Source organism: Diceros bicornis, chromosome 17, assembly GCF_020826845.1.
Source record: "Diceros bicornis minor isolate mBicDic1 chromosome 17, mDicBic1.mat.cur, whole genome shotgun sequence".
Classification (NCBI taxonomy): domain Eukaryota; kingdom Metazoa; phylum Chordata; class Mammalia; order Perissodactyla; family Rhinocerotidae; genus Diceros; species Diceros bicornis.
In genome coordinates, this window is record NC_080756.1 from 20,127,291 (window position 1) to 20,414,609 (window position 287,319).

At 44.4% G+C, this 287,319-nt stretch overlaps 9 protein-coding genes and 1 pseudogene across 20 annotated transcripts in view; 4 read left to right on the forward strand and 6 right to left on the reverse strand.

The window, feature by feature from the left end:
- Nucleotides 1-6,859: 6,859 nt before the first annotated feature.
- FAM186B (family with sequence similarity 186 member B) lies at nt 6,860-21,851 on the forward strand. Its single transcript, XM_058558320.1, has 8 exons — nt 6,860-6,955; nt 8,046-8,271; nt 11,648-11,830; nt 13,987-15,661; nt 16,176-16,368; nt 17,860-18,038; nt 18,762-18,947; nt 21,701-21,851. Exons 1-8 carry the CDS (start codon nt 6,860-6,862, stop codon nt 21,849-21,851), a joined length of 2,889 nt encoding a protein of 962 aa, XP_058414303.1.
- A 13,639-nt stretch (nt 21,852-35,490) lies between these two features.
- MCRS1 (microspherule protein 1) lies at nt 35,491-45,187 on the forward strand. The gene is made up of 15 exons (XM_058558329.1): nt 35,491-35,575; nt 36,789-36,908; nt 37,428-37,566; nt 37,935-38,073; nt 38,694-38,852; nt 39,003-39,112; nt 40,070-40,178; nt 40,471-40,609; nt 43,106-43,181; nt 43,534-43,562; nt 43,681-43,773; nt 43,933-44,015; nt 44,192-44,279; nt 44,510-44,637; nt 44,755-45,187. The coding sequence occupies exons 2-15, from the start codon at nt 36,899-36,901 to the stop codon at nt 44,839-44,841; spliced, it is 1,389 nt and encodes a 462-aa protein (XP_058414312.1). The 5' UTR covers nt 35,491-35,575; nt 36,789-36,898; the 3' UTR covers nt 44,842-45,187.
- On the reverse strand, nt 45,184-64,183 carry KCNH3 (potassium voltage-gated channel subfamily H member 3). Of its 7 annotated transcripts, none has more exons than XM_058558325.1 (18): nt 64,003-64,183; nt 63,716-63,831; nt 63,036-63,532; nt 61,071-61,304; nt 60,452-60,586; nt 59,368-59,501; nt 58,681-58,924; nt 58,149-58,306; nt 57,861-58,068; nt 53,612-53,694; nt 53,348-53,493; nt 53,121-53,241; nt 52,398-52,647; nt 48,867-49,084; nt 47,540-47,871; nt 47,009-47,112; nt 46,265-46,341; nt 45,184-46,166 (listed from the first exon to the last, which is right to left on the reverse strand). In XM_058558325.1, the coding sequence occupies exons 3-18, from the start codon at nt 63,193-63,195 to the stop codon at nt 45,570-45,572; spliced, it is 3,201 nt and encodes a 1,066-aa protein (XP_058414308.1). In that variant the 5' UTR covers nt 63,196-63,532; nt 63,716-63,831; nt 64,003-64,183; the 3' UTR covers nt 45,184-45,569. The 7 variants fall into 7 exon arrangements, with proteins under 7 accessions (XP_058414308.1, XP_058414307.1, XP_058414305.1 ...); XM_058558324.1 differs by having other exon boundaries at nt 53,612-53,697; XM_058558322.1 differs by lacking the exon at nt 53,348-53,493 and having other exon boundaries at nt 53,121-53,320; nt 53,612-53,893.
- Nucleotides 64,184-71,322: 7,139 nt separating this feature from the next.
- SPATS2 (spermatogenesis associated serine rich 2) lies at nt 71,323-199,163 on the reverse strand. The gene is given in 15 exon segments (XM_058558333.1): nt 71,323-72,295; nt 72,297-72,376; nt 72,379-72,547; nt 73,616-73,830; nt 74,954-75,056; nt 77,806-77,915; nt 79,384-79,442; nt 88,884-89,019; nt 91,709-91,888; nt 93,099-93,360; nt 101,648-101,697; nt 102,835-102,943; nt 106,513-106,592; nt 133,533-133,800; nt 199,051-199,163. Coding segments are annotated over 14 exon segments (1,638 nt in total). The 5' UTR covers nt 133,558-133,800; nt 199,051-199,163; the 3' UTR covers nt 71,323-72,235.
- An 11,282-nt stretch (nt 199,164-210,445) lies between these two features.
- Nucleotides 210,446-215,305, reverse strand: DNAJC22 (DnaJ heat shock protein family (Hsp40) member C22). Of its 4 annotated transcripts, none has more exons than XM_058558338.1 (4): nt 215,105-215,304; nt 213,502-214,459; nt 212,359-212,540; nt 210,446-211,838 (listed from the first exon to the last, which is right to left on the reverse strand). In XM_058558338.1, exons 2-4 carry the CDS (start codon nt 214,384-214,386, stop codon nt 211,778-211,780), a joined length of 1,128 nt encoding a protein of 375 aa, XP_058414321.1. In that variant the 5' UTR covers nt 214,387-214,459; nt 215,105-215,304; the 3' UTR covers nt 210,446-211,777. The 4 variants fall into 4 exon arrangements, with proteins under 4 accessions (XP_058414321.1, XP_058414323.1, XP_058414324.1 ...); XM_058558340.1 differs by lacking the exon at nt 215,105-215,304 and adding an exon at nt 215,023-215,084; XM_058558341.1 differs by lacking the exon at nt 210,446-211,838 and having other exon boundaries at nt 212,072-212,540; nt 215,105-215,301.
- A 10,343-nt stretch (nt 215,306-225,648) lies between these two features.
- Nucleotides 225,649-230,500, forward strand: C1QL4 (complement C1q like 4). The gene is made up of 2 exons (XM_058558343.1): nt 225,649-226,805; nt 228,947-230,500. The coding sequence occupies exons 1-2, from the start codon at nt 226,269-226,271 to the stop codon at nt 229,124-229,126; spliced, it is 717 nt and encodes a 238-aa protein (XP_058414326.1). The 5' UTR covers nt 225,649-226,268; the 3' UTR covers nt 229,127-230,500.
- Nucleotides 229,199-236,931, reverse strand: TROAP (trophinin associated protein). Of its 2 annotated transcripts, none has more exons than XM_058558331.1 (15): nt 236,856-236,931; nt 236,448-236,602; nt 236,157-236,343; nt 235,474-235,631; nt 235,243-235,398; nt 234,969-235,051; nt 234,424-234,476; nt 233,821-233,942; nt 232,781-232,897; nt 232,599-232,682; nt 232,398-232,457; nt 231,995-232,129; nt 231,205-231,838; nt 230,735-230,928; nt 229,199-230,572 (listed from the first exon to the last, which is right to left on the reverse strand). In XM_058558331.1, the coding sequence occupies exons 2-15, from the start codon at nt 236,589-236,591 to the stop codon at nt 230,525-230,527; spliced, it is 2,175 nt and encodes a 724-aa protein (XP_058414314.1). In that variant the 5' UTR covers nt 236,592-236,602; nt 236,856-236,931; the 3' UTR covers nt 229,199-230,524. The 2 variants fall into 2 exon arrangements, with proteins under 2 accessions (XP_058414314.1, XP_058414315.1); XM_058558332.1 differs by having other exon boundaries at nt 229,200-230,572; nt 235,243-235,380.
- Nucleotides 236,932-261,616: 24,685 nt separating this feature from the next.
- Nucleotides 261,617-263,420, forward strand: LOC131416582 (ETS domain-containing transcription factor ERF-like; annotated as a pseudogene).
- A 6,387-nt stretch (nt 263,421-269,807) lies between these two features.
- Nucleotides 269,808-273,353, reverse strand: PRPH (peripherin). Of its 2 annotated transcripts, none has more exons than XM_058558335.1 (9): nt 272,758-273,353; nt 272,295-272,355; nt 272,012-272,107; nt 271,468-271,635; nt 271,241-271,366; nt 270,941-271,161; nt 270,785-270,834; nt 270,466-270,545; nt 269,808-270,208 (listed from the first exon to the last, which is right to left on the reverse strand). In XM_058558335.1, exons 1-9 carry the CDS (start codon nt 273,297-273,299, stop codon nt 270,143-270,145), a joined length of 1,410 nt encoding a protein of 469 aa, XP_058414318.1. In that variant the 5' UTR covers nt 273,300-273,353; the 3' UTR covers nt 269,808-270,142. The 2 variants fall into 2 exon arrangements, with proteins under 2 accessions (XP_058414318.1, XP_058414317.1); XM_058558334.1 differs by having other exon boundaries at nt 269,808-270,211.
- Nucleotides 273,354-286,886: 13,533 nt separating this feature from the next.
- The window catches only part of LOC131416124 (tubulin alpha-1C chain), a 6,714-nt gene continuing 6,281 nt past the window's right edge, over nt 286,887-287,319 (reverse strand). The window contains exon 4 of the mRNA XM_058558337.1: nt 286,887-287,319. This exon is cut by the window's right edge and continues 653 nt beyond it. Coding sequence (XP_058414320.1) covers nt 286,998-287,319 — 322 coding nt within the window. The 3' untranslated portion in view covers nt 286,887-286,997.

The following is a 287,319-nucleotide window of genomic DNA, read 5'->3' on the forward strand; positions in this document are numbered from 1 at the left end:
TATTTGTAAAGATAGGAGTTTAAAAGCTATTTTATTTAACAGTTTGTTAGCTTAATTTGTAACATTAAAATATTTAGAATGTGAGTCTGTATTTTGTAGTCTTGCCCCAGCCCCCACAAATAATAGGGGCAAATTTGAGGATTTAACTCTTTTTCCCCTCCTCTCTCCCCACCACTTATACCTCATTCCCATCTGGAATTTGCCAAATTTAATTCGATAATTTTTGTTAGTTCAATTTTCAATTCTCACAAAACTGTGACTACATATGCTATTCAGTGTTGAACCGTGCAGAAAACTTTGATTACTCTTCCTTTCCTGCAAAACTTTTTTTTCCTGGAATTAATAATTATCTTGTTTTTTCATTTGTTTAGTTTTCTATGTATTTATTAGAAAATCTTCCCCTAGCTGCCTAACTCTCTTCTTAGAATATCTAGATACAGCATTCTATCAACTTCTTCTTGAAGACACCGCTGCTGGAACCTTCTGATCTGCTCCAATCCGAGTCGTTATCCTCTACCCTTCCTGCACATCTGGCAATCTGGCATCACCTTTCTCATCCTCCTGGGCATTTTCCTTGCCTTTCTCCTTTGTTGGATCTTTTATTTGCCATTTTCCAGGTCTTTCTCTTTGTTATTCCCTCTTTTTTAGAGGAGACCATCTTCCTGAAAAAGAAGCTTCCTGAGAAAGGGGGTGATAAATTGTTTTGAAATTTTGCATGTTTGACATGGCCATTATTCTACTCTGACCCTTGATTGATGGTTTAGCTGGGTATTGAATTCCTTTGGCATATGAAGGCATTGGGACATTACCTCCTCTAGCTTTCATCATTGTTCTTGAAAAATCTGAAGCCTTTTAACTCCTTATGCTTCGTAAGTGACTTTTCCCCCCTCTCTGAACCTCTAGTGTTCTGAAATGGCAGTGATATGTCTTGGTGAGAGGCACTCACTGCCCCTCACTTCTGGGAAATAAGCTGGAATCATCCCAGCTTATTTCTTCCCTTCCATTTTCTCTCTCCTTTATTTTTTGGAACTCCTATAATTCAGATGATGGATCTGCTGGACTGGTCCTTCTAATTTCTTATTTTTCTCTCCTATTTTCCATGTTTTTTACTTTGTTTTCTGGGAGACTTCGTCAACTTTATCTTCCCATTCTTCTATTGAGTTTTTCAACATGCTAAAGATTTTATTACTCTCACTTTATTTTTATTCCCTGAATATTCTTTTTTGTAGCTGCTTATTTGCAGGGTTGCAATAGCTCATCTTATCTCCAAAGCTATTATTGATAGTTTTCTTCTTTCTGCATAATCTCTGTTTGCTCTAAATTTCTTTTTCTGTTGTTTTGGTCTCTTTCATGTTAGATTCTTTTCTTGGAGGTCTTATAATCCTTGGTTGTCTGCTCATGTTTAAGAATGGGTTACCAGAAAGCTGATTGGGAACATTTGTGCTATGTTAGCTCAGGTACCTGGATGGAGCTTGTTGGCCACTAGCTTCACTGCAGGGTGATCTGGCTAGGAACCTCTGATGTCAGCATCTTTAGGTCTTCCTTCTTCGGATGGTCAGTGATCTGGCACAACCAATTCCACTTGCCATATGTTGTCCCACTGCTGCCTTAGGATCCAGCCTTCTCTAGTGTAAATAACCACTCCATATGCTTTCCAGCTTCCTAAAGTATTTTCTTCTTGTCTCCTCTCCTGTTTCCCTGTCCTTGTGAATTTATGCCTTAAAAAAAGATCCCTTTGCTATAGTTTTAGTGGAGCAAAATTAGATACATGTGTTTAATCTAGCATTTTTACCCAGAAACTTTAAATATATTTTAACTGTTTTTAAAACAATAGTTTAAAAATATATACACTCAAATATCCTACGTATCAAATTTTTGGGTTCATCAAAGCAAGCTTGTTGACATTGAATGATTTTATAACACAGAGATACCATGAAGTTGAGATATCATGTATTCTTTTTTTTGTTTTTTGTTTTTTGTTTTGTGAGGAAGATCAGCCCTGAGCTAACATCCGATGCCAATCCTCCTCTTTTCGCTGAAGAAGATTGGCCCTAAGCTAACATCTGTGCCCATCTTCCTCTACTTTATATGGGACGCCACCACAGCATGGCTTGACAAGCGGTGCGTTGGTGCGCGCCCGGGATCCAAACCTGTGAGCCCCAGGCCGCCGAAGCGGCACTTAACCGCGGCGCTACTGGGCCGGCCCTGAGATATCATGTATTCTAATAAGATATTGCTTTTATCTGTTTTAGATAGTGAGGTTCTATAAAAGGCTTTGCTTGGAAAAGGGGTTGGCTGCTTTTTAAAAATTTTACAAACATCTCTCCTGGGCTAGTGATCACCTAAGTGTGGCCTTTGAACTGTGGTGAAGGTGTTGCTACTGGCCACAGAGCTGCCCATGGGAGAGGGGCTTGGGAAGGACTAATGTCTAGAAGAGGGAGCATCCTAGCCCCAAGGGAAAAGGGTGTGAAAGTAGAGAAGACCTGCCACCTAAGAAAGGAGGAAGAGTTATTTTCTTACACCCTCCAATAACCTCCTGACTAACTTCCAGCCCCTTGCACTGTCTGCCCACAGTCCCTCTACAGTCTTCGGCATTATAAAACATTGCATTTTTTAAAGTCAGCTTTATTGAGGTATGATTTACATATAATAAAATTCACCAATTTTAAGTGTACAATACAGTGAATTTTCACAACACAGTCATGTAACCACCACCATAATCCTGACATAAAACATTTCCTTCACTTACAAACTTTCTTTGTGCACTTTGTAGTCAGCCTCTTCCCCCTTGTCTGGCTCCTGGCATCTGCTGGTCTGCGTTCTGCCACTCTAGTTTTGCTTTTCTAGATTTCATATAAGTAGAATCATACAGTTTTGTAGTAGTTTGTGTCTGGCTTCTTTCACTTAGTATAATGCTTTTGAGATTATCCATGTTGTTGCATGTATCAGTGGTTCATTCCTTTTTAATGTCAAGCAATATAGTTCGTTGCGTGGACATACTACAGTTAATCCATTCACCTGTTAATGGACATTTAGATTTTTTGCAAGTTTCTGCTATTACTAATAGAGCTGCTTATGAATATTTGTGTTTAGGTCTTTGTGTGGACATATGCTTTCATTTCTCTTGGGTAATACTTAGGAATAGGATTACTGGGTTGGATGGTAATGTATAGTTTAACTTTTGAAAAAACTGCCAAACTCTTTTCCAAAGTGGCTGTACCATTTTACATTCTCACCAGTAATAATGGAGGGTTTCACTTTCTCAACATCCTCCTCAACACTGGTCATTGTCACTTTTTTTAATTGTCTGACCCATCCTTGTTAGACTTGCCATCTCATTGTGGTTTTTTTTTTTAAAGATTTTATTTATTTATTTTTTTACCCCCAAAGCCACAGTAGATAGTTGTATGTCATAGCTGCACATCCTTCTAGTTGCTGTATGTGGGACATGGCCTCAGCATGGCCGGAGAAGTGGTGCGTCGGTGCGCGCCCGGGATCCGAACCCGGGCCGCCAGCAGCGGAGTGCGCGCACTTAACCGCTAAGCCATGGGGCTGGCCCTCGTTGTGGTTTTAACTTGCATTTCCCAAATGACTAATGATGTTGAGAATCTTTTCATGTGCATATTTATAATTTGTATATCTTCTTTAGTGACATGTCTATTCAAATCTTCTACTCATTTTAAAAACTAGATTATTTTTCTTTTTGTTATTGAGTTGTAGTGGTTCTTTATATATTCTGGATACAAGTCTTTTATCGAACATATGTTTTGCAAATAATTTTTTTTCCAGTCAGTGGCTTCCATTTCATTTTTTTATGTCTATATTTGTGACAGATATTGGTTATTTTATTTTATTTTTTGCTGGGAAAGATTCATCCTGAGCTAACATCTGTTGCCAATCTTCCTCTGTTTTTTTTTTTCCTTCCCAAAGGCCCAGTACATAGTTGTATATTCTAGTTGTAAGTCCTGCTAGTTCTTCTATATGAGCTGCCACTGCAGCATGGCTGCTGACAGATGAGTGATGTGGTTCTGCGCCCAGGAACCGGACCCAGGCTGCCGAAGTGGAGGATGCCAGACTTTAACCAATAGGCCATCAGGGATGGCTCTGGTTATTTAATATTTTTCTTTGCTGAGGAAGATTTGCCCTAAGCTAACATCTGTTGCCAATCTTCCTCTTTTTGTATGTGAGCTGCCACCACAGCATGGCCACTGATAGACAAGTGGTGTAGGTCCACGCCCAGGAACTGAACCCAGGCCACCGAAGTCGAGCACGCTGAACTTAAGCACTAGGCCACTGGGGCTGGCCCTGGCTCTGGTTATTTTTATTGTGATATTTTTGTCTGGTTTTGATAGCAGGGTAATGCTAACCTCATAAAATGATTTGAGAAGTCTTCCCTACTGTTCAGTTTTCTGGAAGAGTTTGTCTAGAATTGCATTATTTTTTCCTTAAATGTTTGGCAAAATTCACCAATTAAGCCATCTGGGACTGGAGTTTTCTTTGAGGGAAAGGTTTTAAATTACAAATCCAATTTTAATTATTTATTAATTTAGTAAATATAGGGCTTTTCAGATTTTCTCTTTAGTGAGCTTTGATAGGTTGTGTCTTTCAAGGAATTTGTCCATATCATCCAATTTACCAACTTTATTGGCATAAAGTTTTTTCATAATATTCCCTAATTATTCCCTCTGTAGAGTCTTTAGTGATGCCCCCCCCCCATTCCTGATGTTGGTAATTTGTACCTTCTTTTTTTCCTGATAAAATCTGGCTAGAGTTTTATCAATTTTATTAATCTTTTTAAAGAACTAGGTTTTGGTTGCATTGATTTTCTCCATTTTTGTTTGTTTTTTATTTTATTGATTTCTACTGTTATCCTTATTATTTCCTTCTGCTTATTTTGCATTTCCCTGTTCTAGTTTCTTTCTCTAGGCATGCTTTGGCAGCATCCCACAAATTTTGATATGTCATGTTTTCATTTTCACTCAGTTCAAAATATTTCATAATTTTCCTTGTGATTTCTTCTTTGACTCATGGGTTATATAGAAGTATGCTGTTTAATTTACAAATATTTGGGAATTTTCCAGATGTTACTCCAATTATTGATTTATAGTTTAATTCCATGGTGGTCAGAGAACCTATTCTGTATGATTCTAATCTTAAGTTTATTGATATTTACTTTATGGCCCAGATTATTGTTCCATATGGATTTGGAAATAATATAAGTCCTGCTGTTGTTGGGTGAGGTGTTATACAAATGTCAAGTGAGTTGAGTTGGTTGATAGTGTTTTTCAAAATCTCTATATCCTTACTTATTTTTTTCTACTTCTACCAATTCCTGAGAGAACTGCTGAAATCTCTAACTATAATTGTGGATTTATCCATTTCTTCTTTCACCTCTGTAAGTTTTTTGCTTCATGTATTTTGAAGCTATGGTATTAGGAGCATATACATATAGGACTGTGTCCACTTTATTAATTGACACCTTTATCTTTATGGAATGTCCTTCCCTTTTTATCTTTGCTAATATTTCTTGTTCTGAAATCTGATATTAATATAGCCACTCCAGCTTTCTTTTGAGTAGTATTACCATAGTTTATCTCTTTCCATCCTTTTACTTTTAATCTTTGTGCATCTTTTTATTTAAAGTGTGTTTCTTGTAGACAGCTCATAGTTGAGTCTTGGATTTTTCTTAATTGAATCTTACAATCTCTATCTTTTAATTGGCTTGTTTAGGTCATTTATATGTCATGTAATGATCAGTATGATTGGGTTTAAAAGAAAGAAGGAGGAGGGGAAGAAAGAGGAAAAAAAGGAAAGGATCTCAGATTGGGAGTCAGAAAACTAGGTTGGAGTTCTGATTCTGTACTTCCCAGCTCTGTAATTTTAAGTAAATCTCATAATTCCTCTGAGCCTTAGCTGGCTCGCACATGTTTGTAAGGATGAATAAGTTATTTATAAACTACAACATGCTCTGAAATCATAAGGGGTTAAAGAACCACCCAGTGCCAGATGTATAGATAGACAGGTATCCATAGCCAGAGTATGAGTGCCTCAAAGACAGAAGTAGGTCTCACTCGTTTCTGTATTTCCAGCACCAACCCCCATGCCTAAGACATAGAATGTTACCAATAAGTGTTTTTTGAGTGAATGAGGCAATGAAAGTAACTTTGAGTAAGTGAATGAATGATAGTATGTGAAAGACAGGTGAGTATCAGGTGACAAGTTATTAAGTGGCCATGGCACTACTAAGAACTGAACTTACAATGTTTAATTCCTTATCTGTTAAATGGGAATACTTTTTAGCAGCATGGAAGAATAACTTTCATGTATATGTATTTGTACTTACATATTCATTCATTCAACAAGTGTTTAAGTGCCTACTATATGCCAGAAACTCACTTTAGTAAGTGAAAGTGTTGATTGAGCCTTGATCCCTGGTGCAAATGCAAATATATTCCCATTAGTTATTGATGGGCTCTAATTAAAAAACAGTTCTCTTTTGCAAAAGAACTTTTTCTAATTACATTTTCCTATTTTTAGCCATTAATGTTTAGTTGCGAGTGTAACATTTAATGATTTTTAAAAAGCAACAGGTCGAGTTAATATATATTAGGTGACAGATAAAAAGCTAGATAACCAATCAGATAGATGACAGGGAGTCATTCTTCCAATCAAACTGATGATGTCACTGGAGAAAAGGTCAGTTGGAACTTGATGTCTGGCAGTTACAGAGAGCTGTGGCTAGGCAGAGGGTACCCAGGAGCTGCCCTGGAGCCCTTAACCCCAAAGCAGCCAACATCACGTGTCCAGGCCTGTGTACCAGAGACACAGGACATCTTCGTGACTGACAGAGTGATCCAAAATGGAAAAAGAGAAGTCCCCACAGTTGGTGACCCCTGAGTCGGTGAAAGCCATTATCTCGAGGATTGAGGCTGCGCAGCTAACTCGGGCTCAGGAGGTAACTTATGAGATGAGGAAGTCACCCTTCTGTTGGGGTTTGATGTAGAGGCTGGGAACTGATCCCAGATTTGGGCAAGATTCCAGATCTGGGACCTCAGGGTTCCTGGGATCCTCAGCAAACTGGGTTTGCAGACAGGTTAATGCAAAATATCCACCTCCTAGACTTGGCCTCTGCAGGGCAAGCTGAATCAAACCACTCCCCTGAGGCAGGGCAGGGCCCAGGAAAGGAACAGCCCACAGGAAGCCCCAGGATGGCCCTGAGACACATTGTGGTGGGTCCTCGCAGGGAGTCGGGGTCGGATTCGGGGTCTGTTCTCTGCAACCTGTCAGAGTCCCCCAAGCTAAACCCTACAAGCTCACAGAGAAATGGCCGAAGTCTGAATCACCCTGCACATGGGCCTCTGGTGCATTTTTTTATGGGAGCCTGTGATCCTGAGGTTTTGGGACCTCATTTTTCCAGTCTGTTGCACTTGGATCCTTGTGAGGAGAGATGTCCAGAAGTCCCCAGCAAATTCTGAAGAAACGTTTGCTGTAGATTTTTAGTATCTTCTCCCTTCCTAACCTGGTCTTAATAATTAAAATGACAGTAATAAGAGCTAACACTTGTTTTATGTGCCAGACACTGTCCTCAGTGCTTTACAAATATTAATTCATTTAATCTTTACAAAAACCCTGTGACATAGGTACTGAAACAATCCCCACTTTACAAATAAGAAAACTGAGGCCCGAAGAGCCAGCCCTAATGGCCTAGTGGTTAAGGTTTGGCGCACTCTGCTTTGGTGGCCCGGGTTCGGCTCCCAGGCGCAGAACCACGCCACTTGTCTGTCAGTAGCCATGCTGTGGCTCACATAGAAGAACTAGAAGGACCTATAACTAGAATATACAACTATGTACTGGGGTTTTGGGAAGAAAAGGGAAAAAAATATCTGTTTAAAAAATAAAATAAATACCTGTTTGAAAAAAAAAAAGAAAAGAAAACTGAAGCCCCGAGAGGTTAACTGACTTGTCTAAGATCACACTGCTAGGACGTGGCATCTGGCTCCAGAGCTCACGCCCCTAAACACTACAATCTGCTGCCTCCCACATAGGATATTTCTTGCCAGCTCTCGGACATCTTGGACAATGTCAACTGTGTCATCAATCGCTTCCAGGAAGAATTAGGATACGATTTAAAAGAAAAGGCAAAATCGCACCAGACGGAGCAAAAGGGCAAAAACAGATTCATCTTGCTAGAGAAAATTGCCTCCTTCTCCAAAGATGCTAAGACTAAAGAGAAGCACTTGTATGAGATTCTCCGCTGGCTGGGCAACTGGGGTGAGTCTGCAGGCTGGGTGCAGTCCTGAGGGCAGGTGCCTTCCCCCCATGACACTGGTCCCAGCTCACTCAGTCTCCTCCTTTTCCACCCTAGGTCAGCATTTGCCAGGAGGGGAGTGCAGGGTAGTGGGTGCAGGGGGAGCAAAAGACACATCCCAGTGCCTCTCCAGTGACACACTCTCCCACTCATGTCACAACACCTCCCCTCCCCTCCCCAGAGGGGCAAACATGTAATTGTCCAAAACGTAACAGATTGTGACATTAGCTGCATAAGTGATGAAGGCTACGTCACTAGCCTGTTAACGACATCTCATTTTTTAGCAAGACAGAAACTAAACTCAAACCCACACTAGGTATTTTATTTGATTTTTTAATTTTTCCAGCTTTATTGAGACACAGTTGACAAATAACATTGTGTAAATTTAAAGTGTACAATGTGATGATTTGATATATGTATATGTTGTGAAATGGTTATCACAATAAGGTTAGTTAACACATCCATCACCTCACATAGTTACCCTTTTCTGTGTATGGTGAGAACATGTCAGATCTACTCACAGCAAATTTCAAGTATACAATACAGTATTATTAACTATAGTCACCATCCTGTACATTAGATCCACAGAGCTTATTTATGTTATAATTGAAAGTTTGTACCCTTAGACCAACATCTCCCCATTTCCCCTACTTCCCAGCCCCTGGTAACCACCAATCTACTCTCTGTTTCCATGAGCTCACCTTTTTTAGATTCCACATGTAAGTGAGATGATACAGTATTTGTTTTTTGCTTTCTGACTTATTTCACTTAAGACCTCAAGGTCCATCCATGTTGTAGAAAATGGCAAGATTTCCTTCTTTGTTATGACTGAGTAATATTTTGTTGTATATAACACATTTTCATTATCTGTTGACTGATACTTAGGTTGTTTCCATGTCTTGGCTCTTGTGAGTTATGCTTCAGTGAATGTGGGTGTGCAGATATCTCTTGGAGATAGTGATTTTGCTTCCTTTCATATATACCCAGAAGTGCGATTGCTGGATCATATGGTAGTTCTATTTTTAATTTTTTGAGGAACCTCTATACTGTTTTCCAAAATGGTTGTACCAGTTTACATTCCCACCAACATTGCACAGGGGTTCCCTTTTTTCCACATCCTCATCAACACTTGTTATCTCTTGTCTTTTTCATAATAGCCATCCCAACAGGTATGAGGTGATATCTCATTGTGGTTTTGATTTGCATTTCCCTGATGATTAGTGATGTTGAGCACCTTTTCATATACCTGTTGGCTATTTGTATGTCTTCTTCAGAAAAATGTCTATTCAGGTCCTTGCCCATTTTCTAATCAGATTATTTGGTTTTTTCCTATTTACTTGTATGAGTTCTTTATATATTTTGGATACTAATCCCTTATCAGATCTACGGTTTGCAAATATTTTCTCCCATTCTGTAGGTTGCCTTTTCATTTTTTTGATCATTTCTTTTGCTGTGCAGAAACATTGTGGTTTGATGTTGTCCCACTTGTTTATTTTTGCTTTTTTTTTTTTTTGTGAGGAAGATCAGCCCTGAGCTAATGTCCATGCTAATCCTCCTCTTTTTGCTGAGGAAGACCAGCTCTGAGCTAACATCTATTGCCAATTTTCCCCAAAGGCCCAGTAGATAGTTGTATGTCATAGCTGCACATCCTTCTAGTTGCTGTATGTGGGATGTGGCCTCAGCATGGCCAGAGAAGCGGTGCGTCGGTGCGCGCCCGGGATCCGAACCCGGGCCGCCAGTAGCGGAGTGCGTGCACTTAACCGCTAAGCCATGAGGCCGGCCCTATTTTTGCTTTTGTTGACTTTGCTTTTAGTGTCATATCCAAAAAATCATTGCTAAGACCAATGTCAAGAAGCTTTTTCCTATGTTTTCTTCTATGAGTTTTATAGTTTCAGGTCTTACATTTAAGTCTTTAATCCATTTCAAGTTAATTTTTGTGAATGGTATAAGATAGGGGTCCAATTTCATTCTTTGCATGTGAATGTCCAGTTTTACCAACACCATTTATTGAAGAGACTATCTTTACCCATTGTGTATTCTTGGCTCCCTTGTCAGATATTAGATGACTGTAAATGCGTGGGTTTATTTCTGGGACCTTGATTCTGTTCCATCTGTCTATGTGTCTGTTTTTATGCCAATACCATACTTTTTTGATTACTATGAGTTTGTAACATAGTTTGGAGTCAGGAAGTGTGATGCTTCCAGCTTGTTCTTCTTTCTCAAGATTGCTTTGGTTATTTGGGGTCTTTTGTGGTCTATATGAATTTTAGTATTGTTTTTTCTATTTCAGTAAAAAATGCCATTGAGATTTTGACAGGGATTGCATTGAATCTATAGATGGCTTTGGGTAGTATGGACATTTAATTCTTCTAATCCATGAACATGGAGTATCTTTCTATTTATTTGTGTCTTCTTCAATTTTTGTCATCAGTATAGGGATCTTTCACCTCCCTGGTTAAATTTATTCCTAAGTATTGTATTGTTTCTGATGCTATTGTAAATGGGATTGTTTTCTTATTTCTTTTTTGTTAGTGTATAGAAATGCAAATGATTTTTGTATGTTGGTTTTGTATCCTGCAGCTTTACTGAATTTGTTTATTAGTTCTAACAGTTTTTTGGTGGAGCACACTAGCTACTTTATAGAGGAGCCCAAAGGTGATATTCCAAGTACTGAATGACCTTTACTGCATGGGCACTGGGCCAAACAGCACTGATTCCAGCTGTAAGCAACTGGTATAGCCAACTGGGTGTGGAACAGCTGCATACAGCCCTGGAATCAGATGCTACCCCCATTAAGATCAGAGTTATCTCATCATGAGACCTCAGTCTGCTGTGAGGTGTGGTAGATGCTGCAATGTTGGAGGAAGATAGTATAGGGATGTGCCTTTACCCCCTCACACTGCCCTGTCCCTGAGGAGCTCTCAGTTCAGTGGTCCTTCACCTGCCCCCAAGAACTAAGCAGGGCTGTTAACTCCAGTTAATTAATATAATTGTCCAGATATTAGACTAGGCAATGGGGATATAGCAATAACAAGGCAGACACATCCTGGCCTTATAGTACAATAATACTATTTAATGTCTATTGCATATTTGCTACATGGAAGGCCTCATGTTAACCATTTCATATGTGTTATCTCAATTAATCCTCACCCACTCCTTTAACAGGCAAGGATACTGAGGCTCAGGGGAATAAGTGATTTGCCCACCATCACCCAGCTAGTAAGAGGTGAAACCAATCCGACCTCAAAGCTTGCTGGTGTAACCCTTGTGCTATAGGGCTGCTTGGAGCTCCCCAGAGGACAGACTGTTCTCAGCCTGTACCTCCCACTCCCTCTCCAGGTGACAGCCTGACCTATGAGATGAGGAACAGGAAGAATGAGGAGGAAGAGGAAGCCCTGGATGAATGGATTGAGGTGATGGAGAAAGTGTTACCTCTCTCCCTCATCGCCACCAAAGGAGGCATTGAGTCTCTCATTTCCCTTTGCTCCACTCTCATTGAAGGACAAAAGAAAAGGGCACAAAGTAGGTTCCAGGAGCACCTAGGAGCGGGGCTGGGGGGGGTGGATGCCATCTCAGGGGAAGAAGTCACACTCCAGTGTCTACGGGAGTCTTCCCGACTCTCCTCTATAATAAAAGCTTTATCTGAGATGGATGGGAAGTAGTGAGAGGTTGTGGTGTTGAACTCAGGATGAGCCCTGGACAGTTCTGAGCTGTCCTTCAGGGCTGGAAGTAGGGGTGATGTGGAGACAGGCCCCAGTTGGTGATCCCTGGAGCTGTGGCCTCATGCAGGTCCTGGGGAAGAAAGCTAGAAGGCCAGAAAGGCTGGAGTTTGTAGCTAGAGCCCAAGGAACATCCTTTCCTTACTCCAAACCCAGCTGCAGAGTCAAGAAGTCTGGTGAGACTCAGCCAGAGGCCTTCCAGAACCTTCTCAATTATGGCTGCTCCAGAAGTGGTGAGTCAACAACATGGCTCAACCTTGAAATTTTACTCCTATCAGCACTAGAAGGGATCTGAGATTATCTAACTCCTACATTTTGTAGATGAGAACATTGGAAGCTCAGAGAAGAGAAGGGACCACAAAGAAAGCTTGTGGCCAAGCCAGGCCCCATACTTAGGCTTTCTGGCTTCTTAATCTTACTCAAGAACATGGGCTTCAGAGTCAGACAGACATGAGTTTGAATCCTATGTGCCAATTTCTGGCTGTGTGAGTTGGGGCAGGTAATTTCATCTCTCTGAACCTCACTTTCCTCATATACAAAATGAGGAGGACACTGCCCACTTGCAGGATTCCACTTGGTGTAAGGCACTTGGCAGCATGCTTAGAACATGCTCAGGGCTTAGTAACAGCTAACATTAGCATTTTACTGTTTATTCTCATGGCCAGGTTCCTTATCAGTTAAGTAAGGTCGATAGTTGGGGGAGGGAGGAAGTAGGGAAAGGTGGATGAGAAGGAGACAATCTCCCCTACAATCCTTACCATATTATTTCTTGAGATACAGTTATTTGTATACTTGACTTATTTCCTAGCCAGGTTATAAACTCTTAGAGGGCAAAGGCTGTGTCTTATTCATTTCTTTTTAGGGATTAGTTATTGAGCACTTGCTAGGTACCTGGTACTGTGCTTGGCACTAAACATGGATAACCTAGTTAAGTCCTATGAAGTAGATGCTATGATTATCCCCATTTTTCAGAAACAGAGGCACGGAGAAGTTAGGACACTTGCCCAAAGCAAGTGGTAAGGATGAGATTCAAGCCCAAGTTATCTGATTCCAGAATCCAAGCTCTGAACCACTAGGCCATATGGCCTCACTGACATTAGCTAGATGCTAGCTTGACTTCACTCTCATTTAATTTCCATATTTCCTTTACCCCCTCATCCAAAGTTAGTCAGTTTTTTTCCTTCCAGTGATGTTTGTTGAATAGGCAAAGGAGTGAATGCTCCAAGATAATGACCAGCAGCCCTAGACATAGGAGGTCCCAGGGGGTACAACTATGACCATGACTAGACCTGCGGAGCTGATGTCTATGAATGGGTTGGAATACAGAGTGCACAATCTGGGTTTATGTGCATTTTCTTGAGGAGAAGGTCCCCTGCTTTCATCAAAGTATCAAAGGAGGTCATGGCTCCCCAAATGGAAAAAGACATTAGTCATTAAAAAAAAAACCATGTGAAGAGTTGCAGGAATATGTGATAAATTTTCAACAAACACAGTCCACTGGTAACAGGAGAGGGAAATAAAGCTTCCCAGGTGATCTGGAGTCTAAGTGCCAGGTAGGCTTCCAGAGTTTGGATAGTTGGCAATAGGGAGCCAAACACAGATATTGAGGCTGGGAAGCAGCATGATTAGACAAATAACTCTACTCCAGGGAAACATGGAGGATCAGGAATACACTGAATTGAGTTGAACTGGACTGAATAGTTCCAGGCCCCTCTGGGCTCTGCAGCTGCTTTGGAGCTGGCAGACCCTGACAGGTAAGCTCAGGGCAAGCTCCAAGCCCAGCAGAGGGAGCTCTCTCCTGATAGCATCTCCCCTGGCCTCACATATAGCCCCAACTCCTGATTCTTGCCAAAGCCCTAAGAGGGTTGGATGGGAATTTGGCCAAGCAGGGTCTGGAGAATCAGTATAATCCTTGGGACCCATGGGAGCTTGTTGCCTTTTTCTCTCCACCTCTCCTAGTATCCAAATGCACCTTCTGGCAGGGCTGGCGGGAACAAAGTCCACAAAAATCTACATCCTACCCTCAGCCACTGAGGCCGGAGCAGATGCTCCAGGACAAGCACACTACCTGCACGAGAGTCTCCGAGGTGAAGTCCATGCTGCAGGAGCTCCTAGACTCTACTATATTCAACCAGGGGGAGGTCAGGGCCATCAGGTACATGTCCGCTGTGGTGGAGAACCTCAACAAGGCCTTGATACTCCAGCACAAGGAAAACAGGAGCCTGGAGACCAAATACAATTACCTGAAAATGGAGATGACCAAAGAACTCAGCAGCCAGAGGCTGTACTTCCAGAAATCCCTCCAAGTCCTCCAGAGCAAGAGGGATGCCCTACTAAAGCAGGTAGAAATTCTAGGGGGAAAGTACCATGACCTTCTCTTGATAAAGCATGCCTTAGAGTTCCAGCTGAAGAAGGTTCAGTCAGCTAAAGGTCAAGCAGAAGACCTGGCTAAGATCTTGGTTGACTCCCCGGGCCCCCCTGAGAGAGAGACCCTCCCAAAGAAAGAAACAGTTACAGAGGAAACCCAACAAGAACCCAAGAAGGAGGATCAGCTGTTCTCACCACTCTCCCCAAGTCCCATGGCCATGGCCTGGGACAGTGGTGCTAGGCCTTCAACATATCAGCCACTTTCCAGCATGACCATGCATTCAAGGATCGCAGATGTGTACAGTAGCATGGACACTGAAAGTCTTCAGCCTGTGTGGCCATCCTCAGTGTATCACAAGTTTCCTAAGAAATGGGAAAGACCGGTGGCAGAAAGCCCTGGCCACATAGTCAAAGACCAGAAGGACTTCTTCCAGGAAGCAGCCCAGGAGAAGGAAGGACTCCAAATTAAGTCCCATTTTGGGAAGCAGCTGTCCCCAGAGAGCTCCAGGAAGGAGGCCTTGGAGAGCAAGGTGGAGCAGTGGGAAGAGGAACTCAGCTGGGAGAGGCGGAGGCAGCAGTGGCTGGAGGAGGAGGAGATGTGGCTGCAGCGGCAGAAGAAGTGGGCCCTGCAGGAGCAGGAGCACCAGGAGAAGCTGCGGCAGTGGGAGATGGAGGAGGTGGCAAGGGAACAGCAGCAGAGATTGGGCCAGCCAGGAAAGGAGCACGGAAAACCATGGAGGGAGCCAGAGCAGCCAAGGGAGGACGTGGAGAGGATGATCTTCATGACCACCAGTGGATGGAGGGACTTGGAGAAGGCATCATTAGCACCTCCCCCAAGCCGGGCCCAGTCTGCTCGCCAAGGCAGGAGGCCACGCTTGCCCAGGTCTCCTGATACCCAGCAGCCCTCCCCCGGAAGCCAGAGGACCATGAGTTCGGCCAACTTTACCCAGAAACCACAGGCCCGCCGGGTTCCCACAAAGCCCAAGAAATCGGCCTCTTTTCCTGTCATGGGGACGTCCATCCAAAAGGTGACCCAGCCCCCTTTGCATATATCCCCGGTAACTCTTAAGGGGAAAACATACCACATGGATGTGGAGGCCCAGAAGAAGAATCTGCAGCTCCTGAGTGAGGAGGCTGAGCTGGGGCTGCCCCACTACCTGCGAAGCAAGGCGCTGGAGCTCACCACCACCACCATGGAGATGAACACACTCAGGCTGCAGTGCCTGTGCAATAAGTACATCCTCTACAGACGCTTCCAGAGCCTCCGGTAGGACCTCCCTGGCATCCGCCTAGCAACCCCCTACACTCACTGCTGTGTGTGGGCAGAGCCAAAACCCAATGGGAGAGAAGAAGCACAGGGCAAGGGGGGACGGGGAGAAACACCCCAGGCTTGGACAAGGTCTCTCTGAAGGAGGGGACTGGCAAAGGATGCCGGACCTCAGGGCCATGGGTAACCCTGAAGGTGTGGAAGGTCTGGCTCTTACAACTTGCTCTCCCTATAGTCGGCTTTTCCTCTAGCCCTGCTTCCTATTTCTCCCTCTCCTCCTACTGCCCTGTCCATAACCCACCTAATATACTCCCCCATTTGCCTCATTTTCTCTTCCTGTTTCCAGCCCAGCCTGAGGCTCCCACTTCTCTGCTCCCTGTTTTCCCCAGCTCTCACGGACCTCCGTTTCTCTTCTTGCTCCCAGGAATTATAAACACAGAATCATCTCTGGTTAACAGACTTGTGGGGAGGAGGAGGCCCCTTCACCCGCTAAATCACTTCCCTCTCTTCCCAGACAAGAAGTGATCAACCACATACAAGCCATGCAAGAAACTGGGGCTGCCTGCAAAGCCCAGAACCTCTACATCTTCCTGGAAAACATTGACCACCAGCACACCCTCAGGCTGCAGGCCTGGACGGACAAGCAGAAGGACGTGGAGGAGAAGCGCCGAGAGTGCCTGAGCAGCATGGTGACCATGTTCCCCAAGGTCGGCCTCCCGCCCTCATGGCGACCTTCTCGGGGGTCAACACAGCCAGTAGGGATGTGGGGTGACTGGGGGCCGGAGGAGCGGATGGGAAATAAGAGAGCAGGTTAAAGCCTCTGAACCAGGAGGTGAATGCAGGAGGCGGCCAGAGTGTGAGGAAGGGCAGATTTCCAATCTCCATATATGGGGAGAGCAAGAGAGAGAGGGACCCCCAAAAAGAGCTGTAGAAGAGACCCTTCTGGAGGGGGAGGTAGCTGAGCCCACAGTCCCAACTTTGCACTGAGGTTCTTCCTCCCTGAGGGTCTCTGCCCTGCTCCTCTCAGCTCTGGTTGCTCTCCAGGCTTGCTCCCAGCTGTCCTCTTCCCTCGTGCTGGGGACTCGCTGGAGTCAGCTGGAGACAGCTGGAGACAGCTCCCCTGCTTTCTAGACACCAGGTCTCCCTTGTTTTAGTGGAGCCCCTCCTCCAGTCACTCTCTGACAAAGGGCTCCTGGAAGATAAAGTCCTTAAGACCCTGGTTGTCTGAAAATGTCTACACAGTATCCACTCTCACTCTTCATTGACAGTTTGCCTGGATATGACAGTCTAAGTTAGAGTTCATTTTCCTTCACAATTTTGAAGGCACTGCTCATTGCCCTCTAGGTTTCAGTGTTGCTGTTGAGAGTCCAAAGTCATTCTGAGTCCCGATCCGTTGGGTTTGACCTATTTTTACTCTCTGAGGGCTGGCTTCAGCTTCTTCTGCTCTTCCCCTGCTACCAGGGCGGAGAGGCAGTGAGTGCTGACATGGTCCACAGGGGGCTATGACGGCTTGGGGGGATTGGAGAAACCACAGCAGTGACTCAGAACCTGCTGGGATCTCCCGTGGTGTTGGGCCAGGAGGTAACCCCCCCTGAGTCCTGAGCAGCAGTGGCCTGAGTCTGGAGGAAGCAGTGTGCTGAGGGACTTGGTGTAAGTGGGCATCAGGCAGTTGGAGGAGCCTTGGCCATGGAGGTATCTCCCAACTCAGTTTCCAGTCACCTTGTACTAGTCTTGATCATCTCCTGTAGATGTCTTGACTTACTAAATTGGTTTTGAGGTTGAGAAGAAAAGGGACCATATGATAATTCTTTGGATGTCTGTGAGGGTTCTCCCAGCTCCTTGCCCAGTGCCAGGGCTGGATGAAAAGATACCCAGAGCTCTCCAGGCCCCATGTCCCCAACCCTATGAGTGCTTCCAGGAGTCCCAGCTGCTCTGGCTTCCTTTTGTTTTTTTTCCTTCTTGTTTTGCCCATTGTCTAGATTCTCCAGAACAAAGGAGAAGACAGGAACTCACACAGCACATAAGAATTGAAGGAATTTCTAGGAAATTCAATACCCTGGAGTCCCAGGGGTCTCTAATTGGAGGGATTCCCTAGGCCTTACCCTCTCTGCTCAGCCCTGAGTCAGGCAATGCCTCCTCCCACCCTAGAGAGGGGATAAATTCCTGTCTCCCTGATGCCTCTCTGCTGGCTCCTCTAGCTCCAGCTGGAGTGGAATGTTCATCTGCACACCCCTGTGGTCACCTCTCCAAAGTCAAGGAAAAGCAAGCCACCCCCATCCTTACTCCGGCGCATCCACTCCAGTGGCCCCTCCTGCAAGCAGCCCCTGGAGCACTGTACGTCCAAGCACCCAGAATGTGTGTCCCTGCAGATAGCCTGGTAGGTGCAGCAAAGCCAAGGGGGCAGCCAGCTGGATGAGTGGGGAGGCAGGGAGCAGGGGTGGCCAGATTGGGGAGGCTGGCAGCTCAGTCAGGGCACAGACAGGCAAAGCTGGCCCCATGAGTTAAAAGGCACCTGTCTTCTCAGCCTCTCTGCCCAGCTCTGGCCACTAGCCCAGACCGGGGTGTGTGTATGGTGGTGAGTGGACTTCAGGGGCCAGCCTGACCAAGTATGTTTCAAACTATGCAACTGAAAAACTCTGAGGACCCACAACTGAGAACTTACAACCATTACTACCCTGAGCATTGATCCTGCACCTGCCATTAGTCCATCCATATAAACAAGCCTGAGCCTTCCCACTGTGTGACCCCTAGACTCAAAAAGAGACACTGTGAGCCTCTGGGCAGTCGAGAAGACCCACATCCATACCCACCCTACTGTGGCCTGTTCAGGGCTTCAGCCCCAGGGTATGTGCATAGAAAGACGGGGGCTATCCCTGGGAGCCTCCTCCAGCAGCTCCTCAGCCCAAGGAGCCCCAGGGAGGTGAGACTTAGAGTTAAGGGGAAGAGAGGTGACAAGGAGGGTGATGACAAATATTTGAGAAAGGAAGAAAACAAGGCCCAGTGTCTTGAGCCTTGTGGCCCTAGAGAGCTTGTTGCTTCTCAGTCTCCCTCTGTATCTAACTCTTTGTCTCTTTTTATCCTTTTGACCCCCACCCCCTAGCCAACAGGGGAACCAGATGGAAGCTGTCTGGAAGACTGATGTGGCCTCCTCCAGTCACCCAATAGAAAAGAAGATCCCTGCTAGCCTGCCCTGGGACGTGCCAGGGGGGTACCCGGATATTCCCCAGCTGTTGGCACTGGATGTGCGTTCCTCCTACCACAAAAGCTTGACATCCCTCAAGGCCCGGTAAGGTGCAAGCTGGATAGTTAATCTGGATTCAGGGAGACCTGCCCACCAAGGGCAGGAGCCAGAGCACACACTGTCCCTGTCCAACAGCCCAAGAGATCTTTTTCCAGACATTAATACCAACCTCATTTTTTGTACCACATCAGACAGAGAGATGCTTACCTGCCTCACTGGCCATCAGCTTGGGTCCTCATGCCAACACCACTCTAGATCTCTCAAAGGACTTTACATAGTGTCTCAGCAGATCACTACAGAAGTCTTCCCTCCCCATTTGTTTCCTGGGCTGCACATGAATTGCTCAAGAGGCGTATCCCGCCCTAGGCCTAGGGGTTGTTCTCTAGGAGAGCCAGGTGCAGGATGGAGAGATGAAGGAGACCAAGAATCTCATGATAAACCTGAGACTGGGCCTGGGCCTGTCTTTGGCATTTCATTTCTTTACTGCCTTCAAGAACTGTCCCTGGGAAGAGCAACTGAGGGGAGGGAGGCAGGACTCACTGGGCCAACAGGAGGCTTTTCTGGTTAGGAAGGTTCAACTTTCCTTTGCCTCTCTTGGCTTGAAGATGTCACTATTGAAGACACAAGGCTCTTCCAAGGAGCATTTCTAGATTACCAATCCCAGATGTCTCTTGTGGCCCTGGCCTTGCCCCAACTAAAGATCTCTGACAGGGAGAGGGCACTGATGCCTGCCAGTCTAGACCTAACCAGAACTAAGAGCTGTAAGACGCTGGTGCTGCCACCATCCTCCAGACAGGGACTTAGGTAAGGCAGAGTGGCACGGCAGCATCAAAGAAGGCCGGTCCTTGGCTATGCGTCTGCTCTGAAGTACGCCTGAGAGTCTCAGCTGGACATCAGCATGATAGCCCACCTAGTACACAGATATCTGGTTTTCAATTTCTGGAGAGTTTCCAAGGAGTGTGTGTGTGTGTGTGTGTGTGTGTATGTATTGTTGCCGTTGTTCTTGATCTGGAAATAGCAAACAGAATTAATTGAGAATAACTAAAACAACAGTGTGGCAGAACTCAATAACCTGGAAGTCAACTGGGGCCCTGCCCCACTGAGATTTGGCTAAACTTGCTCAAGGTCCTCATTGAGTGGTGTCTCAAGGGGGGACACGCCCCTATAGTGCTGTCTCTCCGAGCTGCTTCTCCTCTCTCTCTGCATCCCTGTCAGTGCCTGGGCTCTGCTCGGCATCTGTTAGAATCTGAGGCCCCAACCCCTGTGTTCTTTGCACACATAAATACGTGCACATAAACCAAGTATACACACTGCATTTGACCCCGAGCATTTCATAATGTTAGTAACTTTCTGAAAATTTAACAAGGTGATGGGGAAAAGGACTCACAGTGAACATCCCAAACAGCAGCCTCCTTCCTTCCCCTCTCTCTTTGGTATAACATGCAAAATTCAGAAACTCCTTCCATCTCATGCAGAGCTGTTCCACCCACTCCCCGGCCTCCCCGGGGATCTCAGCTTTAGGCTTAAGCACTTATCAAAATATTGTTCCTGGCAAAGACAGCTTTCCCTTTCCAGGGGAATTTAGGTGAATACAAGTTTCTTCCCCTGTTCCCAACTCTACACAAGTTTATTCAGTTTATTTCTCTACCAGGTGTAGAGGCAAAGTCCTGCTTCTTCTGCCTTCTTTTTCCGCATCCCAAGGTGGCACCGTCTACCTGTGTGTCAGGCTGGGCCTCAACGTTTCATTGTGGGGGCTCCCTGTGTTCTTGGGATCCTGTTATTGTGGCATGAGGATCTGCCACTCTTTAACGAAAGTTGTCTGCTGCTGCCCAGGCTACTGCTGCCTTGAGGGTTGGTGCTCGTGCTGCTTTCCTTGTGAGTGCTCTGTGTGTGTGCCCCTCTGCTTCCACTCCCCGAAGTGCACCTTCTCTTTGGCCACCTGCCCCTGGCCTACCATGAATCCTCACGTCCACCTGCCATGTGGTTCCAGGTCACTCACCTCTTTGTGGTCCTGCCAACCTCACCAGCTCCCCTGGCCATGCTGTCCCATTCACAGTACCATCTAGTTTCATAACTAGGACCAACCTCACACCAACTGCCCCATTCTCCTGGTCTGCCTGGCATCGACAGCCTGTGTCATCTACAGGCCCGCTGGGGTGTCCTCTCATTTTCCCTCTGTGGTTTGGGACACTAGGAAGACCATGTCCCTCAAAACCTAGCTGGCCCCCTTCTTCAAGATCTTTTTCTGCTTTGCCTTACAAGCATCAAGATCCCTGGGCTCTCTGTCTGACAGGTAAGACAGCTGCATGTCTGCACACACCAAACGCTGCCTGCAGCTGGAGAAGAATCCTAACCTTGACTCTAACTGCCCTGCTCTCCCTTGCTCAAGGCCTGTTCCTGCACAGCTAAAGTACACAGTGGTTCACACAGACATCCAACATGCTGCAGACAGAGGAGAAGGCTTATAACTTGGTTTCTGGGAAGGAGATTAGATGGGGGTGGAGAGGAAGAAACATAGATGGGTAGGAAGGAGCATGGAAGAGTAGGGGAGGGGAGAGAAAGTACTCTGTGAAGTGAGAAGAGAGGCAGATTCACAAGAAGAGAAGCAGAGGAAGCAGAGCCCCTGGGATATGGCAGAAATGTTGTGTTAAGCCATTCCACATCTGGGTCAAGTCTGGGCCCAGCCCTGGACTGGTCTCCCAGAGACGACCAGGGAAGAAGCTCTTGGGTGGGTTGGGCGGGCACTCACATCCTTGTCTCAGCTGCTCCCCCACCTGTAACTGTATTAACTCTTTCAGTGACTCAGCGACCCAAAGAAAGGCATGCCAGGAACCCCGAGATGAGTCAGCTGAGCTTGTTCGTAAAAAGTCAAATGAGTCTGTCCCTGGAACCCTAAAATGCCAGAGGATTGAGACAATCCCAGTCCCCACTCCATCCCTTAGCGAGTGATTCTCAGACTTCAGGGTGACTACATATCACATGGAAACTTGTTCCAAATGCAGGTTCTCAGCTGGTGTTTTTAAACACACACTCTGGGAATTGCTAAGTAGTCACAGAACTCTGAGAAACGCCACTTTCCTCTTTCAGTGCTCAAACTGTACATTTTTAATAAAATAGAGGCGTGTTTATTTTTAAAATTTTCTGTCTCATTGCTGAAACCCACACTTCCCCAACTCATTTTTGGAACCAGGTCCATGAACACCTGGCCACTTACCTGGACACCAATCAGAAAGGATTCCCCAAGTGTTATCTCTGCCCTTTGGGAGCCAACAAGCCAAGACGGCCATGATAAGTGCCTGGCACACAGTAGGCATCAGTAACTCTTCAGTTAATCAAAGACATGGACAAATAAGTAACTGAAATACTGATGACTAGCATGAAAGTGCAGAAGATAAGAACAAAAGGAGATATGGAGTACAAGTCAGAGCCAAATGTCACTGGGCAGGAGGCAAAGGCAAGTGCATCTCTGAGGAGTGAGGACAAAGCTGGAAGAAATGGAGACATGGAGGTTCCAAATCCAGATGGTGTGGGCTGAGGAAGCCATCTCTGGCAATTGTCTGTCAATTCAGTTAGACATTGCTTTCCTTAGTTCATTCAGCTAACGAACACCCTCCCACCCTCACTCTCCCTGGCACACAGCCATCTCATCTCCCACTTAGCCTCTGCACTCCCCCTCCTTCTCCACTCTCCCAGCCAGACTTGGCCTAGGGATCAGGCATAATGAAACATTAACTAGGAAATGACCCTGTCCTCAGAGAACTTGCAATCTGTGATTCTGTTTCTCAGGAATGGTGCCCATCCTTGCTTCCAGCATAAGGTTGAGACTCTGGAAGGAAGAGGAGGATATGGCATGTGAACAGCTGGCTCTTGGATGACGTCAGAGTTGGTTCTGATTTCTGAGCCATGGCTTCACATATCCAAAGGGGAGGAGGGGGCCAGCCCCGTGGCTTAGCGGTTAAGTGCGTGCGCTCCGCTGCTGGCGGCCCGGGTTCGGATCCCGGGCGCGCACTGACGCACCGCTTCTCCAGCCATGCTGAGGCCGTGTCCCACATACAGCAACTAGAAGGATGTGCAGCTATGACATACAACTATCTACTGGGGCTTTGGGGGAAAAAAATAAATAAATAAAACTATTAAAAAAAAGAAAGGGAGGGGAGGAAGGCGAGAGGCGTTTCCGATACAGGTCACACACACAGGACAGCTGTGGCAGTGAAGGGCTGTTTCTAGCCTTTCAAGTCCCAGCATTATTCTTTTTTGGAGGCCTCACCTCAGTTGTATCCAACATATTAGAATGACCTCACACTAAATGTATTGCTGTAAATAATTTGAAAGGATTTTTATAACTTTGCTTTGGAAATTAACCAGCTATGAGTAAGTTTTTTTAATGTGTAGTTGGCTGTGACTTCTCAACAATCATCATGCATAGAGATGAAATCTAACAAGTTTTGTAAATGTAATGAGAATATTTTGAATATTTGACAGCTTAATGAAACTGACAATATTAGGTTTTATAAACATTTAGTTATATATATACTTTTTACAGTTTTTGTATTTTAAGCCAATAACGTTTTTAAAGGTTTCGTATGTTTTCATAGGCTCTTGGCACTGTACTTAAGGTGCCTAGTGGGTAAACCCTGCTCTAGTGATGGAAGACTTTGACTTTCTGGATGTCCTCTAGCAAGCTCTCTGGCAAGTAAGCAGAGTGTCTGACAGATTCCTCTCCTGCTTTGCCAACAACTTCATCTCCTTGAAGGCAGACGGCCTGGATGGGCCAAACTGCGAAACCAAGAGGGTTGGAAACCAAGCAGACGTATAGATATATACGGTGTTTTTCTAGTGATGAGGTTCTTTGATACTATACACGAGCCTCGTTTTGTTGTTTTTTCAGAGCAAAGTTGATGTATTTGGTCAAACAAGATATTGCCTTCACCCTCAAAAAAATCAGGGAGGCCAAGACCTGGGAAGGAATATTTCTTGGCGTATTTCTTCAAGCCAGATTTGGGGCTTGCATGGCCCATGGCCTCAGGGGCCTCCCAGATGAGGAACCAACACTGATATGGAAGGGGATATGAGGGAAGGGTCTACTTTAGCCCTAACTATGACCTTCAGGGAGGCGTTGGTGAGGTGAAAGGGACAAAAACCTTTTGTGAACAACTCAGCCTAAGAGCCAGGGGGAAGAAAGCTATGTGGGGTCTGGTGTGTCCCAGGTACTGGGGAGGCCAACTTGAAAAAGTCAGAAGGAGGATGAGCATGACTCCATGAATGGAGGAGTCATCTTCTCAAAAAGAATATAAGCAGGGCTAAGATGTAACTATCAACTGGGGACTTTGAAATAGCTATATTTAATAAAGGATCTAGTCTAGTGGAAAAGGTGGACAACACGTGTGAACTGATGGGGAATTTGAGCAGAGAGTAGGAAATTGTAAAAAAGAAATGGAAAAATGGAAATGCTAGAAGTGAAAACCTTAATATCAGAGATTAAGAATTCCTTCGACAGTTTTATCAGTAAACTGCACAAAAGCAGAGGAAAAAAATCCATGAACTTGAAGCTAGGTCAATAGAAATTAACCAAACTGTAACACAAATAGTAAAAGCAAACAAAGAAAAAATCATGCAAGCCCAAACTAAGCAAGATGTGCGGGACAATGACACATGGCCTAAGACACATGTGACTGAAGTCCGAGAAGGAGAAGGGAGACAGAACGGGGCAGAAGAACTATCTGAAGAGATAATCACTGAGAATTTCCCAAATTAATGAAAGAAAACAAACCACAGATCCAAGAAGCTCAGAGAACCTCAAACAGGATAAATACCAAGCAAAACATACCTAAACATATCATAGTCAAACTGCTGAAACCAAAGATCAGAACATCTTGAAAGCAGCCAGAAAAAAAAAATTACACAGAAAAGTAAGAAAGCAGTCTTCTCATCAGAAACTTTGCCAGCCAGATGGTTCCTAAGGCTCAGCTGTATCCCTGCCTTATAGGTCCACAAGATAACCCAGTAGCATTCCGGGATATTCCCCTTTTTGGGGGCTGATACTAGCTTAGGCAGGTTTCTGTTACCTGCAAAAACAATGGGCTAGAACTGAGCAGTGGCTCAGCTGAGCAATATCCTACAGGGCATGGGCCCTCCAGGTCTCCACAGTGCCCGGCCCTCCCTCTTGTGTCACATCCAGCCCCCTTCTCTCTTCACACATAGCTAGCCCTGAGCTGGCTGGTGGCTGCTTCACCCCTCAAAGACTACTTAATCGCTGTGAGTAGGAAGGAGGCAGAGTAGGTCAACTAGTTGACCTAGATATACTCGTTGACTGGCCTCAATACCCCTCAAGGTAGGCCTTGGGATCTGACTGTTGCCCCAGATTCTTTCCCCATAAGGTGACCAGCCCAGAACAACCAAAGCCCAAGTCCAACTGGCACACCTGTCAGGGCTCTGCTGACGGGATGGTCATTGACATTGGCGGCAATGTCTGTGAGGGGGGACAGTTATCAGAAATTCAGGGTCCCCATGGGGTCACAAAGATTCAGGTTTCCTCTCCCACAAGCCCCCTGTCCCTACAAGAGTCCCTCTGTAGGCCTCTGTCACCTCACTTTCTGGAAGAGAGTTCCTTTACTGCAGGAGCCACAAGGAGGCAGCAAAGTGCTTATTTAAGGGCCTTGGCTGGCCTGGATAGGGAGAGGGGCCAAATTAAAGGTATGGGAGTTACTGAAAGATGGACACAACTGAAGCTGGGTGGGGTTCATCTGAGAAGGTGCTCGGCTGAGCGTGGAGAGCAAGTATGGCAAAGGTAGGGGAAAGAGACAAGGGATTCCTGACCCATCCTTTGGGCATTTGGATCCTACAGACAGTTCTTGGTGGCCGGAGTCTTCTCTCAGCCTAGGGCCATTTCCTCATCATTTGACCACCCACCCCCAGGGTCCTCAGCTCTGCAGTTCAGAGATCTGTTCTTGCAAATGATTCTTCAGGCAACTATTTTTTAGGAACTCCACCAGGAGTCCCTTCCTGTAGACTTCCTCAAACATGTATCACGTTCTCATTCATTCATTCATTCAATATTTATTGGGCACCTAATAACTAGGCACTGTTTTAGGTGTTAGGGATACAGTATTGAAGAAAATAGTGTTGTTTTTTTAAAGTGCTTTCAGGGGCCGGCTCCGTGGCATAGCAGTTAAGTGTGCGCGCTCCGCCGCTGGTGGCCCGGGTTTGGGTTCCAGTTGCGCACCGACACACTGCTTATCAGGCCGTGCTGTGGCGGCATCCCACATAAAATGGAGGAAGATCGGCACGAATGTTAGCTCAGGGCCAATCTTCCTCAGCAAAAAGAGGAGAATTGGCATGGATGTTAGCTTAGAGTTGATCTTCCTCGCAAAAAAAAAAAAAGTGCTTTCACAGTGCTTATATTCTATTGGGGGAAAACAGACAATAAACAAAAAATTAGTAAAACACACAGTGTGTCAGATGGTAAAAGATGCCATGGAGAACTACAAACTTCAAAAGAGAGGTAAGGTACCAGAATGTAGGGATTACAATTCAAAATAGGTCATGTCAGGCCTCACCGAGGTGACATTTGAGTGAAGACTTGAAGGAGGTGAGGAAGCGAGCCATGAGGGGAGAGTGTGCCAGGCCTGAGGTGGGAGCATGTGGCACATTCTAGCAAAGTCTCCAGTGTGGCTGGCACCGGGTAAGTGAGTGGGAGGATGGAGGGAATGACGCTGAAGAAGTGACTGGGGGACAGGTCACGTAAGGCCTTGTAGGGACGCTGGAGAAGTGACTGGGGGACAGGTCACGTAAGGCCTTGTAGGGACGCTGGAGGAGTGACTGGGGGACAGATCATGTAAGGCCTTGTAGGCCACTGTAGGGACTTTCTTTTCCCCTCTGAATGAATAGGAGCCATTTTTACTTTGAATGAAATGGGAACCATTGCAGAACTTGAGCAGAGAAGTGACATAATCTGACCTACACTTCAAGAGCATGGCTCTGGCTACAGTGATTGAATGTGGGAGCGGGAAGCAGGGAGACCAGTTGGAAGCTATTACAATTCCCATCCCAGTCAGGAAAGCTTAGTAAATGAACTCATATGTCACCTCTCCCTAACCCCAAAGCTTCTCCTAATCCTCGCTGAGACCCCCTTCTCCTGGGGGCTCTCCACCCTTTGTTCATGCATCTCTTCCAGCATTGGTCAATCTTGCCTTTGTTCTGGGGTTATTGGTGGGCCTGTCTCAGTCCCACCAGACCTTAAACTCTTTAAGAGCAGGTGCCCAGTGCTTTCACAGCTATGGCTGCCCCCAGCACAGAGGGCTGAGCACAGAGTGGAAACCAAGTCAGGAATAAGTGATCCCATCCCTCCCTTAGTTGAGCTGCCTTGCTCTTGCCTCTGAGGCTTCTTCTGGGCTGTGTTTCTGCCTGGAGAGCCACAGCTCTTTGTGTTAAATGCTTAACCACCATGACAGCCCTAATTCGGTCTGTTAGCCATACTTCACAGTCCCTCCGTACAGCCGTGTTTACACGATACAGCTTGTCACTGGCTTGCACAGGCAGCCTGTCAGAGCTGGCAGAAAGCATATACAAAACATTGTTTGCCAAAGCTATTGGCCTCTCTGAAGACTCCTGAGAGCAAATTAAAAGGTAATTATTGAGTCCTTAAACATTTATTGAGCACCTACTGTGGTGCAATGCTCTGTACCAGGCAGTGAGGGTATAAAAGTGAATAAAACAAATTTCCAAGGAGCTTACTGCAAACACAGGGTACAGGCCATATGCAAAGCACTGGAGTGGTAGCAAAAATAAACAGAACTAGGTTCTTGTACTCCCAAGGATTTCCCATCCACCCATCCATCCATCACTCACTCAGCAATTGCTTACCGAGTGCACTGTGCCAAGTGCTGCATGTGTACTGAGGACGCTGAGACACAATCCCGCTTCACACTCCAGCGTGAGCTAGAGTAAATAGTGGGGAGCTGGCATATGTAACAAATACAGTATAGGGCAAGTGAAGTGATACAGGTGCAAAGTAGAACGGAGAACAGGGGAAGGAGGTGTTCATTGCAGTGAGGGTCTGGAAAGGCCTTCGGGGCTAAGTGGGATTTCAACAGAATGTTGAGGGATGGGTAGAACTACCACAGGTGGCAGGGGTGGGGGAGTCCGGGGGAATCCCAGGGAATAGAACACTAAAGCATAGACCATGTTTATGGACCAGAAAGTGGTCAGTGTGGCTGTAGTTCAATGGTAGAAGCCAGGTGTTGTAGGAGCTAAGCTGGGCTGGGATTGGGTTTGGATGGGCTTGAAGGCCAAGCTGAGGATTTTCCTCTGTAGGCAGTGGAGAGATGGATGATTTTCAAGGAGAAGAGTGGTAGTACCAGATCTGTGCTTTAGAGAGGCAGCTGTGGCAATGTGAGAGGTTAGAGAATGGCTGCAGGGAGACCAATTAGAGGAGCAATAATGAAGGTTTGAACTAAAGTAAAGAACCAGCTATGATTGGATTTACTCATTCATGCCCTTATTTGTTCACAGACGTATCTATTAGGTGCAAAACCTTGTGTTGATTGAAGGTAGGGATGGAGAAGACAGGGAGAAAACAAAGACAAAAAACCCCAGTTTATGTCCTCAAGGATACCATAATCAAGTGGGAGACAAAGACCACTAAATGCTACCACACTCTTCCCTTGACTTCTGTCATGTGATACTTGGGTTCCCTCCTATGTTCTCCTACTCCTCTGGCCCCAGTAGGAGCTCATTATCTTCTGCCTGTGTACTCTAGGGGGTCAATCCAGTGCCTAGACTCTCTGCTCTCCTCATGCCATAGGATATCCCAAGATGACTTCATCCTCTCCTAGGGCTTTGAACATCAGTTATATGATGATTCTCAAATTTATCCCTAATTCCAAGCTCTCTCCTCAGTCATAGAGCTGTATATCCAAACACAACACTGAACATCTCAACTGATTGCCCACTGGCACCTCCAACTCAATTCATCCAAATAAAACTCATCATCTTTCCTTCTCACCCAAACCGGTTTCTCTACTTGTACTCCCTATCTCAGTGCATAACCATCACTCTCCATCTACTGCCAAAACTGGAAACCAGGGTATCAACAGCGCCTTGTCTCTTGCACCCCTACATCCAATCTATCACCAAGCCCTGTCCAGGCTACATCTTATGTGTCTTCTCCTTGTTCACTACCCTAACTTAGGCCACTGACTGATCGCCCTGTCTCTAGTTTTACTCTTTCAATCTATGCTCCATACTAGGCCAGAGAGGGATTTCTAAAATCCAGATCTCACTCATACCACATCCCTGCTTAAAAACTCTTTAATGGCTCTTCATGAGTTTAACCATGGCCTATAAAGATTTTTGTGACAGCTCTTCAGCCTGGCTGTGTGATAGTCCATTGTATGGATGGGCCATAATTTATTTAACTAGTCTTCTGGTGATAAATGTTTGAGTTGTTTGTAAACTTTTGCTGCTGTAGCAGTTTTAAAGTGATAACATTATATATAGTTTATTTTACATGTGTGCAAGTATATTGGATCAGAAATTATATGTATTTGTAATTTTGACAAGTATTGACAATTTATAGTTCTACCAGTAACATATAAGAGGGCCTATTTCCCCATAACCATGCCAAGGGTCTATTGTCAAACATTTGGAATTTTTGCCAATCTATAGGTGAAACATGATATCTAAAATGTAGTTTCAATTTTCTTGTGAGTGAGGTTGTCTTTTTTCATACGTCTAAGAGCCATTTATCTTTCTTTTTATGTTAACCATCCCATTTTCTTATTGGATTTTTGTTCTTTTTCATATTGATTTGAAGGGATTTTGTATATATTAAGCAAATTAGTCCTGTTGTCTATGATATGAGTTGCAAATATTTCCCCCAGTTTGCCATTTGTCTTTGTTTATGGTATTTTTTGCTCTGCAGAAATTATAGATTTTTATGTTGACAGAATTTGTCATTTTTTCATGCTTTGGGAAATTTTGAGGTAGTCTGAAAAATATTTTATCCACTATGACATTATAAATTTATTGTTTTACTCTTTTACATTTATTTAAACACAATTGATTCATATGGATTTATTTTAGCATGACTAGAGATACCACATTATTTTTTTTCAGGTGGCTACACAATTGTCTCAGTACGACTTATTGTATAATCCATCTTTTCCCTACTGACAGATGATGCCTTCTTTATCATACACTAACATTTTAAATGTCTGGGTCGATTTCTGGACTCTCTAGTTTGTTCTCTTGATCAAATTGCCCAGGCATATGCTAGTGTCCCCTGGATTTTACTATTTTAATTATTGTAGCTTTTAATGGTTTAATATCTGGTAGAGCTAGTCCCTTCTCATTAACCTTTTCCAGAATGTTCATGGCTATTCTTGACACAAAAATTTCCAGATGAACTTTATATTCAGGTTATGTAATCTGTTGGTATTTTTATTAGATTGTGTTAAATTTATAGGTTAATTTATGGAGAGCTGACATCTTTATGATAGTGAGTCTTTCTACCTAAAAATAGAGTGGAGTATGCCTTTCCATTTATTCAAGTCTCCTTTTGTGTCCTTTGATAGCATTTTAGTTTTGGGCACCTAGACCTAGCACATTTATTGTTAAGATTACTCTTGGTTAGTTTACTTTGTTGTTGCTCTTGTAAATAATACATTTTATTCCCCTATACTTTCTTCTTTTTTTTTTTTTGTGAGGAAGATCAGCCCTGAGCTAACATCCGTGCCAATCCTCCTCTTTTTGCTGAGGAAGACCGGCTCTGAGCTAACATCTATTGCCAATCCTCCTCCTTTTTTTACCCCCAAAGCCCCAGTAGATAGTTGTATGTCATAGTTGCACATCCTTCTAGTTGCTGTATGTGGGACATGGCCTCAGCATGGCCGGAGAAGCGGTGCATCGGTGCGCGCCTGGGAACCGAACCCGGGCCACCAGTAGCAGAGCGCGCGCACTTAACTGCTAAGCCACGGGGCTGGCCCTTCCCCTATACTTTCTAATTGGCTGTTGTTCATTGGCTTTTTGTATATTAATTTGTACCCACTTTGCTAAAATGTCTCATTTGTATTAGTTTTTCAGTTGTTGTCCTTGGATTTTCCAGGTAGGCTATCATATCATAAATAAATAATTTTACTTCTTATTTTCCAGTTTTTATATCTCATTCTTTTCTCTCCTAATTAAGTAGGCTAGTACTTCCAAAGCAATGTTAAATAAAAATAGTTACAGGGGCCATCCTTGTGGAATATCTAACTTTAAAGGGAATAATTTAGATTTCCTCATTAAGTGTGATTCTGGCTTTTGGACTGAGATGTGTAAATTTTGTCATGTTAAAGAAGTTGGATATTTCATAAAGTTTGTCTGTGATTCTCTCCCCTGGGTTTCAGTCTGTCTGAGATTCTTCCTTTGCAGATGGTTTCTCTTCCCTTAGAGAAAAAAAAAGTGTGCAGATGTCAAGTAGAGCAAATGTTGCCTTAAAAAGCATTGTGAGGGGCCGGCCCGGTGGCGTAGCAGTTAAGTTCATGTGTTCTGCTTCCGTGGCCCGGGGTTTGCCGGTTTGGATCCTGGGCACAGACCTACTTACTGCTCATCAAGCCACGCTGAGGTGGCATCCCACATAGAAGAACTAGAAGGACCTACAGCTAGGATATACAGCTACGTACTGGGGCTTCGGGGAGAAAGAAGAAAAAGAAGAAGATTGGCAACAGATGTTAGCTCGGGGCCAATGTTCCCCCCCCCCCCCAAAAAAATATTGTGAATCCAAAGGTAACTCTGTACTGGTCAATAGCTTTATTAAACTTGACTTCCTAAGAAGGTATAGTTGAGCCAACAGCAGATAGATCCTGTCCTTTGACTGGGTTTCCAGAAAGTAACAGCCTTACGTAAGAGGGACACTGGTCCTGCTCTGGTGGACAGGGGTGGGGTGGGGCTGTGCTATTAAAGTCTGTGTCCTAGACTCTGACTCAGACCCCTGGGAGGAGATACTGAGACCCAAGCCCTAAGAAGAGTACCAATAGTTAACATTTTTTGAACACTTGCTATATACTACCTATTTGTCTAAGTAGTGAGTGATTTACTCCTCAGAACCATCCTATGACATGGGTGCTGTTATTTCCCCATAGAAAGTCACAAGGTGAACCTTGAGCTAGTTACATTGATATTGCTGACGTTTAAAACCCGGCAGTTCAACTCCACAGCCTGTCTTCTTAACCACCGTGTTCTAAGCCCCCAGAAGGAGGCTGGGGCCCTGAGCAGCTGAGCAATGATCCAGGAGAGACCATGAATATGGCCTCCACTGTAAGCCATATCTATCCCAGGAAAGAGGGCCGGACTTGAAAGACTACTCTGGAGCCAGGGACGGTTAACCAGAGGCTGGATGATTGGTGCCATTGCTAGATTGTCCTTTTATGCACACTCTTGTTTTTGTTCCTTTGCTGGCTCCTTCTCTACCTTACCTTAAATGTTGGAGTGCCCCAGGCATTGGTTTTGACCTTCTTCATTCTCTATCTACACTCTCTCCCCAGGCACTGGCATCCAGATCTTCATGATAATGATTCCCTAATGTTTATCTCCAGTCCAAGCCTCTTCCCTGACTGGACTAGTGCGTCCACCTCTCTACTCCACACCTCCACTGAGATACCTCACAGGCATCTCAATCTTAACATGTCAAAACAGAATCTTTCGGTTCTGCCCCCATACAAACCTGCTCCTCCCACAGACTTCTCCTTTTCAGTAAGTTTAACACTTATTCAACAAATATTTATTAAGCACCTATTATAGCAGTGAACAAAACAGACAAAAACCCCTGCCTTCACAGAGCTTACATTCTACTGCTGGGGGATATACAATAAACAAACAAAAATAATAAGTAAATTACATCATGCGTTAGAAGATAATAAGGGCTAGGGCCGGCCCTGTGGCTTAGCGGTTAAGTGCGCGCGCTCTGCTACTGGCAGCCCGGGTTTGGATCCTGGGCGCGCACTGCCGCACCGCTTCTCTGGCCATGCTGAGGCCGTGTCCCACATACAGCAACTAGAAGGATGTGCAACTATGACATACAACTATCTACTGGGGCTTTCGGGGGGGGGGGGAATAAATAAATACAATTATAAAAAAAAAAGAAGATAATAAGGGTTAAGGAGAAAAACAAAGCAGGGAAGGGGTAGAGGGTACAAGGGATGGGGACTGAAACTTTTAAAAGGGCAAGCGAGAAGAGCAAGAGATGAGGTCAGAGAGGTAATAGAGGCTAGACCACGAGCTTTTATTCCAAGGAAGATGGAAGATTGTGAACAGAGGCGTGACATGAGTGGATTTCCATTTTAATAGGAATACGCTGGCTGCTGTGAAGAAACTGGAGGAGACAGTAAAGATGAAAGCTGGGAGACCCGTTAGGAAGGTCTTGCAATAGTCCGGGTGAGAGATGATGGATCCAGAGGACCTGGATCAGGAGATACTGGAGGAGCTGGGGAGATAGGGCCAGATTCTGGACATATTTTAAGGGGGGTGGGGGCTCTAGCATCCACTGAATTTCTCAGGCCAAAAATCTAGGTCTCATTCTTTTTTTTTTTTTTTTTTTGTGAGGAAGATCAGCCCTGAGCTAACATCCATGCCAATCCTCCTCTTTTTGCTGAGGAAGACTGGCCCTGAGCTAACATCCGTGCCAATCTTCCCCCACTTTATGTGGGTCGCCGCCACAGCATGGCCTGACAAGTGGTACATCTGTGCATGCCCGGGATCGAACCCGGGCCACCAGCAGCGAAGCGTGTGCACTTAACCACTATGCCACGGGGCCAGCCCCTAGGTCCCATTCTTGATTCTTCCCTTTCCCTCATATCTCATATCCAATCCATCAGCAAGTCTTTGTGGTTCTACCTGCAAAATATACATCTAAGTCACTGTTTCTGTCCACCTCCACTGCCCCCACAACCCAGCTAAACCACCTGGGTTTACCTCTCACCTGGATTGCTGCAACAGCTTCTTATCTGATCTCTTTGCTTCCTCTTTTGCCCTTTACAATCCATTCTCCACAAGCAGCCAGAGGGATCATTTTAAAAATTAAATCAAATCACAAGACGGATGCCTTTGCTTGTAATCCTTTAAGAGTTTTCCAACACGTTAAGAATAAAAGCCAAAACCCATACCATGAACTACATGGGCTAATGTGATCTGCTTCTGAAGACCTCTCTATTCTCATCTTTCCTCTTTTTCTTGATCATCCTGCTTCAGCCACACAGGGCTCCTCCCTGTTCCTCAAACTCACCAAACTCTTTTCTGCTTTGGAGCTGTGCTGTCCCCCTGACTAGGTCATCTTACCCCAGCTCTTTGCATGACTGGTCCCTTATCAACTGTCAAATCTCAGTTCAACTGTCACCTCCTTAGAGACGTCCCTGATAACTCTCATCTAGTATAGATACTATACTGTATCTAACATAGTCCACCACACCTTGTATCAGAAAACTCGCAGTCTTTCAGGGGAGATAAACTAGGTTAACACTCATTAAGCGAGATCACAGGACAGCCAATGAGGTGGGGACTCCTGAAGCAGAGGGCTATCATACACTGTCAGGGCCAGAAGGGCCAGCCTCTCTTCGGACACTTGAATTCCCTGGCAATGTCCAGGTGACATGTGCTGGACATCTCCATTGAAGGGAGCACCCTAGCTGCTGGACAGCTTGGGAACTGGATCTTCCTTATTCTCACCTGCAGTATGTTTCTCTGGAGCTGCTACACTTTTGTGCCCCTCTGAGGAAACATAAAACAAACAGAAACCCTCTTTTAGAGGACAGTCAGAAACCCTTTTTTAGAGGACACTCCTTCTGGTTTCCCTGGGCAGCTCGCACACCCCCAAACTCGCAACTTTTCCTACTGGCTTGCTCTCCCAGCACAGGATTCCCTCCAGGACACTCCCCTCTGAAGGTGCTTCCATTGGTCTTCTCTCTTACCTCCCGGGACCCACAACTGCTTCCAGCAGTCCAGGTGAGGTTGGGCTGAGGGGACCAACGGGGCACCGCTCCTTCTTCCAGGGCCTCTACCTTCTAGGAACGCAGTCCACGACCCTCCATCCGTTCTTTATACATCAACCTCCCTGCCCCTTCGGTACGCTACATGTCTCCGGCTAGAGCGAGCTCCTCAACATCATCTCCCGTCTTGTGCCTGGCACAGGACCTGACGCAAAGTACCTTCTCTAAAACCGCTGGTGGAATCAAACAAAGCATAATCGGTCCTGGGAAACTATCAGACTTCTATACCTTGTGGGAATTAGGAAGCCGAAAGCGAGTCTGCGGCCCGCCCCACCCTCCGGCCCGCCCGTCCCAGCGTCGCCTCACCTCTCCCCGCTCGGTCTCGCCCCCCAGCCTACACCGCCCCAAGTCTCGCCTGTCCCTTTAATCACTCCCTCCAACCGGGTACACTCTCTGGGGCCTATAATCCCTGACGTTTCCCTATATGTTGTCCCAACTGGGAAAGCCTTATAACTTCGGCTACCAGCAAAACGGCCACAAATTCGCTGCCCTGGCCACGCCCCTTTCACTCAAGTTCTCGGGACGAACCGGAAGGGATTGCGCAGCCCCTAGTTCGTAGACCCGGAAGTAGACGTACCTCACGGAAGCCGGCTTTGGCCCTGCGGCTGCTGCCGTCGCCGCGGAGAAATTGTTGGAGCTGGCAGCCTAGGAATGGTGAGACCTCGCGGTTCGCCTCTGAGAGTTCTGAGCAGAGTTGGGGGTGAAATGGAGTTTCGCAGAGTGCCGCCGGGGCGACCCCCCCAAGGTTTGGGGCCCCGCCCCGGTAGCGCCCCGAAAATCTGCGCATGCGTGGGCCGGACCGGGCCAGAATTTGGTCCGAGGTGTTACGCATGCGCAAAGGTGGCGTGCCGAGGGTGGGGTGAGAATTGGCCTGGGGCTTGGCCACCCCTCCCCCGCCATCAGCCCATGGGGCTTAAACCAAGACTGCGGGAGTATCGGGGTTGACTTGGCGCTCTGCTTTGAGTTGCAGGGCTGACTTCATCCCCACTTCTCTCCCGAGCCCCTGAAAGAGACCTGGACTAATTCCCCACCTTGAGTGTGCACTTAGGGGAGAACGAGGGGCGGAGGGCCTGAGAAGGACGGGGGTGCAGACCTTGCTTCAGTCGGGCCTCGGAATGGGGCCCCCCGCCCTCTCCCCAGTTGTTAGGATTCCCAGCCCTACCCTATGGAGCGCACGAGCGCACCTGGGGGCAGGGCCAGAACGATGCGCCGAGAGCCGCCCTGGGCCGAAGGGGCGGGACCGACAGCCGCGCGCCCGCGAGTCCCTAGTACCTGGGTTGTGTGGGGGTTAGGAGGGGGCCAGCCAGGGCGGGTTGATATTCGCGCAGTTCGCAAACCCAAAGTTTTTTAGCTTCCACGAGGTTCCACCCACTAAGTCTTCAGCCAAAGCTGCAAGTGAGAAAAAATGAGATGAACTGGATGCAAGTGAGAAAAAATGAGATGAACTGGATGGCCTTCTGTCTCCCTTTCCTTCTCCCTCCTTTGGCCTGGGAGGGGGAGGGCGGTGCCACTGAGCTGCGTGGGCAGCTGACGGAAAGAAACAGTGAGCCAAGAATCCCTTGTTTCTTGCTAGTTTATAGTCAAGGCCCTTAACCTATGGGCAACTAATAGAATTAGAGTGTTCCGTGAACCCCCTAAATTAGTATGTGTTTGTACGTTTTTCTGGAGTCCATAGTTTTTATCATATTTTCAAAGATGTCGATGACCTTCAAAAGGCTCCTGGTTTAGCAAGGTCATATTGGCAGAACAGAGCCTGTGTCTCTTCTCCTTGTGTCTTCCCTAGCTTATGGGACCCTGGGGGATCTGTTTCAGTATAAGGAGGTGAGGCTGGCCCGTTGGAAACCGGAGCCTCATTTCTCCTTTGCAGAATCTCCTCTCAGCCTCTAAGCTCACCTGGTCAGAATCCTTGGATGAGCCAGTGGGACCCTTCCTTCTAGTCCTGTGGTTTGGAACCAGTGGCTTTGGGCCTGTAAGAGGATGGACAAAGGTAGTATGAGGCCGGGCCAGCTCCCCAAACGCTCAGGCGCCAAGCATCTGCTGATTCCACCCCGTGCCTGGCACGTGTGTCTTTCGGTCCTGGCTGGGCATTGCCACCTCCCCCTGGGCCAGCACCACCTGCGTACCTCTTGGCAGAGGCCACAATTGATTGACTTGCTGTTGAGCTGCTGCTCTTTGGCGTGGCTGTATTTTGATGGCAGAGGGCGCAGTTATGTTCAGAGCCTGGTGTGTCGGCATCACCAGTCTGACCTGAGCACCATGTGCTGCATGACATGACACGTGGCACCTGGAGAACTGCCCAGCGTGGAAGGTCTGGGCCAGGTCTGAGCCCAGATGGGATCTGGATGGCCAAGGAACTCCCACTTTAAAACCTCAAGTGTCAAGGAAGCAGGGGAGGGGCCAGGAGGGCTGGCATGAGAAGGGGGGCTGAGAAGGGGTCCCATGCACAGAGGCTCAGGGCTCTGCTGGGCACTTAGGACGACTGAGTTCACCACTTCTCTTTTTCTAGATTCTCAGGGGCTGCTAGATTCATCCCTGATGGCATCAGGCACTGCCAGCCGCTCAGAGGATGAGGAGTCACTGGCAGGGCAGAAGCGGGCCTCCTCCCAGGCCTTGGGCACCATCCCTAAACGGAGAAGCTCCTCCAGGTAGTAAGGGTTCAGAGGGCTGGGGACTGGGCAGGGGCATCAGGTGCTGCATGCCTTTGCCCCTGTTGGGAATGGCTACCTGAGCCCCTCTGGGGCCTGAGGGTTGGCAGGCCTTCTGCTTTTCCTGTCCCTGCCAAATCCCTGACTGAGGGCAAGGGAGGGAGATCTTAGGTCTTTGCTCTGAAATCTTTGTGGTGCAGTACCCTGTCATCTCAGAGGGGTGGAACGTAGCAATTCGAAGCCCCTTCCACTGAGCTGGAGCAGTTAGCATCCTGCCTGGAACCTGCTCTGTTTTAGAGGCTGGGTGTGTGTGTGAGTGGGTAATGGGGAGGGGGCAAGGAATGCTCACTGGGTAGGACTCTCCACAGGTTCATCAAGAGGAAGAAGTTTGATGATGAGCTGGTGGAGAGCAGCTTGGCTAAGTCCTCTACCCGGGCGAAGGGGGCCAGTGGGGTAGAACCAGGGCGCTGTTCAGGGAGCGAGCCCTCCTCCAGTGAGAAGAAGAAGGTGAGGGATTGGGAGATGAGGGGGGTGGAGGGGATGGGGTCCAGCGCCAGATTTTGTGTTTCCTCAACCTTTGCCAGCTGGCAAGAGCCCTGCCGAGGAGGCTTGTGAGAGGACCAAGCTGCCCCAGCCCCATCCGCAGATGCCTCCCTCCTGGGAGCCCTTCTCTCCCTCCTCCCTCTTTCTTGCTGCACCCCCCGCCCTGTCAGTGCATCCTGTATCACATTCTGTGTGGGAGGCTTGGAGCGTGCATCTATTCTGGGAGCAGACAGCCTGTTCCCAGCATTGCTGGGTGTAAAAATAACCCCCAGGTGGCATTGCTCTGGCCCCAGACACTGTACAAGCAAGAGTGTTTTCCTGGTATTCTCCCACCCACCCTCCACTCTGGAGTTTGGGGGTGCCACCAGGAAAGAGAAGACCCCGTATGGTCAAGGACTATGCAGAAGTACTTTGGTGGGGGTGGAAAGGGGGAGGGGTGGGTATTAGAAAGCTGAGCTCCCTGCCTGTGCTGCTTATTATTGGGTGGGGCTTGGGCTGCCACACAGTATGTAAAGCTCTAGGCCTGAAGCCCTAGCTGCCGTGATGCCAGCTTTGAGCTCACTCTCTTCCTGTCTTCTGCCCAGGTGTCCAAGGCCCCCAGCACTCCTGTGCCGCCCAGCCCAGCCCCAGCCCCTGGACTCACCAAGCGTGTGAAGAAGAGCAAACAGCCACTTCAGGTGACCAAGGATTTGGGCCGCTGGAAGCCTGCGGATGACCTCCTACTCATCAATGCTGTGTTGCAGGTAGTGCTTCCCACCACAGATTTCGTGGTCGCCTTCTCCCCCTAGCCTCCAGTTCCCAGCCCCCCAACTAGCCCGGCAGTGCCCTGTGGATGGCAAGGGAAGGGCTCTTTCCAGCTCTAAGGCTGAAGCAAATCCTCTGGGGCCTTGCAGACCAACGACCTGACATCCGTCCACCTGGGCGTGAAGTTCAGCTGCCGCTTCACCCTTCGGGAAGTCCAGGAGCGCTGGTACGCCCTGCTCTACGATCCTGTCATCTCCAAGTGAGTGGAGCTGGCTCCAGCAGTGGGCTAGTGCTGGGGACACCAGATATTGGCTCCTGGAAAAGAGAGAATTATGCAAGGGCCCAAAAGAGGGGCCTGGGAGGCAGGGCTCCTGGGGCCTTGCATCCTCTGGGATGAAACCGAGACCTGCCAGGCTTCAGAGGGAACCTTTTTCCTGCTGCCAATCCTACTAGCCCTGGCTTGATGCCAGAAGCAAGGGACTCTGGAAGGTGAGGACGTAGCATGGGAGAAAACACCCAAACGAGTGCCGGGAGCCCTGGCTCCACCGTCATGTGCATTGTCATCTGGGCCAGGTCACCTCCCAACATTTCCACACTGACCTACAGTTTCTTCCTCCGTAAGAAAAACGGGTTAGAGCAGGATACCAAGACCCCTTCCAGCTCCAACAGCCTGAGTTCCAAATAAACCCGTGCACACATGCAGCGCACACAGTTCCTCTTCAGTCACTGCATTTGACATCGTCCAAATTTGGTTGGAAGCTTAACACCTGTCTCCTTCTCCACAGCCCCTGGCACTGCTTAAGCTATAGCTACGGCCCTGGTATACCAGGAAATGGACAGGGCTCAGCTTGGGAAAGAGGAGGTGGTGGGCAGAGGCTAATGGGTGGCAGCTTTGGCCAAGTCAGGATAAAGGTCTTGGGGAGGGAGCGGCCACTAGTCTCAGGATCTCCCTCAGGGCTGGCCTCTAGGGGGCTGTGCCTTTGAGTCTCTTCACAGCGTTGAACACGGGAACTTCAGTTTTCGGAGTTGCGTGTTCACGCTTTTGACAAACCCATGAGGCCATAGGTGCCATGCTAAGCCTTGGGCTCTTCCTGTTGAGGGCCTGGCCTCTAGTTCTGCATTACAGAGGCCTGCAGGCATTGGGGAAGTAGGAACTCCGGATTGCTTGACACCCTCCTTTCAACCCTGCCCTGACCTCTGTCTGCCCCCTGCCCAGGCTGGCCTGCCAGGCCATGAGACAGCTGCACCCAGAGGCCATTGCTGCCATCCAGAGCAAGGCCCTGTTTAGCAAGGCTGAGGAACAGCTGCTGAGCAAAGTGGGATCGGTAAGGCTGAGAGCTGGTCACGTTGAGTGGCCGGGCAGGGTGGGAGCTGGACCACCTGCAAAACTGCTGTGGGGAGACTCCACTGCCTGGAAAGGTGCCTGTGCAGATGCACGTACCTTTGCAGAGGCCTCTGTGGACAGGGTCCTCAGGAAGAACCAAGCCTGGCTCCCTGGGCAACTGTAGCTATCGCTTCTTCCGGCTCCTGGTGGGGACTGGGGCAGAGGGCGGGGTGGTAAGGCAGAGGCGGGAGAGAGAAAACCCAGACGCCTAGACCATGCTTCTTGTCCTCCAGACCAGCCAGCCCACGCTGGAGACCTTCCAGGACCTGCTGCACAGACACCCCGATGCCTTCTACCTGGCCCGAACTGCCAAGGCTCTGCAGGCCCACTGGCAGCTCATGAAGCAGTATTACCTGCTGGAGGACCAGACAGGTAACTGGCCCCCGGAGCTGGCAGAAGGGGTGTGTACATGTGAGCGTGAAGTGATCTGGGCACAGCTGCCCACAAGTGCCCTGTAACAGATCCTTCAGTGGCCCCCAGTGCCTTGTTCACCTCTCTTCGCAGCCAAAACCACTTTCTTCCAGAGGGAGGGAAAGTAGCTGGAATGGTCTTCAGCATCATGGTAAGGGTAGCCAAAATTGCCTGGAATCCTGGACAAAAAGTCTAAATGACAGAGTTTAGACTTAACAATCACTTCTTGTTTTTTGACATGTTTTGTCATTACATGAATAACACATTGATATAGTCTTCATGAATAACATTCAAACATGAGCAAAATGTGAAAGCCCCCTTCACTGCTCACTTTCCCTGTGTCCCACCCTGGAGATAATGACTTTTTCTAAGCCTTTCTGCCCTTCCTTTTCTCCACGTTCCTTCTCGCTGCCTCTCCTCCCACCAGGCAGTCAGTGCTGTCAGGCTGCCTTCGGGCCATTCAGACGTGCCCCCTGGGACTTCACACCCCATCCGTCTGTCTCTCTCTCTTCCCAAGGGCCAGAATGCTCTCTGCTTCCTCTCTTCCCTCACCAACAGAAAACTCTCCTGGTGACAAACATCAGGAAAGCAGTCTGATTAAACTACAGGAAGATGAGATTTCAGTGAGATTTGGGATTCCAGTCAGCCTTTCGCGTACGGGCATACTCTCCTCTTACTTCCCAGTATTACTGCCTGTTGCCTTCTATATAGTTGTTCTCACTATTCTGAAAATGAAGCTTTGGCCATGCCCTTCCCCTTACTACCTGGGTCTTACAGCTTCTGATTATTAAAAGATATTCCTACATGAGGACTTTAGGAAATCTTGTCAGGGAGAGGCCCCATCTTTCCTTCCTAAGGGTCTCCGAATTTAGTGCCCAGTGGGCCACCCAGTTTATTCCTGCTTCTTCCTCGGGCTCAGATGTCACTGAATTCCCACCGAGAGAACAGACCCTGGCTAAAGTTTATTTTTGCTGCCATAGCTAGCTCCTTTGTCACTATTTTGAAAATCATTTTGTGTAAACTTACTTGTTAACTTAAAGGTTTAATTTTTCTGTTCAAGAGTCTTCTTGTGTGGGAATTTGATTTCTCCTTTGCTATTTAGAGCCAGGAGTGCCTAGGAACAGGGAGTGTGCACTGCTTAGCCGTCAGGTCGGTTGATTATTAGATCCGTGGGATTCCAGGCAGACTGGGGGGGTGCTTCATGGGGGTGACCACCCCAAACCCCCATCTCCCCACACAGTCTGACCTAAGGAGATGGGTGAGGGAGTGGAGTGAGCATTGTGGCTCCTAGGCAGCCCCCCTAGCTTCCCTGGCAGGCAGTGAGGACCTCAGGTATTGTCGAACTCAACCAACAATTTCACAGCCACTAGCTGCTCCCGAGCAGATGCTGTAGTCCTGGGAATAGCTGGCCTTAAAGGAGAAGTTCTCAGATTTGTGGGCGCCAGTCCCTTTTAATTTTTTTTGTTTTTTGAGTAAGATTGGTCCTGAGCTAACATCTGTTGCCAATCTTCTCCTTTTTCTTTTTTTCTCCCCAAAGCCCCAGTACATAGTTGTATATCCTAGTTGTAGGTCCTTCTAGTTCCTCTACGTGGGACGCCACCTCAGCATGGCTTGATGAGCGGTTAGTAGGTCCACGCCCAGGATCCAAACCTGTGATTCCCTGGGCCACTGAAGCAGAACGCAGGAACTTAACCAGTAGGCCACCGGTCTGGCCCCCTTTTTAAATTTTGACCAGACAAAAAACTGAAAACCTTTCATGAAACCATATTTATCCGGAATATATCTGATGGACTCTAATATTAATTATCTGACTTTCATTTCATTTTTTGGAAAAAATGAAACCAGTTTCATGACCCATTGACACATCGTGACCTATAGTTTGAAAAACATTGGCTTAATGTGAGGCAGCTGTCATCCGGCACACCCTTTCTAAGTGGGAATGACTGGCAGGTGTCTCTCAACCCCTCGCGGAGTGTGGCAGAAAATGTTCAGAGCATGTGATGTGGTAGCGGGAGCATTTTGAATTTGGAATCAGGAAAGCAGGGCTTGAATCCTGGCTCTGGCCTAAACTAGAGTCTCGTGGTTGAACCCTCCCCCCATGTCTGTTTCCTCATCTGTAGTGCTAACAGTAGTGCTTCCCCTGCTTGGTTCAAGACTATGAAAGTGAGAGCCCTTTGCACTTTGAAAAGCCCTCACAAAAGGTCAGCGTTAATTCCCTTCTCTTTCTAGAACCATCTCTCCCTTTGGCTAACCCCAAGAATGCTTTGTGCCAAGTTAGCGTGCAGCCTAATCCGGCGTGCACTCCATTACCTGTGTCAGGGTAACTTTTGTGGATTTCAGCACAAAACTATTCTCACAGGCTCAGCCTTTAGTTTGTCCCCTTAGTTCACTTGTCTGCGAGCAGCTTGGGGTTGAGTGGGAGCATCGGCGCTGACCCTCCCTCCGTCCTTTGTTCAGTGCAGCCGCTGCCCAAGGGGGACCAAGTGCTGAACTTCTCCGACGCAGAAGACCTGATTGATGACAGTAAGCTCAAGTGAGTGGCCAGGGCCACAGGCAGGGTGCGAGAGCTGAGTGTCTGCTGGAGGCAAGGCTCCCAGGCTGCCCGACCCTGCCTCCTGCTGCAGAGCGTGCAGCCCAGCCCAAACTCAGCCTTGTGCCCCAGTTGGAGCTGTTGGCACCCGGTCTCACTGCTGAGCACCCCCGTCATTGTTCCTTACCCCCACCCCAACCCCAACCCCAGGGAAGGAGGCTAGGCCGAGGAGCAGCCCGCTGGGCCACTTGGCTCCTGGGCTGAGGGATACCCTAATGAGCCGAGTAGCACCTAATGGTGACGGCCGGGGAGCTGGAGTGAGGAGCCTGATTCATCTTCTCTTCTCACCCCTCAGGGACATGCGGGATGAGGTGCTGGAACATGGTGAGTGTGCCCCGGTGGGGACAGTGAGGGGATGGAAGCTCCTGCCAGAACAGACAGAACCAGTACAAAGTGCTGGTGACCTTGGACTGTCCCTCCTCACTACCCCGCTTCACTCCAGAGCTGACAGTGGCTGACCGGCGCCAGAAGCGAGAGATTCGGCAGCTGGAACAGGAGCTGCATAAGTGGCAGGTGCTGGTAGATAGCATCACAGGTGAGCAGGCTAGGGGACCTCTGGTTGCCTGGGTGGGTGCACCCTCTTTTCCCAGCCCCTGACTCCTTTCCCTCAGTAGGCCTTGCCCTGGCTCCCTGCCTTCCGCCCCGTGGCCCTAAGAGGTGGGTTCTTCCCCAACACAAGCTGCTCCTCCCCCAGGCATGAGCTCTCCGGACTTCGACAACCAGACGCTGGCAGTGCTGCGGGGCCGCATGGTGCGGTACCTGATGCGCTCGCGAGAGGTAAGGCAGACCCAGTGGTGCCATCCCCGTCCCCTCTTCCTAGGTTTCCATCTTCTGTCAGTCTTCCCCTCACTGCCCTTTCTATATCTGGTCCCTGATTTCTCATCTTTCCCTGGCCTATGTTGACCCCTCCTCAAGTCCTCAGGTCCCAGCCCTTACCTGCCCCATTTCCCCAGATCACCCTGGGCAGAGCAACCAAGGACAACCAGATTGATGTGGATCTGTCTCTGGAGGGTCCAGCCTGGAAGATCTCCCGGAAGCAAGGTACCAGCAGGAAACAGTGTATGGATGTCCCCACCGGCCTCTTGCTGCCCTCCAGCCCTGCGGCCTGGTCTCCATGGGAACCCTCATGGGCTAGCTGAGGCTGCGGAGGCGGCATTTCAAGATCTCTAACTTGGGGCTCCTGGGTGCCTTCTAGCCCATGCCCAGGAAGCAGAGAGGGTACATGGAGGTTTCCCCCATCCCATTATCCCCCTTTTCCTCTATTCCCATAGGTATTATCAAGCTGAAAAACAACGGGGATTTCTTCATTGCCAATGAGGGCCGACGGCCCATCTACATTGATGGACGGCCTGTGCTGTGTGGCTCCAAGTGGCGCCTCAGCAACAACTCTGTGGTGGAGGTGAGCTGGGAGGGAGGTGGAAAGGCCAGGATGAGACCTGGGGTGTAGTGAGCCGGTACGTAGGCCTGGTCCCTAGTTCCATCTCTGTCTACAGCCACCCTTCTCTGCTGCCCCCAGATTGCCAGCCTGAGATTCGTCTTCCTCATCAACCAGGACCTCATTGCCCTTATCCGGGCCGAGGCTGCCAAGATCACGCCACAGTGAGGAGTGGTGGCAGGACCATGGGCTCTCTCCGGCCTCAGTTTCCCCTGCCAGTTCCCCCTGGAGCTGGGAACTCAGGCTCCTGGAAAAACCAGAGTGGGCAGCAGGAGACCCAACTGCTGGCCCATTGATCTGAGCCTCTGCGGTAGGGGGGGGTGGCCCTCAGGAAGCCCCTAGAGGTGGGGACCCTCTGGCTTCCCTAGAGCCAGAGCCCCTCCCCTCTGCAGACCACCCTCCCCTCTTCCCCCAGATTCCCATCTTCACCCCTATGTCTCCAGATGATTAGCTTCAGACTTTTCCTTTATTATTATTTTTCTTTTGTAAATAAAAAGCACTGAGTTCCAAAGTAGTTTTTTTTATTATTATTTTTTAATATAAAAAATGGAGGGGACAGGTGAGACGGGGGCACATGCAGGGGATGGCAGAACCCCTCCTTAGCCTCAGACCTCTTTCCCCCAGCCTGCAGAGGGAGACGAGGTCAGAGGAGCAGGCTGAGGAGGGGCCCCAGGAGTAGGCCCCGAAGACTCCTAGCCCGGGGCCTGCCCCTGAGGCTCCAGCTCACCCTCTGTGAGAGTTGGGGGCCAGGCCCCCCTTGGCTCTCAGGCTCCCTGCCCTGAGCCAGCGGGCAGCACGGAGTCCCAGGGGTTGGCTGCTGCGCTTCTTCCACCCCAAGGTTGGGCAGAGCAGCAGATGGCAGCATGTCTGGCAACACTGAGTTCCGGGGCTGGCCGTCAGACCCCTGTGCCTTCTTCCTGGGTCCACTGAACTGTGCCAGAGCCGTGGCAGCCAATAAGCACCATCTCCAGGCTATGAGGGTCCCAGGGCAAGGCCAGGCCCCCTGACCCTGGCGGGGGCTCTCCAGTACTGGTGGCCTCAGCCTGGTTCACGGGCTCCAGGGGCCCAGTCCTAGCCCCTTCCTCAGGAGGGGGTGAGCCAGGGGTGCTGGGCTCAGGGCAGAGTTCTCCTGAGCCAGGGGGCTCTGAGTCTGAGGTGGAGGTCCAGAAAGCTGTGGCTCGAGGCCAGGGGGAGCTCTGAGATGCTGGGGGGCCCCAGGGCCAAGGTGCCGTGAGGGGAGGAGGACCTGGCCGAGGGTGGGGCCAGGTCCCACTCAAGACAGAGCCAGCTGGGGGCTGCAGGCAGTAGGAGGACGCCCCAGTGTCCACACACAGAGGCTGTAGGAGCCCAGAGGTGCTGGCCGGGCATGGCCCCTCTCCCGATGCCCGAGGGCACGGGCCCTCCCCATGGGGTGCCAGGACAAGCTGTAGGGCCTGGCGAAGCGACTGCAGTCCTTCCCGCATCTGCAGCACCTGCTCAGACAGCTCCATCACCTGCGGGGCGGGAGGAGGACAAGGTCAGACTGGAGTCCAGCCCTCACAATAGCAGTGCCCACCCCTCCCCTCCCTGCCTCCACCTTGCCCTCACCCACCGCCTGCCGAAGCTTGTCCAGCGTGTCTGTGTTTCTTGCCTCGCTGGGCCCGAGCGGGACAGTGAGCAGGCCGTTCTCTGTGGGCAGTAGGATGGGGTTATCAGCGGGGCTAGTAAGAGGAGACAGTGTGGTCCAGGCCTCTGCCCCGTTGGCACAGACCACGTTGGCCTGGCAGGGCCTGACGCCAGGAATGGCCACTTCCAGCCTTGCCCAAGTTGCTGAATTCTGCCCCAACTGCCAGGGGGCCTCAGGCACACTGCCCTGCACTTTCCCCCTCAAGAAGTTGCTCTTTGTGGCTATCTCTTGTTCTGTCCTCCAGGAACAGGGACATGCCTGGGAGCTCATTACCTGGCCTACTCTCAGGGCTGCCTGGCCTAGCCAGAGGCTGCTTTCAACTCTGTTTCCCCAGCCATCTATCCCCCAGCGAGCCAGACATCGTGCTAAGGGTCTTAGCGATATCATCTTATTTAACATGCACAACAACCGTTTTACAGACAGGAAGCCGGAGCAAGAATCAAGGTCACACTGCTCTAAAGAGCTGACAGCAGAGACCTAAACCCCGTTCCCAGCTACCTTCCGACACCAACGTGCTGGTCTTAACCACCAAACTCCCCTGCCCAAACCATGCAGGTGGGTGAGGGCAAGGGGACTTCCAGGCAAAGTCTGTACCCTGCCGGTTTCTCAGAGCTCCCAGGGCAAAGGGGCTGCCCCGCCGACCTCCCCCCAGGCCCCGGGCCCCAGTACCTGGTCCAGGGGAGGGGCTGCTGCTACATTCTGGGCCAGACTGGACACGGAAAGAGAACTTGGGCTGGTCAGACCCACAGCCGTCCTCAATGCCATCTACTACCCTGTGGACCCAGGCGCCAGGACAGCAAATCAATCAACAGGCAGCCACCGCAGTGTTTCACGGGACAGGACGCCCCAGTGTCCACATACAGAGGCTGCCAGAGCCCAGAGCTGGGCCAGGGGGCTCAGACCCCAAGAGAAAGGTACGTGGTCCCTTCCCCTTGGAGCTTGCAGTTTTGCTGGGGAGCCAAGCCTGAGTACGTGGAACAGCAAGAGAGTTCTGAGCAGTGTATGGCCATGCACCTAGTAGTGGGGTGGGGCAGCAGGGAGATGGAGGAGTTGAGGAAGGCTTCCTAGAGAAGGTGGGCTTGGACCAGGCAGGCTGGGAGGAGTTAGGATGGAAGGACAGGCAGCTAGGGTGGAGGTGAGCCTGGCCAGGGCCCCCGCCCTATTACCACCATCTCTGCCATAGAGTAGTGGTCCGCTCACCTAGGGCTCAGATCCGGGGGCACATTCCACGGCACAGGGGGCAGCCGCAGCCCCTCTATGCTCCGAGGGCGAGCAGAGGGGCCAACCTCAGCCTGCGAAGCCCCGGCCCTGCCCAGCCTCCCTCTGCCACCCAGACGGGGCCGGGGCGCAGTTTGACGTGGTGACAGCAGCTTGGCAGCTGAGGACGAGGAGGTGCAGCCGGGGGACAACAGGGGGCTGGAGAGCTCATCAGCTGGGGCTGGTGAGGCCGTGGGGCCCTGCTCCCCGTCTGTCTCCTTCTCCTCCAGCGTGGACATGAGGGTGTTGTCGCCACTCAGGGAGCTGGTGTCCGCCTGGGGACAGTGGGGGACAGGGAACTAGCATGGATAGCCCCACTCACCTCTGCCACCCAGGCCTTATCTCATTGGAAGGGAGGAGCCGTCTTTGTTAAACAAAGATGCCCAGTATCTCTCACCCCGCAGAAGAGGCTGGGCAGGGGAGGCTGCTTTTCTGCTGCCACCACAAAGCCACCAAGCCCTGGAGGTGTTCACTCACTTCCCCTCAAAATTCTAGCCAAGTGTGGACACACCACTCATCTACTTGGTCCCTCAGCTAACCGGACTATCCAAGAGAACATCGTATTGAAAACTGGTTGGGGGTGCCGGCCCCGTGGCTTAGCGGTTAAGCGCGTGCGCTCCGATGCTGGCGGCCCCGGTTCTGATCCCGGGCGCGCACTGACGCACCGCTTCTCCGGTCATGCTGAGGCCGTGTCCCACATACAGCAGCTAGAAGGATGTGCAGCTATGACATACAACTATCTACTGGGGCTTTGGGGATAAATAAATAAAATTATTAAAAAAAAAAAACCAAACTGGTTTGGAATTAGTGACATAAGCCAGGAAAATTCAAAAGCTCCTCAGAGCAGCCCTGTTTCACCATGAAGCAGCAGAGGGAACCGCAGGGCTCTCCCAGAGGCAGCCTGGGGGGCTAGAGCCTGGCCCTGCCCAGACCTGACCCCTGGGCATCATCCTTCATCTGTGGCCTATAGGCTCCTTATCCGGTACCAGTGGACTTGGCTGCCCTCCCATGAGACTTTGCTCTAGACAGGGCCCGGCTGTCTCAGCTGGGCCAGAGAGAGCCAGGAGGGGTGGCTGAGCACGGCTGGGCTGGACTCTCAAGAACCATGTGTGTGGGTATGAAGGGGCAGGGAGAGTGTAGACCCCCCCACCACGTGCGAGAGTGTTCACACCAGGCCATGTGCTCACACAACACCTCCACGAACCCCAGCCTCTGCCCACCTGGCTCCCCGGCACCCCAGCCCCTCCGTGCACGTACCCAGCACCCTCACCTCTGCGGTGCCTCCGCCAGCACCCAGGTTGTAGCTGAGCTCCCCCCGGAGTCCCCGGCTGAAGCGTGGGGCAAACTCGGGGTACAGTGCGAGGCTCTCATGCAGCCCCGCCAGCTGCAGACACTGCAGGACGCAGTACGTCAGCCCCTTGACGTCGGCATTGGCCTTGACCACCTGCTCGCGCCGGGGCAGCTCACAGCCGATCAGATCACCCTTCCCTGGGGAAAGGAAGCAGATGTCAGCAAGCCCTGCCCCTCAGCAATGAGAGAGGGGAGCGGAGCAGAGCGGAGGCTTCTGAGGGGGGCCTTTCCAGCCAGGCTCCGACTGTGGTCCTTAAGAACAGAACAGAGGGGAGCAGAGGGGCCCAGGCCCTGGCCGACCCTTGCTGCCTGCCTTACTGGCTCTTCAGACAGGCTTGCGGTGAGACCTCTGTGACTCAGGCACTCAAACTCATTTCGGATGCAAGCCCCTGGGCTGAAACACATCCGAATTTTAGCTCTGAGACGACTGAGCAGTCACCAATTCTAGTGGTTCCCAGCCTGCCTGTGGATCAGAATCCCCGGGGAAAGTTAAACCAGTCAGACACGCAGACCCCATCTCTACCTATAGAATCATAATATATGTCTACAGGACACCCCAAAATCCAATGGTTTTCAAGCCCCACAGTGATTCGGGTGGAGCTTGCCCAGGCACCAGTGTGTGGAACAAGCAGGCTCGTGCCCCGTGTGGCTCAGTGAAAATGTCAAGTGACCATCTTCCTTCATCTCCCTGAGCCCCGGTGCCTCGTCTGTACGATAGATCCTGTAGTTAACTAAGACTGTGGTGCTTTCCTGATCTTACCAGAAGGTGTCAGTGGAGGGTTTCTCACCGCCCAGCTGAGACTGCTGCCACCTTGCTGACAGCGATTGTAAAATGGCATCAGAGTCTGCATCCCAGTCTCAGAGATGTTAAATTGTGGGGAAAAAATGTGTCTCAGAATCAATGAAATGGGGTGTCTCCGATCAGGGACATGGCGAGGATTAAATGAGTTAGTGTAGATACTGTGCCTGACACACGGACGACCAATCCATTTCCTTCCCTTTCCTCCCGACAAGACTCCCCTGCAGATCATTCCCGGCAGGGATGGGACGCCATTGGGGCTGGGGCCGAGCACTCACTGCCCTCACACGGCAGCTCAACCCACTGCCAGACAGTCCACGAGATTAGAAAGCGTTTCCTCCTCCTTCAGGAGAAAAATGGAGCGCTGCCACACCCTGTGGGCTGCCTCCCGCAGCCGGCAGACCTCACTGAGCTTAGAGGCCTCCTCTTAAGTGTTCACGGACTTTCACTCGAACTTCAGTGTAGAATGCATCGCTGTCAAATCCTATTTTCTTGGTTTCAGACCATCCTTCTGGTTCCTTGCGAGAACTGTTTGCATCTCAGTGTGATCATCTGATGAAGCTCTCTCTCCTCCTGTGTGTCATCTGGAAATAGGATGCTTGTGTACTTCTTGTCTTCATCCAAGAGGTGAGATAAAAACGAGAAATAGGACAGGACCAAGGACAGACTTCCGTGCCACTGTCTTGGGGACCAGAGACTTCCCTCTGGGCAGGCATCTCAGCCAGGGCCTCCAGCTCAGCTCATCGAGGAGCTCGCGGCGATGGCCCCCAGCATACTTCTCTTCACCTTGCTTGCCCTTCCTCCCCCACAACCGACTCTGCACACACTTGGCTGTTAGTTCACACAGAGGTGGCACAGAATCGACACTGCTGGATGTGTGGGGAGCCTTAGCTGCCAGGAGCAGGCAGGAACCACCTGGATGTTCAACTAAGGAGGCGGGTGGGGGATGGGATGACGGCAAAGCAGAAAACCAGGTCGTGGGGAGCCAGGCATTCTTTGGGGCACTGAGAGCCGCCAGGTCCACAGAGCAAACAGTCCATCCAGAGCACCTGGGCAGGGCCAGGATAGATCAAAGGTGGCATAAGTCCTGGTGCTGGGGGACATTCTAGAGGCAAAGGCCTGGGCTGCAGGTGGTGGCCATTCTTGAGGCTTCATCTTAATACTGAACGTGACCATTCTGAGATCTGGGGCCTGGCCTCAGTGAAGAGATGCTCTGGCGGGACCCAAGTCAGCTCCCAGCCACACTGCTTCCTTGACTCCAGGCTGGAAACCATCTGTTTAATAATCCGCTTGACAATCTTGGAGTGACCAGTCTGCAGTTGCCAAAACCTGTCTTTTCGTCCTTCTTCCTCTCTCCAGGTCTCCATAATTTCTCAAAGATTGCCAGCCATACATCAGTGGCCATAACTTCATTTGCTCAGAGGCCTGGCATGAACTGCATCCAGGCCCAGACGCCGAACTCAGGAACAACACAAAGTGAAGGGCGAAACAGCCTCTCGCTTCTCTCAGCTCTGAGCGAGTTGGAAGGTCATCTTCCTCAAGGGAGAGAGGATGGACACACAGTAGCTGCTGGGCACCTGGTCTTCCTGGTTCTCCAGGTTAGTGACAAACCTCAGTCCCTCCGGGCGTCAGCTGTCCCCACAGTGAGTCTACAAGCTCTTGGCTGCCTGAGGATTCAGCTGTGGTCGGGGCACCACCTCCCTTCCATCCCCTGTCCCATCCTGTGTGAGGCCCTCAATTACCCAAGCTCCCGCCCTCTGGGGTCACTGCCGAGAGCCTCCCACAGCCCCAGAGCCGTGCAGCCCGTGGTTCCCGGAGCACTCGAATGTGCCTTCCCAAAGCCTACAGTGCATGTCCGACCCCCTGAAATCATGCCCTTTCTGCAGCACATGAGTCTCCCCAGAGCAGAGCCCTGAGAGCACAGTGTACCCAGACTAGCTTCTAACCCCAGCCTGCCAATTCATTACCCTCTGGACCCACAGTCTCCTTCTATGCAAAATGGGAGTGACAACAGTTCCTCCTCGCCAGGTTTTGTGAGGTTTGCTGAGACAAAGCAGGTACGGGGCTGGGCACAGGGCCGCCCGCTGCGAGACCCCTGGCTCAGCACTATAATGACACGGATTCCATCACTGCATCTCTTCTTCCTTGTCTAGGGAACTGATCCCTCATCTTCACCTCTTTTTTTTTGCCAAGAAGGGAAGTATATCCGCTGAGTCTGAGCTCCACTGTCACCCTGGTGGCCCTGGGCCTGCTCTGGGATCCGCCCTGGGATAGTAGCATCTCCACTCTCCACGGGCCCAGCCGCGGGAGCCCCACGGGAGAGCTCTCATTCCACCCTTTTCAGCTCTGCCTAAGCACTCTCTCCAGCACTTCCATTCTCAGCCTTTGATTTTCCTCCTTGACAGGAAGTGCTCCCCACTGTCCCCTCACAGACTCAAGGCTGGTCCTCAAACACTCCCCAGATCACATCTGCCTCCGTGTGTTGCCAACTTGTGGTCACTGGGTCTGCTCTGAGCTTTGCTCAGGGTTCCACGCTGGCTGTTTCTCCCCGGGTGGCCTTGCCTGTGTCCCCTCTCTGGTTTTCTGTAGATGGGGCCACAGTTCCACCTGCCTCCCACAAGCCCCCGCATCCTCTCTCCGCCCCCCACACACCTAGGATGGCAAGCACTGTGCCGCCCTTGAGCACCTCCATGGAGCCGGAGCAGACGAAGTAGAGGGCCTGGAGAGCGTCGCCTTGGTGGATGAGGTACTCGCCGGGCGTGCAGAAGGCGGGCCGCAGGGCCAGGGAGAGCGCCCGCAGGCAGCCGCGGCTCGCTGCCTCAAACAGGGGCAGCTGCAGGACCTCCTTGTGCAGGTGCATGGCAATGTCTGCACGGAGCTCGTCTGGGAGGCTCTGCAGCAGCTGCAGGTGGGGAGCCGGTGGGGAGGGTTGTCATGGCAGAACGGGAGGCAGCCTCCAGCCAGCCCCTTTCCACCCCAGCGGGCCCCAGGAGCATGGGGAGGTGTGGGAGGGACCTTGAGGCCCCCCGCACAGCAGCAAGCTCCACACAGGGTACCACCATCAGTGAGGGGCTGTCTCTGCCTCCCTCTCAATCACTTTAGCCTCCCATGAACAGCCCAGCTTTCCTCCTCCAGCCTCAGGCTTGAAGACCAGTGAGCAGAGCCTCCTGACCTAACAAGAGTGGAGAGAGGCCTCCCAGCCTTCTGGGCTGCCCTCTGTCCCAGGCTGCTGTCCCCCCAGGAGAAAGCGGAGGCAGGGAGGCCAGGATTCTGCATTCTGTGCCCCTTCCCCAGCCCACTCCTGGGAATTTTGGCCAGACGCACACCCCTGGAGGGAGCCAAGGCTGAAAGGGCCAGCCCTGGAGGCCTGCATACCTCGGTGGTGTCGATGCCGTTGTTCACGGCCCAGGTCGCCTGAAAGTACTCGAGCATGCGCTGCTTGAGGGGCTTGGGGATGCGGTGGATGCGAATGTAGTCACGCAGGTCGCGGGTGCGGCTGTGGTACAGAAAGCGGCGGGCGTACATGCGCTGGATGATGGCCGTCACGTTCCCAAATACCACCGCGTGCATCAGGGCTGGGGAAGGTGGCGAGAGGGGGTCACCTCCAGGACTGGCCTGGCCGGGCCTGACACCGTGCTGGACACATCTGTCCTCCCCCTACTCCTAGGCAAGGCACACAGGCCGCTGTGCGGCTGGAGTCCTGCAGCCGAGGGGGCTCTGCCGGCCCTGGCCTGTGTTCCTTGGGCCCCTTAAAGCAGAAGAACCTCTGGGAAGGACCTCAGGACCCTGGGGGAGGTGGGGAGGGTGGGGCCGCCTGGGGCCAGAAGTCTAGGAGGGGCAGGGACAGGGAGAGCGGCAGGCCTCACCGCCGATGAGCATGGTGCAGATGGAGAAAATCTTCTCTGTGTCCGTGTTGGCGGACACGTTGCCGAAGCCCACGCTGGTGAGGCTGCTGAGTGCGAAGTAGAGGGAGGTGATGTAGGCGCTGCGCAGCGACGGGCCGCCCAGGAGCTCCAGCCCCGTCCTGTTGGCCTCGCTGCTGCCGCTGCTACAGTTGTCACTCTGGCCAGAGCTGTTCCCGACAGCTGGGCTCCGGCCCACCAGGTAGTAGGGGGTCTCCAGTCGGCGGGCCAGCTCCTGCAGCCAGCCTGGGAAGGGGGCGGGACAGCACCGCTGCACTGTGGGTGCAGGTGTGCCTGCCGGGTATCCCTGGCGTGGGGGACATGTGGCTGCAGATCCACCCCCTATGGCTTCCTGCCACTTTCCTCCTCTGCCAGCCCAGCACAGCCCCGTGCAGCCCCTCAACCCTTGGCAAGACAAGCACATGAGGACAAGGCTGTCATCTCCCCAGCAGACTTCTATTGGCACCGAGGATGGAGCAGGAGCATCGCACCCTCTTCCCCATGGCTGGCACTAATCTCAGGTAACAGGCCCAGCTGGAGGGGGCAGAGGGACTGGCAGGGCTCACTGCACCAGTCACAGCCTCGTCCAGGGCGGGACAGGTGGAGCCACCTCCTCTGCCCTGTCTACTCAGACTCCTCTTGTTCTTTCTCTGAGCTGGCCTGCTCCAGAAAGCCACCCTCCAATCCAGCCTCATCCTTCCCCACAGCCACACAAATCACCCACCCTCATGCACACGTTCTGAAGCACACCGACGTGGACGTGTGCAGTGGACACCACTGAGGCCACACATGTGCTCCACACAGTAGAGGGGACAAGGACACACATGTGTGAGCACGTTCACAGGTGCATAGCCACAGCTGCTCACACACAAAAGGCCTGTGCACACTTGAGACAGAGACAAGGGTACACAGGTGCTTACCTGCTAACACCCAGGTAGGGGAGGGGACACACTTGCATGGACATGAGCTCACAGGTGAATCACTCAAAGGCCACAGACAGGCAAGCACGTGTGCACACACAGAGGCTCCTGAGCACGCGTGTAGACATGGGCCAGACTGGGCCACCGGGCGGAGGCTGAAGATTGCCTGTCTCCCTGTCAACGCCACTTTCTCTGGCCTGGCCTTGGCAGGACGTGGGGCTGTGGACTGGGGTCTCTCAGGAGCCCATGGCTGCCCGAAGTCACTGTGAACCTAGCTGGAGGGTTGTGGGAGTTCCAGGGTGTTGGATGGGGGCTCCCAGGGCCCGCAGAGGTCCCAGGGGTCCCGACAGAGCTGGGGGCTATGGGGAGCAGAGGAGAGAGGGCATATTGGCTGATGTAGAATGGAGACGAAGAGGGTGGGCTGCAGTGGCACCCACCTCTCTGCATGTGCCCTGTTCCTCCCACCTCAGCACACCCCACCCCTCTACTCCACACTCTCCCCAACACCTCACACACACTGCTCCCTGTGGTCCCGACTCCCCCCACCCACCCACCCATCATTCACTCAGCAAACTCACACATGTGTGCCAGGAGCTGGGGGGACCCACAGGAGCTTACTGCAGGGTAGCAGCCACATCTCAGAGGTACACACAGCCCAAGTGCCACATGACGGGGCTCAAACCAATGTACTTTGTGCTAGAAGGCCGCCAGGAAGAGGGGACACTGGCACTTGGTCTCAGAGGATGGGTAGAGTTTTGAAACAAAGAAACTGAGAGGGGACCAGTCCTGACCTAGGGAAAGGCATGGGCCAAGCCTAGAGATGGAGAGAACAGGCAAGAAGCTCCACTTAGCTAGAGTGGGGGGTTCACATTGGGGGCATCAGATTCCAGGCTGAGGAATTTGGGGGGATGTGTTAAGGCCTGAGCCAAGGTGAGGATTCAGCCCATTACCTGAGGTGTGCTGTGAGAATGCACGGGAACATGCAGCACTCTTCAGTCATTACTTAGTTGGTCCCCTGACGTGACGCCAGTTGCCAAGTGAGGAGGTGGGGGGCCTGCCAGAGGGGGCCAGAAGCAGGGGGATGAGGGGAGGGTGGCAGAGCGGCCTCTCCTCTCTGTCTTGGCCACGGGGCATGGACAACTCTTGGAGCTGGTGGCGGGATGGTGCCTCCATGTGGGGAGGGTCAGGCCGGCAGAGGCTGTTCTGGAGGCTGGTGGCTTTCACACTGAGAAATGCCCAGAGTGCTCTTCCTCAGTATTTAGCACAATCTTTTGAAAATCCAGCCCATCTCCCCTGGGCTAATGGGAATCTGGGGTGAGAACTCTGTCCACACCACGGGCAGTGGAACAGGGGAACCGAGGCAAGGAAGCCATGGGACGGGAAGGTGCCTCCCGTGGGACAGAGAGGGCCAGCAGGGGGCCACTCTCCCCCCACAGACCTCCCTTCCAGGGCTGACTTTGGGAGGCCCAGGGGGGGCTCCAACCCAGCTGGGGGGCAGTTTCCCCAGAGAAAGAAGGGAGAGAGGATGATGTGAAGGACTTGGAAATGCCCCAAATGTCAACTAGTCACAGCCCCAAATAGAAGGAAACCACTCTGGAACTTGGGGTTCAAGGTAAAGCAATTATCACGTATATCTGTAAAATAGCCAGCCCCCCACATCCCCTGTGCTCTCTAGGGCTGGGCTCAGAGCCCCTCTGGGAGCCAAAGCTGTCCTTAATGTCAGCTCAGCAGCCCCCACGAGGGGGTCAGAACAGAGGAGCCACATGGATGCAACACCCAGGAGGTATGAGTCCTGTTGTGGGTAAGGGGTGGCTGACCAGGGGATCTGGGGTGTCTTAGCCCACTTAGGGGTCAGGGTTTCTGTCACCATTATCCATCTCTGGCCCTCTGACCTTGTTCTCTGGGTGGCCGTCTGACCTCAGAGCAGCTTCTACCACCTTCCCTCTGGGAAGGGCAGGCGCCAAGGAGCTGACACTGCCCGGGGCGTCCTGGTTCCGTGTGCTCGGCAACTACAACGCTTGGGGACTATCCAAGCGGGCCTCTGGGTGACAGACTGGTCTCCACGTGGTGAGAGAGAGAGGACTGGCAGGAGCCTCCTTATCCCCGGGAACTGATCGAGCAGGTTTCTCAGGCCGACCTGGATGCCTGGGGAGCCAAGGCCTGGTCACGAGAGGCCGTTGGAACAGCTGGCCTCCTGCCCACTGACTGGAAACCGCACTAAAGGCCGGGTGCTGGCAAGTGGACAGGGCTGGAGCTGTGGGGTATGGAGAGTTAGAAACAGCGGGAACAGAATGGTTTGGAGTTAGAGGGAGACAGGATGGAAGTGGAGATGTGGTGGTGCAGCAGAATCGCCAAAAGAGAACAAGGTAAGGCGGGCGGGGAGATCGGAGGAAAGCCCGGGACTGGGAGGGGCTGGCGCAGGAGGAGGCAGAACATTTCCAAGGAGGGTGGTTGGCAGGGTCAGGTGCTACAGGGACTTCAAGGGGACAAGGATTTGGCCCCAGAAGGTCACCGTGACCTTCTGGGTGACATTTTGGGATGAGGGGTGGGGGTGGAAGCCCTCCCGGCAGGAATTAAGACGTGAGTGGGAGGTGAGCAGAGGGAGGAGCTGTGGAAGTGGAGGTGAATTGAAGGAGAGCGAAGACACCGTTGGGACGCAGAAAAAGGCTGCGTGTTAGGCTGGGAGAGGGCTGAGAAGTAGCTCAGAGAGACGCGGGCTGGAGGTGACGAGAGTGGGGAAGGGGCCTTAGGAGCCAAGGTGGCGGGGGACGAGCTTCAGAGAGGGCAGTGAGAAAGCGCCAGGCATCAGAGGAACCCTGGAGGGCAGCGGCTCCCTGCACAGCCTTCTCCTGAGAGAAGTGAGGTTCCCAGCTGGGCAGGGGCTTGAAAAATGTGACCAAAAATTTGGCCACGAGGAGGCCATAATGGGTGAGTAGGACACTTCCCCAGGCAGCCCACCAGGCTTTCTCCACAATGCCCAGCTGTGAGAGAACAGGCCTACCTCGAGGCAGTGGCTCTGTCACACTAGCATCTACATGCACACATCAGCCCCCACATTCTTCTCACAAACACACGCCTACTTGCACACATGCCCCCTGACACACACATATGAGCACATACACACACAGACCTGCACACGTATCTCTGATACCTTGTATCAGCTCACAGACATACCCTGAGAGGCACAAGCCTGCACTCACATGTCCCCAACACACGCACACTCGAGTAGACATAGTCCTCTGGCACGTACGTACGCACACACACCCCCCCTACACACAGGGAGCCTCCAGTACCGATCTCGGGCAGCTCAGATGCGCTGCTCTCAATCTCCCGCTGGCCGATGTAGAACCAGATGCAGGCCACCCAGTGGGCAAGCAGGGCGAACACAGCCATGAGCAGGGTCAGCACCACGGCGCTGTACTGCGAGTAGCGGTCCAGCCGCGGGAGCAGGCGCAGCAAGCGCAGCAGCCGCACCGTCTTCAGCAGGTGGGCCCCGACGTACTGAGGTGGGCGGGAGGGAGGTCACCCCCAGGCCGGCCGGCCTGTCCCGCCCCAAAGCCCACCCGCCCAGCCACACGGACCACGTTGACCTTGAAGGCGTGGAGCAGGTCGAAGGGCAGCGCCGCGATGACATCCAGCAGGAACCAGGTGGTAACGTAGTGGAGGCAAATAGACTTTGGAGCGAACACCACCTGGCCTGACTTGGACACGAACGTGGTGCGGAAATTCAGCACAATGTCTGCAGGAAGTCGGAGCGGGAGTCAGCACAGGGCGGGGGAGCAGCCGTTCTTTCCTGGGTGCCTGCTCAGTATTTCACACTGTCCCGGGCTCCTTACATGCATCACCTAGTTCTCACAGTAACTGACATCCTTATGCCTATTTGATGGAAGGAGAAACTGAGGCTTGGAGAGGCTACGATTGGCTCAGGGTCATATAACCCATTCCTGGTAGAGACACGTTTGGAACCTAGGTCTGATTTCAAAGCCCACAGGTCACCAACAGGGGGAGGGCAAGGGAGACACTTGTGGGGCACTGGAGCCATGCAGACTATCCCCACCAAAGCCCGAGGGGCACCCGGCACAGGATGGGGTGGGAGGCACAGAGCGCACATACCGAGAATGAAGAGGACCTCCACGGCCAGGTCGCAGACGCTGGGGGGGCTGCGGGCCGAGCTGGGTTCCCGGGCTGTGCTCACGCACACGCTGTAGGGCACGGTCACGGCCACGTAGAGGGTGGCAAGCAGGATGAAGCCGTCCCAAGTGGCCCTCAGCGCCCCACAGTGCAGCAGGATGAAGGGTGACTTCCGGATGGCGGCTACTTTGTACTCGGGCAAGTTTGGCTTCTCCCCAAACACGCCCTGAGGGAGGCAGGGCAGGTCCAGGCAGGGAGGACAGGAAATTGGCACAGGCTGAGTTCGGATGGGATCCGGGACAGCCATCCACCTCCTTTCCCTCCCTGCATTCTCAAAGCAACCGCTGACGTAGTCATCAGAGCCCCCATGTTATAGACAGAAAACTGAGGATCAACTAGGTCAGGAGACTGAGCTGAGGTCACACAGCTGCTCAGGGGAGGAACAGGATCGAGCCAATGCCCATCTGACCCAAGGCCAAGACTCTCCTCTATATCTTCCATGGATCAGGCATGTGACGTTCTCTCCCTCAGCCACAACCCCCAAAGTGCTGCTGGGGCCTGGGTGGCCCCCGGACATTCTCCCTGTGGGCTCAGTTCCCCTCCTCCACCTCCCCAGCCTGCCCTACCCTGCCCCACCCCCCAAAACACACAGCCAAGGGCGCAATCCACCTTATTGAGCTTGTGCTTGCCCTTGGGCTGCTTCTGCAGGTGCCCAGACAGGTGATAGAGCACAGCCCGGCTCCGCCGCCGGTTGGCATTGAAGCCTTTGGATCCTGCCCGGCCATATCGGCGACGGCCACCACCTGCAAAAGAAGAGGGGCCCGTGAGGATGATGGGTGAGCTCCCAGACACCCCAGCACAGGGTCTTGGGGGTGGGACAGCAGTTGCTGGTCCGTGGACAGGTCTGGCTCATTGACTGCTGGGGGCTCTGGCACTCCTCACTTCCTAGGGTCACTTGCCAATCCCAGTGGTGGGCAGCCCTGTCGGTGCTTACAGACACCACTCCCAGTGCCGGCGTCCAGGAGAAGGAGGTCCACACCAAGGCAAGGCAGGAGAGGATCTCCACAGGGAGAGGCCTGGGAGAGGAGTGGGGAGCTGGTTCCCAGGGGTGGCGGGAGTGCCGAGCAAGCACGAGGCCATCAGCAGAGTTCAGGGAGCTCAGAGAAAGAGCCCAGCGTCCAGGTACAGGAGCCCCTGGAGACTTACATGGCAGAGAAGTCGACCCAGGGATGGGAGGTGGATGGGAATGGAGAGTACCCCCAGCATCCTCAAGTGGCAAAGAGCCCTTGGAGCAGCTTCTGACGACAGCTTTCTGAGCTGTCCAAAGGCCTTCCCCAGCCCTTGGAGGACACAAGGGAAAGTTCTCAAGGGCTTAAAAGAGGGCTTTGGCCAGGCTGCCCCAGTCAGGTTTGTGTGAGGAAAAGGCACCAGGTGGGCTGTGCTCAGCCTCACTAACTGTCAGAAGATGGTACCTCACAGGCACTAGTGGATTTGTTTGCTTTCAGTTTCTTAGCAAAGTTGACTTCAAAATGCCAACTTTGTCTCAACTGGTCCATTTGGAAACCTGCTTTCCATACCTGGGCATGTGCAGATGAGAGCGGCACAGCCCTCTCAGCCAGCAGAGTGGGAGCCAATGAGTCTAAGAGAGGTGAGGGGACCCACGGACCCACACTGGGTGCTAAGGCCCCACCCAGGCCTGAGGTACCCAACGCCCCAGCCACAGCACTAAATCAACAGCCCCACGGGCACCCACCTCTCTCCTTCCAGTTGTCTGGGCCCCCTCGGTTCTTGGTGTCACTGATGTCCTTGTGAGAGACCAGGAAGAGGGCCACCTCCCCTTTCTCATTCTTTATGGGGATCACATCCAGGAGACACCAGAACGGGAGCCCTGGGCACAAAGACAGACTCAGCCCGGCTCTCATTCTCCACCCCGCCCAAGGCAACAGAGGCTCCACTGACACCCCTGGCCAAGACGCAAGCAGAATCTGAGCTCTCCTCAGAGAGGAGAGGCATCCTGGCTCCACTCAGGACAGGGCTTGATGGAACAGGGTGGGGAAAGGCAAGGGAGAGCAGAGGTGACCATCAGACACGTGTGTTCATAGATCTGCCCTGCTGACATGGGGACATTTTTCTGCTGGGATCGGACACCCAAGATGGAAGATAGAGTGGAGGCTGAGGCTGGGGTGAGGATGGAAGAGAGGAGGGGTTGGGGCAAGAGGTGAGGTGGAGGAAGAGAAGATGGTTATGCGGGAAGGTAGGATGAGATGGGGAGACGGAGAAGATGAGACTGGAAAGGAGGGACAGTGGATGGGGTGGGTGGCAGGCTTGGTGAGACCACGAAGGTGAGGCGGCCCGGCCAGGTGGCCCCTCACCGCTCTTCCGGTACAGGATCAGCTCAGCCTTGAACTCCTTGTGCTCATCCAGGGCCTTGCGGATCTGCTGGCGGACGAGCTCACTGGTGTCCGGCCCATAGAGGAAGGAGCAGGCACAGCCCCGCTGCATGACCTCAGCCCGGGAGAAACCCGTGAGGTCGCAGAAGCCATCAGAGCAGTAGACCACGGGGAAGAGCCCCGCCACCTGGGCGTTGCCCAGCACGAAGTTACTGTCTGCAAGAGAGCACCTCTCAGAGCAGGCGTGGGGTGGAGGGGCACGGGGTCTACCACCCCTCCTTTCCCAAATGCCTGCAACCAAAGTGTGGGTGTTACAAACCCCAGGAATCCTGTGTGTGTGGGGGCGGGGAAGGCAGGAGCTGTTTATAAACAGGAATCAGTGCGTCACCTGTGTGTCAGTGCCCTGCAAGGGCCCACTCCTAGCAGCAGGTTATGAGTGCATTCGAGGATCAGCACGTGTGAACACTGAGGTTGGTATGTGTGTGGGTATGGTGCCCTCTGGAGTGTGTCCTGAGCAGCTTGGGGTAGGTGGTGGGGTTGGAGAGGCCCAAAGAAAGACTGCAGGACGAGCTTTAGGCCAGCCTCAGCCCCACCTCTACCTCTGCCAGGCTCACTCACCAGTCAGGTATGCATGTTGGCTCTCTGGTTCCTGGCACTGGGACCCACCCGAACTGGGAGGCAGCCCAGGCCACCATCCATTCTGTGCTCTCTGTTTGACGCCCAGCTGCCTGACCTGGCTCAGGAATTAGTGAATGTGGTGGAGAATGGGGGTGTAAGAATGGTAGCTAAACCCTGGAGCCTGGAGCCAGGAATGCATTGGGGAGTGGGGGGCGCTGAATCAGCAGGCTGCAGGAGCCAAGCACACAGCAAAGCAGATGGAGAAGACTGGAGGGGGCGGCGCTCAGAGATGGGCTCCCGCCCCCTATCAGGAACCGGGAGACCGTGGAAGCCGATAGGCAGAGTGTTGGGAAGCCCCACTGGGGGTGAGTGTGAGGGAAGAGGAGGAAGGGGGCTTTAGTGACCTTCCCTGAGCTCAGAGCCCCAGGAAACCAGGATCCAGAAGCTCTGGTCGCCTTCTCCAAACTTCCCTAGTCTTGGTGGGAGTCCCCAAACCTATCTTTTGGGGGCTAGGGGGCTCCGTGGGTTTACGCGGTGAGGTGAGCTTGGACAGTGCGCTCCTGAGTCCAGCCTACTCTATTTCATTTGCTAACCTCTTTTCTAAATCTGTTGTTTGAGTCCTCCGGGCAGTCTCTGAGTACCGCTTCCCCACCCCACAACCCTCCTTCGAGGGTAGTCAGTGGTGTAGCGCTAGACGCAGGGATGGGATGGGTTAGATTGACTAGGTCGGGGTTCACGCCCCAGCGAACAGACTGCATCCTGGCCTTGTGCCTGGCCTGGGGCAATGCTGACTCCGAACCTTTCGGGGAAACGGCGCCTGGAAGGAGATGGTGGTCCCAGGTAAAAGCGGGGAGCGGGAAGAAGAAGGGAGGGTGAGAACAAGAGGGCGCCAGGCCGAGATGTGGGGTGCAAGACCGGCGGGGACCCTGGGAGGGGACGGCTCGTCCGCGAGCCAGTGGGGCGAGGGTCGGACTCACGCGTGCCGTCGAAGCGCGTGGCGATGGTGTCCAGGAAGGTGTTCTGCGGCGCCAGGAGTCCCCGCATGGCCGGCATTTTAGGCGGCCGTAGCCGCCCGCCCCATCCCTCCGGGGCGCGGGGACTCAACGCCGGGGGAGGGCGCCCAGCTTGGCCGCCCCCCGCCGGGCCCCGCGCCCCCTAGCACAGCCGTCGGGGGGCAATGCCCACCCCAGGCTCGCAGGCCCCGCCAGCCGCCCGCGCGCAAGGGGGCGTCCCCGCCGTCGGGGCCGGGAGCATGGCGCGCGGTCCCTCGCGCCCTGGCCGCCCACGAATCCCGAGCTACGGGCCCTTCGCCCGCTGCGCTCTCTGCACCTTCCGCTCGCGGCGGCGGCGGCTCGCGTCTCGGCTGCGGGTCGGCTCCGGCTCGCGCTCCGCTCGGCGCCGGGTGCCCCCAGCTCCCTCCGTCTGTCGGGGAGAAGCTGCAGCCTTCTTCCCTCCCTCCCGCGCCTGCCGCCTGCACCGGGGTAACCATGGAGACGGGGCACACCCAGGCCGGGCCGCCTTCTTAAAGGGACATGCCTCTCGCCGAGGGATTCCCCCTCCCCTCGGGACCTCGGTGGGGGCAGGGGAGGCGGCGCATCCCCCCATCCCCCCCACGCGGGCCGCCGGGGCCGCCCCAAGTCGCCCCGCCCGCCCCTCGGAGAACGACGAGCGAGCGCCTGGTGCCGCTCGGGTGACTCAGCCGCAGGGGCGAGGCGTCTTTCTCTGCAGCAGGGGGGTTCTCAGAGAGCCGCGCAGCCTCTCCTCCCCCGGAGAGACCTGCGGAGAGCTCAGGGCCGGGGGGTGTATGTTTTAGAAGATGCTTTCCCCTAGAAAAAATGTAATGGGAGAGGGGGCTGGGCAATTAGGCGGAGGTAGTGAAGGCCCGGTAGTTGGTAATAGGTTAAGATCCCTAGAGGGGCTCCAACTCTACAGGGGAAGTCTAAAAGGACACTGGGGGGAGGGGAGGTCTGAACACAGCTTCTGGGCATCCAAGCCTTTCTCAGCCTCACCTTTGACCCTCTGGAAAATGGATCGAGCCATCACTAGGAGATGCCGCGGCAGGCAGGAGCAGAAAACTGGAGGGTGGGTAGCCCCGGGAGTAAGGTTCAGACGTTCTTCTTGTGCCCTGGGAGTGGAAAGGCGGACAGGGGAGAGGGGGGAAGCCCTAGACCATTTGTCTCGCCCTTGTATTTCTCTCTATTATTTGTCACCTTTTGCCGCTCCCAGGCTGCGCTAGAGGGTCAGGTTGCAAATACAGGGGACAGGAGACGTCAGACGCTGGGAAAAACTTCCTAACCTTGTGCACGCGGGTCCTTGAAGCCGGGAGTGAGGAGGACCGAACCTCCGCCCCCCCCCCCGCCCCACTTCAGTCCTAGAGAACTAGGCTCTGCGCTGAAAGTGGAGCTGCCGAGGGAGAGGTGGCTGCAGGGACCCTCTCCCGTGAGGGGGTGGGGAGGGGGGCCGGGCATGGCGGACCGGAGCCCGGCCCAGGGCGGCCGTGGCTTGCTCGTCTCCGGCGGTGCTTCGGTCCCCCCCCAGCCTCGCGCTGCCAGCGCCGCTCCTCCTCCCTCCCACGATTTGCCAGCGAGCGCGGCTACCGCCCGCGCCCCGGGGAGCCGCTAGGGCCAAAACAGCAATTTGTTCCCAAACGAGTGAAGCGGGAGGCTCAGCACCCCCACCCCTCTAGGAGACACATCCACAGTCAGCAGCATCGGAAAGAAAGTGTCCCCCGCTCCACCCACCCCTCATCAGCGACGAGGGCCAAAGCTCCAGGCACCTGTATTAAAATGAGCTGGTGCTTTGGGAGGGAAGGGAGGAAGAGTCCCCGTCCCCTAGTCCTCTGAGTCCTGAAATCCTGCTCCCAGGAAGAATGACCCTAAGGAGTCTGCATGATCGCCATCCCCAACCCGCCCCCCGACATAGGTCCCGGGCTGCAAAGTAACCCCTCCCCCAGCCGTTCATCTGTGTCCCTCCAGGCGAAGTTCAAGCGTTCTACTAAGGAGAGGGTGCAGTGTAGGAGTCAGCTCACTTTGAGACAGGACGAGGCTGTGGTGAAAGCACCACCAACCTGAGAACCAGGCTCCCTAGGTTTGAGGATAGCCCTGGCACCTGCTGTCTGATTTTCCTTTTGTGACTCCATTTTCTGGTCTGTGAAATGGGAGTGGTAATAGCTACCTCAGAGGGTTGTTAGGAGGATTAGATGAGTAGAGGATCTAGAACAGTCTGTGACATTTGCATTATGTAAATGTTTATTATTATCTGATTTTGAATTTTAAGGGAGCCCTGTGAAATAGCAATGGCAGATGCCAGAGAGAGAGACAGACTTGCTCAAGGTAACCAGGTTGGTACATGGCAGAGTTAAGGTTCCAACCCCGACAACCCCAACGCCAGGTTCAGGTCAGCCTCACTCCAGCATAGCTGTCTCCCACTATGAGGACCCCGACAGAACCCCAGGCTAGCTGTGTGGGCATTCATGAAGACTGGTCGTCTGGAGTCCCGTGGATCCAGGTGGTCCTCACGTCACCCCTGTAAGCCCCAGATGTTCAGACTTTGAAGCTTCCAGCTCATCTGCCTGGGCTGGTTTTGGACACTAAACTAAACCAGACACTTTGGGTCGGGGTGAGCGGAGGATAGATGGAATGTATGGGGTGCCTCAAAGAACCACATTAGCCTACTTTTATTGAGCATCACCTTTGTGCCAGGGACCATGCTAAGTGCTTTACTTGCATTATCCCGTTAATCTTCATCATTACTGCTATGTTACTGTTACTTCATCATTACTGTTACTGTTGTAACTGCTGATTTACAGAAACGTGGAAGCAGAGAGCTTAAACGTCTTGTCTAAGACAACTGCCTCCTTGAGCAACTCCAGGCACAATGCCTGTGGCACTGTTTTGGTGCCCATGGCCCCACTTCCAGGGGAAGAAAATATACTGACATTTATGGAATGTTGTGGTCACTCTTCTTATCCTAGAATGAAACAGCAGTCTGCTTTGGCCTTTAAGTCCCTTCCCCCATTGCCCTTCAAAGAATTTGTGTGCATGTGTATATGGGGTGGGGGTGCAGCCACAGACCCTTTCTGTTAGTCTGGCCTGATTTAAGAGGTCCTTTCCATCTAGATAAATTTCAGGTGTAGGATCTCAGCCCACTGTCCTCTCTCTTCCACTTTACTTAGTCCCTTAGATCTTCCTGCCAGACCTGACCTAGAGGTTCCCTCAGGTCTCAGGGATGAATTCCTCACCTTCTCCTTCCACCCCCCAACACATACACAAGGGGCCGGGACCCACGTTTAGGAGACAGTGAGATGGGTTTTGGGGAGCAGTTGGAAAGTGAACAGGGCACTGGTCAGGGAGATTGGCCTCCTACTGTAATCTCCTTTTCGTCTCCCCTTCCCCCAGCTCGTGACTCATTAGGGCCATGGTGGGGAGTCATGGGGAGGGGAAGGTTGAGGGGGAGCCCTGTTCAGAGACAGCTCAAAGCCATCGTCAACAAGGAGAAATTCAGGAGGCTGCGTTTTGGAGCTGCCGTGGGAGGCCTGTGGGAGTATTATCTACAAAAGGAAGAAGGAGAGAGAAGGGAAGAGCAAAGCAAGGAAAAAAATGCTCAAGACACAAAAGATGGAAAAAGCGCCCCCTCCCCCCATAAGCGCAGGCGGAGTCAGTCGCTGTGTGCAGGGGGGTGGGAACAGGTGGCTGTCGAGGAACAGAGCCCAGGGTCCCCTCCCCTGTCCTCCCCTCTTGGGTGCTGCTGGGGTGCTTTGTCCCGTCCTTGGGTAAACAGCCTGTTAAAAGGGGACAGTGTGGTCATCTTGGTGAATGGTCAGATGGTGACCTGTAGAGAGTGCCCTCCGTGAACAGCAATGTGGACTTCATGCCATGGGGAGACTGCAGGTGACTGTAGGCCCCGCCTGCCGGAGGGCGCTCTACCCCAATCCTGCCTGGAGCTGGCAAGGGAGTGAGTCTGAGAAATCTTCTCAATCTCTCAGTCTGTGTGTTCTAGCAGCACCAGAAAATGGGTTTGTTTGACATTGAGTTACAGAGAAAGCCTAACTGGGTTAAGTTGAAGAGAGACATAAAAAGGAGACCTGACTTTTCCCTGAGGAATCAGAGTGGGTGGTATTTGTTCCCGCTGTTTTGACGGCAGTGAAGGGGCGGGCGGGCGGGCTGGAGAACAGTTGTGCTGGTGGTGGTGATGGTGGGTGAGTTTCCTCACCCAGAAAAATCTTCTTCAGGTAGTGTTTCCTCCTTGGTAAGGAGTAGCAAAGTAGGTAATAAAACTCCCTCAGCACCTGTATGGAAATAACGTTCCCTGGCTCTCCCCTGGGAACCCCCGACTCCAGCTGCGCTCCTGTGTGCCACTGTGCTGGTGACTGTTCACCCAGGCCAGCGCCACCAGCATCGGGCCTGCCTCACCAGAGAGCTCAGAAATGGTGGGGGTGCGCTTTTGACAGGCATGGCAGACATGCTGGGGGGACATGTACTCAGAGAAAAGCTACAAAAGGAAATAGGATGACTGAATTACTATTGTTTTTTTGGTTAAGGTCTGTTTGGCTGGAGATGGGGGAGGTCTTTCATACACCTTTTAACAGGGTGAGAGAGACAGAAAAGCACAGGAGTTATGGTGAGCGAAGGTTCAACTTGTCACAGGTTAGCTTAGACACAGGGTATCGTTCCCCTCCAGGAAGTAGTTGCCATTGTCTCCACTTTATAGTTCAGGAAAAGGTTGAGATGTTATGTCATTTTCCCAGGGTTAGTAGGTCACATAGCTACCAAGTTGTGAAGCCAGAGGTAAAATGCAAGTATATGTCTCAAACGTCCAGGGCCTTTCCACTCTACCACACTGCCTAGCCACCAGGCACGGCTTCCGAGTTTAAGGAAGAGCTAAGAGCTCTCTTTCCTTCACATGCAAAGTGGTTGAGGAAAGAGCTGGAACCATTTATCTTTGCCTCAGATCTCAGCATAGGGCCTAGCACACAGCAGGTGCCTCAGTGTTTGAAGGAAAGAAAGAATGTGCTCAGGTGGCTAAAGCAACCACAAGTCCAGCTTGACTGATTTTACAGGATGTTGTTCTGGCTGCCAGTATTATAATCTGGTTCTCTGAACTGGCTAAAATAGTGACAAAACAGCTCCTTCTATCAGCCGGTGACCTCCAAACATGTACTGTCTTGGACCCCTGTTTCTTCCAGGAAGTGTGCTGCTGTATGGATGTAATCCTCACCAGGTAGGACAATAAGGGGGGATGAGCCCTATCAATCAGGCAAGACAAAGCCTCATTTTGTTGGGTCAAATGGCAGAATTTCCAGGGGCGACAAGTCATTACTCTACTGACCTTCTCCAAAAGTAGAGGCTACTTCACAGATTGATAACCATGCATCCTGGCTTTTCCAGGTCACTCCCAACCTAAAATAGTTTATCCTGTTTTTCCCATACAGACATTCATCCTCACAACCCTGGTTTGGAACTCTGAAACATGAGGCCACTCTATCAACTGCTGAACAAATGCCGGATCACCTCTTGCTATGGTGCTAGTTCAAGCAAAGGACCAGCCCTTAGAGCAGTGCTGCCCTCTTTACTCACAGAAGACAGGTGGCTCTTTCAGGCAACACTATTACCTTGTATTATTTTGTCCATATGTCTCAGTTGCCCCAACTAGTTTATTAGCCCCTTGAAGGACTGTGTTTTAGTTATCTTTCTCTCTCTGCTTAGCTTCCAGCTCAGCAACTGTACAAAGCACTCCCAATCACTGCTGGGAAGAGTGTAAATGCACGTGTCTCTATACATTGTCAATAACTATATGATCCAGCAATTCCACTCCTAGGAATTTACCCTAAGATATACTCTCACAAGTGAGGAATGATATATGTATTATGAGATGCTCATTTCAGCAATATGTGTAATAGCAAAAAACTGAAAACCATCATTAGCGACTGGTTAAACTAAGTTATGACAAATTTATACAATGGGATACTATGCAGCCATAGAAAGAACAAGGTATATTTATGTATACTGACATGGAAAGAGGTCTAAGTGGTACACATTCTCATGATATATGTGTGCTAGTATAGAGGATCTCCAAGGGGATGCACAAGAGACTTAACAGTGCTTGCCTCTGGGGAGGGACAAATAGTCCAGAGTGGGATGCAGACTTATTTTTCATCATATATCCTTTTGAACTGTTTAGATTTTTAATTTTTTTTATCATTTATATATATTGATTTTTCTTAAAACAAAACAAAAACTGTTACCAAAAGTGAGGACAAGTGAAAAAAGCAAGTTGTATAGGAGTACGCAGAGTATGATTCCCATTTATGTAAAAGAAAGAAAAATATATTTGCATGTTTGGATTTAGAAAACTTGTGGAAAGATATACAAGAAATTTATCAGTGATTTCTCCTGGGGAGTGGGACAAGGTAGGGGAGGATCTTTTACTTTCCATCATGTGTATTTTGTGCCTTTAAAAAAAAACTCATTTGGGGCCGGCCCCATGGCTTAGCAGTTAAGTGCGTGCGCTCCGCTGCTGGCGGCTCTGGGTTCGGATCCCAGGCGTGCACCGACGTACCGCTTCTCCAGCCATGCTGAGGCCGCGTCCCACATACATCAACTAGAAGGATGTGCAGCTATGACATACAACTATCTACTGGGGCTTTGGGGGGAAAAAAATAAATAAATAAAATCTTAAAAAAAAAAAAAACTCATTTGTATTACTATGTTTAAAAGTGAATTTTAAGAATTGCCATAAATAAGGGGCCTAGGAAATTTGTGATGTTCATAATGAAGCCATGCTAATTTAAATTTTCTCTCTCAAGTGGCACATAACCCACAGAGCTAAACCACCTGAAGTTTCAGTCCTATCTCTAGGTTGGGAAAGGGTAAGACAATGATCCCTAAGAGGAAATGGAAATGGAAAGAAAAATGATGATTTGGTAGGATCTCTCTAAATATCCAGTGGGAGTGCCCAGGGCTCGGCGCTTCCCCTCTCTTGGGAAGCCCAGAGCTACGATGGGGAGCAAGGAATGGGCTGCACAATTCACACTTAAGATAAACCTAACTTCTCTTCACTGAAGAAAGTCAAATTGGCAAATTTAGAAGAATACCTACAACATGAGATCCTAAATGAATTATGTTCATCATATGATTTTAAAAAAAGAATTGTAGAATGCATATAGTATGATCTTTTAATTTTTTATTTATTATTTTTTTTTGTGAGGAAGATTAGCCCTGAGCTAACATCTGATGCCAATCCTCCTCTTTTTGCTGAAGAAGATTGGCCCTGGGCTAACATCTGTGCCCATCTTCCTCTACTTTGTATGGGACGCCGCCACAGCATGGTTTGACAAGCAGTGTGTCGGTGCGCACCTGGGATCCGAACCTGCGAACCCCGGGCCACCGAAGCGGAGCACGTGCACTTAACCACTTCGCCACCGGGCCGGGCCAGAATGATCTTTTTATAAAAACAAAACAAAAAATTAAAAACCTATGTATCCATTTGTATATGCACATAAATGCTTTGAAAAAGGTCTATGAGGATATATGCCAAACTATTAACAGTTATTACCCCTGAGGAATAGAACGGGAAGGCAGAAACTTTAACTTTTTCCTTTTATATTTTTGTATTATTTGATGTTTTAAATACTACTTTTGTAATTAAAAACAAAATGTAGAAAAAAGATTCCTAATTTTCAACCTTTTTATGGTCATAGAAAAAAAATCTTCAAATATTTTTCTATAAGGAGATTTTAATTTCAACTTCAAGGCTGTTTTGACAAACGAGTGGCTTCCCATCTGTCTGGGCAGGTAAATACGGTCTTGCCTGGACACAGGGATAGACTTCTAATCCTCCGAGGTCGCTTCAATCTCTGAATTTCCTATGAAGTACAGGTAAGCAATTAATCAGAGAAGCAGGGCTTTTTCCTGACACCCAGCAGGCTGATGACACGTGTAGTTGGACAAATTCCCAAAAATGAGGTGATCAGCCCCTTAGAAAATGGCTTCCCAGCACTCCCTGACTGTTTTCGTTACTGAAAGACACACACACACTCACTAGCTGTCAATCTGTTCAACCAACCTGAACCCTGGCAGCTCAGCTTCAGCCCAAGAGCCAGGGGAAGCCCTGAGGCAGCTAAGTTCTGCACCACTGCCACTTACAGTCTGGGCTTCAGAGAAAGAGAAAACTCGGCTGTTATTAAATCATAGATGCTGTTGGTGGGTGCGGGTGTAGGGGTCTGGCACCAAGGCCACCTGCTACGTGCAGGAGCTCAATTATCCTGTTACATTCACCACTCCTGCCAAGGGACCGCACAGAGGGGAGCGGTGCCAATATACCCCCTGGTTGCTGGGAGAGCTGCTGGCAGCTGTGGTTTTTTCTAAACTGGTAAGCTCTCCTTTGGAAAGTCACCATTCCCTATCCTACAAATCCTTTCCCACAGGAACATCTGCATTTGCTCATCCTGGCTTTCACATTTTAATTTGGGTCTGAAGCTAGGCGGTGGACAAATGACTTAGGAATCAGACACCTTCATTTAAGCCCTGAACAAGCTGTCCCAGTCACTTCTACCCCTGAGACCCAAAGAAAAACATAGAGTGAAATGAAGCCACCCGCTGCTGTGAAACAAATGTGGGAACATTGATGCAGCTGTTTTTATTTATTCAACTATAAATATTAACTGCAGCAATTTTTGGATGGGTAACACCTTAGATTAACACTAATTATATTGCTATAAATTTGGTTGAGGATCAGAATAGGATTCAGGAAAGAGGGAGAACAACAATAACAACAAAAATCTTCAAACATTGAAACAAAAATATTTTTTTTCCCTTTAATTAAATGCTACTTTCCCATAGACTTCCCTAGACTGGTGTGCAGTCTAAGGTAACAGGAAACAAGGCTTTGGATATTTTGAAGAAACTGCAGGTTAAGCAACGGTGCCAAGCAGGAGACTGAAACCCTGATCTGAGTGTCAATCTCAGGCACGTTCTGGGAGCAGAGGCAGATTGTTTCCTAGTGTTCTTTCCTTTTGACCAATTAAATTTCCTCTTCTCTGGCTAATTCAGAGCTGCACGCAATCCCCTCATTGCCTCTTCTGGTTAAACTGTTGTTTCGAGGGAACCTGACAGGCGTGTGCGGCTTCTGCTTAGACTGGAAAGGCAACAGTCTGATCCATCTCCTCCTGAGAGCCTGAACAGTATGGGGTTGCTGAGGAAGGCCTCTTCGGACAACTGAAAGGCCTGGTGCACTGGGCAGAACATCACTTACCCTTGAGAAACCTGGCAATGGTTGCCTATGATTCCTGGTGGAAATGACCAATCAGAATCAATCCATATCATTGGGAAAGGTCAAGGAAGAAAACAGCTTCCCCTCCAAAAATGGTAAAGAGGAAATGAGAAGAGAAGAAACCAAAAATATTTAGAATGGCGTACAAAGTGATATGTGTAAACTTCTTTTTGTTAATAAATCCAACTATAAGTTTCCTAAAGTCCAGTTACCAAGTTGAATTGTGTGAGACAGAGGAGAGAGGCCAACTGGAATTTCCCTCACGAATTCACGGCTTCAGGCTGAGAGGTTCTGGGTTTGCGCTGGGGGAGCCCCTTTTTTGAACGAGGGCTTGGGTGGGCTGGGCTCCATGCTGGCTCCAGTTCCACTGGTCCCTGCAGAGTGCGCCTGGCCTCGTTCACTGTGTTTCCTGGTGCCTGGGCTGGCGCACCCTGATACCTGGAACCAGATGAGTACCATGAGCTATTTCTGTGACGCCCCACACTGTCATGTCGCCCTTGGTTCATGTGGTCATTGGACTTTTGGCCTTGTGGCCTGTAGCCTTGTCCTCCTCGTCTGTTCCCCGGCAATACCTAAGGATAAAAGAATACAATGTTCAAAGCACTCTGGCATTATCGTACCCCGTTTGTCCCAGTTCAGTTTATAGGAGTAATCTGAAAGCATAATTGAGGTATCCCATGCTCGGGACTCGGTTCTCTCTCAGACTCACAGAATTCTGTCAGCCAATCCAACCCAGCCACTACATCAGAATTAATCAGTCTTGCACTATTTTTCCCCGCCTTTCACCCCTAGGCTCTTCTCCACTGAAGAGGAGTTCACTTTTCTTTAGCTGGGCACAAGAAGAAAGCTAAGAAGGAAGAAAGAACATTCTTTGGGTTGTTACAAGCCCTCAATTGGGCAAGTATCTTATCACATGTTTGAACTTGGCAGATCATAAGCCATTTGAACAGATAATGAACATTTGGAATAATTAAATAAGCATCATTATAATCTGCTTAGCTATATATCATGAACCACAGATTAAATCATGCTGCTGTGACATTTAGTATATCTTTCACATTACAACCCAGAAAGCTTATGGCATGGGATTTTATTTTTGTCCTCCAATTCCAATGTAATACCAGTTCTGAAGAATTACTGACAGCATTGCCTTGGATTGCTCTTGTGGATCCTCCTCAAACCAAGGAAAAGAGACTATGGATTATGCTTTGACTTTCTAGTGTTAGCTCCCCACCCCAGCAGGTTCACTTCTCTCCCTGATAGAATATTCTACACTGTGCTTCTAGAGAGTTGCTGCTTCGGATGCACTCTGGTGAACCTGCCACCGTGGTGCTTGTCTACCTCGAGATGGGTGCACGACTCCCAGTGTGACTAATTACCAGGCAATACTACCTACGACAGCTAGGATCACTGCCAACATCGGCAAGTCAGCAGTCTTGGCAACAGGAAATCTAAACTGGCTGGTAGTTTGGAACATATATACCAAATGCTTTCTCTGGAACCAACTGGGGCTGGAGGGATTCAAAATAGGTGTAGAATGGGAATAAAGAGAGGAAGGTAATGTATCGAGCTGTCAGCATTTAAACTGTGACAACCTGGTAGCTTTCTTTCTAACTTGCTCAGTGTGGAAGCCAGCTTACCTCTCGATGAGGCTGGTAGGGCCGGCCACTGGAGTTTGCTGTGGCTGCAGGAGTCTCTCCTGGTGCTGAGTTCTTCTTGTTAGCACTTATAAGGCTGGGAGCAGAGGCACAGGTGGAAGAGGAAGCAGCAGAGGCATCACACGGGCTACTCAAGGACACAGATGTAACTGAGCTACATCGAGGTCTGGTTGAATAGCTGTTTTTTGGATGGGACACTGCAACAGAAATATGAGAAATATGCGGTCATAAGATGGAAGAACATGATGGATAAATTTTTCCTTATTTCTCCATTTCACAATGAGCAATTTAAGATAAAGAACTGTCTACTCAGTAGTTGTACAGAAAAGCTTATAAAATAGGTAACAGGAAGGAAAATCTCCCTTCTGCTTCTTCCTCCACACCCTCCAAATCCCCACCATTTTGTAAAGGAACTCTCAGAGACAGGAGAATAGTTTAAGATCAGAATGACCCATACCCTCCACCAACTAATGACTTCTTGGCATTTCCTACTACCTCAACTCCTGGCTATGCCTCTAGCAGCTGACTAAGCCTAGGAACAATAGTATGGGCCATATGTTCAGTTTCCTATGCAAGGAACATTCTAAAGTATAGACTTTGCAAAGAAAGAAAAAGGTAAATAAAAAGCTAACTCCTTTTTTAAAAATTTGAATGATGCAAGGTAAAAATAATCAAGATTAGTTAACTATGAACAGAACTAGTCTTGACAACAAACATGTATCTTCCCCAGGGTCTTTCTGCAAGGGTAATCCAAATTCAAAATACCAATCTAGCTGAAAAAGATTAATATTTTCAATTCAAATTTTGTCAGAATTTAACGGTTTAAAACTACTCCCTAGCTTTTTCTCTGGCTTTAAGCCTGGACTAATGTTGAGTTCACAATCACTGCCCTAGGTCCAACATTTCACTTTTATACTGAGATTGAAAGGACAAAGGAGCTGAGCTCGGGGTTTGACTGACATGTCACTACAAACTCCTACCTCAGAGGCCTCCCTCCCCCTCCCCCCCTTAAAGCTGTTTTGTAAGTACCTATTGTGTGCCCGGCAAGGCAGGTATCCTTATCTCCATTTTAGAGAGGAGTAAAATGAGGTTCTAAGGGGTTAGTGTGGAAGCAAGGATTCAAACTTGGTCTGGCATCTGCATCCACTGACTTCTTAAGTATCTCAGAGTAACTTGTCTTTAAAACAAGCAAACAAACAAAAACCCCAGGGGCACTAAAGAAGACTCAGTAGAGAAGCCAATGGGCACTTCAGTCTCTAATCCGTAGAGGGTGGTCTTCTCAGCACCATCTCTAGCACCCAGAATCTCTCACCATCTCACCTTGTCCAAATGAATCAATGTTCTTCTTTAGGGTCTCTACATCACAGGTGAACCGGGCTACTCGTCCCAGATCCTCATCATACTTACGTTCACTAACAAAGTGCTGGAGAAAGAGCAGAGAGAAGCCTCCAAGTGAGACAAACAGCACACGTGGAATCTATAGCTTGCTACGTACAGATGAAACACAAGTATTTTCAATTGTCTTCTCTTTCCTGCTTTAAAGTTTACTAAATGGCCATCATATTACCAATGCTGGGTGGCTGATGAAATCCAGTGATTTTCTTAAGATCCCAAAGATAAGTCTATTTGGGAGCTTCCTAAAATGCTACACAATGGTCAAAGCCCATGAGGTACGATCAAGAGAAACTGCAGAGAAAGGAGAACAAATGTATAGTAGAGGGCTATCTTTCCACTGTTGGCTACTCTCCACATGGTTCCATTTTAGACAGAAGCAGAGGCAGCAAAAACGCTCATAAGTTACAACAATGATTCCATTTAAATAGATGGTTTGGTGTTCTTTAATAGGAACTTCCTTAGGAAACCCACTTTGTCTCTTTATAAAGTAGGATTTGTTAGTCCTTGAAATAGGAACAATTTCTTGAGATGGAAAATCATTCATGTGAAAAGTCAACTTTGCAAATGAGAAGAGTTTATGCTGCAAGTAATTTAATCCTTTTAAGCAGACTGAGCTGAGAAGTAACCAACTCCTTGGGTCAAAAACTAACTGTACCATAGAAATGGTGGGACTAGAAAGAAACATGGCAGGAGTAAAGTCAAGTGCTTCTGGGGGTCTATTTCAAGAAACAATTTCTAAGGTAGCCTGAAATCATTTTTTGAGATGAAAAAGAAAAGTTAATGGCCTAGACATAATTTAGAAGAACTGAACTCCTCAGAGCGGTCCTCTAACTGGGGGTGGTCCAATTCCACTCTGGATTTTCAAGGGGTAGAAATAAATGCATCAGAATCCTTGGGATGCATCTAGAAAGAGTAAAAGGGAGAGGAGAAATACAATGACCTTTGGGCCTTCAAGTTCTAAAGCTTCAGAGTATATTGTGGCTTAGGAAAGCACACAAACCTCTGTAACAAGGCGTTCAGCCATGTAATATCAGTCTGAGATTAATTCTGAAACAAATTCTAGGGTTTGTTGAGCCAAAGACATAACAGGAATGACGGAAATAAAATGATCTGGAAATAAGACATTTAAATTGCACAGCACCCACTTCAGTACACTGAAAACGTGGAGAGAAACAGATCCTTAGTCAGCCTGCAGAAATATATCTAGCAGCTTTTCAATCACGTGGGAAGGGGAACAGATGAAGCCTGTGAGAGCCAGAATTCTCATCTAATTCCAAAGGGGTTTCCGGCTTCTCCCAGATAGTTGAATGAGACTGACTGGCATTAATGTGAGGAAGACTCTCTAAAAAATTTAGTGACATAGTTTCAGTTAATCAGAAAATGGTTATTTAAAATTTGCATTGTTTCTCTATTTCCCCCTAATAGAGTCCAAGGGGAAAGAGGGAGAGAATATAACATGACTGTGTGTGTGAAAGACCAGGTTCGAATGGTAACAAAGATACCTGTGAGGTCTCAGATAGTCTTCCTCCATCGATGCTTGCATTTTAGAGAGGCTGTTATATAGCCTCCCCAGCAAGTGTTCCTCTTAACTATGGCAATAAACCTCACGTGTCAGAAAGAGCGGAGGTCAAGGACTCAGGAATAGGGAAGGCCAACTCCCCTTGCTCACATAGCTCATAGTTTGTAAACCATTACTCAGAATGCCAGTGTCTATAACCACCCATGAATATCCCAACCTCTCTCAGGGTCCCATGCTTAGTCTCAGAAATGCTGTTCTTTAAATAAGAATTTAAAATGTATGCGTGTTAAACCCAAGTAATCTTTATAAATAGATTACCATATAATCAACACCTGAAATTGCTCGTTTTTTCTCTTTTGAAATCAGAATCAACCAACCAACTATTTAAATATTTACTGAACACCTACTATGTGCCAAGGCATTGTGCCGGGCACTGGAGACACAGCAGTTCCTGCCACTGTAAAATTCACAATCTAGTGGGGAAGACAGATTAATCAAATGCACAAAAAATTGTAACTGAGTTATGAAGGCACAAAATAGGGGGATATGACAAGAAAGTCAGGAAGGATGGGTAGGTCATGAGTGATTTGTGTGCTGGGAGTGGGGTGGGGGAAGAGTGTTTTGGACAGATGGAAAAGCATGTGCAGTAGCCCTCTAGCAGGAGGGAACAGGATATATCTGTGGAAAGGAAAAGCTAATATGGCTGAAATATAGAGAACAAGGTGGGTATGGTGTGAAATGAGGATGGTAGCAGAGCCAGACCATCCAGAGCCCTACAAGCTATGTTAAGGATTAAAGTCTTTACCCTAAAAGCAATGGAAAGTTTGAAGCAGGTTACTGTAGTGTAAGGAACAGGTATGGAGGGTGGGGAGGGTGAGGCAGTAGCAAAATGAATGGGTGGACTCAGTCAAGAGGCTATCATTACAGAAGTTCACGCAAGAGATAATAGTAGCTTGATCATGATGGTGGTGGCAGAGATGAAGAGAAAAGGTCAGATGTGAGATTTAGTAGAAGGTCAGATAGACAGGGTCTGCTGATAGATTTAATGTGGGAAAAGGATAAATTTCCTAAGGTTTTCAGCTTGGACAACTGGATAGATGACAGTACCACTTACAGAGAAAGGGAGCCTGGAAGAGGGCCAGGTCTGGGAAGGGAAGATCATGAGTTCAATATATTAGATATGGCCATGAATTATGGAGATTTGCTACTTTACTCCCCGAGGGTAAGAAGAAAGGCAGAAAGGAGAAGGAAGTGTTACCTTGATATCAGCTCTGAGCTCAACCAATTGCTCCTCTGACATTCGAACAGCCACATCGGTCATCTTCTTTAGAAGTTCGGCTTTCTTTTGTCGGCTGAGCAAAATTTCCACTGTAGAAGAAAAGGGAGTATGACTTTTATGTTTTGCTAAATAAGATACAGAAGAACTGGAAGTACAGGCCTTGCTGTACATATTTGGACTGCCAAAGGCTTAGCTGCCCACCCATCTAGAAAATGAAAATACCAAAGGTCCAGTTTCTACCTTCTTGAGGGACTCTGAAGGCTGTTAAATGGTAAACGCTCTTTATGAATCATAAAGATTCATAAATCATTTGTCATTTCTCTTTCTCCTTCAAAAAAAATTTTTTTTAACAAGCATATAAATTAAAACAAATATGCACACATGGTAAAAAAATTCATCTAGAAATAAATGGGTAAAAAAGAAAAGTAAAAGTGTCCCTGCTACTTCTGACTTTGTGGTCCCCTCCCCAGAGATTTTATCTGAACCTTCATCTTCAAAAAGAGAACACAGAGGTACATGAATGGACTGAAACGGTCACATTTATAAATTTCAGGATATACCAATTTAAATGAAATCTCACCTGTATCCAAACAGTGGATAGCATCTCTGCTATGTATGCAACATTTCAGGTTAAAATGGATCAGTGCTTCAAAGCTGCCTCTGCTGGCCCATGACCATAGACACAAATGATTTAATTGTGACTCATCATCTCAACCTATTTCCACTCTTACCAGTTTGAGAGCAGGTTAAAAGAAACAACCTTCCTAATTACAAATCTGGCATTCACTGCACGAAGGCAAGGCCTGCTGCTGAAAAGCCCCAAATCAATGCAGCTGCACAAGTTGCAGCTGACATTCCCTTCTTTTCATAGAGCTGCAAATCTTCAACCTAACCCTTAACAGAAACACAAAAAACAGATATCTGGTTCTTCTGTACAAAACCCCACAAATTACCTAAGTTAGACTCTATTCCTCCAGAATCTATTTTAGTAAGCTTTCAAGGAAGCCTAGTCATGGTATCCTGAACCCTCAATTCACTGGCTTCCCCTACTCAATGAAAACAGACACTGCGTAAAGACTGTTCTACAAACCGAGAAAACAAAGTAAGTTCTGAGATAGGTAATGACAGGAATGTTTACACCAAATTGTAGGCAACCTGGTGATGTTGCCTCTGATTATGCCAAAGGATTTTTTCCAAGTAGGAAAAAACCCAATGGAATTCTTCAATCACTGGAGGAGAAAACAAAATAAAACAGAACCCAGGCACTGCAGGATGCATTCTCCTAAGTTGATGCTGTGGTGGCAGATACCACGATACAGTCTCTTAGACATTGAACTCTACATTCAAAATATTAAAATTTGGAAATATTTAAAAAACAGGCTCTTGTAAAGTTGTTTTGCCTGAAAGGATTCATATGCTAGTAAAGTACAACTGCTCAAGATTGTTTAACTAAATATATAAACTCTTATTGTAGCATTTATATTGAGCTTTTGCTAAGGGGGTTGAGAGACAGGTACCTACTAACTGGTAATAGCTTTAATTAAAGATCATTCTTACTTGCTTCAGCTTTCACTTTGTCCATTTCGGCAAGCAATGCAACTTCTCGATCCATTAAACTAGAAAGGGATGACAAAAGGAAAAAAGGTTTGATCAGAAACTCAAATAGAGAAATAGCACATTAACAGCAGAGAAAGACTTAAAGAGTTTGTTCACTAAACGCATACTACAAAGTAATCACTGTATGGACCACATGAAAATTCTGATGTCTCACCCACAGCAAAGAATATTTTAAGGATTCCAATAAATTAAATAGACCTAATTCCCTTTTATTTCTCTATATTAGTCCAAGAGCTGAGAACCAGTAGATGGCAGTAGCAAGCTGCAAAAATATGTTTCTTACTAAGTTGTGCCAAAAGGAAAAGTCCTTGGGAAAATGAAGTATTTCCACATAGGTGCTCACATATTTTTTATTTTATATTTTAGTCTATAAAACTGGACAGCTTTGCTTCTAATGAATTTACCAGGCAATACCTCTGCTAGGGCAGGGTAAATTTATCCATGATTAGGATTTCTAGATCCTTAACACTTGAACACAGTTGCACCAAGTCCACTGGCACTTTAGTCTTTAGAATGCAGAGTAGTCAAAAGACATACATTGTGCTGGTTTCAGGTAAACATTTAATAGTAATCCCGAAAAGATAGAATCACAGGTTTCTGGTAGGCTTTTTACAGAAAAAGAACATTAAATGGGCAATAAGAATTTTTTCCACTGTAAATGAACATGGTTTGTAGGCACATAAAGCTTTTCCATGCCCTTGTAAAAGAGCCCACCATCTTCAATGTATAAAGAGATAGTAGGTTGCCCTAGTATTCAACCTCTGGAGACAAATAATTTTCCTTACCATATCAGTTTTGCTTAGTAGTGGCAAAAAAAATCTAAAATTTTAATACCTGCACGAACATGAAATGTTCCAATTCTCTTCAAATTTGGAATTCATTCTAATTTCTCCTTTTGAATGGGAATATAATTACAGGGTTAATAAAAGTTCTACCCTTATTTCTGGTTGTAAAACCAATCATATATATATATATGTGTATATATATATATATATACACACACACACATACATACATATACACACACATTATACTAATTCAATTTAGGTCAACATGTAGTTATGTTAGCACAAAGTAGTTAATATGGAGACTGCAGTGTGAGATATACAAAAAAAGTATAAGGCAGGGTCATTTCCTCAAGGAGCAAAATCCTTTATAGTGGAGTGCCAGAGAACACAGGCTTGATAATCATTATGCATGATGTTAATAAATAGACTTTTAACAAAACAAATTTGGTTGACATATTAATCCAAAAGCACCAGACTAGAGAGAAGATACAACTATTGTTGGGTAGCAATACTTTGCTAAGAAAGCATTTCCCAAACCTTGGCAATATTTTGCTCCAAGAACTCTAGCAGCATGTGGAACACCTAAAAGGCAAAACAAAAGCACGACTGAGATGGGAGCTGCCAGCCTGGAGCCTGACATTACCTCTCTCTCCTGCTGCTGTATCACCTTAAGATGTAGACTGTGTCCACCAGATGACAAATGTGTCTCTGACAAAGCTTGTAAAATACTTATTAAAAAGTTTCAGCAAACTCGTAAGCTTTCTGCAGCTTACAATCTTTATTATGAAAAGGTAGAATGTCACATGACACTGTTAGCAAGGAAAAAAAGTTCTGCGCCATCACAACCAGACTGTTTTATGGCAGTATGAGCTAGTACAGTGCGAGGGTACTTTTTTTTTCCTGTGAGAGTGACTAGCATCCATTTAAATTAACTTTGTTTCTTGATCAACTCATTGGTGATCATAAGAAATTCATAGGCATGGGCCGGCCCTGTGGCTTAGCGGTTAAGTGCCTGCGCTCCGCTGCTGGCCGCCCGGGTTCGGATCCCTGGCGCGCACCAACGCACGCTTCTCTGGCCATGCTGGGGCCGCATCCCACATGCAGCAACTAGAAAGATGTGCAGCTAGACATACAACTATCTACTGGGGCTTTGGGGGAAAAAAATTAATTACTTAATTAATTAAAAAAAGGAAAAGGAAATTCACAGGGCAGTGCATGGACAACCATTCGACCACTCCATTAAGAAAAAATAGTTTACATTTTCATGCCAAAAAACACTGAGAAGCAGTAAGCACTTTCATTTCTTTTTTTTGTTGTTTATCATGTTGCTATCTATTGATAACATCTATTGAAAGGTCCTGCGATGTTAGCCAAGCATTAAACAGAGGAATCTATTGATTAACTGAGGCTGTTGCAATATTTTCTCAGAGAAAAGCTTGATGAATATTTGCAATTTTACGTTAAATTTTTCACAAGTCTTTAAAATACAAAAATGAACAAATGTTAAAATATATGTTGTTCAAGTGCTTGACAATCAGCTTTTTTGATTGTAATGTAAGTGCTTGACATTAAGCTCTTGATAGCCGAGACATCCATTTCAAAGACATTCACCTTGAATAAACAGACTGCCAGCTACACAACTAGGTAAAGAGCCAGGCTGCCCTATCCAGGAAGTTTCCTTTTTAGAAAGCCCCGGTGACCTAGATAACTGATGGCTCCAGTGACCCTACTTTACCCTTCTCACTTTAATCGTTGCTCTTATGTTTTAAAGTCACCAATAAAGAGTGAACCCGTGAAACCCTAGGCACTCCACCCTTGAATGTGATAAAAACAGAACCTAGGTCTGCACACTCCTTAAGCAAATCTTGCTGTGTGACCCCAGGCGTGCTGTGTACCCTCCTGGACCTGTCAGTAATAACTTTGTTTTTTTCAAAGTTCCCTGATGATGGTTGCTGAGGTGCGTCTTAGAATTGTAGGAACCACAGGGGCTGGTCCAGCCACAACACAGTAGGGGCTCACCACAAGTAGTACGGGGCCCAGGTGAGTGTTGCCAGGCATTCCTACCTGGTAGCATCACTATCAATAGGCTGAGACCAACACAAGATGATATAATAATAACTTTATTAAAAGTACATCACATAACGTATTATAGTTGTGTAGAAGAATGACTGTATTTTTAGGTCATTAATGTAAATCATTTAAGGGTGATGTGTCACGATGTCCGCAACTTCCACATGGTTCCACTTTCAGCCCCCCACTCCCTGCCATACACACAGAGCAAATAAGTGATCATGTACTATCCTTTCAACTTTTCTGTATTTTTTAAAGTTTTCATAATAAAAAGTTGGGGAAATATTTGCATCACAAAATAAATAGGGAAGGTGGGAAGAGTTCAAAAGTGGAAAGAAGGCTAAGCATTAAGATAAATAGTAGAGGCATTTTTTACAATTAAAAACAATAATTTACTGTAATATGACTTTCTAACAATGAAGAAGCTTAAGCTAAAGTTTTCCATCTGTTCCTAATCTAAACGGTGGTCCCGGTACAGATCTGTGGCCACGAGATTCAAAAGTACCTGTGGTAGTTTTTAGATGCCGTAACTGCAGGCAATGAGTCCTCTCAGAGAAGGATGAAAGGCTCATTCAGACTGTCAGACTTTCTGTTACCTTGCTCACTCCAATACAGGGGGTTGCTAAGCTTGCAACTGTTCTCTCAAGGCTTTCCTGAATGGAAAGACACCATAATAAGCATCTGATACGCTGGATTCTGAAACTGCTAATGAAATTCAGCTAAATACTGCTGGGACTCTGTTTAGAAAGACACTAGGTCTTATTAAGTCTGGGCCTTATACAGTACAGAGAATTTCCATATCATTTCTTCAATCATGAAAATGGTTTTAGATAACTTGTCGCTGTTACTAAGGAAAAAGACTGGTAAATGTCTGAATGTTCTGTATTTCCTCCCCTCCTTACCAAGACCTTTTACCATCTTCACATTTGCTCATGTGAATGCTTCACATTACTTATTCTAAAGGTTTTGTCTAATTTATTCGCTCATAATAGTTGTTCCTGTAGCATTAGCATCTCTAAGATATATTATGTATCCATCATTTGAAGAAAGCCCTTTAATTAATACACATAGCTTACTGATTCTAGCTGTTGCCTTCAGTAATTCCTTGGTACCAAAAAAATTGTTAACTATCATTTGTTCATGGTTGTTGCACTAGAAAACAATGTTATAATGGAAACACCACTCTGGCAATTCCACAGCCAATTATTTCAAGGAATAATACTCTAAACCATTCAATAATGTTCTTAGAAAACATTTGTACTTGATTTGCTGAAAACTTAAAACCTATTTATTCTAATTCCACTAGCCAATCAAAGCAGAAATCCAAGCAAAGCCAATGCAAACACCTTTATTTCTCTGAAGACACCTCCCTCTTCCCATACATAACAACCAAAAAAGGAAATTGTCAATAGTTTTTTTTAGCAGAGAATTGACGACGCTTCGTGTGTTTTGTAAAACTCCACACTCACGGCACTGGCCTTACTGGAGTATGGGACACACATCTGGGCTCAAAACAAAAACAAAAAACATCAGTTAGGCAGCCAGGTCATCATATTGAGCTGAAAAATTGGGGTAAAATGAATTGAAAGAACTAGCTTATTACATCAAATTTGGATCTTATGAAAAATTTTGATGGGTTCCTCTTTGTCAAGAGTCCTTTACAAAGCATGTGGACATGTGATTTCTTATCTTAAGAGTCTGAAATAGCTTTTAAGAAGTTAGAATGTGAATATAAGTTGGTCTTGTGGGACAGGCCCTCAACAGACCTTTCTTTCTGTTCTTTTCCAGTGGTTAAAGCATCTCAATTCTAAAGTAATGCTAGCGACCATTTGACTTGATATTTTACAATATGTTTAGGAAAAAAGAATCAGAAGCAATCCAGATTACCAGGGAGTTTACTGTTCAAGTTTCCAGTTGGTAAGGAAAAATGGTTGGAGTGTTAAGCCACATAGTGAGCGGCAACTAGATCCTCATTTGAAACTGTGATTTGTTATTTTGAGTCCTCTCTCTGGAATTATGATAGCAATGTCTAAATGGAGATATGTGTGGACTATGAAGGCAAAGATTGAAGAATAAAGGCAATCAGAGATCTCTGGTAAGACACAGAAAAAGGAAGTATGGTATAGGGGAAAAGTATCACTTAATTTTGGGCAAATTATTTTTTTCTATGCCCATCTTTTTTCTCATCGATAAAATGAGTATAATACTACAAGTGATATTGTTCTATAAATTAAAGATACTGTGCATAAAAGCTTCTGACATATAATAATAGCTCAATAAATGGCAGCAGCAATTATTATTCTAAATTTCTGTACTCATCTTGATTTCTTAGTTTCAGTAAAATAGCCACTTAGTAAAATGCCCTCATAGTAACTGTGGCAAATCAGTATACATTCTAGATCCATTGTCTAGAAATTCTTAAGTAAACAAATACACACACTAAAACAGAGGAGGCAGTTATATAGAGGTGAATCAAAGATAACTTTAAGTGAAAAGAATACATTACAAAATTACACTCTCACTAGGATTACAACTAGTAAGATTATGCATACATATAGGAAAAAAGGACACAAGGGAACATGGAAAAAAAGAAATTAATTATGTGTTAAGATGGTAGAGTTATATGACATTTTGATTTTTAAAAAACTGTTATAATTTTGGGAACTACAGTAAAAAAATAAGAGGAAATAATGGAAACTTTAAAAAAAGAAAAAAAAAATTCAGATTCCTTCATCAAATGCTCGCATTCTACCCCAGTCTCTGACTTCATCCCTCACTACTTTCAACTACTGTCCCTTAGCCTCAGCTACACTGTGCAGAATCCTGACCTCTCCTTTCTCTCCCTATGCTTATCTCACATCTCCTAAATGCAGTATTCCATCCCCATTCCCAGTGTAAATTCCATGCTTCTTTCAAGGCTTGATAATGGATTCATATCCTCCAAGAAATCTTTGCTAATTGACCCCACTCCATAGTAACCTTTCCCTTAATCTTCACACCCTTCCCACAACTAAGATCTGACCTGAGGAATATCTGAATCACAAGTCACTCCAAGTTGTGACTTACGAAGAGTGATTTAGGACCTTCTGAGTTACAAAATCAACAGAACATTGAATATTTGGATGGAATATTCCTTCTTATAGTTTTATTTTATTGAAATAAAAAAATACTTATAAAGGCTTTCATAGGCTCAGTCAAAATCCTGGCCCTCCTCATTCTAACCCTGTTCCATAATGACTAAATTCCTTAATCCTTAAACTCTTCTACAGTGGGGTTTCTTTGTTACATAGCCTTTAAGCTGAGGAGGAAATAATATATATGACATGTACCAAGAGTCTCTAGCCTTCTTCTCAAGCTTTAGTGGGGAAGTGAGCCACCGTGATAGATGGGATGAAGATCATAGGTTATTGGGAGTCAGAACACACAGATTCAAATATTGAGTCTGCAACTTATCATGTCATGTTAGGTAAATCGCTTAACCTAAGACTCAAATCCCTTTTAATAGTAAAGTAGAATTAAAAATTCCTACTTCACAGGACAGAAATATGAATAAAGAAATCAGATAATATGATTGAACATGTTTGGTAAACGGTAAAGTAATTTTCAACAAATGTTATTAGTTGTTTTGACAGATGGTTAAAGAGTAAAATTTTAAAATCAAGGAACACTGAAAACCATGGAGGGAAGTACTAGTAGAAATAAGATATCAATGTACTAAACACGTAGAAACTGAAGAATAATTTAAAACTATGCAGCTATATACATTTTTGATAACACATTATTACACTAGCCCATTCCCTTATTTCTATGTTTTTTTAGACATTTTTGAAAGTGCTTTGGTTCATAAAATGATTCCTAAATTTTCAGCATCTCTATATGGACTTTAAGGATCTAAAAGTCTTTGTTAAGACTACTGGTAGTTTAATATAAGAAAAGAGAAGTTCAAATAAAAGGAAGTAATTTTTCTAAGTGAGGAATCAGCTAGGAAAAATTTCAAAATCTTAAGCATAGACTTACATTGACTTTACGAAACTTCTTACCCGTTTTCTCACTTTAATAAGTACCTTTTAACTTTCAACAAAATAGAAATTTTTATTTAAAAGGCAAACTGAGTGTGTATCCTGTTGGCATTTTTCATCAATACATTTTATGACAACTGTTCAAAGTAGTTTCTATACTCCAGCTTCCTGTCCCACTCCAGATCCTGCTCCTTAATAGCTTTAAACTTAAGTCAACTAATAGCTCCAACAATGTAAGTCAGACAAATTTGATTAATTAACAAATAAACTTGAGTCTAGGGATGATTATTACTAGATCACCAATAAGAACAGATTTTAGGTTTTATATATTGGGAAGCCTCAGATTTTACCCTCCCACAGGTATGTGTCAGCTTTCATTTGGCCTCCTAGTGAAAGCAGTTATCCGTGTAATCCTCCTACTACCCCGACAGGGGTAATGTAATCTTACTGTCGCAAATTTGCTAGAACTCTTTGCTTTTCCTTTATACTATAACCAAGACAAAAAATGGCTTCCTAAGTGACATTAACCCCAAGCTCTGGTTCAGTGCCAAATGTAGTTAGCTCACCTGCCAATTATATCTTGAAGTAGTAATTCCAAGGGGCAATGAAATAAAGCAGTTTAAAAACCCAATCAGCCAGAGAGAAGGGCTTTACACCAGCAGGAAAGGGCAGGTGATCTCTTTCCTCAAGTTAAATTGATCTGGTTGCTACGCCTGCTAATCAATCCTAAATACACAGTTCCCAGGCAGGAAATCATTTCATTTGTCATTTATCGAAGGAGGCTCCCTCTGGCTGGGTTTCAAGTCAACAGGAACTCACAAATCTCTCTCCCGGAAGTGTGTTTCCTGGTTCAGGCTGGTTCTGGATGGAATCAGATCCTGTGGCTAAGTAATCAGTAAGCTAAACAGTCATGGAAACCAGAGGCTTATCAAGGCAAAGTTTTGATGACCTACTCTAAGCTCTTTATTCTTTCTCAAATGAGCCAACAATATCTGATATGGTAATAAGCCAGGGAAAAATTTCCAGAAGTTAGAGCTTATTTTAAGGTGAGTTTGGGAGAATTGGTTGGATATAGATAAGTACAAAGATGTAGGAGAGCATATTAGGCTGGGCAAGTGGCATTAACTCATATATGGAAAAGGAAATGTGAATGTTAAGTTTTGAGTCAAGTAATCCGGCTGGAGAAAAATGTATGTAAGAAAAACAGAAGCTATGAGATTAAGTTTCTAGCTATAAAACCTGAAACAGGAAACTCAGGATTCAGGACAAAGCATGGGTAGACTAGCAGATGAATTATCTATCCTAAAAGTACTTTTGGTTGTGATGATTTAATGGACCATTCTACACTTTGCAAATGATAAAAGTAGGGGTCAGCAACTTTTTGGAAGCTTTATTCTACATCTTCGTTAATTCACTCCCTCTTCATTCCACAGAACAGGAGGACTGAGTCTACCCACACTCCCTCTATCTTGTCTGCCGGGGCATGAAGTGACCAGACTAAGTTTGTGAACAGAGACACAGACGAATACGACCTAAGGGAACAGTCCACAGACAGGCAAGAAAATGGATGGTTGGGAGGGAGAGTGGTGCAGCTTTTCTCTATCCATGAATACTTCCTCTGATATTTCAAATCCAGGCTAATCTTATAAATAAGTGGAGTGGACAGTCCTAAATCCCCAAACGTCAACCTAGCTGCTTGTCTGCCCACCATTTTACTTAATTTGGTCCTTAGAACTTTTCTGTTTTCAAAAAAGTCCCCTATAAAATACAAATACCCACTCCCCCCAAAAGGAGTTATGGTTTAAATATCAGTTAACACCTTAATATCTAATAGTTAAAATGGTTTCAGTGTTCTAGAAAATACATTTCTCCCCCCAAAAGTTTCTATAATCAAATACATTTGAGAAACAGCATGGCACAGCTCCCTCTTGTGATGCACAATGCACATTAGCATTGAAAAGGCATTGAGATAAGTCCAGTCCAGTAGTAAAATAAAAAAAAAAGGTATTTTCAAACCTCTTTAACTACCAAACCCTATTTCTCATACAGGACACATATTAATATATTTTAAGATATGAGTATTCTTTAGAACATAGTTTGAAAAACACAAAATTAAAACAAATCAATGATTGATAATAGGGCACAGAAGAGACCATTATGGTGGGGTGCTTTAGGAAGGATGAAAGGAGGTAGGAAAGCAAAGACAGATCTTTTCTACTTTATAACTGTGTTCAAACACATCATGTCATTGGTTACAGGTTCCTGGTTTAAAACATAGACCATAAAGAAAGAATGCATGATCTACTCTATAATTATTTGTCCATTTCCAAACAATATTAACCTCAGGCCCATTTCTGGAGCATTACGATTCTTTGTGCTACTCATTCCCACACTGTGTCCAAAAGAATATACCTTAGGATTTTTAGTAAATATATCATAGGATTTTTAAGTCTCCACTATGTTGAGTAGTTAAGAGTCAGGAATTAGAAAACTTGGTGAATGGCTGATGATCTTTATAAATGATCCTTTTTGTGCTACTGATATCAAATGCAACTTAACTTACCAGTTCTGCAATTCAGCAAAAGCCTGTTTCATTTTCTTAATGGAAGCATCCATCTCTTCTTTAACTACAACTCGATACCGTGCAAGAGACACTGTACAGCGCTGGAGGTCTTTCACAGATTTTTCAATATTGGAACCTTGGAAAAAAACCCAAGGATTAATTAAAAAAAAAGGAGCATAGGTAACTTGAAAGTTGGATCTGAACACTTAACGCATGTAAAGTAACAAATGTCATGCAGACTAAGAATGTTTCCTAAATGGCCACCCTCCTCAACAAAAAACTGATGTTTTCACATATTTTTTAAAAAAAATTAAGCATCCTAGCTAAGACGGAGTAATAGGAATTGGATCTACCCTCCTGGCTTAACAACTAAACACACACACAGATAAAATATATGAAACAATGGTTTTCAGACAATGGACAATAGGCAGTACTTTTTCCCTGAGAAAACAGAAACAAAAGAAGTGAGCCCTAGGATTGCCCCAACTTACTGCCACCGGAGTTTCCAGGCTGCAAGGCAAGGAAGAGCAATCCTAAACTGAGCCTGGAGGTCTCCCTGAACTGAGGGGACACAGTTGAGAAGTTGGGGAGGCCACAGTGGCTAAAATTCGCAGGGCAGAATATGGAGGTGAGAGAGCTATGCAAAGAGCAGAGTTGTACAGAGATCTTCAGAAGATCTGAGTGCACGACTGTGAGGAGACTACCCGAGACTGGGAAAAGAACCACTGGAAAGGAGCAAGTGGAACAATTCCTAGAGCTCAGCCAGGCCAGGAATACTTCATGTTCACACTACCCAGAGTGGGGCACCAGGTAGAGCACTTGGAAGGGTACTGCCTCAGTAAGGAGGCAAATTAGCTCTGGACTAAAGGCTGCTCTAGTTCTACCTAACAAAGCTTAAAAGCAACCCTCAAACTATTTCCAAGGAACAGTCCCAGAACCAATCATGAGAGTATTTAAAGAAATATAAAAATATCTAGCAATCAACAAAGCAAAATTCACAATATCTGGCATCCAATAAAAAAGTACTAGGCATACAAAGAGGCAGAAAAATATGACCCGTAATGAAGAGAAAAATCAATTAACAGAAGCAGATGCAGAAATGACACAGATGTAGAAGCAAGTAGATAAGGACATCAAAACAGCTAATATAATCAGATACCTTGTATGTTCAAGAAGGTAGAGGAAAGTTAAAGAGAGACATGGAAGATATTCTAAAAGACCCCAACTGAACCTCTAGAAGTGAAAAAAAAAATGATGTCGGAGATGAAAAATATATTGGATGGGATTAGCAGATTAGGAGCTGCTAAAAAAAAAAATGACTAATGAATTTGAAGACAGCAACTTTAGAAACTATTCAAAACTAAATGAAACACACAGAGCAAAAAGACTAAAAAAAATAACTATTTGAATAGGTACCAAATTTTCAAAACTCTCCAAATGCCAGGATTTAGTAGAATATAATTCACCATGCAGACATTACAAAATTGATAAAGCTCTCTCTCTGTAGTATAGTTTAAAGCATTATATGTGGGTAAGCCAACTCGTAGATAAAGATGAAATACATCTACCTACTCAAAACATTTTAACCAGTTTCCAAGAGTTCTATTAACCTTTCTATACTCACCAACGTCAAAGTTATATATACAATTGAGGGTTGCAATCATGGATCTATAAAGTTTATAATGTGCCAAGATACAAATTTTCAATTTTTTATTTAAATTCTTCTTCATCTCAACTTGATTTCTTTTAAAATCTATGTAAAAGCTCTCAAGCTTTGTGCTTTTATTTTTATTTTTATTTTTTTGTGAGGAGATCAGCCCTGAGCTAACATCCGCCAATCCTCCTCTTTTTTTGCTGAGGAAGACGGCCCTGGGCTAACATCGGTGCCTATCTTCCTCCACTTTATATGGGACGCCGCCACAGCATGGCCCACCAAGCAGTACTTCGGTGCGCGCCCGGGATCCGAACCAGCGAACCCCGGGCCGCCGCAGCGGAGCGCGCGCACTTAACCGCTTGCGCCACCGGGCCGGCCCCTGTGCTTTTATTTTTGTTTGACTGAATATTTTCAGACTTGCTCTTCTGCACCAAGCTGAGGGTTATGTTAGAAAGATGAAAAAGGAGAGCTTTACTAATTAAATTTAGCTCATGTGGAATAAATAATTCAATAAAGAGCTACAGGTTACCAGTGTCTTTTACATTTCTATGTTTCATTTGTTTAGTGAAGTGGACCACCATGCCTAGATGAATGACACTCACAGGGGCTATTATCTCTATTATTTAAATGATTACTATAGTTAAGAATAATCATTAAAAAAAAAGAAAGCAAAGAACTACCATTAGTCAATGCTAAGTACTTAAGAGAAAATAATCTTGTTTAAACCTTGAGTCTGACAGATATCAGTAAGAGCATGAAGTTGTAAAGAGTAATGAAAATATTTCTTTAAAATGTCCTGTCAGAGATGGCAGGGCTTTTTACTGTTGAGTCAACTGAAGATAAAAATGAAGGAAACAGCACAATAATGTTATAGTAAAGCAAATAAAAGAAACAAGTTAATGTTAGCAGAAAAGTCATCCTGGCAGTAGTTTGACTTTCATTCACAAAAAGGATTCCCATCACTGTAACAAGACTGTACAGCATCTAAACTACTATCTAACTCCAACTGTGTAGAGTTAGGGAAGGGCTAGGTAGTCATTGCCTGGAAATCAGAAAAAGTATTACCTGCTGCCCTTCAGAAACCTTATCTATGGGACAAAGAGATAACTTGCCCTCTTTAGCCAAAAACACAGATTTTTTGTTTTCTCTCAAAGGTAGGCCTCTGATTTACCTAGCTTTTTGTTGGTGGAGGAGAGTGGAACATCTTCCATCCCCAGATTTGAAAACTGAGCTCCAGCGGTAGGTCTTGAGAGAGACTTGGCAGCACTCCTATTTTGTTGAGAATTCTGAGTAGAGTGCATAGTCAAAGATTTGGACTCAAAATCAGAGACACCATCCTCCAGCATGGATCCTGTGAAAGAAAGAGGCCAGTATTTTAGAGCAAAATTTATGGGTAAATCAATCAAGCAGTCTTAAGTACACACAAAGGAAAAAAGGTAAAAATGTCTGAGGCAAAACTATGCCTCTTAGAAGGTTGTGAACAAAATCAACTGACAAAATAGATCAAAGAGCAGAATCAGTTGGACAAGGCTATCAGTAGCATCTGGCTTATCCTGAGGTGGCATCCTGAATGAAGAAGAGGAGGAGTCTGAGTTAACGCATCTCTAGAGAGGTCGGCTCATTCCCTGTATCTGGGTAGCTTCCTTGCAGCTATGGGCACAAGGAGGTGAAGACAGTCAACATCACCAACTTCTGAAAGCTTCTGTAAGTTATACTGAGGAAAAAAGAGTTTTACACTGTCCCAGGAAAAGAAGAGTTTTAAAAGCTTTACGGAATAGAAAGGGCAAAGAGCAAGGAAATGAAAGGAAAGCTAGCTCAGAAAAAAACGGAAGCCATCATCATTGGTTTGTTTGAGGTCAGTGTAGGTGCTATATCTTTCACTAAGTCTTTCTGTGTGTATGCGAACTAATCAATCAAAGAATATCTAAAAAGTACAGCATAATTCTTAAATTGGCATTACATTTTTAAAGCCAGCAGCAACAGAACAAGGGGAGCTGGATTTACAAACAAATAATTTAAAAAACTATTTTAAAAGAGATATTCTTAACATCTTCCCAGCCCTCAACAAAATAGTTAATAAAACAAACCAAAAAGCTTATAAAATATTTGAGTTTACAACTAACACTTCACTAGAAAACAAATGTGACACTATAAAAACCAACAATCTACCTCACATGAAAGCCATGGGATTAGAGTTATTATTATATATTCCTCACTGTGTTGGGTCTTAGGATAATATCAACGTCAACTCATCATCATCATTTTCCTTAATAAGTGTGCAATTAAAAAAAAATCATCTTATGGTCTAAAGTACTAAGGGACTATTAAGTTAGATTTCCACAAGACTGATTTAGACTAAAATTAAATATGAGACAATGGAACAAGAATTATATTTTTCTAGGCCTTTGATAACTACAAAATGTGACTCTTTCACATAAGAGGTAACAAAAACCAAAAAGTAAAGGGCTAACTAGATTTAATTTATTGATGCTTTCTCAACCAGGAAGCCTCTGTATTTTCCAACAGAATGCAACTTTTCAAAGACCTGTTAACAAACTCACCTGTTCTGTCCAGCATATCTGGCATAGCTGATTCAGGGTCCTCCAATTCTCTAGCGTCTATTGAAAGCGTCTCCATACCTTCACTGAGTGAGTCCACAGACTCAGTATCATTGATGGCACCGTTGACATGGTAACCATTAATACCACCTTTCTCGGAGGAAGGCGCAGACTGCTCCTCTTGAATGGAAACCGATTTACTGGAATCTGGGATACTGTTACTTGTTTCTGCTGCAGGTTTTGGTTTGCTTTTCTTCTTTTTGTTCTAATGGTTATTAAAGATTTGAAAAAAGAAAAGAAAAACAAGACCCTCACAACCCAGAGAGGTAACTGTAGCTACCCAAAGGCAACCAACGTTACCAATTTCTCATATGCTCTTCCAAAAGTTGAACATACTTTTGTACATATTGAACAACTGACTAAAACAACTATGTAAAATACTTTGGATACAAACACATAAATATAAAAAATTTATGCACGGCAAAACCCACCATAAGCAAAATCAAAAGATAAATTACAAAATATGAAAAAATACGTGCAACTTACTCGAGCTAAATATATACAGAGCTCTAACAAAAACAATAACCCACTAGAAAAGATAGTATAGGATATAAACATATGGAATGAAGTGCAACCTTAGTCAAATAAGAGACATAAATTAAAACTGCACTGCAGAGGATTCTAGGAAGATGGCAGAGGAGGAAGCATCAGGAATCTGTCTCTGCACCTAGACAACAATGCACTGGCAGAATATGCATGGTGTAACTTTTGGAACTCTGGAATCTAATGAAGGCTTGCAATTTCTTGGGGAAGACTTGGAAGCAAATTGTGGTTAATTTTGGTCAATTTCAGCTCTTAGCACAGTAGCAACTAGCTCACCCTCAGCTAGGAGACAGGCAGCTGTGCATCTGTTCCTGGAGCAGCTTACACACAGCTTGTGGAAGCTAGGGTAGGCAAAAAGGACCCTTTACTACAAATAGCGGGAATCTGTGCTCTGATCGCTGATTGCTGCTTTTGATCACAAAGGTACAAAGAGGCAGGCAGCCACTGTTGTTGCACCTCCTCCCAACGCTACAAGCTCTTCCTCCTCTGGCTGAAGTGACTTCCAAGGGAATTAAGGGGTCAGTACCCCTCCCCCTCACTTTATTTTTCTCTTTTTCCCCTTTTGGGAGCCAGATATTAAATACTTGGCATTCAAAAACAACTGCATATATGAGAAAAATTTGAAAGTGACCACATACGCCAAGAGAAAGGCTCAGAAAAGACCTTAAGGGTACACCCCAGGCTGACTCTAGGTACAGAGGCAGTTTACAGCAATTAAAAAAACAGAACCAATAACAAAAAAACAGCAAACCCCAAGGAAGGGGGTGAATCTGATTTCCAGAGATACCACATTATTAGATTCAAATGTCTGATTTTCAACAAAAAATCACAAGGCACACAAAGAAACAGGAAAGTATGGCCCCATTCAAAGGAAAAAAATAAAACAACAGAAATCGTCTCTGAAAAAGACCTGATAACAGATATATTAGACAAAGACGTTAAGATAACCGTCCTTATCAAGATACTCAAAGAACTAAAGAAAGATGTGGAGAAAGTCAAGAAAACAAAATATAAACAAAATGAAAATATCAATTAAAAAACAGAAAACCTAAAAAGGAATAAGAAGAAATTCTGGAGCTGAAAAGTATAATAACTGAAATGAAAAAAATCATTAGAGGGATTCAAAGGCAGATCTGAGTAGGCAGAAAAAAGAATCAGTGAACTTGAAAATAGGACAATGGAAATTACTGACTCTGAGGAACAGAAAGAAAAAAGATTGAAGTGAACAGAGCCTCAGGGACCTGTGGGACACCATCAAGCAGACCAATATACACATCATAGAAGTCCTAGGAGTTAGAGAGAGAGGAAGGGGCAGAATGAATATTTGAAGAAATAATGGCTGAAAACTTCCCAAATTTGATGAAAGACATGAATATAAATATCCAAGAAGCTTAACAAACTCCAAATAAGATGAACTCAAAGAGACTGAGACACAGTATAATATATATCAGAAAAAAATAGACATTAAATCAAAAAAGGTTACAAGAGACAAAGGAGGACATTATATATTAATAAAAGGTTTAATACAGCAAGAAGATATAACAATTATAAACTTTACACACCTAATGAGAGACAATCAAAATATATGAAGCAGGGCCAGCCCCGTGGCTTAGCGGTTAAGAGTGCGCGCTCCGCTGCTGGCGGCCCAGGTTCGGATCCCGGGTGCGCACCGACGCACCGCTTCTCCGGCCATGCTGAGGCCGCGTGCCACATACAGCATCTAGAAGGATGTGCAGCTATGACATACAACTATCTACTGGGGCTTTGGGGGGAAAATAAATAAATAAAATCTTAAAAAAAAAAAACACAAAATATATGAAGCAATAACTAACAGAATTGAAGAGAGAAACAGACAGTTCTACAATAATACATGGAGACTTCAATATCCCACTCACAATAATAGATAGAACAATCAGACAGAAGATAAGTAAAGAAACAGAGGATTTAAACAACATAATAGATCAACTAGATCTAATAGACATATACAGAACACTCTACCCAACAACAACAGCATACACATTCTTCTCAAGTGCACATGGGACATTTTCCAGGCTACAGCACATGTTAGGCCACAAAAAGTCTCAATAGATTTTTAAAAATAGATATAATACACAGCATCTTCTCTGACCACAATGGGATGAAGTTAGAAATCAATAACAGAAAGAAAACTGGAAAATTCACAATATTGTGTAAATTAAACAACACATTTTTAAATAACAAAATGATCAAAGAAGAAATCACAAGGGGAATTAGAAAATACTTAGAGATGAGTGAAAATGAAAGCACAACATACTAAAACTTATAGGATGCAGTGAAAGTGGTTCTAAGGGGGAAATTTACAGCCAGAAGCTGGTTATTCAAAACTATCAACAAAATTGACAAACCTTTAGGTAGATGGACTAAGAAAAAAAGAGAGAAGATTCAAATTACTAAAATCAGAAAATGAAAAGTGGGGACATTACTACTGTTTCTACAGAAATAAAAAATATTAAAATAGACTACTATGAACAATTGTATGCCAACAAATTGGATAACCTAGATGAAATGGACCAATTCCTAGAAATACGAAACCTACCAAGACTAAATTATGAAGAAATAGAAAATCTGAATAGACCTGTAACTAGTAAGAAGATTGAATCAGTAATCAAAAATCTCCTGACAAAGAAAAGTCCTGGACTCAATGACTTCACTGGTGAAGTCTAGCAAACATTTACAGAAGAACTAATACCAGTTCTTCTCAAATTTTTCCAAAAAACTGAAGAGGAGGGAACACTTCCTAAACTCATTCTATGAGGCCAGCACTACCCTGATACCTAAGCCAGACAAAGGCACTATAAGAAAAGAAAGCTACACACCAATATCCCTTACTAACACTGACGCAAAAATCCTCAACAAAATACTGCCAAATCAAATTCAGCAGCATATTAAAAAGATTATACATCATGAACAAGTTGGATTTATCCCTGGAATGCAAGGATGGTTCAATATAAGAAAATTTATCCAAAAAAACCACATGATCATCTCATTGATGCAGAAAAAGCATGTGACAAAATTCAATACCCTTTCATGATAAAAACACTCAAAAAACTGGGACTAGAAGAAAACTAACTCAATATAATAAAAGCCATATATGAAAAACCCACAGCGAAAAATGGTGAAAGATTGAAAGCTTTTCCTCAAAGATCAGGAACAAGGCAAAGATGCCCGCTTTTGCCACTTCTATTCAACATAGCACTGAAAATTCTAGCTGGAGCAATTAGGCAAGAGAAAGAGATAAAAGGTATCCAAGTTAGAAAGAAAAAAGTAAAATTGTCTCTGTTTGCAGATGATATGATCTTATATGTAGAAAACTCTGAAGACTCCACAAAATAACTGTTAGAACTAATAAATAAATTTAGTGAAGTAGCAGGATACAAAGTTAAAAAACAAAAATCAATAAAACAAAACTTGCATTTCTATACAGGAAAAAACAATCTGAAAAGGAAATTACAAAAACAATTCCATTTACAATAGCATCAAAAATAAAATACTTAGGAATTAACCAAGGAGGTGAAAGACTTGTGCAATAAAAACTACGAAACGCTGCTGACTGAAATTAAAGAAGACATAAATAAATGGAAACACATTCCATGTTCATGGACTGGAAGACTTAATATTGTTAAAATGCCAATACTAACAAAAGTGATCAACAGATTCAATGCAATCCCTATCAAAATCCTAATCATGTCTTTTGCAAAAACAGAAAAGCCCATCCTAAAATCCACATGGAATCTCCAGGAACCCCAAACAGCCAAAACAAAAAGAACAACAAAACTGGAGGACTCACACTTCCTGACTTCAAAATTTACTATCAAGCTACAATAATCAACACAATGTGGTACTGGCATAAAAACAAACATACAGACCAATGAAACAGAATAGAGAGTCCAGAAACAAACTCTCACATATATGGTCAAATGTTTTTGGACAAAGGTGCCAAGACCACTCAATGGGGAAAGGACAGTCTTTTCAACAAATGGTGCTGGGAAAACCAGATATTCACATATAAAAGAATAAAATGAGATGCTTACTTAATACCAAATACAAAAAATTAACTCAAAATAGATCAAAAACCTAACTGTAAAACCTAAAACAATAAAACTCGTAAAAGAAAATGTAGGACAAAAGCTTCATGACATTGGATTTGGCAATAATTTCTTAGATATGACACCAAAGGCATAGATTAAAAAAAAAGTCAAACTGGACTTCATGAAAATCAAAAACTTGTGTACGTCAAAAGATACTATATCAACAGAGTAAAAAGGCAACCCACAGAATGGGAGAAAATATTTGCAAATCATATATCTGATAAGGGATTAATATCTAGAATATAGAGAGAACTCCTAAAACTCAGAATAAAAAAAAAAAACCCAGTTAAAAAATGGGCAAAGGATATGAATAGATGTTTCTCCAAAGAAGATAGACAAATGGCCAACAAACATACAAAAAGATGTCCAACATCACGAATCATTACGAAAAAGCAAATCAAAACTACAATGAGGGGCCGGCCCCGTGGCTTAGAGGTTAAGTGTGTGCGCTCCGCTGTTGGCGGCCCGGGTTCGGATCCCGGGCGCGCACCGGCACACCGCTTCTCCGGCCATGCTGAGGCTGCGTCCCACATACAGCAACTAGAAGGTTGTGCAACTGTGACATACAACCATCTACTGGGGCTTTGGGGGAAAAATAAATAAATAAAACTAAAAAAAAAAAAACTACAATGAGATATCATTTCACACTCATTAGGATGGGTACTATCAAAAAAACTAACACAACAAGTGCTGATGAGGATGTGGAGAAATTGGAACTCTTGTGCACTTGTGGTAAGAATGTAAAATGGTGCAGCTGCTGTGGAAAACAGTATGGCAGTTCCTCAAAAAATTAAAACTAAAATTACCATATGATCCAGCAATTCCGCTTCTGGGTACATACTTGAAAGAGTTGAAAGCAGGGTCTTGAAGAGATATTTGTACACCCACGTTCATAGCAGCATTATTCACAATAGCTAAAATGTGGAAGCAACTCAAGTGTCCTTCAATGGATAAATGGATAAGCAAAATGTGCTATATACATATAATGGACTATTATTCGGCCTTAAAAAGGAAGGAAATTCTGCAATATGCTACAACATTGATGAACCTTGAGGACATTATGCTAATTGAAATAAGCCAGTCACAAAAAGATAAATACTGTATTATTCCACTCACATGATATACTCAGAACAGTCAAAATCATAGAGACAGAGAGAAGAATGGGGGTTTCCAGGGGCTGGGGGAGGGAGGAATGGGAATTACTGTTTAACAGGTATAGAATTTCAGTTTTACAAAATGAAAATTGTTCTGAAGATGGATGGTGGTGATGGTTGCACAACATTATGAATATATTTAGTATCACTGAACTGGACACTTAAAAATCACTGAACTGGACACTTAAAAACAGTTAAGATGGTAAATTTTATGTGCATTTTACCACAGTAAAAAACATTTGGGGAAAAATACTTGACTACAAATATCCTTTTTCATCTATTAGATTAGCAAAGGTCAAAATGCTTGATAACACTGTAGGGTTGATAGGGTTGAGGGTATGGAGAAACAGGCATTCTCCTATATTACTTGTCAGAGTATAAAGTGGTACTCTCTATAGCAATCTACTAATACTTGTCAAAACTACAAACGCATACAGCCTCTGACCCAACAATTCCACTTTTAGGAATATATCCTAGGCGATACTAACACGTGCAAAATGATATATGTACAAGGTTATTCATTAAAGTATTGTTAATAGCAAAGGATTGGAAACAACCCAAATGTTGATCAATAAAGGACTGGTTAATTAAGTTATGGTACATCCAAACAGTAGGATGTCTATACACTCATAAAAAATATCAAGAAAGGTCTTTATATATTGACATGAAATAAGCTCCAAGATATATTACATGAAAAAAGAGCGGGGCAAAGAGAATATATGTTCATATTTGCTTATATATGCATAAAATATCCTGGAAGATACGTAAGAAATTGATAATACTGTTTGCCTCTAGAGTTGGGAACCAAACAGGTGGGGAATAGGGATGGATATTAACTTTTGTAGCTTTGAATTTTGAGCCACATAAATATATTACCTATGCAAATAGTAAAATTAAAACAAGCAAACAAAAAAGTCCTTTACCTTTTTGTCAACCCACAGCTCTACCAGCAGTACTTGATTCTATTCCTAAGGCTAGAATGACATGACTGGATCAATATTTCCCCAAACCCTTTTGGTGGCCCTTTCTAACAGGAGCACTGCTGGAACTCTAGATATAATTTTCTCCTCCCCACAGCTCTCATCTTTCTTTCTCTTAAATACTTTCTCCCATGTGAACTGGCTAAGTTTTCATATCATTGTCCCATGTTTATAATAACTACCTCAGTAACTGCTCATGGTCACAGCCTGCTGAACTAATCCTAACAGTTAACTGGACTGGATTTGGGCATTTGGGACTGCCAATCTGAAGCCATTTTTCTTGCTCCAAATTTTAAGAAATTTATGTGTTTCCAACACATATTTTTCCAGCTTCATGCATATCTTACATCACTAATAACTTATAAGCCTGGGCCAATAAATTAATAAACTGGTATTTTCCAGAGCGCACATAGCTATTTATGTTGAGTGAAAGCAATGGGAAGAAGTTAAACAAATATTCAAAGCTACAGGTATGGAGAGCTTCAGAGGAATCTGTAGTGGTATTAGGTTCTCCTTAGAAAAAATTCTCAAGGGTCACTGAGGCCAAGCCTGGTTTGGTCAAGACCTGACAGAACTCCTAACAATGTGATTTAGAGACATCAAGAAAGCATTCCAGAACTCCAGCACTAACCTAATACAGGAAGAAAACATCCCGAAGAGACTTCATGGAGATACTTATCAAAACCCATATTTCAAGTATTTCCTAAAGGAGCTAAATTAGGAGCAAAGAGCTGTGGGAAGCATTTTGAGACCAGCTAGTATTCTTTGGGGAAAGCATTTCGGGTTTAAGTGGATGAGGAAAAGGGAATGAGAAATATGTTAGACATTGTATTAGGTACTTGTATTTGTTAGTATTATTTTCCTATTTTAGAGATGTGCAGGGCCGGCCCCGTGGCTTAGTGGTTAAGTGCGTGCGCTCTGCTGCTGGCGACCCGGGTTCGGATCCCGGATGTGCACCGACACACCGCTTCTCCGGCCATGCTGAGGCCGTGTCCCACATACAGCAACTAGAAGGATGTGCACCTATGACACACAACTATCTACTGGGGCTTTGGGGGAAAAAGTAAATAAATAAATAAAATTATAGAGATGTGCAAACTAAGGCACACAAAGGTTAAGCAATACTTCCAAGTCACAAAGTAAATAAGTAGTGGAACAGGATATAAATCCAGTTCTAATTGACTCCATAGCCCAAGTGCCTTCTACCTCCCTAAATTGGAACATCAGACCCTTCTGCATAGCTAATAGTAGCAAAGCCCCTCTTTAGGTTTTAAGTCAAAGCTCCTTAATAGCAGAGACTACAACACCGTTGTCTGACCTAAAAATCTGAACTATTTTAACCCATCTATGATACGAATGATGTTGAAAACCACCGGACTAGATCACTTTCTCTGGAGGAGCTCTGCTTTCCTTGACACGCTCTCTTGTTTCACCCCTGCCTAATATTAATATCCCCTCAGCAACTGCACCATGGCAGTCATTCTGTTTCCTGCCTTAAATCACATGGAGAAGACTGTGTGGTATTCTATGTACACAGCTGTGTCAATGTCACAGAAGAAGACTTTTTTTTAGCCAGGTGAACTGAAGATGCATATGTAAATCTTTTCTTTCAAATACTTTTTGCAGAGCCTAAATTTTTTTGTAATACAAATATTAATATCATTCTTTTAAATTTAATTCATTTTTACCTTTTTCTTGCCTGTTACTGTCCATTCTTTGAGTACTTCGCTGGCACTACCTGTAAGAGAAACAAATTACAGATTTTCTCTTTGACTACATACATGGTCAAGCAGGAATTAGTGACACTGCATTTAGTCTCACTGCTTGAGAATTTCCAAAGTTCTTAATAGGAAAAGTTAGGGTTCAAGTCTCTGAGCTAATGTAACGAGATAATCATGTCATGTTTACCTTTTGGAATACCTGCCCATTTAGATCCCCCTTCTCCATGTAATTTCCTCAGTAAGTTCTTCCAAGAAGAGCCTAATGTAGCCTGGCCATTTTGAAGATTCTTTTATTTATATAGCTTAAACTGAACACAAAGATGACTGGTTGCAGCCCAAGTATGCCATCCCCTCTCCTCTAGAAGATCACACACCACCTTGGCTATGTTGTTTTAGAGAGAGCTGTACACTACTCTAAACACAAATACTAACATTATAAAGAAAACAGACGATGCTGAAGAAAAACCTTATAGTATTTGGACTTGATTATTCTATCCTGGCAAATTCAGAAAAACAAACAGCAACAGGGAGACCTAATCCGACATCGCTGTTCAATGATGCAGTAGCTTCCAGCAAAGTTTTTCTCAAACAAGTTATGTGGAAAGAAGTTTGCAGAACACTTCTCAACTCTATAAATCTGAAGGCGGGGCTAAGCCCTCCATTCTTCTATGTGTTAGATAAGCAAACTCAAACCCATACATTCAATCACTTGCTGGAGCCAAACTAAATGATATTGGAGCCTGGAAGAGAATGTTGAATCCTTAAATTTGCCATCTGTTGCTGGGCCTCTGAATCATTGCTTTGTCATCAAAAGTTTCTTAAATGCTTATTCAACCCAACTCTAATCAAGTCCCTTAATTACTGGCCACACGATTTCTTCTTAAATATCATTAGAGAATATTTTGAGTAAAATGATAGGGTTTTCTCAGCTTATCTCTTATTCCAGATATCATATAGCTTATGAATGAGTTATTTCTAGGACTGAAAGAGGTATCTTTAAGAGATATCTTTAAAAAATGGCATGTTATCATGGGGTGTTATGTTATCATGATATATCATCTATGAAACACCAGATTGCTAAATAAATGTTATAGAAGTCTGAAGCAGCTTCTATTTGAACAAATACAAACATTAAAAAAATGAACTAGGATTACCTTCCATGAACGCTTGTACTGTTTTGTCCACACAATTATCAAAGTGCTGCAAAACCAGGATGATTTCATTGTTGCTCTTATTGGGAACTATTGCACGCACTGCATTTATCTGGAAAAGATGACACGTCATTTAATTCTAACATCAGTAGGTCACTTGGCAACTGAGGCCTATTACAGAGAATAATGGAAAGAGTGACATTTTTAACAGTATGTACCACTCTTTAGTGTCAGTGAGAGTACCACCATCTCACTGGGAATGATTAACAGATGAGTGATAACAGCACATAAAAAATTAATTTTAAAACTTAGAAAAGCAGAACATTTCTAGAAATAGAAGGTATGTGCTAGATTTTATTTCAAGAAAGGGTGGTTTAATTTAGGTATCAGGTATTAATTTAGCACCAACATTTCCTCATTTTTAGCACACTGTAGAGAAAAGTGGGAAGCTTAATGAACCATTAACAATAACAACCTAGATTTTTGTATAGCATTTTTCAAAACATTTTTACTTTATATCATTTAATTGTATAGTAAGACTACAAAGATAATTTATAGAGATAATTTAAATTATTATAAACTATTTCAGGCATACAAAATATAATGAACACTCACTATATGACAGCCGGTTTAATAAAATAAAATGGATGCAATTAAAGCCCCCATGCAGTCCCTCATAAATCCTATTTCCCTCCTCTCCCCAGAGACTTCTACCTTGAATTTGGTGTTATTTTGATACGTTTTTGCACTTTGGTGATGTATGCATGTATCCACAGGTGATATATATACTACTGTTTCGCATTACATAATATTATCATACATGTCTATATTCAATTTGCTTTTTCACGTAAAGTTGTTTTTTAGATTTTTTTTCATGTTGATAAATGCATCTCTTATTCATTTATTTTAACGGCTACATAGCATTTCCATTGTATGAATATAGCCAATTTATTCATTTTCCTGTTGATGGACACTTACACTGTTTCCAATGTTTGCCTATTATGAAAAATGCTGTAATGAACATTCCCATGCTTATCTGCTGCTGAATCCTCAGTGCCTAAAACAATGTTTAGCACATTATGAGCAATAAAAAAGAAATCAGGTCTTCTGTGAACAGTGAGAGAATGTCTCTATTGTATATGACCACTAGTACCAATTTCTGAAAAGTAGGGATCTACAAATTCATTAGACAATGCCAAATTGCTCACTAAAATAGATATGCCAATTTTGTCAGATTTATTCTTAATGTATTTTATATTTTTTGAGATTAAAAACATATAATTTACAATAATTGCATATTCTGTTTTCATTTTTGTATATCAATTTTATATCCTGGAACCGTGATGAACTCTAATTATTATTCCTAATAATTTGTTGCTTTCTTGGTTTTTCTATGTGGATAATTGTATTACCTATAAACAACAGCAGTTTTTTCCTTTCTTCCCAATCCTTATAATTTTCATTTTTCATCTTACTGCACAATGTGAAACTGGCTATTTCTCCAAGAAGACCTGTTTCTTTTTGGTAGGGAGTGGTAGTTAGAAACCAAGATCTCAGAGCTAGATGTGTTTATTGCTACTGGGGAGTCATTATTCCTAGGTCCTTTCATTGGATAGAGCTAGGAGATTTTGTTTTTTATAACATGAGTTCATACTGACATCTTCATCTCAAATATAATATTAAAAGGCTTTTTCTTATATGATTTTAAACATGTATCTATTTTCTCTAAACTGAAAGTTTTAGTTCCTAAAAATGTTAAATAAATTATTTACCAATTTGCTTTATTCTATAATATTCACAATATTACTAATAACCCTATGATATTACTAATGATAAAATATTGAGTAAAATTTAAGATTTATTTGCATTTCTTTTTGTTCTTTAAATATATCCCTCTAAACATGTACAGTAAGACGTCTGTGTTCAAAAGTGATTGAGAAGATTTGTTCTAGAGTTCACTCTTTCCCTGAAGGTGAAATATTTTTAGGATCTCAACTTTATATAAGATCTCAGCTCCAATTCTTAACCCAGGACAAGCCTTGGGTTTCAGGGCCCTGTGTGGTAAAACCCATTTGTTACTGAGACTGGAAAAACATGTCAGAGTTGCCTAGTTCAGGCTTACCACTCTGGTTTTTAGTTCCCTCTGTATTTTTATCACCTAGAGATTTCCCTTACTTCTTGTGTTAAGCTGTGCATTTAAAATGATGTATGTTATTTTTCATTCTGTATTTCCAGGTACTTTATATTAGGAATTTTCTCAGGTTATCTAGTCAGCCATACTGCTTGAAAAGGAAGTGCTTTTATAGATGAAGAGAAGTATCTTGTCCAAGTAGTAAGCAGAGTCTGTATTAGAACTTAAGTCTTTTTTAGTACACTTGCTTTCATATCATTCTATGCTTTTTTTGTTTCAGGCTTAATTGAACAATGATAAGGTTTAAAACCATACAAGTAGGAAGGTATATATAATCTATAACCCAAAGAGGGCTAACTTGTAATATACATTTTTGAGATGACCAAAAAACTTAGCACTGATCACTAAAATATGGACACTAGGCAAAACTTAGAGATTCGATGATAAAGGTAAGATTCTGATAACTTAAAATGTGAGTGTTTATATTATTGAACCAATATCCATAATCAACAATATACTTTTTTTATAAGACAGAGAAAGCACATAAAGCTTTTGTTTTATGTTTTCCTCAATATAGCTCACTAAAGGTTATATTACTAAAAACATCTGGTTTTCTTCCAAAGGAATATTACTTAGAAAATCTATTTTCCTGGTTGCTCTGTAGTCTCCTGGACTTAAGAATCCTCTTCAAGTGAATGGAAGACCCTATTCAGGTTGTTCTCTAAACAATGTTGCCAAATGAGACAGACATTTAGCCATATAAATATTATTTTTTACAATATTATTTAATTAATATTAAGATGTCTTCAAGATAATCTAGAATGAATATATATGGAGACATGCAAAGAAAATCATGTTTGCACTAATAGGCTCTGATTCCTCAAAACCTTCATGGTAGTTACATTGCCACTATGTATCAGAGAGTGTTTTGTTCTTAAAATTTCACTTTCTGGGGCCGGCCCGGTGGCGTACTAGTTAAGTTCGTGCGCTCTGCTTCGGCAGCCCAGGGTTTGCAGGTTCAGATCCCGGGCGCAGACCCAGACACTGCTTATCAAGCCATGCTGTGGCAGGCATCCCACATAAAATAGAGGAAGATGGGCACAGATGTTAGCTCAGGGCCAATCTTCCTCAGCAAAAAGAAGACTGGCAGCAGATGTTATCTCAGGGCTAAACTTCCTCACACACACACAAAAAAATTTCACTTTCTTGGGGCTGGCCTGGTGGTGCAGTGGTTAAGTTCATCACAGTCTGCTTTGGCAGCCCAGTTTTGGATCCCAGTGTGGATCTATACTACTAGTTAAGCCATGCTGTGGCAGCAACCCCCATACAAAATAGAGGAAGATTGGCCACAGATGTTAGCTCAGGGTGAATCTTCCTCAAAAAGAGGAAGATTGGCGACACATGTGAGCTCAGAGCAAATCTTCCTCAGCAAAAAAAAAAATCAAAAATCAAAAATCACTTTCTTAATGAGTTTGTGTAGCCACTGACTGTATTAGTACCTAAATTTTACTACGACATTCAAGTTTACTATCCATAGTAACTAGTCATACCTTCTCTTTCATGTTTTCAAAAGCTCCTCCCTGGGCCAGTACAGTATTGGACTGCAAATCAAAAATGAATCCTGATGAATCTGAAAGAATGAGAAGGGAAAAATATATTCAACATGATCCAAGACTAACATGTAATTCATACCCCAAATAGAAGGCCAAGACCAACTGCTTTCCTCCCATAAGCAGTTAACAACAACTTAGTTGCTATTTGCAAATTCTACTATACAGATAACTGATAACTACATTTTTAGTTGAAATTACAAAATAAAATTTGATTTTAATAGACACTGTCACAGGTTGAGAAAAAACACTAAATACATCAATATATTAGACTGTCCAGTAATCTTTGATATCTTTAACTATCCTATCTTAATTTAAAAGGCTCACTAAAAATGTTGCAAGTAAATAGCTCCCCAAAGTAAGATTTAACACTAACGAATATGAAATGTGAGCGAAAATGACAGCTTCTGTAGAATTAATAATAACACAAGAAAGTAATTTCCATCTTCTAGACTGTACCACACACATCACGTTCTTAGCCTATGAACTCCATGAATACATTCAGGTTTGTGTCCCCAGTACAAAGCTTGACAAAGCGATGTACCAGCGTTTACAGTACCAGAACAATATGGGAAAACTTAGTTCAATGTGATTGAACAGAAACAAGTTTGTTTTCCCTGTACTGATAAAGAAAAGGCTATCTGCAAGTTTAATCAATTTCTTTACTTGTGACTATGTGATCAATAAATTACCTCAGCTTTAACACATGACAACTTTTTTTTTGGGGGGGAGGAAGATCAGCCCTGAGCTAACATCCGTGCTAATCCTCCTCTTTTTGCTGAGGAAGGCCGGCTCTGAGCTAACATCCATTGCCAATCCTCCTCCTTTTTCTCCCCAAAGCCCCAGTAGATAGTTGTATGTCATAGTTGCACGTCCTTCTAGTTGCTGTATGTGGGACGCGGCCTCAGTATGGCCGGACAAGCGGTGCGTCTGTGCGCGCCCGGATCTGACGCGTGCCCACATCCGAACCCAGGCCGCCAGCAGCGGAGCCCGCACACATAACCGCTAAGCCATGGGGCGGGCCAGACAACTTGTTTTTTAATCTAATAAGATGCAATCCCAGGAAATAGTTGGAGTGTTTCTCAAATTCTGATGTGTATACTTATCATCTTGGGAATTTAGGTTAAAATGCAGGTTCTGATTCAGTAGTCTGGCCTATGGCCTGAGATTTTTACTCCCAGGTGGTTATCAACAGTGCTGATCCATACACCGTACTTGGGAGTAGTTTGGGGGTTAGAATTTCAACAAAGCAAGTAAAAGGGGAAATTTTGAAAAAAGGGGTTGCTATGGTCTTAATGTTTGTGTCCCCCCAAATTCATATGTTGAAATCCTCACCCCCAAAATGGTATTAGTAGGTGAGGCCTTTGGGAAGTGATTAGGTCATGAGGGTGGAGTCCTCATGAATGGCATTAATGCTCTTATAAGAGATTCCACAGAGCTCCCTAGCCCCTGCCAACCATGTGAGGCTACAACAAGGAGGTCACAGACTTCTATGACTGGGAAGAGGGCCCTCACCCGACCATGCTGGCACTCTGATCTCAGACTGCCAGCCTCTAGAACTGTGAAAAATAAATTTATGTTGTTTGTAAGCCACCCAGTCTGTGGTATTTTGTTATAGCTGTCTGAACGGAATAAGACAGGAGTATAAAAAATACAGTAATATTCTAGTATACTTTCCAAATTCTTTTGCTATTATTACAGATGTGTTTTAATTAAAGCTTCTTTTAAAGCTCAGTCTTTATCCTGTGTTTTCAAATATCTCCTAGTTGCTATGGAAGACTGATAATTTATAAGTTAGAACGATAACAACATTTTGGTACTAAAAGTGGAAAAGAGGATATGAATAGATCCTATGTCATTCCAAGAGAAACTACGCTTGACAATTACCAATGAACCATGAATTAATTTAGAATTAACCTTTGTAATACTGGCACTTTCGAGACTGTTACCCAAATGAAAAATCAGGTTGCGCTTACAAACTCAGTACTTTAGCCTGAGTTTTCCAGATGACTACATGTTTAATTCCCAATTATCTTTATTAATTGAAAAGGGACACAGTATATAAAGATTAAAATCCTTTATAGGCAAAATACTATCCAGTAATCTTCTCAGAATTGCTTATAGGTTAGCCAAACGATATAACTTGAATATTATAAGTACCCTCCCCCAAAGAGGTATTACTGAGCAGTGAGATGATACAAAGGATATCAATAATGTCGTTAGAGAATCAAAGTACTAGTCTCTCTTAGGGAAAGGAGGGAACACAAAGTAAAACATCATTTTGGGGTCTATATTTAAATGAACTATTATTATTACTACCTTATACATCATCTAACACTATTTATTTAGTGTTATTTATTTATTTTTCCTTTAACAACACACTGGAAGAAACAAAGTGCAAGGAAAACAAAGAGTAGTTCTGCAAACACCTTCTGTTATTGCCCCCCCAAAATTAGCATGAAGTATTTTTAGGGTTTATCTGGCATACTAATTAGGATAATGATTAAAAATACATAAGGCAGCTATTTCAGTTAGGATCCCAGCAGGAAACAAATGGCACACTCAAATTGGGAAATCTGAGGAAGGTTTAATAAAGGGACTATATTCAAAGATGCTAGCAGGGAGTAGGGAAACCATAAAATGGAGGGCAGTACCCCTTGGCTAATAACAGCAATGTTCATTGCTATCCCAAGGTTTTAAAGGGGTGTAAGGAGGGAGCAATTACTGGAACCCAGAGACAGAAAGTTCTTTCATCTTTGTTTCATCTGGTGTGGAGAGGCCACAGGACAGTAGCTGTGACCTTTGGTCAAAGGACACGGTAAGCCCACAGTGACCCCTCAAGGAAAGATTGGGGGAATAAGTACCCCTCCCTCACTATCCTCTCTGCCTCTGCTGCCCAACGGCCAAACCCAACCAGAAGCCAGAGGGCAAGAGAGACCCTGAGACAGTCCATAGAGGTCAGCCTCCCAGGGCATAAATGCCAATTTTGTATTATCTTCTAAATCATGGGTTCACCAAAAAGGGAAAGCAATAATCTAACATCCTAACCGTCTATGCACCAGCTGATATTGCCTCTTTTAACGTAAATCAACAACTCAAGTAGATTCAAAACCATGTTTCAATGAACTGGAGCTTAAACGCTTCTCAGCATTACAGAGAAAGTCATTTTTAATTCCCAACAATAATATTTAGTGATTTAACAATTCTCTTATTTTTTCATGCCAAGATAACCTAAGATTTACTTAATTCCACTGGTAGAAAATAAGGCAGGATCTCATCCTTCTGTATCTATCCTATGGTAGAAGAGCATGTATACTCTACAGAAATAAATTTTTATAAAGAAAAAAATGCAGTTAAATACTACTCTCAGGCAAGATTCATAAAGGATACAAGGAACCCTTGAGCTTGAGCTTTCTTATTATCGTTTATGTCACTCTATTAGGAACCATCTCAGAAGATTCTTGGAATTATTTCAAATAGCACACATTTAGGAACATTTTGGAAAAAGTATGTTATTTACAGTATCACTGACATATTTGTAAATACTGCAGGGTTTTTTTTATTATTGTTTTTGCTGGCTTCAAAAACCAGGCAAAAGTTGTTCTAGGCACTGAGGATGACACAAATATATCTGAGTCTGATTATCCCATGTATCAAATCAACCTTGAACAAGTATCTTAAGCTTTGAAACATAGTCTAATTCTGTTGTTAATTTATAATTTAACCTGTAGACCATATTATATTGGAAGTTTTTTATAATTAATTTGGTTAAAAGTTCTGATTATATTCACACCTATCAGGATGAATATTATCAAAAAAAAAAAAAAGAAAACAAGTCTTGGTAAGAATGTGGAGAAATTGGAACTCTCATAACATTGTTGGTGGGAATGTAAAATGGTATAGCTGCTGTGGAAAGCTGTATGGTGGTTCCTTAAAGAATTAAACACAGAATTATCATATGATCCAGCAATTCCACTTCTGGGTACGTACACAGAAGAACTGAAAGCAGCAACTTGAACAAATATTTGTACACCCACGTTCGTAGCAGCCTAATTCACAATAGCCAAAAGGTGGTAGCAACGAAGTTTCCATCGTCAGATGAACGGATAAACAAAATGTGGTATACATATACACAATGGAATATTTTTCAGCATTAAAAAGGAAGGAAATTCTGACACACCCTATATGGATGAATCTTGAAGACATTATACTAAGTGAAATAAGCCAGTCACAAAAGGACAAATACTGTATGATTCCACTTACATAGAGCCACATATAGTAGTCAAATTAATAGAGACAAAAAGTAGAATGGTGGTTGCCAGGGGATGGGGGCAGGAGTGAAATGGCAAATTATTGTTTAATAGGTATAGAGTTTCAGTTTTGCAAGACAAAAAAGTTGTGGAGATGGATAGTAGTGATGGTTGCACAGCAATGTGAATATACTTAATGCCACTGAACTGTACACTTAAAAATGGTTAAAATGGTAAATTTCATGTTATGTAAATTTTACCACAATTAAAAATTTTTAAGTTCTGATTATATAGGATGTTCAGAAAATAAAATAGCACTTTTTTCTAATGTAAATTTTAAAATGTAAGGATCTCTTACTGAGATTCCAAATTAATTTCTGCAACAAATATTTGGTAAGCACCTACCAGGAGCCAAGGTAGGCACTGAAGATACAATATACAATGGTGAACAAGACATCTACGGTTCCTGCTTTCTTAGTTTTATAGTCTAATGCAAAAGACGAGTAATAAATAAATAAGCAAACAACTCAATATGATAGCAACTGTGCATTAGTTTATCAAATTGCACAGTACAAAGTACATATACTAGATCTCCACAATAACACTATTATGAGGTGAAGATTATTAAAAGCTTTACTACTTGGGTCCTATCTAAAAAGGTTTAGCAGAGCTAATATTATGAACACACACTAAGGCTCTTTGAAAGTACTGACGTGAATTTGATCTAATTATTAAAGAGCAAATTTTCTCCTTCATGGAAAAGCCTATCCCCCAAATTTCAGGCTGCTTACAGTACAGATAAGCATACAGGGGGCTCAACCCAGGCATGGAGTAAGTCTAAGGATTTTTATAGGGGCTACTGATTTTGTATCTTTAAATCCAACAACAAAAAAACTTATGAGTTTTGATTCTTTATATGTTTTTTTCATTAACATAGATGATGGCAAATTACTACATTATCCCCTCTGACAAGTGAGGAGAAAGATCTGGAGTTATAATCCCTCCCAAAATACCTTCTCTTAATTTTACATTGATGAGAAAATCAGCCACAGTACTATTCCTTACCCAAAGTTGCACAGTAAGAAACCTACTGCAGAATCAAGGACAGAGTCCAAGTTTTATGCTATACAACATTAGCGCTATAACTTATAAATATAGTAATTCTCAAGTTGCCATTACTTTAACAGTACCTTGGTGTATCACCTTCAAAGGGTCTCAGACTCTTGTTATTACTCACTGATATTCCTTACACACACATAAAACAAGTTGGGTAACAAAATTATTTACATTTCATCATGGCCAAAGAGAGACCACAGAGGTAAGATGTAATTAAATGCAGGTAAGCCCAGAGGTGAAGAAGCCTAGAAGTACAGATAACCTAACAAGTATGACGATCACTTGTCATATTTTCTCAAATGGTATCAACTTCCTCTTAAAAATTAAAAAGTAAACTCAAGAGCAGAGGTTATTTAAGTGTCAATTCTTGTAGAAGTGATATCTCATGAACGATTAAACAACCTAAGATCTCCTTTAGCCTGAATACAGCCGATACTCAACCACCTAAAGAAGATAACCAGTCTCTGAGAATTGCCTGTTCTCATACTAATTTTGAGAATAATCCACATACAAACCATCAATAAAATGACAAGTGGAGTTCAGTTTCTTCAGGTGCACTAAGGGCAAATATAGGGACGGGGTTGTATTGTACAAATATGAGTGCAAGGAAAAGAAAGTTACTGTTACAGGTACTACTACTAAAGCCTAGGGTGCATTACCAACTTCAGTTTCCTAGGTAATAATGTTCTCTTTTGCCAATTTACCACCTAAGCTTGGTAGAATTAGGACTGTCTTTATAAGAAATAAGATATTTATTTTAAAAATAAAATGTGTAAATAATGGGGAATCAGGCTTTGAAGGCAAGCAAATCAGAGATGAGAAATTTAGAAAGACAACTATGTAAAACTGCCATTTTGTGCAACTTTTAGTCTGCTTTAAATAATTCTACTATAGTGTACTGTTGTAGCCTTCTGAAATGCTAACACTTTTCTATATTTAGTTCTTTAATAGTTATTTAAGGGGCTGGCCCGGTGGCGCAAGCGGTTAAGTGCGCATGCTCTGCTGCGGCGGCCCAGGGTTCACTGGTTCCGATCCTGGGCGAGCACCGATGCACTGCTTGTTGAGCCATGCTATGGCGGCGTCCCATATAAAGCAGAGGAAGATGGGCACGGATGTTAGCTCAGGGCCAATCTTCCTCAGAAAAAAAGAGGAGGATTGGCATCAGATGTTAGGTCAGGGCTGATCTTCCTCACACACACACAAAAAAAGTTATTTAAGAAAGCTCCATCTTGCTTGCCATTGGCCAAACATAAAAGTGCTCTCAGTGGGTTGTAAGGATATAGACCTACTGTCTCATCAACTGGTCTTCCTGGCCATCTCAGATGACTACTGCAGCTTACACATTTAGAAAAAATCCACACTTCAACTACCAATCAATCTGCTAAATGGGTCTTCAATGAAAGAAAGCAGGCTTTTATCTTCCTGTTATCTCTGCTTTCATTTGTCATATAGTCTTAATAGCTGATTAATTTTTTTCTTTACTTCGCTCCTTTGAGTGCTTCTTCAACTACATTCTGAAGGATACTATGCCTCTTCTTGTAAGACAAAGCACTTATGCTGGGCAATTTCCAGACTTCTAGAATGAGTTCTGATTTTTCCAGGTAGAGCTTGATGGAAATTCAGGGTTTTTATTACAGACACAGACAAGCAATTAAATCCGACCTTACTCTCACCAAAAGATTTTCCCAGGTTTCCAGCAGGTGCAACAGAATAAACTTCTATTTTTTAAGTTTCAGGAATTTTTGAGGGTCTCATTGTTTAAAAGATTCACTGGTTCAAATAATAATTCTGTCAATTCCTTCACAAATGGTGATTTGGAAGGAAATTCAGTCCCCCTTTCAAAAACCATCTAAGGAATATACTCTAGAGACTAGCCAGGAGACAATGATATTGATTTTAATGCCCAACCTCTTCTGTCTCAATGCCATCTCTCATTAGTCTGAAATTAGTTCTCCCACTTACGAAATGAAATGTATAGTTTAAAAAAAATTATCTCCTATTCCTTACTGTCCTTTAGATTCTCAGGAATTCTACCAGTTGTTCTAGGAAAGCAACTCAATTTCATAAGTCAAAAAAATTAAAGCATTTAAGAACTGTAATTTTTTTAAAAGAACTCAAATAAATCTTCAATTATTAAGATCAGTACACTTTCTTTGCTGATTCCAGATCATCTCTGAGCTGAGGTTTTATTCGCAAAACTTTGAACGTAGTTCCAGGGATTACATGAATTCAAACAGTTACTTAGAAAATTATGAAGCTATATGATGACTATTTTGATATCTGTTTAGGGCCAACTTTCAGGCTTTTTAAAGGAATGGGGCACAAAAATGGGATAAAAATTAAAATATTTAGTTAAGTCTTTATTTCCAAGTAGTAAGAAGGATTGACTTGAGTTTTACCTTTCTGCTTGTTAATCTCTCCCTGCCCTTTGGGAAAGGGAAAAATAAATTGTGATGTGGCTAAAAGATGGACAGTCAGCAAAAATAGGGGGGAAAAAAAGAAATCAAGGAACATGGATAATCTAAAACCCAGAAAATCAGTCTGCAAATACTTCAAGGCTTATAAAATGCCTATGTATGAGATGGTCAGTTAGGTCTGAAGAAAAATATACTTTCAGCTACTAAGGTCTCATTCTCAGTTTCTCTTACAAGTCAAACCCTCATTTTTTGATCTCACTAAAATTTCTCTATTTAATGGGATCTTCTGTTTTATGAGACTGTTATTCTTGGATGTTATTACAGTGTATGCCATATTTCTGGGCTTAGATGGATTGAGGGAGTTGAACACATAGTTTAAAAAAAAACTATTTCCTACTCCTCACTGTCCTTCAGATTCTCAAGAAGTCTACCCACTATCACAGGAAAGACACTCAATTCTACAAGTCAAAAAAATTAAAACATTTAAGAACTGTGATATTTAAAAGTCAAACAAATGTTCAATTACTAAGATCAGTACAGACTAGCTGGCAGAATTCCTGAGAAGATGAAGGAGAGTGAGGAGGAGGAAATAATTTTGTTTTTAAACTGTGCGTTTCATTTCATACGTGGTAGAACCAATATCAGTTTAGGTCTGAGAGACATTCTATTTGTCATTGTAAAAGACTTTGCGTTGGCTATTCCTTCTAGCACTGTAAAATAGTGATGTCTTTCCTCTCCACTCCATCTCATCCCTCTTCCTTCACAGTACAGAAATGAACAAGTCAAAATCCTAATAGCATGCTTCTGTCTCCAAAACGACGACCTTTCTCATAAAACTATAGCACTGCAAAATCTGTCACTCTCTACTCATTAACCTTCATGCAAATAAGAATTAAATCTGTCAGATTCTTCTTTCTTATACTGACTTACGGATCAATAATCTACTTTGATTATAAATATTTCTATTTCCAAATAGTTGTTACAATTATCACAAGGTGGCCACTATCTTTGAAGTGTTATACTTGTGAAGGTAAGAAACAGGCTACCTAAATAACACATTTATTTAAGCCCATTCTGTCCTAATGAAATATTTTCTTTTAAAAATTTTTTCTTGTGAAACATAACACATTTACAGTGCACACACACATAAAGTATCACAGTTTGATAATTTATCACAAAACAAATACCCAAGCACTACTACCCAGGTTAAGAAACACTGCTAACACCCTATAAGTTCTCCTTACGTTCCCCTCCATCATTATCTCCTCGCGTTTGCCAAAGGTCACCACTCTCCAAACTTCCTTTCTTTATAGTTGATACCACCCAAGCACACATGCCCAAATACTGTGGTCAAGTTTTACTTTTATCTATAAAAGAAATAATTCCGTACATATATTTTATTTTTGGTGCATGGCTTGTTTTGCTCAACACTGTGTTTGTAAAGTTCATGCATGTTCTTGCAAAGAAATGTAGTTGTTCATTTTCCTTGCTGAATAATATTTCATTGTATGATTATGCCATTGTTATTTACCTATTCTGCTAGTGACAGACAACTGGATTACTTCTAGGTTTTGGCTAGTACAAACAATGCTGTTTTGAATATTCTTGTACAAGTCTCCTGTTGTATCTGGGAATGCATTTCTGTTGAGTATACCCAGGAACAGAACTAAGTCATAACATATGTGTATCTTCAACTTTAGTAGATAATGTCAAACAGTTTTTCAGAGTAGCTGTACCAATTTAAACTTCCACTAGCAGTTTTTGCAAGTTTCTATTGCTCCATATACTCACACTCTTGGTACTGTTAATCTTTTGAATTTTAGTATTCTGCTATAAAAGTAGTAGTATCTTAGGGTTTCAGTTTGCATTTTACTCATTTCAAAAGAGACTGAGTGCCTTTACACATGTTATTAGCCATTTTGTTCTCTTTCCTGACATGGCTACTCTTGCCCAGTTTTTGGAGAGAGAATTGTCTTTTTTTTATTGATTTGTAGTAATTCTCTATCATTTAAACATGATGCAAGTTTCTTCTCCCATTCTGTGACTTGCCTTTTTACTCCCTTAACTGTGCCTTTTGATGAACAGAAGTTCTTAATTTTAATGTAATGCTGCATTGACATCAATTCTTTTCCTTTAGGGTTAGTGCTTTTCATATCTATTTAAAAAGTTTTTCCAGGGCCAGCCCCGCGGTGTAGTGGTTGTTTGGCGCGCTCCGCTTCAGCAGCCTGGGTTCACAGGTTTGGATACGAGGCATGGACCTACACCACTAGTCAGCAATGCTGTGGCAGTGACCCACATACAAAAAATAGAGGAAGACTGGCACAGATGTTAGCTCAGGGCTAATCTTCCTCAAGGAAAAGAAAAAAAAAAGAGGAGGATTGGCACAGATGTTAGCTCAGGGCTAATCTTCCTCAAGGAAAAAACAAAGGGGAGGATTGGCAACTGATGTTAACTCAGGGTGAATCTTCCTCACTAAAAAAAAAAAAAAAAAAAAAAAAAACAACAACAAAAAACTGGAAAAAAAAAAAAGTTTTTCCCTGAGATGATGTCAGAAACTCGCTTCAAAAATAATCCACTGAGGGGCCGGCCTCGTGGCTTAGCAGTTAAGTGGGTGCGCTCCACTGCTGGCGGCCCGGGTTCGGATCCCAGGCGTGCACCGACGCACCGCTTCTCCGCCCATGCTGAGGCCGCGTCCCACATACAGCAACTAGAAGGATGTGCAGCTATGACATACAACTATCTACTGGGGCTTTGGGGGAAAAAATAAATAAATAAAATTATAAAACTGCTCTAGAAATGAAGTCTATTAAAACATTTAAAAGTGCTATTTAGAAAAAAAAAAGTCCTTCCTACTCTGAGGTCTTGAAGATATTCTTCTAAATTAACATTTTCAAGCTTTATTGTTTTGCCTTTCACATTTAGATTTATAATCTAAACCTTGGAACTGATTTACAGGTTTGAAGTAAAGTAAGGAACAAGAGTTGTATTTTTTTCCATATGGATTTCCAAACGTCTCAGAACTAACAGAAAAAAAAGACTATCCTTTCCTCAATGCTCTGCAGTGCTACCTTTTAAGTAAATAAAATCTCCATATGTGAATAGACCTGTTTCTGGGCTCTCTGTTTCATTTGTCTATATTTCCATCTTATGGCGATACCATATTGTCTTAATTACTATAGTTTTATGATAATAAGTCTTAATATCTGATACAGTAAGTTCTCTGACCTTGCTATTATCATTTAAGAATTCTTTGGCTATTCTTGGCCCTTTGCATTGTCATATACATTTCAGAATCACTTTGTCAAGTAGCATAAAAAAATAATTTGGGGTTTTTATGGAGACTGTGTTAAATCTATAAATCCATTTGGGAGGACAGTTACCATCAAAATATTGAGTCTTCCAATCCATAAAAATGGCATATCTTTCTATTTAAGTGTTCTTTCATTTCTTTCAATAATACTTCATCACTTTCTGATAGTATAATTACACTGGTTTCACTGAATTTATTTCTATTTCATACTTTTGGTACAATTGTAAATGGCATCTGTTTTTAAATTTCATTTTCTAAACACTTTTATTGCTGATATAAATAGGCGTGATTACTTCTTGTAGAATGATCTTAAATTCAGTAACATTGTTAAAATGACTAATTCTAATAGTTTAGATTCTTTTGGACTTCCTATGTAGGGGATCTACCAAAATCTTATAGCAAACATAAACATAATGATGAAATGCTGAGAGCTTTTTCTTTGAGACCAGCAAACAAGACAAAGATGCTTGCTTCATTACATTTTTTTCTCCCAAGTTTATTAAGGAATAATTGACAAATATAATTGTATATATTTAAAGTATACAACATGGTGATCTGATATACATATACAGTGTGGAATGATTACCAAGATCAAGATAATTAACACATCCATCACCCTCACTTAGTTAATTCTCTTGCTTCATTATTTCTAGTCAACTGGAGGTCCTAGCAACTACAATAAAGCAAGAAAAAGAGAAAATAGTATAAATATTGGAATCCCATTATTCACAGATCATTTTATTTCTTTTCTTCCACATTTTTGGGGGATTTAATTTACTGTTCTTTTCCTAATTTCTTAGGATAGACACTTAGCTCACTGATTTACAGCCTATCTTCTTTTCTAATATATATATACATTTAAAGCTAAAAAAATTCCCTCTGGGCATGGTTTTAGCTGTATCCTACAAGGTTTTATATATAAATTCCTATTATTGTCCTGTTTAAAATATTTTCTAATTTCCATTTGGATTTCTTTTTTGATCCACCTGTTATTTAGAAGTATATTTCTCAATACTCAAACATTTGGAGATTTTCTGATTATCTTTTGGATAACTAGCTTAAACGCACTGTGGTCAAATAACAATCCGTATGATTTTATTTCTCTAAAAATTTTACCAACTTCTTTCACGGCCCAGTACATGGTTAATTTTTTAAAATGTTCTAGATATACTTTCTAGTGTATCTAGTTCTAGATACTCTAGAAAAGTAATAAATATATATATATACACACAGTTGTTGGATATAATGTTCTAAATATGACAATTATGTCAATTTGCTAATCATACCATTCAAATCTTTTATATCTTTATTAATCCCTCATCTGCTTGTTTTATTAGTTACTGAGAGATAACGTGTTAAAATCTCCTACGATTATAGATTTGTGTATTTCTATTTTTAATTCTGTCAATTTTTGTTTTAAAGTTGTTATTAATTTTCCTGTTAAATCAAACCTTTTATCATTATGAAGTGCCCCTCCTTTATCCCTAAACCTGTTTTACTTTGGCTTATACTAATACGTCCATATCCAGAACAGTTTTCTTCCATTTAGTCATTAATTCTTTCTCTTTATTGTGGTAAAAAATGCATAACATGAAATTTACCATCTTAACCATTTCTTCTTTTTTTTTTTTTTTTGAGAGAGAGATCAGCCCTGAGCTAACATCCATGCTAATCCTCCTCTTTTTGCTGAGGAAGACCGGCTCTGAGCTAACATCTATTGCTAATCCTTCTCCTTTTTTTCCCCAAAGCCCCAGTAGATAGTTGTATGTCATAGTTGCACGTCCTTCTAGTTGCTGTATGTGGGACACGGCCCCAGCACGGCCGGAGAAGCGGTGCGTTGGTGCGCGCCCAGGATTGGAACCCGGGCCACCAGCAGCGGAGCACGCGCACTTAACCGCTAAGCCACCGGGCCGGCCCCTTAACCATTTCTAAGTGTACAATTCAGCAGCGTTAGGTATATTCACATTGTTGTGCAACCAATCATCAGAATTTTTTCATCTAGCAAAACTAAAACTCTATATCCATTGAACAACGATATCCCCATATCACCCAACCCCTGGCAACCACCATTCTGCTTTCTGTTTCTATGAATTTGACTACTCTAGATACCTCTTATAAGTGGAATCATACAGTAGCAGAATGTCCTCCAAGATCATCCATGTTGTAGCATGTAACAACTGTTCTTTTAATTTAATGGTTTCCGTGCAGATTATAACATCCTTTCTGAACTTGCAAAATTCTAATATTAATTGGCAGTTTTACCCTCTTCCTTGACAAAGCAAAGGAGCTTATGTCCCTCCTAACTTATGGGGCATTGCCATTGTGTATGTTAATTCTCTCTATATTTTTAAATCCTAATAAAACCTTATTGTTTTAAACAATCAATATTCATTTAGACTTGCCCACGTACTTGTGGTTTTCATCACTATTCATGCCTTCTTGCATCTCTAACCTTTCAACTGGGTCATCTTTCTTCTGTATTCAGAAGACCTTTAGTACCTTCTTCAGTGGCGTTCTGATGGTGTGATGATTTCTGTTTTGGCTTTATTTTTGGTGTTTTGTTGTTGTTTAAAACTGTGTTTATTTCTTCTTCATTCTAGAAAGATATTTTCACTGTATACGATGTATATAGAATTGCAGACTGGCAGTTATATTTATTCAGCCCTTTAAAGACATCATTCCACTGTCTTCCAGCTTCTACTGTTTCTGTTGAGCAGTTAGCTCTAGATCTGACTGATCCTTTCAAGACTGTACATTTTTTTCTCCAGCTGCTTTTAAGATTTTCTGTCTTTGCTCCCTAGAAATTTTACTATGATGTATCTGGGTGTGGATTTCCTTATATTTATTCTGCTTGTGATTTGTTGCATTTCTTGAATCTGTAGCTTAATGGTTTTCATCCATTTTGGAAGGTTACCAACAATATCTTCTCAAATATTCCTCCTTATTCTCTTTCTCTTGGGGCTCCCATTACACATATGACATACCTATCTGTAGCCTCTATGTCTTTTACCCTCTCTCCTATATTTCCTAATCTTTTGAATTTCCATGCATCAATCTAGTTTGTTCTAACTTATACTGCAGTTCACTAATTCTTTTGAGATGTTACTAATCTGTTTTTAAAACCATACATTAAGTTTTTAGTTTCAATTACTGTATTTTTTAGCTCTAAAATATATATTAAAAAAGTTTTCCAGTTCTCTGTTGAATTTCTCCAAATTGCCTTTATTTCCTTGAACCTTTTAAGAATAGTTATTTTAAATCTGTGTCTGACAACTCCAATATTTGGATCTCCTGTGTATTTGTTCTACTATCTATCGTTTCTTGTTCCATATTGTTATTTTTCATCACCTCATGTTTCTGGTTATTTTTTATTGTGTACTAAACAGTCTATCTAAAAAACTGATGGGGCCAGCCCGGTGGTGCAAGCGGTTAACTGTGCACGCTCTGCTGCGTCAGCCCGGGGTTCGCCGGTTCGGATCCTGGGCACGCACCGCTTGTCAAGCCATGCTGTGACGGCGTCCCATATAAAGTGGAGGAAGATGGGCATGGATGTTAGCCCACGGCTAGTCTTCCTCAGCAAAAAGAAGGATCGGCAGATGTTAGCTCAGGGCCGATCTTCCTCACAAAAATAAATTAATTAATTAATTAAATAAATAAAAAACTTATGGTAAAAGTAATTTGTGAGGATTTCCAGAGAGGATTTGTTTGCTTGTACCAGGGCATCCACATTACCTCAAACCAATTTCAGGTCCTGAAATAATTTGAAGCTAAGTTTCAACTCCTACAAAGGTGAGTCTATTTCCATTTCTCTTGACCATTAGGATTCAGCCTCCTGGGGTCCTATCCCGGAGCAAGGGGATCACGAGTACCCTCTCACACCCCAGACTGCCCTCAACATCAATCATTATCCTCTTGGCTCCAGGAATTTGTCACCATTCAGCTTCTCAGATGCTCTGTCCTCTTTGCTTCATCCAAGTAATTGCCTGCCTGTTATCCCTCCTTCAAAATGTTTACCTTCCTGTCTTTGGTCTAATGGATTCTTGCATGTACTAAACAAACCTTTCTGGACTAATTCTGAAAACAATACACTAGAAAAACTTGGGGGAAAATGTTTTGTGGTAGGCACATAAATGAGCATTATGAGAAAAAAAACTTAAACTGGTTCTAAGAATAACTTATTTTTTTAACTTCCCAGGTTGGAAGAATATACCATATTTATTTACCTGTTTCTCACCTTTATATTAGATATTTTATCCCTAAAAGGAAAGGGAAAAGAGAGAAATATGTGGCTAATTATTTCCAGATACTTTTTGTAGAACAATCAGCTAGAGCCTAAAATAAAATTTCCTCTTAATTGAATTTCTAAGAAGAGATGAGGACATTAAAGAAGTATTAAGAGTAGGTAAGTGACTTTTAACAAAAAGAAACATTGTAGAGAGCAATGGACTAAAAAGCCCAAAGACTTGCTTCAGGTCTGTATTAGTTTCCTATGGCTGCTATAACAAATTACCACACACTTTGTGGCTTCAAACACCGGAAATTTCTTCTCTCATAGTTCTGAAGCCCACAAGTCCAAAATCAGTTTCATTGGGCTGAAATCAAGCTACCGGCAAGGCCACACTCCCTCTGCCTCAAGGAGAGAATCTGTTCCTTGTCTTTCCAACATCTGGTGAGTGGGGGCATTTCTTGGCTTGTGGCCGTATCACTCCAATGTCTGCGCTCATGGTAATAATGCCTCTTCTTCTATCTGAAATCTCCTTCTGCCTCCCTCTTATAAGGATACTTGTGATTGCATTTAGGGCTCACCTGATGATCCAGGATAATCTCCCCATCTCAAGAGCCTTAATCACATCTGCAAATTCTTTGCCATATAGGTAACATTCACAGGTTCCAGGGATTAGAGCACAGATATCTTGGGAGGGAGGAGCAGCATTATTCAGCCTACCAGAGGTTCTTAGCTCTGTAGTTAATTAAAATTATAAATTAAAATAATTTGTCTTTAGACAGTCTACAATGTACCAAGGTATTAAGCTAGATGGTGGGAAGACAAACAAGAATAAAACCCAGTTACTATCCTAAAAGGTTCAGAGTCTAATATGAGAAGATAGGCATACAGCGAATGTTTATAGGTATTATCACAGAAATATGCAGCAGATGAAGTGGAAGGCACAAAGAATGAAGAGGTCAGTTAAAGTTTCTTTAAGTTTAAAAATTCTATAACTCTATAAAAACAGTTTGTAGCTCTCGTCTGTAAAAAGAAGTCCTCACATCCAATAGGATAGCTATTTAAATAACAAACAAACAGAAAATAACAAGTGTTGGTGAGGACGTGGATAAACTGGAACTCTTGTGCACTGTTGATGGGAATATATAATGGTGCATCTGCTATGAAAAACAAAATGGCACGGGCCGGCCCTGTGGCTTAGTGGTTAAGTGCACGCGCTCCGCTGCTGGTGGCCCGGGTTGGGATCCCGGGTGTGCACTGACGCACCGCTTCTCCAGCCATGCTGAGGCTGCGTCCCACATACAGCAACTAGAAGGATGTGCAGCTATGACGTACAACTATCTACTGGGGCTTTGGGGGAATAAATAAATAAATAAAATTATTAAAAAAAAAAGAAAAAAAAGAAAAACAAAATGGCAGTTCCTCAAAAATTAAACAGAATGATCATATAGTCCAGCAATTCCACTTCTGTGTATATACCCCCAAAGAACTGAAAGCAGGGATTTCAACAGATATTTGTACACCCATGTTCATTGCAGCAACAGTCAGAAGATGGAAACAACTCAAGTGCCCATGTATGGATGAATAGAAAAACAAAATGTGGTACGTACATGTGTGTGTGTGTGTGTGTGTGTATATATATATATATATACACACACACACACACACACAAAATGGAATATTACTCAGTGCTAAAAAAGAAGAAAATTCCGACACATGCTACAACACGGATGAACTCTGAAGACATTATGCTAAGTGAAATAAGCCAGTCATAAAAGGACAAATACTATATGATTCTACTTTTAAAAATGAGCTAACTGAGAGTAGTCAAATTCACCGAGACAGAAAGTAGGATGGCGGTTGCCAGGGGCTGGGGTAACGGAGAATAGGAAGTTATTGTTTAGTGGATACAGAGTTTCAGTTTTACAAGATGAATAAAGTTGGGGAGGGCAGAGGAGAGGAAGAGAGAAACATTTAGGTAGCTCTATATAAGACAAAAAGTAGCAAAGGAATTAAGTGACAGCACAGTATTACAGAATAGAGAAATATTCATGCATGATCAACTATGAAATTCAAGTCAGCTATTTTAATGCTTCAGAGGTTTAAATATCAAATGTGGAGGTGTTTTGTAGCTGAACAGTCTTACAAATGGGAAAAGAGGAAGAGAGAGAACTAAATTTAAATGCAAGATGAAGTCAACAAAAAAAGGTACACTACTTGTGAGTTTGCTCTTATCATTGTAACTTGATGAATATAGTTAGACATTGATAGGCAAACATAGTTTTTATGTCTAGAAATATATTAGCAAACCTGACTGTGAAAAAGAGTCTTTTGTTCCATCCCTGGAGATAGTGACTCAGAATTTTTTTTTTTAATTTCCAGTATGATTCTGATATAAAGTCAAGTTTGGGAGACAAAGATTACCTGACAAAATCAGGACTTCTAAAACATAAAAAAATTATAATGGTTTGGTCTCATCCTTCTCTAGTCTTTAAAGGCCACTTAGAGAGAAAATTAGGAACAATATAAGATACATTAGTAATTTGTGCGAATCAGAACTAAGCCTATTCCCAACCTCGGGGGCTTTTTTTATCCAGTGCTGGATTCAGAGATCAGTCAGGAAAAGGTAAAAAGTTATGCCTATCTATCCCACCATAAATTCATACCATGAACCTAATAGGTTCTCAAATATTTGCCTAGGGTTCTACTCAAAGGTTCTTGTATCTGTTTCGTGATTTTTGACGTTTGGATGCCTAACAAACAGCACACATAATCCAACAGTAAAGCCCACATGAGATTTTTGGCAGCAACATTTTTTACCTAATTAACTAGTAAGCCACATGAACCAGTAGGCCACTTAAGGTCTTAAAGACCTGCCCACTGTTTAACTCAGTGCTATTTTAACTCAGTGCTATTCAAACTATCTATGATAAATAATTAGTTGTTGTTTTTTTGTTTTAATTTCTAATCCTTTGAGAACCAATGCTCTTATAAAATACAATAAAACTGGGCTTGAGGGGTAGGGTGGCGTGAAGAGGTTGGCAAGTCCTCTCCTTAAAACACAAGTGGTAAACTGAACAAAACCATTAGAAAAAAAAAAAAATTTCAGAGCTCTGGAAATCAACAAAAGACCCACAACAAATTATTGAGAAATTGCTAGAGGCTTAAGTAAGAGCTGGGGAATCTGTAGCCCTCTTGCCTGGGGCTGCTCCCCTTCACCTGTCTCCAGCTCCCTGGAGAACAACAGCTTTACCACGGCAGAAGTAGTCATGAAATCAGCAGTTTTACTGCCAAAGGGGGCTAACTGGAGAGGAGGACAAACCCCCACAGCTCTGTCAGCTAAAGTGGAGAAATCAGTAGGAAATGAGCAGAAAAACTTGCTGCTTTGCTAGCCTGAAGTTGGAGTCTTGGTTGGGTGAGTGGTAAACAAGTAGGAAATTTAACAGGGAAATCCTGGAAATGAAAGCACCATAAAAAAGCTAGATAAGCTCTCTACACATCCCTAGCTAAATGAGAAACCACACACAGGGGAGAGCCAAGAGGTGGCAGAAAGTAAAAGTCAAAGCAAACTTGAGAACTGTCTGAACACTGAATGTGCTCTTGAACCCACAAAGATCAATCAGCAGAGGATAAAAGCTCATGGGTTTGAGATGTTTGAGCACAACCTCAGTCCAAATCATTGGCTGACCACTAAACATTGCAGACAGAGGGACAAACCCTAAAAAGCAAAGCAGAAAAATAAAAATTAGAATTTAAACAATGTGCAGATACATTAGCGACTGTACACCTAGGAGAGGTAGATTCCTCAGTTTAATTCCAGGCTAATTATTTTTAAAATACTCTCAGAAAATTAAATAAGAACTCATAGTTAATATATTATCTAAACTATCCACTTAAAAAAAAAAAGGACTGAAAAAAAAGGAAGAGAGAGAGTGACTCATACATAGGAAAAAAACCAAATACCAGTCAATAGAAACTGACTCTGAAAGGGCTCAGTTAATGGACTTAACAAAGACTTCAAAACAGCTAATAAAAATGTATTCAAAGAATTAAAGGAAAATATGGTCACACTGACTCAACAAGTAGATAATCTCAATAGAGAAAAAGAAACTATAAAAAAGAACTAAAAAGAAATTCTAAGTGAAAATACAATAAGTAAATGAAAAATTCACTAGGTAGACTTAATAGTAGATCTGAGATGGCAGAAGAAAGCATCAGTGAACTTGAAATCAAGCCTACCAATATACATATCACAGGATTCCCAGCAAGAGAGAAGAGAGAGAAAAGAGCAGGAAAAAAAATTTTGATGAAATAATGGGCAACATTTGATGCAATTCCCAAGAAATCTATACCAAGTTACATCATAATCGAACGGCTAAAGACAAAGAGAAAATCTTGACAGCAACAAAACAAAAATGACTCATCACAAACAGGGTAACAACAATACGACCTATTCAGTGGAATGGCATATTCTGTGCTGAAAGAAAAAAAACTGTCAAAGAAGAATTCTCTATCCAGCAAAACTATCCTTCAAAAATGAAGGTGAGGGGCCGGCCCAGTGGCACAGCGGTTAAGTTTGTGTGCTCCGCTTCGGTAGCCCGGGCTTCACAGGTTCTGATCCCAGGAGTGGACCTACGCACAGCTCGCTCATCAAGCAATGCTGTGTCAGGTGTCCTACATATAAAGTAGAGGAAGATGGGCAGGGATGTTAGCCCAGGGCCAATCTTCCTCAGTAAAAAGAGGAGGATTGGCAATGGATGTTAGTTCAGGGCTAATCTTCCTCACCAAAAAAAAAAAAAAAAAGAAGAAGATGAAATAAAGACATTCCAGATTTAAAAAATAAAAACTTTAAGAATCTATTCCTGTCAGACCTGCCCTACAAGAAAAACTAAAGCAAATCTTTCAGGCTGAAAGGAAATAAACCCAGACTGTAATTCAAACACAGAGGAAGGAATTAAGAATACTCAAAATGGTAAATATTTGAGTAAATATAAAAGACTATATATGTATATTTTTTCTCTTTTCTTCTCCAAATTTCTTCAAAAAGCATAATATTGTTTAAAGCAATAATTGTAACACCATCTCGTTGGGGTTATATTATACATCGATGTAATATATGTGAAAATAATAGTACAAAAGAGGGGGAGAGGAAATGAGGCTATACTGGAACAAAGTTACCATATTTTACCAGAATTAAGTCAGTACTAGCCTTAAGTAGCATGTGCTAACTTAAAGATGCATATTGCAATTCTAGAGCAACCACTAATAAAATAACTATTTAAAAACAGCTTGAAAGAAATCAGAGGAATTAAAACAATACACTAAAAATATATGTCTAGGGGCCGGCTCGGTGGCGCAAGCGGTTAGGTGCACGCGCTCCGCTGCGGCGGCCCGAGGTTCACCGGTTGGGATCCCGGGCACACACTGACGCACTGCTTGTCAAGCCATGCTGTGGCGGTGTCCCATATAAAGTAGAGGAAGATGGACACGGATGTTAGCTCAGGGCCAGTCTTCCTCAGAAAAACGAGGAGGATTGGCATCAGATGTTAGCTCAGGGCTGATCTTCCTCACAAAAATACATAAATAAATAAAAATATATGTTTAACACAAAAGAAGGCAATAAAGAATAACAGAGGAACCAAAAAAATGAGACACATAGAAAACAGCAAATGGCAGACATAAACCCAATCATATTGATAATTACATTAAATATGAATGGATTAAATGGTCAAAAGGTAGAGCTGTTAGAGTGGATAAAAAAGAAAGATGCAACTATATGGTGTCTACAAGAGGCAGCCCTTAGATTCAAAATACAAATAGATTGAAAGTAAAAGGATGAAAAATATTCCCTGTAAACGGTAACTATAAGAGGACTGGAATAGCTATATTACTGTCAGAAAAATTAAAACTTTAAAGACAAGAAATATTACTAGAGACAAAGAAGAACATTTCTTAATGATAAGAAAATCAATATATCAGCAAGATATAGCAATTATAAATGTATATACAGTTAATAACAGAGGCCCCAAATATGTGAATTAAAAACTGAAAGAATAGAAAGCAAAAATACACAACTGAACAATTATAGCTGAAGATTTCAATACTTTTCTATTAGTAAATGACAGAACTAAACAGAAATTAGTAAGGATATAGATGACTTGAACATCATGATCACCCATCTTAATCTACTGACATACACAGAACACTCCACCCAACAACACATCAATATGCATTCTTTTTAAGCATACACGGCACATTCTCCAGGACAAATCATATACTAGACAAACACATCATAAGAACAGAAAACTACAGACCAATATCCCTCATGAATATAGGTTTAAAAATTTGTAACAAAATATTAGCAAACAGAAACCAGTAATATAAAAAAAGGATTATACATCATGACCAAGTGGGATTTACACCAGGAATGCAGAATTGGTTTAACATCTGAAAATTAATTAATATAATACTCTATTATTAATAAAGGACAAAACCACACAATCATATCAATAGATCAGGGTTTCATAACTTCAGCAGTACTGACATTTTGGGCCAGGCAATTCTTTGTTGTGGAGGACTGTCCTGTGCACTGTAGGATGTTTACAGCATCCTGGACCTATACCCACCAGATACCAATAGCACCCTGGCCCTAAGTTGTGACAACCAAAAATGTCTCCAGACATTGCCAAATAACCCTCAGGGGGCAAAATCATTCCCGTTTGAGAAACTGAAATAGATGCAGAAAAAAACATTTGACAAAACCCCAACATCCATTCATGTAAAAACTCAGCAAAATAGGAATAGAAAATTCCTCAAACTAATAAAGGGCATCTAGGAAAAACCTACAGCTAACATCATATTTAATGGTGAAATACTAAATGCTCCTCCCCAAGATTGAGAACAAGGCAAAAGACACCTGCTCTCACACTTCTTTGCAACAATGTAATGGAGGTTCAAGCCAAAGCAAAAGGCAAGAAAAAAGAAATTACAGTCGCCCAGAATGGAAGAGAAGAGGAAAACCAACTTTATTCATAGAGGACATGATCTTGTATACTGAAAATCTAAGTTATCTAACAAAAAAACTACTTGAACTAATAAGTGAATTTAACAATGATGAAAACCAAATGTCCTATTTACAACAGTATCAAGAAGAATAAATTACTGAGGAATAAACTTAACAAAGAAACTGCAAGACCTGTGCACTTAAATCTGTAAAACATTGCTGAAATTAAGATCTAAATAAATGTAGAGATATAGTAAGTTCATGGACTGGAAGATTCAATACTGTAAAGATGACAGTTCTCCACAAATTGATCTACTGATTTAATGCAATCACTATCAGATTCCAAGCAGATATTTTTGTATGAATTGGCAAGCTGATTCTAAAATTTACATGGAAATGTAAAGGTATCAGGATAGCCAATAAAGTTTTTGGAGGAAAAAAAGTTGGAGGATGCACCCTACCTTACTTATTATACTATATTTTTAAAAACAGATAAACTGGGCTTCATCAAAATTAAAAACTTTCACTCTCTAAAAGACACAATTAAGAAAATGAAAAGATAAGGCCACAGACTGGGAGAATATATTTGCAAATCATGTACCTGATAAAGGACTTGTATCCACAATATATAAAGAATTCTTATAACTCAATAATAAGACCAACAACACAATTAAAAAATGAGTAAAGAATCTGAATAGACATTTCACCAAAAAAGATACACAAATGGCTAATAATCATATGAGAAGATAGTCAACATTAGTCATTAAGAAAGTACAAATCAAAACCACAATGAGATACCATTACACACCTAGTAAAATAGCTATAATAAAAAAGACTGACCATACCAAGTGTTGGCGAGGATATGGCGCATCCAAAACCCACATATATTGCTGGTGGGAATGTAAAATGGTACAGCCACTTTGGAAAACAGTTTGGCAGTTTCTCAGAAAGTTTAACAATTCAACTCCTAGGTATTTTCCCAAGAGAAACGTGAACATATGTGCACACAAGGACTTGTAAGCAAATGTTCATAATATATAATTATTCATAATAGCCAAAGCCAGAAATAATCAAAATGAATAATCAGCTGCTGAATGGATAAACAAAATGTGATAGAAACTGTGATACTGTAATATAATAAGAAATGTGTATTTTGGTCTTCATCCCCAGCTCTTGGCTAGAGCGCCTAAAATCTTTGTAATTTCCTAAGCGATAAAGGTGCTAGGAGCATCTTTTGTTGTAATATGTGGTTTTTGACCCCAGTTCCTGACATAGAGTTCCTAAATCCCTTGGAATTTCCTGAGTGATAGGAGCGTCTTTGGCTAATGAAGCAACTTGGTGGGCTCCTGGATAGTTTCAGGATGGGGACTGGTCACCAGAAAGTCAAGCCATGATTAGAAGCTTGGAACTTTCAGCCCCAACCCCATCCTCCAAGGAGGGGAGACGAGCCAGAGATAAGAGTTATTACTTGATCATGCCTACATGATAAAGCCTCAAGGTTCAGAGAGCTTCTGGGATGGTGAACACATCCATGTGCTGGGAGGGTGGCATACCCCAACTTCATGGGGACAGAAGCTCCTGTGCTTGGGACCCTTCCAGATCTCACCCTATATACCTCTCCATCTGGCTGTTCATCTGTATCCTTTATCATATCCTTTATTATATAATAAAGCAGTAAATGTAAGTGTTTCCCTGAGTTTTGTGAGTGTTACAAATAATTGAACCTGAGGAAGGGGTCGTGGAAACGGCCCATTTGCCGCCATGTCAGACAGAAGTGTGGATAACCTGGGGACCCACTACTTGATACTGGCGTCTGAAGTGGGGGCAGTCTTTTGGGACTGAGGCCTTAACCTATGGTGTCTGATGCTACGTCTGGGCACACAGTGTCAGAATTGAGTTGAACTGTAGGACTCTCAGCTGGTATCAGCGACTTAGCTGGTGTGGGAAAAACATTCACACATCTGGTCACAGAACGTTATGACTGGTAGAGCGCAAAAGAAACAGAGTTTCCTTTTTATAACCTTAGTACTACTCAGTAATAAAAAGGAGCAAAGTACTGATACATTCAACAACATTGGTGAACATCAAAAACAATGCACTACCTAAAAGAAGGCAGACACAAAAACTATATTGTATTAATCTGTTTATATGAAATTTCTAGAAAAGGCAAAACCAAAGAGACAAAAAGTAGACCAGTGTTTGCCTGGGGCTGGAGTTGGGAGCAGAAATTGATTGTAAACAGGTAAGAGAAAACTTATTGGGGTGAGGAAAGCGTTTTAAAACAAGATTGTGATGTTGGTTGCAAAACTGCATAAATTTACTGAAGATAATCAAAGGGTACATTTATAATAGGCAAATTTTATGGTATTTAAATTAAACCTCAAGAAAACTATTTTGAAAAGGGCTTGGATGTTTCAGCACTGTCAAATTGCTATAAAAGTGTTTCTAAACACTCTCCATTTCTAAATATTTCTCCAGTCACAGACAGGCACTGGTCCATGGATCACACTCGAAGAAGCACTGATCTAACTGACTTGTGCAAGGTGTTGGCTAAACGGCTTGGAGCAATCAACAGTTGTAATTGAAATTGACCTTAATATAATTTAAGCCATTCAAGTTTAACTCCACTAAATATTTCATTAAATAAGACATTCACAAGTATTACTGACACAAGGAAAATATGGAATCATGGTCTACTGTGGAATAAAAACTAAACTTATTACAAAATGACACCTTATAAATGACTTGTCACTAGAAAACAAAAGCTACGATAGTACCTCTCCTTTTAATGTATTATAACTAAGTTGAAAAAATCAGTATAATTATTCGTACTAATGAAACCCATAACAATGAAATTTTAAATATATAAATGAATAAAGATAGAATTTTATAAGCATTTTGTACTTCTTTGGTCCAAATATCAGGCACGATTATATGTACAGATTTGTTTCAGAGAAAATCCTAACAACATATAAGCTTTTATTTCCAACTAGGTGTAAATTGAGGCTATATTCAATCAAAATTTGTTAGCACTTAATGCCTATGATATAGTCTAAAATTTCAATTCATTTTATAGTAATTAGATACCGGGCCGGCCCCGCGGCTTAGCGGTTAAGTGCGCGCGGTCCGCTGCTGGCGGCCCGGGTTCGGATCCCGGGCGTGCAGCGACGCACCACTTGTCGGGCCATGCTGAGGCCGCGTCCCACGTACAGCAACTGGAAGGATGTGCAACTATGACATACAACTATCTACTGGGGCTTTGGGGGGAAAAAATAAATAAATAAAATTTATAGTAATTAGATACCAATTACGAAAAGCAGTAATACTTTTTTACAGCTCTGGCAAAACACAGACATGATATAAGAATCTAGTTTTAAAAAGGTCAAAGCAATCTGCTTATAAATGCTAAACTTTTCAGATGAAATTATTTTATTTTAAAGCCTGGAATTCTATTTTTACTGTAGTATTTCTCATTTGCAAGAGGAAAACAGATACTCAATGTTTCAGGTATAACTGGGAAAAAAGCAAACAATTACGATGATTAAGAAGAAACAAACTTGGGTTATAAAAACTTTTCAGTTGATAAATCTCATTGCATAGAACAGTTCAACTTCTTTAGTAATCTAACCATTCCTTAGAACTCAGATTTTCTTTATATAGATATACTAAACAATGAGACTACAGCTTTTAAAACCACAAGCAGCTCTGGTATATTATTTTCTTATAATGGTATATTATTTTCTTATAATGAGGTTTTTGAAGTGCCAAGTCAAAATTAAGCTTAAAAGCATTTCCTTCATATTAAACACAGGAGACCTGGATCTATAGTTTTGTTTTGAAGTAAAGAACATTAACTTTAAATTGAAAATTAAATTGAATGACAGGGAAAACCCATGATAGCTATGGTCATTTTTTTAACAAATATATTCCAGTCATGGATGTATAATAGTTCTAGCACTATATTTATCCCTTTGCAGTTTTGCAGCTATTCTAGGAAAGTTGAAAAAGTGAGATCATAGAATCTTTGTTGTCCTTCCCCTCCTTATAACTATTCTTGATATTTTTTGACTCTTTGCTCCCTATATTTTACTTTAGACAAGAAGCAAGAGTAATAATCCCGGAAGGAAAGCTAAATAAAGAATCAAAAACTGGAAGCACTTACTCTTGCTTCATTTCCTGTCTCCAATGAAAGGTCAATTCATAGGACAGAGAACATCCTGCAGTTAAGTTATCTCCTCCACTCCCCCTAACATATGTTTACTCCCCAGAAAGTACATTTTCAAGATGCATTTGGCTTTCTTATAAGTATATTCCAATTTAATAGGTTTATAAGAGTATAAAAGCAATTGTTATATGAATTAATTCCCAAACTAGTAACACACAAAGCTATAATCTAATATCCACAAATACTTGGTTAAAGAGACAAAAGATAAACTTGTGACTGTTCTGTACTCTTCTAAAATTAACTGCAGTCATGACAAAAAGATAAGTTATAACTATCAGCAGTAGTGCATTGGGTGAGGGAAAGTATAACCATTCAAAACACATTCAGAGAACATTTTTTAAATATGTAGATATAAATGGTGATCACTACTCCACAACCATGCTTTTAACAATTTATACCTACATGTAATCTTACCCTTCTGGTTCTGTTTCCTAGACATTGCAGTTTCTTTGATCTCAAAAAATACAAAAGAAAAGTATTCTTTTGCGTTATCCGGGTCTGACTGTAGTTATCTCTGATTTAAAAGCAGGCAACAGAAGTCTATAGTTCGAGGTGGTAAATACAAAATCCTGGTTACTTGAAACTCTGCTCACTAGCTGTTGATCTCCTTTCCTTCTCTTGTATCAACTTCTTGTCAGGAAATATCATTGCAGACATTCATGTCTCTTTTTCCAGGGAGATGCTGGAGGGAAAAACACACACACATTCACTATTACAGTAATAGCTACCTGAACAAAATTTCTAAGAGATATCCACAGGTTTTACTTTGTATTTTTTCTAAACAAAACTAGCTATTAAAAGAAAAGTACTCTGGAAAGAATGTAGCTGTAAAAAGCAATCTTTTTCTCCTTAAGAAACTTTAACCATAAAATCAAACCATCTTTTTATTTTTAGTTCAGAAAGCATGTTTTCTTAGTCTTATCTTTTGTACCTATTCTAAATATCTTATCCCCATCTCTGCTTCACAAACTAAAATATTACCTCTTATCACTCCCTAAGATCTTTCTCACCACCTGCTTTTCCTGCCCAAATCAAGGGTCTTTTAAGGAAAACTGAAACATCAAAATTTGAATTAGTCAATACTGCAGGAAGCTTCTATAAGTTGTAAAGATACAAATACTACTTTTTACATATTACTAAACTTTTAAAAATACATGCCCAAGATTTCAGGGTAGAGAAAGCATGATGAGGATCACAGAACTGTTATACCTGAACACCTGACAGGGAAAATATTTTACAAAACACAACCAAAGAAGGAAATGAGAGTAACCTTATACAAAATACTTCCCAAAGTGGAAGGAGGAGAATGAAGAAATGAGTAGATAGCCCTGGGAAAGTTAAAAAAAAAAAAAAAAAAAATCCACCAAGAGTTAGAGCCTCCATGGATATAGAGACTGGACTGGTGGTTGCCTGAGGCAGGGGGTGGGCGAAATGGGTAAAAAGGGTCAAAAGGTTCAAAGGTTCAAATTTCCAGTTGTAAAATGAGTAAGTCATGAGGATGTAATATATGGCATGGTGACTATAGTTAATAATACTGTTTTGCATATTTGAAAGTAGCTAGGTGAGTGTATTTTGAAAGTTTTCATCACAAGAAAAAAAATTTTGTATGGTGACAGATGTTAACTGGATTTATGGTGGTGATCATTTTAGAATATATACAAATATCGAATCATTACGTTGTATATTTGAAAATAATATAATGTTATGTCAATTACACCTCAATAAAAAGAAGTAAGAGCCTCTACAAAACAATATGGAACCTCAGGAAAGACAGGCTGAACCTCCGGGCTTACTATCTTCCATTCTGCCAATTGGGAGAACCAGCCAAAGTCCATGGAAATACATGGAATTTACCACTGGATAGAGAGGGCCTGATGGAAAACATTTTATGAGAGTTTAGAAGAAAGAACAGAATTCAGATCTACGAAAAAGGATTAAACTCGTCAATGTCAAGCTCTTCTCTACCCTCACATCCTTAGCTTAAAGAAAAGATGATGAAAGCAATGATCAACAACTAACCATAGTTGATGACAAGATTGGGTGGGGATAGGCCCCAAATAAGGTGGGAAACATATCCCGGCTATTTCATCTATACTCTGAAACTACAAACAAAAGGTGTAAACACAGCTGGTGAAGAAGATAAATAAAAATGACACAGCAACTGTCAAATCTCCTATAACAAAAGAGAGAGACAATAAGAAAGAAGAAATTACCGTGCAGCAGATGAAGAACTCAATCTGGAAAACATAATCCCCAAAACCAAAAGCAGATTCTCCCTTGAATATTTATTTGAGTACTTCAAATAAGAATTTGGATCCAATAAAATAAGAGCTACAAAATAAATGATAAAAACAGAATGAAAAGAAAGCAGAAACTTAAAAACAGAATAGATATAGATGAAAAAACTGAGCAGATGGGCCAGCCCTGGTGGCCTACTGGTTAAGTTTGACATGCTCTGCTTCAGTGGCGTGGGTTTGGTTCCTAGGCACGGACCTACACCACTCGTCTAACAGTGGCCATGCTGTGATGGTGGCTCACATGCAAGGTAGAGGAAGATTAGTGACAGATGTTAGCTCAGGGCGCATCTTCCTCAGCCAAAAAAAAAAAAAAAAAAAAAAAAACCTGAGAGGATATTAGCAGCTACATACCAGGGAGAAAGATACCACAGATTTAATCCAGGCAAGTTGCTTAAAAAAACAACAACAATAACAAAGCAACAACAACCCTTAGAAGGAGGAAAAAATCAGAATCCAAAGTTGCTACAATATATTATCTAAAACGTTTAGTCTCAACAAAAATTTATGAGACATGAAAAGATGCAGGAAAGAATGACCCAAACTCAGGAGGGAAAAAAACCTCACAGAATTGAAAACGTCCCTGAGTAGGTCTAAATGCCAGACTTAGCAAACAAATACTTCAAATTGCTTTAAAGGACTAAAGAAAAATATGAGGACAATGCCTCAAACAAATAGAAAATCTCAACAAAAAGATAGAAATCATAAAAAGAGCTAAATAGAAATCCTAGAATTGAATACTGAAATAGAAGGAAAAATATCAAAAAATTTGAAGACGGGCCAGCCCAGTGGCGCAGCGGTTAAGTGTGCACGCTCCACTTCGGCGGCCCGAAGGTTCGCAGGTTCGGATCCGGGGCGCACACGGACACACCACTTGTCAAGCCATGCTGTGGTGGCGTCCCTTATAAACTAGAGGAAGATGGGCATGGATGTTAGCCCAGGGCGGGTCTTCCTCGGAAAAAAGAGAAGGACTGGCATGGATGTTAGCTCAGGGCTAATCTTCGTCACAAAAAAAAAAAAACAAAAAACTTGAAGAAGAGTAATAGAAATTATCTAACCTAAGAGAGAAAAGAATAAAAAAACAAAACAGAGCCTCAGCGACCTAAGGAACAACGTCAAGTGTACCAACATACATGAATTAAGAGTTCCAGAAGTGGAGAGAGAGAAAGGACAGAAATAATGACCAAAAACGATACAAACTGATATTTTTTAAAAATTGATCTACATAGTCAAGAAGCTCAATGAATCACAACTACAATAAACACAAAGAGATCGATACCTAGACATACAGTAAAACTGATGGAAGCCCAAAACAGAAAATCTTGAAAGCAGCAAAAAAACCCCACAACTCATCATTTATAGGGAAGCAACAATATAACTACTGACTAACTTCTCATCAGGAACAAAGGAGGCCAGAAGGCAGTGAAATGACATATTCAAAATGCTGAAAGAAAAAATTGTCAACCAAGAATTCTATATCCAGCAAATCTTTCAAAAATGAAGTGAAATAAAGACATTCCCAATGACTTAGAGAATCCATTGCTAGCAAATCTGATTTGCAAGAAATAATAAAGAAAGTCTTTTAGACTGAAAGGAAATGACACCAGATGGTAACTTGAATCTACACAAAGAAATGAAATGAAAAGCACTGGAAAAAGTAAATATATGGATAAATTTAAAGGGTTGTATAAATATAAATTTTTTACTTTCTTCTCTTAAATTCTTTAAAAGACAAGATTGTTTTAAGCAGTAATAATAATACTGTATTGTTGGGTTTATAACAAATATAGATGTAATACATATGACAACAATCGCACAAAGGAGGGGGAAAGAAAAGTTATCTAATAGAATTAAATTAGTTTCATTCTAAACTACTTTAGAATGAATCTAAGGTAGACTGTGATAAGTTAAGACGCATTTTATAATGTCCAGAGCAAGCACTAAGAAAATAACTCACTATCTGGAATCTTTTGCATTTTAAATTATCTGGTAATTAAATTATTACCAGATTATTTCCACCTTGCCACTTGGCAGGTAGGCCACTGTTTCTTTTCACAGCATTAATGAACCCATTCACTTTTTCTCCATGTAATTAAAACTGTGAGTTACAGATCACATTCTTAAAGTGGCTTAGCATACAGCCAACTCATGATTTATTAAATAAAATATTTGACATCAGATATTTCTCTTTGAAAAACAATGTTGAGTTTCTACTGAGTTTTCCTCCTATTGTTGTGAGAGTAGTGACTTTGTTCTTTTTATTTTTTTATTTTTTAAAGATTTTATTTATTTATTTTTCCCCCCAAAGCCCCAGTAGATAGTTGTATGTCATAGCTGCACATCCTTCTAGTTGTGTATGTGGGACGCGGCCTGAGCATGGCCAGAGAAGCGGTGCGTCAGTGCGCGTCCGGGATCTGAACCCGGGCTGCCAGCAGCGGAGTGCGTGCACTTAACTGCTAAGCCACGGGGCCGGCCCTCTTTTTATTTTTTTGGAGAAGAAATACAGACTCATAAAGGTTATACAGCGTCCAGGGTGGTGTTTCATTCTTAATGTTCTTAAGGTCTGGAGACTTAAAGGGCAGCTGATATTAAAAAAAAAGAAAAAGAAAAAGAAAATTACTCAAAAAATAGTAAAAACAAACAAAAGACAACAGCACAGTGAAATAATTAAAATCATACACTAAAAAAATTTCCATTTAACACAAAATAAGGCAGTTAGGGAGGAACAAGGAAACAGAAAAGACATGAGACATACAAAAAACAAATACCAAAACAGCAGAGGTAAATCTAACTATATAAAAATTACACTAAATATGAATGGATTAAAGACTCCACTCAAAAAAACCAGAAATTGTCATACTGAAAGGAAAAGAAAGACACAACTATATGCTGTCTACGTGAGACACACTGTAGATTCACAAACAAAGAGACTGAAAGTAAAAGGATGGAAAAAGGTGTATCAAGCAAATAGTAACAGTAAGAGAGCTTAACGTCAGACAAAACAGACTTCAAGACAAAAAACAGGGCCCGCCCTGTGGCTTAGCAGTTAAGGGCGCACTCCGCTACTGGCAGCCCAGGTTCGGATCCCGGGCGCGCACCAACACACCACTTCTCCGGCCATGCTGAGGCCGCATCCCACATACAGCAACTAGAAGCATGTGCAACTAAGACATACAACTATTTACTGGGGCTTTGGGGAAAAAAAAGGAGGAGGATTGGCAATAGACGTTAGCTCAGAGCCGGTCTTCCTCAGCAAAAAGAGGAGGATTAGCACGGGTGTTAGCTCAGGGCTGATCTTCCTCACAAAAAAAAAAAAAAAAAGACAAAAAATATTACCAGAGACAGAGATATATCATTAGCATAAAAAGGTGATGACATCAGGAACATATAACAATTATAAATGTATACTGACCTAACAAAAGAGACCTAAAATACATGGAGCAAAAATAGACAGAACTGAAAGAACAGACAATTCAACAATAATAGTTGAAGACTTCAATACTCGACTCTCAATAATCGATTAAAAACCCAGACAGAAAACAAGAAGAATACTCTATCCAACAAGAAAAGAATACACATTGTTTTCAAACACACATGGAACATTCTCCAGAATAGATCATATACTAGGTCAAAGGTCAGCAAAGTATGGCCCAAGGGCCAAATCTGGCCCCACTGTCTGTTTTTATAAATAGTTTTATTCTAACACAGCCATGCTCATTGGTTTATGTATTGCATATGGCTCCTTTTGCACTACAACAGCAGAGATGAGTAGCTGCAACAGACCATATGGCCCATAAAGCCTAAAATATTTACTATATGGCTCTTTACAGAAAAGGTTTGTCAAATCCTGTGACAAGCCACAAGAAATCTTTAACACATTTAAAAGGACTGAAATAATAGAAAATAGGTTCTCTAGCAACAGAATTAGATTAAAAATCTAGAGCAGAAAGAAGTCTAGGAAATCTCCAAATATTTCAAAATTAAACTGCATACTTCTAAGTAATCCATAGACCAAAGAATAAAATTGTAAATGAAATTAGAAAATATTTTGAACTGAAAGAAAATGAAACCACAACATATCAAAATTTATGGGATTTAAAGCAATGCTTAAAACACCAATAATACAAAAGAAGATCTTAAATCCATAGCTTAAGCTTTCAATTTAAGAAATTAGAAAAAGAGCCAACTAAACCCAAAGCAAGTAGAAGGAGGAAATATTAGTTAGAGCAGAATCAATGAAAGAGAAAAGAGAAACATTAGAGAAAAACAATAAAACCAAAAGTTGATCTTTTAAAAAGATCAACCAAATTGACAAACTTTTAGGTAGATTGGCCAGAATAAAAAAGAGAAGATACAAATTAACAAAATCAGAAATAAAAGAATGGACATCATTACAGACCCTACTAAAATTAAAGGGATTATGAAGAAATACTATGAACAACTTTATGCCAACAAATTTGACAACTTCAATGAAATGGCCAAGCATAAATTACCAAGATTGACTAAAGAAGAAATGGAAAAATCTCAATAGACCTATATCAAATAAAGAAATCGAATTAGTAATTAAAAATCTTTCTACAAAAAAAAGCACAAGGCCAGATAGCTTCTATCAAATAGTTTAAGAAATAACATCAATTCTTCACAAACTCTTTTATAAAACAGAAGAAAGAACACTCCCTAATTAATTCTATGAGGCCTATTAATAGGCAGAATTCTAAAGATATTTCCTCAAGATTCCTGTTCCTTAGTTATTCCATCAAATATAATCTAGGTATTGCTGTGAAGGGACCCTGCAGTTGTAATTAAGGTTACAGATTTTAAAATAAGGAAATGAGCCTGGATTATCTGGCTGGGCCCAAACTAAAAGCATAAGCCCTTAAAAGGGGAGAAATTTCTCTGGGGTTGGAGTTCAGAAAAGATACATCTCAGAAACGTAACAGAAGGGAAAGTCAGGGAGATCTGAAGTGTGAGAAGAACCTGACCTGCCATTACTGACTTTGAAGGGGACCATGAGGCAGGAAATGCAGGTGGCCTCAAGAGCTCAGAATGACCATGGGGTGGGAGTGGGGGTGCCTAGCCAGTAAGGAAACAGGAACTTCAGTCCTACAATCACATGGAATTGAATTCTGCCAACTGCCTGAAAAAAAAAGTCATCTTCTCAGGGAAGCCTTCTCTGACCATCCTAACTAAAACAGCAGCCCCTGACACTCCCATTCCCTTACCCTGTTCTACTTTTTCCCACAGCACTTATTACTACCTAGCATATAAATCATTCTTTTCCCCCAACAGAATGTAAACTTCTTCAAGACAGCAACTTTGACTATCTTGATCATTCTTGTATCTCTGGACCTAGAACTATACCTGGCACATAACAGATATGCAGTAAATCTGTTGGCTGACTGACTGACTGAAGAGTACCCCTGACCATGGCGGTTCATGGGCAAGTCCACTTTGTAATTAACAGTTCATTAAGCTATAGACTTACAATGTGTGCATTTTCCTGTATCATTTATTTATTTATTTTTGTGAGGAGGATCAGCCCTGAGCTAACATCCATGCCAACCCTCCTCTTTTTGCTGAGGAAGACCAGCCCTGAGCTAACATCTATTGCCAATCCTCCTCCTTTTTCTCCCCAAAGCCCCAGTAGATAGTTGTATGTCATAGTTGCCCATCCTTCTAGTTGCTGTATGTGGGACGTGGCCTCAGCATGGCCAGACAAGTGGTGCGTCAGTGCGCGGCCAAGATCCGAACCCGGGCCGCCAGTAGCAGAGCGTGCGCACTTAACCACTAAGCCACGGGGCCAGCCCTCCTATACTATTACATTAAAAAGTTTATTTTAAAAAGAGATTCAACATTATTATTACTCATCAGAGAAATGCAAAATAAAAATTACACACTGGAATGGTTAAAATTAAAAAACAGACAATACTAAGTTTGGTGAGGATATGGACCAACTAGAATTCTCATATATTGCTGGTGGGAAGGAAGAATGGCACAACCACTTTGGAAAACTGTCTGGAATTTGCTAACCAATTTAAATATATGCCTACCCTATGACCTAGCAATTTCACTCCTGGGCATATACCCAAAAGAAATAAGTATATATGTCTACAAACAAGAACATTAACAGCAGCTTTATTCACAATAGCTCCAATCTGGAAAAAGAGAATGGATAAATTGTGGTATAGTAATAAAACAGAATACTACTCAGCAATAAAAAAAAGAATAAACCACTGCTACATACAACAACATAGATATATCTCATAGGCATTATGTTAAGCAAACAAGCAAGACCCAAAGAGTATATGTTGTATGGTTCTATTTATATGAAGCACAAGAACAGGCAAAAATAATAGCCGGTCATAGAAGTCAGAATAATGGTTACCTCTGGAGGGAGGGTGTCCCTTTGGAATGAACATGAGGGAACTTTCTGAGGAGAAAAATGTTTTATATCTTGATCTGGGTGGTACTTACATGGGTGCATACATATGTAAAAATTCATTGAGCTACACTCTTAAGATTTGTGCATTTTACTGTACAAAAATAAAACAAAACTTTTCAAAATTTTTCTGTAAAAACTAGGGGAAAAAACCCAAAGAATACTTTTTTTTAAAATTTTTTGTTTATTGCAGTAACATTGGTTTATAACATTGTATGAATTTCAGGTGTACATCATTATACTTCTATTTCTGCATAGATTACATCATGTTCACCACCCAAATACTAATTACAACCCATCATCACACATGTGCGGAGTTATCCCTTTCACCCTCCTCCCTCCCCCCTTCCCCTCTGGTAACCACCAATCCAATCTCTGTCTCTATGTGTTTGTTTATTGTTGTTATTATCTACTACTTAATGAAGGAAATCATACGGTATTTGACCTTCTCCCTCTGACTTATTTCACTTTGCATAATACCCTCAATGCCCATCCATGTTGTCACAAATGGCTGGATTTCATCGTTTCTTATGGCTGAGTAGTATTCCATCGTGTATATATACCACATCTTCTTTATCCATTCGTCCCTTGATGGGCACTTAGGTTGCTGCCAAGTCTTGGCTATTGTGAATAACACTGCAATGAACACAGGGGTGCATGTATCTTTATGCACTTGTGTTTTCAAGTTCTTTGGATAAATACCCAGCAGTGGGATAGCTGGATCATATGGTAGTTCTATCCTTGACTTTTTGAGGAATCTCCATACTGTTTTCCATAGTGGCTGCACCAGTTTGCACTCCCACCAGCAGTGTATGAGAGTTCCCTTCTCTCCACATCCTCTCCAACACATGTTGTTTCCTGTCTTGTTAATTATAGCCATTCTGACGGGCGTGAGGTGATATCTCATTGTAGTTTTGATTTGCATTTCCCTGATAGTTAATGATGTCGAACATCTTTTCACGTGTCTGTTGGCCATCTGTACATCTTCTTTGGAGAAATGTCTGTTCAGGTCTTTTGCCCATTCCCCCCTCCAAAGCCCCAGTAGATAGTTGTATGTCATAGCTGCACATCCTTCTAGATGCTGTATGTGGCACGCGGCCTCAGCATGGGCGTCGGTGCGCCCCCGGGATCCGAACCCAGGCCGCCAGCAGCGGAGCGCGAGCACTTAACCGCTAAGCCACGGGGCCAGCCCTTTTGCCCATTTTTAAATTGGATTGGTAGTTTTTTTGTTGTTGAGATGCATGAGTGTTTTATATATTTTGGAGATTAAGCCCTTATCAGATGTATGGTTTGCAAATATCTTCTCCCAATTGTTAGGTTGTCTTTTCGTTTTGTTGATGGTTTCCTTTGCTGTGCAGAAGCTTTTTAGTTTGATGTAGTCCCATTTGTTTATTTTTTCTATTGTTTCTCTTGCCCGGTCAGACATGGTGCTTGAAAATATGTTGCTAAGACCGATGTCGAAGAGCGTACTGCCTATGTTTTCTTCTAGAAGTTTCATAGTTTCAGGTCTTACAATCAAGTCTTTAATCCATTTGGAGTTAATTTTTGTGTATGGTGTAAGGTAAGGGTCTACTTTCATTTTTTTGCATATGGCTATCCAGTTTTCCCAACACCATTTGTTGAAGAGACTTTCTTTTCTCCATTGTATGTTCTTGGCTCCTTTGTCAAAGATTAGCTGTCCATAGATGTGTGGGCCAAAGAATACTCTTGACCAAGCTAGTCACTTACACATAAGGAACCATTCAGTCAAGCATTCTTCCAAAATGAGAACAAAAGGTATGTAATATCACATTGTATTAATTAAAGTTTGAAATGTGGGAAAACTACTAATCAATAATGGATGGATGTATTGAAGAGAAAATGAAAATGATTCGATCTGGATGTTTGTATTAATATATTGCTTCTTATTAAATAGTAAAGCAAATTCAAAATGGTCAGTCTTGGTTTACCTACCTCTGTGAGCTAGAGCTTAAAGCTAAGAAAACCAACGAACCAGATTCCATCTTCAGGTAGTTTTGCTCTAAAGAAGTCCATGGTCACAGACTACACCCCTAGTACCAGCTATGCAAACATACGCCGCTGGGTTCTAGGCACCCTGAGCTAGAGGGTACAGCTCAGTGACTCTCAAGGTTGGGAAATGGGAAGAGGATGGACATGTACAGCTTTAAAACCTATTACTTTGACTTATCATTAATTGTTATATTTATTTTTCATTTCAAATCACAACAAAAAAGGGCATAAAGTTTTTATATTTATCAGAACAGGAACATGGGTTAAAAAGGGATGAGAAATAGAGACAGAAAGTAGAACAGAGGTTACCAGAAACTAGGGAAGAGAAGGAAAGGGAGAGTTATTATTTAATAGGTACAACGTCTTTGTTGGGAATGATGAAAAAATTTCGCTATGGATAGTGGTGATGGTTACACAACAATGTAAATGTATTTAATGCCACTGATTTGTACAATTACGAATGGTTGAAATGATCAATATTATGTTATGTATATATATCTTTTATTTCAGAAATAGACCTCAAATAGCCAAAACAATCTTGAAAAGAAGAACAAAGTTGGAGGCCTCACACTTCCTGATTTCAAAACATATTACAAAGCTACAATAATCAAAAGTGTGGTATTGGCATAAAAACAGACATTTAGACCAATGGAATAGAATAGGGAGCCCAGATATAAACTCTCTCATATACGGTCAAATGATTTTTGACAAAGGTACCAAGATCATTCAATGGGGAAAGGACAGTCTTCAACAAATGGTGCTGGGAAAACTGGATATCCACATACAAAAGAATGAAGTTGGACCATATTCAAAAATTAATTCAAAATGGATTAAAGAGCTAAATACAAGACCAAAACTCCTAGGAGAAAACATAAGAAGGAAAGCTTCATGACATTGAATTTGGCAACGATTTCTTGGATGTGACACCAAAAGCATAGTCAACAAAAGCAAAAATAGACAAATGGGACTACATCAAACTTAAAAACTTCTGTACATCAGAAGAAATAATCAACAGAGAGAAAAGGCAGCCTATGGAATGGGAGAAAATATTTGCAAATCATATATATGATAAGGGGTTAATATCCAGAATATATAAAGAACTCTTACAACTGAACAGCAAAAAAATGAGCAACCCAATTTTAAAATGGGCAAAAGACTTGCATAGATATTTCTCCAAAAAAGATATGCAAATGGCCAACAAGCATAAGAAAAGATAAAACTTATCACTCATCACTTATTCTCTTGATTTGTAGAGAAATACAAATCAAAACCACAAGGAAATATCACCTCACACCCATTAGGATGGCTGCTACCAAAAAAAAAACCCAACAAAAACAAAAACCAGATTATAAGTATTGGCGAGAATATGGAGAAATTGGAACCTGTATGCACTGTTGATGGGAATATAAATGGTGCAGCCACTATGGAAAACAGTATTGAGGTTCCTCAAAAGATTAAAAATAGAAATACCATATGATCCAGCAATCCCACCTCTCAGTATATATCCAAAAGAACTAAAGTCAAGATATCAAAGAGATATTTGCACACGCATGTTCACTGCAGCATTATTCATGACAGCCAAGAGGTAGAGGGAACCCAAATGTCCTTCAAGGGATGAATGGATAAACAAAATGTGGCATATGAATATAATGGAATATTATTCAGTCTTTAAAGAGAAGGAAATCTTGTCACATGCCATAACATGGATGAACCTTGAGGACATTTTGCTAAACGAAATGTCAGTCACAAAACAACAAATGTTGTAGGATTCCACTTACATGAGGCATCCAAAGTAATCAAATTCATAGAAACAGAAAGTAGAATGGTGGTTGCCAGGGGATGGAGAGAGAGGGAAATGGGGCATTGTTGATTAACAGGTAGAGTTTCAGTTTTGCAGAATGAAACATTTCTGGAAATCTGTTGCACAACTATGTGAATATACTTAATACTACTGACCTATATGTTTAAAAATAGCCAAGATGGTAAATTTTATGGGTTTTTTTTACCACAATTAAAACTATTTTTTACAATTTTCAGGAACATAGTCACTTGGAAAAAAAGAAAAAGGGATGAGAAATGTTAAACATGGATGGATTAGCACAAATCCATCACCACTAGTGGAAAATCAAACCAAAGCATACGATTGCTCTGCTGAGGTCAAGTATATCATTAATATAGAGGCAGCATAGCAGAACAGATACGTGAGGGCTCTCAAGCCAGACTGCCTGGGTTTCCATCCCAGCTCCACCACTTCCTAGCTGAACAACTTCAAACAAGCTACTTACCTTCTCTGTGTCTCCGTTTCTTCATCCGTAAAATGCAAATAATGCTAGCATATTCCTCAAAGTGTTGTTACATGGTTTAAATGAGTTCATACAGATGTAGCACCTAGAACAATGCCTGACCACTTACTGACAACCACTCAATAAACACTGGCTAATATTAACTGCAATGAAAGGTGTGTCCCCTAAAACTAAAAGGTTCCAAGAATCATAGATTATACAAGTTACCTAAAAAACAAATGGAAGCTTTACCAATACTATGGGTTACGAAAAATAGGTCACAATTACAGGTATTGTTAGAGCTTTGGAATTGCAACTCCATTAAATTTCAATGATGTGTAACTAGGAAATTGTAATGATCCAAAGCACTCTCAAGACACAGAGGGTATAATTTTCAAGTCTTGGGGTACATAACTTTTCACATTAGCATGCATCATAAGGACCTGACACACTAACAAATAAAGGATTAATTAGGCTATACACAAAGGTACTTATAGTTATTTTAAATTTAAAATACAGATTGTTACAAAATCTACCTATTAATAGAACCCGGGGAAAAGGGGGGACAGGTGAGGCGTGAAGAAAACTAAAGGCCTGATCACAATTAATTTTATTTCGGAAAACAAAATTTTCATTTAGAAAAACCAATAAATTCTTTTTTTAAAATACAAACCTCAAAGTGGAACATAGAATTGGAAATTGGAACAAAACACATTTCTGAAATTTTAAACTATTTTCTAAGCGGAAAATCAGAAACCATGTGATACCACAACTCCTCTTTACTACTATTAAAAGACAGAGGACCCTCCAAATTGCTTAACATTAGTCATCAGTGGCAGCTGTAAGTGTGGGAGTAGAGAGGGCTCAAAAGGAGCAGAGGAGGAACACATATTTGTTTGTCTCTTCCTATTTCACTGCTAGCTGAGTGGTTAGAGTTGTCTGTACCCGCCTCCTCATGCAGGTGGCTGTAACCCAAACCCAGTCAAGCCAAATTATCCTCAGCTGTATAAATTCTTCAATAACGGTTTCAAACAATACTGATCATTTCATCCCCACCCCCCTACACACATATATCAACTCCATTTCTCCCATCTCCCCAAAGCACAGATGCCCAAGCAGCTCAAGGGAATGGAGGCAGCTACTAGGCAAGAACAAAACAAGGCAATTAAGAGCAACTTTACTCACTAATTCTAATCCACAAAGGGAGAGTCCATGCACATAGAAAAAGTGATTTCTAATAGCCGCTAACTTTAAAAAAACATAATTAACTGATCAATGAATAATATTTAACATGAATTACCATGCTCCAATAACTGTTATAAAAATTATGAAAAATGGACTATGATTCAGCTTTAAAAATGGAGGGGCCGGCCCCATGGCCGAGTGGTTGAAATTCCAAGTGCTCCGCTTTGGTGGCCCAGGTTCACAGGTTTGGATCCCAGGCGTGGAACTACTCCACTCATCAGCCATGCTGTGGAGGCATCACACATACAAAATAGAGGAGGATTGGCACAGATGTTGGCTCAGGGCCAGTCTTCCTCAAGCCAAAAAAAGAGGAAGATTGCCAATGGATGTTAGCTCAGGGTGAATCTTCCTCACCCAAAAAAAAAAAAAAAGGAAATTCTGACACCAGCTAAAACATGGATAAACCTTGAGAACATTATGCGAAGTGAAATAAGCCAGTCACAAAAAGGCAAATACTGTGTGATTCTACTTATATGAGGTAGTTAGAGTAGTCAAATTCATAGAGACCAAGTAGAATGGTAGTTCCCAGGGGCTGTGGGGAGAAGGGAATGAGGAATTAGTGTTCAATAAGTACAGAGTTTCAGTTTTGGAAGATGAAAAAGTTCTGGAGATGGATGATGGTGATAACTGCACAACAATATGAATGTACTTAATGTCACTGAAGTGTACACTTTAAAATGGCTAAAATGGCCAATTTTACATTCTGTGTATTTTACCATAATTTTTAAAAATTTTAATGCAATAAAAAAACAAATTATGAAAGAAAAAATTGATTTCTTGACCCAGCAAGAAACCCTTAGAAATGCTGACCAAGGGAAAAAAATAAAGCACAAATACCACTATCAGAAATTTTAAAAAAGAATCAATATAGATCTAACAGATATTAAAAATGTAAGACAAAAATACTGACAACCTTATGTCAATACATTTGAAAATTTAAGTAACAAATTTCTTGAAAAACACAAGTTACCCAACAGACACATGCAAAAACAGAAAATCTAAATAGTCCTATATCTCTAAAAGTAATTGAGGTCATAATTTAAAATTCTCTCATAATGAAAAGGAGCTCATCTCTGATCTATTGCTGGTAGAAGTGTAAACTGGTACAGCCTCGTTGGAATACATGCATTATTTTGTAAAGTAGATCATTTATCAATCCTCTGACCCAGAAATTACATTCTTAAGTACCAAGAGAAATTCTTGCTCATAGTACAGCAGAAAACATGTAGAATTCATAACAGTAAGAAATGGAAACAACTCAAATGTCATCAATAGGAGAATGAATAAATTGTGATGTATTCACTACATGAAGTATTACACTGCAGAGAAAATGAGTCAACTACTACTATATATAGCAATATGGATGAATCTTAGCAATATAATGTTAAGCACACAAAAAAAGAAAAACTCAATTCCCAGATTATATACAGCATGATATCCTTATTTAAAAAATTCAAATATGGGGGTCGGCTCAGTGGTGTAGTGGTTAAATTCACACGCTCTGCTTCAGCGACCCAGGATTCGCAGGTTCGGATCCCGGATGTGGACCTACACGCCGCTTATCAAGCCATGCTGCGGCAGGCGTCCCACGTATAAAGTGGAGGAAGATGGGCATGGATGTTAGTCCAGGGCAAATCTTCCTCTGCAAAAAGAGGAGGATAGGTAACAGATGTTACCTCAGGGCTAATCTTCCTCACCAAAAAAAAAAAAAAAAAATTCAAATACAACACTAGACAATATATTATTTAGACACACATATATATCTGATAAAACTATTTTTTGAAAAGGCAACAGAAAGTATAAGAAAAATTTTTAGAATAGCATTTACCTTGAAAGGCAAGAGGACATTAGAGAGGAGAACATATAAGATATCGTCAATATTCAATATTAAACTTCTTAGATTAAATGGCAGGTTCATGAATATTCTATATAATATTTTAAAAAGTCAAATACCCAACATAAAAAGACAAAAATAAATACACAATAGTTTTTTGAAAGGGCCATTGGGAGATGTGGAGTAACTGATTCTCACATATTGCTAGTGGGAGTGTAAAAATCTGTCTAGCAAAATCTACTAAGACTGAACATAAGCATACCCTATGACCAGATGTTCCACTCCCAAGTACTATACGCTCAACAAAAATGCATGTATATGTGCAAAGACATATACAAGAATGGTTACAGCAGCATTATTTGTAAGAGTCTAAAACTAGAAACAAACCTAAACATCTATCAATGACATAATGGATAAATAAATTGTGGTATATTCACAGAGGAGACTATCATACCACAATGAAAAAGAACGAGCTACTGATATAACACAGACCAATTTCAAAAACAATGCTAAGTGAAAAATGTCAGATGCAAAATAGTACATGCTGTATGATTTCATTTACATGAAGGTCATAAATGAGCAAAACTAATTGATAGTGATAGAGATCAGAATAGTGATGGGAAAGAAACTGGATCAGGGCATAAGGGAGACTTGTAGGATCCTGGCACTGTCCTATTATCATGATCTGAGTAATGGTTATATGAGTGTGTTTACTGTGTTAAAACTCATCAAGCCGTACCCTTAGGATTTCGCATTTTACTTTTTATATATTACACATAAAAGTTTAACAAAAAAAGAAAATCGGGCCTGTCCCGTGGCTTAGTGTTAAGCGCGTGCGCTCTGCTGCTGGCAACCCAGGTTCCGATCCCAGGCGCGCACCTACGCACCGCTTCTCCGGCCACGCTGAGGCCGCATCCCACATACAGCAACTAGAAGGATGTGCAGCTATGACATACAACTATCTGGGGGGCTTTGGGGGAAATAAATAAATAAACAAACAAAAAAGAAAATCAAGACATCCTTTTACCTCTTAACATGACAGTTTAACTGACACTCCCCATTCCCTTTACCATGCACTGACCAATACCCCGGCTGAACAGTGGTAGCTAACAGACGACATTGACACTCAGGCATTTTTGCTCCCGCTATACTACACTGAGTCTGAGGTATTTGTTCTCAAACCTACTTAATGCCAGTTGTGCCCATATTTACAATTACATTGTAATTGTATACAATTGTATACATTGAAATACTAAATACATTAACAAACTATGAATGTAAGAAAAGCTGCTATTTCTTTGAAAACTAAGTTGAAGGCTCTCAAAGACTGAATATAAATCATTTGAAAAACTGTCCTCAATTTAAGTGTGGGTGATATACATAAATAAGCTTTGGGAAAAATTAAACATCTGGGAGGAGGGGGCCGGCCCGGTGGCGCAGCAGTTAAGTGCGTGCACTCTGCTTCGGCAGCCCCAGGTTCACAGGTTTGGATCCCGGGCGGGCACCGATGCACTGCTTGTCAAGCCATGCTGTGGCGGCGTCCCATATAAAATAGAGGAAGATGGACACGGATGTTAGGGCAGGGCCAGTCTTCCTTGGCAAAAAGAGGAGGATTGGCATGGGATGTTAGCACAGGATCTTCCTCAAAAAAAAAAAAAAAAAAAATCTAGGAGGAGTCTATACGCATTGATTCAAGTCTCTATGAGTTCTCACTCCACTTAGAAAAACTGTAATTGGAAGCTGCAAGCAATGCATCACAGGGTATAATTAACGCCAAAAAGATGAAGAACTCTAATCAACAGACTCATACTTAATACATCAAAAAGTGGTGAATAAATGTACATTTATTTGTTTTAAGCTAAAATAAAATGCTTATGGTATGTATGTATCATTTTTATTTCCTGCTTTACCCAACTTTCTCAATTTACAGTCAACTATATAAGATTGGATAGTAATGAGTAAGAGGACTTCTACTATAATCAAAGAAAACTTGCTTTAGTAACTTTTGGCAAACTAATACTATCTACTAGACAGATAAAGCAAAAATATTTGTCAACAAGTCTACTTATTAAAATGGCAAAAGAGAAATCAAATTGACCAAAGCTGGGACTGTTGTACTTAAAAGAACATGCCTCTTGTGCCATATTAGCTATTATCATTAATCCAAAGGGGAGCATGGTTACCCTATCCCAGAGTAGTCTGCTTAATATAACCGAGCTCTTAGAAGATGGCTGCTGAAAAGCCTACCTGGGGCTCAAGAACCAAGGTCTGAGTATCACTGAACTGGGACAACAATGGTCTGAATTCTCTTGATAGGAAAATGGAAAAGATGCTTTTGCTAAGAAATTTGCCTCGAAAGTTAAACTTTCTCGGGGCCGGCCTGGTGGCGCAAGCAGTTAAGTGCGCACACTCCGCTGCGGCGGTCTGGGGTTCACTGGTTCGGATCCGGGGTGCGCACCGATTGTCAAGCCATGCTGTGGCGGCGTCCCATACAAAGTAGAGGAAGATGGGCATGGATGTTAGCCCAGGGCCAGTCTTCCTCAGCAAAAAGAGAGGAGGATTGGCAGATGTTAGCTCAGGGCTGATATTCCTCACAAAAAAAAAAAAAAAAGAAAGTTAAACGTTCTCTAAAACATAATATTTAAAATTTCTTTCTGGAATCTGATATAAACCATGGGTTTCTTAGAAAAACAACAAAATTCATGTTATACATGAGCACCCAGTTAGACTGAATTTAGGTATAATAGTTTCTTATCAGATTTCTTTAAACCCCATTGACTGAAAGCATTAGAGGGTTCTCAAGAGTGATAGTACTTTAAAGTTTCTCCATTCATTATTCAACTAATATTCCTGGAACTCCTACTACATTCTAAGCCTTGTGGGAGTTTGAGTGGAAGGGTGCTGTTTCAGATTCAGGGGAGAATTATGGTATATTAGAATGCAGGGGTTTAATGTGAGAGCAGGTGGTGAAAAAGTGGAGGCCAAACACCTTAACTATTCAGTTGAGAAGTCTGACAATATAGGAATGAAAGAAATAGGATTTTAGTCAGAGTTCCAGCAAGGCCAAGAAAAAGGGGTTTTGCCCCTAAAATAGAGAATACTTTTTGAAAGAGAAGGAAATATCAAACATACTACAGAGAAAGTAATACTTGTAGAAGTAGAAAATAACTTAAAGAAGAAGCAAGATAGAAAAGTAATCCAAGATAAAATTAACCTTACATTCAGATTCAACTAATCTTTATTTAATGCTACTATGTGCCAGGAAATGTAGTAAGCAATTTCATACATATTATCTTATTTAATTCTCACAACAACCCTGTGAAGCAAGAGAAACATACTTCTGAAACAAAGGAACAAAAAAACAAGAAGAAATACAAAAGCAGAAGAGGGAAGACCAGGGAGGTCATACCAAATGACTCTAACTGCTTCAGTAATGGAAACAAGGGAGAAAGCAGGAAGGCTTAAGGGCTTGAGAGGAATAGAAAGAAAACTAACATTTACTGCCTACCATGTGTCAGGCACTGTTATATCCTTTACATACAAAATCCTGTTTAGTATTTATTGTTCATTTAATTGAAGAACTTGAGATTGTGAGAATTTCCCAAGATAGGATAGCTGGTAAGGGTTGGGGTAGTGATTCAAACCCAGGTCTACGAGACTACAAACTCTAATTCTTTCCACTATACCACACTGCCACTTCAAAATCAGGAATGTGCAAGGGAATAAATATGAGGCGGAGAAAAAGACCATGAAGCAGCAAAGGTCCAGTTAAAATAAGACAGCATGAATTTGGAGTAGATAAGGCCAACTCTGCACCCTCTCCTCCCTGGGTTCAATTACCTGGGTAAAAAGTATTTAACACTGGCAAGTTGCTAAAGTTGTAACAAATTAATATGTACTTTTAAGGATTAAAATGGGCCACAGGGCCGGCCCTGTGGCTTAGTGGTTAAGTGCACACGCTCTGCTACTGGCGGCCCAGGTTTGGATCCCAGGCGTGCACCAACGCACCGCTTCTCTGGCCATGCTGAGGCCACGTCCCACATACAGCAACTAGAAGGATGTGCAACTATGACATACAACTATCTGCTGGGGCTGTGGGGAAAAAAAGGAGGAGGATTGGCAACAGATGTTAGCTCAGAGCCGGTCTTCCTCAGCAAAAAGAGGAGGATTAGCACGGATGTTAGCTCAGGGCTGATCTTCCTCACAAAAAAAATAAAAAATAAAATTAAAATTAAAAAAAAATAATAATAAAATAAAATAAAAATAAAAAAAGAAAAGAAAATGGGGCACAAGTTTCACCTCCCTTCAAATTATTACTACTGTTCTTTACTAAATGAATATCCACATAATATTAGGCACTGAGTAGTCTTACAGGACTTGCTACCTGACTACTTGCAGCTACAGTTTAAGTATCAGGCAACAGTCCAAAATTTAACACTAATCTGAGGAAGTGATCTAATGTTGATCAAAATACCAGAAAATATCCACCTAAGAATAACTTGATTTTCTTTTGTTTTGAAAACTGACTTTATTTACAAGGAATAATAGAAAGGCCCTAAGACAGACAGACACTGGATTGTTGTCAAAAACAGAATATGGACTTACTTATTTTGTCCTTTTACGATGTGGGGGAAACTGTGAAAGACTTTGAAATGAACCAAAAAGATCACTGGGCATCTTCAGTGGAAAACTAGGCATTGTGTAATGTGTAACCATCCTACTTATCTGATTTAACTGTAAGTTGTAGATAACTAATAGCAATGCAAAAGATTCTTGTCCATAAATATGCAAATAAATTCTGTCCAGTGGAGGGAGGAATGACTTCTCTCATGTCCCTGTGGAAAAAGCCAGTTTTGCATCGATTTGTAAATTCATTTCAGCATTCTTGAGCTTATATGTGTGGTTCTTTGAATTCTCCTTTGAACCATTTTTAACATTTTACTGGTTCTCTCAATTAATGAGTTAAATAACGTGTTCATTTTATATTTGTATGAAAATCATGATTGTGCCTATTTTTTTAATTCTTTAGCAATGAATTTCATATAACATGTAGTAGAAACCATGGAAAACAAAAATTTTAATGCAAAAGCCCAAGGAAGGAAACCTCCTTTCTCACTCATGCATATATTTAAGGAAGGCCCAGACAAAACTTATGCCTTATCTCCTCCCAGTTCCGAAATTTTAAGACTCCAGGAGGCACAGCCATTGTTGAAGTTGGTCATTCTTGAAAGAGCCCATAACACCCAAAAGAATTCCTTGAAATGATATTTCCACCTGGTTTTTGTCTCTGATGTGTAGTGTAAATAAAGCACTCTCAGGAACAGAAGCTTCATCATTTCAGAAATGCTTAGAACCTTTTGTCTGAACTACTTCTGTTAACTACTGTCACCAATAAAATAGGTAGTACATTTTCATATTGAACTAAAAATCTACATTTGACAAATGCTTTTTCTGATCCAAAAGATGTTTTTGCCAGTCAACATCTGTATAATCATAAAAATATTAAATACATCTGTTGTTTTCAAAATAATAGTTGTCTTCCATTGGTGTATGTCAGATGAAAGGACAGAATGATTAAATATTTTTTAACATACTAACTTGATTCAAATATATACATACAGCTTAAAGAAGCCCAAACCAGAAATCAATACACAAACTAAACATAAAATCGACCACATATTTTAAATTAATTAATACAGGAGATGAAGGGCATATCAATGCTCAGATCTTCTGGCTTTCTAAGCCCCAAATTAAAACCATCTCTAATACCCCTAGTCTCTATGGAATTACTGGTTTCACAAAGCAGCTTTTTTCTCATTCAGGATCACACTAATCCCCTGACACTCTGAAGAAAGAAAGTAAAATCAGGGCCGGCCCCGTGGCTTAGCGGTTAAGTGCGCGCGCTCCGGTACTGGTTCGGATCCCGAGCGCGCACCGACGCACCGCTTCTCTGGCCATGCTGAGGCCGTGTCCCACATACAGCAACTAGAAGGATGTGCAACTATGACATACAACTATCTACTGGGGCTTTTGGGGCGGGGGGAAAGGAGGAGGATTGGCAATAGATGTTAGCTCAGAGCCGGTCTTCCTCAGCAAAAAGAGGAGGATTAGGATGGATGTTAGCTCAGGGCTGATCTTCCTCACACACACACAAAAAAAGTAAAATCAAGTTGTACCAAAAATCTTTACACTCAATATTCATTTAGATCCTTCCAAACCACACTCATGGCCTGTAACATGCCAGAAAAATATTGCTCTAGCAAGGAATTATTTTGTTCAAAAATAAACAGAGCAATTTAGACTGGAAATAATTTGCTGTCCATGTCATTCATAAATCCATACTACTATATTATAATTCTTAAAGTGAATGCATAATGCATGCAGCATATCATGTACTAAATATTCTAAGAGAGAAGTTTTCATCTAGTTGAAATTAGTTAATACTAGCAGTTTTAAAAGCATGAAAAGTTAACTCCTCCTTCTCCCCACCTCAACTCCCTCCAAACCAACAGCAACCTTTTGGGTAGTTAATGTGTGTCAGCTGGAAGGAAAGAGAATGTAGATAAACAAAACAACTGAAAAACATCTCAAAAGGAGATGTTACTTCTTCCAAGTTGCAAGTGAAGTTAGAGAACTAGAGTGAGGGGGCATAGCAGTTAAGTTTGCGCGTTTGGCTTCGGCAGCCCGGGGTTCACAAGTTTGGATCCTGGGTGTGGACCTACTCACTGCTCATCAAGCGACGCTGAGGTGGTGTCGCACAAAGAAGAACCAGAAGGACCTACAACTAGGATATACAACTATGTACTGGGTCTGTGGGAAGAAAAAAGAAAAAGGAAAATTGGCAACATGTTAGCTCAGGGCCAATCTTCCTCAAAAAAAAAAAAAGAACTATAGTCAGAAGTCTTCACTATTTTCAGTAGTTCAAGATGGTAACGTATTGTCCTCCTTCTTAGGCATGTAACTCATTCCAAAACTTTCTCTTCTGACTCTTCTTGAGGAGTCATAAGTGAATCATTTAAAACAAAAGCTAATAGGCTTTTCCCTCTAGCCCCAATTCAACAATGTATACATCTGGATATCAAAACAAATAAAACAGGTAAATGATTAAATGCAGGCATTTCTTCTTCCCAGAAGTGGGAAGAGTAACCTGACAGGCAGCTATTTCTATAACAACTTCCTATTCACTAAGCTATCTTCTTTTTTCAGATTATCAGAGAATTTGGATGAATCTCTCATGATGTACAAATCCAGGGAGAAAGGTAAAGAAAGAAGTAAAACAGAAAGAAAAAGAAAACAAAATGAACACAAAAATGCAATATTCACATTGTCTGTTTGACCATAAACAAATAAAGGAAACGTATTTACTGCCACCTTCTTTTCATCTAGAGAGAAAAGGAAAAAATAACACAATAGCCTCCACAAGCACATATCATAAATTACCCCAACTTTTCTGAATATTTTACCTCCAGAGCCAGATCACTGTATAAGGTGAGCAAAGTCTTCAGATGGGGCCAGGCAGTAGAGCAGTTCTAGAGACCATTCCTAGTACTATTCAAAGACTCTTATAACCCGCTTTACCACCTGCTACAGAGTCCCTAAATTTAAAATTATTTCTATCATCGACCTCTTGACAAAATTTCCCTTAGGGGGATCCCCGCAGGCATTAAGAAAGCTAGCTAAACTAACTCAACTGAAAGTGTAAGTGACAAACTGGCATACTTACTCTTTACCCCTTGCAAAAATGTTCCTCATAGATTCAAAAATCTATAAATGGTAGAATTTTTCATAGTTTGAGAGATTTTTTTCTTTCTTTGTTCCTTTTGTTTTCTCTTTTGGGATGGAAGCACCATTATGCCTACTCTCATACAAAAGGAAGAAAAGAGAGGAAAAAGAACGCTAAGTCCAAAGCTCCCAGGTCCTATTTCTACTGAAGAAAAGAGGTCTTTGTTACTGTGAAGTCTCCTCCACAGCTCTTGACAAAGCCATTCTTTTCTTTCTTTTTTTTTTTTTTGGTGAGGAAGACTGGCCCTGAGCTAACATCTGTTGGCAATCTTTCCTCTTTTTGTTTGAGGAAGATTCGCTGAACTAACATCCGTGCCCATCTTCCTCTATTTCGTATGTGGGACACCACCACAGCATAGCTTGATAAGGGGTGCGCATCTCCATGCCGGGAGTTCCAAAACTGCGAACCCAGGCTCCCAAAGCAGAGCACATGAACTTAACCACTATGCCACCAGGCCAGCCCTGATAAAGCCATTCTTGAACATTAAATGGAGACGATCTCTTACCTCCACCCACCGTGAACAGGGACAAAAAATCCTGCCCTAACAAACCATGACCAACTATATGCTAGCTTCCAAAACTGATAGGTGTACACGTGGGATATTTTGTGCTTTAAAACATGTTTGCAGGGGCTGGCCCAGTGGCGTAATGTTTAAGTGCGCATGCTCCACCTCTGCGGCCCGGGGTTTGCAGGTTTGGATCCTGGGCACACACCGCTTGTCAAGCCATGCTGTGGCAGCATCCCATGTAAAGTAGAGGAAGATGGGCACAGATGTTAGCCCAGGGCCAATCTCCCTCAGCAAAAAGAGGAGGATTGGCATCGGATGTTAGCTCAGGGCTGGTTTTCCTCACAAAAAAAAAACATGTTTGCAAATTCTTTGATCCTGCTCCCATCAATTCTCCTCCCCATGAAGAGACTGAAGTGGAAGTGACACTGAGAAACCTCAGAAGTTAGGTCATAAGAGATGATAAAACTTCTACCTTCCAAGACCGGCAATTTTGGAGTCCAGAATCACCATGTAAGATATCCAGCTACCCTAAAGCCCTCACGCAGGAGAGACTATGGGATGAGGCCTCGTAGGGTAAGAGAGACTTCAGAGGAGAGCCAGCTATTTGAGCCTTCCCAGCCCAGCCTCCAGACAGTGAATGAGGAATCCCTGGGGATGACTCCAGGCCCAGCTACCATCTGCCTCCAACTGCATAAGAGACTTTGGTGAGGAAGCCTTTTAAATGATTCTAGCTCTCACTATCACCTGATTGCATCCTCATGAGATACCCTGAGAAAGAACTGCCTAGCCAGCCGAAACATCAGAACCGTCAAAGATAAAAAAAAAGAGTGTTGTTTTACACCACTAAGTTTGGTATGGTGTGTTACACAGCAACTGATAACCAAAACAGATTTGGGTATAGGGAGTAGATCATTTTCATAACAAAAAATTAAAAAGTTTGGCTGCAGGACTGGGTGGGAGAAGAAAGCAAGAAGAGGCTTGAAAGTGTTAATGAAATCTGAAGGACTAAAGGAAACTGTTAGGAAAAGCCTCAAGGAAGCTGTCAGTAAAGACTTAAAACAGGGGTCAGCAATCTACAATCTATTGGTGAAATTCAACCTGTTGCCTGTTTTTGTAAATAAAGTTTTATTGGAACACACCCACACCCATCTGTTTACATATCGTCTAAGGCTGCTCTCACTACAACAGTTGAGTTGACCAGAGATTCAATGGCTCAAAAAGCCTAAAATATTTATTATCTGGCCCTTGACAGAAAAAGGTTGCTGATCCTTGACTTAAAAGACAGTGAGGAAAGTGTTATTAGAAGCTGAAGGAAACAAGAATCCTATTAGATAATGGTGGAAAGTTTAGCAAAGCTGTCACCTGCAGTAATGTGGAAAATAAAAATATAACTAATGAACTGATGAATCTGGGTGAGGAGATTTCCAGGCAGAATGTCAAAAGTGTCAACTGGTTTCTTTTAGCTGTGTATCATAATGTATAGGTAGAGAGAGAAGTGAAAAAGAAGGAATTATATAATTTTCAAGCAGAATATAGAAGAAACATAAAGGAGCCAGGACTTGTTAGGCCCCAAAATAAAACTGTTTCTTATTTCCAGCCTCCCCATATAGCACACGTTTCTCAAATTAAGAAATGCCCTCTGGGCAAAGATGAAATCCAAAGCAGTGTCAGAGAAACATGGCCTAAAGATTAAACCTTTGTTTAGACCAAGGGTTGGCAAACTTTCTCTGTAAAGGGACAGATTAATATTTTAGGCTTTGAGGCCATATATAGTCTCTGTCGAACACTTTTTCTTTGTCACAACGCTTTAAAAATATAAAAAGAAATCTTAGCTGGATGGCCATAGTTTGCCTACCCCCAGTTTAGACTCCAAAGAGTGCCTCATAGAGCCTTTCAATCAAAAGGCCTAAGAATCTTAAAGGTATTGTCCCACAAAAGCCTTAAAGGGAGCCAATGGGGTACAGGACATGATACCCCAAAATATGGCACCTTGGCATACTGAATATTTTAAGTTGAAGGAGCTTGAGAAAATGGCAGAAGCAGGAAGTAACTCTGACCTTTCCCCGCCCTTCTCTCCTGGAGCAAGTCCTAAAACTCTCATGTGAGAGGCGCCCTCTCTATACCCAGAGGAAAGGGGCATCCTTATCTCCAAGACAAGGGGATGCCGAGAAGAATCCTAAAAAACGGGCCTTGCTAAGGTCCCCCCAGTTTACTACAGTTACCTCATATTCTTTGACCTATCATATTTCTCCAAGACTGTCCACTCTTCATCAAACCTAGCACAAAAATACTCAGGTTTAAACCTTTCAGGTCTTCATTTACTTATGAAGGCTCCCGTCTCACATAAAACTTATATTAATTTGTATGCTTTTTCTCCTCTTAATCTGTCTTTGTCAGTTTCGTTTTCAGACCCAGCCAGGGATCTTAAGAGGGTGGAGGAAAACTTTTTTCTCCTCTACAGAGCCTAAGGTAGAGAAGGGCTTACGTCAATGTGTAAGAGTGGCTTTTGTCTAATAGAGTGAACCCTTCAATAAGATTCACAGGAATTTTATGTTCAGAAACATTGTCATCTTGGACTATGAAAAGACAGAGACAGTACAAAATGAAAAGAAGCTTTTGGATCCCCATCCCCCAAAACCTCTATGGGCAGGAAATAGGCTGAGAAAACTACTCAGCTGCAAACACAGAAAAGATTTTATGGAAAAGGATGGATAATTCAGAGGGTAGAACCAAGAGCTGTGGAGGATCATTCCTAGGCAGTAGGGCTGAGCCCTAATCACAGAAATGGTAATATGCGCCTGGCTGGATTTCAGAATTGCTGTGGACCAGTAACTACTGTGTTCTTTACACTTCTCTTTATTTTTTAACAGGAGTGTCTATAGCGGTTATCTTATCCACCATTGCATATTGGGTAGACTGGGTATGGTGGAAGATAATGTGTCTCTTTAGTTTACAGGTCTTATTCAAAGTGAAAGCAATGGTACTCAAGGAGCTATATCCAAGGAACCATATCTAAATAGCCTTATCTGCACCTGGATCTGATTTAAATGACAAGATCCTGGACCTCAAGCCTGAGCCTGATGTTGTACTAGATAAGATTTTGGTGGCCTTGAGAAGGGGTAAATGTATTTTGCATGTGGGAAGAATATAAATAATTTGTGGCCCAAGGGAAGACTAAGGTGGCTTTGAAATATGTCTGCATATTCTTGCCACTCCTCCCAGCAAGAGGTGGAGTCTAATTCCCTTCCCTTTGAATATGGGCTGGCCTTAGTGACTCCCTTCTGATGAATAAAATGCAGTGGAAATGACACCGATTCTGAATTTAGGTCATAAAAGACAATACGGATCCCTTCTGGCTCTCTTACTCAGAACAAGTCCTTTTGGAGCCCTAAGCCTCCATATAAGAAGTCTGGCTACCATGAGTCCCTACACTGGAAAGACTACACAGAAATAGAGAGAGACATTCAAGGAGCTCCAGCTGTTCCAGCTCCTAGCTATTTGTACTTCCCTGCTCAAGTGTCAGACATGTAAGACTGGAAGGAAGCCTTCGAGATAACACCAGGCCCATGGGACTAGAAGTGCATGAGAGAACTCATACAAGAATCACTTAGCTGAGTCCAGTCAACACCCAGAAACATGAGAGTTTTATGCCAAATTTGGAGTGGTTTTGTTCCTTAGCAATAGATAACTGCAACAACATGCCTGGAGACCACAGCCTGAGATGTCAGGAGGTCAAACTTAATCTGCCTTTCTATATGACCAACCAAATAACTTTAAACAATATCTTTATGCTCACTCAGCTCTTTCTTCTTCTTCTCCCAGCTGAAATATTAATTGTGCTAAATAATTTAGGATGTTTTAGTTATTTGGTAGCATAGAGAATTAAGGCTTTTTTCCTTAAAATGTCTAGTTAGAAGTGCTCATACAATGGAGAAAGTAGATTTTCAGAGTAGGTTATCTTGACCTCAGGCCTCCTTGCTATTCCTATTCCAGAGTACCTTCTGCGATGCTGCTGGGGCCAGCTAGTTTTTGGCTCAGCTGTTTCAGTGTCTCCTCAGAAGTTGAGCTTAACCATGTTTATAATCTGTGAACATCAAATTCCATTTTTTCTTCTAAGAGCTAGAACATGAAATTCCCTGCCAGTGATCTAAAACACATTGAATTGTATATCTTCAAATGCATAAGATTTATTTTCTCTGAACTTAGATCATGCCTTTTAAAAATGAACAAAGGACAAAGGTTTAGGCCCTATACAAATTTTGAAATTAGTAAAGATCACTTCCCACAGAAAATTCACAACTACCTAATTCTTCCTTCCTCATTCAAAAGTCCCAGTCCTTCAATAAAACTGACTTAGGCTGTTAGAAAACACACTAAATTCATTAAACTTAGTCACATTAAAGAATGAGTATGTAAGACCCTCTAACCCTCCCATGAGATAAAAGACTGTAAACAGTATAATGCAATAGAGTGGAAAAAATTCTGGTTTCCCCAAAAAATTCCTTTTAAGCTCTACATCAAAGAGATGTGGCTGTTTTACTTACCACTTTATCCTCCAACACCTAGTACAGGGATAAACCCATTAGTGAGCACTCAAAACTTTGCATAAATGAATAAATATTTTGCATTTATCTCCCGTAAAAGAAACTTGTATTCTGGTTCCATTCTGTGAGTAATGAGCTACATAACCTTGGGCAAGTTACTTGATCTCTCAAGCTTTAGTTTCATGATACAACATAAAATGAAGTAAGTCTCACGATTGGATAGTAAGTCTCAGGAGGGTGATGACTGTCTAATTCACCTCTGTATCCCAGTGGTGAACAAAGTGGCTAGGGTGCGTTTAAATATTTACTGAACTAAGTCTCTTCTAGCCCTGATTCTGTAATTCTTTATCATTTGCTTAAATTGTATTTGTTTTCTAATCATACAGTATATAGTCCAACAAGAAGGAGATTTAAGATTCCTTCTCTCCACTCAGCTCAGTTCCAGTAACGGCCTCTTAAAACTAGGATACTTCTAAAATTTTCTCCACCTCTCCACACAGGTGCTTTGCATGACTGATACTATTTATCCCCCACATGCAGGGTTTCTTTTTTTGCTGAGGAGGATGCACCCTGAGCTAACATCTGTTGCCAATCTTCCTGTTTTTGCTTGCGGAAGATTTGCCCTGAGCTAACATCTGTGCCAATCTTCCTAGGTCTGTGCCCAGGATCTGAACCTGCGAACCCGGGCAGCCAAAGCGGAATGCACCAAAATTAACTATTAGGCCACAGGGCCAGCCCCTAGATGCAGCTTTTAAAAATGCAAGATTTAAACAAAGATAGGATGCCAGAAGCTATACAATTTTCCACATTCTTCTGAGCTGGTTTTTTGCAGTTTGATTTTATTATGCTACTTAAAACACTATTGGAAGTATCTGGAATAATCAGGTTAATCCATTTGCAATCCAAAAATGTATTCCAAAATCAAATACAAATGTATTATTAGTATTATCTATTCTATATGCCCATCCTTTAGCATAAATGATTGACAGCTTATACATTTATTTAGGTTCATGTTTTTCACAGGATACAACTCCAACCTGTTCATTATTTAGAGTCCTTTCTGTAGGACTACTATAAAAGCTAAATTTAAAAAGATCTTGTGCCTTTGGAACACCATTATCCCCATCTTCAAAGAGTTGGTGAGGGCCAGCCCAGTGGCGTAGTGGTTAATTTCAGTGCATTCCACTTCGGCAAGCCAGGGCTTGCGGTTTTGGATCCCGGGCGTGGACCTATACACTGCTCATCAAGCCATGCTGTGGCGGCATCCATATACAAAACAGAGGGAGACTAGCACAGATATTAGCTCAGTGACAATCTTGCTCAAGCAAAAAGAGGAAGATGGGCAACAGATGTTAGCTCAGGGTGAATCTTCCTCACACACACACAAAAAAGTTGGTGCATCTCTGCTATCAGGTAGTAATGACTGCAATAAATTCAAGAACTTCAGCTTGAACAAGTTATTATGGTTGAAATATTCCCAAATTATCCTAATTATTAAAGTCTAATAACAACTCTTGAAATATTAACCCATATCCTCACTAGCACTTTATAGTCTGTACTCTGCCATAGCACTTACTTTATGTTCGTTCAGTCACTTACTATGTGCCAGACATTGTTCTAGCCCAGGGGTCAGCAAACTTTTTCTGTAAAGGGTCAGACTTTCAGGCTTTACAGGCCATGCAGTCTCTGTCGCAACAATCCACTCTGCTGTGGTCGTGCAACAGCAGCCACAGATAACACGCTAATGAATGACCATGGCTGTATTTTAATTAAACTTGATTTACAAAAACAGGCAGCAGGCCATTTTTGGCTTGCCAACCCTTGTTCTACGCCTATGGGGAGACAGCAGTGAAACAAATTTATTAAAGTGAAAATAAATAAAATGCATATGCATATACACACAGCCTATCAGATGCTGATAAGTGCTATGGAGAAAAATAAAGCCGGGTAAAAGGGTAAAGAGAGCTAGGGCCTCACTGATACAGCAACATCTGAGCCTGACACCTAAAGAAAGAAAGAGGAAAAGCCATGCTACCCACACAGGAAAGCGTTTCAGGGAGGGGTAACAGCAAGTATAAAGGCTCTGAAGAAGGAACACCCTGGCATCCTAGAAAAATGGCAAGCATGTCACTGTAGCTAGAGGGACATGTGCAGAGGAAAGAAAAAGTCATAGGAAATAAGGCCAGAGGGGTCAACTGAGGCCAGACTCTGTACAATCTTCTAGGCCACCATCAGAACTTTGTCTTTTACTCTGAGATGGACAGCCACTGGAAGGTTTTGAGCAAAGGAGTGACAATCTGATCTGACTTACTTTTTGGAGGATCATTCTGCATGTCTGTTGAGAACAGACTGTACAGAGACATGGGCAGAAGCAGAGAAATCAGTCAGAAGGCTAATGCAATAATCCAGGAAAGAGAGAATGGCAGTTTGAATCTTGGTGGTAGCAGCAGAGATGGTGATCAGATTCAGCGTGTATTCTGAAGGTAAAACAAGATTAGATGTGACACGTTACAGGGAAAGAAGCATCAGGATGATTCCTAGGTCTTAGGCTCAAATAACTGGAAGGACAGTCTCTATCTCCTGATATGGAGATGACTGTGGAAAGAAGCTTAGGGAAAACATATTAAGTTTGAGATGCCTATTAGACATCCACAGAGAGCTGCTAAGTAGGCAATACTTGGGATATACAAGTTTGGAGCCAATATACTTTTACATTATGACTGTTCCCAGTATGTCTGATCTCTCCAACTGGGTTATAAAATCCTCAAGAACAAAAACACTTCACTTTCACTTTACTCACAGGTATATCTTCAAGATTATTTACTCTTATTTTATACACAGTTCTAATAAGATTGGATTTCTAACTCATGAATCCATAAAAGATAGAAACAGCAAATTTAAAATAGGAGGGAAAAAGACAGCAGCTAAAACTGACAGCTGACAGAGGAAGAAATAGAAAAGAAATTATAAAAAGCTGACAAAGGGGCCGGCCTGGTGGCGAAGCGGTTAGGTTCATGCGATCCGCTTCAGCAGACCAGGGTTCAGATCCTGGGCCATGCTGAGGCGGCGTCCCACATAGAAGAACTAGAAGGACCTACAACTAGGATATACAACTATGTACTGGGGCTTTGGGGAGAAAAAAGAAAAAAGAGGAAGATTGGCAACAGATGTGAGCTCACGGCCACTCTTCCTCAAAAAAAAAAAAAAGGGGCATAAAAAAAAGACCTAGCTTAAAAAAAAGCTGACAAAACCTGGAAATATCTAGCATTCTGAAACTATTTACTATAGGAACAAACAGCTGTACATATACGTCAGTAGTTCCTGAAGGCATTTTGTTATACCACAAAATAATTCTAATTATCTTTAGTTATATTTAATGTAATTAATTTTTAAATGGCATTATATATTTTTTAAATATTGCTATTAAAAATAAAAGAAATAATATGTAAAAGAGTAAGCATCAATTATTTGAAGTTTTTACGTATGTGTTATTTACACAGGATTTGTTACAGGAAGAAAATGAAATTACATACATGAAAGTCATTTAATAAACATTTATTTTGGACTCACCCTGTGCTGGAAATGGTGTATATAAGAAAAAGCAAGCCATCATTCAAGCTCAAGTCTCTTCTTGAGAGATGGAAACATAAACAATTAATTATAGCACAGTGTGATCAGTGGAGTGAATGCAGACTTTGAATTAAGACATCTGGGTTTCTGCCACCATTCTTAGCTTGCAGTTTGAATTGCTAACCATTCTTAGCTTGCCGGCCATTCAAAAACAGGCAGCAGGCCAGATTTAACCTATGAGCAGTAGCTTGCCAACCCCTGGTATAGAGGAATGTTGGGGATGAAGATAGTGATCAGAAAACATGATTCTGCTCCCTGTTCCCCTGGGTAAGATAAGATTTGGAAGTTGGAGAGGCAGAGATAGTCCACCTGTGGCTGCTAGACGGGTAACTCTCCTCCCTCTCCTCTTTGCCTGGCTAATTCCTGCTCATCTTTCAGGTCTCTGTTCAAAAGTCACTAACTCCAGTACCTGCACTCTTCCCCTCCCTATTCCTATCTGAGACTAATCTGATGCTTTTACTATAGGCCTCCAAAGAACTCTCACTACTTCTATCAAAGCACTGGCATTAAATTGCAATTTCTTATTTAATTGTCTTTCCTGCTAGACTGTAAGTCCATGTAAGCAGGAACTTGTCTACCTGCTCAAAATGATATCCCAAGCATCTAGCCCAGAACTTGGCACATAGTAGGTACTAGTAAATATCCACTGAAATAAATGAATCTAGCAATGGTCGTGTCTCCCATCCAGCAACAGCACTTTCAGGAACCTGTCAGGACACGGATCCTTGGGCAGGTTCCTTCCATCCAAACAGTACTTTACTCTCCCCCGAGCAGGACACAGGTCAAACTCTTTCCCTCTTCTAACTCCTCTGTTTCCCTGGCCAGATAAGGAATCTAAAACTAACTCTCCCTGAAACCTCTTCCCTCCCTTCCCTTTCCAACCCTAAAGCGGAGCCTCTCCAATGCCTTGTGGTAATCTTGCTGTCATTTCCCCAGCAAGCCAGTAACAGCATCATTCACCAGTTTCCAGAATATTTAAGAATAGGGTACTGAAAACATCTAGATGTTCTACTCTTAAGTTTTCAGTAAGAAAAGGGAGAAAATAGAGGCAGGGCAGGTAAATAACAGGGGATGGAAGAAGGAATTCTCGTTTTGGAAGAGCTGGATTAACAGCTTTTTACTGTTGACCACTTTGGCCCCAGGAGTAGAGAGCGAGCAACAGAGCTCCAGCCCCTCTGCCTCCTCCAGCCTCCACAACAGCCCCTCTGCCTCCCCTAGCCTCCACACCAGCCCCTCTGCCTCCCCCAGCCTCCACACCAGCAACTCTGCCTCCCCCAGCCTCCATACCAGCACAGGCAGGAGGGGTCAAGGGACCCCTTTACTAAATCTGCAGCTTCTTCCCACACCTCTATCGCTCATCTGCTTACACTACAATTTGCCTTGAGACATCAAGATGAATCTCATTATGATCCCTATCCTTCTTTATATCACTCACTTACAAAAATCCCAGGACTCTGGGGTCATTCCAAATCCTCCAGACTCTCATCCCCATATGGCTAAGTACAACCCTGTTCATGAACTAGCCCCCTCTCCCGTTCCTCCTCAATTCCTGAAATCTTTCCCCCATATCCTCTGGAACTCATCAACAAAATCCCCTATATCTTCCACCTCTTATCTGAATGATCTCTTCACCTTTTTGCTCTAACTGATATCCAATTGCGCTGTGGCCACTGCTCTCTCTACAGTCCTAGCAGTTGGTTAAGTGTTTTCTCTCCCACACCCTTATGCTACTGGGCCTGGGGTGGAAAAGGTAGGTATTCACCTTGTACCTCATTTCTGCTTCCAGATTCTTCTTCTTTCTTCCTTTCTAAAAAAGCCTCCTGTGTCAGACCATACCACCACCTCCCCACTCCTCTTTGTTACATTCGTCTGGATATGCCTGAGTCATTTCTTCTCAAACCTTGAAGATTTTAGTTCCTGCCTCACTGGCCTGTCATAATTCCAAGTGATTTCAATGTTCACACAGTTGACTGCTCTGATACTCTGACCTCTCAGTTCCTTGACCTCCTCACATGCAATGATCTCATCCTCTACCCTGTTTTAACCACTCACGCCTATCGTCAATATCCTAGACCTTTGTCAACACCGTAACTATAGTCCCTCCACAACCTCTATTTCACCTGCACCCCACTCTCCACTCATCACTTCCTATTGGGGGGGACCAGAATTGGCCACCCCAAAACGTGTCTCTTTGGCTTATTTTTATTTTATTTTATTATTTTATTTTATTTTTTGTGAGGAAGATCAGCCCTGAGCTAACATCTGTGCTAATCCTCCTCTTTTTGTGAGGAAGACCGGCTCTGAGCTAACATCTATTGCCAATCCTCCTCCTATCCCCCCCCCCCAAAGCCCCAGTAGATAGTTGTATGTCATAGTTGCACATCCTTCTAGTTGCTGCATGTGGGACGCAGCCCCAGCATGGCCGGAAAAGCAGTGCGTCGGTGCGCGGAGGGCGCGCACCCAACTGCTAAGCCATGGGCAGGCCCTGGCTTGATTATTTTTAAAAACAAAAGACTCTGAAAGAAACTTTGACCTTCCTTCCCCTTGTCTAAAAGAATTTAAGATAGAAGGCCTCTTCCAGGAAGGAGCTAATACCATAAGATAACTGTAGTATAATGTAAAATAACTCTGACAGAAAGGCACCAGCAAGCCCATTTTTATCAAAGTTCTGTCTCTCAGGTCACATTGTCTATAGATGGTCCAGCAAACAGATATTTATCAAACATTTGCATTTCCATCTCCATGTAAATTGCCTTCCTCCCTTTAAGTCCCAAACCACTACCCCCAACATCCTCTTTTGTCCTTAGCTAAAGATGGTATTTAAGGTGGTAGCTTCAACCATTTTGTTTTCTACCTGTAAAGTGTAGATGTTACAGGTGAGTTACTCAGTTTTCCTGGGTTTCTCTCATGTATATATGTTATTAAACTTTTGTCTTATTTTCTACTGTTATTCTGTCTCATGTCAATTTAATTCTTAGACCAGCCAGAAGGACCTAGAGGGTAGAGGAATAGTTCTTCCTCCCCTACACTATCTTTTCAGATTGCTTCCTCTAGCACCCCAATTCCAACAATACTTTGACCCCAGGACTTACAAGGCATTAATCCCACGTCCCTCTCATGTCCTCGTTTCCTGCCTTAACTTAGAGTTCAAGGTCCATCATTACAATCACTCCCTTGTATACACCTCAAGTCTCTTGCCCCCTCTCTCACGTCATCATACTTGCCTGGAAAAACACCAACCCTTGTTAAATACAACTCTCTGTCCAACAATTAAACCCTTTAGGACATGTAAGAGACAACTGGAAATTTGAAAACTGACAGGATATTTTATATTAAGGAATTGTTAAATTTTTTGGTATGGTAATGGCATTTTTTTCTAAGTGTCCATATCTCCTAGAGATACAACACGAGATATTTATGCATAAAATATGTCTGGGATTGCTTCAAAATAATATGGACTGCTCTGGGTCCCGCCTTGGAGCCCTCTCAATGAAGCTGCAGGCCAAGGGAAAAAATAATTATAATAATAATGTGGAAATGGATAAGGATACAGATAAAACAAGATTGGCCATGAGTTAATATTTATTGAAGCCATGTGATGAGTACATGAGGGTTCTATTTACTTTCGAATATTTTAGTTTTTCCCTAATAACGCGTTAAAAACAAAAAATGCAACTCTCTATCTATGCCTGCACCATGCAGCTAAACGTGACTTCGAAAAGAAAAAAACAAAAACACACACATACATCCATACTAAAACAGTCTCACTTAAGATTCACATCACTAACTTCAAATGGTCTCTTAGCTCAGCACGACAATCCTACAACTTTTGCTTTATCCATTCATTCTCCCACTCCCCTATAGGTCCGTTTCATGTCTTTTTCTCTCTCCTCAGCCATCCATACCTCCTCTCCATCTTCATTACTAGCTGCTGCCCTTTCTTCCATTTTCTCAGTGAAATAGAAAGCTATCACCACCACTATTAGCACTGGTTCCCATTGGCCTTGTCTTCCCTCCTGTTATTTACTATGGATGAACTGACTGCTCCTATCTAAGGCTACGTGGATACCAGATCCCAAACCCTATGGCCCAGCCATCCCCCATTCTCACTTCTGCATCAGCACTACTTCCCTCTCTGCTGGATCATCCTCATTAGCATTATATAAACATACCCTTATTTCTCCCATTTTACTTTCACTATTTTTTAATTGAGGTATAATTGACATATAGCATTCTATTAGTTTCAGGTGTACAATTATTTCTCCCATTTAAAAAAACAACTCTTGGGCCGGCCCTGTGGCTTGGTGGTCAAGTGCGCGCGCTGCGATGCTGGTGGCCCGGGTTCGGATCCCAGGTGCGCATCGAGGCACCACTTCTCCGTTCATCCTGAGGCCGAGTCCCACATACAGCAACTAGAAGGATGTGCAGCTACGACATACAACTATCCACTGGGGCTTTGGGGGGAATAAATAAAATCTTTAAAAAAAAAAAAAAAAAAAAAAACAACTCTTAACCCCAATTTCCCCTCCAGCTATGTATCCATTTCTCTGCTTTCCATGATAGCAAAACTCCTCAAGAAGCTGTCTATGCTCACTGTCTTCAAATTCCTTTCCTCCCTTTCTCTTTCAAAATCACCCCAGTAGGCTTCTGCTTCCTGATTATTCTACCAAAGCCTCTCCTCTTGTCAAGATCAGCAACAACTTCCAAATTTCTAAATCCACTGGTCAATGTTTAGTCTTCATCTTATTGATATATCTGCAACATCTGGCACACTATACATATTCTCATTTTGTCTAAACACTCCCCTCCCCAGAATGTAAGCTCAGTGAGGAGAGGGACGTTTGTTTTGTTCACAGTTGTATCTCTAGCACTGAGAAGAACAGTGTCTGGCACATGGTACCATATTTCACTGATTCTAAGATGACTTTTTTTTCATATTTTAACATGTCTGAAATCCAAACACAATTGATGACATCTTAAAATTATTTGTTTCTTCCAAGCACCTACAACACTACCAATCTGAAACAACATTTAATTAAAATCTCTGCTTGAGTTCTTCGTACCACATAGGTAGTGTGAATTCAGACTGAGAACCAGTTCAAATTCCCAAGGAAGTTTGTACCCCTTCTATGCATTGCCGGGTTGAGACATGCAAGACGCCTTACTGTCCCTTTCTGTGTGGTGGATTTATTTCTCATTTACATTTTCATGTAGTTTCCCAGCTTTATGCAGGGCCTCTTCTAGACTACCCATCTTGGGCCTATTTCCCTTTTTTAATAGTACATAAAGTAATGCTGCATCTTACAATTAATGGTACCAAAATAGCAATACAAGCACGTTATTTAGAGAAATAGAAATAAATATCAAAAAATGCTAACTAAAAAGCTAAAAGTGCCTCTGAGTAAAGGGAAATAAAGGGAAAAGTTACTCTTTTTTTTAAAACAAATTTTACAGAACTATTTAATTCTACAAACTATGTACACATATAACTTTGATAAAAATGAACGCTAAAACCTAAATAAAAGAAAAAGAAAAAAAATTAACTGATCTTTGAGAAAAACAGAAAGCAGAGGAAAATGTATGTGGACATGGGGAAAACGCAGCAGTCAGAAGGCAGGAAGCCCTTGAGTCTATCTAGCAAGGGCAGAATAAAGAGGAAGGACAAAAACAAAGGGAAGAAAAATCTAGAGCAGCTTTGCAAGGACTGGAGACAAAGCATGCTGAAACAGGCTAAGATAGAAAAAGTCAAAATCATCAGGTTGTTTTAACTGAAACTGCAGGGAATAGTACAGAAATAGACCTCAACTGAGCTCTACATTACCTAATGTACATCTCCACCTGGATTCCCACAGGAAACTCAAATTGAACATGTCCCCAGTAAAAGAACTGCTTAACTCAAATCACTTTCTAAAAAAATAAAGGGGTGGTGGGTTTTGTATATTTACATATAAAGGATTATGTATGTGTGAGGAAAAAAACAGAATATCCATAATCCAGCTAAACCCACAACCAATAAAATTACCCAGATTTCCCATGTTAAAAAAAATTAACAACATGTCTCAATTAAATTCATCCACTCCCAAACCTGCCCTTCTTCTTATAGTGCCTACTCTAGGTGGGAAGCATTACTCAGTCTCCCAAACAAGAAACCTGGGAAGTGATGCCCGATTCTTCCTCTTATTCCCCCATCTTAATCCAATCACATCTAACATATTTATAAATTCTCTTGAATTTATCATCATCTTCCAACTATCTTATATCAGGACTTAATCTCTTCCCTGGATTACAGCAAAAGCTTTATAATGTTCCAACTGTCCTCTACATAATTGCTGCAGGGATCCTTCTAGATTGAATATAAGCCTGCTCATGTCACTCTCCTGCTTAAAAGGTCCCAAAGTCTAAAGTTTAAGCTCCTCACCATTGCAAATAAAATTCTTTATGAAGTGACCCTAGTCTCGCCTCCATCCTTATTTGAAACTACTTTTCTCATTCATTCATTCAGTCAGTCAGTGACCAAATATTTATTAAGCACCTATAATATGCCAGATTCTGTACTAGACACTGGGAAATACTCTAGTGAACAAAATAAAACGTCCTACCCTCTCATAGCTTAAAGTCTAATGGAGGAAATTACTCAAATGAATATATTCATCCACTTAAATTTTTTTTTCCTTTTTTTTTGGTGAGGAAGACTGGCCCCGAGCTAACATCTGTTGCCAATCTTCCTCTTTTTTTGCTGAGGAAGATTAGCTCTGAGCTAACAACTGCGCCCATCTTCCTCTATTTTGTATGTGGGATGCTGCCACAGCACAGCTTGATGAGTGGTGCATCAGTCTGCACCCAGGATTCGAACCTGCAAATCCTGGGCCGCCAAAGTGAAGCCGTGAGCTTAACCACTACACTACTAGGCCAGCCCCACTTAAATATTTTTTGAATGTCTACTTGTACAAGCACTTTTCTCAGTGCTGGAAATACAATGATGAGTAAGACAAAGTCACTACCCTCAGACAGTTTACATTTAAGCGAGAAACTGTGATAAATGTCATAAGAATAGAGCTCAGGATGCTATGAGATACACAGGGACAGGGAAACCCGAACCAAGCTGAGGGGTCAGGAAAGACTTCTCTCAGGAAGTGATAACTGAGATAAGATCCCAACGATGAGTAGACAATGACAAGGGAAGGAGTGGTGGTGGTGAAGAACATTCCAGATAGAGAAAATAGCATGTCTGAGGCCCTGAGGTGAGTGGGAGACCAGGGCTTTAGGGAAAATAAAAATCCAGAGTAACTAGAAAGCAGGAATGGTGCCAGAGAAAGCTGATGATATAGGCACTAAAATCTAAATCAAATAAATGATCATTGTGTTGGGAATGGATTATTATGGGTATAAGAGTAGAATTTGGGGAACCCATTTAAAAGGCTATTACAGTAGTCCAGAGCTGAAGCCAAATGATACACAGGAATATCTGAACCAGATAGACACCTTAATGCCCAGGAGTTGCAAAAGAGTCTAGGCCATAGGCCCTGGGCCAAGCTCACTACAAGGTGGAACCGAGTATAAATTCAAGAAACACAAAAGACTACGCCATCCATGGACTAGGAAATAGAAACAGCTCACTGAGAGAAGAGCAAGCATTGCACTTGGGCCTAGAGATGGAAAAAGTTACCCGGAAGAAAATGCACCCCAGGCCTGCACTATTCACAGATGTGTAGTCTAAATTCACACTACACACATGGTGCAGGGACCCCAAGCTGATATTTCATCATTAATAAGGTTCAGAACTAAAGAATGAAATAGGACCACAGAAGAAGCAAATGAAAAACTACAGGGTAGAGATGCTTCCACATCTGAGACACATAGGACTTAGGTTCAAGGTTTAAAGAAAAAACAAACAAACATAGACACAGAGAAACAAACTTTCCACAAGGAAATCAGCTGATGCAGCAATCAGAGACTGCACCCAAGAATAAGAAGTAATATAATCATCTGAAAAAGACATTTTAAAAGAAGGTTTAAAAACAAGAAGATAGGGTTCCCTCTAAGATCAGGAACAAGACAATGATATCTATTCTCACTATTTCTCTTCAATATTGTACTAGAGGTTCCAGCCAGTGCAATCAGGCAAGAAAAAAGAATAAAAGGCATCCAGATGGAAAGAAAGAAGTGAAACTGTCTATTCATAGATGACATGATTATGTGTGTGAAAAATCTGATGAAATCTACAGAAAAAAGATACTAGAATAAGTGAATTTAGGAAGGTTGCAGAATATAAGATCAATATACAAAAATTAATTGTATTTCCATATACTAGCAATAAACAATCAGAAATTGAAACTAAAAACACAATAGCATCAAAAAACATGAAATTCTTAAGGATAAATCTGGCAAAAGATGTGAAAAATCTGTACACTGAAAACTATACAACATTGTGGAGAGAAATTAAAAACTTTAACTAAATGGAGAGATATATATCTGTTCATGGGTTGAAAGACTCAATATTGTTAGAATGTCAGTTCTCCCCAAATTGAGTTAATAGATTTAATGCAATCTCAAATTCCCAGCAGACTTTTTTGTAGAAACTGACAAACTAGTTCTAAAACTAGAATGCATCTCCATATGAAGATGCAAAGGTCCTAGAACAGCCAAAACAACTTTGAAAACGAAGTTGGAGGGCTAATACTACCTGATTTCAAGATGTGTTACAAAGCTATAGTAATCAAGACAATGTGGTACTAGCACAAAGATCAATGGAACAGAATGAAAGGTCCAGGAACAGATCCACACATACATAGACAACTGATCTTCGACAAAGGTAAAAGGTAATTCAGTCTTTCAACAAATGGTACTGAACAACTGGATATCCATATGCAAAAAAATGAACATTATATACAAAAACTAACTCCAAATGGATCACAGATCTAAATGTAAAATCTGAACTATAAGTTTTCAAGAAAAAAATCAGAGGTGAAAAACTTTGTGACCTTGGGTTAGGCAAAGATTTCTTAGATATGATACCAAAAGTACAAAACTTTTGTTATTTGAAAGACACCATTATGAGAAAAGACAAGGCACAGACTGAGAGAAAACATGTGCAAATCATAATCTGATAAAGAACATGTATCCAGAATTTCTAAAGAACTCTCAAAACAATCATAAGCAAATGAAAAACTCAATTTTTAAAATGGGCAAATGATTTAAAAACACTTCGCCAAAGAAGCAAAAAAGCCCATGAAAAATTGTTCAGCTTCCTTAGTCATTAGAGAAATAGTAAAACCATCAGTTACCACTATGCACCTATTAGAACAGCTAAAGTTTTTAAAAATTAAAAAGACTGACTGTATCAAGAATTAGCAAGGATGTGAAGCAACTGGAACTCTCACATACTAAGAGAGATGTAAAAATGGCACAAGCACTTTGGAAAGTACTTTGAAAGTTTATTAAAAAGTTAAACATAATACAATGTTATAAACCAATGTTATCACAATTAAAAAAAAAAAGTTAAACATATACCTACCATATGATCCAGCCATTCTACTTCTAGATATTTATCCAAGAGAAAATAAAATATATGTCCATAAAAGACATGCACACAGGGCCGGCCCCATAGCTTAGTGGTTAAGTGTGCGTGCTCCGCTGCTGGCGGCCCAGGTTCGGATCCCGGGCGCGCACCGACACACCGCTTCTCCGGCCATGCTGAGGCCGCGTCCCACATACAGCAACTAGAAGGATGTGCAGCTATGACACACAACTATCTATTGGGGCTTTGGGGAAAAAAAATAAATAAATAAAAATTAAAAAAAAAAAAAAAGACATGCACACAAATGTTCATAAGCAGCTTTATTTGTAGTGGTAAAAAACTGCTAACAATCCAAAAGTCCATCAGCCATTACTAAATGCATAAAGAAACTGTGATAAATCCATATAATAGAATACTATTCAGCAATAAAAAGGAACAAACCAAAGATACACACTATCCATAAACATGGGTTAATCTCAAAATAATTATGCTGAGTGAAAGCAGTCAGACCTACCCCCACACACAAAAAAATAGTATAGGGCCGGCTCGTGGCTTAGCAGTTAAGTGTGCGCACTCCGCCACTGGCGGCTGGGGTTCGGATCCCGGGCGCGCACCAACACACCACTTCTCCAGCCATGCTGAGGCCATGTCCCACATACAGCAACTAGAAGGGTGTACAACTATGACATACAACTATCTACTTGGGCTTTGGGGGGTAAAAAAAAAGAGAGGAGGATTGGCAATAGATGTTAGCTCAGAGCCGGTCTTCCTCAGCAAAAAGAGGAGGATTAGCATGGATGTTAGCTCAGGGCTGATCTTCCTCACAAAAAAATAAAAGAAGAAGCATGGTAAACAAAAGAAAAAAAAAGCAAAAAAAATATAAACTAAAATGGCCGAAATAAGTCTAAAAGTATCAGTAATCACATTAAATATGAAAAGATTAAACTTATCAAAAGACAGACTATCCGATTTTTTTTAAATATATATTTTTAAATTTTATTTATTTTTCCCCCCCAAAGCCCCAGTAGATAGCTGTATGTCATAGTTGCACATCCCTCCAGCTGCTGTACGTGGGACGCGGCCTCAGCATGGCCGGAGAAGCGGTGCGCCGGCACGCACCCGGGATCCGAACCCGGGCCGCCAGCAGCGGAACGCGCGCACCCAACCGCTAAGCCACGGGGCCAGCCCTATCCAACTGATTTTTTAAAATCCACCTGTGTACAGATTACCAAGATACAATTAAAGCAGAGCGAGCCAGAAAGGGGGAAAATTAAGATATGTTGCACAAATATTAATCAAAATAAATCATAATATTATTCATTAATATTAATACCAGACATAGTAAGATTGAAAGCAAAGATCATTAATATGTAGTCATCAAGAGAGAGCCTACAGGATTCATCAAAAGAGAACCCCTTACTCCTGGAGTGAGACATCTCTCCCTGCCATGGACAGATATTTAAGAAGAGGGTCCAAGTATTTGGAATAAGATTGTCCTTCCCGAGATCCTGCCATTTGCAACAACACAGATGAACCTGGAGGACATTATGCTAAGTGAAATAGGCCAGACACAGAAAGAAAAAAACTGCACGATCTCACCTATATGTGGAATCTAAAAAAGTCGAATACAGAGAAGTAGAGAGTAGAATGATGGTTACAAGGGGCAGGGACGTGGGGGAATGAGATGTTAGTTAAAGGGTACAAAGTTGCAGTTATGTAGGTGAATAAGTCTAGAGGTCTAATGTACACCATGACGATTACAGTTAAGAATATTGTATTGAATACTGGAAATTTGCTAAGGGAGTAGATTTCAGGTACTCGCATCACAAAAAGGTAACTGTGAAAAAAAATATGTTAATGCTTGACTATAGCAATCATTTTACGGTGGAATCCAAACATCATTTTGTACACCTTAAATATACATGATTTTTAAAAACTAATTAAATATTTTATTCATTTATTTTTTTTGTGAGGAAGATCAGCCCTGAGCTAACATCTGTGCTAATCCTCCTCTTTTTGCTGAGGAAGACCGGCTCTGAGCTAACATCCACTGCCAATCCTCCTCCTTTTTTTCCCCAAAGCCCCAGTAGATAGTTGTATGTCATAGCTGCACATCCCTCTACTTGCTGTATATGGCATGCAGCCTCAGCATGGCCCGAGAAGCGGTGCGTTGGGGCGCGCCCGGGATCCAAACCCAGGCCGCCAGCAGCGGAGTGCGCGCACTTAACCGCTAAGCCACGGGGCCGGCCTAATTAAATATTTTAAAAACGCCCTTCCCCAGGACCCAGGACTCCTCGCTTTCCTTCCCTCCCAACACTCATACCCTCACCTCCAGTATCTGCCTGCTGTCTACCAGGCCTATCTTTTCATCTTCTTTATCTCTGTTTATGCTGTCCATCAAAAGAAGCCCCAGACTCCCAGACCTCTGATTTCCCATATTCCAATCCTCACGCAGTTCTACACAATCCCTGCTCTGTTCCCATGTGCCACACACCTCTCTCCAAATTTTGAAACCCTTCCACTGTGCCCTACATTTTCAATCTCTACTCTGAACATTCTCTTCAACTTCTTGTTCTAATTGAAACCTGGTTCCCTTCTGAGACCATCCTCTCCTCGCAGCCCTCAAGTAGTGGAAGTTATCTTTCCCGCATCCATCATACCACTGGGAGTGAGAACAGTGTCCTTCTTGCTCCTCACTGATGCTTCCAAATCAGTCTCCTTCCCTCTTCCCTGAAAAACCTCTACAGCCATGCATCACTTAACGATGGGGATACATTCTGAGAAATGTGTCCTTAGGCGATTCTCTTGTTGTGTGAACATCATAGAGTGTACTTCCACAAACCTAGATGGTACAGCCTACTACACACCTAGGCTACATGGTACTCACCTTATGGGACCACCCTTGTATATGCAGTCCATCGTTGACTGAAATGTAATTATGCGGTGCATGACTGTACTTTGAATATCATGTGAAAACTCTATTACTCATTACCTGGCTGTGATGGTTAATTTTATATGTCAATTTGACTGGTTCATGAGGTGCCCAGATATTAGGCTAAACATCATATCTGGATGTGTCTGTGAGGGTGTTTTCGGATAGCATTAGCATTTGAATAGGCAGATCGAGCAAAGCAGATGGCCCTCCCCAATGTGGGTGGGTATCATCCAATCCATTGAGGGCCTGAATAGAACAAAAAGGCAGAGGAAGGGAGAATTCGTTCTCTCTCTCTTTCTTTCTCTCTCTCTCTCTGACTGCTTGAGCTGAGCTATCAGTCTTCTGCCCTTGGACTGGGACTTAAGCTATCAATGTTCCTGGGTCTCCAGCTTATAGACAGCAGATTGTGGGATTTCTCAGCCCCCATAATCGTGTGAGCCAATCCTTATAATAAACCTCATTCTAAATAGATAGATATAGATGTAGACGTACAGATGCAGATGTAGATATAGACAAAGACACAGACATAGAGATGAGAAAGAGAGAGATCCTATTGGTTTTCTTCCCTCTGGAGAACCCGAACACTGTGACTCTCTACAACACTACTCCTGTCTTAAGTCTCAGTGATTTCACATAGATGATCTTTCTAACACCTCATCTCTCTGAATTCTTACCTCACTTTTCTGAATTCCTTGCCTCCAATGATCTTGTCCTTCACCCTCGCAACCCATGATAATGCCTCCACAATCTCAATTTTTGTATCCCGCTGTCTGACAAGGACCTATCTTTATGGCTCCGCCTCTCGCATACCCAAATCCCAACATCTTTTGATCCCACCAGGACCTTCAGTTCATTGATTTTACCACCTTTTCACCATCTCTTAGCCACATCATGTCCTCCCTTCCCTCCTCACCTGGTTTAAAGTGCACAGCACATTATCATAATCTCTCCCTTGCATATATCCTCTATTCCCTGACCCTTTCAGGTTTTGTTCTACTATCTTGGTAAAACCTCTCTCCAGTTAAATCCACTCCAAACATACACTCTTGCAGCTGAATCTGGCTGGAGAAAAAGAACATACTGACTCATCTCACTTCAAATTCATGACCACAAACCTCAAAGGGATTTTAACGCCACCTGGCAATCATACATTTCTCTGCTGCAGCCATTCTCCCACTCTCCTGAACAATCTCACACCTTCTCCTCTCTCCACAAACCTCCACCACCTCCTCCCCACCCTCACTCTCAGCTGAGCATTTCATTCCTAATTCACTGAGAATACTAAAACAATCAGAAGAAAACTTCCATAAACTCCTACTGCCTCCACAAATCCACCTACTTTTGATGGGTGGGTTTGAGATATATTTTGAAGATGAAATCAACAAGAATTGCAGATGGATCTGATGTGCGGTATGAGGAGGAGAAAGGAACCAAAGATGACTTTTAAGTCTTTGCTCAAATATTACTTTTTCAGCAATGCCTTCCCTTACCACCCTTCAGTCTCAATCTCTCTCTCTCTCTCTCTCTCTCTCTCTCACACACAGAGAGTCACATGCTCACAGAGTGTCCCTATCTCCTTTCCTGTTTTTTGTTTTGGGTTTTTGTTTTTTCAATACCAGTTATCACTAACTGAAATAGTAAATATTTTATCCCTTTGCTTAATATCTGCCTCCCACAACTAGAATATAAGCTGCATGCAGGCAAGGATTTTTTGCTTAGTTCACTCCTCTGTGTCAGACAGACAGTAGGCACTCAATAAAACCTTGTTAAAGAAATGAAATGTTTCTGGCATGGGCAAATGGATGGACAGTGGTGTCATTTACACAGAAAAAGAATACCTTTAGAGTAGGAAGAATCACAGTCGCTGTACAAAGTCTCTGTCACTCTGTATAATCTAGTGAAAGACACTGAAACATACATTTAGAACACATTAGGATTCTAAGATCTGCTAAATCTATGATAAAAGCAAAACTGAAGAACTAACGTTCTATGATCCCATTATCAAAAATGTATGCTTTTATTATGCATACACACTTGCATATACACACAACACATACATGTATGTTTCTACACCTATAGAGAAAACGTTCTGGAAGGAAAAATACCAAACTGTTAGCCTGTGGGATAAGAACAGTACTATGCATGGAGAATAAGATTGAAGAGAGGTTGAGGAGACTTGCACTTTTCACATGTTTTATAATAAGTACATTACTTTTGTAATTTAAAAAAGGAAGAAGGAAAACATTTTCTTCCCAAAAGGAAAAAAATTATATTTAACAGAGGATTAATATCTAGAGTGTAAAAAACTCCTATAAAACAACAACAAAAAAAACAAGTTTAAAATGAGCAGGGGCTGGCCTGGTGGTGTAGTGGTTAAGTTTGGCATGCTGTGCTTCAGTGGCCCAGGTTCAGATCCCCGGTGTGGACCTACACCACTCATCAGCCATGCTGTGGCGGCGACCTACATACAAAATAGAGGAAGATTGGCCACAGCTGTTAGCTCAGAGCGAATCTTCCTCAGCAAAAAAATAAAAAATGATAAAGCATATAAAAAGATAATTCAGAAAGAAATATAGTTAATAAACATATAAAACACACTCAACCTCATATTTAATCAGAAAAAATAAAACAGTGTTTTAATTCATCAGATAATAGCCAAGTTTGTAAGTGTATAAGTTCATTATCTACAACTACTGGTAGGAGTGTAAATTGACAGTTTTTTTTAAGTAATTTAGTGACCAACAAAGTAAATAATGTTATAATCCAAAGAATAAAATAAATATCCATGAGTCCATAATGACACAAATAAATTATTAAATAAATGGGAGACAAAGTACAAGTCTCTTCACAGAAAATTTCTAATTAATAAATGTAGAAGTAATGAGAGAAACAGAAAATTTGCTTTAGAATTCCACAGTAATAACTACTGCAGGCAAGATCCATTGATGAATGATAAAATTAACAGGTGGAACTTGTTTTTTTTGAGCTAACTTTGGTTTATAAATAAGTTTCATGTGTACAACATTATAATTCAGCTTCTGTATACACTACAGCATGCTCACCACCAAAATCTAGTTTCCATCCATCACCATATAATTGACCCCCTTTACCCATTTTGCCCTCTCCCACCCCGCTTCCCCTCTGGTAACCACCCATCTATTCTCTGTATCTGTGTGTGTGTTTTCATTTTGTCTTGTTTGTTCATTTTTTTTAATATTCCACATATGAGTAAAATCATATGGTATTTGTCTTTCTCCATCTGACTTATTTCACTTAGCACAGTACCCTCAAGGTCAATCCATGTTGTCACAAATGGCAAGATTTCATCTTTTTATGGCTGAGTAGTATTCCATTGTATATATATACCACATTTTCTTTATCTATCCATCAATGAGGACTTAGGTTGCTTCCATATGGTAAATAATGCTGCAACGATCATAGGGATGCATATATCTTTTTGAATTAGTGTTCTCAAATTCTTTGGATAAACACCCAGAAGTGAAATAGATGGATCATATGGTAGTTCTATTCTTAAATTTTTGAGGAATCTCCATAATGTTTTCTACAGTGGCTGCACCAATTTACATTCTCAGCAACAGTATGATGAAGGTTCCCTTTTCTTCACATCCTCTCCAACACTTGTTATTTCTTGTCTTTTTGATAATAGCCATTCTAACGGGCATGAAGTGATATCTCATTGTGGTTTGATTTGCATTTCCCTAATAATTAGTGATACTGAACATCTTTTCATGTGTCTGTTGGCCATCTGTATGTCTTCTTTGGAAAAATGTCTATTCAGATCCTTTGCTCTTTTTTAAATTGCATTGTTTTTCAACATGTTGAGTTGTATGGGCTCTTTATATATTTTGGAATATTAACCCCTTATTAGATATGTGATTTGCAAATATCTTCTCCCATTCGGTTGGATGTCTTTTCATTTTGTTGATGGTTTCCTTTGCTGTGTAGAAGCTTTTTAGTTTGATATAGTCCCTTATGTTTATTTTTGCTTTTGTTTCCCTTGCCTGAGGAGACATATCCAAAAAGATACTGCTAAGACCAATGTCAAAGAGCATACTGCCTATGTTTTTTTCTTCTAGGAGTTTTATTGGTTTCAGGTCTTACATTTAAGTCGTTAATCCATTTTGAGTTAATTTTTGTGTATGGTGTAAGATAGTGGTCCAGTTTTCCCAATACGATTTATTGAACAAATTTTTCTTTCTCCATTATATGTTCTTGGCTCCTTTATCAGAATTAGATGTCCATATATGTATGGGTTTATTTCTGGGCTCTCAATTCTGTACCATTGATTTGTGTGTCTGTTTTTCTGCCAAAACCATGCTGTTTTGATTACTATAGGTTTGTAGTAAAATTTGAAATCAGGGAGTGTGATACCTCCAGCTTTGTTCTTTTTTCTCAGGATCGCTTTAGCTATTCGGAGTCTCTTGTGGTTCCATACAAATTTTAGGATTTTTTTGTTCTATTTCTGTGAAAAGTGTCATTGGGATTTTGATAAGGATTGCACTGAATCTGTAGATTGCTTTAGGTAATACGGACATTTTAACAATGTTAATTCTTCCAGCCCATGAGCATAGAATATCTTTCCGTTTATTTGTGTCTTCTTCAATTTCTTTCAACATCTTATAGTTTTCAGTGTACAAGTCTTTCACCTTGGTTCAATTTATTCCTAGGTATTTTATTCTTTTTGTTGCAACTGTAAATGGGATTTTCTTAATTTCTCTTTCTGCTAGTTTTTTGTTAGTATATAGAAACAGCAACAGATTTTTGCATACTGATTTTGTAACCTGCAACTTTGTTTGTTTATTATTATCTAATAGTTTTTTTGGTGGTCTTTAGGGTTTTCTAGATATAAAATCATATCATTCACAAATAGTGACAGTTTTTACTTCTTCCTTCCCAATTTGGATGCCTTTTATTGCTTTTTCTTGCCTAACTGCTGGGGCTAGGATGGCCAATACTATGTCGAATAAGAGTGGTGAGAGTGGGCATCCTTGTCTTGTTCCTGATCTTAGGGAGATAGCTTTTGGTTTTTCACCATTCAGTATGATCTTAGCTGTGGGTTTGTCATATATGTTTTTTTTTTTTTTTTAATAATTTTATTTATTTATTTTTTCCCCCAAAGCCCCAGTAGATAGTTGTATGTCATAGCTGCACATCTTTCTAGTTGCTGCATGCAGGACACGGCCTCAGACTGGCCGGAGAAGCAGTGCATCGGTGTGCGCCTGGGATCAAACCCGGGCCGCCAGCAGTGGAGCGCGCGCACTTAACTGCTAAGCCACGGGACCGGCCCGTCATATATGCTCTTGATTATGCTGAAGTACATTCCTTCTATACCCATTTTATTGAGAGTTTTTATCTTAAATGGATCTTGAATCTTGTCAAATGCTTTTTCTGCATCTATTGAGATGATCATAGGATACTTATCCTGCATTTTGTTAATGTGGTTTACCATGCTGATTTGCAGATGTTGAACCATCCTCACATCTCTGAAATGAATCCCACTTAACCATGGTGTATGGTCCTATTAATGTATTGTAGTATTTGATATGCTAATATTTTGTTGAGAATTTTTGCACCTATGTTCATCAGAGATATTGGCATGTAATTTTCTTTTTCTGTGTTGTCCTTGTCTGGTTTTGGTTATCAGGTTAATGTTGGCCTTACAGAATGAGTTAGGAAGCACTCCATCCTCTTCAATTTTTTGGAAGAATTTGAGGAGAAGTATTAAATTTTTTTTGAATGTTTGGATGAATTCACCAGTGAAGCGGTCTGGTCCTAGACTTTTGTTTTTTTGGAACGTTTTTGATTCCTATTTCAATCTCCTTATTAGTGATCAGTCTATTCTGATTTTGTTTCTTCATGATTCAGTCTTGGAAGGTTGTATAATTCTAAGAATTTATCCATTTCTTCTAGATTGTCCAATTTGTTGGTGTATAGCTGTTCATAGTAGCCTCTTATAATCCTTTGTATTTCTGTGGTACCCGTTTTAACTTCTTTTGTTTCTCATTTTATTTGAGCCTTCTCTCTTTTTTTCTTAGTTGAGTCTAGCTAAAGGTTTGTCAATCTTGTTTATCTTTTCAGAGAACCAACTTTTAGTTTCGTTAATCTTTTCTATTGACTTTTAGTCTCTATTTCATTTATTTCCACTCTGATTTTTATTTCCTTCCTTCTACTAACTTTGGGCTTCATTTGTTCTTTTTCTAGTTCCTTTAGGTGTAAGGTTAGATTATTTGAGAGTTTTCTTGTTTCTTGAGGTAGGCCTCTATTGCTGTAAACTTCCCTCTTAGTACCACTTTTGCTGCATCCCATAGATTTTGCTATGTCGTATTTTCATTATCAATTGTCTTCAGGTATTTTTTGTTTCTCCTTTGATTTCTTTTTTGTGTGTGTGTGAGGAAGATCAGCCCTGAGCTAACATCCATGCTAATCCTCCTCTTTTTGCTGAGGAAGACTGGCTCTGAGCTAACATCTATTGCCAATCCTCCTCCTTTTTTTTCCCCAAAGCCCCAGTAGATAGTTGTATGTCATAGTTGCACATCCTTCTAGTTGCTGTACATGGGACGCGGCCTCAGCATGGCTGGAGAAGCGGTGCATTGGTGCGCGCCCGGGACACGAACCCAGGCCGCCAGTAGCAGAGTGTGCGCACTTAACCGCTAAGCTATGGGGCTGGCCCTCTCTTTTGATTTCTTCATTGACCCAATAAATATTCAGTAGCACGTCATTTAGTCTCCACATATTTGTGATTTTTCCAGCTTTCTTCTTGTAGTTGATTTCTATTTTCACACTATCATGGTTGGAAAAGATGTTGACATGACTTCAATCTTCTTAAATTTATTGAGCCTTGTTTTGTGTCCCAACATATGGTCTCTGAGAATGTTCCATGTGCACTTGAGAAGAATGTGTACTCTGCTGCTTTTGGATGGAACGTTCTGCATATATCTATTAAGTCCATCTGCTCTAATTTTACATTTAAGGCCAATGTTTCCTTATTGATTTTCTGTCTGGATAATCCATTCACTGATGTAAGCGGGATGTTAAAGTCCCCTACTATTTTTCTGTTGCTGTGAATTTCTCCCTTTAGGTTTGTTAATAATTGCTTTATGTATTTTACCATTCCTATGTTAGGTGCATATGTATTAGTAAATGTTACGTCTTCTTGATGGATTGTCTCCTCTATCATTATATAACATCCATCTTTGTCTCTTGTTACCTTTTTTTGGCTTAAAGTCTATTTTGTCTGATATGACTATGGCTACACCTGCTTTCTTTTGGTTGCCATTTGATTCAAGTATCATCTTCCATCCCTTCACTTTGAGCCTATGTTTGTCTTTAGAGCTAAGTCTCCTGGATGCAGCATATAGTTAGGTCTTCTTTTTTAATCCATCCAGCCACTCTGCGTCTTTTGATTGGTGAATTCAATCCATTTACATTTAGGGTGATTATTGATATATAAGGACTTAGTACTGCCATTTTATCTTTTGTTTTCTGGTTGTTCTATATCTCCATTGTTTCTTTTTCCTTGTGTTTCTGTTTGCCATTTCAGTTCAGTGGTTTTCTGTGCTGTGTTTTTCAGTTTCCTCTTTTTTTATGTTTCATATCTCTCTCTAGATTTTTGTTTTGTGGTTACCATGAGGTTTGTACAAAACATCTCATAGATAAAATAGTCCTTTTTCTGCTGAAAGCATCTTATCTTCATTTGCCTATACAGGTTTCATCCTTTTCCTTTTCCCCTTTTGTTTTTGTTGTCATATATTATCCCTTTTTATGTTGTGGGATCATTACCAAATTGAAGTAGCTACAGTTTTTAATGTTTTCCCTTTACCCTTTATGCCAAAATTAAGTGTTTAACAACCTATTCTGATACAGAGTTGCAATTTTCTGATCCTATTTATCACCTTACTCAAAGTTTCAAGTACTTTTGCCTTTTTGTTTCAGGTAGAAGAGTTCCTCTCAACATTTCTTGTGAGGCAGGTCTAATGGTGATGAACTCCCTCACTTTTGTTTGTCTGGGAAAGCCTTTATTTCTCCTTCAAATCTGAAGGATAACTTTGCTGGGTATTCTTGGCTGACAGTTTTTATCTTTTAATATTTTGAGTATGTCATTCCACTCTCTCTTGACCTGTAGAGTTTCTGCTGAGAAATCTGCTGATAGCCTAATGGGAGTTCTTTCATAAGTTACTGTCCTTTTTCCCCTGGTTGCCTTTAAAATTTTTTATCATTGACTTTTGACGATTTTAATATAATGTGTCTTGGAGAAGGTCTTTTTGTGTTGAGATAATTAGGTGTTCTATTAGCTTTGTGGATTTGTATATCCAGTTCCTTCCCCAGATTTGGGAAGTTCTCAGCTATTATTTATTTAAATAAGCTCTCTGCTCCCTTCTCCCTCTCTTCTCCTTCTGGGATACCCATTATCTTTATGTTACCTTTTCTATTGGAGTTGCATAGTTCTCAGAGTTTTTCTTTTTCTTTTTAAAATCTTAGTTCCCTCTCCTCTTCTACCTGAACCATTTCTAGATTTCTATCTTCGATGTCACGAATTCTCTCTTCCATACAGTCTGCTCTATTTCTAATGCTTTCTACTGCATTCTTCATCCCACTTATTGAGTTCTTCAACTCCAGAATTTGTTTGGTTCTTTTCTAGTTTCAATCTCTTTGGTGAAGTACTCCTTCTGTTCATCAATTTTATTCCTGAACTCACTGAACTGCCTTTCTGAGTTTTCTTATAGCTCATTGACTTTCTTCATGACAGCTATTTTGAATTCTCTATCAGATCACAATCTTCCATGACTTTAAGTTTGGTTTCTGGAGAATTGTCATTTTCTTTTGGTGATACTGTGTTACCATGGTTTTTCATGGTGCTTGCTGAATTGTTCCTCTGCCAGCGCATTTGAAGTAGTCAACACCTTTCTTATTTAGGTCAAGCTTTGTTTAATTTGAGTCTAACAATTCAACAGGTTGGTAATTAGAGGCCTTTCTTTTGTTTTTCAGTATATGGTACTATAGCACAAGTTTCTGGTTTCTCTTACCTGAGCTGCCTCTGGCTATATTTGAGAATCGCCACTTTCCACCTTCTACTACCTCTGCCAGAAGTGTTGCCGGAGCCCTCCTGGTCACTGCTTGTGTCTCCAGGGTTGCTGGTACCTTGCTGCTCCTGGTGTCGCTGTAGTCATTGGCATCCCCACTAGGGGCACCGGGATGGTGGGCAGCTCTGCCACATCCAGGGTCACCTGAATCAGGCACTGCTGCCACGGCAGGGAGAGGGGAAGGGTGGGGGGAGCCAGGGTCACAGGTGCTGCTGCAGCTGGGGGTACCAGGGTTGCAGGGCCCACCACTGCTGCTGCCTAGTTCCCTCTGGCCACCGGGTGCTGCTGTAGCCAGGAAACCAGAGTTGTGTCACTGCCTCCACTGCTGCTACCAGGTTCCCTGGGGCTGCAGGCTCAGCCGCTGCAGCCAGGGGGCCAGGATCACAGGCACCACTCCTGCTGTTCCCCTAGTTCCGCCTCCTCTGTGTATTCCAATCCACCCACCTTCAGCTGTGCAGATGTGTGGATCTCTCTGGCATCCTGGTGTATTGAACAGATGAACCTTTGCTGAGTTATGGATGTTTTACTAGTTGTAGATTAAAGAGGAGAGACAAAGGGAGCATCTCACACTGCCATGATGCTAATGTCACTCTCCACAGGTGGAACTTTTAAAGAGAAACAGTATATTTGCATAGTCGCAAAGTATCTCCCTAAAATATTTATTTATTATTATGGAGGTTTAAACATTTTTCCAAATTCTTTGATACTTCTCCCGCTAGGAGGTGGAACTTAATTCCCCTCCCCATGAGTGTGGGCTGGACTTAGAAACTCGCTTTTAACAAAAAGAGTATGGAAACAGAAAAGCGGAAATTTTAGTGAAGAAACCTGGCAGACACCACCTTAATCAAGCCATCAAGGTTAACTAACATTACCAGTAATAAGACATGTTGATATCCCCTATCCCCTGACACGATGCGACGAGAAGAACATATCATCTCTGTGGTATTCTTCCCAAAAATCCATAACCTCTGTCTGATCATGAGAAAATATCAGACAAACCTATATTAAGGGATGTCCTACAAAATACCTGACTAGTACTCTTGAAAAGTATCAAGGTAGTGAAAAAGACAAGGTAAAACTGAGAAACTGTCACAGATAGGAGGGCATTAAAGAGACATGATGGCTAATTGCAATGTGGGATTCTGGATCCCAGAACTTTTTAGGACATTAGTGAAAAAATAAGAAATCCAAATAAGGTCTATAGTTTAATACTGTCATACCAACATTAATTTCTTAGCTTTGATAAATGTACTAAGGTTATGAAAGATGTTAACATTAGGGGAAGTGGGGAAAGAGTATATGGGAGCTCCCTCTACTATCTTTACTCTTCTGCAAATTTAAAATTATTTCAAAATAAAAAAAAAGCTATTTGGCAGTATTCACCAAAATTTTTAGAATATACCCTCTCACCCAGAAATTCTCTTCTAGCAACCTAAAGAAACACTCACATATGTCCAACAGGAAGCATATAAAAAAGTGTTCACTGAAACACTGTTAGAAACTACAATGGATATATATACATCATTCAATTGGGAAATGGTTAAACGGTATATTATAGAATGAAGAACACCATGCAGAGGTTAAAAGGATAAAATGGATCTCTATATACTGATATGAAAAAATCCCCAAGACATATTAAGAGGAAGTTACAGAATTATATATAAAGACAACAATACATACAAAAATATTTTTTATATAAGTATGTAAATGTAAGTGAAATAATCTGAAAGGGTACAAACTGGGCTTATAATAGGATTATCCGTGGAGAGAGGAATGTCATTGAGGAGGAGTGTTATTTGGGAAGGACAAGGGTTAAGGATCAAGGTAAAGGGGAACTTTCACTTTTTGCTCTATATATTTCTATAATGCTTGAATTTTTTCAATATTTATAAACTACTTCGCAATAAAAAATGAGGAAAAAAATAAGCATTTCATACACTACAAAAATTCTTCTATCAGCAAGGAATAACTCTGGAAAGATATATAAGAGAAAGTACTATCAGTGATTGCCTTTGGGGAAGAGAACTGGGGAAACTGTTTTCACCATTCACTTCTGTACAGCTCAATTTTGTTTACCATGTGTATGCACTGCTTTAAAAAAATTTAATGCACATTTTTAAAAGTACACTATGATAAGTGCTATTATGAAAGTATGGAATAGATTTAAAACCCCAAAAGGAGTGTTTGGTCTGCCCGAGAGACTTCAGGCAGGCCAGTCACCAACAGACTTAGAAGGCATTCCAGGCAGAGTTTATGGAGTGGGAAAGGCACAGAGGCATCACAAAAGATAGGAGGGCTCAGAGCTGAGGTGTATAGAAGAAAGCTTGGGAGTACAGGCAGAGAGGGCCTTCAGCAGAGATTGGAATAATCACCAACTCCTGAAAGCATGCACTTCCCTTTGCTGCCTCTTTCAAGAAAATAATCAAATTTAGACTTGCATACAGTTTTCTGTATGTTCTGCTTAAAGCTACTGCCCCATTCCAAATCACGACATAATGAAATGAACATGTCTACCTGTAAACCTGGTAGAAATGTTCAGTTCAAGACAGTACAATCCTGACTAGAAAGATTCTAAATTAATAAATACTTTGGTCTCCTATTCTCATTTGTCTTCTTTGACCAGCCCATAAAGCCAAGTTGCAATAAGCATAAAAACACTGATAATACATCAACCACATACCAGTGAATATAAACAGTATGCTTCCCTGACCCAGTTTTCAAAAAATTTTGATTGTGGCATTTATAACAAATGTCTCATAACAGGGTAGAACGAAGAAAGATGATCTAAATCTCAGCTATAAATAGACGACACTACTGCTCTGTAGTTCTTAGGAATGGGTTAAACATTGGTGATATATTGATTTCTGCCAAAGATAAACTGATTTTTGCATGTGTGTTTCTAATTTCTTGATTTGGGGACATCAATTAAAAGCAAAGTATCAACAATGACATAGTCAAACTTTTATTGACAACAAACAATAGGCTTTGTTGCCTCTCCTACTTGGAAAAGCTAGGCAAAGTTTCCTTCTAATTCAATTAGTCACACGTAGCAAAAATAATTATAACCATATTATTAATATTTATTGAGTGTATACTATGTGCACTCACTGAGCTAACTGTTTTATAGCCATTAAAACTCAGTGGTCATAACTCAACAAAAAGACAATCTGCTTAAAAAAATGGACAAAGAATTTAAACAGACATTTCTCCAAAGAAGATACACAAATGACCAACAAGTGCATGAAAAGATGCTCAACGTCACTAGTCACTATGGAAATGCAAATCAAATTCACAATGAGACACTACTTCACACCTACTAAGATGGTTAGAATCAATAAAAAAGGAAAATAACAAGTGTTGGCAAGCATGCAGAGAAACTGGAACCTTCGAACACTGCTGTGGGAATGTAAAATACTGCAGCTGCTGTGGAAAATAGTATGGCAGTTCCTTAAAAAGTTAAATGTAGAAATATTATACCACCCAGCAATTCTATTCTCAAGTACACACGCAAAAAAACGGAAACAGGTATTCAAACAAATACTAGTCCATGAATGTTCATGGCAGCATTATTCACAATAGGCAAAAAGTGGAAATGACACAACTGTCTATCAACAGATAAATGGATAAACAAAATGTGACATATCCATACAATGGAATAGTATTCAGCTATAAAAAGGAATAAAGTACTGATACAGGGCCGGCCCCGTGGCTTAGCGGTTAAGTGCGCGTGCTCCACTGCTGGCGGCCCGGGTTCGGATCCCGGGCGCGCACCGACGCACCACTTCTCCAGCCATGCTGAGGCCACGTCTCACATACAGCAACTAGAAGGATGTGCAGCTATGACATACAACTATCTACTGGGGCTTTGGGGGGGAAAAATAAATAAATAAAATCTTTAAAAAAATAAATCGTATTATATGATTCCATTTATTTGAAATATCCAGAATAGGTAAATCTGTACAGACAGAAAGCAGATTGATGGTTACCAAGAGATAGGTGGAGGGGAGAATGAGGAGTGACTGCTTAATGGGTACCGGGTCTCCTTTGGGGGTGATGCAAAAGTTCTGGAACTAGATAGAGTGATGGTTGTACAACACTGTGAATGTACTAAATACCACCGAACTGTATACTTTAAAACGGTTAATTTTGTTATATGAATTTCACCTCAAAAAAAAAATTCAACAGTCATGACAACTCTGTGGTAGGGATTACTACTGCACCAATTTTGCAGATTCAGAAACAGTCTCAAAGAAATTAAATGACTTGACGAAGTCCACAGAGGGAGTAGGTAGAGGAGCAGAGATTCAAAGCCAGATTTGTGCACCAGATTTGTGCTCTTTTTTTTTTTTTAATGCTGATAGAATGTATGACCTTCAGAGTCCCTCTCCTCAACAATTAATTTTATGCCCCACTATCTATAATCCAACTTATTAGCAACTCCTACACGATACAACTAACAGGTTTCTGCTCTTAACTAACATGTTATATAGCTTCCCTATTTTAATAAGAAATTAGAAGAAAAACAGTACAACATGGAAATATTATAAATATACTATCAGTATTAGCCTGATCATAATTAATACCACTCAGTAGATTCAGATTTCAGGCATCAAAAAGTTCAGCTGCCAAGAAGTTTAATAACATACCTGGGGCTATTTCACAATGGAAATGATTAGCCAGTAGAGTGTGAAAGGATGGTGTGTTCTCAGCTTTACTGCCCAATCAAAAGTGTACTCATGCAATGGCTATAATCACCAAGACAAAAAATCACAAATGTTGGAGAGGATGTGGAGAAAAGGAAACCCTCATTCACTGCTGGTGGGAATGCAAACTAGTGCTGCCTCTATGGAAAACAGTATGGAGATTCCTCAAAAAATTAAAAATAGAAATATCTTACAATCCAGCTATCCCACTTCTGGGTATTTATCCAAAGAACTTGAAATCAACAATCCAAAGAGGCTTATGCACGCCTATGTTCCTTGCCGCATTATTCACTATAGCCAAGACATGGAAGCAACCCAAGTGTCCGTCAACAGATGATTGAATAAAGAAGATGTGGTATATATATATACAATGGAATACTACTCAGCCATAAAAAAAAAGACAAAATTGTCACATTTGCAACAACACAGATGGACCTGGAGGGTACTATGTTAAGTGAAATAAGCCAGACAGAGAAAGACAAACACTGTATGACCTCTCTGATATGTGGAATATAAACTAACACACAGACAGAACAGTTTGGTGGTCACCAGGGGGAAGGGAGTTGGGGGGTGGGCAAAAGGGGTGAAGCGGTGACTGACAAATAATAATGTTCAACTGGAATCTCACAATGTTATCAACTATTATGACATGAAAAGAAAAAATGTACTCAGGTAAAAATTGAATATAATTCTACTTAAACTTAGTTAAATGTTAAGATTTTAGGTAACAAGTAATTAGGATGAAGTTATGAAATATCCTCCCTTTTTCAGGAGCTTTTTCTACTTCATCTGGTTAGATGCCCAAACACAAATTTAGTAATCATTGCTGTTGCATTGTTTCCTGTGCTCCCAAATTACAATAACATCACATAATAACACCCTGTAGTCTAACTTATGGGATCATCATAACATTATGGGCAGGCAGACAAATGCTAAATGTCAAAAATCAACTTTTAAAAGACCGACATAAGGGGCCGGCCCCATGGTGTAGCAGTTAAGTGCTCGTGCTCCACTGCTGGCAGCCCAGGTTCGACCCCAGACGTGCACCGACGCACCGCTTGTCAGGCCATGCTGTGGCAGTGTCCCGCATAAAGTGGAGGAAGATCAGCATGGATGTTAGCTCAGGGCCAGTCTTCCTCAGCAAAAAGAGGAGGACTGACATGGATGTTAGCTCAGGGCTGATCTTCCTCACAAAAAAAAAGAATAAAAGACCGACATAAAATATAACCTTTGAGAGTGACAGAGATGAAAATTACCCAACTAAGCCTTGTTTAAAGCACTGTCAACTTAACAAGGAATTAGACAACCATCTCAAGAAAGCTAGTGTGTACTGACTAGTAAGATATAACAAATAAGTCTGCATCTAAGCTAAATGGCTGACTTAAGTCTGTAGTGGTTCTGTACCACCTACCATTCAGGTAGAATACTTTAGCTTCCTGTCATTCCGTCTTAGTTACAGACGAGTTTCACTGTTTTCATCAAATGTGAGGGAGCTTCTTATGATGAAATCCTTGTACTGAGGGCTTGTGCAGGATATGCAGGGAGGCTATGAAGGCAATTTACTGTAAAGACATAAAAAGATAACCAAACTATGCAGAAGAGTGACTTCCACCACACACTAATGCACATTTTGAATCAATGTAACAGTAAAAGATAACCAGGAAGAGCCAGCAGTGGGCTGATCACATTGACATGTGTAATCAGACACCAAGCGGATAATTTAAAGAAACGTATTGCTTTACTATTAATGGTAGCCTTAAAACAACAGCAAATCATTTACTACTGGGCAGATCACATGCACTCAACAGAGGAAAGAATAGGGGTTTTACAAATTGGTCTTTTCAGTCATATACAGGTCAATACGAAGCAACATCATTGGCAGCACCTTCAGGTACAAAAGACATCTTCACTTATCTATCATGACTCATCTACAACCATAAAACGGCCTCATCACAAACTTCCTTCTCTTCAGGCTCAAAACTCTTTAGCCAATTCTAAAGAAGGCACAACCTCCACAACTAGTAATCATGTCATTTTTCTAATTGAGTAATGTAAAAATCCTTCTTCTTACCAGCAATCCAAGGTTGTTATTTAGGGTTTGAACTAGGAAGAATCCCTATGTAACCCCTAACCACAAATTAGTCATGGGACAATGACTGCAGAAGTTGCCTTTAAGCCAACAGTTATAACTTCAAACCTTGCAGAATGTTTTAAGAGCCTGGGGCTGCTATCTGTAGAAGATGATGTATATTTCAGGAACCCACCCTTATAGGCCACCATGGTAGATGTGAACATGCAGAATAAATGCTGGCCTCTGGCCAATCCTAAAGTATAAACCTAAAGATAAAATGTTTACAAACTTCAAATCTTTAGAAATATTTCAGAACCAACAGACCACCTCCAAGGTAAGTGTGGGCTCACAAAGTCTCCTGTGAGGCTCCCAGGAAATGGCAGTGAGCCTGAAGTCCCTTTGTAACCCAATAATCTCAAGAAGCAAGACGCAGGAATAATTAACCTCCTTGTGACACTTGAAAAAAATGAAATGGGAGGTTAGACCCATCCTAAGAGAGAGTTCGCTGTTGCTCTGCAGCTATTTCAATCTATTATATTTGGTACTATGTGACAACTCTCTCTCACATACATATATACGAAGAGAGGGAGAAAATGGAGTCAAACAAATGACTTCAGCCAATTTTACTTCCTGTATTACAGCTACCTTCTTGAAATATTTAAAACATATAGTAGGCACTCAAACTTTTTTCAATTAATAAAGAAGGGATACAGCAGGTAAGCAGTAACCAGCAGCTCACACATGTAAAACCTTTTTAAATGAAAAAAGTACCCTGAATCTCAATCAAAGGCAGCAAAGTGAACTGAAAATGCTCTACATTATTGACATTTTTCAAATACACATACAGACAATGCTCTTAAGATGAGTATCCACATTCACAGGTATGACTGGAAAGATCTGTATATAACAAATGGTTCCTTCCACATTGAATACATGTCATACTTTAGAACAGAAATTCTAATTTTCTTCATCAGCTGAACTAAAAGATTTTCAAAACTACTTTTATTGCTAAGTTGAAATGTATTTTAATGTGCTTGCCAGATGTCATGATACATAAATATAAGTAAGGAGAAGCTAAAAGAGAGCCATGAAAACTGGGTAAATCATTTCCTCTTTAATCATTTCCAGGACAAGTGTCGTGGAAAAAGACAGAAAAATTCAGTAGAGGAAACATCATCCCTCAAACATAAGGTCAAGTGCTATCTTCAGGTGAACACATAATAAAATCACCACTTAAAAGTAACCAAGCTTCCGAGCCAGCCCTGATGGCCTAGTGGTTACAAGTCCTGTGCACTCCGCTTCGACGGCCCAGGTTCAGCTCCCAGGCGTGGAACAACACCACTTGTCTGTTAGTAGCCATGCTGCGGCGGCAGCTCACATAGAAGAACTAGAAGGGCTTACAACTAAAACATACAACTATGTACTGGGACTTTGGGGAGAAAAAACAAAGAGAGGAAGAATGGCAACAGATGTTAGCTCAGAGCAAATCTTTCCCAGCCAAAAAAAAAAAAAAAAACAGTAACGAAGCTTCCTCAAAAAATTAAACATAGAATTACCAAATTACCTAGAAATCCCACTTCTGTGTATATACCCAAAAGGATTGAAAGCAAGGACTCAGATATCTGTACGCCAATGTTCACAGCAGCATTATATGTAATAGCCAAAAAGGTGGAAACAATCCAAGTGTCCACCGGCAGATGAATGGATAAACAAAATGTGCTATACACATACACGGAATATTATTCAGTCCTAAAAAAGAATGAAATTCTGACATAGGCTAAAACACTGATGAACCTTGAAGACACAGTGCTAAGTGAAATAAGCCAGATACAAATGGACAAATACTATGATTTCACTTACAAGAGGTACCTAGAAGTAGTCATATTCATAGAGACAGAAAGTGGAATGGTGGTTGCCAGGGTCTGGGGGAAGAAAGGAATGCAGAGCTATTTAATAGGTACAGAGTTTCAGTTTGGGAAGATAAAAATGTTCTGGAAACGGATGGTGGTGATGGTTGCACTCAGTGTGAATGTACTTAATGCCACTGAACTGTACACTTAAAAATGGTTTAAATGGTCAATTTTACATTATATATATTTTACCACAATTTTTTTTTAAAGTAACCAAGCAAGAATGATGGTCAAACCTCTGTGGGAAAAACTTATCAAGAAAAGTGGTAAGAGTCTGTAACAAGCATGCTTCACTGCCATCCTCCAGAGCCTCGGTGACTTACCTGAAAGTCAAGACCTTAGAACTGGAGAGATGGACACGCCATTTTCATGTTGCTACAGATATATACCAAGCAACTGAGGACACTGAACTATATCCTACCGGAGGTCTTTGCTAAATAATGAATAGACTCCCCTTCCAACAATTAAATCAGAAAAAAAAACAAGCTTTTCCTTCCAGTCTCCAATGGAAGCAGCAAGATTGAAATAATCAGTTTTACTTCTTTCTAACAAAGAAGCACAGCGGATCCTAAAGAGTAACTTTAAGTTCCCAACTTTAATATGGTGGCTCTACAATGGGAAACTGCAAGCAGCAATAAAAAAAAATAATAATAATAATAGTATATATAAACTTCCTCCACTGCCTTTATTAAGTGACTTTGTACAAGTTACTTAATCTTTCTGAGCCTCATCTGAAAAATAAGGATAACGCTTACAACTACCTTGTAAGGGTTGTTTGAAGATCTCATAAGGTAATACATATAAAACACACTGAAGTCAGTGCCTAGACTACATAAATGCTCAACAAATAAAAATTCCCTCCTCTTCTGTCATTCACTAGTGTCTGCAGCCCTTCGCTACTCCTGGATCAGCCTCCAAGGGCTATGCTGATGTTTTGGGCAATTACCTATGGCTCCTCCCTCAGGCCCCAGCTGTTTCTTGCAGTTCAAGTTGTTTCACTCCTGGTCTCTAAGAGGATCCTGTCTATATTTAGAGATAATGCCAGAACCAACTGTGGACTCAACAGGTGCTTGGAGGGCACTTGAGTACTCAGCAGTGTTTGATTGTTTTCCAGAGTTAATTGGTTTTGGCTCTACAACTGGCTTTCCTGACTTCTACAAGGAAGAGTGCCACGTATGCACAGTACTTCAGCAGTACACTAGACTAAACAGAAAATTAAGTGTGCTCACAGGACAAACCCTTAGCAAGAAGACGTTTTAGCCCTATTATCAAGACCTCAGAAGATTTATTAAATCACAGGAGCAATAAACATTCAATAAACTCTACAGATGTAGCCCACTAACCCAATCTTCAGCTAAATCACTACTATCACATCAGTCAAGTTTCAACCAATTCATGCTGCTTGTACTACAACCATGATTGGGAGGAGGGAGAGAGCAGGAAGAACAATCAGGCAGGGAAGATTTAAAGAAGGCTTCCAACAGAGCTGGGTCTGAATTCAGCTTTATTTACTAGCGTTGTGACCTTAGTATGTTATTTAACATCTTAATTTATAAACTAGGAAATAATTGTGAGGATTAAATTAAATGAGATAATGCAAGAATAACCACCTTGGCACCTGGCCTAGCCCACTGGAAGAGGTCAATAAAGAGCCACATTATCACTAATGAGGACACTGCACTCACTTCTTGCTTTGTTCAGTTTTTATGACGTATAAGAAAAGTGACAATTTAGATCATTATTTCCGGACCTTTATAAAGTAGCCTAATGCTACTATGAGACCTAGCTGAGAAATACAAACTGATGAGTTCCCAGAAATCTTAGATGAGTCAGCAAAACAATGCTTTTTTACTAAAAAAAAGCTTAACATACACTATTTATGAACATATAAAGGTAACTACAATTTCAAAATCAGCAGTCTTGTATCCAGTACCATTCAAAATCCAAGTATCAAAGAAATGTAAAGATCATAACCCCAGAAATACTTTCCCACAATATTTTCAAATCACCTTAATTCAAACTAGAACGTATGAGACAGACAGCCTGGTAATTTGAAATCAGCATCAAGAATCTCTTGAGGCAGAACCCAAACTCTCTCCCACGAGCATAAAACCAGTAGCAGATGGTACATGAACATTTCTCAGTGAGAAACTGCAATTCTAACAAAGTACAGATAACTTCGATTTTATCAAGGCTATTCATCACCTTTTGGTCTAAATGAAAACAAACCCTTGGTTCTCCCCCAAACACCATGAACTTGGCATTATCACTGACCTAACTCAAAGCAAGATGCCTATTTTGGTGATCTGTCCTCTCCTGCTTCATTAACCACAGGTAAATTACATAAAGTAACCTGCTGAAAAGAAGAGAAATAAATATTACTGGAATGCTTTAATGGACTGCATAAATGATAACCAAATTATTAAAACAGCGGCTTGCACTCTTCAGCAGAGGGACAAGCCTGAGAAAGATTCACCTTCTAAAAGAACCCAATCATCCTGGGTGAATTAGGAGAAAGATGCCACTCTACTCCACCTACCCTATACTCTGTAACTGGATCTACCCCTTCTGCTTTAATTCAAGCCCAAACCACACCTATTTTACTTCTCTGCCCCTCTTTGCCTTATTTTCCGTTCCGTTTTCCCCCTCCATTCCAAGAACGCCTTTCTTTTATTTTCAAACCCCACTTTGCCCCCAAATCCTAAGGACCTCGGACACCCACGCAGGTGACCTTATGCATCCCCAAACCATTCCCAATTCATTGTACTTCTCATCCCAAATGACCCATTCTTTCATTCTTTTCAGTCTCTCGTTGTTTCTTAAAATCCAATACCCCACACACGCTCACACCCGAGTCCCCCCCTCACTCCATTGTTTCCCCGGCCTATGCCTCTGGAAACACCCCAACTCGGACCCGTGTGCTTCGGCCCGCCCCACTGACCCCAGAAACCTTTCACCATCTGGGCACACCAGGTCCCAAAGGGCTCACGTCCCCCTACTCTCTGTACCCCAACCCCCAACCAATGCCCCCTCCTCCTGTGCCCTCCCTCAAGCCCGCTCCCTGCACGTCTGTGCCCCTCTTTATCCCCCACCAACCCCTCCACCCAGCACCTCAGCCTCACCTACCCCGGGCCCCCGCAGTCGCCGCGTCCCCCCAGTTCCGGGCTCTACGTCCCGGACGCTCTGGGATCTGGGAAAAGGAAAGGAGATCCTCCGCCTCCTTCTCCTCCTCTTCTGGAGCCGCCGCCGTCGCCGCCGCGCTCCTCCCCCAGCTCGCCCGGAGCCGGACGCCGCCCCGCCCCCACCGCCCCTTTCACCGCTTCCCCCCTCGGCAGGGCGGCGGGCTGGGAATCGCAGCCGCGGCTGGGGGCCGGAGCGCCAGCGGATCCACACCGACCTCGCCGGGGCTCGAGCTGCTCGCCCCGCCCCGTAGCCCGCTCGGGCGCGTGCGCGCCAGCCAGCCAGCGCACAGCGCGCGTGCTCGCGCCGGCGCAAACCCGGCGCGCCAGGCTCGAGGCTGTTGCAGCCAACGGGCGCGTGAGCGAGGTCGGGGTGCGAGGCGGCCCCCGCGCCGGGGACCTACAAGTGGGGAGGCGCGAGGGGAAAGGCGGACTCCGGGTCGTCGGGTACCGCTCCTCTCGTGGCCCCGTCCCTCGCGCCTCGCACTGCCCGCCGGGTCGCGCGCCTGAGCTGAAGGATCTCGGGCGTCGCCGGGGATTAGGCATAACGAGGAGGGGCAGGAATTAGAGGAGTGGGTCCGAAACAAACTAAAGGGAAGTGGGGACGGGTAGGACACGAGCTCGCGTCCGCGTGCAGAACGGTCCTTGCCCACAAAGAGTCGGCGGCGTGGGGTGGGGGAATAGCGCGCGCTGAGAGCTGAGGGCCGAGCTGGAACTGCCGGAAAGAGCCGAAACTCCCCCGGAGACTGCCGAAGGCGGGCGCCTCGAGGGGAACCTCGCGAGGGGCTTTTTGATCTCGGTCCTGGCTGGGACACGGTCTTGGGCCGCCCTCCCTTTCGCTGTTCACGACTCCGCCCCCAGGGCTTCCCACCACTTTCCCCTTCACCTCGTTCCCGACCCACGTTTTACTCCAAGGGCCATTTCAGAGCCATAGGCTGCAAGAAAAGCCCGGACGTCCGGACTGCGCGGCCGCTCAGCCTCCTGGGAGTCGTTAGAGGCCGGTGCGGGGACAGGGGAAGGATGCGGCCCGGGCCTGGCGCAGGACAACCTCTGGAGCGAATTGAGGATCCTCCAACCCCGCCACGTCCGCCGACGTGCTGCCAGAGTCCGCTTCTGAGTCGGTTTTCTGGTCTGCTCAGCTGTCTGCATTCCTCTGCGGCTGTGGTCAGTCACGCCGCCCGTCGGATCTTTCCGTTAAATACTTTTGTGTCTTCGTGGTCAGATTCCCAAGCTCCCCAGGACCAAAACCATCCCTAATATTTGTGCACCTTTATAACCAGTGTCCTGCATGTGTGAAGCACTCACCCCGCTGTCAACTGGTCAGCCGTCGCTTAGGAGCGGCTGCAGGCTGGGAATTTAGACAATCGGCATTAAAAAGGTTAATCAGATTCTGTTCTCATATTCTTATCCTTTGAGGTCAAGCCATAAGGGGCTCTGGACAGGCACCAACGACAAACCAGAGAGTGTATATGACTGTATAGCTAGACACCACAGGAACAAGGTAGTTTTTGGTTTCCCTACGTTTGTTATTGCAGTCGCAGTATATACTCCAGTAGTGGAGTAGTATACGAAATCCCTACCAAGTTATCTGGTCCCTTGGTTTTTAACTTTGCATGGGGTGGAAATCCCCTGGAGCCCACTGACACCTAGTTAATAATGCCCAATCTAATCCAACCATATCATTTACAGATCTAAAGAAGCAGAGTAGGTAATCCAGCTAGTGAGGGCACTACACCATGTGTTGCTTACTATTGAATCTTCCTTCAGAGATTCAAATAGACGCAAACCATCCAAATATCTGCTCTCTATTCATTCACTGAATTGACATAAGTATCCATGAGTGGTAGGCATTGTTCTAGGCATTGGGTCACTTACAAAGAAGAATAAAACAAGATCATTATCCCCAAGGAAAGTACCCAGTTGTAAAGGAGGATAAAAGCTATTAAATAACTATAATATTATGATATAATAGTTAATTATAATAATGGGATAAGTGCTGAAACAGAAAAGTGCAAAGTGGTGTAGGAACACAGAGGAATAAGTGACTAATTCTTTCACAATTCCTCGTCCTTCCCATACGGAGTAGAAATAGGATGATAGGACCCTGGTTAATAGGAAACTTGATGCTGAAAAATGGGACCTGAACCAATTGGATCCAAGATCTTATTCCATAATGACTGATTTCACCTACCAAAATTCACTTGGGATACACCTTTATTATACGGCCTGTTGCTGCTGCAAAACCAATATAGTTTCTTTGGGAGGAAAAGAGAGTCCCCACTCTTGGAAAACTTATAATCTGTTAGGAAAGACATGAAGCCTCCCCTAAGAGACCCCACGGTCTAATGGGAGAGAGTTTTTATATGTAGATATCCCACTGAAAGAAAAGGAGGTGGATTAAGGAGCACACCTCCGCCCAATAGATGAGAGCTGTCAAAACATCACTGGAAGTCTAATGAGAGGAAGAATATCATATTTAACAGATCTCCTCTAAGGGAGAGTTCTGAGTGTGATTGAGAGGAACATGTTGCTAAGTCCCTGGGGTGGCAGTAGGGGTAAGCTCCTCACAAGGATTTTACTCAAAAAATAATGGGAGGGGCCAGCCCCTTGGTGCAGCAGTTAAGTGCGTGCGCTCTGTTGCTGGCGGCCCAGGTTGGGATCACGGGCGCGCACCAATGCACCGCTTGTCAGGCCATGCTGTGGTGGCGTCCCACATAAAAAGTGGAGGAAGATGGGCACAGATGTTAGCCCAGGGCCAGTCTTCCTCAGCAAAAAGAGGATTGGTATGGATGTTAGTTCAGGGCTGATCTTCCTCACAAAAAAATAAACAAATAAAAATAAAAAAATAACGGACCTCCAAGGAGGGTCGGTCACGTAGAACATATGTCTTGCTGAGTGGAGTTTGCAAGAGGGGTGCTGCCACTCGTGGCCCACCTTCACCCTTTCTCCATGCAGCACTCAATCAGTCTAGGACATTGAACAAATGTTTCAAAAATACCTTTTGGGGGGCTGGCCCCATGGCCTAGTGGTTAAGTTTGGCACACTTCACTTTGGCATCCTCGGTTCGGTTCCCAGGCACAGACCTACACCACTTGTCTGCAGCCATGCTGTGGCAGCAACCCACATACAAAATAGAGGAAGATTGGCACAGATGTTAGCTCAGGGCGAATCTTCCTCCAGCAAAAAAAAAAAAAAAAATCTTTTGGACCTGGGTTACAAAGATTAATTTTATCGTTGTTCTTTATACTACATATACATTTTCCATTTTGTATGCTATACTTGACAATAAAACAGAGTGATTATGGCCTGCTTTAAAATAATTGCAAATTATTTAAAGTCTGTCTATAAATTATATTGGAGGAAAAGAAATGCTGTAATAAATTCAACATATAATACTTGCAACCTACTCTAAAGAAAATTTTTTAAAAAATTTCTGAAGGATTAAAGTAACTGCTAAGGATTATGTGGGGGAAGAGGGAGAATCCCCCTCTGCCCTTTCCCTTAAGGTTCTTATGGCTGGCCAAATAATTAACAAGACAGGTTAGCAGGAGAAGATAATACCACGTTTAATAAACGTATATACATGGGAGAAACCAGGGACATTGCGTTTCTCCACACAATAGCAGAGATTCTCGTCTTAGATACCATCTTCAGCTAAAGACAAAGGAGGATGTTGGGGGTGGGGGGAGTCAGTTACAGGAGATTACCACTAAAGCACAGTAAACAAGAGTAAAGTTATTATGCAGATTTAAGGCCTCACCTTCCACATTGATAAGTTTCTAGAAATGAGGTCATCCCCCCTCTTCCCAATACAGAGAGAGGGAGATACCTTTACAAATGGAGATTTCCCTTATACATGTAAATGTTTGTCTGGCAACTCCTTGCAGGGCCATCTAGAGAATGTGGCCAGAGAGACAGAAGTTTTGATAAGATGGGCTTGTTGGTGCCTTTCCTATTGTAACATCTATTTTACATTATATTACAGCCATCAGATAGTAACTCCTTCCTGGAACAGATGTTCTATGTCAAATTCTTTAGGCAGTTAGGGAGGGAGGTCAAATGTCCGTCAGAGAAAACAATCAAGGTAAAGAGATATATTTCAGGGTGGCCAAATCTTGATCTCCCACGATTACAAAAGAAGATCATTTTGAAATAACATCCATATGTCTCAGTTCAGCCTTAAGGGAATTAATTTATCCCAGGTTACCTAATGACCAAGTGGCAAAACTAGAACTAAAGATAAATCATGACATCATCTTCACTATGGCAGATATATTCTGCAGATATTAACCTGACCTAATTTGATATGTTTCAAATAGATCCTTGAGATCAGGGCTGTTCTTGTGTTTTTGTTTGTTTGTGTTGAGTTGATATTTTGTAGCTGAAGTGATTGATTGCCAGATTCCAGGTTTTTATTAGGAAGAAAAAGAGGCTGAAGTTAAACTATAACCTGAGAGACATAAAAATTTTACTTATTATCTTGGAGACTTGATAATCAATGACGGTAATTGAAGAACATGATTTTTTAAAGTCTCTGTTGACTAAAGCTGAAGCTACAAACCACAACAGGCATGAAGACCAGCAAAGAACATCTCATAAGGCTGTACTTTTCCTTTGCTTGGACTACCTCTAATACCTAAAAATATTCATGTTGGCAGTCCAAACTGTGAGTCTTAGAAAATGAGTTTCATGGGATGCTAAATAGATGTTATCTGAAAAAACTATTCCAGGTCCAAATGAGTTTCGGAAACACTGGGTAAAATCAAGTTAAACTGTTTTCTTTACTTCCCAGGGTATTTAATATGGTAATGAGCTTTGTTAATATCAAAGAGAACACACTATATAGTATGCAACTTTCCCCAAGGAAACTTTTTTCTCCCAAGAGACTTCCGTGCAGGATTAATGTTTCTTTCGACATCCATTCTATAAAGTTATATTAAAGAGGTTTGATTAGGTCAGCATTTCCCATTTTACAGATAACAAAACTGAGGTCCAAAGACACGGGTAACATACTCAAATTCAGTTGTGTATCAGATGTTTAGAGCTGGAGAAAGCCTAAAATTATCAAAGGTTGAATTGTTACATCACAAAATTAGTGGCAATGTCAGAACCAAAACTCAGATTTGAAACACTCAATTCAGTGAGAGGGCCTTGTAGGTTCATAAGAAACTTGAACTTGATCTTTAGTGAATTTGTTTCTATATGTAAGGCATATACCTAATACTGCTCTACTGTTAAGTTCATTTAAGGAATTTCAGCATGCTCTTTCATTTATACGGTCTGTCGCCATTTTTTAAAAATTGATAATGCCTACCACTCTCTGTAAATGTTTTATGGTTTATAAAGTACTTCATTGTCTTATTTTCTCCTTTGATTGTTTCAACATCCCTGTGATGCAGGCATCATTATCCCCATGTAACAAATGAGGAAACCGAGGCTCTAAATTGTTAAATAACAACTTAACATATTTAGTAAATGTCCTGTTAGTTGCATTGGGAGAAGACAGTCCCTTCCCTCAAGGGACTTCAGTATAGTTAAGGAGACGAGACTTACAGATATGAGACAGAGAATGATTATATGGCAACATGTAAGAAAATGCTTGATAGAATGGTACAAACTAGACAAGAATGCAGAAAGAATTCAGGGGAGAAAGATTACTGGAGATGGAATTAATCAGTGAAGGCATGATTTAGGGATAAACCTTAAGACAGATTGTAAAAGAAGTGTAAAGATTTGGATTAGCAGAGAGGAAAAAGAATTACAGGAAAGAAGAGTGACATCAGCAGAGGCATGAACATGAGAACAAGAAACACACTGATGGAAAAGACTTAGCGTTAGAAAGGGGATGGGTCTGAAATGATCAGTCTCTTAGCTGTGCAAGAAAAGTCAACCGCTAAGAAGTAATGAGTCCCCAGCCACTGAATATAAAATAACATGGCACCATTTGCCTGGCTTGAGCAGTTATTTGCTTTCCAACCCAATTACACGGAAAAGCAGTAAACTTACACTCTCTACTATGGACCTCAGGAGTGGAAAGGAGAAAAAAGCAAGAGAAACCAAGCCCAAACTGATGGTTATGGGTATGGAAGGAGTAACATGAGCCTCACTGGCCCTCAGATCTATGACTGGGAAACATATGAGAAACATAGAAGACATTTATGTTTCCTCCATACCCTTCCTATTCTTTTCTTGATTGGTTGGAATCAAAACAAACAAACAAAACCAGTTAGTGGAACAAGTTTCAATCCCTTGCAGTGACTAAGAGAAAGAGACGGCAAGGAACATGAAGCGAAACAAAGCAGTCAGCTTCTCAGGGTGTGAACTTCAAAACCCAAAGCAGTGGCATGAAATGTGTGTTCAAGCAAAGCTCTAACAGGAAATAGATTGCCCCAGAGTCCCCTAGGAGATCAAATGACAACTAGGAAACACACTTCAGTGGGAGCTTACCCTGAATAACACCCAAATCCAACTTCACAGTTGCTCTCTCCTTCCCAACAAAAGGGGGCGCCACTGAACTCTGGTAACAAACCTGCTAACAACGTGCCACTACTAGATCCTAAAAAAAGCGAAGGGACATATTTTACCCTTGTGACAGCCTTCAGGCGCCATCTGCAGTTCTTAGCTAAGACTGCAATAAACCCATACCTCCTGCTAGCTTGTTAGGACCATCCACTGTTAAGGAGAAAAGAAAACAAAGAAATACTAAATTCAAGTCAGGGAGTTCTCAACAGCCCCTGGGTCCTAGAGTAGATGCAAACACAGCTTTATGCCACAGTGCCTAGGGAAAGATCTAAGGGTCTTATTGGCTATAAGCTCAATGAGCAACCAAAAAAAGCTAATAAATTCCTAGACTGTTTGATTTAAAGGATGATATATTGTCCAGACCTTGAGAACTTAATAGCCCCACAGCACCCCGTTCTGTCTGAACACATCTGAGAATTGCATTTAGTCCTGGGCACCACAATTTAAGAGCAATATTGACAAGAGCCATAAAAATGTTCAAACCCTTTGACCCAGTAATCCTACTCATGGGAATTTATTCTGAAATAATTCAAGAGAATAGATGAATTAGAAACATGAAAATATCGATGCACCATTCTTTATAACAACAAAAATGTATATATTAATAGCCTAAATGTCTCCCAAAAAGGGAATATTATACAGCATTAAAATATAATGATGTGTTATTTGAAAAAATATATATATAATGATAATGCATGCTACGACATGGATGAATCTTGAAAACATTATGTTAAGTGAAAGAAGCCAGACACAAAAGGAGACATTGTATGATTCCATTTATATGAAATGTCCAGGATAGGAAAATCTATAGAGACAGAAAGTAGATTAGTAGTTGCCAGGGGCGGAGGGGAAGAGAGAATGGAGAGAGATTGTTAATGGGTATGGGGTTTCTTTGTGGGGTGATGAAAACATTCTGCAATTAGTGTTGATGGTTGCACAATCTTATGAATACACTAAAAAACACTAAATTGTGTACTTTAGAAGAGTGAATTTTATGGTATGTGAATTATATTTCAAATATATAGATACATATATACATGTACATATGTGTGTGTGTGTATATATATATGAAGCCTTCATAGTAATATATATAAATGCTCATGATTCAATGAGGGGAAAAAAACAGTACAAAATTATATCCCTGATGATTCAATCATGTGAAAATTAATTATGTGCATTTATGGATGAGGACTAGAAGAAAACATGAATAAATTAAAGATAGTTTGATAAAGGTGAATTTTTTATTTGGGGGGGAGATGATGGCCATTATATTGTTCTTTGAGCAATTAAATATTTTATTTTCTTCCCAAGACAGTGTCCACAAGAGGGCAGACAGAAGATGGCAAACCAAACCATTTAACACAAGCCTCAGCTGAAAAGTTAAGAACCCAGAATCCAGGGTTGAAAGCAATCTTAAAGGTCATCTAAATCCAACTTCCTTATATTACAGGGAAAAAACTGAGGCCCAAAATGGTAAAGTGGCTCATCCAAAGTCAGCAGGCTTGTCATGCAAGAGGCAGAAATAGAACCCCATCTCCTAACTTTTCCATCTATCCTCTTTCTACCAAACTACAGCGCTTCCTTAAACAAGGCAATGTTTAATCTGAAAAAGAGAAGATTTAGATGGATATGAAATGAAGGGCAGGTTCTTATCAAGAAAGAATTTTTTGTGGGTTTTGTTTTTTGTCGCAAAAGATGGCAAATCTAGAAAGAAAATACGAGGAAGTTACTTTCAATCCAATAAAAGAACTTCTTAACAATTGAGGATGTCCAAAAGGTGGGACAGGTAGGGGATGTCCTATTCAAACAAAAGCCAAAATAGTCATATCTAAAGCAAGCTATTCTCAAGATTCTGCACGAGATAGGTACTCGGGGTAGAGGTCTTCTCAGTTCCCTTCCAACTCTTTTTAAAGGGTCTATAAATTTTTTATTTGTGGGAGTGGGAGAATACGAAATCATTGGATTTCATTAAATCGACTCAGCTAAAGAATAAGGAAGACCTCTCACTTGCTAATGTCTTAGTTTGCTTAATTATTATTATTTTAGTGAAATTCTGCTTTCAGCTGATTTTCATTACGTCAGGTCCTTTGGGAAGCACATCCCCAGAAAAGTCTCTCAGGGATTATAATGTCCCAGCTTGGTGGCAAAGCAGAATTCCCTTCCAGAAGTTCTAAATTCATATTATTTTTTGTCATGTATTTCTTTTCAAAAAAACAAACAAACAAAAAGGCTGTTTGCGACAACATGGATAGACCTTGAGGGCATTATGCTAAGTGAAATAAGTCAGACAGAGAAATACAAATACCATATGATCTCACTTATATGTGGAATCCAAAATGAAAACAAACAAGCAAAAAACCCCAAAAAACAAGTTCACTGATACAGAGAACAGATTAGAGGTTGCCAGAAGTGGAGGGTGAGGGATGGGCAAAATGGTAAAAGGGAGTAAAAAGGTACAAACTGCCAGTTATAAAATAAGTAAGCCATGGGGATGTAATGTACAGCACGGCAACTATAATAATACTGTATTGCATGTTTGAAAGGTGCTAAGACAGTAAATCTTCAAAGTTCTCATCACAAGAAAAACAATTTTTTTCTAACTATGTATAGTGACAGATGTTAACTAGACTTACTATGGTGATCATTTCACAATATATACAAATATCAAATCATTATGTTGTACATCTAAAATTAATATAATATTGTATGTCAATTATACCTCAATAAAAAAAGTGGTAATAGAAATAAAATGTCATCGCTGATAGCACAAATTTATGTCACAACAGTCAGAATTTAAAACCCCAGCTTAGGCACTTAAAAGTCATTGGGTGAATTACTTAATCTCCCTATGACTGTCTACTAATCTATGTAGTAGAAATAAGAATAACCTTCTCTGAGGAGTGGTTGATGGAATTGCTTGACATCACCACATGTATTGTGCTTAAAAAGTTGCCTAGAATCTAAGAGTTCAATAAAAGGTTATAGTTATTCTTTAAAAAAAAAAAAAAAAAAAAGAGCCAGGCCTGGTGGTGTAGTGGTTAAGATTCGGTGCTCTCACTGTCGTGGCCCAGGTTCGTTTTCTGGTCATGGAACCACACCACTTGTCTGTCAGTTGTCATACTGTGATGGCGGCTTACATAGAAGAACTAAACTAACAACTAGGATACACAACCATGCACTGAAGCTTTAAAAAAAAATGCTGGGCTATACCATTAGCTATTAACAGATAACCTCTGGTGGTGGGTGGGTAGTCTAATCCCGGTAAGGACTCAATTTCAGTACCTGACCACAGGCCAGGACAAGAAGGAAGATGAAATCCAAACACGGTTTAATCACAGTCTTTCCTCCTAAGAGGTAAACATTCTTTAACCTCTTTCTCACTTCTCACCTAGTACCCCAACCCATACCCACAAAACTCTCTCCTGTGGAAAACTTAGTATCAATCCACACTAAAGTGACCAACGGGGTAAGAGTTGGGTGGCAGACCACCCATGCTGTAGCATCTCGGAAACTACAAAGACGTCTGCTTTTCTGCATTGAAGGACTGAGACTCCAGAGGTCAGGGAACAGCCTCCCTAATTGAAATGAATCTGCCAAAGGATGACAAGAGAGTTCTGCAAGGAGAATCTGCAGGTGAAAAGAGCCATCTTACAAGCAGTTCCCCATCTCCTTCCCAAAAAATTCATCTTACCCTCAGAATTGTCTCATTCTGAGGCCTTCTGCTATTACAACTGGCCCAGACGAGTTCCACCCCATTTTACAACTACAGCCCAAGAATGGCCAAACCAAACCACTTCCCTGGTTCCCCATAAACAGCTAAGAAAGGCTGGAATTTTCTTTTCTTAATTATAAAACAAGAGAGAGAGTCTAGAAAAGAGTGAGAGGGGAGAGAGACCACTTATAACCCTACCACCACAACACAATCCATCATTCTTCTTCAGTTCTTTCTAACTGTTATTTGTGAGCATTCATACAGTGATTTACAGGACTGAGAGGAAATTTTTAAAAAAAATACAAAATACACTAATACACTCTAGGAAAATTCAGCCATACCAGTACAACCTTCATTCTATACCAGTTAACTCACTAGACACTCAAGCTCTATTTCTTTACATAAACTGAAAAGAGGAAAGAGAGCTACTAATTATATTTGCTCACTCTACATATGCTAGCTTCTTTATCACAGCACCCCTTGAAACATACCATACTATTATGTCAATTTTAGAGGAAACTAAGGCTCTAAGAGGCTAAAGAAACCCAAAATCATATAGCTAGAAAATCGTGGAACCAGAGTCAAATCCTAATCCTAATCTTTCTGACTCTAAAACCCACACTCAAAGTCAAAAGACAAGTCATAGACTGGGGAAAATATCTACAAACACATGACAAGGGGTTAAGATTCCTAACAAGCAAGAATACCAACAAAATAGATTTCATAGAGACAAATAGGAACACAAGTTTTTTAAAAAAATAAGCAGATGATATGATCAGGCAATTCACTGAAGAGGAAATGCAAGTGCCCAATAAACATTTGAAAAGATGCTGAACTTCACTAGGATTCAGGGAAAGGCAAATTAAAGTAATTAGATACTGTTTCTCACCCATCATCTTTGCAAAAATTTAGAAGAGTGATAACAGTCCACACCAGTTACAAAGAAAGGGCCACTTTCTTACACTGCTGTTGGAAGTGTAAATTGTTACACTCTTTTCTAGAAGTTCCCTGATACAATATCAATCAAAATTTAAAATTCACATTCTGTTTGACCCTACATTATCACTTATTGGAATCTAGCCTCAAAAAAACAAAAAGCACCAGTACACATATTTAAAGATATTTAATGTCGCATTGCTCATGTTGGAAAAATAGAAACTGCTCATCAATAGTTCCCACTTGAATAAATTAAAATATATCCATATTTTTGTAACAAAAACTCCTGACAAAATTTGAGAACAGTAAAATAATTTTCCAAATCAAGTAAAGTCCCTAATCACTCTTTCGTCTTTTTTTCCTTATAGACTATTTTTAATATATTTACACTTTGCAGACGTAGTACTACATATCATGTTAATAAGTTACTAATTTTTTTTTTAAAGATTTTATTTATTTATTTTTTCCCCCCAAAGCCCCAGTAGGTAGTTGTATGTCATAGCTGCACATCCTTCCAGTTGCTGTATGTGGGACGCGGCCCCAGCATAGCCGGAGAAGCGGTGCGCCCCCGGGATCCGAACCCGGGCTGCCAGCAGCAGAGCGCGTGCACTTAACCGCTAAGCCACGGGGCCGGCCCAATAAGTTACTAATTACTAGCCTATGAAAATGCCTCATTAAAATTCCATGTGATAATTTGACAAATTGTGTTTTTCAAAGCAAATGTATATCAATTTTTGGCAACTTTAAAAACGTGTGAAAGTTAATTTGGTCTTGAAATCATGGTATATAAATTCATCAGCTAAAAACTTTTAAAGTTTTTTTAATAAATGAATGCAAAGAAAATACATCTACAAATTTCATTCCTCTCAATTACTCAGACCATTTTTTCAATCTGTAGGGAATACTAGCTAAAATAATTCCACTTTTAAATATATATACTACTCAGAGTTAACTTCCAGAAAAAAAGAAAAAAAAGTGTGAGGAATGCAACATGAATAAAGAAAAGCAAGAAAGCTGGAGTAAAGGTACATAATTTTAACATCATGTTCCTGGTCTCCAGTCTTCCTCTGCATCCTGGATTGTTTCCTCCACACTCGGCTAGTTACTTGGGAATTAAATAAGTCCCTTTGAGATGCTCGAGCTGCTGGTTCCCTAGGGTTTCCCCAAAGTCCCCATAAAGGCATATAAGATATAAAATCATGAATTTTTCCATAAGTCCCCATAAAACAATGTCATCTGTCCCTTCTCCAATATCCCAATGCATGCTATATACACTTCTTATGACACTTAGTTCAAAATGCTGAACAATGCAGCCTTTGATATCTGTATACCTGTGTTATTATTTCCCACCACACTGTAAGCAACTAGGGAGCAGGGTATTGAGCACAGAATCAGATCCCAAGTTTTGGGAAGACCTGAGAGTTCAGCCAGTCCAAACCCCTCATGTAAAGCGTGAGAGCTCTCCACAATACTCCTCTAAACAGAAGAGTCCATGATGGGGGAACTACCCCACCCCACAGCCGCCTGTTCCTTCTTGGGGAAAGTGTAGCTCCTCGAAAGTTCTCCTATAAATGGAATTAAAATATTTTTCTGAAATACTGAAATTTAACCCCAGTCTTACCCCTTGGTAATCCAGAGAATAGATCAAATCCCACATGTCACAGGACAGCTTGTGAAATATTAGTATGCTCATATTTTTCCTTAAATCTCCTAACTCAGTGCTTTGCACATTAAAAAAAAAATACTTAAATAACTTTCCTCCATCACTCATCAATGTACCAGGAGTGGGATAATGTGGTATATTCTCTAAAAGATATTTTATTGGTTTTATGACACTTCATTTCATTTTCATTTCACTATCCGGTTTTAAGAAAAAACAGTCAGAAATACAATAGGCAAGAATTAAAAATTCAAAACACAAATACATTCTTCCCCCTCTCACCCCTTTAAGGTTTTCTCATCTCCACCACAAGCAGACAGTTTCTTGAACGCTGTTGGGATGCCCCATGTGGGCAAAGGTGGGCTGGGACAAGCCTTCTACCTCTGCTAGGAAGAGTCCATCCTCAAGGGGACGTTTCTTCTCACCTCCAAGATCCCCTGGGCTTCCTGGGCTGACTCAGGACTTCGTATGCAGCCTGGATTTCCAAAAAATGCCTCTGAGCCTCCTCTGTCTGGTGCCGGTTGTGGTCAGGGTGCCAGATCTTCACTAGCTCCCGGTATCTGCGATGTATGTCTTCATTTCTTGCCCCCTCTGAGAGACCCAAAGCCTTAGGGAAACAGAAGCTAACAAATTAGAACCTCCTAAGTTGTCAGGGCACCTGGGCATCTCCCTGTTCCCTCCCTAAATCAGGCTATGGTATCTCTGGAATTGGCTTCTACTTGTCCACAGGAAAGACCTAGAGCCTCCAATTAGAATTCCAGCCTTCTGAAACATGGGCAAGCTCTGGATCCCATGGCAAGAACCAGGATTTGACTTTAATCACAGCTGCCCATTTTCCAACCTGGAACATCGCATCCCCGTCAAGATCTCTTCCTTGCAAGAGAAATAAGCATATATGTCCACCAAAGACATGTACAAGAATGTTCATAGCAGCTTTATTCAGAATAGCCCCAAACTAGAAACAACCCAAATGTTCATTAACAATAGAGTGGATAGATAAATTGTAGTATATTCATACAATGGGATAACTTTACAACAGTAAAAACAATTTACAATTGTGTGCAACAGTATGAATAAATCTCACAAACATAATGTTGAATGAAAGAAGTCAGACACAAAAGAGTACATACTGAATGATTCCATTTATATGAAGTTCAAGAATGGGCAAAACTAATCTATGGTAATAGAAGTCGGAATAGAAGTTCCCTCTGAGGAAAGGAGTATAGACTGGGAAAGGGCATGAGAGAATCTTCTTCGGGCTGGAAATATTCGATACCTTGATCTGAGTGGTGGTTACATAGTTATATGCATAAAATTGGTGCACTTTACATATGTTATACCTCAATAAAAAGTAAATAATATATACATATCATTTTCCCACTCACTATTAGAGCCTCTGCACATTCACCTATTGCACAGAGAAGCCCAAAGAAGCCAGGACACCCTTCTGGGGCTTAACTCAGTAGATATGAAAACAGTACTTCCACATAAGGGCCACCAGCTCCAATAAGGCTTAGCCTGACTCTCAGACCCATCCCAGAAAGGAAGGAGAGGGAAGAAGGCCTTACCTGGTAAGCCAGCTGACGCTTCTCATCCTGAAAACTGTGAACAAATTCATAGAGCTTCTCCCACTCCTGGAAGTAGCTGCTGCTGCAGCCAGGATCCCCCACCAGCAGCCTCCAGACTCGGTAAGGCAGAAGGAAGACAGATTCCATGAGGCGGCCAAGGAGGGGGAAGAAGCTGAACCAACTCAAGAAGGAGCCAAGGGTCTCTGCCACATAGCTGAGGGTGGCAGCTGTGTTGCAGAGGGCGCTGTATGCTAGCGGGCCCGTGAAAGCAAGGTAAGCCAAGCCCAGGCGGTAGAGCCGCACACTGAGAGTCTCTGACCCAGCAGAAGCTTTGTAGCGGCGATGCTTCTGGGCTGTGATGCTGGCAGCCAAGCTGATGGGCAGGATAGCTATGGGGCGGCCATAGAAGATAGGGGAAGTAAGAAATGCCGCCCCTAGAGTGTTCTTAAAGTCTGAGGTCTGGTTGCCAACAGCAGCCACCAGCAAGACTCCTAAGCCAACTGCCAGTGGGAGTCCTACAATATAGAAGTTAGCCATGAAGGAAAAGCTAATGAGAGCCACAAGGCCAAAATAGATGCCCACTATCATCTGGGCAGCAAAGCGAATGAGACTTAGGGGGGGTGTCCCCCCTCCTGAGCTCTGCCTCTGCCCCTGGGCTCTGTTAGCCTGAGCTACAAAGCTTGGGAGCTTCCAGAACTCCCAGAGCCAGCCCAGCCCACCACCCCCCAGGGTAAGCATCCAGAGCAGTGCGTGGCTGTCTCTTCCCAGGTACAGGTGGTGGAGCCCAGCAGGGCCCCCTACAGCCCAGAGGGCATAGGTCACCAGGAGCCCCTTGGCCATCCTGTAGAGAAAGGGTCTCAGAACAAGTCCAGTGGCACCTGACATTGCTCAGAGTGTAGAAATGTGGGGTCCTCTGGGAGAATCATGTCCGTCATGGCCCCAGAGTTATCCTTAGACCCTAAGAGATGGAAAAAAGCAGTCATAAGACTATATGCAGGTCCCAACACAGTAACCATTTGCCTGTCCAATATGAATGGAGTCCAGATCTTCCTGAGTGTCCCTGAAATGCTAGTTCTCTCATACCCTTCAGTCTAGCACCTCATTTCTGGTTTTTACAAACACAGCAACTCCAAATCTCCGGGAGAATGTTTTACATGCTTTCAGTTGAGTAACTGGGAACTCAGCACACGGACAAAAAAGCAGAAGCTGAAACTTCAGCCCTCCCCTCAGACCATCGACCCCTCGAATGACTCACGGGGTGGCCTTGGGGAGGGAATAGGAGTGAATACAATGCCCTTCTAAAGTCCTATATGTTTTGAAAGTCTCCTGCCCCACCCCCCACTCTGACTATGGCGGCCCTCAGACACGCCAAGGTTTTAGCTCCTCTCCAGCCTCCCATCTCGCCAGGTCACGAAATATTCCCACAAGTCAAACTTGAAAGAGGTCCTGAATTCCCTCCACTTAAACAGCTCTGGAAAACTGCATTGTGACCTAGACCCTGGCACCCCACAGTTCAACCACCTCCTTCCAGCGCAGACTTGGAGAGTCTCTCCAAAGCGACCAGATGAATCCCCAGAACGTCACACCAGATGCCACAGTGTACCTGCCAGTCTCTCCTGTCTACGCAGAGTGGCCCTTAGGAGCCAGCACCCGCTAGCCCCCGGGGTGAGCGGCCGCACCTGGGCACCCTGGCTCCCAGGCCCCGTCAGATCAGTCATTTCCTTAGATCACAGGGTCAAAATGGCCCCTCTCACTCCGCTCCCACTTCCATCCAAATATGGACTTTGTCTTGCAGTGTTTGTTGTATCACGGAAGTCGGGCCGTCCGGACCACGCCCCTCCCCGAGGACCTCCCCGGCCCCCTCAGGATCACCTTTCAGCCTCGGGCTCCTCTCGCCCGCCCTCTCGGGTAAAGTCGGTTTAAGGTTTTCCCGGCCTCCCCAGGCTCTAAGGGACTGGTGCGGCGCCCCCACTCCCGCAGGCCGAGCGCGCCTGCAGCGCGGCCCCAAGACCGCCAGGTGGCGCTGCCGGCTTACGGCCGGGCGGGGCCGGGCGGGTCTACAGACTCACCTTGTCCAGTTGCCCCGGGAAAGCAGCCGAGAGCCGTCCTCTATAAAGGCAAAAATAGGGGACGCCTTGACCGCCCCTTTCCACCCCCACAAATGGAAGGGTGACTCTTCTCTCACCTCGGACTGCACTCTCCTCTCTCCCTACTCCGCTGCCCTTCAAGACTGCCTTAGATGGCTCCATTTCCAATTCCTCTAACGCAGAGACACCCAGACAGGCTGCAGAGAGGGGACCCCGCCCCCGCGAGTTTGCCTCACTGCCTCTCCTCCAGGCCTACCAGTCGGGGGCACTACATCTAGACCGGAGCCTAAGACCTGAGGAGCCTCCCGATGCAGCGGGGGCCCCAAGTCTGCTGGATCCCGCCGGCTATGGCGAGAAGGAGAACCAGGAGCAAAAAGGGATAGAGGGTGAGGGGCGACCCACCAGGAGAGAGAGGACACAGCCCGAGAGTAGTCTGCCGTCCTCCCGCCTCGGTGCTGGGATGGAGCTGGGATGCAAGATGCCTTCATTTCAATGTCCAGAGCTCCAATGCTTGTTCTGCTACGTGACCTTGGCCAAGTCACGCCGCTACCTGGGCCTGTTTCCTCCTCTGTAAAGGAAAGGCTTGGATCTCCGAGGTCTCCAACCTCGACGTGAGGTGGTGTGGGCCTGGGGCGCCTCACCCATGTCGCCTCCCCGCAGTCGGCAGAGTGCTTCTGTCCCCTCCACACTGCCAGCCCCCTCGGTCCTTATCCTGGCCCGGGGAGGGAATGCAGCTCACCATATTGCCCCTTAGGGCTCGCTGAGGGGCCAGGGGTGGAAGGGGCCCTAAAACAACGCTGGAGCCGCCAGCTGGGGGGCGGGGGCGGACAGAGGCGCTGAATAATGAATGAGACTTAATTGGGCCCGCACTGCGCGGCGGCGAGCTAAGCTCGGCAAACAGCTCCGGCGGCGGCGGCCGCCGCTGGACAAACAAACTCGCTGCGGGCGCAGGGAGGTGGGGGGAAGGGGTGGGGGCAGCGGCGGGAGTGGGAAGAGCCAGCGGCCCAAGGGCTACATGAGCGCGAGGAAAAGATGGAGAAACGAGTGGAGGGCGGAAGAGAAAGGGAAAAGTGGGAGAGGAAAACGCGCACCAGGGGAGGGGCTGCAGCGGGGTAGGGGCGGGAGAAGAGCCGTTACCGAGAGGAAAGGGAAGAGCGATGGAGGAACAAGTGAAGGGAGGCGCGAGGGGCCGGGAGAAGAAGAATTGAAGAAGAATCAAGGAGAGGGATGGGAGGTGACCGGAATGAGAACGAGAGCGCGGCGGGGCGGGCGGGAGGCGCCCCTCTCTCCGCCTCGCCCCGCTGCGCTCCCGCCCTAGCGCTCTCTCCAGCCGCCCGCACTCACTTTGTCACAATTACAGGGCCGTCACTCGGCCCGGATTGTTTTCCCCAAATTGTTGTTCTATAAACTGGTGCGGGGTGGGGAGTGGGGGGATCTGACAAGCTGAAGCGGGAGGGGAGGGTCTGAGATGCGGTGGGGGACGTGGTGGTGTTTGTACTCCCAAGCGGACCCGGGGCGGGCAGGTGAATCCAGAGACTCACACGGGAATTCTGGTTGCTCCCCCAGCCTCGTCGCTGATCCCGCTTGTAACCTTCCTGGCACTTCTCAGCCTCGGCTGCCTCGATTTCCCCAGCAGAGAACTGCGACGTTTGGAGGGCAGGGGCGGCAGAGCCGATTGTAGATGGGGACCAAACTTCCCTGCTCACTCCACTGTCTTTTGTTCTTAATTACCCTCGTCTCAGGGAGAGGGGGTCTATGCCAGCTCAGCCGTCCCCAGAGCGCCCTCGGGTGCCTACTCACCCCCGCTGGATGGCCAGACCCACCTCAGACAGGTCTGGGCCGCCCTCTGCCCCGCCCCGCCCTTCAGCTCCCGGCTCCGCGCCGCTCGGTGCCCCACGCCACCTTGCTGTCCCTCAATTCCGCAAACATCTGTTGCGCGCCCAGTGTGAGCCAGAGCCGCGCCAGCCTACCCCCCAACTCTCCCCCGCCACCCTCCCCTTGCCGGCCCGCCCGGCCTGTCGGCTTCGTGACAGCCGCCGCCGGAGCCCAGGCCCCGCGGGAGCGGCCGGAGAGGAGCCGCCGCATGGCTGGCTCCGACACCGGCCTCCCCGGCGGCTCCAGGGGCAACGGAGGGTGGCGGCCGCTGAAGCGAGACCGGAGCCGGCCCGCAGAGTTGGCAGAGCTGGGCGGGGGGAGGGGGGAGCCCCTGGGCGGGCTTGTCTGCCGGTCTCTAAGGCCTGTCTGTCTCCTCATTCCGTTGAGCTGGCGTTCGGCCAGGGCCGGGACCCCGCCTGGCTCCGCGCGATGGGACGAGGTTGGCTCCTGCGCCCCCTCCCCCCGTCCGGGTGATTTACACGCCGGCTCCGCGCAGCAGCCGCTTCCCAATCAGGAATATCGACCCCGGGCGGGGCCCCCGGGCCGCATCGATCCCTCTAAGGCTCAGGATTTAAAAATGTCAAATTTGCCTTTTCCAGGCTAGCGGAGGGTTCGAGGGCCTGGAGCAGGGCTTGGGGGTGGGGGTGGACAGCGGGGCATCGACCAGCCGCCTGTGCCCTGAATAAGAAGCCACCTGGCGGTGCCCGGGGCCCTGACACTGCGTGGCCATCCTTGGGTTGCAGTTGCCCCTGGATGGGGGCGGGAAGGAAGCTCTACTCCCTTTCCCCATCCCCATGAGCCTCACTGTTGCGGTGGGGTATTCCCAGGGGCAGAAGCCTCAGAGGAACAAAGAGAGACCTCAAAATGTAGGGAGAAAAATTTGGAAGAGATCCCTAAAAGTGGAAACATGCAGACACAAGGAGGGGCACAGTGACAAAGATATAGAAGCTCCAAGAGATACCCTAGCTATAAGGAAGAGCAAGTCAAAGGGAAGGTGGCTGAAAGACACACTGAACAAAACAGGGTCCAGAGACCCAGAACCACCCCAACTGACCCAGGAGACTTAGGACTGGGGAAAGGCCAGGCTCAACCTTTTGTTGTGTTTGAGAGTGAGGGAGGAGAGTGGAGACAAAGCCAGGTGATGAAAGAGAGTTATTAGGGAGAGGAATAAGAATGTAATTAGCATTAACCTCCCAAGTGTCAGCTAGTAACTGGACCTGAGATCCAAAAAGTAAGGGACCCAGGGGCCACTAGCCCAGGCCCAAAGAAGTGGGCTCTCTCGGAGGTCTGATGGTCTCCCCTTTCCCTCCTTGAAATCCGCCTCCTCCTCCCTGACTACCACCAGCCTGGGGGAGCCAGGTGGGCTGGAGATCACATCTTATATTGGAAACTGTTTGTATATGTGATGGAGATTGCGTGTATGTGTAGAGGTGTAGACTATAGAAAACTGATAGTAACCACTTCCTTCCCCAGGACTCAGCAACCTAGTCTTCAGACTTTGGGGGGAAAAAATCCACTATGTTCAGGAAGCTTGGGGAAGGGACAATGTTTGGGGTGGAGGTCATGGAAGGAGGCAGTTGTCCAGACCAGCATTCTCACAGTTAACATCTATCCCCCCACCCCCAGCAGCACACCTCAGCTGTCACCGTGCACACTGCCATTTCCTACAGAACTGGAGACAGAGAGCTGACAGCAAGTGGTGTGCTGGGGCCGGGGGTAGACAAGCAGGGAGAGGCAGCGGCTCATCCTCAGACCCGCGCAGCTCACACCTCCACCGACAAAATCAGGCCGACACATCCCTAACACTGACACACACAGTCACGGACCCCCACGCGGGATCTACACCCATCAATCCTTGTCACACACACCACCTCTGTGTGCACAGATACACACAGTTCCTCCCAGGTCAGGCGGAAGCGCCTACTCCTAAGGCCTGTCTACACCGTTTCTTGATATTTTAGACCTTAAATCGCCTAACCTGTGGAGAGGTCTTAGGTCCCCGCCCTTGCCCCCCCAGTTCTGCAACCGGGGCCGCTCCTACAGCTAAGAAGGCGAGCTCAAGGAAGTCAAGTACCAGGGTCGCGGCGAAGAATCGGGAGCTGACCGGGCGATGGGGCTGTTGAACGCCTCCCTTACTCTCCCTCCTGCCACTGGCCTCTTTCTCCGCACGTCCACTCCAGGCCCGCCCGGTCCGCCGCCCGCCTGTCAGTCGAGTAATGAATGCGAGCTCCCGGCTTGGGGCCCCCCCGGAGTCGTTTGTCACTGCCAGCACCGCCCACCTCTCTGCCTCCAGCCGGGAGGGCCAAGCGGCCCAGGCGACGAGGGCCCCACTCTCCCCACCTCGACCAGTAATTGTCAGATTGAGATGTTGATTTGTCAGCTGGGAGCTAGCGCCAAAGAATCTGCACTAAAACCCCGACTCCTTGAACTTCCTCTTGGCTCCTTTCCGGCTCGCCCAGCCTTGGAGCTTTTCTGGATTTGATGTGGATGGGTTGGATTTCACTTAAGAGACCGGGAAATAGAAGCGTAGTATCATTCTATTCCGACAGGAGGCGCACCGGGCTACAGACCCTCAGTTTGCCTAAGGGAGCTTGTCCCGGGCGCAGTCCCCCTTGTACAGACCCGAGGCCCTAGAGTTTCGTCCCCCAGTCTCTCAGCAGGGGGCGCCTGGGCCACCATTCTCCTCCATCCTGCAGCTAGAGTCCCCGCTTCTGCACTGGAAGCCCCCAGGCAGCGGGTCCCCAGTCGGCCTTCAGGGAGCGCCCAGGGCCGTATCCTGCCCTCTCTCTCCTCCGGGGGCCTCCAGCCTCCCGCCGTCCCGCGGTCCTCCGTTCTCTGGCAGGAGCTGTCCCTGTTGCAGGTCCGCCCTTGCCCTGCCCTAGGTGCCTAGGTTGCAGTCCCACACCCCCCCTCTCCCCAGCCCCGGCCCGGGAGCTCCCCGGGCGGCCGGCTGAGTGACGGGCGGCCGGTGATTATGCGGAGGGGGGAGCGAGGTGCGCCGCGGGCGGCAGCGCTGACCCTTCACATTTCCGATCCGCCGGGACCCTCATCCATCCGAAGCTGCTCTTTGTCTGGCCGCCTAATTGCCGGCGGACAGGATGGATGGCGGGACCGACAGCCGCGGAATCCCTAATAAAGGCCGCGGCCGCCGGGGAGGGAGTGCGGGAAGGAGGGGGAGCAAGAAGGAAGGGATGCAAGGAGGTGGGAGGAAGCACCGGGCCGCGGCCGCCGGCTCAGAGCCGCTGCGCGCGGGGCACACGGGAGCCAGGCCAGCCTAAGGTGCGGGAGCAGGAGTCCTGGGCTGACCCGAGTCCGGGCGCGGTGGGTGTGGGGCTTGTTAAGTCTTCCGCTTTTCGGAGAAGAGTAAAGGGCTAGGGGCGCCGGGCAGAAAGAGCATCCAAGGGCCAACCTCGCTTAGCCGAGCCCTCGAGGCTTCCAGCATGGATCTGCCCCCTCGGCTCCCGGCACCACCCGTCCTCCGCTCACCTGTCGGTCTCTCAGCGCGGGATCCAATATCCCGGCGGAGAAATGAGGGGTCTGACAGCTGTCTGTGCGGCCGCTCGCCACACTTCATTAACTGGAGGCTGGAGCAGGTGGATGGTGGGGGCGAGGGGGGAGCAAAAGGAGGTGGAGAGGGAGGCTATGGGGAGGAGCTGCACCTAGCCAGGGGTCAAGGGCTGCAGAAGTAAGTCAGCAGCGCGCTCTGTCCTGACAGACACCTTGGAAGCAATCTCTACCCTCTCCCTGCGGAGCCAGGAGCCCGTCCTCAGCCCTGTGGGCGCTGGCGCGGCCCTTTGAACCCAAGGCTGCACGGAGCTGCGGTGCCAGGGGCTCCGTGCGGCGGATGAGTGGAAGCCCTAGACCCGGTGGCGCAATCGCCCTCTCGCCGGCGGCTGAGGCCTGTGGACCCTCTGCAAAAGAGCGCAAAATGCGCGCAGGCTCTAGGGCGGTGGCTGTTTCCCCACCCGTGGTGGGAGGAGGAGAGCGGTCCTCAGCCCTCTCGGCCAGCTCTCCTCCCTTTCGCCTCCTGAGCACATTTTCCTCCGGTTCGCTTCGTTCTCTTCTCCCTCTCTTTTCTCTGCCCTCTCCTCTTCCGTCTGAACGGCTCTTCTCCGCAGCTAACTTCGGCTGAAATCCGTTAGCTAACAGTTGAGCACCTGTTGGGTGTCAGGCTATGGAGCGCTAGGGGTGGGGGATAAGGGACACGCTGAGCCAAGGCCCTGCCCCGCTGGCCTCACACAGAGGTCTCCCCTGAGACCCGTTCAAATCTCGCTCCCCACTCCTGTCCTGCTTCTCTCGCCCTTCCACCACCCTGGGCGCCATTTGTCTTCTCCAGGGCACTGAGAAGGTAGCCAGGAGATCAGAACTCCAGTTCTAGGGCTGCCACTCACAGACTGATACAGGACAAGCCAGTTCTCCTTTCTGGGTCCCAGTTTCCTCATCTGTAAAATGGAGATAATATGTCCATCTCTCAGGGGTGCTAGGAAGATGCAGTGAGAGCTTGCACGTGAAAGCCCTAAAGTACAGTAAGCACTCAGTAATGTTATTTTCCTTTCTGTACCATCCCCTGTCCTGTCAGGTGGGCAAAGTTCCTTTCTCTTCATACCAGGGGTCTGGTGCCAGGCACCCCAGGCTTCTTCCTTCCTATGTGATCTTAGCTGTGGGAGCTGGAAGCCAGGGTGTGTCTATGGGATGGGGGAGAACCACACCATGAATGACCCTGAAAGGTGAAGGAGAGTGTACTAGAAAAGAAAAAAAAAAAAAAGTGCTTCCTTAGATCTTACTGTAACAACAGCCAGCTGGTTCTTCTCCTCTTACAGATGGGAAACTGAGGCTGGTGGAGGTTACACTGCAAGTGACAGGGGCAGATCACACTGCCAGGATCTTCCCTCCCATGAGCCCTCTTGCTCGTCTCCTCACTCCCTTTCTTCCCTTGAGGGGGTCTGGGTCAGTGACAAGGAGTGTGGGAGAAGGAACAAAAAGAGAGAACCTTCAAGGAGCCAGGAGCTTTCTGCTAGACTTCATAAAATTTTAACATGAAAACTTCCTCAGAGTAGAAGGTACATATCACATGCAAATCATATGCTAATCACATGCTAATCCAAAGTCTCGTTCTCAGAAGTCTGACACACACCTGGCTGTAAGCCCTGGGGGAAATTTTTGGGAGACCCCTGGGTTCCAGGACAGGACAGGTGGGGATGGGTTCCATTTAGGGTCAGGTTAAGAAGGTAGGATTAATTTTAGGATTAGAGACAAGTCAAGTGTATAATTTGGGATTAGGGTCAGAGTTAGTGCAGAGTCAAGGGTGGAGGTTAAGGCAGGATTCTGACAGGGCTGTGCTTTTACATAGAGGAGCCTAGGGGACTCCTTAAAGGCTTCCTTTCTCCTCCTGGCCCCCTATCAGCCTTGTCCCCACCTCCACTGCCCCTTTTATGTTCTGCAGCACACCCTTCTTTGTCTACTTCCCATTCCCAACCATACCATCTCCCTGGGGCCTCCCAGTTTGGCTGCCTGAGGAGCTCTGGGTAAATCACCCCGACCCCAGACTGGGCCCCAGCATTTCCTCTTGAGCCCAGATACTTAGCTTCTGGCCCCAGGAACACTGGCTGGCCTTGACCCTAACCAGGTCCCTCCTTGGCCGAATGTGACAGCTGCAGGGGAAGCAATAAGGACCTGGTGAGCTGGCAGCTTCATTCCAGAGTGTGGGGAAAGAGCAACAGAACATGAATAAATTCATGGAGCTGGCCCCTCGGCTCCCTGTGAGCCAAGCCTACTCCCCCCACCACACACAACCCGCTGCCGCATGCAGCCCTGCTGGTCACCGCAGCTCACAGCCTGGGCTGGGGATGGGAGGAGAAGGGAAGCTCCAGAGAGAAGAGGGCTGGGATCTGAAAGGGGCTGAGGTGAGGGGCTCAAAAGGAGGGCTAGGTGAGTAGGAGAGTGGGGTGGGGAGCGGGGCTGAGCCGAGAGGGCTCTGGTGAGTGGAGGAAGGGCAGGGACAGGGGGAGGATGAAGGAGATGGGTGGCAGGAGCCGGGGTCGATGGGGCTTAAGGATAGGGCAGGGGAGGCCAGTGTGAGCCCTGGCCTGCTCTCTCCTCTCTGATCCATCCATCATCCAGCCTAGGGGAGCAGATCTGGCATTAGACATGCACGGGGCCGACATGGCCCTCAGCCCCCCGAGGAAGACAAATGGTGACAAAGACCTTGAATAAAATTTGTATTTATGGTTGGAGGAGGAGGCCCCTCCCCCACTGACTGCCAATCCTTTCTCTCCTAACCCTTTCCAGCACGTAGGGGCCTCCATCCACACAGGCCCAGCCTCGACAACCTCTTTCTCCCAGCACTATTTTGGGCTGGAAGGTGCAGGGAAGGGGTACAGGAAACAAGAGATGAGGAAATCACCTTCCACCCAATAATCACGCCCTGGTGTGCCTTGTGCCCTCCTTTTTACACAACCAATTCCTACACATTACAGTCCTGGCTTATCCTTATCCTAGTCTCTAAGAGGTCCTTTGCAGCTGCCCACCTCCTGGGTCTCCAGATATCTCCGCTTTTGCCAGTCCTGGACCCCCTTCTGCAAGCCTCTGGCCCTGGGGTCCCCGTGAGCAAGAAATTTCCCCCAAAGAGGCCAGACACTAAGGATGGATGCAGCCACTAGCTTTTTCTCTGGACTCTGATGCCTCACAGAAAGGGATCTGTCGAAGCTTGTGTTCCCTCTTGGTCACCGGAATGACAGACACAGTCACCTCTCACAGGAGGGTACCTAGCACTTAATCTGCATTTTAGTTACATTAATTTGCATAACCAACTTCAAATCCCTCCCCCAAACATTTATTATGTGGGGTCCTACTTCTCTGGGTTTCCATCTAACCACAGACCTTTGAGGAAGGGGGAAGGGGCAGAGATCCTGGGGCAGGACAAGGTCTAGGACTAGGGCAGGGGTGGGGCTGGGCTGGGCTGGGCAGGGCAAGTGGGACTAGAGCTGCCTTCTGACTCTTTCTCCCCAGGAGACTCTCTATACTCTTCAGTCTTGAGATAGGAGGGATGGCATCCATGGGATCCCATATTTGGGGACTAAGAGAAAGACAAATACAAAACCTCCCTTCAAACAGCCCTCACATACACACACAAAGACAACACAATCCACAATCTCACTCACCCAGGGACACACGAGGCCAGGGTCCCATGGCCACGTCCACACTTGCCAGCACACTGTCACAATGCACAGGCCCAGAGCCTACCACTCTGCTCCAAGAACCGCCCCGCCCCCGCGTCTTCCCCACAGTTGATATGTCACATTGGAGTCCGAACACGGACCTGGGTGTCTCTCTGCAGCGCGCCATTTACATTTCTCTCTCGATCTGTCAACCTGTCTCGGCTCGGTCTCTCTCTCTCTCTCCGTCTCTGTCTCTCCCTCTCCCCCTCGGGGGCTGTCAGTTAGTCTCTTTTCGAAGCTTTGTCTCTGTCTCTGCGTCTCTATCTGGCTTTCCCTCTCTTGATTTCCCTGTCGCTCCTTCTCTGCTTTCCTGTCGGTTTCCTGCTCGCTCCTCCAGCTGGTCTGCTTTCTCGCTCTCCTTCCTCCCTCTCTCGGCTGCTCTGCGCCCCCCAATACTGGGGGTCGAGGGTACCGGGGACTGGAGATTTGCCTTTTCCAGTTCAGGCCAACACGTGCCCATTAAACCCTTTACCATATGTTATTTGGTCACGGGGACTGAGGGGCATGGGGTGACGAATTTGTACCTTTTCTCACACTTCTCGGTTGTGGGTGTTTCTTTTCTTTTTTTTGGATGGGGGACTCTTTGTATCTCTGGAATCCTTCTCTGTCTTCTGTGTGTGTGTGTGTATCTCGGCCCCTTTTTATCCCATCGCTGTTTCTGGCTTCTCTGGGCTCAGGGAATACCAAACTCGGGGTAGAGGGTGAAAGTAAGGATCCAGTGAGGGCCGTGAATCCCTGCAGAACCGGCTCAGAGCCGGGCAGGAACAGAGACGCTTGGGGGGACGCGGGTGGGGGCCTCTGCCTGACCCGCCCCCGCACTTCCCGCTCTGGGCGCCAGGGGTCGCTCAGCCCCCGGCCGCTTATAGAGGCTCCCGCCGCGCGGCGGCTCACACCACCCGCACTGCCGCCCCGGGAGGGAGGGGAGAAGGTTGGGGACGCAGAGAACGAGAGCGCTAGCCGGAGCCGAAGCTCTAGCAGGGGCTGGGGCCGCAGCGGGGGTAGAAGGGCAGGTCAGTGCTCGCCAGGAGCCAGAGCACAAACCTATGACGAGGTCGCGTCCGGTGGGCACCACCCGCAGCGCAGAGTCCGGAACGTCCAGAGTGCGGAGAGTAGTCCCGGCTCTGGCCGGGAGCGATCCGTCTGGGTAGCCGGGGACCTAGGCGCCGCCATCCTTGAGAAAGCAGCTGTCCGGAGAGCAGGCATCCTAGATCTGTAAGAAACCAGCCGTCAGAGAAGCCACTGATTTCAGGCGCCCGGGAGCGTTAGGCTGAACAGGAGGGTAATAGAGGACCACGGGCTCTGAACCGTCGGGAGCTGCCCCTGGCCCGACCCACGGGGGGGACCTTCGGCTTGACAGGTTTGGGGAAAGGCACTCCTGAGGCCGGAGCCCGCAGGGGCGGGGGGGTCCGGGCGCAGCCGTCGGGGGCTTCCCGACTCAGGCCCGAGCCCGGCCGCCGCCTCCGGGGCCCTCGGAGAGCCCCGGGCCTCCGTCGCCATTGCGCCCAAGAGTGAGGAGGATCTGCTGGCCCTGGCCGCGTCGCGGCTGAGCCGCCGAAAGCGGGTGGCGGGAGCGGCCGTCGGGGTGGCCATGGTGCTGCTGCTCCTGGTGGCCATTCCACTGCTGGTGCACAGCTCCCGCGGGCCTGCGCACTACGAGATGCTGGGTCGCTGCCGCATGGTGTGCGACCCGCATGGGCCGCGAGGCCCAGGACCCGACGGCGTGCCCGCCTCCGTGCCCCCTTTCCCACCGGGCGCCAAGGGAGAGGTGGGCCGGCGCGGAAAGGCAGGTCTGCGGGGGCCTCCGGGACCGCCAGGTCCCAGAGGGCCTCCAGGAGAGCCTGGCAGGCCAGGTCCCCCGGGCCCTCCGGGCCCAGGCCCAGGCGGGGTGGCGCCCCCTGCCGGCTACATGCCTCGCATTGCCTTCTACGCGGGCCTGCGGAGGCCACACGAAGGTTACGAGGTGCTGCGCTTCGACGACGTGGTGACCAATGTGGGCAACGCTTATGAGGCGGCCAGTGGCAAGTTCACCTGCCCCATGCCGGGTGTCTACTTCTTCGCTTACCATGTGCTCATGCGCGGCGGCGACGGCACCAGCATGTGGGCAGACCTGATGAAGAACGGACAGGTGAGATGCCCTCCCCCACCCAGCCCCAGATCCGCCGGGATAGCTTTATCTCCCTGCACTCATTACGCAACCAGAACCCCTTCCCCAAACAGCGTCACTGAATCCAGGGACCGCAGGCTGCCAAGAAGTTAGAAATCGCTTCAGTTAGCCAAAGAGAAATTGGGGGCTGGAGAAAGGAAACGACCAGCCCAAGGTCTCACGGAGCGTTAGGAATGGTGTCAGAATTAGAACTCAGGACTCAAAGCTTAATGTTTCTGCAGCTGCTGCCTCACACTCCAACTATAGGCAATCGACACCAAACCTCTCTGGTGTCTTACCCTGCCAATTAGCCTCCTTTCTCGATCTGTCGTGGGATACCCTCTCATCTGGGACAGCCTTTCCGGCCTTTGGGTTTCCCAGCCTCACTATGGGCCGAGTTACTTGGCTCCTTCAAATTAGAATGGAATCCGGGTCTCAGGCAGTGGGCACTTGGCAGCCATTCCCATGTGGGGGCATTCAGCTTGGATTTTTGAGGAAAACATAAAAAAGAAATAAAACACTTGCTCAATTGCCCGGCAGCTCTGTTGCTAGCCCCAGGGCCTGGGGCCAAGTCTAGAGCAGGCCTTACCCTCAGCTGATAATACTGAATCGGTAGGCAGAGGTGGGAAATGGCATGGCAGCTCAGGGGCAGCCAGGTGGCTTGAAGAAACGGATTTGGAGGAAGAAAGAGACAAGGGACGGATAGAGCAGAAGCCTTGGGGCCCTGCGCCTGGCCCCACATCCTCCTTGCAACCTCTCACCTCCACATTCTGCTGCTCCCTGCCCCTGTGGTCAGATCGGAGTCACTGCTGCCTTTGACTTGGGACAGTAGCCCCCAAGGACTCGGCTCAGGACTGAGACAAGCATAGAAGGAGCCAGAGGCCACAGGAGTGTGTGTGTGGGGAGGTGCCTGGGCGCCCTGGACAGGCGGCAGGGCGTAAGGTTGGGGCTGAGCAGTGACCTCAGTGCCGGGAGAGTCGTGTTGAGGGGCGCATCAGGCCTGCTGGGCCGGCTGTCCAAACCCCGGGTGCTGCTATGGCGCAGCGCTCTCCAGCTCCAAGACCCGCAGGCACTGCATTCGTGTCTTCTCCTAGCAGGAACCCAGGGAAAGGGATTGAGAGTGTATGTGTGTCCGTATGGGAGTGAGATAGTGTATGAGTGTAAGGGAGTGTGAGTGTGTGCATGATACAAGTGTGTCTGTGGGTGCGGGGTGCGAAGGTGTGAGAAGAGAGCGGTGTCTATCTGCGTGGCACTGAGTCGGTGTATGTGGTTTGCGTCGGGTATCTGTGAGCGGGCGGAGGGGGCGAGGGTGTATCTGGAGTGTGTCGGTGTCTGAGGGGGCGGGGGCCGCGCGGCTCCCACTCTGTATTCCGCGGCGCGGGCGCTGCGGCCCTGGGGATGGTAAATAGTGATTAGAATAATGATGAATAATTAATGAGTTAATAACCAGCCCCGCGGGACAGGAAGAGAGGGAATGGGGAGGGGGCTGGCAGCCCGAGGCGACCAGCAGCAGCGAGGCCAGACTGGAGGAGAGGCCTGTTGGGGCGGAAGGCGACCCCCACGTCGGGGCGCCAGCTGGCGGTAGGAGGGAACATAGGCACCCGGAGGCAAGAACACATCGTTGCACTTTGCTATGGCCCACACCCTTGCATACGCAGAGACACACCTGTGCCCTATCACTGGGAGAAGGGAACGCAAGTTTAGTGGTTCAGCATCTTAGAAATTACCCTACAGGCTAATTTTATTTTTTAAATGATAATAATAATAGCAAATACTATATAGCATTTTCTATGTGCAAAGCACTGTTCTAACACACTTAACATGTAGCAACTCATTTAATCCTAACAACCTTATGAGGTAGGCTCTATTATTACCTCCCACCTTATAGCTCAAATTGAGGACCAGAGAAGGCATGAAACTTGCCTGAGTCACACAGCTAGTGAATGGCAGTGCCTGAGAAGCTCAGCTATCTCGGGGCCTCTCCTCGTCCTCCTCAGCCCCTGCAGTCTGCTACCCTCGGGCGGCCTTCACATGTCCAGCTGCACCCGCTGGACCTGACCCCTCTCATCACCCCAGCTCCGCACAGGGCGTGAGCGGGTTGTTCTGTTCTCCTTCCTCACTAGGTCCGGGCAAGCGCTATTGCTCAGGACGCAGACCAGAACTACGACTATGCCAGCAACAGCGTCATCCTGCACCTGGACGTGGGCGATGAAGTCTTCATTAAGCTGGACGGCGGGAAAGTGCACGGTGGTAACACCAACAAGTACAGCACCTTCTCTGGCTTCATCATCTACCCGGACTGAGCCGGGTCCCATCCCCCGCGGCCCCCCCCCCCTCTCCTTTCGCCTCCGGCCTCCTCCTCACCCACCTTCAGCCCGCCCCACCCAAGGCGCCACCCCATCCTTTGAGAGCCTGGCGGTGGGGCGGACCCTCTCACTCCCAGAGACGGCCTTAATGGGTGGACTCTTGGTGTTCTGGGGTATAAGCAGCTGGAGAGTCGAGGAGGCCGGGCCGGAGGAGGAGCAGAGTGGCTTGGGAAGGGACCAACGGCATCCCTGTGCCGGCCTGTGAAAGCCTGGTAGTAGAAAGGCGGGGCTCGTAGCTCTCTTCTGCCGGGAGCTGGGGAACAGTTTCACTAGCTAGAGCTCAGAGCCACTGAAAGCAGGAGGGAAGCCCTGGCATCATGGGAAGTAGAGAACAGAAACAGAAGCAGCCCATCTAGGCACGAGGAGAGGAGACGTTAGGGTGGGGTAGGCGCTGGTCCTGTCATGACAACTTTCTCTTGCCATCCCCTCCTCCCCTCATCTCTATTTTCAGGCTCCAGGCTTCGGCCTTGGCAGCCTTCCTGTGAACTGGAGGAACCATTGAATTCTTTCCTAGTATTTAAAACTCATTCTGTACAGTCCCCATTTCACCCCCATTCGGGTTAGGCCCTGGGGCTACAGCTGCTGTTGCCTCTTCCAATAAAGTGAAGTTGGAGAATGTGTGTGCCTCTTAACTTGGTGCACAGCATGGGGAAAAGTGGCTGACCCCTTTTCTCAAGGACTCTCAAGGGAGTCTCAAGGACTCCCACCTCACCATCACTCTCTGCCAAGGCCTGCCTGGAAGAGTAGCTCAGGGCTTCTACCCTGATATGGAAAGGGAGGGGTATCAGCCTCAGGAGAGCTTTGGGGCCTTACACTATAGGGAAACACCAACCAGAGTGATAGTAACAAGGGAGGATTCCAAAGATACGGGTCTGGTGCTTTTGCTTTCCACCTGATATAGGGAGAGTTCTTAGAAAAGGAGCTCTAGGGGATGAGGGAATAGCTGATGGCTCCTGGAAGTGGCACTGATCTCAAGGAGCAAGGAGAAGAGGAGGTCCCCAAAGGCCCATATTTGCCCTTCAACACACTCCTAGAGCTTGCTGAGCGGGATGACTTCCTCCCTTCAGGACAGCTCCTAGGTGAGGGGGCCTGGGGCATCCTGAGAGCCCAGGGCTGGCTACTAAGCTGGAGGACACTGCCACCAAGTGGGCAATCGGAGAGTGACAGCAGTAGCTGGCCTAGATCGGACCAGAAGGAAACAGACATTTGGACACTTCAGAAACTTTATTGAAGGACAAAAGGGTGTCTGCTCCCAGTCCCGTGGGGTAGACCGACAATAAATAAGGGCTAAAAGGAAGGAGCAAGGCAGAGCAGGAGTGGGTGGAGGCGGATGCCTCATGATGGAGAGTCCTGAGGGGCAGCAGAACTGACTGGGATAAAACACTGGGGAGAGAGAAGACCTTGTCACAGCCTAGCCATCCTTGAACTGTAGCCATCCCTGCCCCCTGACTTCTGTAAAGGAGCCAAAGTTGGCCCCTGCCCTGCTTCCTACTTCCCAACAGGCTTGCTGTGCAGGCACAGCCTGGCTGTGGACCAGAGGCTCACCAGGGCGTCCTGCCATTCCAGTAATGTGGCCACAGGGTTGGTGCAGACCCGGGTGGGACCTGAGGAATGGGCTCGGCTGGTGTAGAAGGCACACTCATCATCCAGGCGGGCCTCATGGAAGCAGTGGATGGCGGTCAGACATGCTTTGAGGCGCTGCCTCAGGGCCAGGGTTCGAGGGGCCAAACTGCTGGGGCCTGAGGGCCGAGGGCCACAGCGAGTTTAGGGCAGGCTGTGGAGTCCTATCCTCCCACCATATCCTGCCCTTTCCCACCCCCTCACCAAGGGTCAAGCCAATTAGGAGCACAGGGCTGGAAGCACAGCCCCTCCCTTCCTGGTGACAGAGAGCCAGGCTGGGGCAGGCGAGGCGGGGAATGGAAAGCATGGGATCACCCGGTGTGGGGCGGGGGCCCCGCTCCCAGCAAGAGATGAGGACCTCCTTTGTTCACAACCTCTTCCAACCAACTCCTTACCTGCCTGGCCTGTTGGGGGCCTCAGAGACTGGAGTGAGCGGATAGGGGGGCTGGCACAAAGTGGGCGTTGGGAGGAGAAGATCAGGCTGGTGGTCTCTGGAGCCCCCTGACGGCAGCAGGGCTGTGGGCTGGGCTTTGGATTTCTAGGTTCCAGGGAGCAGGCCTCTGATGCCCCAGGCTCTACCCTAGGGGAGGGCTCTGGGAGTCCAGTCTGCCTCTGGGGGCAGGCCTGAAGGGGTCCAGGCTCTACTGGAGGGCAGGGCTCTGATACCTCAGGCTGTTCCTGGGCAGAGGGCTCTGGTATCTCAGGCCCCCTCCTATGGCAGGACTCTGGGGGCCCTGGCTCTGCTGGAGGACAGGGCTGAGCTACCTCAGGCTCTGCTCCAGGGCAGGGCTGTGGTTCCTCACCCTCCTCTGGAAGGCAGGGCTTCGGCAGCCCAGAGTGCTGTGAGAGTCCAGGAAGGTGGAAAGTCCCAGAATTATGCTCTGGGGCATTCAGAGTTCTAGAAATCTCAGCCAGCAGGGGCTGAAGTTCAACCATATCCAGAGAGGAGCCTCCATTAATGGGGGCAACCTTGCCCCCTGCCAGCCCCTCTACCTCCTGTTGCAAAAGCTGCTGCAGGATACCGATGCGCTGTGGGTGGGACAGAGTACCTCAGTGTGAGGTCAAGATGTGGGTTCAAGTCTCTACCCGCCCTGTCCTATCCCATACCCTCCTCTCATTCTGTTTCTCCCTTCCCCAGCCCTGTCACTACCCATCAGGCATCAAAGCTGTTGCCCTGAGACATACCTGCATCTTTAGCTCCTGGAGGTTGGGGGTTCTACTGGGGTGGGGTCCATAGGGAGTTGCCATAGATAGTTTCCCAGGCCCCTCCTGCAACCTTATACAACTCTCCTGGTCAAATAACCGAACTGCAATCTGCTCCTGCCATATGATAGGATGGGGAGGACAAGGGCCACGTGAGGAAGCCAGGCTAGGGCAGGAAGACCAGCCTGAGTCCCACCCTCAGGAGGAAGGGACCAAGGTCCCTAATTGAGAGGCCCTAGACTTAGATTAAGAGGAGCAGCAGAGAAGCAGGAAGAGTTGCAGGTTAGGTAGCGTTTTCAGAGAGCCCACCTGCCTCAAACTGCTGGGCCTCAGGCCAACAGGACCGAGTGAGGGATCTCAGCATGGGAAGGCTTCTGATACTTACCCAGGGCAGGGCAGGCTCTTCAGGGCAAGACTGAGGGGACAGGCCACTCAACCACTGGGCCTGGGACAGAAGGGTGATGTCAGCAAGGCACCCGCAGATAGGGCCCAGTCTCCCCTTGCCCCTTAACTCTCCCTGTACCCATCCATTCCCTTCCTCTCCCAGCCCTGGCCTCTGCCAGCTACCTCCCCTGCCCTCTCTTACCCGCTGAACTCTGGGGGCCGATGAGATGGGTGTGTACTGGACTTTGGGGCGAATGGCGAGACGCCGCAACACTGAATACGAGGTCTAGGAAGAGATAGGGGTGGCTGAGCAGAAACAAAACCCAGACCTAGCAGGGATCCCGGCCAGCCCTTGCCCAGCCCCCAGGAGCTGTGGACACAAACCGGAGCTGAGAGGCCAGGAGAGGGGACACGCTGAGCCCGTCCAAAGGGTGATGGACGGGCGATGGAAGGTGGCGCCACACGGCCAGGGGACGGCATCAGGTGGGAGTCACGGCTGTCCTGCAGAGAGGAAGAAGAGGAAGAGTGAGCCCCTCCTGCTTTGCCTTCCTATGTCTTGTTCTCACCACAGCAGCCAGGGTGATTCTTTTAAGACCTAATCAGATCATGTCATCCCCCTCCCCATGGCTTTCCACTCATCGCAAGTAAAAGCCAAGGTCTTACACTGGTTTATAAGTCCTTACCCAGTCTGATCCTGTCATCACTCTAACCTCACTCCCTGTGGCTCTCCTTACTCTGCTTCAGCCTCGCTGGAGTCTCCTTTTTGCTGATCCTTAAACACCCTAGGCACATTCCCTCCTCAGAGCCTTTGCACCTGCAGTTCTCTTGGCTGGGAACGTTCCTCCCCCAGATATCTGCATGGCTCATTCCCTCAACTCCTTCTGGTCTTTTTCTCAATGAGATCCGCCTGACTAATAATCTATTTGAAATTGCAATAGCACCCCCCCCCACTTCCACTACCCCTTCAGGGCCTTATTTTTTTTTACAAAGAACTTATCACCATCTGACATAATATGTATTTTACATATGAGTTTATTTTATGTCTTCTCCTTCTAGAATGTGAACTTATTTACTACTGTATATCCAGAACCTAGAACAGTGCTTGGTGCACAGTTGGTCAATAAATACTTGTGGGGTGAATGAATGAATCAATGCTTTTGGCTCACAAGTGTCAGATCCGTCCACTCTCAGCACTGTATGGTTATACAAATACATGCAGGACTGTGACCTCTTACCCCCAGGCCCAAGACACCTGGCAAACTAAGGCTAGTCCCACTCTGGAAAGGGCTTGGGCCCATCTGGGGCAAACCCAGGGTCAAGAACTGCCTGGCTCCACCCACAATCCTCAGAGCTGGCAGCTGCTGGGGAATTCCCCCAAGCATCTCCCCTCCCCCTTCCCCCATCCCAGGAGGGTTCCATCTCACCCTGGTGTAGGTTATCTCTCGGGTTTCTCTTAATGGTACCCGCTGGGCCAGACCGAGGGGACCCCCTCCTCCTTCATCTGAGTGAGTGACAACTTCATGTTCTCCTTCAGGGAAAGAGGAAGCTAGGAGGAGACAGAAAATTTGCTAGAGTGTCTGGAACACCCACCCAAGTCTGGCACAGGGCATTGCAACCTCCTCTGAAAAGGGTATGCCAGTTTGACAGCCCTCATTGCACCATCAGGGGCGGCGACCCATCCAGCATCCCCTTGGAGCCCAGCACCGTCTCAGTAATCACTTATAAATCTGAATACTCTGAGTGGGCTAGGGGTGTGGCAATGGCTCTTAGGGGCTGAGGATAGAGCAGTGAGTGGAACGTGAATCTTGCAGGCAGTGGCAGGGAGAGGGTAGAAATAGGGACCACCTCATTTGACACAAGTGCAACTGAGCCAACCTCTGGCCTATCAAGAAGGTCTCTTCCTCTCTGGCTCCTTCTGATCTGGCCTTCCCCCCTTTCCTCCAGCCTGCTGAAATTTCCCTTGTCTTGCTCCCTGCTGCAGACAGCCCACCTGCCCCTGTTCTCTCCCCACGGGCAGACACACTCACCAGGCTGGACTGGGGTCTCCAGGAGCAATCCTGAGGCCTGGCTCACTGAAGTCCTGATGATAATAAGAACAACTAGCAGTCACAGAGTACCAAGTGTGATCTGGGCACTGTGCTAAGTGCTTTACAAACATCATCTTATTTAATTCTCACAACAGCCTCTAATGACAATACAGACATTATCTTCATTTGGCAGATTAAGGAAACTGAAGGTCGGAGGTTAAGGCAAGCTTGCATAACTAGCAAGTGGTAAGAGTCAGGAATCAAACCCAATTCCCATTTATTGCTACAGTCTATGCTTTAGCCACTAAACAAAAGATAGCACCTCTCATTTCTGTCCCCTTCCTCCCTCTACAACCTGAAGAAACTGATGTCATACTGAGGCCTGGCTATGAAGGCCTGAACCCTATTCCAACAGCTCACCCTGGGCAATCACAGGTTCCCCCTTCCCCTTGGGAAGTCCTAAAGCTACTGGAAGGCCCCAGCTCTGAGGGACCCCTGTATCCGACATTGGATCATCCTTTTCCAAATGACCCTCGCCTTCTCACCGGATGCTTCCACTTGTCTCTCTTCTTAGCTCCTGCAAACTGGGGCGAGCGGAGGGGTAAAAGGAAGGTCCTGAAGGTGGGATCTGACCCACAGGAGCAAGAGATAAAAGCAGAGTCAGAGGTGGGCCCCAAACCTTCTGGACTCACCACCAATCCCATCTGCCTCTACAGAACCCCTCTGGCTCGTCAAAAGGTATCTTCTTTCCCAGGGCCCAGCTCTGTCCCTGGAAGAAGCTCCCAGAAGCACTGAGTTCAGCCCCTCCAGGGCACCTACCAGAGCCTCTAGCCTCTGGGGGTACAAGGTCCGGCAGCGTGGTCCTGGTCCCTCCAGCCTCGAGAAGCAGGAAGCCCTGGCAGGGTCCAGTCGGTGGGTGGGAGTTTTGGGGGCCAAATATGCAGAGGCCCGGGCACCCTGGGACCCCAAAAGAGGCTATCAGCACAGGCTCAAGATTCTCTTCTCAGTCCACCCCAGCCTGATCTCCTCACATCCTTCCTGTCTCATTACCTGGCCCCTCCGGATGGTGCCTCCCTGGCTCCCTCGAACCAGTACTCTCTGAGCCAGACTGGGCTGGCGCCCCAGGTAACAGCTCTTCACCCCCTCACCTGACAGGATGGTGGCCAGGGCCTCAGGGTCAGCCACAAACTCTGTGGCCCCTGGAGCCTCTGCAAGGGAAGAAGGAAAGGTGAGAAGGAACAGGAAGGGGGAAGGCTGAAGTGTCAGGGACCCTAGTGTAGTCACCTTGAGGTGCAAGAGTGAGCCAAAGAAACCCATTCAATTGACCTCAGCTCACCAAGTGTTCACAGGACTTTACACAAGACATTCTTCTAGGCACAGGGCCCAGAGATGAATAAGACAAAGCCTCCATTCTCACTAACTTATCATCAAACCATAGAGAGGTAACAGACTCAAGCCAAAGGATGGACATGTTACAAACGAAGTACTGCAAAGTATTAGAACACAGAGCAATTGATTGTGACTGGGGGAGCTGGAAAAGGCTTTAAAAAAGATGACATTCTGCTAAGGAAGGAGAGGGCTTCTAAGAGCAAAGAGCTTTCCACGAGCAGCGACCTGGACTCTTATAGTAAGCAGGAAATGGGAGGAGTTCAAAGCCCCAAAACCCCACTGTGCCCATCCCATTCTCCCACCCAGCCAAGGAGATAGCGAGTTTTCAAGCCTCCAACAGGTACCTGTCTGGGGAGGGGGCCCAGGCTCCACATTATGTCCCCCAGGGCTAGGTCTGAGCTCCTCTAAGGGGTTCCGGAGCTGAGTGCTCCCCACCAATCTCTCTGATTTCTCTGTTTGATGTGTGGCTTTCAGCCTGGGGCCTGCTGAGTCAACGAGGGGGCGTTGAACATTGAGCTTCTGCACCAATCTCTGGGGAAGAGGAGGACAAAAAGCTGGGGCTCAGCGTTGGGGTGTATTGCTGGCGTGTACTGCCTCCTTGTAGCTACCGTCTTCACCCACCAGGCCCTTCTTACCCTTGGATCTTGGTTCTCCTGGTCCACGGCGCAGGACTTGACTGTGGGGAGAGGCGGGCGTCTCTGAGAGCGTACGGGAATCTTGCTAGGGGTGGGAGATACACCCCGGGGGAGAGGATCCTTCCTGGCTTGGAGGGTAGTCATGATGGCTCCGACTGAGACGGAGAAGAAGGCAGGATCAGGGATCAAAAGTCAGCCAGTTAGTCCCGACATTGGTCCCGACATCCCTGATACTCCCACCTCCGCCCAGATGCATGCGCCCAGAAGACCCCGGTGCCTGCAAGGCCGCTCTTCTGGGAGCCACCTCCAGACACCCTGAGCCTACTCTTTCGCCCCAGGACCCCGAGGTGCCTCTCCTCCCTATGAGCCTCCACAACCCTCATTCCCTTCAAGATCCTCGTGCCTCACCTTCACCGGAACCCCTCAGGGTCGCCCCACTTCCTTCGCTTTTTCCCTGACTCTCTCGGCTTCTGCTGCAGCTACTTCCCCAGTTTGTAAAATACGCCAAGCTCCTGATTGGCTCGTCCACACTCCCGCGGAGGCGCTGACACCTGACTCAGCCGTCCAATCCGCAGGCTTCGGAGGCGGGGCCAAAAGAAGGACTAGTTTTCGAACCGCTTTCTGGCCAGGAAATTACTGACCCGGTTCAATCAGCCAATCCGAGAGCGGAGCGCGGAGTGGAAGGCGGGGAAAGAGGAAGGAGGAGGCCGTTCTGAGGCTGGGAAGGCGAGGCCCTCTGAGTCCGGGCGACAACGGGCGCTGTCGTACTCTCGCGAGGTCTCGGGATTGATGAGGGAAGGACCGTTCTCGCGGCGTTGTGGGAAGGGGTGGGTGTCCGGATTGCGGTTAAGGGTGTTGGAGGCAGCCCCGAGCCCCTGACCTCGCTCTAAGCAGAGTGCGGCGTCCAGCTTCGGGGAAGTCATTCCAGACACTTATAGGAAACACGTTATGCCTGGGACGAGGAACTGCCTCCAAACGGGTGGAGAGGGCCGGAGGGAATTGAACTGAGCGTAACAATAACAAAAATTGAAAGAAACAGTCGTTTTCTCAGTTGAGTCTCACAACCCGGTAACGTGTGGTCTCTCTGTATTTCACAGATAAGAAACAAGACTCAGTGTTGTTGGAACTCATTCAACACACAGAAGGAGAGGGCTCTCACCTGCCTGTTATTGGCAGACAGGGGTGTGAAACTGAGGGAACCTAGAACACTGGTTAGAATGGATAGGGGTAACCCCTAATGGAAGACGGGAAATGGGCGATGGTTTCAAGTTGGCAGGACTCTGGTAGATGTTACCCCTGACTACAGTGGTTCCTGTTACACAAGCCAGGAACCTAGGAGTTATTCTTTCCCTGCTCTTCCAATCTCTTATTCATTCTTACTAATTTTACCTTTTAATTATCTTTGGAATTCATCTACTGTCTTCCTCTTTGTTGCCACCACCCTAATCTACCCTAATCTCACGTAGAGGATTGCAAGAGGCTCCCAACCTCCATTCTCGCTTGCTCTCCACATGAATCCATTCACCATATAGCAGCTAGAGTAATCTTCCCCAAATGCAGATCTCGTCATGTTACCGCTGTGCCTTGACCTCTCCCCACTCAAACTCCCCATCTTGTACCACTCTCCCTCTTGTTCTCTGCTTTCCAACTCCATTGCCTCTTTCCATTCCTCAAATTTGTCATGTTCCTTCTAGTCTCTGTGTCTGGAATGTCTTTTTTGCTTCCACTTTGCCTATTCATGCCTCCAAATTGATATTCACTGTTACTTCCTTAGAGAGGGCTCTCTTGAAGCCCTCTACTCACAACCCACTCTAATCTAAAAAAGATTCCTTTGTTATGTGCTCTTAAAGAACAGTGTTTGTTTCCTCAGAGCATGTATCTCAGTTGGTAATTGTATGTTCATCAATGTGAACATAATATGTTTATTAAACTGTATCTCCCCTGCTAGACCTCCATGAGGGTGGTGACCTTTTATTTTTGGCTTACCATCATATTTTCAATGGCTTGCATTATGCCTAGCTTGTAAAGGTTCTCAATATTTGTTGAATGAGTCAATGGATGGATGAATAATTAATCAAATGAATGCATGGAGAGTCATGGAAGATCTCCAAGAAGTAATATTTGAACTTCCTCTTAAAAAAAGAGAAGACTATTCTAGTCACTAGAAATAGTACTTGTGAAGGCAAAAGAAATGAAAGAATATGGAGTGTTGAGAGAATAGTGAGTCCTTGGGCGTAGATGGAACATAGGAAATAGTAGGAAATAAAACTAGAAAGGAGGTCTCAGTTAAGAGAAAGGGAAAGTCACCTCGTTCCACTAACAGTTACTGTGAATGTGCTGGACCCTAACCACTAGATCAGCAGGGATGGCTACTAATAAGCCTTGTGCACCTACTGTGTGTAAGGCCCTTTGTTAAGCATTTGGGACACAGAGAGGAATAAGGCTGAAGGTTGAAGGATGGGGAGGCACCAGGAAGGAGGCTGGCTGCACAGTGGCTTCATGTGATGTTAAGGTAGGCAGCACAGTGCAGGTCAAGTCCTCAGCATTGTGAAGCTAGAAGCTTGAGTTTGCCAGGCTACCCAGAGTAGATTTTGGGACTGACTCACACTAAGCAAATTCGTAAGAGAAACTGAGTGATTTACCATGAGTGATATACCTCTCAATGACCAAAATATTTATGCCTGCTCCTCAGGGTACCGCCTTCACAGAATCAAGGTACCAGGGAGACTGATTTTATATCAGAAAAGTCTTTAAAAGAGCCAGTGTTCAGAATATCTGTCACTCCTATCAGGGCATCTAATCTGTTTTCTACACAGCGGTCAGAGTGACTTCCTTCTGCTTGTCTTTGCTGGACCTTGTGAATGGAGATTTCAGTTAATCCTCCTCCTCAGGTTATAACATAATGTTTTCATCAATGTGCAAGCCACCTCTCTTGTTTTATTCTATCACCCCCTCCTTCGTTCTCTGTCTGCTCTCCTATTCCTCTCCCCGATATACGTCACTCTAATGTGCTTGATATATGTTCTTAACCATGCATGTATGCTTGTAAAATATGTAGGGTTGTGTATTAGTTTCCTATTGCTGCTGTAACAAATTGCCAGAAATTTAGTGGCTTAAAAGAATACAAAGTTATTTTCATATAGGTCTGGAGGTCAGAAGTCTGAAATCAAGGTGTTGGTATGGCTCCATTCCTTCTGGAGGCTTCAGGGGAGAGTCTGTTTGCTTGCCTTTTCCAGCTTCTAGAAGCTGCCAGCATTTCTTAGCTTGTAGCCCCTTCTTCCATCACTCAAACCTTTGGCATCTGTCATCACATCTACTACTCACTCTGATCTCCTGCCTCCCTCTTATAAAAACCCTGTGATTACATCAGTTCTACCCATATAATCCAGGATAATCTCCCCTTCTCAAGGTCCTTAACCACATCTGCAAAGTCCCTTTTGCCATATAAGGTAACATTCACAGATTCAGGGTATTAAGGCGTGAACGTCTTTGGGGAGGCATTATTCAACCAACTACAGGTTGTTTAGTGTATTTTTTTTGTTTTTTGTTTCTTTTTGGTTAGGAAGACTGGCCCTAAGCTAACATCTGTTGCCAATCCTCCTATTTTTGCTGAGGAAGATTGGCCCTGAGCTAACACCTGTGCCCATCTTCCTCCATTTTGTATGTGGGACACTGCCACAGCATGGCTTGATGAGCGGTACATCAGTCCGCACCTGGGATTTGAACCTGCAAACCCCGGGCCACTGAAGTGGAGTGCGTGAACTTAACCACTATGCCACTGGGCCAGCCCCGGGTGTATGTGTTTCTAATGTACATAAATGGCATTGCCCTATGATTCTGTTTTTACTTTTTTCAGTCAATTCTGTTTCTGGGATCCATCCTTATTGCTATATACAATCTAGTTCATTGCTTATAACAGATTCATAGGATGCCATCGTAGGCATCCATCATGTTTACTCGCTCTCCACTTCTACAAACAATGCTAGAGAATTATCTTCTTACATGGCCCCTTGTGAATCTGTTCAAAAATTACCCTGGGACATATACCCAGGAGTGGAATTTCGATGTCATGAAGCTTATGCATACTTAACTTCACTAAGTACTGCCAGATTATTTTTCGGAAGGTCTGTGGCTGTTTACACTCTCAACAACGTTACTTGAAAGTTCTTATCACCTCTCTCCTCTCCAACACTTGATATTATGCCACTTTCTAATTTTTGCAATTCTAATGGGTTATTTTAAATTACTTTTCTCTGATTACTAGTGAGTTTGAATGTTACTTCATATTCTTGTTAGCCAGTAGAGCTTCCCTCTCTTTGAAGTGCCTACTTATATCCTTTGTGCATTTTTTCCTATCGGTTTTCCTGTCTTTATTCTTGTTGATATATTAGATTTCACTGTATATTCTGCATATTAACTTCGTGTCCACTTGACACATTGCAAATGTTTCCTTTAGGTCTGTAGAGGAATATAATTGATTTTCTATCTGGCAAACTTAATGATCTCTTTTCTTGGTTTTCCTAGTTTGTTGATTCTGTTGGGTTTTCTAGAGATAATTATGTGTGCTGCAAATAATAACAGATTTATATATTCTCTTTAAGTTTTTACACCTTGTTGGTTTTTTTTGTTATTCTTGTTTTGTTTTGTTTGATTTTGTTGTTTTTTTCTCTTACTTCATTGTACAGAACTTTCAATATTATATTAAACAGTAGCAATGCCAGGGGCAACCTTGACTTATGAGAAACCATCTCAAGTTTTTCCAAAGAATAACTTTTCACCTGTTTTGTAAAACAATCTCAAATTTACAGAAAATTTTCATGAATAGTACAAAGAACTTTTTTCACAACCGTTGAGAGTAAGTTGCTAATATGTTGCCCCATCTCCTGCAGATACTTTAGTGTGTATTACATGCTAACAAGGACATTCTCCTACATAACCACAATACAACCATCAAAATCAGGAAAAGAACACTGATACATTCTTACCATCTAACCTCCAGACACCACTCAAGATTCACCATTTTTCTAACTAATGTCCTTTATAGCAAAAGGATCCAGTCCAGAATCATGTGTTGTGTTTAGTTGTCATGTCCCTATAGTCTCCTTCAATCTGGAACAGTTCTTCATTCTTGACTTTCATGACCTTGACACTTTTGAGGATTACAGGCCAGCTATTTGCAGAATGTCCCTCAATCTGGGTTTGTCTGATGTTTCCTCATGATTAGAGTCAGGGTATCCATCTTTGGCAGGACTGTCACAGAAAGGATGCTGTTTTCTTCCTACTGCATCCTCTCAGGTGGTGCTCATTTCCATTTGTCCCATTACTTGATTAAAGTGGTATCTGCCAGGTTTCTCCACTGTAAATTACTCTTCCCTCTTCGTAATTAGTATTTTATGTGAGGGGGAGTTTGAGATTATGTAAATATTCCGTTCCTCATCAAACCTTCACTTTATTTACTTAATTATGTCAGTATGGACTCATAAGTTCCTGTAATAGTCAGAGTATTATTCAATGACTAATATGGTTGATATTGATACTCAAGATGTCTCTGATGTGGTCAGTGGGCGCCCTTTCAAGTTGTCTTCTCTATTCTTTCAGCATGACCGTATTCTTTTAGCATTCATCATTTTTAGTATTTCTTTTCTTTCTGGCATAGCAACATGTTTCAGGTTCAATTTATACTTTCCCTGCATCCGCTCTAGTATCAGCCATTTCTCCAAGGAGGTCTGGTTCCTTTTAATGGAGAATGTTGTTTAGAAACTAAGAGCTGGACACTAGCTGTGCTCATTGCCTTTAGGATATTGCTGCCCCCAGGCCCTCTCAGTGGACAGAGTTAGGGGATACATTTTACACACACACACACATGCACACACAAACACACACACATCTAGATTTCTATATCTAAATATATACAAAATCATGAGTTCAAGACAGGCCTTTAAAAACCATGTCATTTACCTGTTTTAAAATACTTTAGGGCTGGCCCCGTGGCTTAGCGGTTAAGTGCGTGCGCTCCACTACTGGCGGCCCGGGTTTGGATCCTGGGCGTGCACCGATGCACTGCTTCTCCGGCCATGCTGAGGCCATGTCCCACATGCAGCAACTAGAAGGATGTGCAGCTATGGCATACAACTGTCTACTGGGGCTTTGGGGTAATAAATAAATAAATAAATAAATAAATAAATAAATAAATAAAATACTTCAAAGGCTTTCTGTTGTCCTTACCAAATATGTTAGGAACCTGCCAAAATAAGGTAGGCTCTCTTCTCTTTGCCAGACTCCAATTAATGAATTGAAATTAAAAATTTTGCAATAAAAAGAGACAGAGATCAGCCAAAAAAGGTTTTTTCTATAGTTGCTTTATTTTATTTTATTTTCCTTTTTTCTCCCCATAGCCCCAGTAGATAGTTGTATGTCATAGTTGTACATCCTTCTAGTTGCTGTATGTGGGATGCTGCCTCAGCATGGCTTGATGAGTGGCGCGTAGGTCCACGCCCAGGTTCCGAACCTGTGAACCCGGGGCCGCTGAAGCAGAGTGCGTGAACTTAACTGCTATGCCACCAGGCCGGCCCCGGTTGCTTTATTTTAAATTTAATACACCCAAATATTAAGTAATAATCAGACATAACCTACAGTGGTTTCTTAGCCCTCTGCTGGTGAGATTTATTCTTTCATTTCAAATATGTGAGACTCCTTTGTCTCAAAAGGGGTAGCAAAGAGAAATTCATCTATGGACTTGGCCTGGTAACTGTTTCCTAGAAGAAAAGTGTCAATATTCTCCTTTTATAATCTTTACTGGTGCAGAAATGACTGACAATGATGACAACCAATTGCAACTTTTCCTTTCACATTTGAGGCATTAAGAAGCAAGCATTTTCTAGTCTCTAACAGAAACCTTTAGAAGTAGCAAGCATACTACTCTAGGCAAAGAGATATAAGAATTTTGTTGTATGCTGTAAAATGTATAAATTTTCCCTTGGGCTAGACAGACCTTAATCCAGTAACAGTAATGATAATTTATCAATTCCATTTCTTCTCCAGAAAAGGAAATATTGTAATGTGGTTTATTCTAAAGAGCCCTTTGCAGCTGCAGTCAGAATCAACCAAAGATTTTCCAGAGTATTATGGTTTATAAGGCCCTGCATGATCTCCTCCCCTGCCTCCTCTCCACCCACATCACAGACCTCTCTCCTCTCTCACTGTGATCCAACCACAATGTCTGGGTCAGTTAGGATAAACCCCATGTAACAGTGGCTTAAATGAGATATAAATTTATTTGTTTATCTTTCACTTAAAAATCCAGTAGTACACTGTGGTGCAGGATGTTGATATGTGCGTGGGACAGGGAGTGCTATGGACTGAACTGTGTCCCCCCTAAATTCATACGTTGAAAGCCTAACCCCCAATGTGATGGTATTTGGAGATAGGGCCTTTAGGAGATAATTAAGTTTACATGAAGTCATAAGGGTGGGGCCCTCTTGATGAGATTATTGCCCTTAGAAGAAGAGACACCAGATAACTTTCTCTTTCTTCTCCCTTTCCTCCACAATGTGAGGACACAATGGGAAGGTGGCCCTCTACAAACCAGCAAAGGAGCCCTAACTGGAAACCAACCATGCTGGAACCTTGATCTTGGACTTCACCTCTGGAACTCTGAGAAAACTAATTTCTGTTGTTTAAGCCACCCTGTCTACAGTATTTTGTGATGGCAGCCTGAGCTGATTAAGACAGGGTATATATGGGAACTCTCTGTACTTTCCACTCAATTTTGCCATGAACCTAAAACTACTCTAAAAAATAGTGTTTGTTAAAAAAAAAAAGAAAATTCAATAGTATGCAGTTCAGGGCTGGTTTGGCAGTTTCTTCCAGCTCACTACTCTGTCATCCCCAGGGTATGGCGCTCATCCTCAGGCTCCAGGGTGGCAGCATGTGGGCAACAGTCAACAGGTTGGAGGAAGGAACAAAGAAGAAGGGGAAAGGGCTCTCACCAGCTATCCCTTAAGGAAGAGGTGCACAGTTTGCTATGTGATGCTTATTCTTGCATCCTATTGGCCAGAACTTAGTCACACGGCCATACCAAACTCTATAGGAGGCTGGGAAATGTGGCCTTTATTCTGATCAGTGGTATGCCAGCCGATATTTTTATTACTGTGGTGGAAGGGAAAACTGATTTTAGAGGACAGGGAGCGGCATCTGTCTCCACTGGCCTTTCGTTAGTTCCTCAAACACTGCAAGCTCTTTCTGGACATTTAGGGCATTTTCCCAAGCTGACTGACTCCTTCTCAACCTCAGTACAGTGTCTAGCTTCCGAAGTCAAGCTACCTGGGTTTGAATCCCATCTCCTCCCTACTAGCCCTATAACCTTGAGCAAGTTGCTTCACCTATAAATTTCCTCATCTATAAAATGGGGATAATAATTGTATCCATCTCATAGATTATTCTGAGGTTTAAATGAGTTAATTCCTAAAAAGTAGTTTATTGGGTAAGCACTCAATAAATGTTAGCTACTGTTATTTTTAACTATTATTGAGATTTTACTTTCCCTCTCATTTCCTTAGAAACATCTTTCCTATTAGTTCTTTCACTGTTATTCTCTCTCACGATGTCTTGTTCTTTTCCTTCATGGCACCTCCAGTTTCTAATTATATATTTAATTGTTTGCTTACTTGTATTATCTGTCTTTTCCACTGAACTGTAACCTTCATATGTGGACAGTTTATTTGTTCATCTTTATGTCCACAGAATAACCTTGTACCATACCTGGCACATGACCTGAGAGCGGACACTCAATAGATACGTATAGAAACAATGACTGAATAATAGACAGATGGAGGACAGGCATGGTAGCTCTAGGTATCTACACAAGATGGCACTCATGGCTTTTGTTTTTGTTTCTATCTTGAAAATATTTTTTATAATTATTGTTTAGATTTAATGTTTTATTAATTTTTCTTATTTATTTATTGAGGTCATATTGGTTTATAACATTGTGTAATTTCAGGTGTACATTATTATATACTAGTTTCTGTATAGACTGCATCGTGCTCACCACCAATAGTCTGGTTTTTATGCATCACCATACATATGTGCCCCTTTACTCCTTTTGCCCACACCCCCCCCTTCCCCTCTGGTAACCACTAATCTGTTCTCTTTTTCCATGTATTTATTTATCTTCCACATATGAGTGAAATCATATGGTGTTTGTCTTTCTCTGTCTGGCTTATTTTGCTTAACATAATACCCTCAAGGTCCATCCATGTTGTTGCAAATGGGACGATTTTGTCTTTTTTTATGGCTGAGTAGTATTCCATTGTATTTATATATACCACATCTTCTTTAGCCATTCATCAGTTGATGCACACTTGGGTTGCTTCCATGTCTTGGCTACTGTGAATAATGCCGCAATAAACACAGGGGTGCATAGATCTCTTTGTATTGTTGATTTCATGTTCTTTAATAAATACCCACTAGTGAGGTGGCTGGATCATATGGTATTTATATTTTTAATTTTTTGAGAAATCTTCATACTGTTTTCCATAGTGGCTGCACCAGTTTGCATTCCCACCAGTAGTGTATGAGGGTTATCTTTTTTCCACATCCTCCCCAACACTTATTATTTCTCATCTTGTTAATTATAGCCACTCTGATGGGTGTGAGGTGATATCTCATTGTAGTTTTGATTTGCATTTCCCTAATAATTAGTGATGTTGAATATCTTTTCATGTGTCTGTTGGCCATCTGTATATCTTCTTTGGAAAAATGTCTGATCATATCCTCTGCCCATTTTCTGATCAGGTTTTTTGTCTTTTTTTTTTGTTGAGTTGTATGAGTTCTTATATATTTTGGAAATTAACCCCTTGTTGGATATATATATTTGCAAGTATTTTCTCCCAGTTGGTGGGTTGTCTTTTCGTTTTGTTCCTGGTTTCCTTTGCCTTGCAGAAGCTCTTTAGTCTGATGTAGTCCCATTTGTTTGTTTTTTCTTTTGTTTCCCTTGCCTGGTCAGACATGGTATTCGAAAAGATGCTGCTAAGACCGATGTCAAAGAGTGTACTGCCTATATTTTCTTCTAGGAGTTTTATGGTTTCAGGTCTTACAGGTCTTTAACCCATTTTGAGTTAATTTTTGTGTATGGTGTAAGATAATGGTCTACTTTCATTCTTTTGCATGTGGCTGTACAGTTTTCCCAACACCATTTAATGAAGAGACTTTCCTTTCTCCATTGTATGTTTTTAGCTCCTTTGCCAAAGATTAGCTGTCAGTAGATGTATGGTTTTATTTCTGGGCTTTCAATTCTGTTCCATTGATCTGTGTGTCTGTTTTTGTACCAGTACCATGCTGTTTTGGTTACTATAGCTTTGCAGTATATTTTGAAGTCAGAGATTGTGATGCCTCCAGCTTTGTTCTTTTTTCTCAGGATTGCTGTGGCTATTCGGGGTCTTTTGTTGTTTCATATAAATTTTAGGATTCTTTGTTCTATTTCCAGGAGGAATGTCATTGGGATTCTGATTGGGACTGCACTGAATCCATAGATTGCTATGGGTAATATGGATATTTTAACTATATTTATTCTTCCAATCTATGAGCATGGAATATCTTTCCATCTCTTTATGTCTTCTTCAATTTCTTTCAATAATGTCATAGTTTTCAGTGTATAGGTCTTTTTTTTTTTTAATTTGTGTGTGTGTGTGTGTGAGGAAGATTAGCCCTGAGCTAACATCCGTTGCCAATGCTCCTTTTTTTGCTGAGAAAGATTGGCCCTGGGCTAACATCCATGCCCACCTTCCTCCACTTTATATGGGATGCCACCACAGCATGACTTGACAAGCAGTGCATCCATGTGTGCCCGGGATCCGAACCCCGGGCCGCAGCAGCGGAGCGCGCACACTTAACCGCTATGCCACTGGGCCGGCCCCCTTCAGTGTATAGGTCTTTCACCTCCTTGGTTGAATTTATTCCTAGATATTTTATTCTTTTTGTTGTGATTGTAAATGGAATTCTATTCTTGACTTCTCTTTTGCTAGTTTGTTATTATTGTATAGAAATGCAACTGATTTTTGTAAGTTGATTTTGTATCCTGCAAGTTTGCTGTAGTTGTTGATTATTTCTAATAATTTTCTGGTGGATTCTTTAGAATCCACCTAACAGCATCCTCATCCCCTAACAGCAAGAGTTTTATTTCTTCCTTTCCAATTTGGATACCTTTTATTTCTTTTTCTTGCCTAATTGCTCTGGCTAAAACCTCCAATGCTATGTTGAGTAGGAGTGGCGAGAGTGGGCACCCCTGTCTTGTTCCTGTTCTCAGAGGGTTGGCTTTCAGTTTTTCCCCATTGAGTATGATGTTGGCTGTGGGTCAATCATATATGGCCTTTATTATGTTGAGGTACTTTCCTTCTCTACCCATTTTATTGAGAGTTTTTATCATAAATGGATGTTGGATCTTGTCAAATGCTTTCTCTGCATCTATTGAGATGATCATGTGATTTTTATTCCTCGTTTTGTTAATGTGGTGCATCACATTGATTTGCGGATGTTGAACCATCCCTGTGTTGCTGGTATAAATTCCACTTGATAATGGTGTACAATCCTTTTAATGTATTGCTGTATTCAATTTGCCAATATTTTCTTGAGGATTTTTGCATCTATGTTCATCAGCAATATTGGCCTGTAATTTTCTTTCTTTGTGTTGTCCTTGTCTGGTTTTGGTATCAGGGTAATGTTGGCTTCATAGAATGATTTAGGAAGCGTTCCATCTTGTTCAATTTTTTGGAAGAGTTTGAGAAGGATAGGTATTAAATCTTCTGTGAATGTTTGGTGGAATTCCCTAGAGAAGCCATCTGGTCCTGGACTTTTGTTTTTGGGGAGATTTTTTATTACTGTTTCAATCTCTTTACTTGTGATTGGTCTATTCAGATTCTCTATTTCTTCTTGATTCAGTTTTGGGAGGTTGTATGAGTCTAAGAATTTATCCATTTCTTCTAGGTTGTCCAATTTGTTGGCATATAGCTTTTCATAGTATTCTCTTATAATCCTTTGTATTTCTGTGATATCCATTGTAATTTCACCTCTTTCATTTCTAATTTTATTTATTTGAGCCTGCTCTCTTTTTTTCTTAGTGAGTCTGGCTAAGGGTTTGTCAATTTTGTTTATCTTTTCAAAGAACCAGCTCTTAGTTTCATTGATCCTTTCTATTGTTTTTTAGTCTCTATTTCATTTGTTTCTGCTCTAATTTTTATTATTTCCTTCCTTCTGCTGACTTTGGGCTTTGTTCTTCTTTTTCTAGTTCTGTTAGGTGTAGCTTAAGATTACTTATTTGAGATTTTTCTTCTTTGTTGAGGTAGGCCTGTATTGCTATAAATTTCCCTCTTAGCACGGCTTTTGCTGCATCCCATAAGAGTTGGTATGTTGTGTTTTCATTTTCATTTGTCTCCAGGTATTGTTATTTCTCCTTTGATTTCTTCATTGATCCAATTGTTGTTCAGTAGCATGTTGTTTAGTCTCCACATATTTGTGAATGTCCTAGTCTTTTTCTTGTAGTTGATTTCTAGTTTCATAGCATTATGATCAGAAAAGATGCTTGATATGATTTCAATCTTATTAAATTTATTGAGGCTTGCCTTGTTTCCCAACATGTGGTCTGTCTTTGAGAATGTTCAGTGTGCACTTGAGAAGAATGTGTATTCTTTTCGTTTTGGATGGAATGTTATATATATACCTGGTCTAGTATTTCATTTAAGGCCACTGTTTCCTTGTCAACTTTCTGTTTGGATGATCTATCCATTGATGTAAGTAGGGTGTTGAGGTACCCTACTATTACTGTGTTTCTGTCAATTTCTCCCTTTAGGTATGTTAATAGTTGCTTTATATACTTTGGTGCTCCTGTGTTAGGAGCATATATATTCATAAGTGTTATGTCTTCTTGGTGGAATGTCCCTTTTATCATTATATACTGCCCTTCTTTGACTCTCATTGTCTTTTTTATCTTGAAGTTTGCTTTGTCTAATATAAGTATGGCAAGACTTGCTTTCTTTTGCTTGCCATTTGCTTGGAGTATCCTCTTCCATCCCTTCACTCTGAGTTTGTCTTCAGAGCTGAGATGTGTTTCCTGAAGGCAGCATATTTTTGGGTCTTGTTTTTTAATCCATCCAGCCACTCTGTGTCTTTTGATTGGAGAAATCAACCCATTTACATTTAGAGTGATTATTGATATATGAGGGATTAATACTGCCATTTTATCTCTTGTTTTCTGGTTGTTCTATATTTCCGTTGTTTCTTTTCCCTTGTATTTCTGACTGCCATTTCAGTTTGGTAGTTTTCTTTGATGGTTTTCTCTTTATTTATGATTTCTGCCTCTGCTCTGATTTTTTGTTTAGTGGTTACCATGAGGTTTGTATAAAAAATCTCATAGATGAGATACTCTATTTTCTTTCTTTTTTTTTTTTTTTGCTGAGGAAGATTAGCCCTGAGCTAACATCTGTTGCCAATCCTCCTCTTTTTGCTGAGGAAGATTAGTCCTGGGCTAACACCCGTGCCCATCTTCCTCTACTTTATATGTGGGACGCCTGCCACAGCATGGGTTGATAAGCGATGTGTAGGTCTGCACCCGGGATCTGAACCTGCAAACCCCAGGCTGCTGAAGCAAAGCAAGTGAACTTAACCACTATGCCACTGGGCCGGCCCCTTTTTTCTGATAGCCTCTTATCTGCATTAACCTAAGCAGGTTCCTCCCCTTTCCTCTTTGCCTTCTGAGTCATTGTTCTCACAAATTGTTCTTTTCTGTGTTGTGAGTTTGTGACTAAATTGAAGTGTTTATAGTTATTTTTGATGCTTTCCTTCCTTTTGTCCTTTATGTTATAATTAAGTGTTTATTAACCTATTCTAATATAGAGCTGCAATTTTCTGATTCTGTCTATTTATATCCTTGCTCAAGGTTTTGTAAACCTTTGCTTTTTAGTTTCAGATGGGAGGGCTCCTGTCAACATTTTTTGTAAGGCAGGCCTAGTGGCTATGAACTCCCTCAGCTTTTGTTTATCTGAGAAAGCTTTTACTTCTCCATCGTATCTCAAGGATAGTTTCGCTGGATAGAGTATTCTTGGCTGAAAGTTTTTGTCTTTCAGTATTTTGAATATATGATTCCACTCTTTCCTAGCCTGTAAGGTTTCTGCTGAGAAATCCGCTGAAAGCCTAATAGGAGTTCCTTTGCAGGTTATTTTCTTCTGCCTTGCTGCCCTTAATGTTTTCTCTTTGTTACTGACTTTTGCCAGTTTTACTATTATATGCCTTCGAGAAGGTCATTTTGCATTAATGTGATTAGGAGTTCTATTGGCTTCATGTACTTGTAAGTCCAGCTCCTTCCCAGGTTTGGGAAGTTCTCAGCTACTGTTTCTTTGAACAAGCTCTCTACTCCTTTCTCCCTCCTTTCCTTCTGGAATACCTATACTCCTTATGTTGCTTTTCCTAATTAAATCAGATATTTCTTAAAGAATTTCTTTATTTTTTAAAAACCTTAGTTTTCTCTCCTCCTCCACCTGAAGCACTTCTATATTTCTATCCTCTAAATCACTAATTCTGTCTCCATAACATCACCTCTATTTTTTATAGATTCTAGATTATTTTTTATCTCATTAGTTGTGTTCTTCATATCCAAAATTTCTGGGTTTTTTTGTTTTTTTTTTAGAGTTTCCATCTCTTTGGTGAAGTGTTCCTTCTGCTCGTTAATTTCATTCTTGAACTCATTGAACTGTCTTTCTGAATTTTCTTGTAACTCATTGAGTTTCTATATGATAACTATTTTGCATTCATTGTCATTTTGATTGTAAATTTCTGTGACTTCAGGATTGGTTTCTGGAGACCTCATTTTCTTTCTGCCCTGAAGCCTTAATGTAGTTCTTTATGGTGTTTGATGAAGTGACCCTTTGCCAGGGCATTTGTGGTAATATCAGGTCACAGATTCCACCTGCCACTGCTGGGGGGTGGGGGAGGACAGGAGCTGTATTTTCTGATCCTGCCTCGTCTGCTAGAAGTTCTGCCGGTAGGACTTCTCTGCATTTGTGCACTAGCCACAGCCACTTGGCAGGTCATGCACACATGAGCCAGCTGGGCCTCTGTGCTACAACTCCAAACGCATTCACATGGACTGGGCTGGCCCCACCTCCTCTTACAGTCATGCCAGCCACTGTGTGAGGATCTGAGACCTAGATCACTGCCACTGGAGGGGGAGGGGTCACCTAGTTCCACGGCCTCCTGAGGATGCAGTCCACCCATCTTCAGTTACACAGCTGCATGGATCTCTCAGACATCCTGTTGTGCTGTGCAGGGAATCTTTTTCTGGTTAATGAATGTCCATTTAGTTGTAACTTAGATGGGAGAGACAAAAGGAACAACTCACTCCACCATGATGCTGACATCACTCCAATTTTTCTTTTTATTACTCTTGCTTTTCATATCCCTCTTCTTTCTTCCAGACTACTTTCTCCTAGGTTCATTTTTTTACCTCCTACCTGGAGTATCTCCTCCAAAGATTCTTTCAGAAAGATTCTGTGGAAGATAAAATTCTGAATCCCATATGACTGAAAATTTCATACTGGTGTGATATTTTGGCTGAGTATAGAATTCCAGATTTGAAGTTATTTTTCTCAGCACTTTTGTGATATTGCTCCATTGTCTTCTTGTCACCTGTGTTTCTGATGAGAAGTCTGATGTCAATAGGATTCTTAGTCCTTTGTAGGTATCCTTTTTTTTAATTCTCTGGGAGCTTTTAGAATTTTCTCTTTATCTTTAATGTCCTAAAATTTAAAATGCAGTTTCCAATTCAATGGGTCTGGAGTGCTCTGAGAGTCCTGAAATCTAGTGATAACCTGTCCTGGTGTGTGTTTTGATTTATCCTAATGAGCACATGAAGGGCCTTTCAACCTGAGGACACTTGTCTTCTGCTTTGGAGAATTTTTTTTTCTCTCTCTCTCTCTCTTTTTTTTTTTTTCTGGTAAGGAAGATTGGCCCTGAGCTAACATCTGTCACCAATCTTCCACTTTTTGCTTGAGGAAGATTGTCACTGAGTTAACATCTGTGCCAACCTTCCTCTATTTTGTATGTGGGATGCTGCCACAGCATGGCTTGATGAGCAGTGTGTAGGTCCACACTTGGGATCTGAACCCGTGAACCCCAGGCTGCCAAAGTGGAGTGTGTGAACTTAACCACTACAACACTGGGCCAGCCCTGGAGAATTTTTATTAAAGTCTGGTTCATGGACCGGCAGCATTGCCCACCCAGACCCACTGACTCACAGTCTGTTTTAATAAGATCCTCATTGATTTGTATACATGCTAAAGTTTGGGAAGACTAGTTTACTCTATTCTCTCCTACTGCAACTCCTGTTGGATAGATTTAGGATATTCTGTGTCTATTATCCACGTTTTTAACTTTTCTTTCATACTTTATATCTCTTTATCCCTTTGTAAATTCTGGAATAATGCAACTCTAATTTAATCTTCAATAGAAGTGTTCTGGAATTCTTCAGATGATCAGGATAATACATATATAATTTAAAAAAATTTTTCTGTATATTATGATGTTTTGACATTTAAAACAAACAAACAAACAAACTGGAGAAAGACTGCCTCTCCAGAGCTAGCCAGTTCTTAGAGATAGCACAGGACTGAACCTGGAGCATGCCTTCGGTATGCAAACTAACCAATCCAGAGCCATGCCTCCCCTATCTGGCCCTATGCCCCAGGAGGCAACATTCCTCTGCCTTAATCATCCCAGGACCAGGTATCAGGCAGCCTGGGATCACCCCTATAGCTTAGAGCCTGCTGAAATTAATCAAACTAGCTGATCCCAAACCGTGTGTCCTGCCCTGCCTTGCCTTTCCCTCAGAAACTCCAATTAGCACCGTGGCCTAAGCTTTCCCCTCCCTCTCATCTTCTGCCACTTGACCAATACCCAGAGCTTCCTCTGTGACCCTGAGGGGCATGTGGTGGCCCCCTCTCTAGGACCAGTGAGTATAATAAACTTTGTTTCCTTTACCTCCTCTGTGTCTCCTCTTGTGGCAGCACCTAACTGACCATCACATGAAAGAACACAAAACAAGCTGAGTTTTGCGTTTCAACAATTATAATTTTTATTTCCAAGATCTCTAATGGTTATTTTTCATAACTATCTAATTATTTTTTATGGAGATTATATCATTCTTTATCTCTCTAACAATGCTAATTATATTCATTTGAAATATGGTTCTACTTGGTCTTAGCTATAAGCCCTTTTTAGTTTTTTTTTTTTCAGTTGAGGTAAAATTCACATAACATAAAATCAACCATTTTAAAGTGAACAATTAAGTTGCATTTAGTAAATTCACAGTGTTGTATAATCACCTCCTCTATCTGGTTCCAAAACATTTTCATCACCTCAAAAGGAAACCTCATACCCATTAAGCAGTTACTCATTCTCCATCCCTCCCCCCGCCCAACCTCTGGCAACCACCAATTTGCTTTTTGTCTCCCTATTCCAGATATTTCATGTAAATGGAATCATATATACATGGCCTGTTGTGTCTGGCTTCTTCCACTTAGCATAATGTTTTCAAGGTTCATCCATTTTGTAGCATATATAAGTACTTAATTCCTTTTTATAGCTGAATATTATTTCACTGTGTGGATAGACCACATTTTGTTTATCCATTCCTCTGTTGATGGACATTCAGGTTATTTCCACCTTTTGGCTATTGTGAATAATGCTGCTGTGAACATGCATGTACACGTATTTGTTTGAGTACCTGTTTTTAATTGTTTTGGGTATATATCCAGGGGTGCAACTATGTTTAACTTTTTGAGGAACTGCCAAACTGTTTTCTACAGCGGCTGTACCATTTTATATTCCCAGCTGCAATGTATGACAGCTCCAATTTCTCCACATCCTTGCAGACACTTATTTATTGTTTTTTTTTTTTCCTTTTTAATAGCCATCCTAGGAAGTGTGAAGTGATGTCTCCTGGTTTTTATTTGCATTTCTCTAATAACTAATGATGCTGGGTATCTTTTCATGTGGTTGTTGGCCATTTGTACATCTTCTTCAGAGAAATATCTATTAAGTTCTTTGCATCTTTTGTAATTCCATTGTATATCTTTTTGTTGTTGAGTTTTAGGTTCTGGATATTAACCTCATTAGATAAATGATTTGCAAATATTTCCTCCCATTCTGTAGGTTATTGTTTCACTTTCTAGGCTGTGCAGGGGTCAAACCATTGGGTTGTTGCTGCTTTGACACTTCAGCCTAATCATCCTTTTCATTGCTCCTGGTCTGCTGCTTCTGGCACTCCCCTTTCTGGGCATGGAGCATCCTTTGTGCTACTCCTCACTTCCATAGCAGAACTCTTCTGTCAAGAGTTCTGGACTAGTGACGTCAGCATCATGGCGGAGTGAGCTTTCCCGTGAATTCTTCCCCCACAAGATACAATAAAAGCAACAGCCACAGACCAACAACGGAATCCCAGACAGTGAAAAGCTAGAGCAGAGGGATCCACACTGCCGCACATCTGAGAGCGGAACGTGCTGGGCCCCCGGAGGAAGTGGGGAGAGGTAAGGAGAACTCCGCTCCCTCCCCATCAGATCAGCGATCCGGTCCGCGCGGCTCCCAGAGAGGGGGGAGGGGCGGCCCTCGGCAGGAAACTGTAGCTCTTCGGGCTCTCTCAGCCAGTGGGAAACTCCCGCACAGAGGGCTCAGAGGAGCCACAGGGCTACCATCAACATCTGAGCACCCCAGAGAGCGGATAAAGAGGGGCAAACGAGAAGCCTCCCACGTCAGGGACCCAGAGGGCAAAAGAGAGAGCTCCCCCCTCCCCGCAACCCGGAGTCTGCAGCTCGACCAGATCTAGCGATCCGAGGCAGACCTGAACAAACTGGACTGGACCCGTGGATCGCAGTGGGGAAAAAAAACAAAACAAAACTGCGGATCGCAGCAGAAAAACTGGGGCAGAGTGCAGGGGGCTTAGACTACACAGCCCTTTACCACCAGACAGTGGCGGCAGGTGGAAATTGCAACCAGAGACTTCCAGGATGAGGAAAATCAAAACCAACACAGGAACCACAATGCAAAAATATATGAAATCACCAGACCAGAAACAAAATGACAAGCACCCAGAAATCAACCCCGAAGACACAGAAATCCATAAACTAAATGACAGAGATTTCAAAATAGCTATCATAAAAACACTCAACGAAATACGAGACAACACAGACAAACAATTAAATGAGATTAGGAGTTTCTTCACAAAAGAGATTGAAATCATAAAGAAAAACCTATCAGTGCTGATGGAGATGAAGAACACAATGGAGGAGATAAAGGAGAATCTGGAATCTTTAAAGAACAGAGCTGACAATATGGAGGAAAGAATTAGTACTTTAGAGGATAGGAATACAGATATACTCCAGATGGAAGAAGAGAGAGAACTAAGACTAAAAAGAAATGAAGAAAGACTCCGAGAAATATCGGACTCTATTAGAAAATGTAACATAAGAATTATAGGTATTCCTGAGGGAGAGGAGAGGGAAAGAGGAACAGAGAGCCTATTCAAGGAAATAATAGCTGAAAATTTCCCAAATCTGGGGAAGGAGCAGGAAATACCAGTAAGCGAAGCCAACAGGACGCCTATATATATTAACAGACAAAGGCCTTCACCACGACACCTAGTGGTAAGGCTAGCCAGGGTCAATGACAAAGAAACAATATTAAGGGCAGCTAGACAAAAACAAAAAATAACGTACAAAGGAACTCCCATCAGGCTCTCAGCGGATTTCTCAACAGAAACTTTTCAGGCTAGAAGAGACTGGAATGATATATTCAAAATACTAAAAGATAAAAACTTTCAGCCAAGAATACTCTATCCAGCAAAAATATCCTTCAAATATGATGGAGAAATAGTAACTCTCCCAGATAAACAAAAGCTAAGGGAGTTCATGGCCATGAGACCCCCACTACAAGAAATACTCAAGAAGGCCCTCAGGCCTGAAAACAAGAAGAGAAAGGGAACACAAAGCTTGGAGTAAGGAGAAAAGTAGGTAGACAAAATCAGAGAAATAGTAGATCTTTACCGGAATAGGTTAGCAACCACTTAAATACTAAACTCAAAGATCAAAGGAAGAAATTCACCAAAAATAAATTTAACCTCATCACTGTAAACACACAGCCACAACACAAGATAGAATAAGGTATAACAAGAGCAACTTAGAAGGGGAAGAGGAAAGTGACTGAATTGACTTAGTATAAGGAAATAGGAGGCTATCAGATAATGGACTATCTCATACACAAGATTTTTTGCCAAAACCTCAAGGTAACCACTAAACAAATAATCAAATTAAAACCACATATGATAAACAAAGAGAAAACTAGAAGAATCATAAGACAGAACAACCAAACTGAATTGGCAGTCCAAAACAAATGGGACAAGAAACAAAGGAAATGCAAAAGAACCAGAAAATAAGTGACAAAACAGCAAAATTCAGCCCTCATATTTCAATAATTACCCTAAATGTAAATGGATTGAACTCTCCAATCAAAAGATACAGAGTGGCAGGATGGATTAAAAAGCAAGACCCAACAATATGCTGCCTTCAGGAAACACATCTTAGCACTAAAGACAAGCACAGGCTCAGAGTGAAAGGATGGAAGACAATACTCCAAGCTAATGGCAAACAAAAGAAAGCAGGTGTTGCCATACTCATATCAGACAAAGTAGACTTCAAGATAAAACAGGTTAAGAAAGACAAAGAAGGGAAATATATAATGATAAAAGGGACACTCCATCAAGAAGACATATCACTTATAAATATATATGCACCCAACATAGGAGCACCAATGTACATAAAACAACTATTAACAAACCTAAAAGGAGAAATCAACAACAACACAATAATAGTAGGGGATCTTAACACCCCACTTACAGCAATGGATAGATCATCCAGACAAAAAGTTAATAAAGAAATATTAGACTTAAATGAAAAACTGGACGAGATGGACCTAGTAGACATATACAGAGCACTCCACCCAAAAACAGCTGACTACACATTCTTCTCAAGCGCGCATGGAACATTCTCTAGGATAGACCATATGTTGGGAAACAAAGCAAGCCTCAATAAATTTAAGAAGATTGAAATCATAACAAGCATCTTTTCAGACCATAAGGCTATGAAACTGGAAATGAACCAGGAAAAAAAAAACTGGGAAAGTGACAAAAATGTGGAGATTAAACAACATGCTACTGAACAACCAATGGATCATTGATGAAATTAAAGGAGAAATCAAAAACTATCTGGAAACAAACGAAAATGATAACATGCCATATCAAACCGTATGGGATGCAGCAAAAGCGGTCCTGAGAGGGAAACTCATAGCGATACAAGCCCACCTTAACAAACAAGAAAAAGCCCTAATAGGCAACCTTAAATTACACCTAACAGAACTAGAAAAAGAAGAACAAACAAAGCCCAAAGCCAGCAGAAGGAGAGAAATAATAAAAATCAGAGCAGAAATAAATGATATTGAGACCAAAAAAACAGTAGAAAGGATTAATGAAACAAAGAGTTGGTTCTTCGAGAAGATAAACAAAATAGACAAACCCTTAGCCAGGCTAACTAAGAAAAAAAGAGAAAAGGCTCAAGTAAATAAAATTAGAAATGAAAGAGGAGAAATTACAACGGATACCATGGAAATACAGAGGATTATAAGAGAATACTATGAGAAATTATATGCCAACAAATTGGACAATCTAGAAGAAATGGATAAATTCTTAGACTTATACAACCTCCCAAAATTGAACCAAGAAGAAATGGAGAATCTGAATAGACCAATCACAAGTAAAGAGATTGAAATAGTAATCAAAAACCTCCCAAAAAATAAAAGTCCAGGACCAGATGGCTTCTCCAGTGAATTTTACCAAACATTCAAAGAAGATTTAATACCCATCCTTCTCAAACTATTCCAAAAAATAGAGGAAGATGGAACACTTCCTGAATCATTCTATGAGGCCAACATCACCCTGATACCAAAACCAGACAAAGACAATACAAAGAAAGAAAATTACAGGCCAATATCGCTGATGAACATTGATGCAAAAATCCTCAACAAAATATTGGCAAACCAAATACAACAATATATTAAAAAGATCATACACCATGATCAAGTGGGATTTATACCAGAGACGCAGGGATGGTTCAACATCCGCAAATCAATCAACGTGATACATCACATCAACAAAACAAAGAATAAAAACCACATGATCGTCTCAATAGACGCAGAGAAGGCATTTGACAAGATACAACATCCATTTATGATAAAAACTCTCAATAAAATGGGAATAGAAGGAAAGTACCTCAACATAATAAAGGCCATATATGACAAACCCACAGCTAACATCATACTCAATGGGGAAAGACTGAAAGCCATTCCTCTGAGAACAGGAACGAGGCAGGGCTGCCCACTCTCACCACTCCTGTTCAACATAGTACTGGAGGTTTTGGCCAGAGCAATTAGGCAAGAAAAAGGAATAAAAGGAATCCAAATAGGTAACGAAGAAGTGAAACTCTCACTATTTGCAGATGACATGATTGTATATATAGAAAACCCTAAAGAATCTGTTGGAAAACTGTTAGAAACAATCAACAACTACAGCAAAGTTGCAGGGTACAAAATCAATCTACAAAAATCAGTTGCATTTCTATATGCTAATAATGAACTAACAGAAAGAGAGCTCAAAAAGATAATACCATTTACAATTGCATCAAAAAGAATAAAATACCTAGGAATAAATCTTACCAAGGAGGTGAAGGACCTATACAATGAGAACTACAAGACATTATTGAGGGAAATCCACGATGACATAAAGAAATAGAAAGATATCCCATGCACGTGGATTGGAAGAATAAACATAGTTAAAATGTCTATATTACCTAAAGCAATCTACAGATTCAATGCAATCCCAATCAGAATCCCAATGACATTCTTCACAGAAATAGAAAAAAGAATACTAAAATTTATATGGGGCAACAAAAGACCCCGAATAGCTAAAGAAATCCTAAAGAAAAAGAACAAAGCAGGAGGCATCACAATTCCTGACTTCAAAACATACTACAAAGCAATAGTAATCAAAACAGCATGGTACTGGTACAAAAACAGACACACAGATCAATGGAACAGAATTGAAAGCCCAGAAATAAAACCACACATATACGGACAGCTAATTTTCGACAAAGGTGCTAAGAACATGCAATGGAGAAAGGAAAGTCTCTTCAATAAATGGTGTTGGGAAAACTGGACAGCCACATGCAAAAGAATGAAAGTGGACCATGTGCTATCGCCATTCACAAAAATTAACTCAAAATGGATCAAAGACCTGAAGGTGAGACCTGAAACTATAAAACTCATAGAAGAAAATATAGGCAACACACTATTTGACATTGGTTTTAAAGGAATCTTTTCGGATGACATGCCTACCCAGACTAGGGAAACTAAAGAAAAAATAAACAAGTGGGACTTTATCAGACTAAAGAGCTTTTATAAGACAAATGAAACCAGAATCAAGATGAACAAACAACCAACCAGCTGGGAGAGAATATTTGCAAAACATACATCTGACAAGGGGTTGATCTCCATAATATATAAAGAACTCACACAATTGAACAACAAAAAAACAAACAACCCGATCAAAAAATGGGCAGAGGAAATGAACAGACACTTCTCCAAGGAAGATATACAGATGGCCAATAGGCACATGAAAAGATGCTCAACATCACTAATCATCAGGGAAATGCAAATCAAAACAACACTAAGATACCACCTCATGCCCGTTAGAATGGCTATAATCACCAAGACAAAAAACAACAAATGTTGGAGAGGATGTGGAGAAACAGGAACCCTCATACACAGCTGGTGGGAATGCAAATTGGTGCAGCCTCTATGGAAAACGGTATGGAGATTCCTCAAAGAATTAAAAATAGAGATGCCCTATGATCCAGCCATCGCACTACTGGGAATCTATCCAACGCACCTGAAATCAACAATCCAAAGAGGCTTATGCACCCCTATGTTCATTGCAGCATTATTCACCATAGCCAAGAAGTGGAAGCAACCTAAGTGTCCCTCGACTGACGATTGGATTAAGAAAATGTGGTATATATACACAATGGAATACTACTCAGCCATAAAAAAAGACAAAATCGTCCCATTTGCAACAACATGGATGGGCCTGGAGCGTATTATGTTAAGTGAAATAAGCCAGAAAGAGAAAGACAAACACTGTATGATCTCACTCATATGTGGAATATAAACCAACACATGGACAGAGAAAACTGGACTGTGGTTACCCGGGAAGTGGGGGTGGGGGGTGGGCACAAGGGGTGAAGGGAGTCATATATGGGGTGATGGACAAACAAAAATGTACAACCCAAAATTTCACAATGTTAGAAACCATTAAAACATCAATAAAAAAAAAAAAAAAAGAGTTCTGGACTGTGGTTTACCTTTCCATCTAATCAATGCCTGTAGTAGAAAGCCTCTGAGACAGGCCCCAATTATCCCTGCCACCTGCTAATTGTGCCCTTGTGTAATCCCCTTCCCTTGAGTGTGGCTTGGATATAGAATAAGACAAAAGTGATGGGATGTCACTTCTAGGACTAAGTGATAAAAACACTTGGTCTGTCTTGTGTGCTCTTTCTTGAATAACTCACCCCAGGGGGAAACCAGCTGCCAGTTGAGCAGGCCGCCCTGTAGGGAGACCCATGTCATGACCAAATCCTGCAAAAACCACAGGAGTGAGCTTGGAAACAGGTTCCCCCAACCCAGTGGAGCCTTCAGGTGAGCTTGCAGCCCTGGCTGACAGCTTGATAGCACCCTTAAGAGACCTTGAGGCAGAGGCACCCAGCTAAGCTGTGCCCAGATTCCTGACCCACAGAAACTGAGAGATAATAACTGCTTGTTATTTTAAGCAGTTAAGTTTTTGGGTAATTGGTATTGCAGCAATGGATAACTACTATAATGCTTTCCAAGAATAATGTTGGCAGAGGCTCTGAGAGGTGAGGCCGGGCGAGATAGCCAGGGCACTGGACAGGTGAAGGACTAGAAGAGGCAGCACAGACACAGTGAGCTGCAGCCTGGAGTCCCTGCATTGCCCCTGGCCCCCCAGCATGAAAACCCCGGCAGATACAGGGTTTGCCTTCCCAAATTGAGTCTACAAGCTGGAGTCATCCCCTGGCTTGAGGCAGACCCAGCTGTGGCGCTTTATCCTGGAGCTGTGGCTGAAGGAGGAGTACCAGGGTGTCACCACTTGGCAGGGTGACTGCGGGAAATTCATCATCAAGGACCCGGATGAGGTAGCTTGGCTGTGGGGCATGCTCAAGTGCAAAGCCCCAGATGAATTATGACAAGCTTAGCTGGGCCCTGCACTATTATTACAACGAACTATGTTCTGCACAAGACCAAGGGGAAACAGTTCACCTACAAGTTCAACTTCAACAAACTGGTCCTGGTTAATTACCCTTTCATCCACTTGGGGTTGGCTGGGGGTGCAGTGCCCCAGAGGCCCCACCAGTGCAGTCCAGTGGCAGACACTTTCGCTTCCCTCCCTCAACGCCTTCCAAGGTGCTGTCCCCCACACCACCAGCCAGCTCTTTGTCCTCATTCTCCCTCTTATCTACTGTGGTGGCCCGCCACCTGAGCCGAGGCTCAGTCAGTGACTGTAGCAACGGCATGTCAGAGCTGGAGGAGCCACTGGGAGAGGAATCCAGGGCCCACTGCCAGCCACTCCAGAGGTCGGTGTCTTCTACAGACCACTGCTAGCTGGCCTGCTCCATGACCCTGGCATCTTCTTTGTCTACCCCCAGCCTCTGAGTGGCCCTGAGCCCCTCAGCCACTTCCCTGTGTTGCCCCTGGCTGGGCCTGGCTCCCTGCTATCAGCTCAGCTCTCATCAGCTCTGCCATGACGCCCACCCACCCTTGCCCACGCTGGTCCCCATGTACCCCAGTGGCTGAGAGGGGCTCCCGCTTCCCCTTCAGCCCTGAGGACATGCAACAGTACCTGCAGGCACACACCCAAAGCGTCTGCAACCACCACCTGAGCCCCCGCGTTCTCCTGCACTACCCTGGGCTGGTGGTGCCCCAGCCCCTGCGCCCTGACAAGTGCCCTCAGCTGCCCCTGGCACCGGAGACCCCACTGGTCCCCTCCTCGGCCTCTTCTTTTCCATTCAAGTTAAAGCTCCAGCCACCCACGCTGGGACGCCGGCAGGGAGCGGGGGAGAAGGCTCCGGGCGCTGACAGAGCAGTGGCGTCGCCGCGGGCTGAGGGGTTGGGACGCCAGCACAGGTCTAGGGGGAGCCTGTCTCCGAAGGCGAGTCGGAGGACGTGGAGGTGACCGACCTCAGCGATGAGGAGGAGGAAGGCGCGGAGTGTTCAAGGCGCCCGCGACCCTCCGAGCCCGCTCCGCGGGCACCAGGCAGCCCGTGCGTCGTGCCCCGCAAGCTGCGCGCTGGAGCGAAGACTCGCCTGGACGCGAGGGGCCCCGCCGGGGCTGGAGGAGGAGCGCGAGCACAGCGGCAGAGCGGCGAGCTCTGCGCGCCAGCACTCCGCCGCCCAGCTCTCTCCCGGGCGTCGAGCCCCGCGCTTCTTTCGCGGCTTTACCCGTCTCTCAATTCCCGGAAGGAGAGGGTGGCTCTCTGGTCTCCTCTCTGCCACCTCCCTTTCCCTTCCCCACATTATGTATAAAACTTTCATTTACTTGTAATGGTGACGGGTGCCCTGGTGGGCCATAAAGCTCTGCTGGTGCCTGCTACCCCTCTCCCACTCCCCGTCTCAGCTCTGGTCCAGCCCTTTCAGCCCCCACTGCTCCTAGGACTGGCCCAGGAGCAGGCCGGCGGGAAGAGGGTGCCCCAAACCAAACTGGTAGCCTCCCAGGGGGGAGCTATGGTCAAACCTTACTCTGTGTTGAGGATCTAAGGTGGGGGAGGAGGTAGAGGAGGCTGCTGGAGACTGTATTCAAAACAATGAAACTTTGAACCTTTGGGGAAAAGAACCTTTGGGGAAAAGAAAGAATTATCTTGATTTCTGGCCCACTGAGAATTCCTTTTCTTGTTTTAGGGTGTGGCTAAGTATTTGTTCATTTGTTGATATCTATTTTCTGTCATTTCTAGAGATCTGGATGTTTGATGGGCAGTTTTATGTGTGGACTTGGGTAGGCTACAGTCCCCAAGCACGAATATCGGTGTTGCTGTTAAGGTACTTTGTAGATGTGATTCAAGACCACAATCAGGTAACTTCAAGTAAGGGGGATTATCCTAGATAATCTGAGCGGCCTGATTCAATCAGTTGGAAGGCCTTAAGAGCAGAGCTGGGGCTTCCTCCAGGAAGAAGAAATTCTGCCTGTGGACAGCAGCTTCAGTCTGTGCCTGAGAGTTCCAGCCTGCCCATCTTGATGGCCTGCCTTACAGATTTTGATCTTGCCTAGCAAGCCCCCACAACTGTGTAATCCAGTTACTTGCAATAAATCTCTTAATATGTATCTCCTACTGGTTCTGTTTCTCTGGTTGGACCCTGACTGATGCAGATTTTGGTCCCTGGAAATGGATGCTGTTATAACAAATAACTAAAAATGTGGAAGTGGGGGCCGGCCCCGTGGCTTAGCGGTTAGGTGCCCGCGCTCCGCTACTGGCGGCCCGGGTTCAGATCCCAGCTGGCACCAAATCACTGCTTGTCCGGCCATGCTGAGGAGGCGTCCCACATACAGCAACTAGAAGGATGTGCAACTATGACATACAACTATCTACTGGGGCTTTGGGGAGAAAAAGGGGGAAAAATGTGGAAGTGGCTTTGAAATTAGGTTATGGAGAGAGTCTGGAAGAAATTTGAGGAGCACGATAGAAAAAGCCTAGGTTGCCTTGAACAGACGGTTAGTAGAAATATGAATGTTAACAACTCTGCTAGTGAGGGCTCAGAATGAAGCAAGAAGCATGGTAGAGAATACTTATATCATCTTAGAGAATACCTAAATGAGACAGAGTGTTGGTAGGAATAGGGATGTTAAAGGTGCTGCTGGCATTGAAGGCTCAGAAGGAAATGAGGAACATGTTATTGGAAAATGGAAGAAAGGGGATTTTTTTCTTACGTAGTGGTAGAAAGCTTAGCAGAATTGTGTCATACAGTTATGTGGAAAGAAGCATTTGTAAGGATGAATTTGAGTGTTTAGCTGTGTTGTCAACTGTTGAAGGTGTGGCCTGGTTTCTTCTTGCTGCTTATAGTAAAATCTGAGAGGAAAAAGATGAATTGAGGGAAGAAATGTTAAGCAAAAATGAATCAGAACTTGGTATTTGGGAAATTCTCAGCCTAGCCATATTGCAAAAGATGCTAAAATTAGGCCATTCACTGTCAGGAAAGCGTGCTCTGAAGAGAAATCCAATGATGTACCTGGACAATCTCTTGCTAGTACTTGGAACAACCAAAGGTCAGAGTATTCAGTCACACAAAAGGCCCTTTGGAGAGATTAGCTGTGTGACTCATGGCTCTCCTCAGCCATCTAAGCAGAAACCACGAATAGAAATAGGATCATCCAAAAAGATTTGTGGAGGTGCCTCTTATCTAATAGAGTGAATCCCAGAAACATACACAGGAGACCCACAGGATTCTTTTTTTTTTTTTTTTTTTTTGTGAGGAGATCAGCCCTGTGCTAACATCTGCCAATCCTCCTCTTTTTTTTGCTGAGGAAGACTGGCCCTGGGCTAACATCCGTGCCCATCTTCCTCCTCTTTATATGGGACGCCACCACAGCATGGCTTGCCAAGCAGTGCGTCAGTGTGCGCCCGGGATCCGAACCGGTGAAACCCCGGCGGCCGCAGCGGAGCGCGTGCACCTAACTGCTTGCACCATCAGGCTGGCCCCCCACACGATTCTTGAGAATGTCATACAAGCAGGGACACTGCCAGCTTGTACTGAAAGGGACAGAGACAGGGCAACAGGAAAGAAAGCTGTCAGACTCCCAAAATGTACAACCGGGAAACTAACAGCTGGAAACATATGGAAAAGGAAGAATGACTCCGAGGGCAGGGCTGTGAGGCCAGAAGGCAGAGCCAGGAACCACAAAGGATTATTCCCAGGCCTTGAAACCTAACGTTATTTTCCCAGCTGGATCTTGAAATTGCTTCAGAACTCCTTTTTTCTTTCCATTTTCTCCCTTTTTGAATGGGAATGTCTATAACTGTTATCCTATGCCTGTCCCACTGTATTTTAGGAACAGATAACTTGTTTTCTAGTTTCACAAGTCCACAGATGGAGAGGAATTTTCCCAGTCCCAGACCAGTCTTCCTGAGGTTAACATCAGATCCCCTTGTTAGAATTGGATTTTGAGTTTTCCTAAAACTCTTCAATCACAGCCAAGTCCGAGGTTGTGTCATTTCAATAGATGGCTGGGCCCACCTGTGACAACTTGATACTTTCTAGTCTTCCCCAGCATTTAAACATGAAGGCTGGTCTTTTTCTATTTTTTTCTTACCACAATCCAAGATAAAAAAAAATGTATTTTATGTGACCATTCAATGCACATATATATATACATATACTTTGAAAATAAAAGTTTCACCACACCCTAAATTTTTCTATTCTTTTTCTTTGAAAATGTCAGTCTTGACCCAATAATTTATATTACAATGTTTCATGACCCACAGTTTGAAAATTATTGATCTATTTTCTCCTTTCTTCAAAATTTCACTTCTCAAACACAGGTCTTTCTTGGCTCCGGTTCGTTCTTTCTTTTTTTTTTTTTTTTTGCAGGGAAAGATTTGCCCTGAGCTAACATCTGTTGCCAATCTTCCTCTCTTTTTTTTTTTCCTCCCGCCCCAAAGCCCCAGTACATAGTTGTACGTTCTAGTTGTAGGTCTTTCTAGTTCTTCTATATGAGCCGCCACCACACCGTGGCTACCAACAGACACATGGTGTGGTTCCACACCCAGGAACCGAACCGAGGCCGCCGAAGCAGAGCATGCCAAACTTTAACCACTAGGCCATCAGGGCTAGCTCTTTCTTTTTTTTAATAGTCAAACATCTTGAAAGAGTGGTCTGCTCTCCACTGCCTCATCTTTCGTTCACTCCTCAGTTGACCAGGTTTTGTCTCTGACCCTACCCTGCCCTGAAGCTGTCCTCACTGAGGTCTCTAACACCTTCCTTGTTGATAACCGCCACATCTTACAACTGTTTTCTCACCTGGGCTCCCAGCATCCTTTGACGCGGCTAGCCACTCCCTCCTGAAAGCTTTCTCTTGCACAGCTTCCTGAGGCCACTCTCTCCTAGTTATGCTCTTACATCTCGGCCTGTTCACTCTCAAGATTCTCTTCCGAGGCAGCCCTGATGGCCTAATGGTTAAAGTACAGCACACTCTGCTTTGGCGACCAGGTTCGGTTCCTGGGCGCAGAACCCACACCACTTGTCTGTTGGTAGCCATGCTGTGGTGGTGGCTCACATAGAAGAACTAGGAGGACTTATAACTTGGATATACAACTATGTACTGGGGCTTTGGGGAGGAAAAAGAGAGAGAGAGAGGAAGATTGGCAACAGGTGTTAGCTCAGGGCAACTCTTCCCCAGCAAAAAAAAAAAAAAAAAACAAGATTCTCTTTCGCTGCCTATGCCAAGAGGCTCCCCAAGGCCTGTCTCTTCTCACTCTATGCACTGTTTATGGGTGCAATTATTTCTTCTCGCGTGGGACCCCTGAGGGGTCCCAGGCCCTTCTCTTCAGCTCTATCTTTCCTTGTATCTAGTACAAATCACAGGGCACAGACTCTGATGTGAAAGTTTCCAAACTTGGCATTTTCCTTACTTGAAAACCTAAACATTTGAAACCCCAAAGCTTTTGTCTGCTTTTCAGCAGTGATAGTTCTCCTCTGAGGTAATAGGTGCCACTGAATGAAAGGGAGAGAAGGCCAGGGGTATAAAGAATGTGTGTACATGTGTGCTGTGTGTGGAGGGGAACGGTGGTGGGAAGCCTGAGCAATATTTGCAACAGATATTGTAGTTGATTCCCAGCATCCATTCCATCCAATCCATTTTGACAATTAGCTGAAGCCAATCAGTGGCTTTCCCCTGGAAACTGTCATTGCTCCAGGAATGGACACACCAGCGACATTAGCTAGACAGCCTAAAGGAAAGGACTTATATGTCACACCTGGGAGGAGGTTTTTCTCTTTCCTCCACTAGATGTGAAGAGAGAAGCATTACCCACTAGCTGCTGGCAGCCATCTTGGGACCATGAGAAGAACCATCCCGAGGGCAAAGCTCCCCTCCAAGGAGGAAGGCTGAGCAGAGCCATGGACAGAGCCTGGGTCCTTGATGACATCATGGAGCTGCTGAATCAACCAACCTCAGAGCCCACCTACCTCTGGCTCCTTGTTACATGAGATATTTCTTTACTTTCTTTCTTTTTAAACGAATGGAGTTATATGTTACTTGTAGCAGAAAGCATCCTGATAGATTCAGTATCTCAAAATATCCCCTCGTACCTGAACTCCAGACCTGTGGATCCAACTGCCTGCCAGCCCTTCCTCTTGGCCATTCCACAGCATCTCACACTCAGTAAGTCTAAAACTGACTGTTGTCTTGGGCCCCCACCCCTCCCTACTCCAATCTTCCTGGTTTATGGGAAAGGTCCCACCATCTGCCTGGTTGTTCAAACCAAAAACTTGGGTCATCTTTGCTCTTTCCCTTTCCCTCCTACTGCCAATCTCTCCTTAGGTACTGCAGAGTCTACCTCCCGAACGTTTCTCAAATGCATCCACCTCTCTGCCCCCCATCATCTCTTGCATGTTTCATGGCAGTGGCTTCTGAACTGCTCCTCCATCTCCTTCCAGTCGTTTCTGCACACTACAGCCAGTTGAGCTTTCTAAACTGCAGATCTGAATCCTTCACCCTCCTGATTAAAACTTAAGTTTCTTTCCCTTTTCTTTTTTTTTTTTGTGAGGAAGATCAGCCCTGAGCTAACATCTATTGCCAATCCTCCTCCCTTCCCCCCCCCAAAGCCCCAGTAGATAGTTGTATGTCATAGTTGCACATCCTTCTAGTTGCTGTATGTGGGACGCAGCCTCAGCATGGCCGGAGAAGCCGTGCGTCGGTGCGCGCCCGGGATCCGAACCCGGGCCGCCAGTAGCGGAGCACGCGCACTTAACCGCTAAGCCACGGGGCCGGCCCTCTTTCCCTTTTCTTTAGGATAAATTCCAAATGCCTTAATATGGTATATAAGGCCCTCTATGACCCGGCCCTCATTTCATCTTTCCAACCTCAACACCGTTCTTTCTATCCTTCATTCCAGTATCATAGAACTTTCACTTTCCAAACTCACTCTCTTACCTCCTGCCTGATATATCCACCTAGAAAGCCCTCCTCCTCTCCCTACTCACCTGACTCCTGCTCATTCTTCAGTGCTCAGTGTGATGGCGCCTCATTTGAGAAGCCATCCCTACCATCCAAGGCTGGTTAGGGGCTCCTCTTCATGTTCCCACCCCACCGTCTCCTTATCCTGGTCATAGCGCTCATCACAAGGTAGAATTTTCTGCAGATTTGTCTATCTCCCCGCCCCAGACTGTGAGACCCTTGAGAGCAGGGCCTCTGGCTTACTTCCTGCATCTAGCACTGTAATTGAGTGAAGAAGATCATTTTAAATTCAGAAGTAGATTTGGACTCGAAGGCAAGGGTAGGGTGGAGTGGAGTTGAGGGATGACATAGAAGTAGACATTTTCAAGCAGGGAGAGGAGTGGTGGTGGCAGAATCTGAGCTGCTGGCTAAGAGCATTGAATAGGTTTAGGCAGGTGGCAGGGCAAGGCCAGGAGCAAGAGACCATTGAGGCAGATAATGTTATCCAGGCAAGAGATGATGGTGGCCGAACTAGGATGGTGGCAGTGGGGATGGAGAGAACTAGACAGACTTGAAAGAGTTAAGAAGTAGAATTAACAGAATTGGAGGGGATGTGAAGAAAAGAAAGAGAGTAAGATGCAGTAAGTTCTAATTTGGGCAACAGAGGTCCTAGTGGCGCCTCCTTCTAGGGTGGGGAATCCAGAAGGAAGAACATGATCACTGATGGAGAAGGAAATGAGGAGCTCTATTTTGGACATGTTGAGTTTGAGGGGCCTTTAGGACACCAAGCAGGCAGCGGGACATTCAGGGCTGCAGATGGGGAAAAGAAGTTGAAGGAATGAACACAGGTAGGAAAAAAACCAGAAGAGTAGATAGGAGTCATAGATACCAAGACAGTGGGAGCCAGAAAAGAAATGACTTGAGACAAGGGGAAAATCCTGCTGAGCCTCCGCGCCACAGGTCCCCCACTTCCCCAGACACAAACGCAGTGGACAGGGTTCTCCTGACAGCAGTTTTATTTGATTCAAAAGTGAAATTCAGACCCTGGCCCACTCACGATCATGGGGTCACGTCAAGAGTAGACTAGTCCTAGGGATCAGTGGCCTCTTACCAGGACGAGAAAAGGGGAACATATGAGTCATGTCTATGTGTCAGGGCAGGGAGAGGCCCAGCTATAGCTGCTGGGTAGGGCTTGGCCACGGGCCAGGGAAGGGGTGACTGGTGCCATCCCCAAGACACATGCAGAGGGAGAGGAGACTAATTCAGGACTGGTGTTAGGGTTAGGGCTTAGAGTAGGCCTGGGGCAGGGTCAGGGAGCTCTGGGCCAACGGGTTCAGTAGCTGTGGGTAGAAGACTTGTCCAGCTCACTGCGCTGCTCCTTCTGGGACTCTGTCACCACCTGCTGGGGGCAAGGCATGTGAGGGGCACAAACCATTCAGCACCACCCTCTGTCCAGCTCCTTTGGGACATGGTGTCCTCCTCCCTGGCATAACCAGCTGAGGCTCCAGTCTATCCATCCTCCTTCTCTATCTCCCTCTCTCCCTCCCACACCAAGAACCACTAACCCACAATACCCTAAGATCAGCTGCAGCCAGGCTGGGCCTCAGAAACAACATAGGAAACGATGGGGTCCAGGGTTCAAGTGACCCATCTCACCTCCCCATTCTGGGTCTCAATGGTCTTGATCAGAACCATCTTCCGGCTGTGGCTGTCCTGGGGAGGCTCCACCTCAGGCACTGGAAAAAGCAGGATGAGGGGCGGAAGAGAGGAGCCTTGGGGTTTCCCTCTTTTTAAGCCCTCACTCTGTCTGGGAGGGGAGGGGAAGGGAGGGCATGAGGAGCGGGGATGAGTGTAGACCAGGACTCAGTAGTCCTCGAAGAGAATCGATCTCTGAGCTGAGTCACAGCAAGAGTCTGGTCAGGGCAGAAGTGGACAAGAGGCCCAACAGGTTGGAAGCCAGGCATAGGAGACTCACCAGTCGTTTTTATACTTAAGGATGCAAAGGAATGGACTGGCACGGAGATCCTGCAAGCGAAGCAAGTGGTCAGCGACTCGGCCCAGGCCCCTCGCCTTCCCTCTATACCCCATCCCGACCACGCCCTACCCACCCTCCAGCAGCCCCGCCCCTTACCGGCTCTCCTCGCCCTCCAGCAGCTTCCGGTAGGTGGCGATCTCGATGTCCAGGGCCATCTTGACGTTGAGGAGCTCCTGGTACTCGCGCAGGTGCCGCGCCATCTCCTCCTTTAGCTGCCGCAGCTCCTCCTCGAGGCGCGCGGCGCCCGCCTGGTACCCGCCCGCCTCCAGGGCAAACTGCTCCTCCAGCTCCCGCAGCTGTCTGAGCAGCGCCTCGTTCTGGGGGGAAGAGGGGGTCAGTGGGGGAACAGCCTTCATCGTCCAGCCCCCGGGCCCGGGCGCGCAGCCTGGTACTCACGGTGCCGCGCAGCCCGTCCACCTCGCACGTCAGGCTCTGGATCTGGCGTCGGGACTCGTTCATCTCCTGCTTGGCCTGGCGCAGGGCCTCGTGGTTTCGGTTGGCGGCGTCGGACAGGTCCGCGTACTGCGGAGTAGGGAGCAACCCGGCTGTGAGAGGACTGGATGCGCCCTTCTCGCAGCGCCCCACCCTCCCGGGCCCCCCAAAACCCTTCTGGGCTCTCGCACCTTGGACTTGTACCACTCCTCTGCCTCCTGCAGGTTCTTCGCTGCGATGCTCTCGTACTGCGCTCGGATGTCCCTCAGCGCCGCCGTCAGCTCGGGCTTCACGGTCGCCTCCACCTCGACCTGCTGCACCTGCTGGCTCTCCACGCTCACCTGCAGGTCTCGCAGCTCCTGCCGCCCGGGGCAACAAGACGTCGAGTTCCCGGCGCGGATCCCACGTGGGCCGCGCAGTTCGCGCACAGAAAAGAGAAGAAACACTTGAATGAACAGAAGGGGGCGCCAGGGAGTGCACGCACGTAGGACTGCGCCCCGCCAGCGCTGAGCCAGCCGCCAGATTACGCTGCTCGCCACCAGGTGGCGCAGGGGTGGGAGTCAAACCACCTGTAGAGGGGGGTTGAGGGGCTGCGTCTCCGCAGCGAATCTCACTTCTCGTCCTCAGGGCGATTCCTCCGCTCCACCCGCCGGTCTCCTCCAGAGCTTGTCTCCTTAGCTCCAAAGAGACCACCCCCAACTTCCGAAGCCTTGCCTGACATGCGGGTCCACCCACCTCCTCGTGCAGCTTCTTGAGGAACTCGATCTCATCCATCAGAGACTCAATCTTGCGCTCTAGCTCCAGGCGGGACAGGGTGGCGTCGTCCACGTCCTTCACGGGGTGGCAGTGGGGATTCAAGAGCAGGAAGGCGCTGCTCAGGCCGAGGAAGGGCCAGGCCCTCTCTGTTGGCCCCTGGAGGCATCTGGTCGCCTCCTGCGCCCACAGATGCCACCCTGGATCCGCAGGCGAGAGGGGGGCGGGGGGGCGGGGCGGAGCACGACGGGGGGCCCGGGCTCACCTTGCGGAAGAGCACCAGATTGTGCTCCGCGTCCTCCCGCTTGCGCGTCTCCTCCTCCAACCTGGAAGGAAGAGTGAGCAGAGGCTGAGCTGGGGGTCGCCGCTTAGCTCTCAGAGTGCGCCCTCAGGCTCTGGTTAGAGGCTGCTGCTGCCCAGGACTTTGAGGAGGGGTCTTCAGGCTGCCTGACGGAATTGCCCCCGTTTTCTCTCTAACGGGGGAGGAGCTGAGATGGGCCCCTTTATATACAGGGGAGACATAGGAACTCCCCCTCCCTCACTTCCCCAGAGACTCAGCAAAGTGGTAGAGGGAGGGCGGGGGCTTGGAGCCCGCGGGCGAGGATGCTGCCTGCACCCGCCAGGGTTGGCAAGGGGAGCCACTCCCTCAGGCGGCTGGTGGGGAGGGGAGGAGAGGGAGAAGCAGCCGCCTCGACGGCCGCCGCCCAGCCCGGGCCCTGGCCCCTGACCTCTGCTTGAGCGCCGCCAGGTCCTCCGCCAGCCCGTCGCGCTCCACCTGCACCCGGTCGCGCTCGCGGCCCAGCAGCTCTAGCTCCCTGCGCAGCTCGCGCAGCTCCTGCTGGCACAGCTGGTCGGCGCGCGCCGGCTCCTGGCCCCGGACCTGGGTCAGCTCCCCGCGCAAGGCCGCGTTCTGCTGCTCCAGGAAGCGCACCTTCTCAATGAAGTTGGCGAAGCGGTCGTTGAGCTCCTGCAGCTCCTGCTTCTCGTTGCTGCGCGTGGCCAGGAACTCCTGGTTGAGGGCCTCGGCCATGGAGAAGTCGAGGCGCTCCGAGGGCAGGCGCAGGAGGGTGCCCGCGCCCGCCCTGGGACCGCGGAAGCTGCCCAAGCGCACGGAGGAGCCGGGGGATGCGGAGCCCAGCAGGCGGCTGCTCGAGAAGCGGGAGCTGGACGAGTAGGAGAAGGCCCCAGGGGACAGTGAGGGCGGTGGCCCGAAGGTGCGGCGGTATGAGGTGGAACTGACGCCGGCCCGGAGGCCCGACGGGTGGCTCATGGCGGCCGAGGATGGGCAGTTGGCGGAGGATGGCAGAGCTGGTCCGGGAGCTGGGAAGGAGCCGCAGACCGCTGCGAGGCGGCTTTATAGCTAGCCCTGCGGGCTCGGGGGGGCACGGGCAGCTCCTCCCACTGGCCTGATGCGGGGCTATGTGGGGAGGGGGACGCCCCACCCCTGCGGAGCAGCAGGAGCGCCGCACCCTCCCTCCCTGGTTGCTGGCGCCCTGCCTACTTGATTCCCCCTGTTGCTGGCTGGGAAGAAAGCAGGGATGGCGACCACAGGCGGGCAGGTGTTGGGGGTCAGCGCCTTCCAGCAAAGCGTCCAGAGCTGAGCCTAGGGTGCAAGGGCCTGAGAGGAGCTGGGGTCCCTGCCTAAGAGAGCTGGTAAAAATTGGGGGGTAGGAGGACTGGAGGTTAAAGGGCAGGCTTCTGGCACATAAGTAGGAAGGAGGTGGCCCAGATGGATGGAGAGGTGGCCTGCTTTAGGCCCCAGAGCCTGTGCCTCCACTTGTCGCTGAAGGCTAGGCTCTGCTTTCACCTGCTGTCAGCTGCCCCCTCCCTCACCACGCCCAGGGAGAAATGGGGGCCAGGAGGGCAGAGGCAGCTGAGGGGGTGGGGAAGGGCTGATCTCTGTAATCCCCAGGGCCCTGTGGAGGGCTGCTGCCTGGCGCCAGCTCTGCGCTAATGGACTGGCCATTTCCCCTCCCCCTCCCCTGGACATTTGGCCAGGGGGTTGCCTGCTGATGTCTCCGCCTTAAAGACACAGCTCCCAAACCTGGGCCTTCCCCAGGCGCCAACAGGGTGGGCACATCAGAGGGGTGTGAGGGTGCCTAGGCCCAGCTCTGGGTCCCACCTGGGAGAGTCTGTGCCCTGCCGGCGGCTGAGCTGAGTGAGCCGGTTATATGCTGTCTGGCTTTACTGGATTCTCCCTTCCCCCAACCAACTGCTGCTCAGTCATGGGCCTTACGGGAACCAGGGTGATTCCTGAGGTAGGCAGAGGAGGGGGCTGAGGGGTGGCAGCTGCTGCCAAGGCTGAGAGATGGACGGGCTGGCAGGAACCGGTTTCCCGTATTGAAGAGTTGCAGGTACCCAGGGAAGGGAGGGGCTGGATGGGGAAGAGATGGGGAAAGAGAAGGTGTCCATCCCCAACGGTCCAGGGACTGAAAGAGGAGAGAGAAGGCCACAGAACAGATCCACAAGCCTGTGCACACAGATGCATATGTACACTTATGTGCACACACATCACACACACACACACACAACCACACATCCCTTCCTACCCTCCCCCACCCGGGAGTTAGCAGAAGTCTAATGTCTGGCCTTTGCATGTCAAACGGCTTCCAGAACGCAGGCACAGGCTGCCCAGGTGTGGACAGAGGCAGCTCGGATGGTGTGCAGGAGCCGGGGTGCTGCAGCCTGTTGGGTTTGCCAGACGCCGGGGGGCTGCTGCCGCCGGGGACTCCAGGCCCTCCAGTAGGGACAGGTCCGCTTCGGATTGGCCCTGAGGACAAGAGCTGGGTGACTGGGGAGGCAGATTTGGGACTCTGGGCTGGATCTCTGGCTGAGGGGGTGAGGAGGGCGGCTCCCTGGCAGGCCAGCTCCTCGGCATTGCAGGGCAGAGGAGCGCCCCTGCTTTCTGTGTCCTCTGGGATGGGCCAACGCCCGCCCGCTTGCATCCCTACCGCCTTCGTCTCCTCTCCAGGCCCCTCCTTTCTTCCGGGCCATTAGTCTCTCCCTGCACAGCTGCCAGGTCCTTCTACTTGGTGGGTCTGGTTTGGTTGCCAGGGGAATGGGAAGAGGGAGGACGGGAGAGAGGGATGGATAAGCCAGGGCCTGTCCCCCCTAACTCCTGGGAGTGGGGCAGGGCAGGGTCCTGCCTAGGCTGGGGGTGGGGGGCTTGGCAAGTATAAAAGAGGGCTGGGGAATCCTTGCTGCTTTCTGCCGCAGCCCTGGGCTCTGAGCCCTAGCTGCCGTTGGCCTGGAGCCCAATCCACCCCAGCCTAGGCCCCGCCCTTGCCTGCTGTCCTCCAGGAGCAAACTGGGAGTCTGAACTGGTACTGCACACAGAGAGGCAGGCAAGGCCTGGGGAGGACCAGCTCAGGCCCTGTCTTTATAGGAAGCTGCTGGTAGACCCGGGGCCTTTGAGAGTAGAGGCCTCTGGGCTGGGCCCGGGGAGTTCCAGGTGGGGTTCCCATCCCCTCCTCTGCTTAAGCTACCAGCTTACCACCCAGATGCCTCAGAGGGCACAGGATGGAGGCCTCCTCAGCAGGGCTCTGGGAGCTGTGGAGGAGTCAGGCAGGGGCCTGGGGAGGGGAACCAGGCCTGCTGGCAAGGCAGAGGAGACTCCTCCCCGTTACTCAGAAAGAGCCAGGCCTGGGAGATCTGGGGGCCAGACAAAGGGAAGGAAAGGGTCACTGTAAAGAGTCAAGGCTCTGGCATCCAGCTGCCAAGCTCCCTGTCTGACTCCAAAACTCTCTATTGTATGAATTTAGGCTCATTACTCTGTCTTTCCTTGTCCTTCAGTAAAATGGGTATAATTATAGCTTCTGCCTCATAGTGTTAGGAAGATTAAATGGATAAATGTGTAAAATACTCAGGACACACATAATAAAGGCTGAAAATGTAAGATAATTTTATTATTATCACTACTACTTCTATTATTATTAATTTTTTGAGTGATATTGTCAGCTCTGAGTGCAGTGAGGATCCAGACTTCTTCTGGATTCTCCCCACTAGTGGCTGAGAGCAGTGCCGGACCCAGGGTGGAAGGAGCCAAGTACTTTCCCGCTGATGGAGGGAGGGGAAGCTAGCCTCATCCTTTCTCTGTCCTGGGCAAATAGTGTATCGATCAAGAGTGGACTCTGGACGGACTGCTGTGTTCCATCACGGCCCCTCAGCTTTAATTAGCTGCGTGCTCTGGGTTTGGCTGAGTGATTTAACCTCTATTCACCCCATTTTCTTGATCCATAAATGGGGTGATAATAATAGTATCATAGAGTTGGAGGATAAATGAGTTATAGGGTGTGAAGCCCTTCGTGCGTGGCACATAGTACGTCCATGTAACTATTAGCCAGTGTTATTTGTGCCCCTGCTGCTCTGCCGCCCTGCTGCTCTGCCGGCCTTGGTGAAGGCTCGGAGAGAAATGACAATTGGACACATTCAGAGGTTTGCAAGGCAAGTGAGCAATGAAGTTTAGGTTACTGACAAGGGTGCTACCGAATGATGGGCCACAAACTCCAAGCTGGTTGAGGAGGCGGGTGTCAGCAAGAGAGAGAGGGAGATTGGCAGAGTAAAGAGGTCCAGAGCTGGACTCTTGATAAGATTCTCAGGCATTTCTAAGAGAGTGGGCATGTGAGGCTAAGGTGGAATGGAGGAAAAGGTCATAGGAGAAGAGATCAGGCTGCCAGTCTGGGCACTTACTAGCTGTGTGACTCTGGGCAAATTACTTGAACTCTCTGAGCTTCAGTTTCTTAGTCTGTAAAATAGGGATGATGACACCTCCTCCCAGGGATGTTGTGAGATTTAATAATAATACTATTTAGTAATAGTACTATTACTATTCCCATTTTACAGTTGAATAAACTGAGGCACATAGAGGTTAAGCAACTTGCCCGATGTCCCACAGCTAGTAAACCAGTAATATGTTTATATGTCTGACTCCCCCCTCCCTGACAATATGATCTTTGAGAGCAGTGGTCAGGTCTCTTTTGCCTTTGTGTCTGTGGTGTCTAGCACAGGACCCAGGTCAAACAAATGTTAGTTAAACTGAAGGCAACCCTGAGGCAGCTGGAAAAAAATCTTTCCTGAGGTTGTCAGTCTGGAAAATATAGAGATGTATTGCTGCCACCTTCTGGCCAGAAGCTGGAATGACATGACTGCACTCTGCGTCTAAAACTCAAGGCTCGGGAAACGTTGGATTTGGGGAATGCTTCAAAATTATTTATTATGACCCCCTTTTTACAGATGAGGAGAATTATCCCAGGGTGTGTAAAATAGAATAGCAGCATTAGTCCTAGGAGTTCATAGCCCTGATTCCATTCTTCCTTGGACTGTAGGAGCCTCCTCTGCCCCCCCAGAAGCCAAAAGCCAGGGAAGGAGGGCAAAATCTGTCCTCAACACCCCCACCCTCACCCACAACTATGTCTACAGTCTCCAGTCCTGCCATCACCATAAAATCGCATCTCCATCTGCCTGACCCGTCCAACCAGCTCCCCCTCAACTGGAGAACAGGAGAGTAGCTTACGGCCACAGAATGCTAAGTGAACCGTCCTTCTCATGGTGTGACCTGGGGACCTGACTCAGAGTCACTTGGGGGCCTGTTAAAAAGCAGATTCCAGTGCTCCACTCAGATCTTCTGAATCTCTAGAATCTGCATTTTACAAACTTCCTAGATGATTTTTAATGCACATGAAAATTTGAGTATACCTAGATTAAGTTTTTTTCTTTAAATTGTCCATCTTTTCCCCCATTTTATTTTGAAAGATTTTCAAACCCAGAGAAAAGTTGAAAGAATGCTCCTATGAACACCAATACACCCTTCTCCCGGATTTACCGATTCTCAATATTTTGCCACAATTCCATTGAAAGTCAGTTTCAGACATCATGATATTTCACCCCTAAATACTTCAGCCTGCACCTCTGAAGAACAAGGACATTTTCCTACATAACCACAGTACTATTAACCCACTCAAGAAATTTCACATTGATACGACAACATTATCTCACATACAGTCCATATTTAAATTCCCCCAACTGTCCCAATAATGCCCTTCATCACTACTTCTCCCTAATCCAGGATTCAAAGATCAAGAATTACATTTGGTTGTCGCCTGGCAGAGGGAGGAGCCAGAGCACAGGGGTAAGGCTGGGGTGAGTTTGGCCTCTGAGGAATTGGAGAGAGGTGGGCGAGGCTGGAGCGAGGTGGGGCAGGGAGGAGAAAGGGAAAGGTGAGTTTAGAGGAGTGGAAAGAGTCAGAGCACGTGGGGCTTTGTAAATCAGAGTAGAATTGATGACTTATTTTCAATGCAATGAAAGGCCATTGGAGGGTTTTAAGCAGGGGAAAGACTTGATCTGATTTATGACTTTAAAAGGTCAATCTGAAGACGGTTTCAGAATTGGGACATTCTATAAGACAATGATTCCTAGACTCTTTAAGAAGTCAACACCATTTTTTTTTTTAAATGTGTGTATTAGTTTCCTAGGGATGTTATAAGAAATTATGACAAACATGGTGGCTTAAGACAATAGAAACTATTCTCTCACAGTTCTGGAGGCTGAAGTCCGAAATCACGAAGTTGGCAGGGCTCTACTCCCAAAGGCTAGGAGAGGCTCCTACCTTGCCTCTTCCAGCTTCTGGTGGTGTTACTTGGCTTGTGGCTGTGTAACTCCAATTTTGCCTCTGCCTTCACATGGCCTTCTCCCCCTCTGTGACTGTCTTCTCCTTCTTATAAAGACACTTGCTATTGGATTTGGGGACCCAGGTAATCCAGGATGATCTCAAGATCCTTGACTACATCTTGCAAACAGTCATTTTCCAAATAAGGTCACATTCAGAGGTTCCACCATCAACCCACTACAGTGGGGGATTGTTCTAGACAAGAAAGAGACTAAGAGATGTAACAACTAAATGCAATGTGCAAACCTAGATTGGATCCTGGATTTGAAGGAAAAAAAGGCTCCTGGAGAGAGTTGTGTATGATATGCTATGGAATGATTATTCCTGTTTTGGGGTGTGAAGATGGGAATGTGGCTGTGTAAGAGAATGTTCTTGTTCTTAGGAGGTGCCTGCAGGAGCATTTCGGGGTGAAGTGTCATGATGTCCACAACCCCTTTCTAGCGGGTCAATCCCATTGTCTCTGATGTCCTGGTATAAGGCGGTGGCTCTGGCTACGGGGTGAGTGAGACCAAGAAGAAGAGTTGCAGAATTAGTCACACCACTTATCAGAATAGAACCTGGGCTCATCCTGGTCTCCACTTGATCCTGCAGGTCTCTTATAAGCGACTGTGCCTGGTGAGAGTGTCTCCCCACTGCCTCTAGGTGTCCCACAGTTGGAGAGACCGTGGAGCCAGAACTTCCCTCTCCCTCAGCCTGTGGTCTCCACATGGAGTTGGCCTTGCCCATCAAACACGAGTGCATGGGGTCTCCGGAACCAGCCTCATTCCCTGGCAGCTCCCTCACAGGCTCAATGCCTTTCAGAAGCAGAGTTTAGGGGCTGGTCCTGTGGCTTAGCGGTTAAGTGCATGCGCTCTGCTACTGGCGGCCCAGGTTCGGATCCTGGGCGCGCACTGATGCACCGCTTGTCCAGCCATGCTGAGGCGGCGTCCCAAATACAGCAACTAGAAGGATGTGCAACTATGAAATACAACTATCTACTGGGGCTTTGGGGAGAAAAGGGAAAAAAAGGAGGAGGATTGGCAATAGATGTTAGCTCAGGGCCGGTCTTCCTCAGCAAAAAAAGAGGAGGATCAGCATGGATGTTAACTCAGGGCTGATCTTCCTCACACACACACACAAAAAAGAAGCAAAGTTTACTATTGGTTGGTCATTCATTGATCAGTAGGTCCCTGCCAGGTGGGGAGGCAGGGCCATCCCATGTGAAAGGATGAGGGAGGTCAGAGCAGGTTTCCCCCTGGGCCGGCCAGTAATGAGACCTGTAGTCTTGAGCACATCTCCCACTCTGGTCCAAGGACACAGTCGGTAAGAACATTCTGTGACAAGCTGGTTCTAAGGCCTTGAGGGATGGCTGGGTTTTGGATGGTCTAAACTCCAGGTGTGATGGAGAACAATGAAGGCTTGGTGGGGATAGCCTGACTAGGGCTGAAGAGATTTGTGGGGAAGCTGTGGGAGCCCTAAGTAGGTGGGTCTGGTTTATGGAGAGTGGGAAAGCCAGGCAGAGGGTTTACACTCAAGAAATCGCATGTTGCAAAGAAAGAGCACCTAACCACAAACAGAGAAACCTGGTCCCAGGCCTGGGCGAGTCACTGGGCTTTGCTCTCTTCATTGGTAAAACGAAGGGGTTGGATGAAACGATCTCTGACATTCCTTCCAGGCATATAGATTGTTGAGTAGGAGACTGGGTAATAACAGAAGCATTTATTAAAGATCATGCTGGGTCTCAGATCACTGCCCCACAGGAGCTGTAAGCTCTTCCTTCACAAGGTGATGCCCCAAGATCCTCCAGGGGGGAATGAGCAGCAGTCCGTATGCAGAGAGGGGCAGGGGAGGGGGGGTAACCTGTCTTGGGATGGTGCCGGAGCTGGAACACACACGTGGTCTCATCCCCAGTTGAAGGGTCCATTTTCAGAGCAGACCACGGTCAGGGAGTCCATGGAGGGCAGTGGTTTCCTCCCCTACCCCCAACTCTGTTTACTGGGGTTGCCCAAAAGAAGGTGCAGACTTTATGCTAGTCCACTTGGCAGACTCCCTCCTTCCACACACCTTCTATGTGCCCCTCAGCCTAGAACCCCAGAAACTTAGAGCAGGTGGGAAACTCTGGGATCACCCAGGCCCCTTAACTCCCATTTTCCTGATGAAATTCTGAGACGAGATGGCAGGTAGTCCTGACAATTCCATGGGCTGTGAATCCATCCGGCCCTGGCTCATGGTCCCTGCGAGAGGAGCCCTGGTTGCCCCTCCCAACCAAGGCAGGGGCTTGAGCACATTGCATGCACCTGAGATGAGGCAGGACGCGGCTCCTGCAGATCAGGCCAGCCGCCAGGAGGCTCTTTTCTGCAATCATGACACTGCCATCCATCTCACCCCACCTCCTGCAGGAGAGGCCAGTAACAGCTGAACAGACAGGTTCAGAGTCCAAAGCCCTACAAACTGTCCCGTGCCCTCTGCCTGCAGGCCTCGCAGGCACTCATCTGACGCCTGGGCCCTCTGGCCCTGAGCTTCCAGATTCCGGAGCCTGTGGACCTCCCAGCCAGGGAGGGCCAATTGTCAGCATCTGTTACATGTTCTCTCCCTCTCCAGGTGAATGCTCTATGCAGCACCTGGCTGGAGGGAAGGGCGCTGATGGAGAAAATGGAGGTGGGGAAGAGGGGAAGATGCGTGGGAGAGAGAGGAGGGAGAAATGGAAGTGGAGGGAGGAGCGATGAGGGGTGGGTAGAGAGGGGGGAAGGGAGGAAGATTAGAGGAAACCGCGTGGGCCAGAAAAGGAGAACAAGCCTCTCAGGGACCCAAGGGCCCCCACACAGGGAACAACCAGTTGAGTGACCCCTATTCACACCCTGGAGCCCCTAGAATCTGCTCTGGCCCTTGTCCCAAGAATCCCCTGGCACCAACCCCTTGTCTCCAAGGGCAGCTCAAAGCTCCTTAGGCTCTAGAAGATTTGAGGCTGCCCTGGGGTCAGGCTCCTTCTGGCCGGGCTTCTCGGGCTTCTCGGGAGGAGGTGACTTCCGGAGTGGGTCTGCTTGCTCGTCCATACCTCCACAGATCAGACCAGGCTTCATCACAGTTACATGTAAAAGGGAAGAAGGTACATTCTTCAGGCCTCTGTGTGCTTTCAATTTATGGTTTAAGTCGGCCAAGTCTCCTGGAAAGACTGAAAGGAGAAAGCAGGTCACTCTGGTTGGCCTGGAACTGCAGACAGAGGAAGGGCAAAAACCGGGGAGAGGAAGCGGGGAATGGAGTCTCTCTCCCAGGGCAGTGTTTGCGCTGGAAAGGAAGTGATACAATTTTTAAAACGTCTTAATTTTTTTATTATCAATTATTTTACTAAAAGTTTCCATGAACTATTGCATAAGGGTTTTATATCAGTTAGAATGCTTTTGGCAGGAAGCAAGAGAAGACCCCCTAACAATAAGGGGATTTATAATCTCACACAATGAAAAACCCAGAGGCAGAGAAGTTTCAGGGCTGGTTAATTCAAAGGCACAACATCCTAGCGAGGACCCAGGCTCTCTGCATCTTTCTGCTCTGTCACGCTCAGAGTGTCAGCTTTTGTCCTCATGCTTGTCCCTTCGTGGCCATAACATGGCTGCGGCAACTTCGAGTATCATGTGCTCACAAAATAATGCCAAAGGTTGCAAGAGAGGAAACCCTTTCCCTGTGTTCCTTTTTAAGAACACGGAAATTTTTCCAAGAACATCTCCCCCCCCCACCCCCACCAGCAGACATGACCTCACCTCTCATTTCCATAATTGCATCACATGCTGTTTCCTTAACCAATCCCTGCGAGAGAACTGGAATTACCTGGATCAATGTAGACTAAGACTCACCCTGGGGGTGGAGAGGCCCAGCCTCCCACCGCCCAACCCCTGAGCACAACTGGGCTGTGCTGGCAGGTAGAACAACCAGCGGCGAGGGCTTGGGGTGGAGATGCAATAGTGGCTGCCACATGTCACAGCCTCTTCTGACGTGTGGCATATACTGCCATGAGTTAGGGTTTTGCCTATGTGATCTGTCTCTACAGCCCAAGGGGGACAAAAAAGCTAAATATATTCTGTATAGTACCCAACACAGTGACTTGCACCAAATAGGTTCTCCAAAAATAATGAATGAATTAAACTTAAAAACTGAAATGGCTGTTATAATAGTATAATTGGACATGATTGCCTTTGCCCAGGGCATTTCAGTATTGGTTTACTGTCAGGCGAGACATCTCCTGTGAGCCAACTGAGAGATTTGATAAGAACAGAGTGTGGGGAGGGGGTGAAGGGTGATAGAAGTGAGATGGTATTTATGTCCCTCCCCTCCCCCAATGAATTAAACTAATTGGTGAATGTAGACAAAACTCTTGTGTAATTAGAAAAGCTTTCTATTCTGTTCTTATTTTAAAAAGAGAGAAAGTCTTCTCGTGGTAAGATAAGTGTTTAAAAGCATTTTCTGGGGCCAGCCCGGTGGCGTAGCAGTTAAGTGCACACACTCTGCTTCGGCTGCCCAGGGTTTGCAGGTTCTGATCCCAGGCGCACACCGATGCACCGCTTGTCAGGCCATGCTGGGGCAGTGTCCCATATAAAATCGAGAAAGATGGGCATGGATGTTAGCCCAGGGCCAATCTTCCTCAGCAAAAAGAGGAGGACTGGCATTGGATGTTAGCTCAGGGCTAGTCTTCCACACACAAAAAATAAATAAATAAAAGCATTTTCTGTATTACGTCTAAAGGAGATGCCTCGAGGTCTGTAAGGGTCATCACTGCTGAGTATTTCTCTCCTGCTGCAGACTCCGAGGGACCGTTAGAGAGGAAAGAACCATTTTCTCAGAACCTGCTCAGGGCTGACAAACTCAGGGACACCAGGCTCTTGGAATGAACAGGGCAGTGACAGGCTAATGAGACATCAGCAAAGGGGACTTTCTCCACGGGGCTGAAGGTGGGAACCTTCCCCAACCCCACAACCCCAACATACCAGGTCTATTTTCTCTTCACCTTCTGCTGCCCTGTGTCTCCCAGATGGCCGCCCTGGCATTGGGCTCCAGGAGCCACCTGCCTAGGTCACCTCTGCCAGCTTCACCTCGTGGCCTTGGCTGACAGGAGCTGACCATCCTGGCCCTGCGCTTAGAAGAGTGATGCTCCAGGTGTGAGCTGTCCTGTCTGCGCGGCAGCTGGTGTCTTGTGAGCAGGAGTCCAGGCGGGTGGTAGTAGCTACCCTGCAAGGCCACCATAACTCTAAGAGCTGAGAACCGCTCAGAGTTCAGGGGGATGTCTGGACAAAAAGCCCCTCAATAGGGAGGCTACAGGCTTGGACAGTGGGGACCAGCTGGCTTTGCCCCTCTGCACCAGCATGCTGCCACCTGGGCCCAGGAATGGGGCTCCTGGGAGGTGATCTGACAGTCAACGGTATCATGAGATCTCCCTTCTGTGGCTGTGGCTCCACCCAGTGCTCCACGCAGGGGCTGGCCCCTGTGGGCCTCCTGCCTGACATGGCCCAGGACGTGGCCCTTCTCCCCTAGAACACAAAGGCTGCCAGGTGGGGCAAAGATTTCCCCTAGTGCTGCTTGGAGGCTGCTTGGCAGAATGGAAGTGAGCACAGGCTTTGCAGTCAGAGTTCTGAAGTCACCAAAATTTCAGTTTGGCCACTTGCTCTGTAGCCTTAGGCTGGACACTTAATCTCTGTGCTTTGGCTTCCTCAGCTATGGAAAGGGGTACAATAGCATCACCTCACAGGGTGTTGTGAAGATCCTGAAACACCCAAGATGTGAAAACCCCCCTTCCTCCCACAACTCTACTCAGGTCTGCCACACACCTTCCAGAAGTCGGAGGCCTGAAGACAGAGGCATTTGCCAGCTGCTTCCCAAACACTTAGGATGACAGACAGGCCGTCACAGCAGCCCCTCACAGCCATTCTCTCCTCCACACCTCGGCTCACAGCGGCTCTGTCTGGACCCACCGGGCCCTCAGTGTCTGGAAGCCTCCACAGGGTGGAAGATTGCTCCTCTGGTCAGGTCAGGTGAGGGCAGCCTAAGCCCTCTGCACAGCCAGCATCTGGGGCCGCCGCCAGGCTCGGAGCCTGCAGCCTCTTAGGCTTTCTCCCTTTATCCCCATCAACCTCTGCAGCATCAGTGATGGCTGCAGTTCTGAGTCCAGATTTTCCATTTGCGCTCAAGGGCAGATCAGATGATTGTCAGCCACAAAGCAGTGACCTAGACCTTGGGGTATATCTGTTCTTGCTGCAGGCTAACTTCTATTCCCTCTCTCACCAACACAGGAGGGGAAAATCATCATTGCAAGGACAGATCCCTCCCCAGCCACTGGCACTTTGCTCTTCCAATTCCCCAGGCTCTGTTCTACTGGAATATTTTTTCTCGGCTAAACTCTTCTCTCACCTTCTTTCACCCCCACATTGTTGCGGCTGCTTAAAGTTTCCAACCATTTTTGCACATTTTGGCACATGTAGAAAGTACTTCACCTGTAAGGCTTACTGAGGCAATTGGAGGGGGCCACTCCTGGCCAGGGGTGACTGGGCCAGGGGCTTCAAGCTCTCCACATTCCACCAGGCTGTTCTGAAGGCTGAGGGATTATACCTGGGAACCCCTGAATCCCATTCTCAGGGCACCCTGCTTGGGAAACGCTGGCTCAAAGAATGGACCTCTCAGTTATCGTGGGGTGTAACGCTCAGCTGAGGCTGGATGATTTATCTGCTCCTTCTCACACGTGAGGGTCCTTTTTCCTCCAATGCTCACTCTGTGGCAATCAGCAGATCTAGGTTCCAGGTCTCCAGCTGCCCCTCCAGTGGCTGGGCTGGCCAACCTCTCCAAGGTTCACTTTCATCCCAGACCCCCATGCTCAGGCTGCAGGAGGAACCTGGCCCATCTGATAAGTAGCATTAGCTGACTTTATACTCTAGAATGGGGCTGGGCTGGGCCTTGCCCTGAAGGGGATAAGACCTTGGTTACTCTCATGATGAATGCTTGTAAGACCCTCTGAGCACAAGCTGAAGCAGCACAGGCTGGAAGTAGTGCTGTGCTGCGCTCGCAGATAGAATGTGCACGTTTTTTAGATGCTCACCTCAAGGAGTAAGGGGGCAGAGGTGAGCAGTAGATAAGGGGTGAAAACACCGGTGGGAAAAGAAAGATGGTAACTGAGCACCATGGGAATAAGGTCAGTTGTGGAGCAAAGGTGAACCCGTCTGCAGCTCTGCACCCGCCCCCATCTCCTGCTACGTTTGGCCTTCCCATCAGGCCAGCACCCAATCACCAGAACTGGTTCTTCCCTTCTGCATGAGGCCTGGCCCTTTGGCCATCTTTGTCCTTTTCCATTGCTCAGTTCAACCTTATAGGCCATCTGAGTACCAGTCAGCAAGCTCTCTAGCCACCCACATTCATGCCCCTGCTTCCCCGCCCTCACCTCAGAGCTCCCTCCTGCTCCCCCCAAGAACCACACTGCTTCCAACAGGTGCTTGGAAGAGTCCAAATAAGGAAACTCTCCCCTCTCCAATCTTTCCTACATACACATCATTCTTCAATTTTCCTTATTCCCTACTTCAAATATTTCCCATGACACACCCTTGGGTCAAGTACCAACACTGCAACGACCTGTGACTATTGTAATTTTGTCTCAGCCAGCTCCACTTTCTCCAAGCAGTAACTTCTTAAAGCACAATCTTATTTGCCATTGTAGGTTTTGGTTAAGTATGGAATAAATCAGCACAATTCCAAGCCCTATCCACGTGACTCTAATATTTTATGAAATACTGACAGCAATAGTTCTGACAGTCCGGCAGTTTGCTTGAATGTTGGCTCCACCATTTACTAGCTATGTTACCTAACCCCTTGCTACTCCACATGTGGTCACAGCAGACCCAGGGCATCAGCTGGAAGCTTGTTAAAAAATGCAGTTATCTGAATTCCCACCTCAGACCTGCAGATTTGGATCTGCATTACTATCTATAGGTGATTCAGTCGCACTGAAGTTTGAGAAGTACTGGCCCAACCTATCTGAGCCTGTTATACCTCACTTACAAAATAATTTTATTACCACTCATCAGTTGTCTGAAACAAACCACTTTGCACAGTACATAGCACACAGAAGCCACCTGAAATGTTGATCAAATGATCAGGTGGATCCTCTGCCAGCCTCCTCCACCCCCACCCAGCCTTGAATAAGTGCGGCAAGTATTTACTGTGATACAGAAGCCAGCTTGACACTTAAAATCAAAACATCACTTTTATTGACAAGTTAGGGCCACAATAGGCAGCTTCACAGAACAGAAATACGACAGTCCCAAGACAACGGAGTGTAAAATTGCAGTAGACAGATTAATACTCTTCACCCTCATCCTCTCCCTCAGCACTATCTGCTCCAACCTCCTCATAATCCTTCTCAAGGGCAGCCATGTCCTCACGGGCCTCAGAAAACTCTCCTTCCTCCATGCCCTCACCCACGTACCAGTGAACAAAGGCACGCTTGGCATACATCAGATCAAACTTGTGGTCCAGGCGAGCCCAGGCCTCAGCAACGGCTGTGGTATTGCTCAGCATGCACACAGCCCGCTGTACTTTGGCCAGATCTCCACCAGGTACCACAGTGGGAGGCTGGTAATTAATGCCAACTTTGAAGCCAGTGGGGCACCAATCCACA

Excerpts from the sequence above, each read along its gene's own strand:
- FAM186B (XM_058558320.1), top strand. The coding sequence starts at position 6,860 with ATGGAAAAAGAGAAGTCCCCACAGTTGGTGACCCCTGAGTCGGTGAAA. Across the intron at positions 16,369-17,859 it reads TGGTGACCATGTTCCCCAAG|CTCCAGCTGGAGTGGAATGT; the intron begins GTCGGCCTCCCG and ends TGGCTCCTCTAG. Across the intron at positions 18,948-21,700 it reads TTGACATCCCTCAAGGCCCG|TGACTCAGCGACCCAAAGAA; the intron begins GTAAGGTGCAAG and ends TAACTCTTTCAG.
- MCRS1 (XM_058558329.1), top strand. Across the intron at positions 37,567-37,934 it reads AAACGGAGAAGCTCCTCCAG|GTTCATCAAGAGGAAGAAGT; the intron begins GTAGTAAGGGTT and ends GACTCTCCACAG. Across the intron at positions 43,182-43,533 it reads ATTGATGACAGTAAGCTCAA|GGACATGCGGGATGAGGTGC; the intron begins GTGAGTGGCCAG and ends CTCACCCCTCAG.
- KCNH3 (XM_058558322.1), bottom strand. The coding sequence starts at position 63,195 with ATGGTTACCCCGGTGCAGGCGGCAGGCGCGGGAGGGAGGGAAGAAGGC. Across the intron at positions 58,307-58,680 it reads GGAGGTCCTCTTCATTCTCG|ACATTGTGCTGAATTTCCGC; the intron begins GTATGTGCGCTC and ends GACTTCCTGCAG. Across the intron at positions 46,342-47,008 it reads CAGCCCCTCCCCTGGACCAG|AGAACGGCCTGCTCACTGTC; the intron begins GTACTGGGGCCC and ends TACTGCCCACAG.
- DNAJC22 (XM_058558338.1), bottom strand. The coding sequence starts at position 214,386 with ATGTCAGGTGCCACTGGACTTGTTCTGAGACCCTTTCTCTACAGGATG. Across the intron at positions 212,541-213,501 it reads AGCGTCAGCTGGCTTACCAG|GCTTTGGGTCTCTCAGAGGG; the intron begins GTAAGGCCTTCT and ends TGTTTCCCTAAG. Across the intron at positions 211,839-212,358 it reads AAGCCCAGGGGATCTTGGAG|GAGAACTTTCGAGGAGCTAC; the intron begins GTGAGAAGAAAC and ends TTCCATTTATAG.
- C1QL4 (XM_058558343.1), top strand. The coding sequence starts at position 226,269 with ATGGTGCTGCTGCTCCTGGTGGCCATTCCACTGCTGGTGCACAGCTCC. Across the intron at positions 226,806-228,946 it reads ACCTGATGAAGAACGGACAG|GTCCGGGCAAGCGCTATTGC; the intron begins GTGAGATGCCCT and ends CTTCCTCACTAG.
- TROAP (XM_058558331.1), bottom strand. The coding sequence starts at position 236,591 with ATGACTACCCTCCAAGCCAGGAAGGATCCTCTCCCCCGGGGTGTATCT. Across the intron at positions 236,344-236,447 it reads AGGAGAACCAAGATCCAAGG|AGATTGGTGCAGAAGCTCAA; the intron begins GTAAGAAGGGCC and ends CCTCTTCCCCAG. Across the intron at positions 230,929-231,204 it reads GCCCCCAACAGGCCAGGCAG|GCCCCAGCAGTTTGGCCCCT; the intron begins GTAAGGAGTTGG and ends CTCGGCCCTCAG.
- PRPH (XM_058558334.1), bottom strand. The coding sequence starts at position 273,299 with ATGAGCCACCCGTCGGGCCTCCGGGCCGGCGTCAGTTCCACCTCATAC. Across the intron at positions 272,356-272,757 it reads CTGGCGGCGCTCAAGCAGAG|GTTGGAGGAGGAGACGCGCA; the intron begins GTCAGGGGCCAG and ends TCTTCCTTCCAG. Across the intron at positions 270,835-270,940 it reads CTGGAGGGCGAGGAGAGCCG|GATCTCCGTGCCAGTCCATT; the intron begins GTAAGGGGCGGG and ends CTTCGCTTGCAG.